Below are 216,629 nucleotides of genomic sequence, written 5' to 3' on the forward strand. Positions count from 1 at the left end.
GATCATTTTTATATCATGGATGGTCAGTCCTTGAATCCATAGCTATGTCTATAAAGTTGAGTGGTTACATTTTCCAGCCCAATCAGCTTTTTACCAAAACAGTGGCAGCTTGACCGCTGTTGTTGTTGTATGAACGGCAGATTGCATCTTTAAAGTGGGGGGGGGGGGGGCTCCAAAATATTTAGGAGTCACACCAGGTCTGAAGAAGTTGCCGTGCAACGAATCTCCATACAGCAACCATGCAGACAATATATTGTGTTAATGAGAACAGCCTAATTTCTAGGACATTTGGGACAAACAGATTAACGTGATTCACCATTCAAATTGGATATTGTATTCACATATCTTTTGAATCAATTTATTTATTTTTCTTTCTTTAATGCTACAAATGTATTTCCTAAAGATATTATGGATGGCATAATTTAAGTCTTCATGGTTAGAAGCTTCCCAGTGCTGAATTGATAAAAAAGCACACCCTCTTCAAAATTCTCATTATTCTTATATATAAAAAAAAAGATATACACCTTACCTCTCGCATTACCTTTAAATGACAGAGTACTGCCCAGAAATAGGTAGCTTGGACTTATCCCTGGTATTGGTTTCATCTGGGTCCATCTGTGCAGAGAGCTGCTGAGGAACTGCCAGGTGAAGACGCCGGTCAATATGGTCAGGAGTGAGACCAAAACGATCGAACCAATCAGCACCGATATCCACAGTCATCTTGGTTAGTTGGGTGGTGGTCCAATATTGACTCATAAATGTACATTTGCTTCAGAGTCTCATTCTTTCGCAATAGCAGACAAAAGGTTCCATGTAATTATGGAAAGATATCCAACCACTGACCTTGTAATGCTCCTTGGTCAGTGGTTGGTCAGAAATCGGGTTGGCTACCCCTACGAGTACCCCTGAAGTGAGCCACAATAGCAGGCTACTAATACAGTCAACTTGCTTAGGATGCAGGCCCCCTTGGCAAGCCACAGTGAGATGCCCTTAAAAAAAGGGGTGTCTTTTGTAGTGAATGAAGGGGGAAGAGCTATGATTGAAGCTTGAAAAAGTATAAAATCGGGAAAAGGGGCCCACTTGCAATCCCCAAAACAAATCGGGTGGGTGTTGGACTTCCAATGAAGGCCTTGGATACTTTGCAATCTAAGGAGGGAGGGGGGTCTGGGCTTGAACTAGCAACCCGGCAGCGTAAGTGTCATTTGGGCCTCTTAAGGTCTTAAGGTCCAGACCTCTTGGAAGGACTTTGTGATATCACACAAGGGAACATTTCATTCTTAGGATATATATTTTTTAAATCAATAGTACATTTCCATACTCTATACCCCGCCAACTCAACTCTGGACCTGGAAGCCAGTTTTACTGGATTTTTTCATTGTTCCCTTCTAATCAGGGACTAATTTAGACCTGGGACACCAGGTGTGCACAATTAATTATCAGGAAGAACAGAAAACCATCAGGCTCCGGATCTCGTGGGGTAAGAGTTGATGACCCCTGCTCTATACTATTTCCAAACATTTCTGACACACATAAAGGACTCTGGCAAGACTAGCCCTTGGTGGCAAGACGAGCTCTTGGTGGGCTAAAAGAGATCCGAATAAATAAGCATAGTCCAATGTGTCCCCCCAAGCATATACAAATAGGGTAATATCACGTAGAGTATAATAAAGAACTGATGAATTACTGGCTGCTTATGAATGAAAATATGATTGTGTAACTAATAACCCACTGGTCAAAAACTGGCTGAATCAATGTTGTTTCCACGTCATTTCGGCCCCAAAAATCTCTTGTAATGATGTTGAATCGATGTGGTAAACTGCTTGGATTTCTATTTTTCCCACCCAACTTTGAACCTAAATCCAATGACATGGTGAATTGTTTTTGTTGATTTGACATTGACAACTCAACCAATTGTAAATCAAAACTAGATTTTAAAATTATGTTTGTGCCCAGTGGGAGTGTTCATTATCAATTGAACCAGGGGAGAAGGTTAATCTACCAGCTGTATCTCGGTAGCAATTACCCTGTGAATGAGGTTGTTGCTAATATAAATCCAACACGTGTGAGAAAGGACAGTGTTTATCCCTTTTTCCTCCCTTTCTTAATCCACAAACCCTTGAAGTAATCCTCCTTTCTTTAAAATTAGCAAAGTTTAGTTATTCCTCTCCTTTAAAAAAAATTTAAGTTAAGGAATGTTTTAAGTTACCCTTACTGTCAGGTTCCCATAGTTCCTGTGCCGTTGGTTAGAAGTCCATTTTAAGGATGAGGCCAGAAGCTGGCTAGTTTTTGAAATGCTTTTTTATTTTTTAAGTTATTCCTCGAAATAAAAAGAAAACGGGAGAATGTCACATTTAAAACCTAGCTTTTTCCTTGACCACTTGAGGGCAGAGGATTTCAGTTCATTTGTTAATTTTTTCACAAAGTTTTGAAGTAAAGACTAATAATACGAATGGCAGAATCCAACTTTACTGAAAACTTTAAAAAGACATGCTGAATAGCATACAGATGGAAAAACCCCCAGAATGTGTTCAAATATACTTGCAGTTCACTCAAATCAACACTACGTCTCATGCGACGAATACAAAGAGATTTTGGTTGAACCATACTCTATTAAACAAAATTCTAACTTTCAAGTAAGTGTACAAAAGTGCTGAAACAAATATATTTAAATATAGAGTTTAACCTGAAATTACCTAATTAAAGCAGTTCCCACAGTGGAAAAACAAGAATATGTAGGTATGTTAAAGTTCTAAGTTCATCTGACATTTTGGTTATGAAGAGAACATTACATGGTTAATGAGTGCAATAGTGGGTTATTTTACAGTGTAGTTGTAATACTCCTGCTAGCAATACTAAAGTAATGCTGTAAAATAACCCTACTGTAATTGACCATGAAACCACATTTTAAAGCATTTTGTTAAGTCAATGATCTACTCTGTCAGTGATCTGCAAATCACCTTGTAAATAACTACTCATTATGATTTGTAGATCAGTCAACGATCAGCGGCAGCTCTCTGCACAGATGGACCCAGATGAAACCAATCATGGTTTCAATTGACTGATAATTCACTTACAATTGGTGATATGTGTTTTTTCTTACGAAGCTAAATGACGTTAGATAATTTAGCTTGCTAAGAATTTTTTTTATTTCATCAATCATTTAGCTTGGTAAGAAAAAACACATCTTCTATTTGAAAAAATATTTTTCTTATCAATTCCTCAATATTCTAAGATATTTAGGCTTGCTTAGATTTCACCTTTTGCATGTCACTTGGCTACTGAAACAGTACACTTACTTTCTCATTCAGCGGTTAAATGAGACGTGCAATATTGCACACTTTCTAGTGTACACTTCCTTGTATCCTCGACCATTGTTTGAAACCTACAGTATTGTACTTTCAAGTACACTTCCTTAAAATCTTAGCCACTGAATGAAAGCTACAGTAGTGCACACCGCTAACTTGACTCTGAACCATACAATGAGAGCAACAGTTTTGCACACTTTCCACACCCTTGCACCCACTGTCATTATTTAAGAAATATAGCCAAGTATTACATAAACGTAATAATACAGTCGGCAAGCGCAGGGCTCTCCAGAGGGTGGTGTGGTCAGATGTCCTGGAGGGCACACTGCCTGCCCTACAGGACATCTACAGCACCCGGTGTCACAGGAAGGCCAAGAAGATCATCAAGGACCTCAGCCACCTGAGCCACGGCCTGTTCACCCGCTACAGTCTAGAAGGCAGAGACGGTACAGGTGCATCAAAACCGAGAGACTGATAAAACAGCTTCTATATCCAGGCCTTCGGACTGTTAAACAGTCACCACTAGCCGGCCTCCGCCCAGTATCCCGCTCTGAACTTTAGTCACTGTTACTAGCAGGCTACCACCTGGTACTCTACCCTGCACCTTAGAGTCATTGAACACTGGTTGCTATAATAATGTTACATCCTGTTTGACACACTTCATATGTACAGTATATACTGTATTCTAGTCAAGGCTTATCCAATTGAACTACTGCCGTGCACACCTTTTCTATTCATATAGTGTCCATACACACCATCAAATGCATACAGTATATATTCATATTCCAAACTCTGACATTTCTTTCTTTACATTTTGGGGATTTGTTTGTATTGCTAGGTATTACTGCACTGTTGGAGCTAGAAACATAAGCATTTCACTGAACCTGTGATAACATCTGGAAAATGAGTACGCAACCAATATATTTGATTTGGCTGAAGTAAAATTGTCAGTACACTTCTAAGCATAATGGCATGGAGAAAGTTACTGCACTCGGTTGGTGGTGCCCAGGGCGATGCGGAGCCTCTGGTGGAAGGCGGGCACCCTCTCCCTCTGCAGGGGCCAGTTGAGGAGGCAATTTGGACGAAGCATGCCCCTGCGCAGGAGCAGACAGCGGGACAACTTGTAGTCCTGCACGTCCTCCAGGAAGACCAGCACCACCGAGTCCCGGCTGTCCTCGATCACCTGGTGCAGGGCGTGGTGGGCCATGAACCTGGGGTGGAAAGGGAGAGAATGGTGGGAGGTGAGGGGAGGAGAGTGAAAGGAAATGGGAGGAAGTGGTTTCCAGGGAGAGGAAAGGGGAGAAACGCAGAGAGACAGAAGAGGGCATTTGTCAGAGCGGGCAAATAAAAGAGGCTCAAAGTACCGAAGCATAACAGGAATTACATTTCAGATCTCAATCATATACATGTAACACTTATCCAGAGAGACTTGCAATCAAATCAATCAAAAGGGTGAAACATGAACATAGAATAAAATACAATCAATGAATGGCAACATTTAACACTGGTTTATACTGTACTGTTAGAGCAGCTTTCAAGAACACAGATTAAGCCAATAACCTCAACACTTCAAGGGTTTAGACAGAAACACCTGCCTTGGATCAGTGCTGTGGTGATACTTTAAATTTTCATTCTTCACTTAGACATTCTTTGAGCATTATGGTCCATAGCCAAAAAAAAAAGGTAATGAGTTCAGAATAATTGCATTTTACATTTATGTAATTTAGCAGACGCTCATTTCCACAGCGACTTGAGTTGTGGGTGTACTTACATAGTTTACACATTAATAGAATCTTTCGAATTATTATTGAACTGATCGTTTTTTTTCAATGAAGAAATGGTTATCCAGACGCTGAGAGAATTTTCTGTGTAAAATGTTTTTTTTTTACTGCTCGTTTGGGTTTCATATCTTCTTCCAGAATTGCCCAAACTCACTTACCCACTTCACACAGTCTCCACTTCCCCTGTTTGAGTAAAACTTGTTCAGTTCAATTTTAAAACAGAAAAATCATGGTATTATTACTATAATAACACATTAAAACGTCAACATGATTTACTTTCATTTCCTGAAATAGATATCCCTGCAGATTTTCCAACCACTGTCCTTATCAATGTTCTCTTTTCCATGACCAGTGACCACACATGCTCTACCAATGTTTATGTAACGTGAATGTTCGGAAAAAAATATATCTATGTTCATTCTACTTACTGTCGACACATGGAGTCTTCGAGAAGAGTTTCGGTGACCACAAATAGTATTTTCCTGGACCTTCTCATATTCTCCACAATGGACTCCAGTCGCGAATCACCTGGCACTGCATCTCGATCCTGCAGATAAAATGTATACCCCTGTTCGTCCTCTAGAGGGAGCAAGCTTCGTTCCACCCAGGTTTTATCCTTTGCAGCATGAATGACGTACGCGTCGTAGTTGAACTCTCTCCCCTCCCCGGAACTGGCGTCGCTCAATCCGAGCGTACGGTTGATCAGAACGTTCCAGTAGAACTGAATCCTCCAACCCTGGAAGCGCACTAGGAGTGAGGTCACCATTAAAGTCAGGACCGCAGTGCTGGTGAGCACGTAGAGCGCCTGGAATGGTGTCATGTCCTGGCAGGAGAGCCTGTCAAACTCCATGATCGAGCGGTTGTAGTAGGCTTGCGGCGTGTTGCACACATACTCATCCCTGAGGCCCGGCACACTGGCGTTTGTTCCGTTCAGCCACGCCACAAACCACAGGATGCTCTCGCAGGTGCAGTCGAACGGGTTCTTCTCCATGACCAGCTGGCTGAGGTTGGCCAAAGCCGGCCCAAACACTTCCTTCCTCACCGACGTGATTAGATTCTTCTGGAGCCGAAGCACCCGGAGCGACCCCAAGTCGTTGAAGACTGAGTCCCTGAGTTGGTTCAGGATGTTCCCACTGAGGCTGAGCTCTTGAAGGTTGGTTAATCCATGAAGGGCCTCATCGGGGATCTCATCCAGACCGTTGAAGTCCATCTCCAGGGCAACAAGGCTGCGGAGCCCCCTAAGAAACAGCACCGGCCCACCTGGGTTAGCACTCTTCCACAGCCGGGCCAAGTTGTTGTGCTGAAACTTCAGCACCTTCAGATTCTCTAGTCCATCAAGAAGATCAATTTTTATGTTGGCGATGTTGTTGTTGCTGAGGTCCAGGATGGTGAGGTTGGACAGAGGCTTGAACGGAGAGGTATTCATATACAGGGTGCTGGTCAGAGCTCTCCCCAGCATCAGAGTCCTGAGAGCGGGCACATGGACAAACGACATAGGGCTGAGGATGAGCTTCTGGTTGCCGTTAGAGAGGTAGATCTCCTGTAGCTGGCCCAAACCCTGGAACTCTTTCCCCGTCAGGGTCTGGGAGATGGAGTTGTTGCCCAGCAGAAGGGTGGTGAGATTGCCCAGGCTGGAGAAGGCTCCAGGGTCTAGACGGGAGATTGCTGTGCTTGTAAGCTTTAGCATAAGAAGTGGTGAACCTGCGAGGGACACAAAGGTCTGGTTGGTGATGATTTTGAGCGACATGCAGCTGGTCCTACTCAGGTGGAGTTGGCGGAGACTCATCAAACCCGCAAAGGTGAGCACCGAGATGTTTCGAAAGGCAGTATTCTCCATGCTCAGGCTCTCCAGTGCCCTTAGTGGCTGGAAGGAGAAGTCGTCGATAATAGGGTAAGAAGAAGTGCGACTCTTCACCAGCGCCATATTCAGGTTGAGCCGTGTCAGATTCCCCAGCCCGTTGAAAGTGTTCTTAGTCAGGCGCTTGAGGTTGTTCTGCTCCAGAGAAAGAACTTCCAGCATGGACAGCCACTGGAAAGAACCATCCCCGATCTTAGCTATGCTGTTGTGGGATAGATCCAAAGTAGTGAGGTGGGTCTTCCCCAGGCCTTTGAAGGTGGTGTTGTCTAGTGTAACTAGCTGTGTCTTTTGGAGGGAGAGGCTGCGGATCGCTGTCCCAGAAAGCTCTGTGCAGAGTTTAGACGTGAGTGAAGGGCCAAGTTTGCTCCCATTCATGACTAACTCATATATGCTTGCAATGGGCTTCAAGCAATCAGGCTCAAACTGCAAGGGGGGGAAAAAAAACACTGATTAGTTGCTGCACAAGATGCTGCCATAGACTGTAGATACGTTGTCAAACTGGTTCAATCAATGTTGTTTCCATGTAATTTCAACTAAATTACGTTGAACCAACGTGGAATAAATGTTGAATTGTGGCAAGTGAGCTGTGGAGTCTGTGGCAAGTGAGCTGTCGCATTATTACAATCTTTCTTGTGCGGCGTTGAGTGATCCCGTTTTCACTATCATTGTATTTGTCCGGACCCTGCCTTGCTCTGTTCCTCTTTTTCTTAATTTGGCATCAATTAGTTTAATATGAAAATGTTGGTTCAAAATGCCCTAGATGTTAATTTGGTGGCTTTGCACTACGCCTAGAAAATAAGAGAGGAAACACTGAAGGGATCTTGACAACCTAAACAAAAGGTGTGATTGGTTGAGCATGGTGCTTATTCCTGTCAGCAGCTGAGAGCATTAACATCCTTTTATTTCCCATTTCACAGGATCTTTTGTACCTTTGCTAGAGTTGTTAGATTCGACAGGTGGAGGACTCGTAGGGATGAGGAATTACTGAGAAAATAGAAGTCATCCTTTTTGAAGGTTGATATGCTGTTGCTAGACAAGATGAGAGTCACCAGGCTTGGAAGCTGAAGGCGGGTGCCCAAGTTGGCTGTCTTCAGGTCATTTTTGGACACGTCCAGCAGTGTCAGACTCTGGTGAAAAATGGAAAGATATTCTAAGAGGGTTTGAGAGAAAATGTAACTGAGGCAACTGCAATCAAATCATAATTTGCCTATGGTTTAGGCTTGAAAGAGAATAACCCAAATCCATTTCATGGTAAATGAAAGAAAGAAAATAAAATGGTTCCAAAATATTGTCCTGCAGAGTCAAGAGCATCCCCCCCGCTCTCTCAACTGTATCATCATCTAGTACTGTATATCATCATTATCAACACATCCACAACCCCTGCCATCCTTGTCTTCACCATGACACCAGGCAGATCCCTACCTGTAAGGCAGCAAAGGGCTCTCCCCGTAGCTTCAACCTGTTGCCAGCCAGGTTAAGCTCTGTCAGATTGGTGCAGTTGCTCAGGTCCTTCTCCCTCAGCCAATGTACCTCGTTGTGCTGTACGGTCAGTGTCCTCAGCAGGCCCAGGGTCTGACACAGGCTGTCCTCCAGCTTGGTGAGGCTGTTGAAGCCCACATCCAGGTGCACAAGCCCAGGGTAAGTGGCCAGCGATGCTGGGGGTAGCTCCACCAGCCTGTTGTGGGAGACATCCAGGCCGGTGATATTCCAGGGCAGGTTGGGAGGGATCTCCTTGAGGCGGAGGTGGCTGCAGTCCGCCCAGCCGTTTCGCACCTGGCATTCGGATTTCTGACGCTTTTGAGAGGCGTGGCATAGGGTAGGGCCAGTGATGAGGTCACCCAGATTGACAGCCAATAGAATGAGGATTATATCTGGCCAATTCATGGCTTCAGATGGTTTTAACAGCGTTTCATAAAAACTGCAAAAGAAATGGATAGGTATATAGTAAGCAGAGCTATATAAAGAGTCAAATTATTTGTCTATTAATATTTGTGAACAGGTTTGGCAACGTATTTTTGTATGGTGATTTATCATGAGTCATCAGCGACAGAGAGAGAAAACACACATAGCTTCTCCCATATAGTAATACAGTTGCACTATCAGAACCATTGTGTCATCTTGCACACAAGATAATCACAATCTACATTTTCATAAATTGAAACAGTTAAACTGACAACTGCTGAAAAACTCTGCAGAGCAAAATAAACTACACATTGGCTACAGAAACCTATTTCGATTCTAATATTTGAAAGAAGAAAACCGAACATACCAGATGTCGTTTATTGAGACGGAGAGTGTTGCTCGTCAGTCATTTTGAACGTAAAAGTTGCAGAGTTATATACACGGTAAATCCGAGGAAGCATAGAAGGCTTTGAGACATGAACAGCTGCAGAGTGTTGTGGAAGTGAAATGACACGGATCCGCATATCTGTAGCAGTGCCTTGTTCCGTCAGACCACGTGCTGGCCCACAGACAATTTTCAATTTCTTCAAAAACGAAACTGGCAAGGAGTCAAAGTTTGTGGGTACATTTGGATCTTTGGCGGCCACTTTCGGTGTTGGCGGGATGGCATTGGAAAGATGACCCAAACAAATGCAAACCTTTTAAAGGCATCACCTTTGAAAGTTTCTGGTTCATGTCCGGGTCTGTGTAGGTTATGTCAATGTACTTTAATAGACATGCAGTTATCAGTCATAGAAAATATTAATTATGTTTAGAAGATAGTTTTCCATAAATGTGTATTTTTTTTGCTCACTGTTAGGACACTTGAAGTAAGCCTATAGTGAAACATGTGCGTCGCTTTCATTGCCCATACAATTACACAATAGTCTTGTGTAATTTAACTGTCTAGGGGCCACTTTCACAGACTTCCCCCACTAGCCTAGCTTTTTGCCTTTCGATTAAAATATATATATATATACAGTGGGGAGAACAAGTATTTGATACACTGCCGATTTTGCAGGTTTTCCTACTTACAAAGCATGTAGAGGTCTGTAATTTTTTATCATAGGTACACTTCAACTGTGAGAGACGGAATCTAAAACAAAAATCCAGAAAATCACATTGTATGATTTTTAAGTAATTAATTTGCATTTTATTGCATGACATAAGTATTTGATACATCAGAAAAGCAGAACTTAATATTTGGTACAGAAACCTTTGTTTGCAATTACAGAGATCATACGTTTCCTGTAGTTCTTGACCAGGTTTGCACACACTGCAACAGGGATTTTGGCCCACTCCTCCATACAGACCTTCTCCAGATCCTTCAGGTTTCGGGGCTGTCGCTGGGCAATACGGACTTTCAGCTCCCTCCAAAGATGTTCTATTGGGTTCAGGTCTGGAGACTGGCTAGGCCACTCCAGGACCTTGAGACCTTCTCCAATCGGCAGTGTATCAAATACTTGTTCTCCCCACTGTATATACATAAATTAAAGCTATAGTCTGCGATTGGTGCATCAATTTGTTTACTTTTAAACTAATGATATATTGATTATTGAAGAATATAATATGTAAATGCCAAATAACCTTAGTTCAACTGAACCCAAAATATAATGGCTATTATTAATTCTAAGTCCAAAAATGGACCAATTGCAGACTGCACTTTTAACAATATTTGATGAACTTAATGTCAATGACTTGTTCAGCCTTGCGATAACTGCAAAGCTCACTAAACAGGGTCGGCAGGTAGCCTAGTGGTTAGAGCATCAGGCCTGTTGTATCCGAAAGGTTGCTGGAATGAATCCAGATCATTTCTAAACATACTGGCTGTTGTCCAGTAGATGGCGATAGTGATCAAGCAAAAAGTTAATTGGAAAATGTGTAAATTATTAAAATAAGTAGGTTGCGTAATAGAAAATGACTCAAGTCAAAGTCACTCAGTAAAACAATTTTTTAGTGAAAGTCTAAAATTATTTTGTTTTAAATATATTTAAATATGAAAAGTAAAAATAATTTCAAATTCCTTACATTAAGCAAACCAGACAACACCCTTTTCTTGTTGTTTTAATTTATAGAGGCACACCAACACTCAGACATCATAAACAAACTAAGTATGTGTGTTTAGTGAGTCTGCCAGATCAGAGGCAGTAGGGATGACCAGTGATGTTCTCTTCCTGTCCTGCTAAGCATTCAAAATGTAACAAGTACTTTTGGGTGTCAGGGAAAATGTATGGAGTAAAAAGTACATTCTTTTCTTTAAGAATGTAGTAAAAGTAGTTTATAAATAGTAAAGTACCGATACCATCAAAAATATCTACTTAAATAGAGAACTTCAAATGAATTGTGTAAACACGATAAACTGTTCCATTACAACAATCTACCATTTCCTTAAGTCTATTTTCACTTCCCTCTTTGTGTATCGGGATTTCCCTCTCAATCCCTAAAATAGCAGTTTATCCCTTTGAAGAGTAGAAGACAAAGTGTAAGACAAAGAGTAAGACAAAGAGTAAGACAAAATTCCACAATTTATTCCAAAATCAGCATGGCTATGAATTCATCTGAATCTAAGTAGTATAAAATAGTTTGGTAAATAAACATAACTCTAATTTCTGCTTTGTCATAGTCTGAGATTTCTAACTTCTCTGTGGTACTTTCGCATCCCCATTCACAAAATGTAAGCCTGTTTAACTGTACTGTTTGTAAACAATGCAATTGTAAAGCTTCAAAACATGGTTCAAAGTATAATTGGGATCTCATGGATGGTCAGTCCTTGTGTCCATATCTTTGTGTATGAATTTGAGAGTACTTACATTTATCCTGCCCCATCCGCCAGTTGTGGCACTTTGTTATTGTATGAAATTCAGATTTCCCCTTTAAGTGTGCGTATCGGAACAGTTCCAGTCTGGCACTAAATTACTTTGAAACATGTTAATTGCAGAGCTGTCTGGGAGCTTCCCGTGTGAAATTACAGCCCTCTGATTCGCAGTTGTGTCGTTCCCTGGCAACAACAGCAGGAAGAGAGCTGCGGTGACAGGAACTGTGCTGAGATAACTAATTGACAGAGCGCGCTTTACAGTTCCTGAGAATAGATAAGAGGATGAGGAAACTGTGGGGCTCAATTTGCTCAAACTTGAACTGATTATCACTTTCCTTTGATGATATTCAGAATATGAAGTCTGTAATGATGAGGATGAAGTTCATTATAACTCACTTTGAATCTTTGGTAATTGGAGAATGAGTTGATCCTGTCCAGCGGGAATGATGGCAAAGGTGAAGGGATCCGTTTGCCTGCTCTGATTGTGTCTATGAGTATCATTTCCTCAGAAAGTCTTACATCTAGTGGCCTTCTTTTTTCTCTCTCAATCTGTCTCTCTCTCTCTCCTTCCTCCTCCCTCTTCACTCTACCATTTCTTTCTCTCTCTGTCTCTATTGATCTCACTGGCTGCTGGAAGTAAATGGGGGGGGGGGGGTCTTTCCACTTCCACTCCAGCTCTTCTGCAGGGCCGATCACTGATCAATCCTTCGGCTGTATGAATCTCTCCCGTCAAATGGATAACTGTGCTACCGAGTGACAGAGGATGTTCAATATGCTAGCCTGGTGCTATAGAGCGCGTATCATGTTGTATTTGTATAACTTATTGAGACAGGTAAGAAGTGTAGGAGGGGAGGTAAAGTCAGAAGGGTACACATGGGGATTGAACTCCGGTCTCCGGTGGGGAGACACACACAACATATTATGTGACTAGCCATAGCTTTGGACATACAGTTGTGAACTGCTATTTGTGTTTTATTTCAGCAATATCGTCCTCATTGATATAATAGGCCATTGAGATTAAAAGCATCCTAGATTGTAATGGAGATGTATCCCAAGTGTGTGGAAAGCTACCAATTAACAATTTAAGTCTTACAGTTCACATAATACACTTTTTACACATTATTTGCAAAATATGATTGGAAATTTACATTATGTTTATGGTAGTTTTACCATACACTTACTGTAATACATTTTAGGATAAGGTACGGAACAAAAGGACTCAAGTTTTTGCCTGACTAAAACTGCATTTTAAACAGATTCAATGTAATTACTTATTTATGGAGACAAGTGGTTCCTATGAGGCTTAGAGGGCTCTGGAAACACCAATAAATGACGATAACCACATAGTCATTCTCTGTCGATACTTATCTGACCACAAAATGAATCTTTGTTTTTATAATACACACCCGAGGGTCGTAATTTTAAAGCACATTGGATCGACGGGTGAGGTTAGTGCTGTTGTAAGCAAAAGCCCAATTAGCCCCAAGTCCCAGGATTGCACTTGATCAGAGTTTCTGGATTTGTTTATTGATCGCAATGTGGTTATTAGATTCTGGCAAGGTACCTATTAAAACGATACGGAGGAGCCAAACAGTAGCTTGTTTGTGAACGTTTCATTGAGATAAACAGCATTGCAGTGGGATTCAGAAATCCCTGTTCATTCACAGTCAGTAGTTGCTTGACTTGTAAGTTGTGTATAGCTCAACTTTCTCCTCCAGTATGTCTGTTATTAGTGTGTATGCTGAAACCAAGAGCACTAGTGTTATCCACCATACTTATTAGTACTGTATGCACTACTGTAATCCGCTTTACTCATTAAACATAAACAAGTCATGTAGTTGGCGTTTTGTTCTTCATTCGACTTTGCATTACCCTCCATACATGCACAACCAACAATAGTACAATATTATAATCACTATTTCATGTGACCATTAGAGATTTCAGTTGAGTTTGAGAAATGCTATTGACAATGAATTTATTGTACAAGTAATTCCTTTCGAAATTTCTATGAGAGGAACATCTCCCTTCAAGTGCCTTCCGAAACAGCTTCTAAGTTCCCTCACTTATTCATGTGCACAGCAACACTTGTTTGCTACATGATTTGCCCGTCTGTCTCAGGAGAGCTGAACCTGCTTTTGTTCCCGCTCTCTTTATGATCCCCCCTTTCATTCCATCTCTCCCATGAGACCTTTCACTCAGAGCTGTGACCCTACCGTGACCTTTTGTCAAAACACTCTCTCGCTCATCTCTTTCAGAAACCTTTGAGTCATGTTACTGTGAAGGAGAAGCATAAACATAATCACACAAACTATGTTGGTTCCCCTGTAGGGATTTTGGTTGTGTTATTAGAAGCAGCTAGATCCAAGATCATCACTGACATTTGACGTCATTAAGTAGTAGCCTAAATTGGTGTACAGGCTAGCAGGAAGCATCAACACAAGCACACTGTTGGTTCTCTTACGGATGTTTTGTGTGATTTGAAGGAGTCATATACAACCTGATGGACATATCTTGGAGGTTTAGGAGTAGTAGCCTGTTCTGGTGTATACTGTAGTCTACCAGGGTTTGGCTCAATTCCATTTCAATTCAGTTCATTCAGGAAGTTAATTCTCATTCTCGTAGAATCATTTCATTTGATTTCAATTCTGGTTGCAGTACTTCCTGCCGTGACTGAGTTGAAATGGCATGAACCATGCTGTGAGTGGCTGAAAAGCGGAACATAATTGGACCATGCAGATGTTCCTCTATTGGTCTTTTTTTTTATTTCTAACTGTCATACTTACACATACTGAATATTTTCAGGGTTTGGGGTAAATACGGTATTTTATTGGTTCAAGGTTATTAAGAACCATGGTCAAACGTGCACCTCTTGAACCCTTCTAGGATTCCGGTACAAATGAACATTTGCCTCCATGATCTGTAATTTGAACAGAATGTTATTACAGCAACATGTGTTGGAAAATTCATGTCATTCAAAATGTTTCATTTGCATGTCTCTGTAAGGAACGACGCTGCAGAAGAGAAGCAGGTGGCGGGAGTTTACATTTAATTTGGAACGGACATGCGACAGGACAGGAACAGCGTCAGAACCGGGAAACACAAAGACAGACGACAATCGATGCAGCAGCAGGAACAAAGCTGGGGAACTGACACATACAGGGGAGGTAATAAACAGGTGATTGAGTCCAGGTGAGTCCAATATCGCTGATGCGCGTGACGAGGGAAGACAGGTGTGCGTAATGACGGTGGCAGGAGTGTGTAATGCAGGGCAGCCTGGCGCCCTCGAGCGCCAGGGGGGAGAAGAGCGGGAGCAGGCATGACAATTTCAAACACTCTCACGTACACTATCCACATGAGCCGCAATATAGTGGAGGCTGCTGAGGGGAGGACGGCTCGTAGAGGCTGGAGTGGAGCAAATGGAATTGTAACAAACATGTTTTTTGTGTGTTTGATGCCATTCTATTCACTCCATTCCAGTCCCAACACTCCATTCCAGCCATTATTATGAGCCTATCAAGGCACAAGGCGAGACCCAAATGCAGACACAGGAGGCAGATGGTTGGAGTCTTACAATGTTTATTAATCCAAAGGGGTATGCAAGAGAATGGTCGTGGACAGGCAAAAAGGTGTCCAGGAGGTACAAAGTGGCAGACAGGCTCGTGGTCAGGCAGGTGGATACAGAGTCTAGAAACAGGCAAGGGTCAAAACCGGGAGGACAAGACAAAGCAGAAAGCAAAAAGCAGGAGAACGGGAAAACCGCTGGTTGACTTGGAACACACAAGACGAACTGGCACAGAGAGACAGGAAACACAGGGATAAATACACTGGGGAAAATAAGCGACACCTGGAGGGGGGGGAGACAATCACAAGGACAGGTGAAACAGATCAGGGTGTGACAGAGTCGTCCTCCCCTCAGCAGCCTCCACAGCCGCAAAAAGATGGATTGCCCGTCTATAGTGAGCCGCTCTATGGCTGCATCCTAAATGATAGCCTATTCCCTATATAGTGCACTACTTTTGACCAGGGCCCATAGCGTCTCATACCCTGGGTCAGTGTCTGTGGATACAGGACAGTACCTTGTAGACATGGTGCAGTAGTGGGGCCCAGCTATTGAAAACTGAGGTTGGCTGTTATAATACTAGCCCTCCTGAGACAGGTTTCTATAACTGTGGAATATAGTTGCAGCGATAGAGAGATATGAGGAAAAGAGAGTGAGGATTTAGAGGTAGATAGAGAGAGAGATACTGAAAGGGAGACCAGAGAGGAAGAGAGAGAGGCAGATAGGGAGACAAAGAGGAGAGAGGGAGGCAGATGCCTAGAAAGATAGACAGACAGAGGGAGACGGAGAGAGGAGAGGAGAGAGAGGAGAGGGAAGCAGAAAAGGAGACAGTGGAGAGGGGGAGTTAGAAAGACAGAGAGAAACTGACAGTGAGGGGAAAAAAGAGTAGAGCGAGGGAGATAGAGAGAGGGGGAAACTGACAGGATTCCAATGCGGATCAGATATCCCCACAGGAGTGAAACGACTTGCACTGGAGCCAGTGAGCAGGGGCTTGTGGGAAAAGGAGTACACCCAATCGTAGTACTTACTGACAGGCACAATGTGTTCTATCCACTGCAAGAGAGGTTAGTGTGTGTGCATGCGTATGTGTGTTTGTGTTTGTGTTTGTGCGTGCAAGTGTGTCTGTGCATGTTTGAGTGCACTCATGCAGAAGGGATAACTGGGGGGGTGGTGGATCCATCATTGATCGAGTGTGTGTGTGTGTGTGTGTGTGTGTGTGTGTGTGTGTCACGCTCCTGACCTCCCCAACCTGGTTCAAATCCCCACTCGGTCAGTTGCCGACTGCATCTCTCGGGTGCTGGAATACCACAGCAAATGACAGAAAGTTTTACCTTCTGCTTCTCTTGTGTTTTCGCACACTTGGTCTTGTGCTCAGTGTGTGTCACTGTGTCTGTATGGTTGTGCTTCTGTGTAGTAAGTCAGTTTGATCTATATGTTTACATGTGTCTCTGCATGTTTCCTCTTCCGACCGTGGCCGATGTGATTGGCTATTGATTTCAGTGTTGTTTTCCTAATTGCATTGTGGTCAACCTAACACTTTATAACATGTACTGTATGGTGCATTGCCTGAGTTTAAAGGCACAGTCTGCAAGATTTCCTGCCGTTCAATAGTTATTTCAATTGGACTATACGATAGTTTCAAGTACCGTTGTTATTGATGGCTTCTGTTCATTTGACTCCTGAGGACCTTACAGATGTAGTCATTAATTTGATCGCCCTGTTGCCGGAAAACTTTAAAACTTGCAGTCTATTTGAGGTTTAAAGAAGCTTCTGAAGTTTGTAATTACCACATCGATTTCAGACTTGACAAAAATGTCCATGAATTGTAATCCACATAATAATTCACATTTCTTGTTGCTGCAAGATTATTTTCATGCTGTAGCAGACTGGCTCAAATTAAGATACTACACCTGTGTCTGAAAAAATATCTTTGCAATTGGATTAGGAACATTACATCGGATAAGCAAATGTAGTTAAATAACAATCAAAAAGACACATGTGCTCTTATCTTCTTATGGGAAGTCACATAATGTTAGCATAAAGTATATTTTCTATGTAAACATGGTAATTGAACAGACAGTTGCAACAAGGGTTCCTACTGAGCAGAACAGCTGAGGTAAATAGAGCCCTCAACAGATCTAGGATCGAGCCTTCAACAGATTTCCCAAACCCCAGGAGGGTAGAGAGTGGAAGGGGGAGAGGGAGAAGAAGAGAGAGCAAGCAGGAGAGGAGAGAAAAGAGAGAGGGTAGTAAACGCGAGAAATAGAGAGCGGAAGATAGAGACAGAGGGGTGTGGAGAGTTTAGAGACAGAGAGAGAAATAGAGAGGGGGTACATCAAAAATGTAGAGACAGAGAGGAGAGCTTAGCGCGAGAGAAAGAGGGGGAGAGCAAGTGGGAGAGCGAGAGAGAGCTAGGAAGGGGAAGGAGAGAAGGGGGAGAGAGGGAGAGGTGAAGCAGGAGAGGGGAGGAAAAGAGAGAGGGCTAGCGAAAGAAACAGAAAGATATAGAGACAGAGGGGAACAGAGACAGAGTGAGAGAAAAAGGGAGTGGGATAGGGGGAGGGAGAAGGCAGCAGTACTACATTATCTCTCCTTGTAAAAAAAAAAGGAAAATCTCTGCAGTACAGCTCCCCCTCCTCATTTGCTGACAGATGATGTTTAGAGATCAGACACAGGCAGGTGGCAGCGGTGGGATCCAGAACACACTGGGCTTGCGTTCCCAATTGCATCCTATTCCCTACATATGAGGTCAAAAAAGGTCCAAAGTAGTGCACTATTAAGGAATAGGGTGCCATTGGGGACACTGTCTGGGTAGTACTGGATCAGAAAGTCAAGGACACAGAGTGCGTCCCAAATTACACCCTAGTCTCTATGTAATGCATTACCTTTGACCAGGTCAAAAGCAGTGTACTATGGGCCATGTTCAAAATGTGTGCACTATATAGGAAGTATGCGGCCATTTTGGAATCATCCAAACACAAAAACATGGTCTGCTCAGAGCCATACTGCATGACATAGCCATTAGTCATAGTGACAAGGACTCAACAAGGGCATTACATGCTGGAAAATGGATTATAGCCATATACAAATATTTGAACTTTTTATGCTTATATGGTGACTTTCAATATTCAAAAATCTGAAATCATGTTCATCCATTTCTTATACTGTGTAGTTGTGACTCATTTGATTAAGACAATTCAAATACAAAGTCAAAGTATTGCATCTTCATGATCATTTCCCGCCAATCCGCTACCAACCCTAATCAAAGAGCCCCTACTGCATATACAGTAGCCAGCAGACCCTGTTATCATCAATGAGGTCAGTGGCATAGTGATTTTGAACAATGGCTGATGGTGTGTTTTTCTCATTGTTGGCTCGTAGACAGGGACAGACTGGGACCAGAAATAAGCCCTGGCATTTCTAACACACTGGCACAATATTTTTTCTTGAGGGCCCCACACTTTCCCATTTTGTTTTCCCTTGAGGCTCCCTTATTAGCCAAATAATGTTATTTCTGCATGCAAACTCAAACTTAGACAGACCTGCTGGGCTATATGTGGACCAGCCCATCTGGCATTTGCCAGACTTTCCCTATGGTCAGTCCATCTCTGTCCGGGTGCTGAGTCAGGTCTCTTCTCAATCTAATGCCCTGGGGGTGACAGAACATCAATAACTGAACTGGGATCAGCAGCGTGGCTACTCTAGGCTCTCCCCTCTGCACTGCACTGTAATGTAATAAGATGACATCAACACTGAACTGGGATCAGCAGTGTAGATATACAGTACTAGGATCTCCCCTCTGTAGTGTATTGCAGGTAATAATGTAATGAATTGAGAGGCCCACCATGGTTGACAAATCAATCTGCTATCGGTGCTACATGACATCAATACTGAACTGGGATCAGTACCGTGGATATACATCACTGTGTTTTGCTCTGTACTGTAATGTAATAACATTAATACTGAACTGGGATCAGTAGTGTTGATCTATTAGGCCTGAAAGCAGACAACTTCAATGTCAGTCTGTGTGCAGGGCCTTTTAAATGGCAGTTTGATACATATGCAAATCAAATGATAAAAGGCCAGTTGATTTGATTGATCATTGTTCTAAATCACATGCACTGTGAGGCTAGGGTGCATATGTGTGTGTAGGTGTATGTATGACTAAGGAACACACTCTCTAAGTCAAAATGTGCAAGCCCTCAGCAAAAATCTCCTTTCCACACTCTCACAGGCTCTCCAACCCTGAGCTCTGACAGATGTGTGTGTGCATGTGTGCTTGTGAGTAAGTGCATGTGATTGTGTGTGCATGTTTCTGTATTTCCTCACACACACCACACACACACACACACTCACGCACACACATACACACACACTGTGCATAGCCTAGGCACTCTTGGCCGCGGCCGTGGGAGATGTGTCTGTTGGGCAGATAGAGGAGGGCTTGGTGGTGAAAGTGAGTGGTGGTAGTGATACTGACTGCTGGTAGTGATACTGACTGCTGGTGGTGGTGTTGGTGTTGATAGTGAGTGGATGTGGTGGTGATAGTGAGTGGATGTGGTGGTGGTGTTGATATTGAGTGGATGTGGTGGTGGTGGTGGTGATAGTGAGTGTTGGTGGTGGTGATAGTGAGTGGATGCGGTGTTGGTGGTGATAGTGAGTGGTGGTGGTGGTGATAGTGAGTGGTGGGGATAGTGAGTGGATGTGGTGTTGGTGGTGATAGTGAGTGGTGGTGGTGATAGTGAGTGGTGGTGATAGTGAGTGGATGTGGTGGTGGTGATAGTGAGTGGTGGTGGTGGTCGTAGTGAGTGGATGTGGTGTTGGTGTTGATAGTGAGTGGTGGTGGTGATAGTGAGTGGTGGTGGTGATAGTGGTGGTGATAGTGAGTGGATGTGGTGGTGGTGGTGGTGGTGGTAGTGAGTGGTGGTGGTGGATGTGGTGGTGGTGGTGATGATAGTGAGTGGTGGTGGTGGTAATAGTGGGTGGTGGTAGTGAGTGGATGTGGTGGTGGTGGTGATAGTGAGTGGTGGTGGTGATAGTGAGTGGTGGTAGTGAGTGGATGTGGTAGTGGTGGTGGTGGGGGTGGTAGTGAGTGGTGGTGGGGGTGGTAGTGAGTGGTGGTGGTGGTGGTGGTATGAGTGGTGGTGGTGGTGGTGGTATGAGTGGTGGTGGTGGTGGTAGTGAGTGGATGTGGTGGTTGTGAGTGGATGTGGTGGTGGTGATAGTGAGTGGTGGTGGTGGTGATTGTAAGTGGTGGTGGTGGTGGTAGTGAGTGGATGTGGTGTTGGTGTTGATAGTGAGTGGTGGTGGTGGTGGTAGTGAGTGGATGTGATGTTGGTAGTGGTGGTGGTGGTGATAGTGAGTGGTGGTGGTGATAGTGAGTGCTGGGCATTAGCACCAAGCAACTAGCTGTGGTGCAAGTGGCTTTATCAGGGGATGATTACACTCAGACAACCCCAGCTTAAGTGCAGCGAAGTCAAAGAGATCATGATCCTTAGTGCCCTAAGCTTGCCTGCCAGCCTGGCAGAGTCTATCCACCAGCTGGGTTGGGGCTTGATGCATGGACATCTCATTGGAGTAGGCAGATGGTAGTTAGAGCATGGTGCTGGAGAGTGGTAACATTAGGGTTCTGGGTTTCATTACTTCAGGGGTCAAATATACTGAATATGTGTTTCAAAGTTATTTGTAAGTCAAATGACACCCTATTCCCTAGATAGTGCATTACTTTTGTAGTATTTTATTGTTGGAGAACTCTGCTCTGCCGAAAAGAGGCACCCCTGGACAAAACCACCACTACATGTGATGCAGCTTTACTTCCTGGTCATACATTGACAGGGTTACATGAGAATATCCCAACCTGTACAGATTTTTTGGAATAATATGCCGTTTAGCAGACACGTCCAAAGCTGTGCTTGCATACATTTTTCTGTGGGTGGCCCCAGCGGGAATTGAACCCACGATCCTGACGTCAGAAGCACCACGCTCTTCTACCGAGCTATATAGGAGAGGAATAGCGGGGTTTGTAAATATCAAGGAAAAAATATGTTTGGCGCTCTTATCTGTCAGGTACTGAGATGAGTCATGAGAGCAGCCGTGGCCATTTGCATTTAGGTGTTTGAATTTGATTATGCAAATACTGTATCACGGACAGGGACTGTCGTTAAACATGAACTTTTGGCCTGTTAAAACCTGTAGACAAAGTGCCCATTGCCACATTATTTTTGCTTTCCACTGCATGCTGTAAAATGAGATCTGTTTCAGTTGTACGAACATGTACATTACCATGTAACACAGATGTTGTTACCTAGTTCTGTCAACCCACCTTGATTCCCCGAGTTGACTTAACTTAACCTTTTATCTCAGTGAAAATAAATATAATTTTTTAAGTTGAAACACTACACATTTTACCGTTAATATATAAATGATGATGTATGTATACTGCTGAAATGTTTTGTTTTTACAAGTCAAATAGAGTAGGCAATTGGAAATGGAAGCTACAGTTTAACTACCATGGTTTTGACAATCTTTGTGTCCCAAGCTAGGCTTGGGCAGTATACTGTATATACCGTATACCAGGGTATTTTGAAATACACATGGTATGATTTTCAATACCATCAACAACAAAAATGTTGAGGTGCCCAAAACCTTGTTAACTATATAAGTTACCTATCTAAGATGTTCCTATGAAATTATCTCCAGCTCAGGGCTCTAGCCTGGCATTTGGTTCGCTAACTTGCTAGCTAAGTGGCTAGAAGTCGAGATTAACTTCTTGGTTCATTTGTAATGCTGAGCCGTGTGTTTCAGACTGCACACACAGATGTCTGTCTCGGGTGGTAAACAACATGTCCAACACGTTATATAACTCTGATCAACACACACACTAACACACACACACACCCCCACCCCATGTATGCATATACGTATGCACACCAGTCGCGCACACACACACACACACACACACACACACACACACACACACACACACACACACACACACCCACCCCATGTATGCATATACGTATGCACACCAGTCACGAACACACACACACACACACACACACACACACACACACTCTCTCTCAATCAACACAGAGTGACACAAGGGTGACCTTTGCCATTCCCACTATGGGTAAAAACTTCCATGTGTAATTTGAGCACCAGTCAAGTCATGACTTGACATGTGCAGTCAGCTGTTAGGGATGCAGTGAGGGGAAGGAAGCTTTCCATCAGCTCCAGTCAACCTGGCGGCATTAATGGCTGCGTCTCAATAGTACAGAGTTGCCTCCTTTCCTCGCCTCCCATCCTTCGTCTGCACTGATCTGACATTTTTATAATAAAGCGACGCACAGGTGAAAACAATATGCCTCTGTCATTACTGAGTGAAGTTTAGAATTACATTTGCTTCGCTCACCCTTTTCCTATTTGTCTTGATGTCCTTTGATTTGGTCAACCAGGAGGCTGTTCAGTTGAGTTTGTTGGCAGTGGAACCATAGTCAACACACACATTTCCTCTGTGAGGCTATATAAGAGTTGTGATGCAGAACAACACTTCTGACTCATGGTTGGCACAGAGTACATGTCATCTTGCTCTCTGGGTTCACGAACTGTGGACTTCGTCACTCACTGAAGAAAAAAAATGGCATGCAGTTGCTTATTCTGAACACACGAGAGCATGGTTGTCTTCCTGAGTGTGTTTCTGCAAACATGGCCAAAACTTGACAGATTGTTCCACTGACCTGGCCTTCCGTTGTGAACATCTGTCCAGCATGACTCTTGCAAAATATATGTTGTTGAACAGCACCATTTCATTACTCAGACACATTTTGTGCCAGTTTCTGCTATTTCAGATATTAATGTGTTAAAAGCTGAAACCACACAACACAATCACATTCCGAATCCGACTTTGTGCCTCTGTGCCAGGCCCCCTCACTGTGGCCCACAAGCAGCACACTATGAAGAGTTCAACTGACAGCCTGGAGTGAGCCAGCCAGCAGGAGGAATACGAAACAAGGTAAACGTTATCTTTATCTCAATGAGGTGAACATTTAATTGCTAACGTTTTAGCCCTGATTCATACAAATATTAGGTGTCTAAGACGGGTTTGATCCTGTTTCCTTGCTTGCTAGGTTAGTCAAGTTAGATAGCTAGCTAGATAGTTAGCTTGGTTGGACTGTTCGACCAACACCGATATACTCTCATAAATGTGAGGCTGACACAAAGCTTGGTTAATTCTCTCAATAAGTGTACATTTCTGAGGCGTCCCAGTAAATGTATTTTAATAACTTGACTTTCATTCTTGTCTAAAGGTACTGGGACATATCCAGCTTGGTAGTTAGCTAGCCACATGCGAAGGAACAGAGCTGCTTGTGTGTGCGCCGTTGCTGTGACCTTCTCCCACTGTCGTTTACGGCAGAATTAAGTGGGGAAAGTCTCGAAATTCTATCAAAACCTCGGTGACAAAACTCCCTAAAGGCAGCCTGAAAAGTAGCTGAATTTGTTGCTAGCCTCTTTTACCAGTAAAAGCCGCTGGAGGGGTCTGAAGACTCTCTAAATATAGTGACAACGTTGCTAAATTGGCAACACTTTGGAGGATGAGAACCTGCGCCATTGACAAACTTCAAGCTATACTGGGTTTGAAACAAATCATATCCTATCCAACTACAGTTCATTCTTCTATATCTCAGGTACACAATTGTCTGAGTTGGTTTCTCTGGACAGCATATCTGACTGGCAAAAATCTAATAAATATATTGTTTGAGATGTTTCAAGAAGGATATTTTGTGTGCACAAAATGTGTTTCCTGTAAAATTCCGTATGGGGAACACTGTAGTAAATGTGTACTCATGACAGAGATGCAGAAAGTAAACAGCATAGTGGGTACATTTCCACAACAACTAAGAGAGTTGAAGCGCGAGGCTCAACTTCCCTGCTGTTTTGGTTCCCTTGGCGTCCACGCTGTGAACACTGTCAAGAAAACTCGTGCACGTGGGCCGATACTGTGTGTGACTCACTCATCTCAATATCTGCAATGCTGCTCATGGCAACATCATTTCACTGAGTCTAACTTTAATTGAATAAATGGCTATCGTTTCACAGTGGAATATAACACAATGTGTAAAAAAAAATATATATATTTTGACACACCCCTCCCACTGGGCAAAAACTGGTTGAATCAACATTGTTTCCACGTAATTTCAAGACACACAAAAATCTAGCGATGATGTTGAATCAACGTGGAAAACTGATTGGATCTGATAAAAGTAATCAGCGTACAGGGCATTTAGCATTTTTCCACCTAACTTTTAACCTAAATTCAATGACATAGTGACTTTTTATATTCAATTCAACCAAATGTAAATCAAAACTAAACGTAGAACTGACGTCTGTGCCTTTTGGCCTGTGTCTAGTTAGGGACAACACATGCTGTGTTACTTTTAACATGATCACTGTGTTGGAAAATGAGCACAACATGCATCATCTCCAACTAGACACACGGATGTGTTAAGAAACAGCACAACATCTGTTTGTTCTAAGAGTGTGGGTTCAAACCCAGGTCTCCTGCATACCACATGAGTGTTACCCCGCTGAGCTAAAGCCTAGGCATTAGCTCTGGGATTTAACACAATTATTCAGGTCTCAGATTGATTAATCATGCCACCTCCATTACATTATATCAAGCTATATCAAAACTTGTTGGATAAAAACATTCTGAAAAGAGGAGGAGTATTCGTTCAGCGGAGGAGGCAAAAGAGGAGAGATATTTATTCTCTTTTATCAGTCTGTGGGGTCAGAACAGTTAGCTTTTCTGAATGTCTTAATCCTTTTAACTGAGGTGCTGGAATTTACAAAACGGCCAAATCGGGTTCCTCCCAACAGATTCCGGCTCATTCCGTTTGGAATGTGAAAGCTTGTTCTGAGAAGAAATCCATCATTCTTAACATTTTTCTTCATTTTCATTCCTCTTCAGGGAATCCAGCCCTTTTCGGTCATGGTGTGCCTACTTTCCTGTGTCATGTGGTCAAATACTGATCTCCAGATGTAGATTTTTTTCTGAAGTGAGGGAATGTTGATACCAAAGAAGGAGAAAAAGGAGAGGAGAAAGGAATGTTTGAAATTCCATCCTAAAAATGTATGCTGTAAGACTCAAATGTACCCCAAAATCTCACAGAAGACATTGGTTGTGGTGGGTCTGCAGAGGGTGTTTTAACCAGTTGTATTTCATTTCATACCTCTGCATCTCTCCTCTTCTGTCTATCATATTTGTATTTGTCTCCCTCCCTCTTTGACCTTTTGACCACCTGTCTCTTCTCACATATATTTTATTTAATCTTCCTCTCTCGCTCTCTCTTTCCCTCCCTTAACCCATCGTCTTTCTTTTCTCTCTCTCTCCACCCTCCCTCTCTTGACCTCCCCCTCCACTCTCTATTTTTCTCACCAGTTCTCTTGTTTCTGCTCCCAATCCCCCCTTTTTCCAGTTGACATAAGGTTAAGCCTCCGGGTCATTTTAAATTCTTTAACGCGTGTCGGTTATTAGAGTACATTTTAATTCCCCAAAGCCAGGCATTACCAGACCTGAGGTGCTTTAGTGCAAACTAAATTGCATTGTTCATCACCTTCATCCACCTGCAAAGCTGCACAGTCAGTGGTAGAGATCAGGGTTTAAAGTGACATTGCCGCGCAGAGCTGTGGTAACACTTCAGGCCCGACACATACTGCTTCCCACCAGAGACCGGGGTAAATCCGGGGTAAATCCCCACGTCCACCCTTCCCACTGTTTCTCCAACCTGCCTGTATCCCCATTCTGATTTCCGTTCGGTCTCAATAAAGTTCCAAAATACCCAAAAGTAAGTGTAGCCATGTAGAATTCCCCCTGGTAACAAGACCACTGTAGGCCTGTGCCTGGCTTGATCCCTAGCGTACCTCTGGCTCTAACTGAATAGAGCTGCTCTCTCCGTGGCAGCCTTGGCTTGATAGGATTAAATGAGCCATTACTTAATTACAGACCAGAGGAAAATCAAGCTGATCGCTAAAGCTGATTTTCCATAGAAATGCCTTCGACTACAGCCGGTAATGAGAGAGAGAGAGAGGGCGAGAGACTAATATTCTATTCCGATCTTCGACATCTCATCCTTCAGGCAGTCTGCTCAACAGAGCATGAACGATCTTACAGTCACTCAGGATCAAACTGGATTCACTAAAGCATCAACGCACAGCACTAACCCCAGGCAGTTAGCCAGCAACGTCAGCTGTTGAGGTTGTACCCTCACCAACCTGTGCTTGTTTTGTGCCCCTTGCCAATGCCCTCTGGGTCTATCTGTGCCACCCTATTCTGTCCTTCCCTGGCACTGCTGGCATGCTGTGCATCCCAAATTCAACAGCAGGCATCCACGTATTTATCACAGGCACGGTGTGTGTGTGTGTGTGTGTGTGTGTGAGTGCTTGTGTGTGTGCATGCTTGTGTTCCCACTAAGCGGTGAAAGTGAGGAAGACACAAGACGTAAACCAACAGCCATGGGAGCCAAACTGATACACTACTGAACCAGCCACGCTTGTTGATATCTCTCTGTCTCTCTCATGATACTTTATCTCTCACGCACGCACTCTCTCTCCTTTCTTTCTTTCTTTCTTTCTTTCTTTCTTTCTTTCTTTCTTTCTTTCTTTCTCTCGCTCTCTCTCTCTCATCTTCTTTTCCCCCCATACCTTCAACAACATGATAAAAGACACCTGTTCTTTTGGAATCACATATCAGACCTTGCATCATCGTCGAGCTACAGTAACCTCGGAAAGTATTCAGACCCTTTGACGTTTTCCACATGTTATTATGCTACAGTCTTATTCTAAAATTGATTAAATACATGAAAATCCTCAGCAATCTACACACAATACCCCGTTAGCAATAAAAAACAGATTATACCTTCTCTAAATAAGTATTCAGACCCTTTGCTATATGACTTGACATTGAGCTCATGTGCATCCTGTTTCCATTGATCATCCTTGAGATGTTTCTACAACTTAATTGGAGTCCACCTGTGGTAAATTCAATTGATTGGACATGATTTGGAAAGGCACACACCTGTCTATATAAGGTCCCACAGTTGACTGTGCATGTCCGAGAAAAAACCAAACCATGAGGTAAAAGGAATTGTCCGTAGAGCTCCGAGACAGGATTGTGTCGAGGCACAGATCTGGAGAAGGGTACAAAAACATTTCTGCAGCATTGAAGGTCCCCAAGAACACAGTGGCCTCCATCATTCTTAAATGGAAGAAGTTTGGAACCACCAAGACTCTTCCTAGAGCTGGCCTCCCGGCCAAACTGAGCAATCGGGGAAGAAGGGCCCAATGGTCACTCTGACAGAGCTTTAGAGTTCCTTTAGAGTTCCTCTGTGGAGAAGAGAGAACCTTCCAGAAGGACAACCATCTCTACAGCACTCCACCAATCAGTCCTTTATGGTAGAGTGGCCAGACAGAAGCCACTCCTCAGTAAAAGGGAGATGACGGCCCGCTTGAAGTTTGCCAAAAGGCACCTAAAGGATTATCAGACCATGACAAACAAGATTCTCTGGACTGAAGAAACCAAGATTGAACTCTTTGGCCTAAATGCCAAGCGTCACATCTGGAGGAAACCTGGCACAATCCCTACAATGAAGCGTGGTGGTGGCAGTATCATGCTGTGGGGATGTTTTTCAGCAGCAGGGACTGGGAGACTAATCAGGATTGAGGGAAAGATGAACGGCGCAAAGTACAGAGAGATCCTTGATGGAAAACCTACTCCAGAGCGCTCAGGACCTCAGACTGGAGCAAAGGTTCACCTTCCAACCAGACAACGAACCTAAGCACACCTCTGGCTTCGATCGCACCTCTGGCTTCGATCACACCTCTGGCTTCGACCCCGGACTTGAACACGATCAAACATTTATGGAGAGACCTGAAAATAGCTGTGCAGTAACGCTCCCCATCCAACCTGACAGAGCTTGAGAGGATCTGCAGAGAAGAATGGGAGAAACTCCCCAAATATGTATATGTGGAAAAAGTCAAGGGGTCTGAATACTTTCCGAAGGCACTGTATACCCCATCGTCTCAACCAACCCCCACTTATCGAGCCAGCCAGCAATCAGACTGAAGAGACCTTGCTGAGAATTGGATGTGTGACTAAACTACACTACAGTGCACCATCTAACAGGGGTGTTGGTGTAAATTCCTGTGTCGAGGGCAAATATTTAATAAAAAAAATTGCAACAGAAGACAATCTGAGTCTCTAATTGGACAAGTCCAGGTAGTCCCTCTCTGTTTGTTTTTCTTTTCAGTTTTCTTCCGTTCCATGCCGAATAAAGCACATGGGAAAATGTGAAGGAGGATGTTACTTAATAAAGTGTATCACCTTGATTTAACCAGGTAAGCTAGTTGAGAACAAGTTCTCATTTACAACTGCGACCTGGCCAAGATAAAGCAAAGCAGTGCGACACAAACAACAACACAGAGTTACACATGGAATAAACAAGCGTACAGTAAATAACACAATATAAAAAAAGAAAGTATTTTTAGTGTGTGCAAATGGCATGAGGAGGATGGCAATAAAAAGGCCATAGTGGTGAAGTAATTACAATTTAGCAGATTAACACTGGAGTGATAAATGAGCAGATGATGATGTGCAAGTAGAGATACTGGTATGCAAAAGAGCAGAAAAGTAAATAAAAACATTATGGGGATGAGGAAGGTAGATTGGGTGGGCTATTTACAGATGGACTATGTACAGCTGCAGCAATCGGTTTGCTGCTCAGATAGCTGATGTTTAAAGTTAATGAGGGAAATAAAAGTCTCTAGCTTCAGCGATTTTTGTAATTCGTTCCAGTCACTGGCAGCAGAGAGCTGGAAGGAAAGGCTTTGGCGATGACCAGTGAGATATACCTGCTGGAGCGCGTGCTATGGGTGGGTGTTTTTATCGAGATAAAACGGAACTTTACCTAGCAAAGATGACCTGGAGGCAATGGGTCTGGTGACGAATATGTAGCGAGGGCCAGCCGACTAGAGCATACAGGTCGCAGTGATGGGTGGTATAAGGCTCTTTGGTAACAAAACGGATGGCACTGTGGTAGACTGCATCCAGTTTGCTGAGTAGAGTATTGGATGCTATTTTGTAGATGACATCGCCGAAGTCGAGGATCGGTAGGATAGTCAGTTTTACTAGTGTAAGTTTGGCGGCGTGAGTGAAGAAGGCTTTGTTGCGAGATAGAAAGACGATTCTAGATTTGATTTTGGATTTGAGATGTTTTTTTATGAGTTTGGAAGGAGAGTTTACAGTCTAGCCAGACCCCTAGGTATTTATAGTTGTCCACATATTCTAGGTCAGAACCGTCCAGGGTAGTGATGCTAGTCCGTTGGGCGGGTACGGGCGTGGAACGGTTAAAAAGCATGCATTTGGTTTTACTAGCGTTTAAGAGCAGTTGGAGGCCACGGAAGTTGTGTTGTATGGCATTGAAGCTCGTTTGGAGGTTAGTTACAGTGTCCAAAGAAGGGCGAGATGTATACAGAATGGTGTCGTCTGCATAGAGGTGGATCAGGGAATCGCCCACAGCAAGAGCGACATCATTGATATATACAGAGAAAAGAGTCGGCCTGAGAATTTAACCCTGTGGTACCCTCATAGAGACTGCCAGTGGTCCGGACAACAGGCCCTCCAATATGACACACTGAACTCTATCTGTGAAGTAGTTGGTGAACCAGGCAAGGCAGTCATTTGAGAAACCAAGGTTGTTGAGTTTGCCGATCAGAAAACGATGATTGACAGAGTCGAAAGCCTTGGCCAGGTTGATGAAGACGGCTGCACAGTACTGTCTTTTATCGATGGTGGTTATGATATTGTTTAGTACCTTGAGCGTGGCTGAGGAGCACCTATGACCAGCTCGGAAACCGGATTGCACAGCGGAGAAGGTACGGTGGGATTGGAAATGGTCAGTGATCTGTTTATTAACTTGGTTTTCGAAGACTTTAGAGAGACAGGGCAGGATGGATATAGGTCTATAACAGTTTGGATCTATAGTGTCACCCCCTTTGAAGAGGGGGATGACCGCGGCAGCTTTCCAATCTTTAGGGATCTCGGACGATACAAAAGAGAGGTTGAACAGAATGGTAATAGGGGTTGCAGCAATGGAAGCAGATAGTTTTAGAAAGAGAGGGTCCAGATTGTCTAGCCCAGTTGATTTGTACAGGTCCAGGTTTTGCAGCTCTTTCAGAACATCTGCTATCTGGATTTGGGTGAAGGAGAAGCTGGGGAGGCTCGGGCAAGTAGCTGTGGGGGGAGGGGGGCGGAGCTGTTGGCCGGGGTAGCCATGCGGCAGGCATGGCATGCCAGAGAAATGCTTATTGAAATGTTCGATTATCATGAATTTATCGGTGGTGACCGTGTTACCTAGCCCCAGTGCAGTGGGCAGCTGGGAGGAGGTGCTCTTGTTCACCATGGACTTTACAGTGTCCCAAAACTTTTTGGAGTTAGAGCTACAGGATGCAAATTTTTGTTTGCAAAAGCTAGCTTTTGCTTTCCTGACTGACTGCGTGTATTGGTTCCTGACTTCCCTGAACAGTTGCATATCGTGGGAACTATTCGATGCTATTGCAGTCCGCCACAGGATGTTTTTGTGCTTGTCAAGGGCAGTCAGGTCTGGAGTGAACCAATGGCTATATCTGTTCTTAGTTCTACATTTTTTGAAAGGGGCATGCTGATTTAAGATGGTGAGGAAATTACTTTTAAAGAACAACCAGGCATCCTCGACTGACGGGATGAGGTCAATATCCTTCCAGGATACTCGGGCCAGGTCGATTAGAAAAGCCTGCTCGCAGAAGTGTTTTAGGGAGCGTTTGACAGTGATGAGGGGTGGTCGTTTGACCGCGGACCCATAGCGGATGCAGGCAATGAGGCAGTGATCACTGAGATCCTGATTGAAAACAGCAGAAGTGTATTTAGAGGGCAAGTTTACGGATTTAGGGTTGTACCTGGTGGGTTCCTTGATGATTTGTGTCAGATTGAGGGCATCTAGCTTAGATTGTAGGACTTTCGGGGTGTTAAGCATATCCCAGTTTAGGTCACTTAACAGAATGAACTCTGAAGATAGATGAGGGGCAATCAATTCACATATGGTGTCCAGGGCACAGCTGGAAGCTGAGGGGGATCTATAACAGGCGGCAACAGTGAGAGACTTATTTCTGGAGAGATACATTTTTTAAATTAGAAGCTCGAACTGTTTGGACATAGACCTGGAAAGTATGACAGAACTTTGCAAACTATCTCTGTAGTAGATTGCAACTCCTCCCCCTTTGGTAGTTCTATCTTGACGGAAAATGTTGTAGTTGGGTATGGAAATCTCAGAATTTTTGGTGGCCTTCCTAAGTCAGGATTCAGACACGGCAAGGACATCGGGGTCGGCGGAGTAAAACAAACTTAGGGAGGAGGCTTCGGATGTTGACATGCATGAAACCAAGGCTTTTTCGATTACAGAAGTCAACAAATGAGAGTGCCTGTGGGCACGCAGGGCCTGGGTTAACCTCCACATCAACCGAGGAACAGAGGAGGAATAGGATGAGGGTACAGCTAAAGGCTATCAAAACCGGTCGTCTAGTTGGGGACAGAGAATAAAAGGAGCAGATTTCTGGGCGTGGTAGAATAAATTCAGGGCATAATGTGCAGACAGGGGTATGGTGGGGTGCGGGTACAGTGGAGGTAAGCCCAGGCACTGAGTGATGATAAGAGAGGTTGCATCTCTGGATGTGTTGGTTATACTGGGTGAGGTCACCTCATGTGTGGGGGGTGGGACAAAGGAGGAATCTGAGGCATGTAGAGTGGGACTAGGGGCTCCACTGTAAACTAAAACAATGATAACTATCCTAAACAACAGTTTACAAGGCATATTGACCTTTTAGAGAGACATAAAGCGAGTCATAAAGCAATCACAGGTGTTGATTGGGAGAGCTAGCTAAGACAACAACAGGTAAGACAACAACAGCTGATCAGCTAAGTCAACAACAACAGGCAAAATGGCGATGAATGGGCAGAGGGAGTCGGTTAACTACACACAGGGCCTGAGTTTGAGGCTAGGGCCGACAAGTAAACAAAAAAACAAAAAAATGGAGTACCGCGATAAAAAACAATGATGGATATTAACTGAAAAAATGACCTGATGTAGTTTCTTTGATGGGGGGGGGGCCTTGATCGAACCTTGCGGGGGCCCCGCGAAACTGCGCTGCACTACTGATGAGTGGTATGTTATTGGAGATACTAGTCTACAGTTAGGTATTTCCTGTGATGAGGTAGGGTTTATGGTAGGAGGTGTATCACCAGGGACGGAGACAATGTGAGCTATGAATCTAATATTTAACCATTAGTCAAAGGTTTGCCTTTGGCATTTTCAGTTGCATCGCAATTTTGCAAACCAGACAGGTCCTCTTCTTATTTTGTTGTTTTACTGGGGAGTGACTGGCAGGTTGCTGGCACAGCTGTCAGACAAAATGCCATCTCCCATCAGAGATAGGAAGAGATTGAGAGAAAAAGGTCCAGACAGAGAAAGACAGTGGTTGAGACAGACGTGGAAGCATCCTGGTTGTGATGTGTGACGCTTACTGGTCCTGGCTACACACACACACACACACACACACGCTCTCTCTTTCCCTCTCTCTCCTTTTCTCTCCCTCTCTCTTCCCCTCTCTCACACACACACACTGAGCCAGCCATCTGTGTCTGAGCAGAGGTGTGAGAGGCAGATATACATTGCTAAAACAGTGGCTGCAGCTAAATTACCATGCGAATGTGACGAAGGTGAAATGGTGTCATTGGTCGAGTGTACAACCTTTCCTGTCAGTGGGAATGGGAGTTCACTTTTTCATTTGATATTCTGTCAGACTAAATGTGTTTTATGAAGTTGTGGTTTCGGGGAAGGTGAGCACCAAGTTGACAATATGGCACCTTGTGTTTGTGTGTGTCAAGTCAAATCCAATTGTATTGGTCAAATACAAGTGTTTAGCAGATGTTATTGCGGGTGTAGCGAAATGCTTGTGTTTCTAGCTCCAACTGTCACGCCCTGACCTTATAGAGCGTTTTTATGTCTCTGTTTGGTTTGGCCAGGGTGTGATTTGGGTGGGCATTTTATGTTCTGTTTTCTATGTTTTTGTGTTTCTATGTTTTGGCCTGGTATGGTTCTCAATCAGGGACAGCTGTCTATCGTTGTCTCTGATTGGGAATCATACTTAGGCAGCCTTTTGTCATGTGGGAAGTTATCTTTGTTAGGGGTACTATAGCCCTTGTAAGCTTCACGGTCGTGTTGTTGTTGTTATTTTTTGTTTTGTTGGTGACATTTTAACAAATAAAAGGAAAATGTACGCTCACCACGCCGCACCTTGGTCTCATTCCGACGATGGCCATGACACCAACAGTGCAGTAATATTTAACAAGAAATAGCGAACAATATCACAAAAATACACAGTGTGTGTGTGCACGTGCCTGACTTTGGGCATGTGTGTGCGCGTGCACGCTGGTGCACATTTGTTCATGTACTCATTTGTGTACAGATGTAGGATCTTCAACTTAAGATCCTACACCTGTATGTGCGCACAGGCACTTTTGTGATTGTCTGTGTGTGTCACATTCTGTGTATTACAGCCTTTCCAGTAGGTGTGATGTCTGGTTACACCGGTCATTCCCTCGTCTCTAGCCCTCTCAGCACATCCCAGTATTACTGATAAGGCTGTTCTGAGAACTGCTTGGACAAGCCTTTTCACAGTGGCTGGATACAGGATGAAGTCACTGTATTTTATATAAACCGGCTTTGATGCCTGGAGAGCCTGTGGTTGTGTGGTTATCTCATAGGAGCTGGTGTTGAGAGATGTGAGTTCTTCATATCATAGATATTATACAGTGTGCGTTTAATATAGTTGCTACATCCATTTTTGGACTTATAAACGAATGGTATACCCATTGATTCTTGAAGAATATAACTTATAAATGCCTCATGAGCTTAGTTCAATTGTCATTCCGCATCAGAACCCAAAATATAAGGTTGTTTTACTCCAATGTTTGTAATGAATGTAATTGTAAACAAATACTAAATAGTCTGAAAACCAGCCAGGTCACCCATGATACAAGTCAGTATTCAATGTCCATCTAAACTCAGCAAAAAAAGAAACCTTCAAAGGTTATTTGGAAAAATCCAAATAACTTCACAGATCTTCATTGTAAATGGTTTAAACACTGTTTCCCATGCTTGTTCAATGAATCATAAACAACTCATGAACATGCACCTATGGAATGGTCGTTAAGACACTAACAGCTTACAGACGGTAGGCAATTAAGGTCGCAGTTATGAAAACTTAGGACACTAAAGAGGCCTTTCTACTGACTTTGAAAAACACCAAAAGAAATATGCCCAGGGTCCCTCATCTGTGTGAACGTGCTTTAGGCATGCTGCAAGGAGGCATTGGGACTGCAGATGTGGCCAGGGCAATACATTGAAATGTCCATACTGTGAGACACCTAAGACAGCGCTACAGGGAGACAGGACAGACAGCTGATCATCCTCGCAGTGGCAGACCACGTGTAACAACACCTGCACAGGATCGGTACATCTTAACATCACACCTGCGGGATAGGTACAGGGTGGCAACAACAACTGCCCGAGTTACACAAGGAACACACAATCCCTCCATCAGTGCTCAGACTGTCCGCAGTAGGCTGAGAGAGGCTGGACAGAGGGCTTGTAGGCCTGTTGTAAGGCAGGTCCTCACAAGATATCACCGGCAACAACGTCACCTATGGGCACAAACCCACGGTCACTGGACCAGATAGGACTGGCAAAAAGTGCTCTTCAATGACGAGTCGCGGTTTTGTCTCACCAGGGGTGATGGTCGGATTCGCGTTTATCGTCGAAGGAATGAGCTTTACACCGAGGCCTGTACTCTGGAGCGGGATCGATTTGGAGGTGGAGGGTCCGTCATGGTCTGGGGTGGTGTGTCACAGCATCATCGGACTGAGCTTGTTGTCATTGCAGTAAATCTCAACACTGTACATTACAGGGAAGACATCCTGACATGACCCTCCAAAATGACATTGCCACCAGCCGTACTGCTCGTTCTGTGCGTGATTTCCTGCAAGACAGGAATGTCAGTGTTCTGCCATGGCCCATTGAGCACGTCTGGGACCTTTTGGATCGGAGGGTGAGGGCTAGGGCCATTCCCCCAGAAATGTCCAGGAACTTGCAGGTGCCTTGGTGGAAGAGTGGGGTAACATTTCACAGCAAGAACTGGTAAATCTGGTGCAGTCCATGAGGAGAAGATGCACTGCAGTACTTAATGCAGATGGTGGCCACACCAGATACTGACTGTTACTTTTGATTTTGACCCCCCTTAGTTCAGGGACACATTATTCCATTTCTGTTAGTCACATGTCTGTGGAACTTGTTCATTTTATGTCTCAGGTGTTGAATCTTGTTATGTTCATACAAATATTTACACGTTAAGTTTGCTGAAAATAAACACAGTTGACAGAGGACGTTTCTTTTTTTGCTGAGTTTATGTCTAAGGACATTGGTAGATAACGTGGATACCGGCCACTAGGGGCAACAGTGACCGCTGTTTCCTTCAAGTAGGTTTTGGTTTTGCTACGGAAATTTAAGCATCTTTCTCTGATCCCAAAGGTTGCAAGTTCAAGTCCAGCAATAGAAAGTAGTTTTTGATATTTTTGTTTTAAGCCTGTTCCAAACCTTAACCATTACCTTAAACATTCAGAGTTAATGCCTGCACTTAATCTTATACAATTTGACTTTTGGAACAACTTCGAAATTTGACGTTTGAGAAACATGGATCTAATGTCTAATTCTGACATGAGACTGTGATATCTGGTTGCTGAAAACATGGTTAAAACAACCATTTTTATACCGTGGATAGTCATTCCTTGCATCCATAGCTCTGTTTATGAATTTGGGAGTGGTTACATTTCTCCAGGCCCATTCCTTTTGCTTTTTTACCAAAATAGAGGCGGGGTGCGGCTTTGTTACAAGTACATAAGCATTTCAGAAATGCTAACTTAACTTTAGTTAACAACTGCAGTGGATGTCATGCAGTTGATGCTTAAATGGATTTATTTTAACAAATCTAATTATTTTTGAGAAAAGGATGTTGTCGTTTGCATCAGAGATTTAGGACAATACTACAGTCAGGTGTTTTTTGGCTTGACAAGCATGTCCCTCTATGGCTGACAGGTGGTGGTTACGACACATTTCAAAATCCTCACTGTTATCCGAAGGCATTCATCCATCTACCTCTCTCTCTCTTTCTCTCTCTCTCTCTCTCTGTCTCTCTCTCTCTGTCTTGTCCTCTCTCTCTCTTTCTCTCACTGTGGGTGTCTCTCTCTCTCCCTCTCTCTTTCCCTCACTGTCTGTCTCTGTCTCATTATTTATCTCTGTCTGTCCCCCACTGACGTGCATCAAATAACACCAGAATGCCAGCTGGCCTAATGTGAAATGCAGTGCCATGAATAAGAATGGCACTTTCAGCTGGCAGTGCCCGCTGTGTGGATTAATGCAGGCAGGTGGGGGGTGGAGCTTGGGGAAAGGAATAGCGGGCATAATCTGTGCTAGGCTGGTCAAGGGAGGTGGGTGGGTGACAGAATCAGCATCTCTATCCCCTCCACTCCTCCGGAGCGAGGTGGAAATCGATGCCAGCTTTAATTGTTTTTAATCAAATGTTGGCAGGAGTCAATGCCTCTTAATAGTGATGGAGGTCTGACTGAGACCAGGTAATGAAGTGTATAGGAGGGAGGTTAGGGTCTGACAGGAAAATAAAAAGGGTCTAGATGACAGGGACAATGTATAATACAGGTCCTGAATTTAAAGGTAAAACATAGCATGGTCAACCAACTCCATGACGATTCAGGAGATATTAGATTTGCCTAGACCCGGATCAACTGTGTTACAAATGAGTCATACTAAATCGGGTATATTAATTATTTGTATTACAATACCCTAAAAGGACCTGCGTCAGCAACCTTGGTCTATCACATTTCTGGTCAGGCACTTGACGTGGCCAGCCCTCAAAGCAATATCATCAAAGACAAGTCTGTCTGGAATTTACAGTGGAAGTGGCAACATAGTGTAATGCCCCAACAATGTCCCTGCCTGTGCCCTCTTTGCATACCTGCCAACCATCCATTCAGCACCACAGGGCAGTGCCCTTAACGAACACCAGGCCACCGATAAAGACAATACCGGATGTTTGGTATGTGTACCCCTCTGGAAGCCAACAGAAGGGAACAGCCATGTGAGAGGAAAATCTCAGATAAAGAAGTTATTTTGTCCTATGGAGTGTCGAGTCGACCTTTCTAGCTCTTTTATTGTGGGCTGTGTGAACGGCCATTGACGAGGCATGGCGCTATGTTTAACCCTCGGACGTGAGATCCTTAAAATTAAAGAGAGACATGGGGGCAGGGAGCCCCCCTTTTCACTGCGGTAGTTGAAAAATATATATATACATTTGACCTTTTTTTTTAACTAGGCAAGTCTGGTAACAAATTCTTATTTACAATGACGGCCTACCACGGCCAAACCCTAACCCGGACGACGCTGGGCCAACTGTGCATTGCCCTACGGTACTCCCAATCACCGGTTGTGATACAGCCTGGTATCGAACAATCGAACCATCGAACCAGGGTCTGTAGTGATGCCTCTAGCACTGAGATGCAGTGCAGTGCCTTAGACCGCTACGCCACATCTACTTGAGAGGTGGGATGGGCGGTGCCAAAAGATGTCACACCTTAGTTATGCCAGACTGAATTCTGTGCTGGACCCCTTATGTTTATGAATCAACCTTCAGCTATTAGCTCCTACATTCACAGACACCTTGAAGGCAGGTTGTCTGTGAATGCCCAAGAACCAAGGGTTTATTTCTAAACATTTAATTCTTAGACTCTCAGGCCTTGTTCCAATAATTAGAAAATACAAATTTCCTTCTTTCCTCCCCACGTTGAAGTGACTACTGGGCTGAGATGATTGGACAAGTTCTGGGGTCAGATAGGAAGTATTTACCTATCCAGTCATGTCTTGTCAGTGATTATTCCCATGAAAGAAAAGGATGCATTTGACAGTTTCTAAATCCTTGGTTCAGTGAGGCCTAGTTCCAATCCTGACTGGGTTTGAGCTGAAAGCAAATCAAGCCAAGAGACCCAACAGACAACCCCGACCTCCATGAAACTAGCTGGCTTTTTCCATGAACCACCAGTCCGCCAGTGTATTGGAATGGCCCCAGCCGCCACCCCTAAGTATATCTTCATGTGTCCCTGTCACCGGCGGGTCCCTGCATTCTAGACGCCACCGCAGCGTCACCTTCTTTCTCCAGACCCAGCGAGGGGCCTGTCCCATGTCTGTCCCCCTGGAGTCGACGGGATAAGGGTGCTATTTAAGGGCCCACTATGCCCTGCGGATAACACCCCCCCCCCCCCCCCCCCCTAAAATAAGGGCTCCACTTGACAACAGTAGGATGCTTTTGGATTTTGCAGTATGAGTATATTGTTTCAAGATGGTAGCAGAAATTAAACAGACCACACACACACACATATTTGTATACACACACGCCTGCGCGCACACACACACTCTTTGATGTTGTTGCCACCCCTCAAAGGTCATCTATCAACGAAAGGTTATATTTGGCCATCTTTGACCTTGCGTAGAGAGAGGGGCGGGGGACACCAAACTGGATGGAAGCTTCAAAACGCTTCATATACAATGTGCCCTTAACCACAGATCTAGGATCAGTTACCCTGAACCCCGATCCTAACCTTAACCATCAGGGGCGGGTGATAACATCTAGATCAGTGGTTGGGGCAACTTCTACCAACTCCATTCAAAGGACCACAATGGAAATAAGCCTTCAAGCTTTGTTGTGATTTTATCCTTGATAATGTTTAATATATGTAATGTTATCTCCGGCTGGAGCAGCCTACTACTTTTCATTATCATATAAATTCAATCAATCAGTCAACATGACTACTGTAGGATAAGCGCCTCGGCTGGAAATACAAGGCCACTTTCCTGTCTGCCAACTAATGTTTTTCTTTCAGGGGCATTTCTTATGTCTTCACTTCCTTATGAGGTCGTCCCCCCCACTGATATGCCCACTAGACTGTTCATAACAACCTTCATTGGAAAAACATTTTAAGAATTCATAAGCGATATGGGTTCCTCTGGTCGTGTGTGCGTGCAAGTGTGTGTATGTGTGTGTGTGTGTGCCCCCTTTCCGCTAGTCTCATTCACTTCTGTCCCAGTGGTGTTTACGATGCATTAGTACTCCACGTAAACTCAGTTTGTTCTTACTCATGTTATTCCACTACGACACCCGTTATGGGTTTACAACTGTCTGGGCAAGTGTAGCAAAACACTAGCGGTCTAGCGTCTGCTGTAGAACTGGTAATGAAGCAGAGAATGTAAAGAATAGCCCTGGGCACTGAGGCTAAATGATTCCTTATCTGTTCAATCAATCAATGAAATGTATTTTATAAAGCCCTTTTTACATCAGCATTTGTCAGAAAGTGCTGTACAGAAAACCCAGCCTAAAACCCCAAAGAGCAAGCAATGCAGATGTAGAATCACGGTGGCGTGGAAAAACTTCCTAGAAAGACAGGAACCTACACTGGAAGACTTTTCTGTCATTTTAACAGTAAAACACTGTAGAATGCACAGTAAAATACCTTAAATGTGTTTTACAGCATTCATGCTGTAGATAACACTGCATTATGGATAAAATGCTGAAAAAGACTGTTTAACTGTCATTGTAAGCCTCCTGTAAAAATAACTATGTTACTGTATTTCTTTACAGTAGTACTCGAACACTGCTGTAGTTGGCGGCGCCAAACTTCTGTGGTAAGTGTGTGTGAGAGAGAGAGCTGTCATCTCATCGTTGAAACCAATACTGTTCTCAGGGCAGGTCTGTCGGTTTTGACTAGCAGAAGTTGCTTTTCTTAGCAGGTTACGAGAATTAACGCAGCAGGTTAGCATAATTAGGGAACGGTTAGGGAAAGCTAAAATGCTAACAATGTCCCCAACGCGACTCGCACCTATATACAAACAGGCCTGCCCTGAAAACAGACTTGATTTCCACTAATGCGATGCTCCGTGCCAAACAGTCTGTGAGGGAAGACTAATGAGAAAATAAGCTTTCTGTTCTACTCAAGCTATTTTATTTTGTATTTTCGTGGAAAAGTCGCCAACATATTTTTGAGAAGCTGCTAGGTATGTACTAATTCCATATACTTCTATATACCTACTGCATGTTTTCTCTAGGGTAGGGGGCAGCATTCGGAATTTTGGATGAAAAGCATGCCCAAATTCAACGGCCTGCTACTCGGGCCCAGAATATATGATATGCATATAACTGGCAGATTTGGATAGAAAACACTCTAAAGTTTCCAAAACTGTTAAAATAGTGTCTGTGAGTATAACAGAACTGATTTAGCAGGCAAAAACCTGAGAAAAAATCCATTCAGTAAGTCGTTTTTTGTTGTTGGTTTTGTAGTTTTCTATTCAATGCTATTACAGTATCCATTGACTTAGGACTCCAATTGCAGTTCCTATGCCTTCCACTAGATGTCAACAGTCTTTAGAAATGGTTTCAGGCTTGTATTCTTATAAATGAGGGAGTAAGACCAGTCTGAACGAGTGGACCCTAACGGTCGCAGAGCTTTTTCAGGCGCATGTGCATTTCTTGTTTACCTTTTATATTGACGAAGTTATTGTCCGGTTGAAATATTATAGATCATTTAGGCTAAAAACAACATGAGGATTGAATATAAACATCGTTTGACATGTTTCTATGAACTTTACGGATACAATTTGGATTTTTTGTCTGATTGTGTTGACTGAGTTTGAGCCTGTGGATTACTGAAGAAAACAGCTAACAAAACGGAGGTTTTTGGATATAAAGAGACTTCATTGAACAACAGGAACATTTATTGAGTAAATGAATGTCTTCTGATTGCCACCATATGAAAATCATCAAAGGTAAGGGATTCATTTTACAGGGAGCTGTACAGTCAAAAGGGTTCACAAAGCAAAGCACTGCAGAGGTGTCAAAAATGCAGAGGGGCAGAGGTGTCAAAAAAACTTACACTAAAGGCCTTGTTGTAATGGGAGAAAAAGATGACAGATACACATTACACACTTCATTGAACAACAGGAACATTTATTGAGTAAATGAATGTCTTCTGATTGCCACCATATGAAAATCATCAAAGGTAAGGGATTCATTTTATCTCTATTTCTGAGTTTTGTAACGCTTCTGCTTAGCTGGTTACTGTTTGTAATAATTTGTCAACTGGGCTATGTTCTGGGCTAGGTATGTTCTCTGCACGGTATGCTTTCGCCGAAAAGCATTTTATAAATATGACACTGGTTGGTTTAACAAGAAGTTAATCTTTAAACCTATGTAAAATCTGTTTTGTTTTCTGAATTTTTATAATGAGCATTTCTGTTATTGAATTTGGCGCTCTGCCAAATTCAATGGATGTTGGCCAGATGGGACGCTAGCGTCACACTACCCTAGAGAGGTTAACTCTAAGCTACTAACTAGCTAGCTAACGTTAGCTTGTTTGGATTGTGTTAGCTAACAGTATAGCCAAGTTGACATCTCGGGTCTGTTGCATTGATCTTTATTGCTGGTAAAATAATCTGTGATATTGTAACTATAGAGCAAATCATTTTAGTATTAACAAAGTGCAGAAATCCATATGTGTGTTTCCTTGGATAGGCTACTTAACCGGTGGGTGCATGACATGGGTGACATGGTGCTAACGCTATGGTTTAGTGGCAAAGTGGTTGTAGGCTTCACTGGACAAAAATACAGTTCGGAGCGAGTTTAGCTATCTCGAATACGATGTTGCATTGGGATGTATATTTTTTGGGTGATGGGTGATTCTGCAGTTGGGATGTATACTTTTTGGGTGATGGGTGATTCTGCAGTTGGGATGAGAGGAATGGAAGCTCTCAGATGAAATGGGAATTGTGCTTGCTAACGTTAGCTATAGTTCAGAGATGAGGAACTCCATTGGACACCTTTCTCTAAATATCTCTGGTTAACGTTAACTTGAACCCCGAGACTGAATAGTGTGATTTAGCAAAAGTGTACTGGAATATTCCCTCTATGCTTTTGTTGCCCTTATTAGTCCATTCAATTAATTAATTCAGAAACAACAGGCACAGGCTGATATTTTACCCTGCAGGGTATTCATGTTATCTTTTATTTTCGTTTTCTTCAGATTGTGTGGTTAGCTTGCTAGCATTATTTAGGGCGATGGTCGTTGCATTTTCCCATGTGGTTTTGCTAATCTTTCAGAAGTGATCCTTATCCAACCATTAATTAGGCAACTTAAATGAATGATTTCTGAAACATCAGGCACAGACTGATATTTTATGTAGCCTTGTAGCCTATAAAAAATATTTTAGATAGTGTGGTTGGCATGAGTTGCATGGTAGCGTATAGCTTGATAGCTCTCTTCGAGTGTCCATGCAATTTGGTGGCTGGGGGGTAGTGTAATTGTAATGCGTGTATATGGGAGGCAAAGTCAAGTGGAGTATAATAAGCAGGCACACTTTAATACCGGTTACCAAATGACAGCACATAACACATACAAGTGCCAAAAACACAGTCTAAAACAAAAGTGCAACGCCTGACAATTATCCACGTAACAAATAACAATCACTCACAAATACAACATGGGGAACAGAGGGTTAAATAATAAACAAGTAATTGGTGAGTGAAGCCAGGTGTGATATGACAAAGACAGAACAAATGGAAAATGAAAAGTGGATCGGCGGTGGCTAGAAAGCCTGTGACGTTGACCTCCGAACGCCGCCTGAACAAGGAGAGGGACCGACAGTAATTTAGATATTGCAGGCTGGCTGGTAGATGGAAGCAGCTGTATTGGGAATGTACCGGTGTAAATCCTGCAATTTCTGTTTTCTAAATATTAAAGCATTCATTACTCATGCAAAAAAACAATGTGGCGAACTACAGTTTTGCTTGTGGGGTAGAGTGCCCTTGCACCAAAGCATCACTACTTGTTACACTACCCCGACCTCATCCTGCAATTTGGGCGACTCATTTGTTTGTGGACACCGAGGTTTAAGAACAAGCACTCCTGCTTCAAGGAGTGTGCCAGAAAACTTGTCTGAGAGCCACCAGTTACTCCAATCTTACTTATGCAGCTGCCAATTGTTTCCACATAGCATTGCAGTTGTTGGTGTCATGAATTAATGTGAGGAGCAATTATATAACAACGGCATTCAGGGAGCTGTACAGTCAAAAGGGTTCACAAAGCAAAGCACTGCAGAGGTGTCAAAAATGCAGAGGGGCAGAGGTGTCAAAAAAACTTACACTAAAGGCCTTGTTGTAATGGGAGAAAAAGATGACAGATACACATTTGGAAAGATCTCACCGATTCTGGTCACAGAGTCACAGGTTCATTTAATTGTTGGAGTGTATCGGTCTGTGTCACTTGTCGATCTCGGGGTTCATTTTATACCAGATATTCAGATTAATTATGTGTGTGTTTAATGAAGATTGTCTAATAATTACTCACCCACTACCAGTTTATAAAGTGTCAGGTTTCTCTGTTTCCCTGCATCACTGTGTTTTCTCCTTAAACCAGTGTAGGCATGGAGGGTCTTCAAGATGCAATTAAACACCAATTCCCCGAGTTGGAGACTGAGATGGTGAGATCTTTGTTGGAGCATCTGAGGGCAAATGTTGGAGTGGAGAATACTAACGACCTTGAATATGTTCAGCCCGAGGACATAAAATACAATTTGACACCAAAGAGGTGTGATCTTGATTGATAAATGTAACATATTTATGTCATTGTTATGAAAAAAGGTGCTGTCTAGAACCTACAATGGTTATTTGGCTGTCCCCATAAGAGAACCCTTTGAAGATCCCTTTTTGATTCCAGGCACACATATAACCCTTTTTGTTCCAGGTAGAACTCTTCTGGGTTCCGTGGAGAACCCTTTCCACAGAGGGTTCTACATGGAACCCAAATGGGTTCTACCTGGAATCAAAAAGGGTTCTCCTATGGGAACAGCCAAAGAACCCTTTCGGAACCCCTTTTTTCTAAGAGTGTACACACACAAGATTAAAAAGGTTCTGTAAATAGTTAGTTAGTTTGCCCTCAAAATAAATGGTTTATGCTATGAGGGAGCGAGACATATGCAATAAAAAAGGACGGAAATGACAAAAATACATAAGTACAAAAAATACAAATGTTTCTGTGAATTGTTTGTTTGTTCTCTTGTGCTGATATGGAGTGCAGCGCATAGCCTAAAAGTTGTTTTTCTTTGTATTATTTTTTAAAGAAAACGAAGAATGGATAGGATTTGTAACAATGGGATAGGACACTTGTCCTTCTCCAAGCATCAGTGACCTCCAGGAACAGTGGCCTTTCCGTGGCCTTTCCTTTTCACCAAGTTATGGCTCTGCAACCACTTCAATACTCGTGATTGACAGTCACCTGACTCAATCTCTCCTGAACAAGGGTAAGAGAATTGTCAACTTTTCTAAAAGCCAAAAGACCAAGTTGAGAGAGTTCCAGTGCCTCTGCTGAATGAAATCGGCGGGTTACATGAAAGGCAATGACGGTCCAACAGCCACTGCTGCCATTCTTCTGTTGATGACCCACTTCAAAGAGAAGGACACATCTCTGTTCCTCTTGGCAGATGTAAGGAATAGTGTTTTTATACTTATAAAGTTTATATGATTAATGGTGTTTATACTGTACTATTTACACATGATTTGAATATTTTTTATATAGGTACAGTTGAAGTCGGAAGTTTACATGCACTTAGGTAGGAGTCAATTAAACTTTTTTTTTTCAACCACTCCACACATTTCTTGTTAACAAACTATAGTTTTGGAAAGTTGATTAGAACATCTACTTTGTGCATGACACAAGTCATTTTTCCAACAATTGTTTACAGGCAGATTATTTCACCTATAATTCACTGTATCACAATTCCAGTGGGTCAGAGGTTTACATACACTAAGTTGACTATGCCTTTAAACAACTTCAAAATTCCAGAAAATGATGTCATGGCTTTAGAAGCTTCTGATAGGCTGATTGACATCATTTGAGTCAATTGGATGTGTACCTGTGGATGTATTTCAAGGCCTACGTTCAAACTCAGTGCCTCTTTTCTGGACATAATGGGAAAATCAAAACAAATCAGCAAAGACCTCAGCAATAACATCGTAGACCTCCACAAGTCTGGTTCATCCTTGGGAGCAATTTCCAAACGCCTGAAGGTACCACGTTCATCTGTACAAGCAATAGTACGCAAGAATAAACACCATGGAACCGCGCAGCCGTCATACCGCTCAGGAAGGAGACGCGTTCTGTCTCCTAGAGATGAACGTACTTTCGTGCGAAAAGTGCAATCTATCCCAGAACAACAGCAAAGGACCTTGTGAAGATGCTGGATGAAACCGGTACAAAAGTATCTATATCCACAGTAAAACGAGTCCTATATTGACATAATCTGAAAGAGCACTCAGCAAGGAAGAAGCCACTGCTCCAAAACCGCCATAAAAAAGCCAGACTACGGTTTGCAACTGCACATGGGGACAAAGATCGTACTTTTTGGAGAAATGTCCTCAGGTCTGATGAAACAAAAATATAACTGTTTGGCCATAATGACCATCGTTATGTTTGGAGGGAAAAGGGGTAGGCTTGCAAGCCGAAGAACATCCCAACTGTGAAACACGGGGGTGGCAGTATCATGTTGTGGGGGTGCTTTGCTGCAGGAGGGACTGGGGCACTTCACAAAATTCATGGCATCATTAGGAAAGAAAATTATGTGGATATATTGAAGCAACATCTCAAGACATCAGTCTTAAAGCTTGGTCGCAAATGGGTCTTCCAAATGGACAATGATGCCAAGCATACTTCCAAAGTTGTGGCAAAATGGCTTAAGGACAACAAAGTCAAGGTATTGGAGTGGCCATCACAAAGCCCTGACCTCAATCCTATAGAAAATGTGTGCACAGAACTGAAAAAGCATGTGCGAGCAAGGAGGCCTACAAACCTGACTCAGTCACAACAGCTCTGTCAGGAGGAATGGGCCAAAATTCACCCAACTTATTTTGGGAAGCTTGTGGAAGGCTACCAGTAACATTTGACCCAAGTTAAACAATTTAAAGGCAATGCTACCAAATATTAATTGAGTGTATGTCAACTTCTGATCCACTGAGAATGTGATGAAAGAAATAAAAGCTGAAATAAATAATTCTCTTAACTATTATTCTGACATTTCATATTCTTAAAATAAAGTGGTGATCCTAACTGACCTAAGACAGGGAATGTTTTACCTGGAGTGTTAAGTGTCAGGAATTGTGAAAAACTGAGTTTAAATGTATTTGGCTAAGGTGTATGTAAACTTCCGACTTCAACTGTGTATAGTATTATGGTACCTATCTAGAGATTAGAGGTTGACCGATTAATCTGAATGGCCGATTAATCAGGGCCGATTTCAAGTTTTCATAACAATCGGAAATCAGTATTTTTGGGCGCCAATTTTTTTATTATATCTTTATTTAACTAGGCATGCCAGTTAAGAAAACATTCTTATTTTCACTGACAGCCTAGGAACGATGGGTTAACTGCCTTGTTCAGGGGCAGAACGACAGATTTTCACCTTGTCAGCTCGGGGGATTCAATCTTGCAACCTTACAGTTAACTTGTCCAACGCTCTAACCACCTGCCTCTCATTGCACGCCACAGGGAGCCTGCCTGTTAAGCGAATGCAGTAGAAGCCAAGGTAAGTTGCTAGCTAGCATTAAACTTATCTTATAAAAAACAATCAATCAATCATAATCACTACTTATTCTCGAGCCACACATGGTTAATGATATTACTCGTGTATCTAGCGTGTCCTGCGTTGCATATAATCAATGCAACGCTGGGGGATGATTTAACAAAAGCGCATTTGCGAAAAAAGCACATTCGTTGGACGACTGTACCTAACCATAAACAACAATGCCTTTCTTAAAATCAATACACAGAAGTATATATTTTTAAACCTGCATATTTAGCTAAAAGAAATCCAGGTTGCAGGCAATATTAATCAGGTGAAATGGTGTAATTTCTCTTGCGTTCATTGCACGCAGAGTCAGGGTAAATGCAACAGTTTGGGCAGCCTGGCAAATTGCGAACTAATTTGCCAGAATTTAATGTAATTATGACATGACATTGAAGGTTGTGCAATGTAACAAGAATATTTAGACTTAGGGATGCCACCCGTTAGATAAAATACCGAACGGTTCCGCATTTCACTGAAAGAATAAACGTTTTGTTTTCGAAATTATAGTTTCCTGATTCGACCATATTAATGACCAAAGGCTCGTATTTCTGTGTGTTATTATGTTATAATTAAGTCTATGATTTGATAGAGCAGTCTGACTGAGCGATGGTAGGCAGCAGCAGGCTCGTAAGCATTCATTCAAACAGCACTTTCGTGCGTTTTGCCAGCAGCTCTTCTTTGCATGCACAGCGCTGTTTATGACTTCAGGCCTATCAGCCTAATGGCTGGTGTAACCGACGTGAAATGGCTAGCTAGTTAGCTGGGTGTGCGCTAATAACGTTTCAAACGTCACTCGCTTGGAGTAGTTATTCCCCTTGCTCTGCAAGGGCCGCGTCATTTATGGAGTGATGGGTTACGCTGCTTCGAGTGTGGCTGTCGATGTGTTCCTGGTTCGAGCCCAGGTAGGGGCGAGGAGAGGGACGGAAGCTATACTGTTACACTGGCAATACTATAGTGCCTATAAGAACATCCAATAGTCAAAGGTATATGAAATACAAATGGTACAGAGAGAAATAGTCCTATAAATACTATATTAACTACAACCTTAAACCTCTTACCTTGGAATATTGAAGTCTCGTGTAAAGGAACCATCAACTTTCATATGTTCTCATGTTCTGAGCAAGGAACTCAAACGTTAGCTTTTTTACATGGCACATATTGCACTTTTACTTTCTTCTCCGACACGTTGTTTTTGCATTATTTAAACCAAATTGAACATATTTAATTATTTATTTGAGGCTAAATTTATTTTTATTGATGTATTATATTAAGTTAAAATATGTGTTCATTCAGTATTGTTGTAATTGTCATTATTACAAATAAAAATAAAAAAATTGGCCGATTAATGTATCGGCTTTTTTGGTCCTCCAATAATTGGTATCAGTATCAACGTTGAAAAATTATAATCGGTCGACCTCTACTAGAGATGTCTAGTAAGTATACACTAACACCCTTACTTCTGTGTATTTCAGGAAATACTCTATTGGTTTCCTCAATGGATTGTGTCGATCGAGGGGAGCGTGGTCTGTGTTTTGGACAGTGAGTCCAACTTTGCTGCTGCCCTCTCTGTGCTCTTCAGCACTTTCTATGGTTTTAACATAGAATACCAGGAGTCAGCCTCTGCAACATTGGAGCTGATACAGAGGTAAGCATTGAACATTCATTGATCCAACACTTACATTTAGCATTTCTTAGTTACATTGCAATGATATTTATTTTTGTTATTTTTTTCAATGCCTCAACTGATCTAATTTATTCTATATTTGGTTGTACAGGTTCCTGGTTCGAATAAACCCTGAAGGAACCAAATGCACAGTGAAAGCATTAGTGATCCGCAAGACCGGAAAGGTCGCTCAGAGGAAGCCGTTGCCAATTGAGCCACGTGTTACACGCTTTCTCGCAGAACTGACGGAGTTTGAGTGGAAAAACTCCAACATGTAAGTGCACAAACACACACACACCTGAGGAACACAAACTTTATTTGTCAGTTGTAATAGCCTTTTTACCTAGCGAGTAGTGATAGTAGTAGTAGTAGTAGTAGTAGTAGTAGTAGTATTATTGATAGTAGTATTAATAGTGGTAGTATTGATAATAGTAGTAGTATACTCTGGCTCCAGTCTAGCCCTGCTCGCTCCGCTCTATCCATCCTTCTCTCTCAGCCTCTTTCTTTCTCGATCTCTTTTTCTCATTTCTCTCTCAAAGACAGGCAGGCAAGCAGTTCTTGTTATAGTTTTTTGTAAAGATTTCTCCCTGTTCAACTCTTGTTTTCCTATTTTTCATTGATCTGTTTAGATTTTATTTTTTTCTTACATAATCCTGCATTTTCAAGAATGACCTTTTCTGATGTCTTGGTTTGTGTATGGTGAAGTACATTATTTGCTAGTATTTGTCAATGTTCTTATCTCTATCTCTCTCTCCCCTACTATCTGGAGTTGTAATGTTGCTCTTTTCAAATGTTGTTCTTTGTGGTTTAAGTGCAATTCATGTGATGAAATTGGATAAATATATATTTGTACACGTATTGTTTTTCTTACAATATTACATTTCAGCGAGCTGTCTTCTAAAGACAACCTGCAACGCTGCTTAGTACTGTAAAATAATTGTATATTACTGTATGTATTTTCCTGTAAATGTACAGCATTATACTGGCACCACAGTTGCCAGTTTAATACTGTCATTTTGCTTTACAGCAGTGATGCTGTAATATAGTTTATAGCATGATTTTCCTTATTGTAAAAATATATTACAGCATCCTTGCTGTAATATTTTTTTATATTATGGAAAATACTGTAAACTATTACAGAATCACTGCTGTAAAGCAAAATTACCGTATTAAACTGGCAACTGTGGTGCCAGTATAATGCTGTAAATTTACAGGGAAAAGTTTTACAGTGTAGAAGAAACTTAGAGAGGAACCATGTTCTGGGAGGTGGCCAGTCCTTTTCTGGCTGTGCCGGGTGGAGATTATAAGAGTACATGGCCATTAAGGCCAGATCGTTCTTCAAATGTTCATAGATGACCACCAGTGTCAAATAATAATCACTGTGGAGTTGAGGTCATCTCTATCACTTGAATGGCCCAGAGTGATGTATCGAAGGCTGGCAGAGTATAGCGACGGATAAAGTTGTCATCTTACCTTCTTGAGCTGGTTGGGAAGCCTGGGTTTCGATAGCTATTTGGTCACAGACACTCGTATCCCCCCAAAGAATTCTGAAATGTACAATTTCACTTTGGGCATAATTTGTGTGAAGTGTTTCACAATGTTTCACAGGGAGTATCGTATCTAATTTAATTCAGAGCATATAGCTTTCAAAGACATTTGGACCGTGACCAAGGTTATGGTAGTGAGTATGAAGCTTCCACTGTGTGTATGCAGCATGTGTCAATCCTGCTCTCAAAGCAATGTGCTTTCCCCTGCCATGACCAGGAACCACAGAGGACATCTATATGGGTCATGGGCAACCCCCTTACACTTCATCTGAATAATTCAGTGGTGTGTGTGTGTGTGTGTTAGACTATATCATGCTTTCAATACTCACTGTGTGTACAACATGTAATATTGTTGGTATACTTTGATGGCTATGGTGATACGATATGGGTGTGTGTTTGCAATGCCTGATAAAATGAAAATCTTGATAGCGCACCTGCAGAAGATAAGTTATATATTTGCCTAACAATGGATCGTACACTGCAGGCTTATTGTGCATCCTAACTAGTAGTGCAGAGAAACAGGCCATATAGGCTACAGGGTCCAAGATAGGCCACTGCATTGTAAGCACATGTGAAGGTATTTTGCAAACTATATGCAGAGGTAAGGGAATGACATTTTGCCCTGTTATATGTGACCTGCACATCTCTCATCTCCATCCCATCCTCTCAGAAGAGCACATAATTGAACCTGGGTCGTTGCCATGACTACGGGAGGGACCATTGAACTGCACCATAGGCTACTGCACTAGGCCATTTTACACGTGGAGGAGAACACAGCATCATCCTCGCATACAACCGCCCTTTCCCTGGGAAACAAGGAGGCAGGCTCGAGCCATTGGATGATATCTGATAAACGCGAACTGTTCCTGGGCTGTCAGATTGGCGGCACCTAGCCGCGTCGCTACGCGCACCGATCATGCGGGAACAATGTGAGCTCTCGTCTCCTCCTCTTCAGCTAGCCCCTCTTCAGAGGTGTTGTCGTGGTGAGACGGCGTTTTGTCAGGAGTAAAGGGACAGTTTTACTGCAACGCTATCTCCATAGCTCCGAATGAGAGCAAGTGACCCGGAAGAAAGATTGTTGCCTTGCTTTTGCCTGCCCGTGCACGGTGTAGTAGCAACGTCCATGCGCCGTTTGCTAATTTGAAATTGGACCGAGCTAATTGAGGACTTCGAGGCAGGTGTGCGGTGTCATTCGTAATTCTGCTGGCCAAAAGCGTATACGCGGCCCATTTTCCCTTCTCTCAGATGTGTATGGACTTTAATACCGGCCAAGCAGGCTCCTGTCGACGAGGTTGATACCGTATTTTGTTGCAGAGCGAATTTCTTTCAGATGTCTCCGCGTTCGCTTTGAGGTAAGCAATGTCGCAACAGCCACTGCAAGCTACCGCTACTGCAATTAACGCACATCTGATATTGTAGCTAGGTTATATACATCGTTTCATATCATAGACAAAACATTATCCAATATCCTGAGAAAAGTCTACAATGTTGCCAATGTTCAAATTAAGGCAACATTAATTGAACATCGTGTTTTGCGGTTTGTTTATTTGGGAATGCATTCACGAAAACAACAGTGCTGATGCTTAGCCTAAATGTCCTCTGCCATAGCGGAATAGTTGTTGTTGCGTATCCCAATACATTTTCTATATTGTAGCATATTAAAAAACATAATTTGAACAACAAATTGGAGCTTTTATTATGGCGAGTTTCTCCTTGTTTCTCCTTGTCAACTTCTCGATAACACGACTCGACTTCAATTCGATCGAAGTGGGTTTGACCACATTCCAATGGACCGGTGTTGCCAGTTCTTGGCAATGAATAAGAAGGTTTACGGTAACCCGGTCTAGCGTGACCTTCTTGAACAAGAAAGGATGCTCTCGAGTTGATGCGCCAATATTTTTCCACGTTAATTAACATAACAATTAGACAAGGACCATCATTAAACTGTCATTAGTGGAGACGGGCCCAGGGGGTTGTGAGTAGAAAAGTGGATTTCTTGTTGAATACAATAATTACATTGTTGCACTGTTCTTGCTTGTGTGTTTCCCAAACTCGGTCCCGGTGCCCCCGCTGGCAGCCTGGTCTCATAGATTAGACGTAACGTAGTAAATGTAAATCCGGCACACTCAAATTAGTGTAATATGTTACGTTTGTTATGGTTACATAAAACAGATGGTTACTTAATATTAAATTAAGGCAAAATTGAAAGTATGTTGGATGGGTGAGCGCATAACTTAACCCTAGCCTAGCTAATGTTAGCCAGCTAGCTAACGTTAGCCACCTAGCTAGAGTTCTGAAGATATCATATGTTTGCAAATTCGTAACATATATAATACAAATTGTATTTCGTAACATAATGGGGTGGGGGATGGACATCCACAAATTAATACATATAATACTTTTTGTATGGTATCATACTAATTGAAAGGTCTTAGATTTGCATACAGAATATTACAAAATGCTCTGAGACCATGTTGCCCCTGGGTGTAAATGTTTATATTTTTGCCCTACACTCTAAAAAGAAAAGGTTCCTGGAGTATCCTTTAGGGGTTCTTCAAATTAAAACTGTGGGTGAACCCCTTTTAATGGTTCCTTGAATAACCTTTTTGGGTAATTTTTTTAACTACCCCTTAATAATAATACTACGCATAACAATAACATTTGAGTTCTCAGTGTTTATTGTGTTTTTTAGTGTCAAAGCAGAATTTAAAAATCCAAATATGAGAAACTCCCACAGAGCCCCAAATATATTGGGTATATCCTCTAGTGTGTTAGTTTCCCCCAAGAACCCCCACCAACTAAGGAGGTCCCTCAATGAATCCCACCTCCCATGGAATAACCTTTTGGGGGCAATTTTCAGTGCCAAGAACCCTAAGGTTCTTCAAAGAACTTTAAAGCTATTAGAATAACCCCTGTTGAACCCCAAGTTGCCAAAGCTTGATGATGAGTTGGTTATTTGAATCGGTGGTGTTAGTGCTAATGCAAAAACCAATCCATGCACCCAGGGTGCTGGTGTGCCCAGGCCTGAGTTTGGGAAACCCTGGACTAGGTGATCATTAGCCAAGCCAGCAATCAACACCATCCATGTTTACTTTGTAAGTTGTGTAGGAGATGTTGAGTGAAATGATTATAGCCTACTTGGAAAACCGGACATTGAGTAAATTACATTGTTTTCTCCAGTTTTCATACTTACCAAATAATGCCCTCTTCTTCCTTTGTATATTTTAAAATGAATACAGTGATACAATTGATTTTAATTTGTTATCACCCATTCACTTTCACTGAAGAAAATCCCTTTCTTTGGATTCAAATGCTCATTAACCTCCCTTCACTCACTGGGCTCTAGCAGAATAGACTCGCGTCATTACACCATCCCCACTGCATGGGCATAAAAGGCTTAGTGCACATTAAGAAGATTACCCTGGCCAATTGTTGCAGCATTACTGGGGTTTCACTTCCTTCACTCACTGCTATGCCCTTCAACAATGGCAATTAGTCTTAACATTTGCCATAGTAGGCAATTATTGATTAGTCTTAAAATGATAATAATTATCAGCCTGAAGGTGGTCGTATGATGTCAGTTTATGCAAAACATAACCATCACAATTAAGTCGCACACTCCATGTATAAACTCCCAGCAATTTAATGGGTATTTACCAACGTTTCAGCATCACTGTGCCTTCCTCAGGGTGTTTTGCATCACATTAGTTGATCAATTGTATTTGTTATATGCAGTAGCACAAAATAAATGACTTGTTTTACATTATCATTTTTTATTTTGAAGAAAGTTGATGGCATTTCATGGCCTATTCAATTGGTGAAATGAATTCTGTCACATAGAACAGCTGAACTGTCATGTAGGCTATTTAAGTCAGACACGATACGGTGGCTGTGAAAAAGACTACCGTGTCTGACATACAGTAGCTCAGTGAGCTCACTCATGCCCAGCGATCTGACAGGAAATGTTCAAGACTGTAACTCGGTCCCACCCACAAATAAAGGGATGACATAATGAGAAAAAGTGAAAGGCCGGTGGTGACTTCCTGTTGTCAGTCTAGTCATTTAGACACACACATGCACGTACAAACACACACACTCATTTTAATGCCTTCCCTTCTTCCTGTTCAGTTCCGATGTGTTTTGTTTTGAATGAATACTGTGTAATGCTATCACTATGGGAACCGCATACCGTGGTACCTGCGAGCGAGTCTGGGGTGTGTGTTTGCAGAAGTGTCAGTGTGTGGGTTTGTGTGTAATTCTGGAAGTAGGTGTGTGTATTTGGAAACTACTTTGTAACGTGTGTTTGTGTGTAAACAAGAGAGAAATCCAACCTAGTCCAATGAAACTCATAATGGGAATCAACAGTTGGCAACTTGGCGTTTGAATGGATGTCACTAAGACGAGCTAGCCAATAAACAGTCCGGAGGGACGGCTTAAATATAACCATACATTAATGAGACAATCATCGCATTTTCACTTGATTGATTTCCCAGGGAGGGATGGCGTTAGTGTCCTGCCTCTACTGCTATGTGGCTGCACCTGCTACCTGCCAGTTAGAGTTACTGAGGGGAGTGGTGCAGGATCTAGGCGGGCCATCTGGGATTTGGAGAATGCGATACGGTTTCTCCCGAAAGTACAGAACAGGGGTCGCACATTCTCTCTCTCCCTCTTTCACTTGCTCTCTCTTTTATTACCTCTTCTCTCCAACTCTCTTCCTTTCTATGTCCCTTTCTTGCCCATTCACCCTTCCTTTGTGTGTCCCTCTCTCTCTCTCTTTCTCTCTCTCCTGCTTTAGAAGAAGAGCTGATGTCATGGCTCAAGTGGTCTGTCTTTGAAAAGCTTGCCTGACCTGTTTCTCAGAACCCTTTTGATTAAAGTGCTGTGGAGGATATTTGCTGGTCTCCAATACAGCAACTCAATTACCTTTTATTCAGACATACTGTAGTTTTCCCATGACAGTTTTCCACAGAAACGTTCATCTTAGTAGCCCTTCCAACTATCTACTGTGTTTGCCATCAGTTTAAATGGACATTTTAGTCATTTAGCAGACACTCTTATTTTACGGAGATTTAGTCAGTGAATTTAACTGAAGTAAGTTAAACGACTGCATATCACGGTAATTGTTAATTGTTCGAAATGATGAAGTGAAGCTGAAGGTTGCATGCCGTGGACTTTAGGGCTTCCCTCATAGTAAGCGGCTCAGTTGCCCTTAGCCTGATTTAGCTATAGTGGGATTACAGTCACAAAAGGCTAGATCTTGTCTGGTTTTTAAATAGTCATATTGTTCTTAATTCATAGTGTTCTTAGTTTAAATTTGTGTTGCTGTTCTTTTCCATTAGTGTTTTGTGTGGACCCCAGGAAGAATGGCTGCCGTTTCTTATAAGAATCATAACGGATTGCGTTAGGAGATGGGAGGCTAGGATTTGAGAAAGGTGAATTGAGGTGGCGTGACAGAGGAAGCAGGGATCTGTCGAATCAGCTTTTATTTTTTTTAACCCCCCCCCCCCTTTTCTCCCCAATTTTGAGGTATCCAATTGTCTCATCGCTGCGACTCTCGTACGGATTCGGGAGAGACCAAGTTCGAGAGCCGTGCGTCCTCTGAAACACAACCCAACCAAGCCGCACTGCTTCTTGACACAATGCCAACTTAACCCGGAAGCGAGACACACCAATGTGTCAGAGGACCATGTCAGCGTGCACTGCGCCCGGCTCGCCACAGGAGTCGCTAGTGTGCGATGAGACAAGGACATCCCTGCTGGCCAAACCCTCCCCTAACCCGGACGACGCTGTGCCAATTGTGCGCCCACCCCATGGGTCTCCCGGTCGGCTGCTACAGAGCCTGGACTTGAACACAGAATCTATAGTGGAACAGCTAGTACTGCAATGCAGTGCCTTAGACCACTGCGGCACTCCGGAGGCCACGTTAATTTAAAAGTTTAACAAACAATATGCACCAGGACTAGAGGTCGACCGATTATGATTGTTCAACACCAATACCGATTATTGGAGGACCAAAAAAAGCCGATACCAATTAATCTGCCGATTTAAAAAAAAAAAAAAAAAAAAAAAAATATATATATATTTAATATTGACAATTACAGCAATACTGAATGAACACTTTTATTTTAACTCAATATAATACATCACTAAAATCAATTTAGTCTCAAATAAATAATGAAACATGTTCAATTTGATTTAAATAATGCATAAACAAAGTGTTGGAGAAGAAAGCAAAAGTGCAATATTTGCCATGCAAAAAAGCTAACGTTTCAGTTCCTTGCTCAGAACATGAGAACATATGAAAGCTGGTGGTTCTTAAGATGAGTCTTCAATATTCCCAGGTAAGAAGTTTTAGGTTGCACTATAGTATTGCCAGCCTAATCTCGGGAGTTGATAGGCTTGAAGTCATAAACAGCGCAATGCTTGAAGCACAGCGAAGAGCTGCTGGCAAATGCAGGAAAGTGCTGTTTGAATGAATGCTTACGAGCCTGCTGCTGCCTACCACGGCTCAGTCAGACTGCTCTATCAAATCATAGACTTAATTATAATATAAGTACACACGGAAATACCAGCCTTAGGTCATTAATATGGTCAAATCCAGAAACTATCATTTCGAAAGAATAAACGTTTATTCTTTCAGTGAAATACGGAACCGTTCCGTATTTTATCTAACCCTAAGTCTAAATATTGCTGTTACATTGCACAACCTTCAATGTTATGTCATAATCATGTACAATTCTGGCGAATTAATTACGGTCTTTGTTAGGAAGAAATTGTCTTCACACAGTTCGCAACGAGCCAGGCAGCCCAAACTGCTGCATATACCCCGACTCTGCTTGCACAGAACGTACGAGAAGTGACACAATTCATGTTAGCAGGCAATATTAACTAAATTGCAGGTTTAAAAATATATACTTGTGTGTTGATTTTAAGAAAGGCATTGATGTTTATGGTTAGGTACACATTTGTGCAACGACAGTGCTTTTTTCACAAATGCGCTCGTTAAATTCAATGATAAATTAACAGGCACCGCATCGATTATATGTAACGCAGGACAAGCTAGATAACTACACATAGTTGATGATATTACTAGTTTAACTATTGATTATGTTAAGATTGATTGTTTTTTAGCAGCATCATGCAGTGGGGATGTTTTTCAGCAGGAGGGACTGGGAGACTAGTCAGGATCAAGGGATAGATGAACGAAACAAAGTACAGAGGGATCCTTGATGAAAACCTGCTCCAGAGCACTCAGGATCTCAGACTGGGGCGAAGGTTCACCTTCCAACAGGACAATGACCCTAAGCACACAGCCAAGACAATGCGGGAGTGGCTTTGGGACAAGTCTCTGAATGTCCTTGAGTGGTCCAGCCAGAGCACCATCACACCACCACCTCCATGCTTCACTGTGGGAACCACACATGCGGAGATCATCCGTTCACCGACTCTTTGTCTCACAAAGACAACGCAGTTGGAACCAAAAATCTCAAATTTGGACTCATCAGACCAAAGGACAGATTTCCACAGGTCTAATGTCCATTTCTTGTGTTTCTTGGCCTAAGCAAGTCTCTTCTTCTGTGTAGAATCTGAAGAGGGTGGCAAGCAGAGATGGGTGGAATGGGAGTGGAGTTGCTTTGCGGGAGATTGAATGATGGTCAAAGATAAATCAAAATAAAACATAACAAAAAGTGAGTTTGAATGACACTGAAGGGCAGTGCTTTTACAGCTAATGCTGGCTGATGATGTGCAGGTGTTTATACACATGCATATACACACACTCTCATTCAAATACACACATACACATGTAATAGTGCCAGATGTGCACTCAAAATATACAGTTGATTTTGCTGTTATGATTTTAGTTGTCCTTGATGTCCTTTTTTTTTTCTTTGGTTTGCTGTTTTCTTTTGTCTTTTCTCTCTTTAGTTCATTTTCTTGGTTGTTGGTGCTTTGGGGGGGTGGGGTTCTTTGGGGTGGGGAATGGAATTAATTGTATTACATCTTTTCATGGGGGGGGGGACTGTGGGAGGAGTCTCAGATGGTTGAGTGACAGCTATTGGGGAACTGTGGGGGGATCTTGGAAGGTTAGGGTTCACGTCTTTTGGCCTGGTGGGAGATCTGTCAATGTGCCCTTGGTTAGGGCGTTGACCCCGGATGCTTCTGTGTGTCGCTCTAAATGGGAGTCTGTTGGATGATTGATGTGATGTAGTTGTTGAGCGGCTTCACTGCAAGTATATTATATGTTTTGGAAATTCAATAAAAATCTTCTTATTGGTGTCCTTTTAGTAGTGGTTTCTTTGAAGCAATTCAACCATGAAGGCCTGATTCACGCAGTCTCCTCTGGACAGTTGGTGTTGAGATGTGTCTGTTACTTGAACTCCGAAGCATTTATTTGGGTTGCAATTTCTGAGGCTGGTAACTCTAACATATCCTCTGCAGCAGAGGTAACTATTTCCTGTGGCATTCCTCATGAGCGCCAGTTTCATCATAGCGCTTCATGGTTTTTGCGACTGCACTTGAAGAAACTTAAACATTTCTTAATTTTCCACATTGCCTGACCTTCATGTCTTAAAGTAACTATGGACTGTCATTGTTCTTTGCATGTTTGAGCTGTTCTTGCCATAGTATGGACTTAACCCTATTTGGTAAAATACCATCTTCTGTATACCACCCCTACCTTGTCACAACACTGATTGGCTGAAATGCATTAAGAAGGAAATAAATTCCACAAATTAACTTTTTTTTATCAAGGCACACCTGTTAATTGAAAAGCATTCCAGGTGGAGCTGGTTGAGAGAATGCCAAGAGTGTGCAATGCTGTCATCAAGGCTAAGGGTGGCTACATTGAATAAGCAAAAATATTTTTGGGTTACTACATGATTACTACATGATTCCATATATTTTATTTCATAGATTTGACAATGTAGAAAATAGTACAATTAAGAAAAAATCTTGAATGAGTGTGTCCAAACATTTGATTGGGACTGTATATACAATCAATCAAATGTTTTTATAAAGCCCTTTTTACATCAGCCTATGTCACAAAGTGCTGTACAGAAATCCAGCCTAAAACCCCAAACCGCAGCAATGCAGATGTAGAAGCACAGTGGCTAGGAAAAACTTAATAGAAAAGCAGGAACCTAGGAAGAAACCTAGAGAGGAACCAGGCCCTGACGGGTGGCAGTCCTCTTTTGGCTGTGCCGGGTAGAGACTACAAGAGTACATGGCCATTAAGGCAGATTGTTCTTCAAGATGTTCAAACGTTCATAGATGACCAGCAGGTTCAAATAATAATCACAGTGGTTGTAGAGCGTGGATCGGGTCAGAACCTGAGGAGTAAATGTCAGTTGGCTTTTCATAGCCGAGCATTCAGAGGTAGAGACTGCTGGTGCGGTAGAGAGAGCGTTGAAACAACGTAGCACGTACGATGAACAGGTCAGGTTTCCCTAGCCGCAGGCAGAACAGTTGCAACTGGAGCAGCAGCACGACCAGGTGGAGTGGGAACAGCAAGGAGCTGTTCCCACTAAGTAGTCCTGAGGCATGATCCTTGGGCTCAGGTGCTTCTGGAGGGGAGGGAGAGGGAATTAGAGGGCGCATACTTAAATTCGCACAGGACACCAGATAAGACAGGATAATGACACCAGATATAACAGACTGACCCTATCCCTCTGGCACATAGACTATTGCAGCATAGATACTGAAACGGGTGGGTCGGGGGCACACTGTGGCACCGTCCGACGATACCCCCGGACAGGGCCAACCAGGCAGAATATAACCCCACCCACTTGAGGGATATCTTCAACCACAACTTACTACCCTGAGACAAGGCTGAGTATAGCCCACTAAGATCTCCACCGCATGAGCACGAGGGGGGGGGGGGGGCAAAACCGGACAGGAAGATCACGTCTGTGACTCAACCCACTCAAGTGATTCAGCCCTCCTAGAGACGGCATGAAAGGGCACAAGACAGCCAGTGACTTATCCCCCGTAATAGGGTCAGAGGCAGAGAATCCCAGTGGAGAAGAGGGGAGCCAGCCATGCAGAGACAGCAAAGGCAGTTTGTTGCTTCAGTGCCTTGCCGTTCACCTTTGCACCCCTGGGCCAGACTATACTCAATTATCGAACCTACTGAAGAGATGAGTCTTCAGTAAAGACTTAAAGGTCAAGTCCGAGTGCATCTCTCTCATGGATAGGCAGATTATTCCATTAAAATGGAGCTCTATAGGAGAAAGCCTGCCCTGCCTCCAGCTGCTTGCTTAGCAATTCTAGGGACAGAAAGGAGGCCTGCATCTTGTGACTGTAGCATACGTGTAGGTACGTACGGCAGGTTAGCAGTAAAACCTTAAAATCAGCCATAACCTTAACAGGAAGCCAATGTAGAGATTTTCTGTGTCAAGGTTTGGCTTTTTCAAGAGAGGCTTTATTACTGCCACTTTTAGTGAGTTTGGTACACACCCGGTGTATATGGTAGAGGTCGACCGCTTATGATTTTTCAATGCCAATACCGATTATTGGAGGACCAAAAAAGCCGATACCAATTAATCGGCCAATTTATAAAAATACATGTATTTGTAATAATGACAATTACAACAATACTGAATTAACACTTATTTTAACTTAATATAATACATAAATAAAATCAATTTAGCCTCAAGTAGATATTGAAACATGTTCAATTTGGTTTAAATAATGCAAAAACAAAGTGTTGGAGAAGAACGTAAAAGTGCAATATGAAAGCCAACATTTCAGTTCCTTGCTCAGAACATGAGAACATATGAAAGCTGGTGGTTCCTTTTAACATTCAATAATCCTAGGTAAGAAGTTTTAGGTTGTAGTTATTATAGGACAATTTCCCTCTATACCATTTGTATTTCATTACCCTTTGATTATTGGATGTTCTTATAGGCACTTTAGTATTGCCAGTGTAACAGTATAGCTTCCGTCCCTCTCCTCGCTCCTCCCTGGCTCGAACCAGCAACACAACTACAACAGCCACCACATCGAAGCAGCGTTACCCATGCAGAGCAAGGGAAACAACCACCCCAAGGCTCAGAGCGAGTGACGTTTGAAACGCTATTAGCGCGAGCTAACTAGCCAGCCATTTCACTTCGGTCACACCAGCCTCATCTCGGGAGTTGATAGGTTTGAAGTCATAAACAGAGCAATGCTTGACGCACAACGAAGAGCTGCTGGCAAAACGCACGAAAGTGCTGTTTGAATGAATGTTTACGCGCCTGCTTCTGCCTACCACCGCTCAATCAGATACTTGTATGCTTGTATGCTCAATCAGACGCTAGATAATATCAACCATGTGTAGTTAACTAGTGATTTATGATTGATTGTTTAAGTTTAATGCTAGCTAGCAGCTTACCTTGGCTTACTGCATTTGCGTAACAGGCAGTCAGTCTCCTTGTGGAGTGCAACGAGAGAGAGGCAGGTCCTATTGCGTTGGACTAGTTAACTGTAGGGTTGCAAGATTGGATCCCCCGAGCTGACAAGCTGAAAATCTGTCTTTCTGCCCCTGAACGAGGCAGTTAACCCACTGTTCCTAGGCCGTCATTGAAAATAAGAATGTGTTCTTAACTGACTTGCCTAGTTAAATAAAGGTGTAAAAAAAAAATAATCGGCGCCCAAAACTACATATTTTACGATTGTTATGAAAACTTGAAATCGGACCTAATTAATCGGTCGACCTCTAGTATAGGGAGCCATTTATTATGTTCAACATAGGAGGACCAAGCACAGGAAGTAGCTCCCTCAGTAGTTTAGTTGGAATAGGGTCCAGTATGCAGCTTGACGGTTTAGAGGCCATGACTATTTTCATGAATGTATCAAGAGATACAGGATCTAAAAACTTGAGTGTCTCCATTGTTCCTAGGTCCTGGCAGTTCTGAGCAGACTCCGGACAACTGAGCTTTGGAGAAATACGCAGATTCAAAGTGGAGTCCGTAATTTGCTTTCTAATGATCATGATCTTTTCATCAAAGACGTTTATCACTGCCGAAGTGAAAGCTATCCTCTCGTTCAATGCTGTTTTTTGCGACAGTATCAAAAATACATTTTGGTTGTCTCTTTCTCCTCAATTAGTTTGGAAAAATAGGATGATTGAGCTGCAGTGAGGGCTCTTCGATATTGCATGTTACTGTCTTTACAAGCTAGTCGAAAGACTTCCAGTTTGGTGGAGCGCCATTTATTTTCCAATTTTCTGGAAGCTTGCTTCAGGGCTCTGGTATTTTCTGTATTCCAGGGCGCAAATTTCTTGTGACAAATGTTTTAGTTTTTAGGGGTGTGTCTGCATCTAGGGTATTACGCAAGGTTAAATTAAGATCCCCAATTAGGTGGTTCAATTATTATTTTTACTCTGACATCCTTGGGTAGGTGGAGGTAGTCTGGAAGGGCATCTAGGAATTGTTGGGTTGTCTGAGAATTTATAGGACAGCTTTTGATGATCCTTGGTTGGGGTCTGAACAGATTATTTGTTCCGATTTGCAAACGTAATAAAATGGTGGTCCGAAAGTCCAGGATTATGAGGGAAAACATTTAGATCCACAATATTTATTCCACGGGACAAAACTAGATCCAGGGTATGACTGTGACAATGAGTCCAGAGACATGTTGGACAAAACCCACTGAGTCAATAATAGCTCCGAAATCCTTTTGGAGTGGATCTGTGGCCTTTTCCATGTGTATATTAAAGTCACCAACAATTGCAATATTATCTGCCATGACTACAAGGTCTGATATAAAATTCAGGGACCTCAGCGAGGAACGCTGTATACGGCCCAGGAGGCCTGTAAACAGTAGCTATGAAAAAGTATTCACTTCTTCCTAATATTGAGTTGCACTCCCTTTTGACCCTCAAAACAGTCTCAATTTGTCGGGGCATGGACTCTAGACGGTGTCAAAAGCATTCCACCGGGATGCTAACCCATGTTCACTCCAATGCTTCCCACAGTTGTGTCAAGTTGGCTGGATGTCCTTTGGGTGGTGGACCATTCTTGATACTTACAGGAAACTGTTGAGTGTGAAAAACCCAGGAGCGTTGCAGTTCTTAACACACTCAAACCGGTGCGCCTGGCCCCTACGACCATACCCCTTTCAAAGGCACTTAATAATTTTGTCTTGCCCATTCACCCTCTGAATGGCACACATACACTATCCATGTCTCAATTGTCTCAAGGCTTAAAAATCCCTCTTTAACCTGTCTCCTCCCCTTCATCCACACGGATTGAAGTGGAATTAACAGGTGACACCAATAAGGGATCATAGCGTTCACCTGGATTGACCTGGTGAGTCAATGTGCCTCAGTGTATATGCCTTCATAGACTCTTAGTTTTCATCCGGCACCCAATTGTACATGCTCTTATGAACTTCACATGTTGGTGCTCATGAGTCCTTTACATGGAAATTACCTGGATAAGGAAGTCCCACGGCTGAGTTCTTTGTGACAAAGGACCCCATTGACCTTTACCATTAGGCAGCGGGATATGACAAGTTGAGTGTCCCAAATGGCACCCTGTTCATAGAGCTATGGTTGGAAGTAGTGCATTATATAGGGGTTAGGGTGGCATTTGGGAGCCAGGCGTTATTTTCACAGCATTAAGAGGGGTCGATGTCACTGGAACACCAACAGATCTTCTCTGTGTGAAAGAGGACACACAAATGAGCTATTTTCACTACATGTAGCAGGACTATTGTACTTTTCTAAAGTGCTTCAGTGGGGAACAAAGTTACAGTTAGTTGAATTGACCCCCCCCCCCTCTCTAGAAACAGCTATCGCTGAGTTAAGCAAATCCTCTATAATGCTTTAGGGCGCTGTAGAATATTGTAGATATCAACATAAAGTACTGAAAGCTTAAGCCTGCAGTGTTTTCAAATGTAGGAGTTATTTCTGTGGTTATTAAATGTACGAAGCCTACGTTTCTTCATGAGACCGTTATGTTTTTATAGTGTCAAACCAGCTACTCCCTTCCCGGGTCTCGTTTGTTTACGTCCTGTTTGTTGCTAGCGGTGGAAAAAGTGTGCAGTGATTCATGGTGGTCAAAGGTCAAGCTCTCTCTGAAAAGGCACAGTGGTGGTGCCCCTCTGGCCCTGGCCCAAGGCTTGTTCCTCTGTGACCTTTCTGTGGGCCCGGGATAAGCTGTGAAAATGAGCAGTAAGGATTACGGAGGAGGAAAGTATTAATGACAATCCTACATCCGTTTCACTCTTTTTCTCTCTCGGGCTCTCTCTCATTCTCTCTGTGTATTCTATTGTGGCGATGACATACGCTACCGGACGGTGCACCAGCTGCGAGAGTAGTTTGCGCCAACAACTCCGATATGGCGGAACTGGCGTTGGGGTATGTAGAGGAAGTAAGGGCTACACACACACACCACCTCTCTCTTTCCCTCCCTTGCTTCTGTCTCTCCGGTTTGATGAGAGGTATAGCGCTAAAGAAAGCCCTCCCGTCTCTAAACCTTGCACCAGTCAAGTATGTGTAAATCCCGGGGTCGACACGTCCTAAGCCAAAATGGCTGGGCGCCGCCGTCAACAGTTTGGATCCCGTTACCGGGCAGAATGCGAGGGAAGTAGTGAGCGTGGGTGCCCGATTGGCTGCCGGGCGAGGTGGTAGGAAATGGGCCCGTCGGTGGGTCCCACGGCAGAGGTGTGAGGGAGTCTGGGAGAGGTTGAGCAGGGTTGATGGATGACTCGTGTCATAATGTTCATAACATTCTTACGGCACTCTATCATAGGAGAATAATGTTCCCACTTATGACATCGATCTCCCAACACTTCACGTCCCAAAACGTTTGATAAGGTTCAGGCTCAACAGTGGGATGCAGTTTATTTTATATGTGAAGGGTATGTTAACTTTAGCCACAGCCTACTTTGAATTCTATTTGGGGCCATTTTGGCATTAATCTTATAGGGTTGCATCTAGCCTTTACATGGCAAAGGTCACATAACCTGCTACTGTATACTGTAGCTCTCTATATGATTTAACTTAGACCTAGTTTAAATAGACTATTATAACAGGTTTTATATAATCAACATACCAGGACAGTGTTCCTTGTTATCCGTAGGTGACATACATTAAGCCAACCATAGAGTATTTGTATGAAGCCAACCACCCAAACATAAAAGTCACTGGGCTTAAGGTTCTTTTCTGGGATGTTTGCTAGTGGGATGAAATATCGGCCTTGGTCCTCGTTTTTATATTTTTGGTCCACACTCTATAGGGGAAAAGTGTCATTTGGGATGCAGACATTGTGTCACTGTAATGTGTGTTTATCCTGCTCCTCTCTGCTTTTTATAACTTGTCACTTACTTAGCTGGGAATGGCTGGACCCATATTGGTGCTGATAATGGATTGGGTGTTGAAATCAGGCCGGTGAGACAATGTTGACGTGCCCCGTCTAGTCCTGATTGGCTCATAGATTTGTGTGCGCGCCAGCTTTTCGTCTCTGGTACTTTAATGTAATAATTCCAGAGCTGTTCGTGCAACATATTTGGTTCATTAGTTTCTCCCTTTAACAATCATGTATTACTGAAGTCTCTACCTGAACAGCAATCAGCGACAATGCCCAATTTGTGTTAAAATGCCGTAAGACTGGTCAGTACCAGGTTGGATGAAAACGTCCCATTTTATCTTTCTTCATGACTAGAACTGAAATGGAACAGGCTGAAAATTGCTCTCTTTCTGGCCCTCAGAATAACAGACAGAATGACAGACCGTTCCTTTTAGGTGCATGATCTGTCTGAATAGGTTACATCATTAGCACATGTCAATTCTCTGCTCGTCGAGATACCGCAGCTAGCGCTGCCAGTTGCCGCTTAATCATGACAGCTGACACCCCAATCGCTGTGGTCCTCAAGGTGCCAGGCTTAGAATGGGACTACTTCAGTGGCAGGAGACATGTTATCATGTCGTCAGCGCTGCTTATTTCCATAGTGGCCGTCTGTACCTTTTTTAGAGGGGATTTGAACGTTACCACTTCATCATTGGCAGGGTGACAGGGACTCGGACTGTGTTGATCCAGGACGGGCAGCTGGCTGAATCGATGCTACATTTAACTTTTTGTCACACTGCATAGTTGCTGGACATGCAGGTGGTTGAGAGTTTCTCTGGGCCTGCTTGTTAGCACTGAGCTAGCTAGCGGTAGCGGCTCAACTGTCGGTAGCTCTATTGCTAGGACTTAGTTTGTTGTTAGCATCAGTTAGCACCAGGTTGTTGTTGTTAGCACAGTTCGCGGTTGACTTGTTGCTAGCTCTATTGCTAGGAGTTAGCTTGTTGTTAGTATACGTTAGCATCAAGCTAACTAGTTGAAAGTATGAGCAAAGACTGCGCAGTATGAAGACAGGCTGTAATTGCTTCTCAGTGTGACATTGGCTAGCTAAGCTCATGTGCAGAAACACGTCATCGGGTCTAACGGTCGTCTCGCGCCAAACTTCACGAGAATAAAAACGTGCCAGTTTGCCACTTCACGAAGTTGGAGTAATAACATGTACGACTTCTTAGGGCTGCAATCCCGTTAACGGGATGATATGACAACAGCCAGTGAAAGTGCAGGGCGCCAAATTCAAAACAACAGAAAACTCATCATTAAAATTCCTCAAACATGCATGTATCTTATACCGTTTTAAAGGTAATCTTGTTGTTAATCCCACCACAGTGTACAATTTCAAATAGGCTTTACAGCGAAAGCACCACAAACAGTTATGTTAGGTGACCACCAACTCACAGAAAAACCCAGCCATTTTTCCAGCCAAAGAGAGGAGTCACAAAAAGCACAAAAAATTAATCACTAACCTTTGATGATCTTCATCAGATGACACTCATAGGACTTCATGTTACACAATACATGTATGTTTTGTTTGATAAAGTTCATATTTATATTTTAAAAAATCTGAGTTTACATTGGCGCATTACGTTCACTAGTTCCAAAAACATCCAGTGATTTTGCATCATAAATGTAGATGAAAATACAAGTTATACACATGGAATTATAGATATACCTCTCCTTAATGCAACCGCTGTGTCAGATTTCAAAAAAACTTTACGGAAAAAGCAAACCATGCAATAATCTGAGACGGCACTCAGAAAATAAATAAAATTTTCTGTCTTCGCTATCATGTGAAATGCGCGTGACCAGCCCTTGGCTCTCTGCCAGACACCTGGCTCATTCAGCTCCCATTCAGCCCCACAACACAGTAGAAGTCTTTTTCAAGTTTCTAAAGACGGTTGACATCTAGTGGAAGCCCTAGGAAGTGCAACTTCATCCATATCCCACTGTGAATTCAATAGGGGCTGGGTTGAAAATCGACCAACCTCAGATTTCTCACTTCCTGTCTGGATTTCTTCTCAGGTTTTTGCCTGCCATATGATTTATGTTATACAGACATCTTTCATACAGTTTTAGAAACTTCAGTGTTTTCTATCGAATACTAATAATGATATGCATAAATTAGCAACTGGGACTGAGGAGCAGGCCGTTTACTCTGGGCACCTTTCATCCAAGCTACTCAATACTGCCCCTGCAGCCATAAGAAGTTAAGACATTGGCGCCAATCTAGGTTGTGCCCTTTTTAGATTTTGAGAAAATGAACAACTTAAGAATTGTTCATTTCTCACATTGACTTCTCAAACCACAAACCCTGGTCTGCTTGGTTGGCTTCACAAATGTTCCCGGAAGTTTTGCGATTTCGCGCTACTGGGTTTAGAAACTATGTGGTGTTAGTTAGCATCACATTAGTTAGTTAGTGTCAGAATCATTTCAACACCTATTCTATTAACAGGGATTTCTGTGTCTCGAAGCATGTGGATGATAAAGACTTGCAATTCAGGTTGCATGACCTTAACTTTACAATTAGACTACTTTCATTTCACACAAAGTATATTTGTCTATGTATTGTATGGTACATTCACATGCGAGGCATGCATATTTATAGCTCAATAATACATGATGTTAAGTAAAGTTTGCAAGTAATCTTTGCAGACCATTGGAGCCATTTTAACGCAAGAGGAAGTTCTAGCAGTGGATGGAATACAACTTATTTTTCCTCTCCCATCACAGATAGGGATAGCATTGTCCTCATCTCTCCAACAACATGAAACTCTCCGTTTCCCTTAGCACGTTCACAGTGGGGACCCCATAATAGACACTGTGCTGTACATCATTGTGCCTTTCTGCAAACAGCATAAATGCATCGCAGACCTCACAACACACAAAGCTACACCCCAAATGGCCAAATTAGCTCTTGTGGTTGGCAATTGTAGGAGTCACCCAAAATCCACAAGAAAAGGGAGTGGTTGGCACAGCAGTTTCTGTAGGCATGTTTGTTATGGAAGCCTCTGCTTCAAAATGGTAACAAGTAAAACATCAATCTCTCTCTTTATTCCACTATTTCCTTGAAAGCTTCCTCATCTCATTTCCTTCATGGCCACTGATTTTTAAATGACTCATCTTGATGAAAAAATGTAATTGAAAACCTATCCAGTCTTGTCATCCATCTGTTTTGATTGGAAAGTAGCAAATTAAGTATGAGTAAGTAATGATGTATTACAGTATATTGGGGCGAAGCCGGTGAAGTTCACCGGAGAAATTGCGGTAATGAATTGAGGTTCGTCCACGATAACTAACTCCTTTTGTTAAATATGTTGAATAATTTATCAGTCTTGGCTACCTCATCAGTGACCACCAGTGAGTGTAATTTGACTCATCCAAAAGGGATCATTAAAGGAACTTAATAAACATCTCAGGGACCAGGCGGATGAAGCTTATGTTATGTTGTGTATGTCCCTTGCTGTATCTATTTGTGTCTGTTTGGTTTACTGCTGCGTTTAGAGAGGTGGAAGTTGCCCAGTAGCTGTGTTACGTTATGGGATGACCAGCCTCTAAATGCAAGGTGAATATAGCTCTAGTTACATCACTTGCCTGCGAATAGCTGGTCGGGATAGGGTGGAGGAGACGGTGTGCGCGACGTGTGTGTGTGTGTGCGCTTAATGTTTATGTGCTCGCGGATCATCACACTGAGCCGGGCCAACTCTTCTGACGGATGATCAAACCGTCAACAGCAGAGAGCAAAAGCTTGTGTCCTGCATGGGGTATATCAAATGTGGCTTGTTGCTCAACATCATTTCTGTGTGGGAACTCCACTTTACATGGCGCCCAATAAGTTAATGGCACACACATAATCGTTCAAATAGCGACGCTGTGGAGAGATGGTTTTGCGTTACCTATTTGACACCTCACTCCGCGCAGTCTGCCCATTCCGTCCCCCTTCTAGTCTATCCATCATTTATTTTGACTCTGCTGCTTATCCTGACAGAGGAATGCCTGTCTGCTACTGAGCTACTGCCCCGCTGACATAGCTCATGCCTGGGATGGGGAGGTGTGTGTGTGTGTGTGTGTGTGTGTGAGCTTGTGGGTTTGTAACTGCGTGATGGCTACGTGTATTGTATGTATGTATGTATGTATGTATGTAGGCATATATATTCAGAAGCAGATCCTGTCACTTTATCCACCCCCCATACACATTCCCACACACTCTGACCCACCTACTCTAGGGGTAACTTTCCAGTCCTGTAGTTGCAGCATGTCTGTGTCTCAAAATAGCCCTCTCTCATCACTGCTTCACCTAAACAGGGAACTCTCTCGCTCTCTCTCTAACTCTGTTTTCCTCTTCTCTCTGTTGCATCTGGGTGCTTCCCAGGATCGGACAGACTAGGCTCTGGATTTAAAGCCTGAGGAGGAGTGCGGAATTCTCCGGAACGAGTGAAGAATTGAGATCACTGATGCCCGTCTCTCCCGAATAAGTCTCCCAGCTTTTGATTTTTATGACGGTAAGATTTTTATTTTTGCCACTCTTGCACTAGCTGTCTGTACGTGAAAGGTCATGAGTTTTTGCTGTGTTTACAGGTGTAATGTCAGTCAGAGTAGGCTTTGTTGGAACGGACATGCCTCACAAACCATTGGGAGTCGAGCACTTGCGTATCAGTGGACTGGATGTATGATTTTGATAACAATTCATAAGATCAACAATGAGGGCAAAGTGAATGGAATAGTCCAGCAGTAATTTATTTTTTATTTTTTATTTATTTATCCGTTATTTTACGAGGCACTCCAAAATTATTAAGTATTTATTTTTTACTATTTTTTTTAAAGTCTATTTGCTTTTTGCATTATAGTATTTGATTTTAGTAATTTGTTTTTGATTGAGAATCTGCACTTTAAAAATGTTTTTGTAATATGATTAGATCGGATACTCTTTGTCTGTTGGAACAGAACAGTACCACTACATCCCAGCACTACACCATAGCCAAACCCAACAGTGGACAGGACAAAAATGGTTTCAATTAAAACCAGGGTTTTTCTTCCCGAACCTCTAACCTCAGGAAAAAGCCAGACAAAAAAAAACATACTCTGCTTTCATTTGGAACATAGGAACATCTAACCCAAACCAGGCTCTTCAAATAGTCTACAATACAGCCACAAAAAAACAATACGTTGCTTGCATTTTCAACTCTAACATGTCGGCTGCCTGTCAAAATGGTGTATGGCTTATAGGGCTTTCGCCTCTGCAGTCTTGTCAATGCTTATCATGTTTACACAGCCTTGCTGGTCCCATGCCACTTGTCTTTCTTGAACCCTGATGTGTCATCATATTGCAAATACAACATGGCTAAAATAATGAGAGGGAGAATGGAGGGAAGATGGAGGCAGAGAGAGAGAGTGACATGGATTGAATTTTGTGCAGTATCCGGAAAGGCTTCCATAACTCTAATTTGAACCCATATTGAAAGACAACCGAAACCAACCAATTCCCCAAACCCTCCCCTGCCTTTTCTCTCCCTCTCTCTCCCTCCTACTTCATTCTACCCTTTTCACTTTTTCATCCTGCTCTTTTTCCCCTCCACAATTATCTGTCCATTAGGCCAGTCTCTGAGGTGTTGTGGAATGCCACCTTGACCCCACCCACCCCTTGAGTCCACACTCTCACATGCAGAGAGAGAGAGAGAGCGCGGATCCCTTGGCCCTTGTTCCCCCTGACCTCACACACACACAGGGACGCTTTGTTGCATGCCCATTGGCGAATGGGACAAGGACATTTTTACCCCCCCACCACCACCACACTTTCGGGTGACTATTTCACCTCACAGGGTTGTGTACGCACAGTGTCCACAGTGATCAATCGATAGGGCGTTAATGGATGGAATGTGGTTCAGTTTTATTTACAGGAAAAGGATTTCAATTTAGTTCAGGAAGATGAGGGCTTGATAGGCAAGAGGTCTCAGTTGAAGTATTAGCAGATTTCAGGTTAGGTTGAAAAATGTTGAAGATAAATGTGTCTGGTTTGGCAACTCTTGTTTTTTATTTATTTTTATCTTCCTCATACCATGCCGTTTAGGGTCATTTGTTAAAAGTCCCTGTCGTACACAAAGACAAAGATTGCTTTGCAGCAAGCAGTGAAAAACAAGCTTCTTGAGTTACAATGCCGTGTAAGAAAGTGAAACTCTGCAAACACGTATGCACAGCTACACCAACAAGCGTGCATAACGACAACCACACGCATACAAACAGTTGCATGCTCACACACACACACACACACACACACACACACACACACACACACACACACACACACACACACACAGAGGTCAGCAAAGACACCCACAGATCTGCACAGACAATAACACACACACTCATTTTCAGTGCTATGTAATGTCTGCTATTGCTTACCGTTAGCTGGGCGAGTAGTGTGTCAGGGTTGTGTCACAGCGACACTCTTGAGGCCTGTTGCTATTTGATGACGGCGATGAAAATAGAAGTAGAATTGTCTGTAACAAGAGCCCAAAACACCAGGAGGGTACTTAAAGTATTTTTCTGGTACACAGTCCTACCCCACAATATTGAGACTGGTACCAAAACAAGGGCTCTCCAGTCCAACTATACACACCAAGAGTTTGTCTTTGACATTCTTTACATGTCAAGCCTTTGACTTTGTCCCCCCTCTGAGTTTATAAACGTTGTTCGGTGACCTTTTCTGATCCACTTGCCCCACGATCTCGCGGGGAACTTTCGGAGTGTTATAAAGTTGCCCCTTGAAGCTGATCAGAAGACAATTTTGCATTACCCCCCCCCCCTATCCCTTACTCTACCCTCACCTCCGAAGGTTGGGGGTGATAAGCTGAGCTTAGATCAGTGTCTAAGGACAACGACTCGAAACTCAAAAAGTTAAATGCGGCACCATTACAGAGTGCCTATCCGACAGTAAAGCATCCTGGCCCGGGAATATCTTTAACTCGCAGAGGTTAGTGTTACCCTCTACGACACAGATCCTATAAAGTCCCCTCCTGATAGGCCAAGGCGCTAAACCCTAATTGCTCTTGTAAGTCGCTCTGGATAGGAGCGTCTGCTAAATGACTAAAATGTAAATAGACTTCTCTCTCTGCTCCAGAGCCCTCTGGAGGGCAAAGGGCCTGTCTAAGGGACGTAAGTATAACCCACTCGCCCCTCGTTTAAAGACCACCGTATCCTACTCCACACAGTTCACGCTGGCACCTGGGGAATTCAGTCCGTCTATGGGGAGGTAATACTTTATAAGCTACAGCTGATAGTCAATCTTGTTGTGTTGACGTCTACATCTCTTTTTAATCATGCTTGTCTAGTAGCCTGATTGTAGGTTATATGAATATCAATGTTATATCCACCATGTATTCATTGAGTGGGGTAATTCATCAGCCATACCGCTAAATTGTCTTTTGCAAGGATGCAGGGAACGCTGTCCCCCTTTGCAGTTGAAGAGCAATTGTCTTAGCATGACATTACCCCTACTGGTTCATTCCCGCAGATAGCCACATTCACCTTCAAAACCATTAGCATTGAGCCAGAAAGTTTGAATTCATACGTGTCTCAATTCTCTGCACTGGAAGGGCAATTCTCTTTGCGCCAGCTGCTTCACCCTTCATTCCACATTCCACCTTCGCCTTCAAAACATTTAGCAGTTAGCTATTATCATTAGTGATGTAGCATTAGCATTGAGCCTGCCTGAATCATGATCCTCTCTATCCTTCTTTCCTTCAGTGCTAGGCTAGCTGCTTCACTCGTACTACCATATTCCCTCCAACTTCAAAGTCGTTAGTGTTAGCATTGGCATTAGCATAGGAGTGTTTTTGGAATAACGAGGCTCTCTAAAGACTCTGCAGGTCCCCCGTGGGGCTATTTAGCTCTTCGCACGTCACAAAAGGTCTTCTTTCCAAGGCTAAACACCCAGTTAACAGACGGTGCTCTCGCTCCCAACTTCCCCATAACGTCTGTCTCCTCCACACCGCCTAGCCGCGAATAGGAAATGTCAGGCCTATTAAAATATATGTTGGGCCGGCTTCACAGAGATGGAAAGACGGTATAGAAGCCCTCACCAAGGCCTTTTAATCGCAGGCATGCAGAGCTTCCGTTTCCTTTTCTACCTAGTTGCTCGCCAATGGATTGATTCGTGTCGCGATTTAAAACGTAGATGAGGAACACCGGCAGTGTTTGGGGCTCAGCCCTCCAAGCATGGAGTTGAAAAGTTCTGCGCCCTATGCCCTCCTAGGACTTCAGAACCTATTACCCTTCTCAGCAGTGGGACGTTTTAGTATGATCCTTCTCAGATGCTTAGCAGTGACTTTTCACTGATTTGACTTACCAAACTTGGCCTGTCAGGAATGCCTGCTGTTTTACAGAGAAAGTCTCCATAAATAGACTATCTGGCAGTGCAGATAGCCATTTCTGCAGCATTCAAGTAGACGATTCCACGAGACTCCATAGGACTGAGCATGGCACTTGACAGGTGAAATATGATCGCGAGACAGTGGTCAACATTGGGGTTCCGTCATACTATCAGTCCACTGACTCCACTCTTTTCTGTTTTGTTTGTGAGGTCACATGGTGCCAACGTCTGCCAGGTCTATTCATCAGGGTATGTAATATGGAGACGATGGCCTATGGACAGACAGTCCCTCAGTAGAATAAAGATGTGAGCTGAAATACCACCGCTGACGAGGCTCCTCCTCCAGCGTGTCCACACACACACACACAGAGAGAGATAGGCAGTCCTGCCAGACTGCAGACTTTGCAGGTCTACAGAGATGGAGGGACAGACCGAGGAACTGACAGGACCACAGGTAGACAGAATGACAGAGACAGGCAGACAGAACAACAGAAAGAGTGCCAAATTGAGCAAGATTTATGGGCAGTCCTTTCACTCCAGGCTACCTTGACTTGTTTATCCTTATCCACATCTCCACACATTGGTAGGGAACCACATTTTGAATGCATACAAATTACTCATATGATAATTCCCTACTTTTCTGATGAACCGGTTCGATCTGGTTTTGGATAGCAGTCCATCTCTATACTGCAATTACTTCCCATTAGCGCTAACTGTTAATCGTTATGGCCATGGTCCAGTGGGGTGGAGGAGACCGCAGAGGCAACTCTTGAGGTATTGTTCACTGCTAGAGGACCATTCTGCCATACAGCTTACATAACGCTACCATGCTAATCATAGCTAGCGCTCTTGCCCTTTCTCTGTTTCTGCCTGACGGGATGAAGTGGTGACCTGAACGAGTCCTATTCTGCTCCCCATCTCTATTTCTATCTCTCGTTCTCTGTCGTCATGGTTTTTTCGAACTGTCACTTTGCTCCCTCTGCCTCTGCCCCTGTTTTCCATTTTCTTTCTCAATATTTTTCTGTCTTTCTCTCCTCACTCTTCTAATCATCATCCTGTGCCTCCAGAAGTTTCTACTGCTGCTCTATAACAATACAGTGTAATCCCGGACCCACACTGGACAGAAGCAACACCGCAGGTTGTCATATCCAATTGCTTTTGCCCCCAGCCACAGAGCAGGGCCTTGTGTTGCGTAATTGCATTAGCTTACATTAGCGCTCTCAGGGCAGTGGCTACTGCTCGTTGGCGGTTAGCCGCCATAGCAATGATGTGATGCAACCCTGCTGGACAACACCGGGCTCTGTTGTTGCCGCCTCAGACCCAGTATGGGTATTGGGAATGAGGGGGTCAGTGTATTGTCCCCCTCCCAGGCTCATTCGTTCACACAGAGGGGGGTCCGCTAATGAGTAGAGAGGTTGAACAAACAGATCCCTTATAACGGGGAGATATTATTTGATTTAAAACTGTTAAGTTCAGTGGAGGGCTTGTTGGGGATCAAATCTGATATGGGGTCTAAGTAGTTTGATATTTCCATTTATGCATTTAGCAGACGCTCTTATCCAGAGTGACTTACAGGAGCAATAAGGGTGAAGTGTCTTGCTCAAGGGCACATGGGCAGATTTACTATCCCAAAGCAGCTTATAGCTCCTTTTAGTAAAGAGGCGTGGGCTAAAGGTGTTCTCAAGTCTTCTACACTCCAGCTGCCTATTTGGCCGGGGATGTGACGGAATTGTCATACTCTACGTGCTGTTTAGTGAATAATACTTTAGGACTGTAAGTAAATAAATAGTAGTTGCCTATTTGGCTAGGCCTTTGACCGAGTTATCATAAATGTACTATGTATACTGAACAAAAATATAAACGTAACATGTAAAGTGTTGGTTTCATGAGCTGAAATAAAAGATCACAGAAATTTTCCACACGCACAAAAAGCTTATTTCTCTCACATTTTGTGCACAGGTTTGTGGATTTGCAAATTGTGGGTTTTAACAACCAAAGGATTTCTGCACAAACTGTCAGAAACCATCTCAGGGAAAATCATCTGTGTGCTCACCGTCCACACCAGGGTCGTGACCCGACTACAGTTGGGTGTCGTAACTGACTTCAGTGGGAAAATGCTCAATGGCCACTGGCACGCTGGAGAAGAGTGCTCTTCACAGATTAATTCTGGTTTCAACTGTACCGAGCAGATGGCAGACATGCATGGTGTTGTGTGGTTGTGCGGCTTGCTGACATAGTTGTGAACAGAGTACCCGGTGGGGGTGGGGTTATAGTATGGACAAGGAACACAATTGCATTTTAGCGACGCCAAATTGAATGCACAAAGATACCATGACGAGATGCTGAGACCCATTGTCGTGCCGTTCATCCACCGCCATCACCTCATGTTTCAGCGTGATAATGAACGGTCCCATGTCATAAGGATCTGTACACAATTCCTGGAAACTGAAAATATCCCCGGCCTGACTACTCACAAGACATGGCACCCATTGAGCATGTGTGGTATGCTCTGGTTTGACGTGTACGACAGCGTGTTCCAGTTCCTGACAATATCCAGCGACTTTGCAGAGCCATTGAAGAGTAGTGACACAACATTGCACAAAAATCTAATTTTTTGTCACGTGCGCTGAATACAACAGGTGTAGGTAGACCTTACAGTGAAATGCTTACTTACAGGCTCTAACCAATAGTGCAAAAAAGGTATTAGGTGAACTCCATAGATTAGGGCCTAATGCATTTATTTAAATTGATGGATTTCCTTATACGAACTAACTCAGTAAAATCATTGAAATTGTTGCATGTTGCATTTTATTTTTGTTCAGTGTAGTAGTACAAGCTACTAAATATTGAGAATTCTGGGAAAAGGTATTCTTCATCACAACGGCACTTCCTGATTTTAAAAGGCTAAAAAAAAAGTCAGAGTGCTGATTTACAGTGCATTCATAAACAGATACCTTATTTACATAGGTATTCAGACCCTTTGCTATGATACTCTAAATGGTTTCCGTTGGTCATCCTTCATGTTTCTGCAACTTGATTGGAGTCCACCTGTGGTAAATCCAATTGATTGGACATGATTTGGAAAGGCACACACCTGTCTATATAAGGTCCCACAGTGACACAGCACGTCAGAGCAAAAACTAAGCCATGAGGTTGAAGGAATTGCCCGTAGAGCTCCGAGACAGGATTGTGTCGAGGCACAGATATGGGGGAAGGGTACCAAAAACATTCTGCAGCATTGAAGGTCCCCAAGAACACAGTGGCCTCTATCATTCTTAAATGGAAAAAGTTTGGAACATCCAAGACTCTTCCTAGAGCTGGCTGACCGGCCAAACTTAGCAATCGGGCCAGAAGGGCCTTGGTCAGGGAGGTGACCCTAAAGGACGCTCAGACCATGAGAAACAAGATTCTCTGGTCTGATGAAACCAAGATTGAACTCTTTAGCCTGATTGCCATGCGTCATGTCTGGAGAAAATCTGGCACCATCCCTACGGTGAAGCAAGGTGGTGGCAGCATCATGTTGTGGAGATGTTTTTCAGCGGCAGAGACTGGGAGACTAGTCAGGATCACAGGAAAGCTGAACGGCGCAAAGTACAGAGAGGTCCTTGATGAAAACCTTCTCGAGTGCTATTTAAAAAAATATATAATCATTTACAAAAATGTCTAATCCTGTTTTTTCTTCGTCAAAAAACGATTTAATACATTTTAGAATAAGGCTGTAACGTAACAAAATGTGGAAATAGTCAAGGGGTCTGAATACTTTCAGAATGCATTGTATCTGACCGATATATGAAGGAAATCCACTTGCAGCCATTTGAATGACAGGTGTTAGCTGATGGGCACATTTTAATTGACACATTTCTAGATCAGATGTTGCTCTTAGAGAACGTGCTGACTGTGTGGACAACAGTGGGTTTTACTGACCTTGGATCAGTTAACAGAATAAACTGTTCTAATCCTGGATTACGACTCACATTTTCATCTATTTCCTTCTCAGGAATTGTTCAGTACAGCAGAGGAGCTTTTGTATGATGTTTTGTTTATTGTTTTGGGTTTATCAGATTTTTTTATTTCAAAGCTTAATGGGAATCATGCTTTTGCTCGGACAATACCGCTTAGAAGTGGCGCACTAAAATACCCACATCTGAAACCACAATTGGACCTTTTTTACCTTCTCTTTGTATTTTGTTTTGTTCATTGTTTTGGGTTTATTGATTTATATTTCAAGGCTGAATGCAAATCACGATTTGTCTCTGACAACACTGCTTTGAAGTAACGCACCAAAATACCCGCAGCTAAAACCCCAAGCAACCCATAAAATGGACCGTCTCCACCAAAAGCACACTAGCCCTTCTCAAGGTCTTATTTTGTTTCCCAAGCGTCTCTTTTCCTGTGCCACCGGCCAGAGTTCCCCACATATTTCCCACCAAAAATACACCACTAAAATAACTTGGCCCCAATTCAGTTAATTGTGGAAGAGAGTAATTGTGGATTCTATCCTTTTTTGGCCGTAGCGTTGAGGTGCCCCGTCGGCATCGGACGATTTTAAGGTTGAGTCTCAGACTCACCATGTCGTGACTGAGATTTACTCTGGATTTGACGGACATTCCTTTGCTTTTACATTTCTGGTCTCCGTCTCTCATTCTCTGTCGTACAGATCCTCACCAAATTGCCAGGCTATGGTTTATTCTCAACCCCACAGTACATTAACTGGGACTTTGAAACCATCTCTGGGGCTTCAATTACCGGTAATATTAAAATGAACTAATTTCACATTTACCTCCGGATATTGCACTTAGTCAACCTCCATTAGCACCAGAACCAAAGAAACATTTTTCACAGACAGTTTAAGTAATTCTTATGCGTGCCTAAAAATAGACTCAACCCAAAAAAGGCTATCAGCTGCGTTTTTGGTGTGCGTCTTTAAATAGCCCTTCCCCCACCTCCTTAGGACTTGCTGACCTCTTGCTAGCGTGTGTGGCCACTGTGGGGTCATGGCCCCCTTGTAGAGGAGACCATAGTCAGCTTATCTAACAGCGGCCGCCCGAGTCGCTCATGTGTCTGCGTACACACAAACGCGTACAGACACTCACGTATACTGTACAAATTCAAACAGTCTGGCCATGTTCACCAACTAACCTGAACTGACACACACATATATATATATATATATTTATTACACACACACACACACACACACACACACACAAAGGAACCTTCCATGTACACTAACCAACCTGAAAACATAACCAGACGCACAATCAATCCTCTTTTTAAACGCTATATGTTTGAATGTGTGTGTGTACATGCGTGTGTATCAAGGAACACAGAGATCGAAACCACCATCTGCACCTGGCTTTTTTCCAATGGCAAACATTATGCCTCCGTTTTTTTTACTTTTTATATGAAAATTACAGTGAGCGCAACTGCAGTGTATTACCTTGGTCACGGACGTCAAACGGCATATAGCATGTCTCTTTTGCATCCATTATTTCATCAGGCCTTTCCACTAAAATACACCAACCAGCTCCTTTTGAGACATAACCCTAGCCTCTAGTATGATTAGGTCTTTGATTTGAAAAGTCTGTATTTGGAGAGGCAGAGATTGGAGACATTGGCAATGCTTTTCCCCCTCAGCCTCTTTGCCGAGATTTTCCTTGACGTATATAAGGATGCATCCCAAATGGCACCCTATTTGCTGTTAGTGCAGTACTTTTGACCAGGCCCAATAGGTGCCATTCCAGTCTCTGTTTCCAATAGACTTCCCCTATATTTACTGTGATGCTAGCGGATGGCCCTAAGCTTAGTTTCATTTGTGGCCAATAAGTTTTGTTGAGGTCATCATTATTATAACACTAGCTCCGACAGGTCGGGAAAAGTGCCAAGTCATCGGGGGAGATGGAACACCTCAAATGGCCACAGATGGAAGAGAACGCTTTAAGAGTCACCACCTCTCTCCCCAGTTATCAGCACACAAGGACTCTCTAAAGTGGAGAACGGTGGGAGGACGCTCTTCACACAAGTCACTATCTAATCTCTTGAGTGCATTTAACACCCCTGTGCATCAGGAGAGGTTCGATCCACTGATAGAAAGTGACTGGTGATCCCTGGAGGTCATTCAATCAATCAATCAATCAATCAATCAAATAAATATATTTATAAGGCGTTTTTACATCAGCCGATGTCACAAAGTGCTATACAGAAACCCAGCCTAAAACCCCAAACAGCAAGCAATGCAGATGTAGAAGCACGGTGGCTAGGGAAAACCTCCCTAGAACCTAGAAAGGCAGGAACTTAGGAAGAAACCTAGAGAGGAACCAGGCTCTGAGGGGTGGCCAGTCCTCTTCTGGCTGTGCCGGGTGGAGATTATAACAGAACATGGCCAAGATGTTCAAACATTCATAGATGACCAGCAGGGTCAAGTAATAATAATCCGTGGTTGTAGAGGGTGCAACAGGTCAGCAGTAAATGTCAGTTGGCTTTTCATAGCCGAGCATTCAGAGTTAGAGACCGCAGGTGCGGGACAAGGTAGCACGTCCGGTGAACAGGTCAGGGTTCCATAGCCGCAGGCAGAACAGTTTAAACTGGAGCAGCAGCACGACCAGGTGGACTGAGGACAGCAAGGAGTCATCAGGCCAGGTAGTCCTGAGGCATGGTCCTAGGGCTCAGGTCCTCTGAGAGAAGAGAAGGCAAGAGAGAGAGAATTAGAGGGAGCATACTTAAATTCACACAGAACACCGGATAAGACGGACTAGAATGGTCCAAACACACCAAGACCGCCGTGAAGAGGGCACGACAAAGCCTATTCCCCCTCAGGAAACTAAAAAGATTTGGCATGGGTCCTGAGATCCTCAAAAGGTTCAAAAGGTTCTACAGCTGCAACATCGAGAGCATCTTGACTGGTTACATCACTGCCTGGTACGACAATTGCTCGGCCTCCGACCGCAAGGCACTACAGAGGGTAGTGGGTACGGCCCAGTACATCACTGGGGCTAAGCTGCCTGCCATCCAGGACCTCTATACCAGGCGGTGTCAGAGGAAGGCCCTAAAAATTGTCAAAGACCCCAGCCATCCCAGTCATAGACTGTTCTCTCTACTACCGCATGGCAAGCTGTACCGTAGTGCCAGTCTAGGACAAAAAGGCTTCTCAACAGTTTTTACCCACAAGCCATAAGACTCCTAACCAAATGGCAGGTAACCAAATGGCTACCCGGACTATTTGCATTGTGTACCCCCTCCCCAACCCATCTTTTACGCTGCTGCTACTCTCTGTTTATCATATATGCATAGTCACTTTAACTATACATTCATGTACATACTTCCTCAATTGGCCCGACCAACCAGTGCTCCCGCACATTGGCTAACTGGGCTATCTGCATTGTCCCGCCAATCCCTCTTTTACGTTACTGCTACTCTCTGTTCGTCATGTATGCATAGTCACTTCAACCATAAATACATGTACATACTACCTCAATCAGCTCGACTAACATGTGTAGCCTCGCTACTTTTATTTTTTACTGTTTAAAAAAAAAAAATCTTTACTTACCTATTGTTCACCTAATACCATTTTTTTTCACTATTGGTTAGAGCCTGTAAGTAAGCATTTCACTGTAAGGTGAATTCACCTGTTGTATTCGGCGCACGTGACAAATAAACTTTGATTTGATTTGAAGACCGGAGAAATACTCCAGATATAACAGGCTGACACTAGCCCCCCGACACAAACTTTTGCAGCATAATTACTGGAGGCTGAGACAGGATGGGTCGGGAGACACTATGGCCCCGTCTGACTATACCCCCGAACAGGGCCAACCAGGCAGGATATAACTCCACCTACTTTGCCAAAGCACAGCCCCCACACCACTTGAGGGATATCTTCAACCACCAACTTACTACCGTGAGACCATGCCGAGTATCGCCCACAAAGATCTCCCCCACGGCATGAACCCAAGGGGGGTGCCAACCTGGACAGGAAGATCACATCAGTGACTCCACCCACTCAAGTGATGCACCCCTCCTAGGGACGGCATGGAAGAGCACCAGTAAGCCAGTGACTCAGCCACTGTAATAGGGTTAGAGGCAGAGCATCCCAGTGGAGAGAGGGGAACCGGGCCAGGCAGAGACGGTAAGGGTGGTTCACCGCTCCAGTGCCTTTCCGTTCACACCCCTGGGCCAGACTACACTCAATCATAGGACCTACTGAAGATATGAGTCTTTAATGAAGACTTAAAGGTCAAGACCGAGTCTGCGGCCATCACTCATTCATATATTTTTATGTGCATATTCTTATTCATTCCTTTACACTTGTGTGTGTATAAGGTAGTTGTTGTGAAATGGTTAGGTTAGACTACTTGTTAGATATTACTGCATGGTCGGAACTAGAAGCACAAGCATTTCACTTCACTCGCATTAACATCTGCTAACCATGTGTATGTGACAAATAAAATTTGATTTGATTTGGATAGGCAGACCATTCCATAAAAATGGAGCTCTATAGGAGAAAGCCCTGCCTCCAGCTGTTTGCTTAGAAATTCTAGGGACAATAAGGAGGCCTGTGTCTTGTGACCGTAGAAGAAGGTATGTACGGCAGGACCAAATCGGAAAGATGGATAGGAGCAAGCTCATGTAATGTTTTGTAGGTTAGCAGTAAAACCTTGAAATTAGCCCTAGCCTTAACAGGAGGCTAGCACTGGAGTAATATCACATTTGTTGGTTCTAGTTAAGATTCTAGCAGCCGTGTTTAGCACTAACTGAAGTTTATTTAGTGCTTTATCCGAATAGCCGGAAAGTAGAGCATTGCAGTGGTCCAACCTAGAAGTTACAAAAGCATGGATACATTTTTCTGCATAATCTTTGGACAGAAAGTTTCAGATTTTTGCAATGTTACGTAGATGGAAAAAAGCTATCAAGACTGTTTCAAGGACATGTTCAACAAAAGAGAGATCATGGTCCAAAGTAATGCCGAGGTCCTTTGCACTTTTATTTGAGACGACTGTGCAACCATCAAGATTAATTGTCAGATCCGACAGAAGATCTTTGTTTCTTGGGACCTACAACTAGCATCTCTGTTTTGTCCGAGTTTTTAAAAGTAAAACATTTGCCGCCATCTACTTCCTTATGTCTGAAACACAGGCTTCCAGGGAGGGCAATTTTGGGGCTGCATCGTGTTTCATCGAAATGTACAGCTGTGTATTGTCCGCATAGCAGTGAAAGTTAACATTATGTTTCCATATGACATCACCAAGAGGTTATATATTATATATGTGTAAACAATAGAGGTCCTAAAACAGAACCTTGAAGAACACTGAAAATTACAGTTGATTTGTCAGAGGACAAACCATCCAGAGCCGAACCAATATATTTTCGACAGATAAGATCTAAACCAGGCCAGAACTTGTAGACCAATTTGGGTTTCCAGTCTCGCCAAAAGAATGTGGTGATCAATGGTATCAAAAGCAGCACTTAGGTCTAGGAGCACGAGGACAGATGAAGAGCCTTGGTCTGACGCCATTAAAAGGTAATTTGCCACCTTCACAAGTGTAGTCTCAGTGCTATTATGGGGTCTAAAACCAGAGTGGAGTGTTTCGTATACATTGTTAGTCTTCAGGAAGGCAGTGAGTTGCTGCGCAACAGATGTTTCTGCATTCTAAAATGCTTTTTCTAAAATGTTTGAGAGGAATGGGAGATTTTGATATCGGCCAATCTTTTTTTCTGGGTCAAGGTTTGGCTTTTTCAAGAGAGGCTTTATACTGCCTATTTTTAATGAGTTTGGTACACATCCGTTGGATATGGAGACGTTTATTATGTTCAACATAGGAGGGCCAAGCATAGGAAGCAGCTTTTTCAGTAGTTTAGTTGGAATAGGGTCCAGTATGCAGATTGAAGGTTTAGAGGCCATGACTATTTTCATCAACAGACTATTTTAATTCAACAGACTAATGAATCTCGTGGGTCTTGTGGGGGCGAACCGGGGGCCTTTCTGTGGCTTAGACATTGCTAGCTCTGGGCTGTGTCTCTGGAGACCCAGTGAAACTATACTGAACAAAAATATTTACACAACATGGAAAATGTTTGAAACGTGTGCCATATGCACAAAAACATACAGTGGGGCAAAAAAGTATTTAGTCAGCCAATAATTGTGCAAGTTCTCCCACTTAAAAAGATGACAGAGTGGCCTAGCCAGTCTCCAGATCTCAACCCCATAGAAAATCTTTGGAGGGAGTTGAAAGTCCGTGTTGCCCAGCAACAGCCCCAAAACATCACTGCTCTAGAGGAGATCTGCATGGAGGAATGGGCCAAAATACCAGCAACAGTGTGTGAAAACCTTGTGAAGACTTACAGAAAAGTTTGACCTCTGTCATTGCCAACAAAGGGTATATGACAAAGTATTAAGAAACTTTTGTTATTGACCAAATACTTATTTTCCACCATAATTTGCAAATAAATTCATTAAAAATCCTACAATGTGATTTTCTGCATTTTTTTCTTCTCATTTTGTCTGTCATAGTTGAAGTGTACCTATGATGAAAATTACAGGCCTCATCTTTTTAAATGGGAGAACTTGCACAATTGGTGGCTGACTAAATACTCTTTTGCCCCACTATCTCTCAAAATTTGTGCACAAATTTGTTTACATCCTTGTTAGTGAGCATTTCTCCTTTGCCAGATAATCCATCCACCTGACAGGTGTGGCATATCAAGAAGCTAATTAAACGGCATGATCATTACACAGGTGCAACTTGTGTTGGGGACAAAAGGCCACTCTAAAATGTGCCGTTTTGTCACACAACACAGTGCCACAGATGTCTCAAGTTTTGAGGGAGCGTGCAGTTGCTATGTTGACAGCAGGAATGTCCACCAAAGCTGTTGCCAGATAATTTAATGTTAATTTTTATACCATAAGCTGCCTCTAAAGTTGTTTTAAAGAATTTGGCAGTACCTCAAACCAGCCTCACAACCACAGACCACGTGTAACCACGCCAGCCAGGAACTTCACATTTGGCTTCTTTACCTGTGGGATTGTCTGAGACCAGCCACCTGGACAGTTGATGAAACTGAGGAGCCACCCCCTTTTGTGGGGAAAAACTCATTCTGATTGGCTCCCAAGTAGTTGGGCCTATGCCCTCCCAAGCCCACCCAAGGCTGCACCCCTGCCCAGTCATGTGAAATCCATAGATTACGCCTAATGAATTTTTCAGTTGACTGAGTTCCTTCAGTGAACTGTAACTCAGTAAAATTGCTGGAATTGTTGCATGTTGCGGTTTTATATCTTTGTTCAGTAATTATATACACAACTCTCCAGAGGTCTCCACCAACACCTAAATTACAAGCTACGGATAAACCACTGTGACTCAATAAAATATAACGGCTCTAAGCAATCTCAATGTATGTTTTTAGGGCTTGTAAACAAAGGAAGAAGGGAATAGTACTTCTTGGAAATTTGGAGTTCCTCCTCTCCAGGCTTTTTGCTTGGCATTAGCCACAGATTTTGCAGTTAGCTTAGTTTATTTTAACTCTTGGGGGAGGATTCAATAAATTGCAAAGCTGAGAACTGAAGAAATTCAAGTATGAGAGAGAAACTCCATGTGGGAAAATAAATTAAATGCATTATTTATCCATACAGAGCTTCTACATTAGGCTCAGATTGAATCACCTTTTATGTCATTCAAAACATCTGTGGTATAAAAAGAGCGAAGTTAGACTCATAACATGCTCGGTGGCACCACAAGTGTCAGCTGGATATGATTTATGAGCCTACCCTGGACGTTTTCGTCAAAATTAGATTTTACTCTATCCTCAAAGGGCACGGGAGTATGGGAGTAGCGCATAGTGCTGCTATGTCAATAGACTTCTGAAAGTTACGAGTTTTTCCCCAAGAACAAGCCAACAAAAACTCCAGAGAAGTAAAAAAATATATATATATATTTATGAGAGCTGGAGTCTGGCATTTTATGTCTTAACTTTGGGAAGGAACTACAGTCCCATTGTTTGCCCCGGAGTACAATTGGAAGTTATTATGGACATTATTTTTGTTGTCGACGTTTTGATAGTGGCTCTTTGTGTACAGTAGGTCCCTTGATATGAGGTTTAGTGTTTTTATTGCCCACCGATAAAGGTAGACTGACGTGTTCCTAGGACTGGGGCTGTGAATCTTTATAGAAATATAACATTTTATCATAAACCATAACTTAAACCACCATCCTGATTCTGTTTTCTTAAGGCTACAAAATATAACTCAATTTAAAGAACTGAAATGGTCACTTTTTTAATTGAAAACTGTGCATTGTCAATCGGCTGATAATGTGCCCCACTAGACTCTGACTAAACCAATAAAACTCATGGCTAATCTACCTTTTTAATGGCATTAATCAAATGACTTCATGGTAAAGGCATCATTTCTTATCCCTTAAGGAAGAGTCTGATGGGTACCCGACTGAAAGGAACCACCTGGTTAGAGTGATTTCACAATGCTTTCATACTCAGATGGCTTAAATTACCATCTCTAACGGATCGTTTCACATCCACTTTTGGAAGTATGAAACACCTTTTAAACTCCGTGATCACACCGACAGCGCCATTGTGCAAAATAGTACGCGGCATCACCTGGGTATGTGTGCAACAAAAGTTCAACATTCACCTTCTGCTACCATTTTTGTCAAGCCCTCTCTACGCAGACAGTTTGACTCATACTTTTGATAAATCCAACATATGCACCACACAGACGCACTGCGACTGTCTCTGCAACGCAATGCCTCAAGGCAAACGCAACGTTCCATTGGAAATGAATGTTCTTCTGCTGTACCAAAATGCATTGACTCTGTCGTTGTAAGCAAAGTTCCCTCAGAATGCATGGAGTAGGATCCTATTGCATAACTCAGGCCCCTACTCGACACAGACCGGTACGCCATAAACAATCAGAGCTGCAGTAGGCCTATATGCAAATAGACCATTGCCATAATGTGCCATTTATATTGAACTGGACTGTGTTTACAGCATGATCGGTCATGAGTAGATGCGCTTGTTATGAGATCAATATGAAAGCTGCTTGTAGCCATGTGTGCACATTTTGTTCATAGCCTTTGCTAGTATGGGAGTTATAGATCATTGTAGTCTGCAACGGTGGAGTGATTTCTTCCTACAAGAGCACAAAACGTGTACATTTCTAGACATCTTTGAAAAGCGAGTCACGTAAAGTGCTTTTTTTTTGTCTTAAAGGGGCAGTGTGTATTTTAAGACAGACTTGAATAAGCAGAGGGTAGCATAATTTGTCTGATCCTCTAATTATGGTATGGAAATAATGCATTTTATTTTGTAAAGTGGTTTCTTGCATCAAGCTACACATCAACATTTTCAGTCACCTCCTTGTCTGAAGGACAAGTGGATTAACAGGTTCATTTCAAGCCCTGCATTTTTGTTTTTCAAAAGTCTGAAGGAATATAGGCCCACATTGGCTGCTACTGTAGGCTGAATGAACAGCTATTCCATGTTGTCGTGTCTTTGGCTATGCCAGATTAAGTGATATGACATGCTATTCTATTAAATCCTTTCTCTGTAATTAATATTACCTGATTGAGCTAATCATGTAAATGTAATTAACTAGAAAGTCGGGGCACCACAAATTAATACTTATAGAGCTGTTATCTTCCGAATAAACTCTTAAAGACCTAGTAATATTTTACATCAATAGCAGTCAATATTAATCGTCACCTTATTTCAGTCTCATCTGAAAGTTGTAAATTCTTGGTTATCTTCACGAACCCTGGCTAACAAGTTGAATCAGCAATACAAAATTGGGTTTAATTATTTATTTACTAAATACCTAACTAATCACACAGAATTACATATACACAGAATGAATCATACCTTGATTACAAATTATGTCATAAAGGAAAACGTCCCTAGCGGGCGGAACAGATATGACAGCTGGTTACACAAAGAAAAGGGGGTTGGGTTTGAGTGGGAAGACTGAAGAACAAAGGGAGAAGCAATGTCTTTATCCGGCTGTAGGCAGCTACTCTATCGTAAATACAATATCCTATGCATTCTAAATTACCGCCCATTTGGAAAAGTAAAATGCAATAAATATTTACTCTGAGCTGCGCTTCAATAGGTTGGTGGTAGATGGAAGGCCGTGTTGCCCGACAGTCCTTTTGTCCTTAGAAGCGTGTCTCTGATGGTGAACGGGATACGTTGTAGTGTCGTCGTTGTGTGGTAGACGGGATACCCTGTCTGTCCTTTCCTAGCCCACGTTTACAGCTGCTGTTGCTAACTCAACGGCTAGGATGTCTCACTTCTTTAGTGAATAAGAGTTCAAAGTTCATACCATTCACAACCAAAGCTCACGCTAAGGTTGGCTTAGTTCTGTAGTTGACATGTTAGTCCTTTTTAACGTATGGACTGTCGTTCTCACGTCCTCGGAACAGGAGGTTACATTTTCATCAAGGGCTTATATAGTGGAGGGAGAAGGGTGTGTTTTCATAGTTTTATAACCCATGTCTCTTCACAGGGGCGGGCCACTGATTGAGCTGAGCCCTAACCTTATGAAAATCCAAATCTCTCATTTGGAAGCTAAAATTACATTTAATCTTTTTACCAATAATTTTATATTCAAACATTTAAATTGCACAACAATTCCATCTGATAACTATAATGTGTAGACTTTCCACTGTACCGTTTATGTCATCCTATCATTGATGAGAATGTCTCAGATGACAACCGAACTGACATCATATTCATTAAGTACCAACGCATATGTCCAACTGGTCGGATTTCCAAAATATGGTTCATTTCCCCCCCCCCTTCTGATGTTCCCAGAATCTCTACGTTAACCAATAGTCACATCAGTAGGGTAGAGAGAGGGAAAAAAGGGGTGGAAGAGGTATTTATGACTGTCATAAACCTATCCCCCAGGCCAGCGTCATGACAATGTTATGGGATGTGTTTTCTCTGGTAAGCCTACATTATGATCATCCACAGTAGCCTACTTGACCTCCAGTCTGAAACTGTAACTTCAAGCTGGTACAGCCTCAGTGTTCACAGTAAGCGAGCACAGAAAGTTGCACAGAATTTTCACAAATGTTAGTTTGAGTTCAGCAGACCTGAAATTTGCTCTGTGCTGAAGAAAATTTGAGGGAACATTGCTTCTAAAGCAACATTTTAATAGCTCCACATTGCTCTCTTAGCCTGACAACTATCCGATCCATGCAATATATCCTCTACACCAAGGTTTCCCAAACTGTCTTGCCCCGCCCTCCCCCCGGACTAGGCACAGATTAAGCCTAGTCCAGGACAAACAAATCATTCTTAATGGAATTTTGATGCAAAGGCCGGCCCGGGGGCCGTATGCAGCCCGCAACCTGATTTTCAATACGGCCCGCAGAATCATGCTCAGATCACATAATGAATTTGCGATAGTAAAGTGGTAAACTTCATAACAGACAAATATTTAAATCACAGGCAGTTTGTCTCACTGTTGGAAGAGACAGAGTCGGGTCATGCAGATCTCCCCTATCACACAAACGTGAGATGGCTGAGTTTGGGGAAGGTGCTTAAAAGGGTGTCGGACCTGAAGTCAGAGATTGCTGAGTTTTTACAAATGAAAGGAAAATATGTGGATTTCCCTCAACTGCAAGATAAAGAATGGTTGGCAGATTTGGCCTTCACCGTGGATATCATGGCCCTCAGGAATAAACTGAATTCCGGACTACAAGGGAAGGGCCTTTTTGTACATCAGATGTACAGGCTTGTCAAAGCCTTCAAATGAAAATGACTCATCCTGACCGGCCAAATAGAAGACAACAATCTCACCCAGCTTCCGACACTACTAGTCTGTTCCCTATCAGTAGACCAGCAGGAGAAGTATACATCACTGCTGCGTTCTTTGAACCTGGAGTTTTCTCATCGTTTTGAGGATTTCAAAGTGTTGGAAAATGACATGCTGTAATGCTGACTTGCATCTTGAGCTTATCGGTCTTTACTCTGATGCAGTGATTGGAGAACTATTCAAAGCAATGTCACTGACGAGGTTCTATGCATCTCTTAATGAACAACACTTTCCAAAGATGTACCTTTTGGGTCAACAGACATTTTCAGGGATGAAATATAAAAAGTCAAGGCATAGATCTCTTACTGACTCTCACCTCTCAGCAATCATAGCGACGTCCGAAACTATACCTGACTTCACTGCTCTAGTCAATGCCCATCAGAGACATCACTCCTCACACTGAAATGTAATGTTGAGCTCTCTCTCTTCCTAGTGTTTTTGTGCATACCCGTTAACAAGAGTTCTGTCCGTGGTGCTGAATGCACAGTGTACTTTTCCCTCTGTGTAGTTCATTGCATGTTTAATAATGAAAATACTGAGCAAAAGGAGAACATGGATGTGGTTTATTTCTGTGCAAGTAAAATAAGTAGCATATCTGGATGTGATTTACAGTAGATATATCGGTCAACACAGTCATACACATGTAATATGATTCTGGCCCGTGATGGCAAAAATATATTCTATTGTGGCCCTCCTTGGAAAATAATTGCCCATGTCTGCCCTAGCACTCCACAGCTGATTGAAATAGTCAAAGCTTGATGATCAGTTGGTTATTTGAATCAGCTGTGTAGGACTAGGGCAACAAACTAAACATGCACCCAGTGGGACCCCAGGCCTATGGGGTGGTTTCGCTGGCACAAATGGTCTAGTCCTGGAAATTCCATTTGGAATGTGTTATTTTGTTTGTTCTTGGACTAGGCTTGATCTGTGTCTCGGGAAACCGGACCAAAACATTCAGGGTTATGGGTAAAAGGGGTCCATTTGAAATTGGGTAGGAGTCTGCAAAAAGTATACGTTTTTTTGCCCAAGACCTACTAGCGTACATAGTCAAACGCACATCACCTGGGACGAAGACGTCTTGTATAGGAAAATCCCCCCACTTGTTCGCATATGTGTGTGACTGAGTACGCCAATGCTCCCAAGGGGTGTGATGCATTGGACATCCGAGAAGCTCAGAGGGTTTTATTTTGAGGAGTTCCCGAAATGTCGCAGTGAGATACATTGTTTGTGGGTCATCAATGATCAGCTGTGTGCTGGAGTGTCTTCCTTTTGTCATGAGAAGTGCACAGGAGAACGACGTGGGTGCTCGGTTGGTCGTCGACGCAAAGCGAAGAGATTTGTATACTGATGACCCAGCGAAATGCAACACTGAGGCTGAGCATATCTGTTCACGTGACGCAAAGTGAAGTGGTCACTGCAGTGGCAGAGAATGGCACGATTCGACCATGGTAGTCTCATTTTACGAGTGTAATGGTTCAGACATTGTGTATGTATGTATCCATGCAATAAGGAGCTCTGGTGAGAGCATCAAGCAGTTATCTCACATCCCTCCCTCTCCCTCTTTTTATCCTCCCATCCGGCTTACTCGTTTCCTGTTCGATAAATGATTCCGTTGATGTGTGGCGATGTGCTCGTCTGGGGATTCATCAGGTGCTGGCAGCTAATGCCTCGTAAACAGCGCCGCCGCACTCGCCGATTAATCACAGCGGTACGCGCCAGGCCTCAATATTTACAGCCGCTGTCACAACCGTCCCCATGACCGTCTGATACGAAGACTGTGACTTGTTTTATAGGTATTAAAGCTTTCGACACTGGAATGGCTCCATGCTGGTTATCTGGGTCAGAGGTAGGGTAGGCAAAGTGTAGGACACTGCCCCCCAAAGGGGACTCAGTGGAATTGCAGGTGGATATGGGGCTCGGTGTGGAAAGACATTTTAGGTGTACCTGCGTATTCCCAGATTCCAATTGGACACAAGTTGTGAATTATAGTTGTTCTCTCAGTCAACTTGCGTTGTGAATTAAGGGTTAGACAAAAATGTCTTCCTATTGGACACAAGTTTCAAAAAAAAAATGTTATAGCTTAAAAAGTTTGAATACCATTATTTACATTCAGAGATGGAGGGGGAGAGAGCGAGAACGTGTGCTCGGATCCAGTGTCCCACCATAACACTTCCCCTGTGGGCCGTGGTGGCCACAGCTGCTGTGTCGCCGCTGGTCTGTCCCCCGGAAATATGATCCTTTTAATCTGGCCCTGGTTTGGATGGCGACAAGCCACGACGCCGGTGCCGTGATTTACCCCAGTGTGCGTGTGTGTTTGTGTTTGTGTGTGTGTGTGTGGCCCTGTAAGATTTCTAAATGGACAGACAGCTAGCCATTTTATAGCAGCATTTACCATCTAGTATCATTGGCGCTCTATAGAAACCCATCACAGTGCTAGCCCCTTGGCTAACACCACCAACACTGGCTGTGTTGGCGAGACATATGGCGTGTGTTTTTTTTTTTAATCAATAGAGTCCTAAGTGCTTCTCTCGCACATTCTTTAAAACGGAGAGAAATTAATTTTCCAGTTTGCTGTTCAAGCAGAGGTGGCCTCGGTTGTTGGATGGGCTTTATTGGCCGTCTGTAAGCTTGTTTATCTGTTAACGTTCTAAAAGGACCAAAATCAATAGGTTCTCTTTTTCAGCCATTAAATGATTATTGAGAGTACCCTTTGTTTTAATCCATCCATGATGGTGCATTTGGGGATTTCTGAGCTGCTGTGGTTTTAGCAGAGCAACTTTGTATCAGATGTCGAAAATATACGTTTTGTAGTCAACTGTCTAAAGTGTTGTCCACGAACAACCTAATCCTACTGTATATGTTAATTAGGGTAAGTTGAGACACCTGAAAGTTAGTTGGAGGTTTTGTATATTAACACGCTTATATTGAACTGTGAGAGTATTTACTGCCATTTCACGTCTTCCTATGGATGTAAAAGATGGTTCTATTTCCAGTCCCCTCCGTGTGACAAGTGTGGTGTGGTGTGTCACTAACTTGTAGACATGATGTGTGGAGGAGTCGTCACCCGGTGATGGCTCTTTCCCACATATCTCAAAAAGTCTAAAAATGGCTTCCTCCCTGTGTGTCATGTGGGTTTGGTTACCCGATGACAACCATGTCAGAGGAGACGCTGTTTCAGTAGCTTTTAGTTAAACATCACTTGTGGGAGCAGCAAACAAACGGTGTCTGGACATGAACCTTTTTCGAAAGTGACTTCCTCCCCTCATCTTCTGCGATGTTCTGAAAACACAGGATAGGTGAAGGCAATGTGCAGGATGCCTGCTATTGTAAGTTGCTTTCACTTGTTCAGCTCTAATGCCAGTGCAGATGTGGAGACCATCTTTGGTATATTGAGATGTCCTCCTGGCTCCTGCCGTAACCAGAATGCAACACTTCCCCTGTCAGTCAGACAGGGTGTTGGTATAGTCATCATCTTCCTGCTGTAATATGTTCTCAACCTCCCGGGTCCATTTTCACCTGCTGTATTTTTAGCCACCTTTTGCCTATTTTCAATGCTGCATAGAGGCTAAGTGGTTTGCCATGTACTGTACTGGCTGCCAGGAAAGAATTGTGGGTAATGGGCATTTCCATGTAGAGGACCCATGAGAACCAATATGTGAAGTTCATAGGAGCATGTCAAAGTGGGTGTCAAATGAAAGCTACGAGTCAATATTTGAAAAATGAATGCGCATATATATATATATATATATATATATATACACTTTTCAACCATTTTCCATCCTAAAATGAGGAATGAGCAAAGGTTTTGATTTCTAGTCAAACAGACGGAAAAGGGGTCTTTGACAACGTCTGCCAGAAAATGTATTTCAAAGGGATTAGAAACACATTAAAGCTGAAGTAAAGACCTCTGCCAACTACACTGAACAAAAATATACACGCAACATGCCAATATAAACATGTCATGAGGTGAAATAAAAGTACACAAATGTGTTTACATCCCTGTTAGTGAGCATTTCTCCTTTGCTAAAATAATCCATCCACCACAGGTGTGGCATATCAAGAAGCTGATTAAACAGCACGGCCATTACACATGTGCACCTTGTGCCACTCTAAAATGTGCAGTTTTATCACAACACAATGCCACCGATGTCTCAAGTTGAGGGATCGTGCAATTGGCATTCTGACAACAGGAATGTCCACCAGAGCTGTTGCCAGAGAATTGAATGTTCAATTCTCTACCATAAGCCGCCTTTAAAGTTGTTTTAGAGAATTTGGCAGTACGTCCAACCGGCCTCACAACCGCAGTATGGCGGTTTGCTGATGTTCACCATGGTGGAGGTGGGGTTATGGTATGGGCAGGCACAACCAAATGTGGTCTTGTTTGAGAGTGGAGCTCATTACACCATTAGCCAATGTGTAGAATAATACCCAAATATGCAAAAGAAGGAAAATGAATAATTATGAATTTCTGTACAAATCAGGGACACATGATGTAATTCCGTTACCAGATGTAAATCCTCTTCACTTACTGTAGTTCAATAACCAAAAGCGATGTTTTCAAAGTCCAGGTGTCATGTCATAGCTGACACTCCATTCTTTCTGCTGACATCTTTGAGTCTTATTTCAGAGCAGATATGAGTTTTTGGAAAACATGGTCGCACAAAGAACTGAGGGAGATTTTTACATATATTTTTCAAAGTTTCCAAACTTTGCATCTGCATAGTTCTTCCCGTAAATGTGCTTTTGCGTGAATGTTCAGTGGAAATTGTTCAAATTAGTCCTTGTGCATAGAGTTTTACATGATTTTGTTCAACTTTGTTTTTTTGTTTGGCACACATTTAAAAGTGAAAAATCGGAGTCAAAGCGTAATTCCATTATCATGTAATTGCCCTAATGTTTAAATGTTGGCTACCACTTTTCAAGGCAATCCCCTGAAAACGTATCTTCCTGTATCTGAACTAAACCACCATTGCTTGTATGGTAGGACACAGACCTCCTGAGATGATCCAACTCAACTGGACTGGTCTGTGTGGCCCTAGCTTAAGTAAACCGTTTGAAATAGTGATCTACTAGAAAATTGCTGTTTTACAGCCTCAATGACATTACTCAATGACATGGCTCACATTCTATTCAAGCAGACTAGATTCAAGAAGCAGCACTATGGTGGGGAGGATCTGTGTTGACAGCCATCTGAGGCAATGCAGTAAAGAGTGTGCATGTGACCCCAACCATTACTCGAGTCACCACACAAGGCAATATCACCATTTACTTCAAAAGGAGTTTGTTTACAATGTACCCCTATAAGCATGCTAATAAGAGGGCAATTATCAGCATTTGGGGGGAAACCTTTAATGAGCCTCTCAGCTTTCAAACTGATGAACTGGACCAGCAAGCAGACCTAGGTTAGAATACTGTCAAACTGATGAAAAGGACCAGCATGCAGACCTAGGTTACAATACTGTCATACTGATGAAAAGGACCTGCACGCAGACCTACAGTAGGTTACAATACTGTCATACTGATGAAAAGGACCTGCACGCAGTCCTACAGTAGGTTACAATACTGTCATACTGATGAAAAGGACCAGCATGCAGACCTACGGTAGGTTATAATACTGTCAAACTGATGAAATGGACCAGCATGCAGACCTACAGTAGGTTACAATACTGTCATACTGATGAAAAGGACCAGCATGCAGACCTAGGTTACAATACTGTCATATTGATGAAAAGGACCAGCATGCAGACCTAGGTTACAATACTGTCATACTGATGAAAAGGACCAGCATGCAGACCTAGGTTACAATACTGTCATACTGATGAAAAGGACCAGCATGCAGACCTAGGTTACAATACTATGGGAAATCTTTCAAATAATTTGAGCTTGAACATTTGCTCTCGCCTGACTGGTTGAGGTTTGCCATTTTGGCTATATTCTATTGGCACATAAAGATTTTTCTCTAATTTAGCTTGGGGAGAAAAAAACACTATTTTGATCGGCGAACTTTGAGTGCGCTAAAATGGTTCCGTGGCGGCTTTCCTCGTGCCAATTCTGTGCCCTCTGCCTAGTAACATCTCTCTGTGGCTAACCTAATCATCTGTGTCACGACTGCTAACTTGTGCATTTGTAAACAAAATGTTTACAAGGCTTGTGATTTAAGACATTACTGTGCATTGCCTTTTGTTTAGCTTCTTTGTGGACCATTTACTGTAAATGGTTGGCTATAAACAATGGAGTGATGGTGTTTCATAGGACAGTGTTTTTCAACTCCGGTTTAACCCTCCAGGTTGCACATTTTAGTTCTAACCCAGCACTAACACGTTCTCATTTAAACTAATAGTGGGTCTGGGTGAATAGTTAAGTAGCTGAATTAGGTGTTTGTCATAAGGCATTTACAAATTATATTCTTCTAGAATCAATTGATGTACAAGCCTATCATTATGAGTCGAGGTTCACATCATTTGAAATGGCCATTGAAGAGCAGATCATTGTACAGATTCTACCTTTCAAACATGGGGACATGCGCTTGAACACATCTTGGAATGATACCTATCAACAAAAGCCCAGGCTAATCTCTGAACACATGCAAGTGTCATTAGCAGGATTCACGCCCGTGTGTTGCAGCCATCTTCATATCTGACACGTATGATCGCCGCCACAGCCCCTGTGAGCTGACACTAGCTGGATCTGTCATGCCCAAAGCCTCAGTAATGAAACGCATATGCACATACTGTGCCTTCAGAAAGTATTCATACCCCTTGACTTATTCCACATTTTGTTACAACCTGAATTCAAAATAGATTTTTTTTCACACTGGTTTTTCACACCCACAATAACCCATAATGACCAAAAAAAAAATAATCTCCAATTTATTGAAAATGAATGTAAGTTTTCACACCCCTGAGTCAATACTTTGTAGAAGCACATTTGACAGTGATTTAAATCTGTAGCTATTTTTGGGTAAGTCTCTAAGAGCTTTCCACACCTGGATTGTACAATATTAGCCCATTTTTGTTATTTAAAAAAAATTGTCAAGTTGATTATTGATCATTGCTAGACAACCGTTTTCAAGTCTTGACAGATTTTCTAGACGATTTTTAAGTCAAAATGTCATTTTGGTAAGCAACTCCCGTATAGATTTGGCCTTGTGTTTTAGGTTATTGTCCTGCTGAAAGGGGAATTTGTCTCAGTGTCTGTTCAACAGCAGGCTGAACCAGGTATTCCTCTAGGATTTTGCCTCTGCTTATTACTTTCATTTTTATCTTTAAAAACCTCCCTAACCCTAACCCTAACCCTTGCTGATAACAAGCATACGCATAACGGGATGCAGCCACCACCATGCTTGAAAATATGGAGAGTGGTACTCAGTGATGTGTTGGATTTGCCCCAAACGTATTCAGGACAAATCGTTTTTTTTCCACTATTTTTGCTGCAGTATTACTTAATAAGTGCCTTGTTGCAAACAGGATGCATGTTTTTGGAATATTTTTATTCTGTACAGGCTTCCTTGTTTTCAGTTTGTCATTTAGGTTGGTAATGTTGGGGATCCATCTTCAGTTTTCTCCTATCACAACCATTAAACTCTGTTTTAAAATCAACATTTTCCTCATGGTGAATCCCTGAGCAGTTTTCTTCCTCTCTGGCAACTGAGTTAGGAAGAACGCCTGTATATTTGTAGTGACTGGGTGTATTGATGCACCAGCCAAAGTTTAATTAATAACTTCATCGTGCTCAAAAATATATTCTCTCTTTTTTCATTTATTTTCTTCACATCTACCAATTAGTGCCCTTCTTGAAAAACCTTGCTGGTCAGTGGATGAATCTGTGTTTTGAAATTCACTACTCGATTGAGGCACCTTGCAGATAACTGTATATGCGAATACAGAGATGGGGTAGTCATTCAAAAATGGTAACCACTATTATTGAACACTGAATGAGTCCAAGCAACTTCATTATGCAATTTAAGCACATTTTTACTCCTGAACTTATTTAGGCTTGCAATAACAAAGGGGTTGAATACTTATTCACTCAAGACATTTCAGCTTTTAATTTTACAGTCATTTCTAAATTCCATTTTGACATTATGGGGTGTGTGAATACTTTCTGAAGGCACTGTACATATACACACAAACACACGCGCATAAAAACACGTACACACACACTCATACGTGCGCGCACACCGACTGTCGCCTTTGTCGGGTAAGGCCTGAACTTTCCATCAGGGAAAGGGTATTGGACAAGGGTATTTTCAGAGCCGATTTATCATCTAGGTCATGTCTTTACAGTATTAAGGAATTACATTTGGTGTTACAACCTGGCTCAAGATTGTACCTAACAATGGGAAACCACACACTGAGTATATAACAAAAATGAAATTATTCCATAAATAAAGTAAACATTCCCAACTTTTGGAAGAGGAGATGCAAAGTGCCTACCTCGCCCAATAGTCCCCTCCCTTAAGGTCCCGACCAGACTCGGATTCAGTGTGATGATGGTCAGCAGTTCTACTCCGACTGGAGCTGTCTCTACAGCAACCCTGTGTCTCATCAGCTTACACCCGTCTCCCCAAACCTGGCAGAATCCCTACTGTGGGACGAAGACTGCCAATCTCACCTGGAATCTCTTGCTACTACCACTGCACCCGTTGAGAGGCAAGCACACTCCTCACGACCATACCGGGATGGGTTCAACCAGCCCTGCGTGGGCACCGCTGGGTATAGGAACTTTAAGCCACAGACTGTAGCTGGCTCACAGGTAAGATAGTCATCAAACCTCAGTGGACCAGGTTGTCCCCTCCCGTCCGCAGCAGATGTACTGGGATGTGACTCAAGGACAGGGTCATCATCCTCAGGTGGGCCCCCAGACCTCCATCGGATACATCTCAGACCTGATCTATACTGCTGCTATTGTCACCAACTTCCTGGAGTTCAAATTTCCTGCCCCTGCTTACCTATTGTATAGCCTGGTGGTCCCAGCTCTGGTTGTGCGGTCAGTAAATTAGGTGTCACCTGCCAAAACCACAACGAAACAACCATAAGTATGCGTGGAGAGAGGATAGTCTTGCTGAATGGGGAAACAGTGGCTTTATGTCACAGCTGATCTTTCACAGGTGTGCCCCATCAGCACTGATGACCCTCCCAGCTCCGCTCACCTCTCCTACTCCGCCCACCAATCTCCAGCAGGAAGTAAGCACAGCAAAACCCAGTAGACAGAGCAGGGAGGGGCCGTCACAGTGTATGTTTGGTACGGGTACAGACAGTACAGTTAAGTAGCTGTACTGTCGGCCTGTACCACTTATCAGTCCCTTATCAGGGTGTTATTCCAGTATGACAGCATGGACATTGAGTATCTCCTATTTGTTTGTATGTTCCTCAAAGAGAATATCTGTCATACAAAGGTGATATTTTGCTCCATCTGCCAGGGATATTCTGTGGAAGATACCTACCCTATTGTTGTAAGTTGAAAATGGCCTCATCATTTAAAGTAAGGTTAGCTTTGTTTCCAGTCGACAGCGTGGCAGGGAGGATGCATAAAGACGTGTCGGGTCTGAGATACACTAATTGATTTTGATCAGCTCAATACTCCATAAAGTGAACCAGTTTGTTTCTGCCCGTCCCTCTGTTTGGCACTCTGTCATAACTAGTTATGTATCCGTGGCTCTAACTTGTGACAGAGCCCTTGTGCTCAGTGAAGCAGGAAGTATATTTTTGTCTGGTCTTTTGTGTGATGGTCTATGTTTAGCTTATAATATTATACAATATTTTATAGATTAATACATTCAGTTATCCATGTATAATATTTTCAGTGCTTCAAGTTCAAGTCATATCATCCACATGTTCGGTGGAATTCCTAAATTTTTATTTTGTTACAACAATAAATTGGATATATTTGTTTCTTGTTAGGTCCCCCTGGGAAATGAGCTGCAAAACTCAAGGGGGTTTCCTCATATATATATATATATATATATATATTTATTTATTTATTTATTTATTTATTTATTAACGGAAGGAAAATGAAAACATTTCACATTCCACGACTACTTGCTTTTGATACTCAAATGCAGGAGCTACTCTATAGAGATACTGCTAGGGCTTCCCGAGTGGCGCAGTGGTCTAAGGCACTGCATCACAGTGCTAGCTGTGCCACTAGAGATGCTGGGCTCGAGTCCAGGCTCTGTTGCAGCCGGCCGCGACCGGTAGACTCATGAGGCGGCTCACAATTGGCCCAGCGTCGTCCCGGTTAGGAGAGGGCTTGGTCGGCAGGGGTGTCCTTGTCCCATCGCACACTACCGACTCCTGTGGCGGGCCGGGCGCAGTGAAGTGTACGGTGTTTCCTCCAACACGACACATTGGTGCGGCCGGCTTTCGGGTTAAGTGGGCATTGTGTCAAGAAGCAGTGCGGCTTGGCTGGGTCGTGTTTCGGAGGACACACTGATCTCGACCTTCGCCTCTTCCGAGTCCGTACGGGAGTTGCAGCGATGAGACGACTGTATTGAATACCACGAAATTAGGGAGAAAACAGAGTAAAATAATATATATAATAAAAAAATGCAGAAAGATACTGCTTCCCTAGCCACGGTATGACTGCGGTATGACCTGATTCTGAAGTCAAGACAAACACAAAGAACCAAGATTTAATGTTCATTTTAAACTACAAGCACTATTGAGCCTGAACTAAAACTGCTGCCATAACGCCAATGGAAGGAATGAATGTTGGAACTATTTGAGGAAATTGTCTATTTTTAGAACTGCACTGCTTTTTGTAATAACAATCTCCCCCTTAAAGATTTTAGATTTTGAGTAGAGTCTCAAGTTATTCCTGATGGAATTGATTTGTTATTCACAATGTCCATTTCACAAATACACATTGGCAGTTTGTATGGCATGTCAAACTGACTTGCACCAGGTAATGTGAAAGAGAAGTAGGATTTCTGTTTCTCTGAGGGCATTACAGTGGGTAATAATCTAACCTCTATCTCTGATTCCTTTATTCCAGGAAAGTGTACCCAGCTACGGTAGAACTGTTAGGAGACCTCTTCAACATGAATACAGGTATGTGATATGCCTCTTTAAACACTACGCAACACATGTACACAAACACACACACACACTAGGATGTTGAACTCGAGGCATTCTGCTGTGTCTGATCTGAATCATTTTAACCATTCATATCAATGGTTTTTTTAAAAACATTTGCCAGCTGTTGAATATTGCTTGCTGTCGGAGTTGCATAGCTAAGCAAAATGTAACATTTAATTCATAGTTTTTTTTATTTCAACCAACTCATTTGATTTGACGATTCAGATTGAAGCAAGTTCGCAACAGGACCTCCTCTTGTTTCAGAAAATAACAAATGATCTGTTTGAAGGCTTTTAGAGCTGTAAGTGTGGACATCCTGTGAAGGACGGGCGATTCCGGTCTTGATCAATTCAACATTATTTAGCAAGGGAGTACACTTTCTTCCCGGAGAGCTAGTCTCCTGCAGGGTTTCACTCCAACCCTGCTGTAACAAACCCAACAAATCAGCTGCTCACAGGAGCAGCTGCTTCCCCCCCCCCCCCCCCCCCCCCCCCCCAAAAAAAAAAGCTATATAGGAGGAGGGATGGCCTCCCCTGCTCTATAATGTGGAGGCATAGAGGCATTACACATATTGCATTGCTTTATGGTCTTCTTATACACCCACGTAATTCCTCTCATTCATAAATCGGCCTCCAAAGCTCCATCTTAAACTTGGCCCGCATCACAAAATGTATAGAGTATTTCACTACAGTAGCTATGATGACGAATCATTCACTTAGTGTTATTACACTCCTACGCCCTCTGTTACTCTGCCAATGAAAGTCTTGATTTGCTCCTGCTATGGTAATTGTTTACAGCACAAGATCTATCGAAGTGCCAATATCCTCCGCACAATCTAGAATGCTCTTATCAAGTCCACCAGGCATATGCTCTCATTAAGTTTCCATGACATTGCAATCAGAGTTTTGCTTCAGCTTTGGTAAATGTTTACATCACGGGTTATTGAGTCACGGAACATTCCACGGTGTTTGCGTACGGAACATTGCCCCGTTGTGGGGATTTATTTTTGATTCCCTTACCTTCGTAATGGCAGGGTGTGCTGAAACGTTTTGCATGCGGAGGGATTCTGTGCCCTCTTGGAGAAATGAACAGCGTTTCATTACTCCTACGTCGATGACCAAGCAAGCATGAACGTTAATCTGCGTTGAGGTCACAGTTCATATGAAGTAGGAAGGGGGACGTTTTAATTGCTGTGTGTTTACTGCATGCCTGAATCAACCAGAATGTAAACAAACATAAAATCGGTTCAGATAGGTTTTTGCCGATGATTGTTCTAGAGTCTTGTTTATAGTTTTGGTTATATTCGGTATATTCGGGTGTGAAAAATGGCGCCGGAGGAGATGGCCGCCGTTTTACGGTCTCCTAACCAATTGTGCTATGTGTTTTTTATCTGCAATATTTGTAAATTATTTTGTACATAATGTTTCTGCAACTTTATCTTACGGAAGAAAAGAGCTTCTGGATATCAGGACAGCGATCACTCACCTCGGATTAGAAGAAGATTTCTTCAACAACAACAAGCAGGACTCACACGATATTATATTCTCCAAACACCCCACAGGGCAGACATCCCAATTATTCGTAAAAGGAAGCGACGCAGAGGACGAAGAGCCAGATGCCTCGTCCGGACCCGCAGAAGACAACTAGGAAAGCTGCCGTTACCGTCAATATTACTCGCCAACGTGCAATCATAGGCAAAAAAACATTCTAGATCACCTGTACTCCACACACAGAGACGCGTACAAAGCTCTCCCTCGCCCCCCATTTGGTAAATCCGACCACAACTCCTCCTGATTCCTGCTTACAAGCAAAAATTAAAGCAGGAAGCACCAGTGACTCGGTCTATAAAAAATGGTCAGATGAAGCAGATGCTAAACTACAGGACTGCTTTGCTATCACAGACTGGAACATGTTCCAGGATTCTTCCGATGACATTGAGGAATACACCACATCAGTCACTGGCTTTATCAATAAGTGCATTGAGGACGTCGTCCCCACAGTGACTGTACGTACATACCCCAACCAGAAGCCATGGATTACAGGCAACATTCACACTGAGCTAAAGGGTAGAGCTGCCGCTTTCAAGGTGAGGGACTCTAACACGGAAGCTTACAAGAAATCCCTCAATGCCCTGCGATGAACCATCAAACAGGCAAAGCGTCAATACAGGGCTAAGATTGAATCATACTACATCGACTCCGACGCTTGTCGGATGTGGCAGGGCTTGCAAACTATTATGGACTACAAAGGGAAGCACAGCCGCGAGCTTCCCAGTGATACGAGCCTACCAGACGAGCTAAATCACTTCTATGCTCGCTTCGAGGCAAGCAACACTGAGGCATGCATGAGACCCTCAGCTGTTCCGGACGACTGTGTGATCACGCTCTCCGTAGCCGACGTGAGTAAGACCTTTAAACAGGTCAACATACACAAGGCTGCGGGGCCAGATTACCAGGACGGGCATTTGCTGACCAACTGGCAGGTGTCTTCACTGACATCTTCAACATGTCCCTGATTGAGTCTGTAATACCGACATGATTCAAGCAGACCACCATAGTCCCTGTGCCCAAGAACACAAAGGCAACCTGCCTAAATGACTACAGACTGTAGCACTCACGATCGTAGCCATGAAGTACTTTGAAAGGCTGGTAATGGCTCACATCAACACCATTATCCCAGAAACCCTAGACACCCAATTTGCATACCGCCCAAACAGATCCACAGATGATGCAATCTCTATTGCACTCCACACTGCCCTTTCCCACCTGGACAAAAGGAACGCCTATGTGAGAATGCTGTTCATTGACTACAGCTTAGCGCTCAACACCATAGTACCCTCAAAGCTCATCACCAAGCTAAGGATCCTGGGACTAAACACCTCCCTCTGCAACTGGATCCTGGACTTCCTGACAGGCCGCCCCCAGGCGGTGAGGGTAGGTAGCAACACATCTGCCACGCTGATCCTCAACACTGGAGCTCCCCAGGGGTGTGTGCTCAGTCCCCTCCTGTAGTCCCTGTTCACCCATGACTGCATGGCCAGGCACGACTCCAACACCATCATTAAGTTTGCTGACGACACAACAGTGTGCTGATCACCGACAACGACGAGACAGCCTATAGGGAGGAGGTCAGAGACCTGGCCAGGTGGTACCAGAATAACAACCTATCCCTCAACGTAAGCAAGACTAACGATTGTGGACTACAGGAAAAGGAGCACCAAGCACGTCCCCATTCTCATCGACGGGGCTGTAGTGGAGCAGGTTGAGAGCTTCAAATTCCTTGGTGTCCACATCAACAACAAACTAGATTGGTCCAAACACACCAAGACAGTCGTGAAAAGGGCACGACAAAGCCTATTCCCCCTCAGGAAACTAAAATGATTTGGCATGGGTCCTGAGATCCTCAAAAGTTTCAACAGCTGCAAATCGAGAGCATCCTGACCGGTTGCATCACTGCCTGGTACGGCAATTGCTCGGCCTCCGACCGCAAGGCACTTCAGAGGGTAGTGCGTACGGCCCAGTACATCACTGGGATGCCTGCCATCCAGGACCTCTACACCAGGCGGTGTCTGGAGGAAGGCCCTAAAAATTGTCAGACAAAGACTACCGCATGGCAAGCGGTACCGGAATGCCAAGTCTAGGACAAAAAGGCTTCTCAACAGTTTTTTTCCCCCAATCCATAAGACTCCTACCCGGACTATTTGCATTGTGTGCCCCCCAACCCCTCTTTTACGCTGCTGCTATTCTCTGTTTATCTTATATGCATAGTCACTTTAACTATACATTCATGTACATACTACCTAAATTGGCCCGACCAACCAGTGCTCCCGCACATTGGCTAACCGGGCTATCTGCATTGCGTCTCACCACCCGCCAACCCCTCTTTTACGCTGCTGCTACTCTCTGTTCATCATATCTGCATAGTCACTTTAACCATACCTACATGTTCATAATACCTCAATAAGCCTGACTAACAGGTGTCTGTATATAGCCTTGCTACTCTTTTTTCAAATGTATTTTTACTGTTTTATTTCTTAACTTACCTACACACACACACACACACACACACACACACACACACACACACCTTTTTTTGCGCACCATTGGTTAGAGCCTCTAAGTAAGCATTTCACTGTAAGGTCTACCTTTTGTATTCGGCGCACGTGACAAACTTTGATTTGATATTGACAACCTAAGAGAGTGGACACAAACAGACAAATGTGCCGGTTTTAAAGGTAGTCAACGATATGACATCGCAGTGGGCAACTTCCTGCTGACAGACCAACCACAACATAGCAGAAAGTTGCCCCACTGGGTATGACGGTATCATATTGCTGAGTCTACATTTCTGGGGCAACTATAGGTTAATATGATGTTTGTCAGTACACTCGACTCCCTCCATCCATCTTGATATGAGCTGTCATCCTTCTCCTGTCCCCATTGCTTATGAGAATGGAGCCATTGTAATGCATGTGCTATGCCTCTTTCCTGGGGGCTTTGGCGTGTGTGTGCGTGCATGTGTGTGTGTGCTGCTTCTGCTGCCGTGGCTGCTGGCTGTGCTTTCCCAGACAGTGGAGGATGCGCTCGCAGCAGCGCTGCCTTGCTACTCACCCTCTCCCACATGAAGCGGGTCCAGAGCGTCCCCAATCTGGCTACAGGTACACACACACACACACACACACACACACACACACACACACACACACACACACACACACACACCAACAAAACACAACCCTTATGCCTAACACACATACACAGGCCTGTACAGACTACTGTGTCATTGAGTCACACTGATGTTGAAGGGGGTAAGTGAAGGCCATGCTAACTTTTGACTGTACGCAAATAAGACGTGCGCGGTGCGTTGGGAAAGTATTCAGACCCCTTGACTTTTTCCACATTTTCTTACGTTACAGCCGTATTCTAAAATGGATTCATTATAATTTTTCTCATCAATCTACACACAATACACCATAATGAAAACAGATTTTTGGAATTTTTTGCAAATGTATAAAAACAATACCTTATTTACGTAAGTATTCAGACCCTTTGCCATGAGACTCGAAATTGAGCTTATGTGAATCCTGTTTCCATTGATTCCATTGTACAACTTGATTGGAGTCCACCTGTGGTAAATTCAATTGATTGGACATGATTTGTAAAGGCACACACCTGTCTACAGTATATAAGGTCCCACAGTTGACAGTCCATGTCAGATCAAAAACCAAGCCATGAGGTCGATGGAATTGTCCTTAGAGCTCCGAGACAGGATTGTGTCGAAGCACAGATCTGGGTAAGGGTACCAAAACATTTCTGCAGCATTGAAGGTCCCCAAGAACACAGTGGCCTCTACCATTCTTAAATGAAAAAAGAGAGCTGTCCACCCGGCCAAACTGAGCAATCAGGGGAGAAGGGCCTTGGTCAGGGAGGTGACCAAGAACCCGATGGTCACTCGGACAGAACTCCAGAGTTCCTCTGTGGAGATGGGAGTACCTTCCAGAAGGACAACCATCTCTGCAGCACTCCACCAAGCAGGCCGTTATGGTAGAGTGGCCAGACGGAAGCCACTTCTCAGTAAAAGGCACATCACAGCCTGCTTGGAGTTTGCCAAAAGGCACCTAAAGGACTCAGACCATGGAAAACAAGATTCTCTAGTCGGATGAAACCAAGATTGAGCTCTTTGGCCTGAATGCCAAGCGCCATGTCTAGAGGAAACCTGGCACCATCCCTATGGTGAAGCATGGTGGTGGCAACATCATGCTGTGGAGATGTTTTTCAGCGGCAGGGACTGGGAGACTAGTCAGGATTGATAGAAAGAAGAATGGAGCAAAGTACAGAGATCCTTGATGAAAACCTGTCCCAGAGAACTCCGGACCTCAGACTGGGCGAAAGGTTCACCCTCCAACAGGACAACGACCCTAACCACAGAGCCAAGACAACACGGGAGTGGCTTCGGGACAAGTCTCTGAATGCCGAGTTGCCGAGCCAGAGTCCGGACTTGAACCTGATCAAACATCTCTGGAGAGACCTGGAAATAGCTGTGCAGCGACACTCCCCATCCAACCTGACAGAGCCTGAGAGGATCTGCTTATAGCGTCATTCCCAAGACGACTCGAGGCTGTAATCGTTTCCAAACACTGTAAATTAGAGGTCGACCGATTATGATTTTGCAACGCCCAAACTGATACAAAAAAAGCCGGTACAGATTAATCGGCCAATTTTATTTATTATATATATATTATTATTATATTATATATATATATATATATATATTTGTAATAATGACAATTACAGCAATACTGAATGAACACTTTTATTTTAACTTAATATAATATGCTCAATTTGGTTTAAATAATGCAAAAACAAAGTGTTGGAGAAGAAAGCAAAAGTGCAATATTTGCCAAGCAAAAAAGCTAACGTTTCAGTTCCTTAATCAGAACATGAGAACATATGAAAGCTGGTGGTTCCTTTGAACATGAGTCTTCAATATTCCCAAGTAAGACGTTTTAGGTTGTAGTTATTATAGGACTATTTCTCTCTTTACCATTTGTATTTCATATACAGTGCCTTGCGAAAGTATTCGGCCCCCTTGAAATTTGCGAGCTTTTGCCACATTTCAGGCTTCAAACATAAAGATATAAAACTGTATTTTTTGTGAAGAATCAACAACAAGTGGGACACAATCATGAAGTGGAACGACATTTATTGGATATTTCAAACTTTTTTAACAAATCAAAAACTGAAAAATTGGGCGTGCAAAATTATTCAGCCCCCTTAAGTTAATACTTTGTAGCGCCACCTTTTGCTGCGATTACAGCTGTAAGTCGCTTGGGGTATGTCTCTATCAGTTTTGCACATCGAGAGACTGACATTTTTTCCCATTCCTCCTTGCAAAACAGCTCGAGCTCAGTGAGGTTGGATGGAGAGCATTTGTGAACAGCAGTTTTCAGTTCTTTCCACAGATTCTCGATTGGATTCAGGTCTGGACTTTGACTTGGCCATTCTAACACCTGGATATGTTTATTTTTGAACCATTCCATTGTAGATTTTGCTTTATGTTTTGGCTCATTGTCTTGTTGGAAGACAAATCTCCGTCCCAGTCTCAGGTCTTTTGCAGACTCCATCAGGTTTTCTTCCAGAATGGTCCTGTATTTGGCTCCATCCATCTTCCCATCAATTTTAACCATCTTCCCTGTCCCTGCTGAAGAAAAGCAGGACCAAACCATGATGCTGCCACCACCATGTTTGACAGTGGCTATGGTGTGTTCAGGGTGATGAGCTGTGTTGCTTTTACGCCAAACATAACCTTTTGCATTGTTGCCAAAAAGTTCCATTTTGGTTTCATCTGACCAGAGCACCTTCTTCCACATGTTTGGTGTGTCTCCCAGGTGGCTTGTGGCAAACTTTAAATGACACTTTTTATGGACATCTTTAAGAAATGGCTTTCTTCTTGCCACTCTTCCATAAAGGCCAGATTTGTGCAATATATGACTGATTGTTGTCCTATGGACAGAGTCTCCCACCTCAGCTGTAGATCTCTGCAGTTCATCCAGAGTGATCATGGGCCTCTTGGCTGCATCTCTGATCAGTCTTCTCCTTGTATGAGCTGAAAGTTTAGAGGGACGGCCAGGTCTTGGTAGATTTGCAGTGGTCTGATACTCCTTCCATTTCAATATTATCGCTTGCACAGTGCTCCTTGGGATGTTTAAAGCTTGGGAAATATTTTTGTATCCAAATCCGGCTTTAAACTTCTTCACAACAGTATCTCGGACCTGCCTGGTGTGTTCCTTGTTCTTCATGATGCTCTCTGCGCTTTTAACGGACCTCTGAGACTATCACAGTGCAGGTGCATTTATACAGAGACTTGATTACACACAGGTGGATTGTATTTATCATCATTAGTCATTTAGGTCAACATTGGATCATTCAGAGATCCTCACTGAACTTCTGGAGAGAGTTTGCTGCACTGAAAGTAAAGGGGCTGAATATTTTTGTTAAAAAAGTTTGAAATATCCAATAAATGTCGTTCCACTTCATGATTGTGTCCCACTTGTTGTTGATTCTTCACAAAAAAATACCGTTTTATATCTTTATGTTTGAAGCCTGAAATGTGGCAAAAGGTCGCAAAGTTCAAGGGGGCCGAATACTTTCGCAAGGCACTGTACCTTTGATTATTGGATGTTCTTATAGGCACTATAGTATTTCCAGCCTCATCTCGGGAGTTGATAGGCTTGAAGTCATAAACAGCTCGATGCTTGAAGCACAGCGAAGAGCTGCTGACAAATGCAAATCATAGACTTAATTATAAGATAAGAAAAGGTGATATTTCAGTTTTTAATACATTTGCAAACATTTCTAAAAACGTGTTTTTGCTTTGTCATTATGAAGGAAATGAACGACTTAATACATTTTTAGAATAAGGCTGTAACATAACAAAATGTGGAAAAAGTTGAGGTTTCTGAATACTTTCCGAATGCACTGTAATTGAGTAAATTACTGTCACAGTTGTTAATTTTATTAAGATTCCATTCTATTTAATAGATTCCTTGGTGGGGTTTCATGTTCTATCAAGACATAAATGGCCCCTTTGTTCAAATGTTGTCTTTTCTTCCACCTCATCCCTTCTACCGCCTTGACATCATTCACTTCCTGTTGCTTTCACTTGTCTGACTCCCTGTGACAAACCGTTGTTTGTCATCCTCCGGGACCAGCGTCCTTCTCACTATCTGTCACTCCTTTCCGTCTCCTTTCTCCTCTGCTATCACTCAATATCACTCTCTTTTCCTCATGTCAGTTTCTCAGAGCTTTGCTGTGATTGGGTAAGACTGGGCTCTGTTTGAGTTAAGAGGGAATTCCCAACCTGCTTTGCAGCGGATGTGTGCACTGTACACGGTTGGGCGTGACCACTAAAAATGGTACTGTGGTGGCTCGAAACCATAGCAACCCTGACTCACTCTTACCATTTCTGCTCTGAACTTGGATCTAGTGGGATACCGACAGGGATTTTGTGTGTTTATTAATTCATAGACTGATATCAAACACAAATATTGCTTGTATTGAACAGTGTAAAGCACGGTTCCCCAACTGGTGGCACGCGGGCCAAATCTTGCCTGCCAGCAATATCATTTGGCCCCACAAATGAATTCTGAATATCTCTTATGCTACCTACATAATGCAATAGTTACATTTAACTTCATTCATGAGGAGAGAGAATGAAGAACACAGTCAACTAATAAAGCAGGCAACGGACCATTTTTGTGATGCTGAAACGTAAAGCTGCAACCCCAGCGCAATCAATAGGAGGTGAACAGCACCTGGTGCTGAAAATATAGCTAAGTTGTTATGCAAGTTTTGCACAGCAACAGATGGAGAAGAACTACACCAGTTGAGTGATTGATTTCAACAAAAATCTTCATTTTAATTCACAAACAACAAGAGGGCATGATTGGAGTCTATTTCTTCAGAGCCTAGGCCTAAATCAAATAACTTGGCCTACCTCAGCCAGAGGCCTACTTACAATGGCAACTGACCAAAAATGTAGCATCCTACATAAAACAATAATTTAAAGGGGAAAAAAAGGTGCTGTCTGTGTCTGAATGTCTATCAGGATAGACTGCTCCTGTAACGACAGAACAAACATAAAATACTGTCCGCTTGAGACTTAAATATCCCCCGGATAAACACTCACAATAATGTTAGTATTTGCTAAATACAGTTTTATATAGGCTACTAAGTTACTTACTCAATGGGAAAAGTTGAATTTCCCCAAACGATCTTGTGGATGTTGGGTGAGATGGATGTGATTTTGATGTGCAGGCAGTCCACAATTTGATTTATGTGAATGCCGGTTCCTATCGTGACTCTATATTGCGTTCATGGAGGAAAATGAGGACTTGCAGGTATAAGGCGCCGCAAACATTGTTAGCACATAAAATGTAAGTTTCTGTGTTTTTGTGCTGTATTCCTCTGAGCATGCCCCCCAAATCTCAGCACTCCTGAGCACATCCTTGATTTGGCTCGATGTCTGTAATTCAATCAGCTCAGTTTGAATTGCGGCCTCATCTAGCGAGGGTATGGTTTTCTTAGCAAGAGACGATAATTCTCCACTTTCAGAGGATCACGTACAAATGCAACAATATCCTCGGGCATGCTCTAGTCTTCAAATCTGGTGGAGAAGGGATCCCTCACCTGCTTGGTGAAATCTTCCGTCACTTCTGTGACAATGCTGCCACCGGGTCCCTCTGCCTGTCGTTTCTTCAGTGTGCTGAAGTGCAGTAGCCTTCCAGATGACAAGTCCAAATCCAACAACTCAAGCTTCTTTGTAAAGGCCTCAAGTTTGTCCATGTCCACGACTGTTTATCCTCTTCCTTGTCACTGCACATTTAACCCAGTTTAAGTGACAGAAAATGTCAGCCAAAAAAAAAAGTGGGTGCAGCTCGCGTCAATGTTTCTGCGTTGGACCTCTGTGTGGGGCAGGAAGGCCACTTTGAAAGTTCCATGCTTAGATTCATAATGATGTCTGCGATTTGAATTCTTTTCCAACAGCAACATTTTCATTGCAAATAAGACAGACTGGCTTGGCGTTGGGAAAATATGGTAATATTAAAGCGTATCTCAGTGTACGTTCCTTAAACTTCCATTTTCAATACTTTTTGAGAGCGACATTGTATCTTGCTGTCAAGGAAATTGTTCTGAACAAATGTTGACGTTAAGAGAGTAGTGTATCGTACAGTAGGCGGTTTTCCCCACCAATCAACGCAGAGAGAAATAGGCAACAATTATCATTGAATAGAGCCAAGGTGATTTTTAGGATGCAAAATTATTATGCTATTGTCACTGAATTTATTATGTAGTAATCAGATGTGTTAAACATTTTATTCAATTTGTAGTGTAGGCCAATTAACTGTGCTAATATTATATGCTAATTATGTTCTGGTCCACTGACTATTATCTCAGAAAATAATTTGACAAACCCTAGTCTGGTGCACTAGTCACTGATGCAGGATCAGATATTATGCCATCCCCTATGACTAAAATCAGGATTGAGATGTACAATAATCTGATCCTAGGACTGTGTTTAAGCACAACTTCTACCTCAAATCTGCTGTTTAGAACAAGATGACAGATTGAAGTGCGGCCTGCCTCAGGCTGTTCGTTTTAGGAACCCAGCTAGCGCTCCGTAGGGGGTGAAACCACATGACAGGACACTTTAGCGTTTTAATTTCCCTGCCCTGAAAAGTAATGGACCGCTCCCCCACGTTGCTCATGGGTAACGTAGTGAAAGACATTTCCCCCGAAATTACAATGCAAGGCAACAACGGCTTCACACACGGCGGCATCAGCTATTAACGACATATCCTGTCAACGCCAAATATCTCCGGATACCCAGAATTCCCTGGGTGATGGCGTGCAGCGGGGGCGAGAGCTATTAAGCCTTGCCAGGGATATCAAAACACCCTCCGCACCTCATGAAATTTTCAACGCTCGTTCCGGCTACACACACACACACGCACACACACACACACACACGCACACACAAACATGCGCACACACAAACATGCGCACAGAGAAACACTCTCGCAACACACACACACACACACACACACACACATATATACACACACACACAAACATGCGCACAGAGAAACACTCTCGCAACACACACACAGGGGCGTGCACACACAAACACACATGCACAGAGAAACACCCTGTGGACGGTAACACAGGGTCATGTTCAATAGGGCACAGCGTGGCAAAACGTTTTGCAACGGAAAACAAGCATTTCTTATTGGGAAAGTTCAGGTGGTACCTCCCCCTTTCACTCTGATGTGTTGCGTTTGGTGCTGAATGAGCACGACCCTGGTTTCGATCTCTCTCGCGTGCCCTGGGTCATAATGTCCTGGCTTTGTCTCTTGGCTCTATTGGCTTTTGTAAGGGCTGCGTTCAGAAGGGCACAACGTTGAGATGAGAATAGATTGTGTAGAACACAACCTTGGGGAACATTCTGATAGAAATCGATTGTGTAGAACAGACATGCCTCTGACAGCACTCTATATTAACTGTGTCCCTTCTATGTATCATTGAGTTGTCCCCTTTTCCTTCCCTAAATGTTCCTCTCACCCTCTTTCAGCAGTCTGTCACATTCATTTGGATATGTGTTCAAACTACTGAACCCACCATTCAAATGTCTCTTTTGCTGCCTATTGTTGAGGATCATGCATACTAAAAGTCACATGTTAATGTGTGTTCATTTTCTCCTCACAGGGAGTGATTCTCACTCGTCAGATTCAGGTAACTACCATTCAATGTAGTACGTCTTGACACAATTCTCATATCCAATTTATCTTTGACTGTTAGTTGTGAAAAGGGATACACCGTGTGTTGGCATCAAGGGGTCTAGTTGTTATGTAAGGCCTGTCACCTGTGTGTGTGTGTGTGTGTGATCCAGATGCTTGGAGGTCGCGTAGCACCGACGGCCTGAGGAACGGCGACGACGTCAGTTCTTCCCTGGCCGCCAAGGGCTTCCGCAGCGTTAGACCCAACCTGCAAGACAAGAAGTCCCCCACACAGGTGAATACACACACACACACACACACACACATACATACACACACATACTGTGCCTTGTTGAATTCCTATACAGCTTTTTACTGTGTTTAATCATTTTAACCAGAGTATTCACACCACACTGATTGATTTTGGTGGCAAAGCTACCATTGTTGAATCCGTAGTATTAAAGCAGTATGAATCATTCTTTATCAGGGAGTTTATAATGTGAATAAATCCTACAGTGTTATTCCTTCATCCCTTCCCCACCAGTGCCTCCAGATAATTTCCTGTGAAGTTTTTCTGTTGATTCAAGTTGATAAGTTGTTTTCCCCAGCGGCTGTGTAGAGACTAATCAAAGATTCCTTTCATTCTCCAGAGGAGTGTGTGTTCAGTGTTTATGCGTCATTTGAGGAAGATGATAAACGCAGCAAGGAAGCAGTCGGCTCCACACATCTCTTCAATCTTCTAAAATTATCTTTATTTGATTCCAGGCCACATTTTTGTGACGCTGGCGTCAAAGTGGAAAATAAATCGCACCACAACCTCATAAAATGTTTACAACAGAGAGGGAAAAAATGAATATATTCCGGTCAAGGGTGTATTGTTCTTGTATTATACTTTGGCCTGGATTTTGTCTGTCTAAGATCTTTATGTCAATCATTCCATTGGTAAACAATGTGTGTTTGTTTGCTGTTTTCTCTGATTCTAATTGGCTGCGTAGGCTGTCAATCAGGTCCCCCTCCCGCCCCCTAGGAGAGAGAGCTACCCCTCCACCGCCACAGGTGCAATCCCCCCCTCCTACAGCTCCCTCCTAGCCGAGACCCTCGGACCCGGGATGCTAGCCCTCTCCAACGAGAAGGCCATCCTGAAAGAGTCTTACACAGTCAAGAGCAGGTCTTCTTACTCCCACCATCAGACTACTATCACCACTTCTGCACCCCAATCTGAACCCGAACCCAACCCCCAGCCCCCACAAACAAACCCTCAGTCTCCCCTCGCCAACCCCATCCCCAATGACACCAGCAAGGTCAAAGCCTCCACAGCTACTTCCTCCACCACCACCCAGCTTCAGGCTGCAGAGCGCAAGGTGTCCTCCCTCAGACTCACCCCCGTCACCATCCCTGATCCCCCCTCCCACCAGCCCATCCCCCAGCCTGAGACTCTCACCACCTCCCTTCCTCCCCCTAACCTTCCCCCCCGTAGAGACTCCTCCATCGGCCCCCAAAGCCAGCACACAGCCTCTCTCTCCGTCCAGATGGCCCCGCGGAACCCCAAACCACCGGGCTCCAAGGCCCCTACCCTGGAGCCCAAGGCCGCAGCTTCTGACCCTGGGGAGGGCAGGAAGGTGAAGGCCCCCCCTCCAGTTCCACCTCTACCGTCCGCAGCGAATGTGGTGGTACTATAACTGACTTCCAGTTTCCTAATCAACCTCTGTCAGTTATTCTTCAACTGCACCACTGTGGTTTGTCAGGCACAACCAACCAACCAACCAGACTAACTGGGATTGTGTGCGTGTGTTTGTGCATTTGTCTGGGGGATGGCCAGATTTAGAAGCACAGTGTGTTTTGTTCAGTGTCCGATATCTTCAAACACCGTGATTGCACTAATCCAATCTCTTACCCCACAGTGAAGGTAACAACAGTCTGCCCACTATAATGCATTGTGACAAAACACCACATCATTTCCTGTCACACAGTGTCACTTCCTGTCCTGTTTGGACCACCCAACCATGCACAGCCGCATCAGTTTAAACTCTCTCACCCTCCCTTTCTTCCTCTTCCATAACCCCCTTCCATCCTACCAGGGCTCGCCTCCTCACCCCTGCTTCCCCGACCACAGAGCCCGGCGTTCACCTTACAACCGCCACAGCGCCGGCTCACTGGACTACCTGGCAGGCTTCAAAGCCCTGTCGCCCACCCCGTACGCCCCATCCCCATACGCCACCTTGGGGCGCAGTGGGGGGGACCGAATGCACAAAATTGGCCTAGTCGGCGGGGTTAAAGTAAGCGTGGTTAGTGCTGATGGATGTATGGGGGGCATGTCACCCTCGCTCTCCCCAGTGACAGTGTCAGAGCTCAGCCAGTACTCATCCTCCATGGCAGGCCTCCTGGAGGAGCTCCAGATCTGCAGCCTAGACTCCCCCGGCGTGTCTCCCACACCCTCGCCCACCCTCAGCCACATGTCGACCTCCGCGTCCACCACGGGCAACGACGAGGCGCCGCCGCTAACCTCCGCCGCTGCTGCCACTAACGTAACTATCCCCCCCCCACCCCCACAACGTCGCTAACTACTGGCTACACCAAGGAAGCTTGAGTCCCCCCCCCCCAGCCCCCAAACCTGTTACCCACCCAGACATTCCAGTGTTTACAGGCTCCTCCAACTAATCCACTCACCCGTCTTTGAGTGAGGCGCTCTTGTATGCCCTACCCCCTTGTCCCTGTCATAACATCTCCCTTCTCTCTCTTCTGAGGGTTTAGTCTAACAACGTCTTTGTGCGCCGTGGTCCCACCTATGTGACGTGTCTTTTGTGTGTGTTTCTCACATACCAAAATGTGAGGATTTGTCCAACTGCCATTAACTCTTAGGCACTACAACTTATTTCCTATGTCTGTTAAATCATTGTGGGAGTTTTGATTGTTGGTCTTTCAATGTGACAGTGATGTGACACAGTCTTCTATGTTTGCACTGTGTCGTTTCTAACCAATAAGGACATCCCTGATTGCAGTAAGCCCATGTTTGTTGATTTCCAGCTACTCGACTACTTCCTTTGAACTAACCTGTTTATGTTCTCTCTGATGCAGCACGATTTTCCAATACTGTCTGTTGCACTCCTCTCCTAACAATCAGATTGACCTATTTCACTTTGGCCCTTAAAATCTACTCGTATGGTTATTTCAGTCTTACTGGTAACCTGTTCTTATTACAGACTCATCGATTCTTAGTAGCGAGTCTTTGATTCTTAACCAGCTGATATCATGCGGGTGTCTGTCTCATCAGTTTTGACAGCTATAAACTTTTACCCTCTGGTTCTGATGTCCTGTCTGTCTGTCTGTCTGTCTTCTCTCTTTTTCTCTCACTCTTCATCTCCCCTCGCTCTCTCTTTTTCTCTCACTCTCTGTCCCCTCCAGGGCCAAGCTATTCAAGTGGCTATGAATGGAAGTCCGCCCCACCCCCAGAGACCCTCCTCACCCCCGGCCTACCCCCCTCTCCCCGCCTCGTTCAGCCCAGGGGTGGTTCACATGCAGAGTCGGAGCGCAGGTGAGAGCGGGGATCCCGACCTGTGTCAGCCTGGGCTGATTTTAGAATTTTTGTCTTGTGCAAGCAGGCATTTGTTCTGATATGAACCACAGTGCCATATTGCTGAGTCTACCTTTTAAAGAAAATAATGAGCACAGAATAAGGCTTGACAAAACAAAAAAAATTCAATCAACCACTACATAACCAGGAACTCTTACGCTAAGAACGGTCCTGAACCACAATGTACGCCTCCACACAAAGTAAGCCAACTGATTACCGGTATTCTGATGTCTGTGAATGTACGCGTAGTCACGACACTGCGGTGATTTACCTTAAACCCAATCTTTGACTTTGTTCTGATGTTGATCCCCTCACTATTACTACCGCCCAGAGATAATGGCTCTTTAATGCACTTGTCTAGTTAGTTGATGTAATGGGACTATTGAGGTTTGCAGGATATGATGTATTTACACCCATTAGAGGCAGACGGGACCTAATCGATAGGGGAGCACAGTGGGAAATGAATGGCTGACAAAGTGGACCTGGCAGTGGGAATATGCTTATTGGCTCATAACTCGCATCAGCGTTGCACAGCCCTACATTTACTATGATATACTGGACACACTGTATACACACTGAGTGTACAAAGCATTAGGAACACCTCTTTCCATGACACTGACCAGGTGAAAGCTATGATCCCTTGTTGATGACACTTCAATCAGCGTAGATGAAGGGGGGGAGACGGAGTAGGATTTTGAAGTAGGATTTTTAAGCCTTGAGACACTTGGGTTTTTCATGCTCAACATTTTCCCCGTGACTATCAAGAATGGTCCACCACCCAAAGGACATCCAGGGTGGTGCAACTCAATATTAGGAAGTTGTTCTTAATGTTTGATATACTCAGTGGATATCTCTAATAAACTTGTTTCCCCACTAGTCTGAAGTGATTGGCTAACCAACATTGTGGATAAGAGTGTGTGTGTGGTGAGGGGGCTGCTGTTTAGTACGTTTGTTTGTGTGTGTGTGACTGCGTGTGTACGTCTGTATGAAATGCAGAATGTAAGGAGAGCGTGTACGTTTGTGTGTTTTCTGGGCCAGCCCATCCAAATCACTCACGTCAGTTCACTGTCCTCTCTTCCTTCCTCTATTCATCCCTTTTTTTCGCTTCTTCTCTCCCCTTCCACATACTACTCTACACTACACACACACACACACACACCATAAAGAAGGTTCAGAGTCGGTGATGTCGGGCCACACCAGTGTGAGCAGCACGGTGCCCATCGCCCGCTTTTCAGAGGAAGAGAAGAGGGTGTCGGTCATCAAGGCGCCCCACTACGAGGGCATCGGCCCCGTGGATGACACGGGCATCCCAATCGCCATTCGCACGGTGAGGCGAGGACCCACACAGTCACACACATACATGCATGCATGTACACGCAGGCATACAGACAAGACAAGTGCAACAAAACAAACTCTTTGGACACCTACTTTAAGAACACATTTTAAGAAGGCTTAAAAGCTCTGTTTCATTTTAAGTGGGATGAATTTCGCTACAGAGCAGTAAGCCTGTATTCCATATCTGGTGGTCGTTGACGGTGGCTCTGTCCCACACGGCACCCGATTCCCTTTATAGTGCACCACTATTGACCGGAACCCATGTAGCTTGGCCAAAAGTAGTGCACGATGTAGGGAACAGGGGGCCGTTTGGGATGCACTCAATGTGTGTTGTGGAGTTTCATGACTCACCATTGTGTTTTTCCTTGGGGAACGTGGAGTACCTCTGGCCCTGACTATCCCTGTCTGCTTCTGATATGTGAGCAGGGCCCAGTGGGAGGAATGCTTTTGAGATGTCAGCAGCTTTAGACCCCTTATTCAGAGCCCTTTCTCTCTCTCTCACCCTTTTTCTCTCTCCCTACCTTTTTATGTACGCTAGCTATAATTAGGGACTTAGTCAAAGTCCTCGTTATTGTACTACAGGGCAATGAGCAGCCTTTTTCTCTCTCTCTCTCTCTGTCTCTCTCTCTCTGTGTGTGTGTGTGTGTGTGTGTACCCGCATCCAAGTGTGTATGTATCTCAGCCGTCTATAACAGTACTTCAGACACTAGTCCTCGCTCTATTGTGAAGCGCATGGAGAAGGGGAGAGAGGCAGAGAGAGAGACAGATGCGCTGTGCGGAAAATGTTTCTGGCCCCTCGCTGGTAACCATGGTATTAGCGGGGGTGTAGCCAGGCTTGGGCCATCTGGGTACGTCTGGTCAAACACACACACACACATACGCACACACTAGTCAGGTCGCGGTTGCGGTCAATGCTATCGACTGGCCAAGAAATGAACTTCCGCTGTCAGCCGATGACAGATGACTGAGTGTGTGGGAGTGTGTGTGCGTGACAAACAAAAACACGTGGCTATGCACACAGACTTTTCTTTGCACGTGTCCTGTCCATCCATCCATCTATCCATCCATCGATCCGCCTCTCTGGCCGCCCGTCTGCCTGCCTGCCTATCTGTCCGTCTGTCCGTAGCCTACATTGATTTCTGATTGTTTTCTCTCTCCCCACAGACGGTGGATAGGCCGAAGGACTGGTACAAGACCATGTTCAAGCAGATCCACATGGTTCACAAAGCAGGTGGGGTGGATGTACAGTAGACTGGAGGAGACCGTACACTGTGTCCATTGCAATGTGTACGGTCATCCCATTTTATTGGTCCCATGTGCCTAATACGACAGGGGGGGGGGTGCACTATATATACAAAAAGATCTGGACATCCCTTAAAATGAGTGGATTCGGTTATTTCAGCCGCACCCGTTGCTGACAGGTGTATAAAATCGAGCGCACAGCCATGCAATCTCCATAGACAAACATTGGCAGTAGAATGGCCTTACTGAAGAGCTCAGTGACTTTCAACGTGGTGCCGTCAAAGGATGCCAACTTCCCAACAAGTCAGTTTGTCAAATTTCTGCCCTGCTAGATCCCCCGGTCAACTGTAAGTGCTGTTATTGTGAAGTGGAAACGTCTAGGAGCAACAACAGCTCGGCCACGAAGTGGTAGGCCACACAAGCTCACAGAACGGGTCCGCTGAGTGCTGGAGCGCATAGGGTGTAAAAAATTGGGTTTCAGCCTAAGATCACCATGCGCAATGCCAAGCATCGGCTGGAGTGGTGTAAAGCTCGCTGCGATTGGAGCAGTGAAAATGCGTTCTCTGGAGTGATGAATCACGCTTCGCTATCTGGCAGTCTGACGGACAACTCTAGGTTTGGCGGATGCCAGGAGAACGGGACCTGCCCCAATGAATAGTGGCAACTGTAAAGTTTGGTGGAGGAGGAAAAATGGTGTGGGGCAGTTTTTCATGGTTTGGGCTAGTCCCCTTAATTCCAGTGAAGGGAAATCTTAACGCTACAGCATACACTGACATTCTAGACGATTCTGCACTTCCAACTTTGTGGCAAATGTTTGGGGAAGGCCCTTTCCTGTTTCAGCATGAGAATGCCCCCGTGCACAAAGTGAGGTCCATACAGAAATGAGTTGTCGAGATCGGTGTGGAAGAACTTGACTGGCCCGCATAGAGCCCTGACCTCAACCCCATCGAACATCGTTGGGATTAATTGGATCGCCGACTGCAAGCCAGGCCTAATCGCCCAACGTCAGTGCCCGAACTCACTAATGCTCTTGTGGCTGACTAGAAGCAATTCCCCGCAGCAATGTTCCATCTAATGGAAAGCCTTCCCAGAGGAATGGAGGCTGTTATACCAGCGAAGGGGGGACCAACTCCATATTAATGCCCTTGATTTTGGAATGAGATGTTCAGCAGGTGTCCACATACTTTTGGTCATGTAGTGTATGTGTGTGTGTGGATGGACATGCATGTATTGTGTTTGTGTGTGTGGGTTTCTCTATGTGCCCTTTTTGAGCCAGAACTCATTAGACAGAGAGACAGAGTGTAGAAGGGGGAGAGACTGAGACGGATACAGGGAGGGCAATAGAAAGAGAAAGAAGAGGGAAGGACTGAGACGGATACAAGGAGGGCAATAGAAAGAGAAAGAAGAGGAAGGGACTGAGTGGGAGAAGCGGTGTCTAAATCGAACCTACAGATGCACTGCCGCGATCGCTGCACTGTTGTGTGGGCGTCACCAAATCACATAGTCAATACAAGGCATATTTGTTCTTAACAACACACACACACACACACACACATACATACACACACACAGTATATTGTAGTTCTCAAAGGTTTATGTCAATAGTCAGCCCTTCATTATCCTGGGTCCTTATACTTTGATCTTCAGTATTCACCCAGCTGATAAGCTACCTAGGGTGCCTTAGTGTGCGCACTGATGTTTTCCCTGAGACGGGCAGAATATTTCTGCAGTAATGGAGGTAGGGAATCTATGTGTGTGTGTGCGTACAAATGGAGGCGGGGAAAAGGGTGCTCTCGGCAGGGTGTGTGTGTTCTGCTCACCTTCTTCCGTGTTTTTACAGATGACGACTATGCCGACTCGTACAACGCCACATACACTGTCAGCGGTGACAGTGGTAAGCGTCTCAAAGATCTCTTCTTGAAGATTCAAATGTATGCCGCTGGTTCGTCACGTTGTCCTGTGTTCAAGGACAATGAAAACACCTGACTCACAAGAATGCTTAGTTTACCAGCCCCTTCTTCTCCTTTCTTTTCACTCTTTCTGTCTTTATCGCTCTCTTTCTATTTTTCCCACCCCACCATATCTCTCTCTCTCTATTCTTCCTCCACCTCTTTCTCTATTTCTCTCTCTTCTCTCTTCTCTCCTCTCTCTCTCTCCATATCTCTCTCTCCATCTCTCTCCTCTCTCTCCTCTCTCTCCTCTCTCTCCTCTCTCTCCTCTCTCTCCTCTCTCTCCTCTCTCCTCTCTCTCCTCTCTTTCCTCTCTCTCTCCTCTCTCTCTCTCCTCTCCTCTCTCTCCTCTCTCTCCTCTCTCTCCTCTCTCTCCTCTCTCCTCTCCTCTCTCCTCTCCCTCTCCCCTCTCCTCTCCTCTCCTCTCTCTCCTCTCCTCTCTCTCTTCTCTCCTCTCTTCTCTCTCTTCTCTCCTCTCTCCTCTCCCATCTCTCCTTCCCTCTCCTCCTCTCCTCTCCTCTTCTCTCCTCTCTTCTCTCTCTTCTCTCCTCTCCTCTCTCTTCTCTTCTCTCTCTCCTCTCTCTCTCTCCTCTCCTCTCTCTCTCTCCTCTCCTCTCTCTCTCTCCTCTCTCCTCTCCTCTCTCCTCTCCTCTCTCCTCTCCTCTCTCCTCTCCTCTCTCCTCTCTCCTCTCTCTCTTCTCTCTCCTCTCTCTCTCCTCTCTCTCCTCTCTCTCTTCTCTCTCCCCTCTCCTCCTCTCTCTCTCCTCTCTCTCCTCTCTCTCCTCTCTCTCTTCTCTCTCCCCTCTCCCCTCTCCTCTTCTCTCCTCTCCTCTCCTCTCCTCTCTCTCTTCTCTCTCCTCTCTCTCTTCTCTCTCCTCTCTCTCTTCTCTCTCTTCTCTCCTCTCCTCTCTCTCCTCTCTCTATCTCTATATTTCTCTATCTATATCTCTCTCTCCTATCTATCTATAGACACATATGGTCAGTCCTCCAACCCCACCGTGGCCTACCCTCCCCCCAGGACACAAACGTACCGGCCCCTGGCCAAGAGCCCGTCGGACAACGGAGGCCCCGGGACCTTCAGGGAGCCCTCCCCCGTGCCACCGCCACCTCCGCCCAAGCCCTCCCTCTTACAGCTGAGGTCCAGAGACAGCGACCGGGAGCGAGACTCGCCCGACACCATGTAAGACACTGCGATCTGGTTTTCTTTCGCTTGGTCCTAGACCAAGTCTACATCTTAGGCCTAGTCTGCAATGTAGGCCTAGACATAGGCTTTGTCCTTACCGAGGCCTAGTCACTTGAGACCCTCACCGTAGGTGTTACCTAGGTCTAGGTCTCATCTTAAACTAGGTCCAAGATCACACTGATGTTTTTTTTATTTATTTTCGCACCAGGAATCAGTGGGGCCCTCCCGATAGGAAAGTGGACACTAGAAAGTACCGCGCTGAACCCAGGAGTATATTTGAGTACGAGCCAGGGAAATCATCCATTCTGGAGCAGGAGAGGCCGGTGAGTGCCCAAAAGCACGTCTTGTCACTTTTTGTATTAGCCTACATCAGGGTGTCAAACTCAATTCCCGGAGGGCCATGTGTTTCCTGGTTTTTGTTATTCCCTTTCAATTGATGTCCAATTAGACTGCCATAAATGAATCCAACAACCAGGTGAGGGGAGTTCCTAACTAATCAAAGGGAGGAGCGAAAACCCGCTGACACTTAGCCCTTCAGGAATTTAGTTTGACACCCCTGGCCTACATTGTCATTATCTAAGCCATTTAAAACTCCCCGTAATCACCCTCTAATCTACAGCGTCCTTGTTTCCTAATAAGCGAGTGATCTCCAACTCTCGGTCGTGGAGAGCTAAATGGAGGTGTTGGCTTTTGTTCCTGCCCAGCACGAATACATCTGATTCCAGATATTAAGATCCAGAGTGAATAAGAAGTGTGTTTTTGGAGCTGGGTTGGAACAAAACCCTGTACACACCAAGGCTCTGTCTACAGGAACAGAGTTGGAGACCCCTGACTTACACTCTAGGAAGAAGCCTTTAGAGGTGCTGTACCTCAACCATTAGGGAGATAAAGGCATTTCTATTACGTGTCCTGAAGTGGTCGAACTGACTGACTGCTATTTTGGGCTGATATGCTTGTTAAGGTTCAGTAGGAAAGCAATTATATAATAGTGGTATTTTTAAGCCCGAGGGGGGACTGATCCTTGAATGTGTATTTTTAGAAAGGTAATGGCCTTTGAGTGTTAATAATATAGATGTTCTGTTAGTGAACTTAAGTTTCGTAATAATGTCATTTCTGAAATTAGTCATAAAACTAATTTAAGATTATTAATGTCCCATGTGCTTTATATGCACCTTTATGTACACTGCTCAAAAATATAAAGGGAACACTTAAACAACACAATGTAACTCCAAGTCCATCACACTTCTGTGAAATCAAACTGTCCACTTAGGAAGCAACACTGACAATAAATTTCACATGCTGTTGTGCAAATGGAATAGACAACAGGTGGAAATTATACGCAATTAGCAAGACATCCCCAATAAAGGAGTGGTTCTGCAGGTGGTGACCACAGACCACTTCTCAGTTCCTATGCTTCCTGGCTGATGTTTTGGTCACTTTTGAATGTTGGCGGTGCTTTCACTCTAGTGGTAGCATCAGACGGAGTCTACAACCCACACAAGTGGCTCAGGTAGTGCAGCTCATCCAGGATGGCACATCAATGCGAGGTGTGGCAAGAAGGTTTGCTGTGTCTGTCAGCGTAGTGTCCAGAGCATGGAGGCGCTACCAGGAGACAGGCCAGTACATCAGGAGACATGGAGGAGGCCGTAGGAGGGCAACAACCCAGCAGCAGGACCGCTACCTCCGCCTTTGTGCAAGGAGGAGCAGGAGGAGCACTGCCAGAGTCCTGCAGAATGACCTCCAGCAGGCCACAAATGTGCATGTGTCTGCTCAAACGGTCAGAAACAGACTTCATGAGGGTGGTATGAGGGCCGACGTCCACAGGTGGGGGTTGTGCTTACAGCCCAACACCGTGCAGGACGTTTGGCATTTGCCAGAGAACACCAAGATTGGCAAATTCGCCACTGGCGCCCTGTGCTCTTCACAGATGAAAGCAGGTTCACACTGAGCACATGTGACAGACGTGACAGTCTGGAGACGCCGTGGAGAACATTCTGCTGCCTGCAACATCCTCCAGCATGACCGGTTTGGCAGTGGGTCAGTCATGGTGTGGGGTGGCATTTCTTTGGGGGGCTCACACAGCCGAGATGAGATCTTCAGACCCCTTGTGAGACCATATGCTGGTGCGGTTGGCCCTGGGTTCCTCCTAATGCAAGACAATGTTAGACCTCATGTGGCTGGAGTGTGTCAGCAGTTCCTGCAAGAGCAAGGCATTGATGCTTTGGACTGGCCCGCCTGTTCCCCAGACCTGAATCCAATTGAGTACATCTGGGACATCATGTCTCGCTCCATCCACCAACGCCACGTTGCACCACAGACTGTCCAGGAGTTGGCGGATGCTTTACTCCAGGTCTGGGAGGAGATCCCTCAGGAGACCATCCACCACCTCATCAGGAGCATGCCCAGGCGTTGTAGGGAGGTCATACAGGCACGTGGAGACCACACACACTACTCAGCCTCATTTTGACTTGTTTTAAGGACATTACATCAGAGTTGGATCCGCCTGTAGTGTGGTATTCCACTTCAATTTTGAGTGTGACTCCAAATCCAGACCTCTATGGGTTGATAAATTTGATTTCCATTGATTATTTTTGTGTGATTTTTGTTGTCTGCACATTCAACTATGTAAAGAAAAAAGTATTTAATAAGAATATTTCATTCATTCAGATCTAGGATGTGTTATTTTAGTGTTCCCTTTATTTTTTTGAGCAGTGTATATACAGTGCATCCATAAAGTATTCAGACCCCTTGACATTTTACACATTTTGTTACAGCCTTATAGTGCCTTGCAAAAGTATTCATCCCCCTTGGCGTTATTCTTATTTTGTTGCATTACAACCTGTAATTTAAATAGGTTTTTATTTGGTTTTCATGTAATGGACATGCACAAAATAGTCCAAATTGGTGAAGTGAAATGAAAGAGTCTCAGAGCCTGCAACACCACTAAGCAAGCGGCACCATGACGACCAAAGGAGTACAGCTCAGGGTTGGGTTATAAAAAAGTATCTGAAACTTTGAACATCCCATGGAGCACCATTAAATCAATTATTAAACATTTTTAAGAATATGGCACCACAACAAACCTGCCAAGATGGCCACCCACCAAAACTCACAGACCAGGCAAGGAGGGCATTAATCAGATGCAAGGAAGAGACCAAAGACAACCCTGAAGGAGCTGCAAAGCTCCACAGCAGAGATTGGAGTGTCTGTCCAAAGGACCACTTTAAGCTGTACACTCCACAGAGCTGGGCTTTATGGAAGAGTAGCCATTGCTTAAAGATAAAAAATAAGCAAACACGTTTGGTGTTCTCCAAAAGGCATATGGGAGACTCCCCAAACGCATAGGAGATGGTACTCTGGTTAGATGAGACTAAAATTGAGCTTTTTGGCCATCAAGGAAAACGCTGTGTCTGGCGCAAACCCAAAACCTCTCATCCTCCCGAGAACCCTATCCCCACAGTGAAGCATTGTGGTGGCAGCAGCATCATGCTGTGGGGATGTTTTCATCAGCAGGGACTGGGAAACTGGTCAGAATTGAAGGAATGATGATTGCGCTAAATGCAGGGAATTTCTTGAAGGAAACCTGTTTGTCTTCCAGAGATTTGAGACTGGGACGGAAGTTCACCTTCCAGCAGGACAATGACCCTAAGCATACCGCTAAAGCAACACTGGAGTGGTTTAAGGGAAACATTTAAAGACCTCAATCTAATTGAGAATATGTGGTATGACTTAAAGATTGTTGTACACCAGCGGAACCCATCCAACTTGAAGGAGCTGAAGCAGTTTTGCCTTGAAGAATGGGCAAGAATCCCAGTGGCTAGATGTGCCAAGCTTATAGAGACATACCCCAAGAGACTTGCAGATGTAATTGCTGCAAAAGGTGGCTCTACAAGGTATTGACTTTGTGGGGTGAATAGTTATGCACGCTCAAGTTTTCTGTTTTTTTTGTCATGTTTGTTTCACAATAGAAAAATGTTGCATCCTCAGTGGTAGGCATGTTGTCTAAATCAAAGTATACAAGCCCCCCCAAAAAATCTATTTTAATTCTAGGTTGTAAGGCAAGAAAATAGGAAAAATGCCAAGTGGGGTGAATACTTTCGTAAGCCACTGTATTTTAAAATTGATAAAATTACTTTTTTTCCCCTCATCAATCTACAAACAATACCCCATGATGACAAAGCAAAAACAGTCATTATTTTATTTAGTTTTTTGCTATGAAACTCGAAGTTGAGCTCAGATGCATTCTGTTTCTATTGATCATCCTTGAGATGTTTCTACAACTTGAAGTCCACCTGTGGTATATGCATTTGATTGGACAGGTGTGTGCCTTTCCAAATCATGTCTATATACGTTCCCACAGTTGAAAACCAAGCCATGAGGTCGTAGGAATTGTCCGTAGAGCTCTGAGACAAGATTGTGTCGAGGCACAGATTTGGGGAAGGGTACCAAAAAATAACTACAGGATTGAAGGTCCCCAAGAACACAGTGGCCTCCATCATTCTTAAATGGGTGAAGTTTTGAACCACCAAGACTCTTTCTAGAGCTTGCTAAACTGAGCAATTGGGGGAGAAGGGCCTTGGTCAGGGAGGTGACCAAGAACCCGATGGTCACTCTGACAGAACTCCCGTGTTCCTCTGTGGAGATGAGTACCTTCCAGAAGGACAACCATCTCTGGGCACCAATCAGGCCTTCATAGTAGAGTGGCCAGACGGAAGACACTTTTCAGTAAAGGGCACATGACAGCTCGCTTTGAGTTTGCCAAAAGGCACCTAAAGGAATCCCAGACCATAATAAACAAGAATCTCTGGTCTGATGAAACATAGATTGAACTCGGCCTGAATGCCAAGCATCATGTCTGGAGAAAACCTGGCACCATACCTACGGTGACTAATCAGGATTGAGGGAAAGATGAACGGAGCAAAGTACAGAGGTCCTTGATGGAAAACCTGCTCCAGAGCCCTCAGGAGCTCAGACTTGGGCGTAGGTTCACCTTCCAACAGGACAGCAACCCTAAGCACACAGCCAAGACAACACAGGAGTGACTTCGAGGCAAGTCTCTGAATGTCCTTGAGTGGCCCAACCAGAGCCCGGACTTGAACCCAATCAAGCATCTCTGGAGAGACCTGAAAATGGCTGTGCAGCGACGCTCCCCATCCAAACTGACGGCGCTTGAGAGGATTTGCAGAGAATGGGAGAAACTCCCCAAAGGCAGGTGTGCCAAGCTTGTAGCCTCATACCCAAGAAGACTTGAGGCTTTATTGGCTGCCAAAGGTGCTTCAACAACGTCCCGAGTAAAGAGTCTGAATAGTTATGTAAATGTCATGTTTAAAATAAAATGTATTTGCTTTGTCATTATGGGGTATTGTGTGTAGATTGATTAGGGAAAAACTAACAATTTAATTCATTTTAGAATAAAGTTGTAACGTAACAAAATGTGGAAAAAGTCAAGGGGTCTGAATACTTTCCCAATGCTCTATAGGCCTAGACGCAAACTTCTATTTGGATTTCCATAAAGTGTATCCATTTAAATGTATCCAACGGACAGTGTTCACTCCTTTTTAAATGGTTTCCTTTTCACGCAATCACCTTCCGGAGGCCGTCAAAACTGAAACTTTGGTTTTGTGTTGTGGTGTTGTGCCCAAATATAGCAATTGTGTAGGCTAGAAGCAAGGGGAAATAATGTCTAGATACATTTACAGTGGAGATCAGGTTAATGAATTGGCTGGCTGGGCTGATGGGACAGTGAATGCGTAGGGATTTCTCAGATGGAACAGAAAAGAAAATGCCCGTTTTTGCGTCAAATGCTTACCAATGCTAAACTTTTTTTTTAATGTATGGCTTAGAATGCGTCTCAACCAATCACAATGCTTGTTTTGACCAACCCGTTGTAAAGCATTTCAGTGACCTTTTTAACTAAATGTAATGGACCACAAAGGCAAAAGGTTGGAATCTTCTTTTCACTTCCTATCTGTGTGTCACCCATTGTATTGGTGAGGCTGGGGTTATTTGCTACATGGAATTGAGGGCAAGAGGTGACGTGAGGGGATAGTTGTGTACTATATCAGCTGTATTGGACTGGTCAACCATCCTCCTGGAGAGCCTGTCGCAATGCAGGGTTTTGCTCCAACCCTGTTGGAGCGACATCTTGCAGGAGGAGGGTCGGCCATCCACGTGCTAGTCTGTCTGCTCCATGGACTTGAGGGTGATCGTTTAGGAGAGAGAGGGAGGTAAAGGAGGAGGGGGGTGAAAGAGAACTCTTCTGAAGTTAAGGACGTTGTTTAGCTTAAAGCAGTCAAAAACGTTTTTAGTTTCTGCAAACGTATACATGATTTTCCTATGTTTTATATACATTTCCACACTATAGAATAAAACTGTAAAATTGTGGAAATGATGGTAACGCTCTTTTAGTGTAAGAGCTGTTTGAAATGGCTGCCTGAAAATGTCTGCCTGTTTTGGTGGGATGGAGTTTTGTCCTGCCTGGTGACAAATGAGTTAATAGACCAATAAGAAAGGTAGTTCCAAACCTCTATAACAGCTAGTTTTCAGTTTTCCCCTCCCCACTCAGACCACTCCCAGACAACTAGCTAAATTAGACAACTAGCTAAATTAGACAACTAGCTAAATTCTTGCTTGAGAAATTGCTCTTTGCTCAGGAGCTATAATTGTTTGTTTTCAATTAAAATGATCAAAAATAATCACGGTAACGTATTTCATTCTTACCCAGAAATGATTTGATATTAAGATAAAAACGGTTGCATTGGACCTTTTCAATGTCTTCAGACAAGTTCTCCAGAACAACATGGCTTCCTCCCAAAGGGCACCCTATTCCCTATAGCGATGGTATTCAAAGTCAGGGTCAACTGCCCTATAGTGTAGGGAATAGGGAGCCATTTGACGCACACCCTAATGTGGGAATCAATCCACGTAGAGCACAGGGAGAGGAGCCGGCGTGGGGAATATCAATGAGTCGGGATGTCTGTAATGCAGGGTGAGCTATAGGCTTCCTCATGCATCCCAACTACGCTGTCTCTCCGCTGCTGATGGAGAAACTAGTTCACACACATCTACGCCTCCTGGATATGGCCTTCCATAAAGAAGGCTATTATTGACATCTTGTGGTCCACTTCTTGGATTGTAGTCTGATCACTGCAATGACTGGAAGTCTATGGGCAGCTACTAGCATGCTAGCAGACACTGTACCCATAGACTTCCAGTCAGTGCGCTAATGCTAGTTACCGTTGACTCGCGAAACTACCTCTTAACTTCCGTCATACTGGACACGGAGACATAAAAATGGTATCACACGTGTTTGTCTGACTCATTGCCAAAATCCCAAAGTATCTCTTTAAATAGCTCCTGGACATGGGTCACCCAGCGAGAGCTGGGGCTCAGCTGAGCCAGCCTTGTGGCATGAAGTAGCCAGAGGGGAAGGGGGGTGGTTGGTTGACCTCTATAAACCTTTTCTTCAGCTACGTCAGGCGCTCTACTTTTTTATGGGCACGGCCCACATAGAGGCGCCTCCCGTTCAGCTCCTTCCTATTAATTTTATCGACCGCCTAAGGAGGTCAGATGTACTCCAATTAGACATAGAGATAGCAATGAGAGTACACTCCCCTCCACAGTGCAATTCACCCCTTCCTGAGCTGAAGTAGCTGTTTTGCAAGTCCAATACAAAAAGCCTTTCCCCCCAGCAGCTCATATACTACATTTCCCAGTAGACACGGGTGGTAAATGTCACTGCCAGTCTGCAGTGTGCCGGGCACTGCAGTGAATCACTCCTCCGCTCCACAGTAAACCTCATGGAAAGTGACTGAGGAATAAGCCCCAGGGCTGGTGCGTAGGAGTCATTCTAGCACTCTGTAGTCCTTTGGGAGAGGAGGTGGGAGAGCGAGAGTTCCTGTATGTTCAGTTATGGTGAGTTTTGCTCCAGGTGTCAAAGTGAACTTTTAATATTAAGCTCATAGTACAGAGTATTGGGCAGAGTAAATGTTGAAGGTTTAAATGAGACTTAGAAAGAATCCAGCCAAATAATCTACACTGCTCAAAAAAATAAAGGGAACACTTAAACAACACAATGTAACTTCAAGTCAATCACACTTCTGTGAAATCAAACTGTCCACTTAGGAAGCAACACTGATTGACAATAATTTTCACATGCTGTTGTGCAAATGGAATAGACAACAGGTTGAAATTCTAGGCAATTAGCAAGACACCCCCAATAAAGGAGTGGTTTTGCAGGTGGTGACCACAGACCACTTCTCAGTTCCTATGCTTCCTGGCTGATGTTTTGGTCACTTTTGAATGTTGGCGGTGCTTTCACTCTAGTGGTAGCATGAGACGGAGTCTACAACCCACACAAGTGGCTCAGGTAGTGCAGCTCATCCAGGATGGCACATCAATGCGAGCTGTGGCAAGAAGGTTTGCTGTGTCTGTCAGCGTAGTGTCCAGAGCATGGAGGCGCTACCAGGAGACAGGCCAGTACATCAGGAGACGTGGAGGAGGACGTAGGAGGGCAACAACCCAGCAGCAGGACCGCTACCTCCGCCTTTGTGCAAGGAGGAGCACTGCCAGAGCCCTGCAAAATGACCTCCTGCAGGCCACAAATGTGCATGTGTCTGCTCAAACGGTCAGAAACAGACTCCATTAGGGTGGTATGAGGGCCCGACATCCACAGGTGGGGGTTGTGCTTACAGCCCAACACCGTGCAGGACGTTTGGCATTTGCCAGAGAACACCAAGATTGGCAAATTCGCCACTGGCGCCCTGTGCTCTTCACAGATGAAAGCAGGTTCACACTGAGCACGTGACAGACGTGACAGTCTGGAGACACCGTGGAGAACGTTCTGCTGCCTGCAACTTCCTCCAGCATGACCGGTTTGGCGGTGGGTCAGTCATGGTGTGGGGTGGCATTTCTTTGGGGGGCCGCACAGCCCTCCATGTGCTCGCCAGAGGTAGACTGACTGCCATTAGGTACCGAGATGAGATCCTCAGACCCCTTGTGAGACCATATGCTGGTGCGGTTGGCCATGGGTTCCTTCTAATGCAAGACAATGCAAGACCTCATGTGGCTGGAGTGTGTCAGCAGTTCCTGCAAGAGGAAGGCATTGATACTATGGACTGGCCCGCCCGTTCCCCAGACCTGAATCCAATTGAGCACATCTGGGACATCATGTCTCGCTCCATCCACCATGCTGATGCGGTTGGCCATGGGTTCCTCCTAATGCAAGACAATGCTAGACCTCATGTGGCTGGAGTGTGTCAGCAGTTCCTGCAAGAGGAACTGCTGACACACTCCATCCACATGAGGTCTAGCATTGTCTTGCATTAGGAGGAACCCATGGCCAGTTGCACCACAGACTGTCCAGGAGTTGGCGGATGCTTTAGTCCAGGTCTGGGAGGAGATCCCTCAGGAGACCATCCGCCACCTCATCAGGAGCATGCCCAGGCATTGTTGGGTGGTCATACAGGCACGTGGAGGCCACACACACTACTGAGCCTCATTTTGACTTGTTTTAAGGACATTACATCAAGTTGGATCAGCCTGTAGTGTGGTTTTCCACTCTAATTTTGAGTGTGACTCCATATCCAGACCTCCATGGGTTGATAAATTTGATTTCCATTGATAATTTTTGTGTGATTTTGTTGTCAGCACACAAATATGTAAAGAAAAAAGTATTTAATAAGAATATTTCATTCATTCAGATCTAGGATGTGTTATTTTAGTGTTCCTTTTATTTTTTTTGAGCAGTGTATTAACAGGTAAACCAATGTTCCTTTTTTACCTTGCTTACTTACTCAGGACCACGTTCAGCAGGATGCAGTGGTGTGGGACGTTTAATTCAGTGGATATGGTGCTGATCTGAACCTTCAGTTGAATGGTGTGAATGTAATTGCCCAGAGGGTGATTTCGTATGGTGTGCTGCACATTTTCAAAATGGTCACGACCATATTGATCAGGTCACACCCTCCAAACGAGAGCAAACGAACCTCGAAAGACCGTTTGGCGTTTAACTGTATGACGCGTTTCGGCAGTTCCTAACGTTTTGAAACATCCAGATAGAAATGTAATTTGGAGAACAAACATGACTCTCTGACATGTAGAATAAGGAATCACGTTGGCTCTGTTTGTGGAATTTCTATCTGCAACGTTTGATCGTGTTTGGCTACTTGAACGTGGCCCAGGTGTGCTGAAATGAACCAGAGTTGTACAGGGCTTTATGACAGGGAAATGTTGCCCTCTGCTGGATTAGTTTGCACAGCGCTTTATAGTGAATGACTGTGTGGCGTCACAAGCTAAAGGCAGCAAAGACACATCATACAGGACTGTTCAACAGATGGTGATGCAGTTTAGTCTCTTCACCTCAGGACACTTGATGAGCCAATGTTATGTCTTTACCGCTCAATTTAATTGACCGTTCTTCTACAACCCATTCAACTTTTTATCTGTTTTTCCATTATCTGAATGAGAAATGTGACAAGTAGCTAAGTAAAATGAATTGCACAACAATGCTTTCTATGACGAGGGCCATAGTTATCCCCCAAAAAATGATTTGTGTAATTGTGTGTGTGTGTGTGTGTGCGGTAACAACACTGTTTTTGTCTCTTTACCCTGGTGTTAAACTCTCCATCTGGAGCCACTCTTCTTTACCCATCAACCCCTGCAGCCGTGCGCTGCACACCCCTATCCTAACCACGAGATCCATATCGCTCTGTGCTTTCTCTTCCTCCTCTCTCTCCCTCCCTCTTTCTTTGTCACTCTCCGCTCTCTCCAGACCTATAAGCTAAACCCAGATGACATAGATTTAGAGAACGAGCCTTGGTATAAGTTCTTTTCCGAGCTGGAGTTCGGCCGTCCGGTAAGTGAGGGTCCGTAACTCCCACCTAGGCACCCCCAGCCTTAGGTATACCTCACTCCCCTCTACCCGTTCAGTCTTGACCCCGCTGTAGCTGGGTGGGAATAATGTCGTCCAAGTCTCGGACTGGAGAGCTAGTGGGTGTACAGGCTTTTCTTCCAGCCCAGCAGTAACGCACCTGATTCAACGAAAGGCTGTTTGTTTTTATTTCGCAACCCGACACTAACGCATAATGAGTCAACGGTCTTCAGTCTGGACAGAGATTGGTCGAATCCGGTGTGTTAGTGCTGAGTTGGAACAAAGGCATGCGCACCAGGAGCGGAGTCTGGGGTCCTTCCTGTTGTAGTTGCTTTGGCATGCTGCTGGGTGCTGTGGTGGTCACTGTGGTGGTCGCCTGTTGTGTAGCTCCTTGTGACTGGTCTTCTTGTGTCTCTGCATCTTGGTGAGTTGGTTTAGCATAGTGTGGCTGTCTCGTTATCAGCTGGCCTCGCGACACGTTGAAAGCTCGAAACACTGCAAAACAAAGTCCCAAGTTAACATGGATTGGTCCCTTTACCACCAAAATCCTCCTACTAAGGTATACCTCTCTTCCTACATTGTATAATTTCCTATTTTTCACCAGCAAAATTCAGGTTGTTTTGCAGTGTGTGCTTACCGCTGTTGATAAGCTAGTGGAGCAGCCGGTAGAACCGAGCAGAACAGAAATCAATCGAAATAATATGCTAATTAAAATCAACAAATGAATCAGCAGCATCTGGTCAGAGCATCGTTCTGCACCGTTCTTCATGCTCCTCTTGTATGTTGCAGCTTGTGTCGTTTGTTTCTGTTAGCCAGTTTAGACATTTTGGTTTCTACCCCTTCTCCCAAATTGTCAACTCATTCACTCCTCCTCAACTTTAGGCAACCTAAGGCATTAAAGGTATTGGATTGGTGTAAACTTGGGCTGGATTGAGCTCCTGTTTTCCACCATATTCCTTGCACCAGTCCCATTCCTTTGAAATCCACGAGAGGAAGTGTACAAGTGCACACTTTGGGGGAGAAGGGCGAGATACACTGTTTGTCGGACTGTTGTTAGGTTGAGGAAATGGACTTATTCAGAATGTTCAGCTAGAAATATGCAGTCTAGAAAAGACACGACTCTGATGTCATGCAGAATAAGGAATGATCAGATTTTATATATCACATTTCTAGCTGTAATATTCTTTCTGTTGCACCCTGACCCCACCACTTGAATAAACCCAAGACAACATACTCTGAGAAAGATAGAAAAGGTTCCTTAATGCACATGACTGGAGGTTAGTTTCGAGACAGAGGGTTCCACCAATGTCATGTTTAGCTAGTCCGTCTTCACAACCGAATCACTGCTCTGTAGTGCCTTATGTCCTTAGTTCTGCTTTCTGCCTCTTGCTCCCACAATCTGTGTGTGTGTGTTGCTTTGTGGTTATGGGTTTGTAGATGTGCCTAGCAGTAGTGAGTGTGTGTTGGAGCTAACATAATGTACTAGATGTGTGTTCAAATTGGCTTAATCATTACTGCAATATGTGTTTGTGTGCATAATATGTACGTGTGTGTGTGTGTGTGTGTGCAGCGCGTCAAACTCGTCAGTCTTCAGTTCCTCTGTGCTCTAACGGATGTCACTTTCCTCTCTCGTTTTTTGTTGTTGTTTTTTCTCCCCATGACGCCACTTCCTCTCCTCCTCCACCACCACTCCATCTTCACCACCTCCTCTTCCTCCTCCTCTTCCTCCTCACCGCTGCTTGGGGCTCAAGCCTCCTAAAAAACGTCTGGATTATAATCCAGACATCTGCCCTCGCCGACTCACCGAGGTAAACGTTGGCATTCATGAGCATCGTGGGAATGGGAGGATTGGGTGGGAGTTAGCCTGAATAGCCTGGTTCTAGATAATTTTGTGCTGTTTTGCCAACTCCTTGTCACGCCAAACATGTTAGGCATGACTAAGGTTGCAAAATCCTGGTAACTTTCCCAAAAATTCAAAATTTTTCCAGAAATCCTGGTTGGAAGATTCCTGGAATATCGAGGGAATAAGCAGGAAATCCGGGAATCCTCTAACCAGGATCTCTGGAAACTAGTGGATTTTGGGAAAGAGACCCGGAATCTTGCAACCCTAGACACGGCAACTCCATAAGGAGTTGGCAAGAGAGTACAAACAGACTGGCAAGAGTTGAACGCAAACCTCGCTAAACAATTGTGGTCTTAGATTGCTTTATTACTAAACTCTGCGTGTTGTGTGATTTGGATGCAAACTACCAGACGTACTGTGACTGCATTTTATTAGGCTACCGTATGTCAACACAGGCACAATGTGTACCTACACCATAATTACACAGTACCGAATGTAACCGTGTAACTAGATGACTGATTGGGGACGGTTGTCGCCATGTGTAGTACACCATAGCAGGACCTTATCATAGGGCCTCATCTTTCAGCATCCGTATCAGTCCTATGTCATCTGTCTATCAATGTATTTCTCTCTCGCTATCTCTCACTCTCTAGTTGCTCTATTGACAGCTTATTATTGACGTGAATCTCAGGACTGTATAAATTGCTATCAACCCATGTATGTATGTATCATGTCAGATGTGAAGCTCATATTTGAGTAGGTGTCCTTTGGGATTCAATATGTATCTGCTGATCTAGGATCAGTTTTCCTGTTGGAATCAAAAAATAATAAGATGATATGGACAAGGAGGACCTGATCCTAGACCAGCAAAGGTCTGTATCATAGGGTAGAAATGGCTGTGCTTTATGCTTTGTTACCACATGGAGCCAATCCTATGATCCAAAGAGTCCGTTTTGGGTCTTCCAGGGGCGCGTCTTCATCTCCAAGACGGAAAGCGTGATAGAGCGCCTCCCTCACGCTACCCTTTATAGTGCATCACTTCACTCATGCCCTTTCTCCCTCCTGAACGAACCCCTCAAACAGACCACGGTCAGAGATCAACAGAATCAGCGGTCGCAGCTCCCAGCGCCAACCGGTAGGCCCATTCGAGATTCCATACACACGCCATGTGGAACCTACCTCCGTCACGCCATAAGCCGGGGGATTGTTTTGAGCGTGAAGGCGCGGCGGCGGTGGAGGCGGCGTGCGAGCTGAGCATTGTGTCTCCCGCCGCCGCCACCTCCACCAGTCTTTGTTCGCGCTGCGCTCACTCTTCCTCTTCCTCTCCCTCCCTTTTGTTGTCTGCCCTCTTTCAGACGTCGCTGTACTTCACTCCCACTGCTGACCGGGTTCCAGAGAGGCCGGCGAGGTGAGTCTTCAATTCTCTCTCTCTCTTTCTTTTATTCTCTGCATTGATCTTTCCCCCTCCTCCCTCTCGCTCTCTCCCCCTCCTCCCTCTCGCTCTCTTTCTTTCACACCAGCAGTAGGTCGTGTTGCGGCGCGGTGTCCCAAACTCTGTGTGACGGTGACTCTCCACACATACCCCCCCCTCCTCCCCAACCCTGCATACATTATCCACTCAGCCTATTGATTCTGCCCTTCAACCTTGTCCCCTTCTCTTCTCCTCCTCCTCCTCCATTCCCTTTCACAGATGCTAGGCTTAATCGGTTCTATTTGCTCTGAGTGAATGGGATGGTCGAAAAGAGGATGTCATGAATAACCCATGTTATTCATGAAAGGCTGACTGGGATTGTATGTAGTTGAAAGTCTAGTAGCCTGGTTAACCCACACTAGAAGTCTTGATCTTTTTTTTTTATTGACGAGGCAGTTAAGAACTAGATTGGGAGAGGTTTACATATAGGAAAGGCACAGCCAGTCGGCCGACCCTGGGTTCGACTCTTTCGTCCCCAGCGGTCATGTGTAGTCCGGAGTCGGGACTCTGGCGCAGGTCTAGGGCGTTTTTAAGGAACAATAGCAGTCATGCTACATCATCCTAGTGTGAATTGAATTGACGGTGAGGATGACATTTTTTTGTTCACGAGTTGGTAATGTTCAACAAATGAGCTTTGTTCTTTTAAAGCTCTATTTTACCGCTTTCTTTTGTTCCTTAAGGTTCTCTTTGTTGAACCACGAAAAGGCGGTGAACGCTATTATACCAGAGGGAATTATAACCCAGGATATTAAATGAACTGGGTCAAAGGAGCAATCTGTAATATTTCCTTGAATTGAAATGTGAATTAAGTGCGAGAGTATTTGGCATACATTTCCCATCGATGTATCTCATTCTGTTCCAAACAAAGTGGTGGGGCCGTCGTTGGGCTGAAACACAGGCCCTGTTCCAATCATTTGAAAACGTACTCCCTTAAAGTAATGACTGATTTAGAAATGATGGCTGAACAGGTGACAGACTGTGGAAGGTGGCTTTAAAACCGTGTGTTCTATCACTTTGTGTTCCAGTGCTGCCAGTGACTACAGGAAGAGGAGGAAGTCGGAGCCGTCAGGTGACCAGGGCAAGAACCAGGTCTCCCCAAAACCACCGGACCCTTACAAAGGCAGCAGCACACTGAGGAAACCTGCCATCCGCTCCTCCCCCTCCTCCCCCTCCAAAGTCAAAGGTACACACACACCCACACACACACACAATGCAAACAGAGAGACGTATGTACACAAGCACACTCACACAATCATAGGCATATACACACACTGGATCCCTATAGAGCCTGCACCCTGAGGAAACTGGCCATGAATGAAAAACCCATAAAGGATACAGATACACACACACACACACACTCTCTCTTCCAATGTATAAGCATTCTCAAATGTGCAAACCCACACAAAAACACACTCGCACACAATCTCAATCTTAACAACCTCTCTCTTGCAGATGTACAAACGTTCATAAAAACACATACACATTCTCTGCGCTCCCTCACTCTATACCCGACAGCAATCAGACAGGACACAAGCCCACTGAGAGACTAATTTCCTCTTCTCACGCTATGCTGAGGGCCTCTTCCAGGTCAAGGAGCATCCAACCCAGTCTAAATAGCCTTGTGTTGACACTGTAAACAAACAACCATGTTCCACGAGCTAATGGGAACGTTCTAACTCAGTGTTTCTCATTCCAATTCAGGGGTTGCACATTTTTGTCCTAGCCCAGCGCTAACATAGCCAACAGAGCAAATCCGCTAGGATTCCAGGCTAGCGCTAACACTTGTCCCAAACAATCGACAAATCAACATGTAACTACGCTGTTGATTAGTCGAATGAGGTGTGTTAGTACTGGGCTGGAGCAAAAAACCCCATCGGGATCCCCCCAGGAATGGATTGGGAAACAAAGTCTGTTGTGTAGTGTTGTCTAATTACGCTCATTATGTCCACAGGTTTCCTGTCTCATAGTGGGGTGACCACAGAAAAGATTAGCGGTACTGTTTTGTCATCTTTTGGTTGTCTGCCTTTGTCAGTTGTACATCTGTCCCTGTTGCATGTACACTGACAAAACATTTAAGAACACCTTCCTAACATTGAGTTGCAGCCCCCCTTTTTTGTCCTCAGAACAGCCTCAAATGGTCGGGAACGGACTCTACAGGGTGTCGAAAGTGTTCCACAGGGATGCTGGCCCATGTTGACTCCAATGCTTCCCACAGTTGTGTCAAGTTGACTGAATGTCCTTTGGGCGGTGGACCATTCTTGATACACACGGGGAAAATGTTGAGTGTGAAAAACCCAGCAGCGTTGCAGTTCTTGAAACAAACCGATGCTCCTGGCACCTACTACCATACCTCTTTCAAAGGCACTTAAATATTTTGTCTTGCCCATTCACCCTCTGAATGGCAAACACACACAATCCATGTCTCATAAAAATCCTTCTTTAACCTGTCTCCTCCCCTTCATCTACCCTGAAGTGGATTTAATGAGTGACATCAGTAAGTGATCATAGTTTTCACCTGGTCAGTCTATGTCATGGAAAGAGCAGGTGTTCTTAATGTTTTGTACACTCAGTGTATAGTATATTGTGAAAAGGATGAGAGAGGTGTAAATGTAAATCTCTCCACCATTGTCCTCTGTGTTTGACACAATGGTACTGATGTTCAAGTGCTCCATTTTAGCTTCACTCTCGTTCTCACCCTCTCTCCACCATTGCATGATGAAGGCTACAGTATGTTCAAGTGTTCTGTTATAGCCTCTATATTTCTCCTTCTGTATTTCTTTATCTCTGTATTCCTCTCTCTCTCTGCGTGGTTAATATCCTCCTCCTCTTTTCCTCTCTACCACGCTGCTCTGGTTTATGGGATCGTCTGAAAGGTGGGGTCACGTGCGAAATGACCTACTCCCCCCGTTTGAGCTCTTCCCCGGGCCCGTACCTCCGCTCCCCTCTCTCCCCCATGCCCTCCAACCTCGCCCACCGTCGCTACGACGACGATGCCAACCCGGGGGCAGCCTCTTCGCCCTCCTCGCCCCTCAAGCGCGCCATCTGCTTCAAGAACGGCTGGCAGACGCTCCGGCAGGACGCCGAGACATGGAGCAGCACAGAAGACGCACCGCCCTCGCCCGCAAAGCTGAAGTCGCGTAGCTGCGACAACTTGCTCAACGACGGGCACCCAGGGGGCCCCGGCGGGCACAAGGCTATCCGTTCGGAGAGCGCCGGGTCACTGGTATTCGACAACCCATTGGGGCAAACCGCATCGTCCTCTACTCGCTCCTTGCCTCGCCCGCACCGGCGACGTGCCCACGACGCGCCAGGCTTCCTGAAGCTCTACCGCAAGATGCACCACATCGACCGCGCCCAGCTGCTACCCTCTGACGTCATCCGCTCGGTCCGTGCCCGCATCCTGGAGCTGGAGCGCCAGCCGCACCTCTTCCCCCGAAAACTCTCCCCCTGGGGGCCGTCGTGGGGCCTGGAGGTCCCTCGCGATACGGTGCCAATGCGCATCTCCACGTACGAGCAACTCATCCAGAAGTCCAAGTCCATGCCCGACTTGGGAGATAGCGAGGTCCCATCTGGCGCAACCACGCCCGGCGGGTCATCGTCCCGTGCCAGTAGTAGCGGGGGAGGAGGCGGCGGGGGTAGGGAGACACCCGGGTACCCCAAACGCCGTTTCTCCATTGAGTCTCTGCTAGAAGAAGACATTAACAATGGGAATGGTAACGGGACGTCCCATCACACTTTTGACCACCATCACGCTCACCAGGGTGCAAGGAACCCGCCCGAGGGTCAGCCCCGCCTCGCTCTAGACCCCCACCACCGCGATTTCCCCGACCCCCTCGTTTATCGACGCGCCACTGTCCCAGGGGCCGAGTACTCTGAGTCAGAGCAGGATGCAGCCGCCTCGGACCTCAGTGACTTTGTCCAAGTCGAAGGATCCTCCTTCTGCAGCGAGAGCGACTTCGACCACTGCTCGCTCACCTCGTCAGTCGAGAGCTTCTACGGCCCCTCCTCCCACCACCACCTTCGACACCACCACAGCCACAGCCACCACAACCCCAGTCATCAGTCTCTCGGTCAGGGTCAGGGCTACCAGCACCGTCACCTCATCAGCTCGTGTAAAGGACGCTGCCCGGCCTCCAACACTCGCTTTACCACTATGCTGCGCCACGAGCGGGAGCGGGCCCGCCAGGAGCTCCGGCAGAAACCCCCCCAGGCACAGCAAACCAGACACGGGGGAAGGGGAGGGAGCGGAGGGGACCACCATGCCCTACCCCCCTCGTCCCAAGCAGCCCAAACCCAGCAGGGGATGTCCAAACTGGCCTTCCTCATCAGTCCCGTGCCTTTCCGAAGGAAAAAGGGTGATTCTCCACCCACTTCGAGAAGGAGTAGTGGAGGTCGAAGTACCAGGCCCAAGTCTAAAGAAGCCGTCTATGAAGCTTTGGATGCAGCCTTGAGGGATATCTACGAACACATCCAAGCGGAGCGAGGCCGGAGCGGCGCTAGGCTACCAGACGATAGCATCCTCCGGAGGCTACTGGCTGAGATCCTCCCGGATGTGCCCGAGAGGAGCTCCTCGTTGCGGGGACTGAGGGGGAGCCGCAAGGGGGGTCCCTCCTCAAGCTCCTCGTACCCCGACGGGAGTCCCACGGGGTACAGCTCGTCACCGCGGCTACAGTCGCCGCTAAGTACCTCTTACAGTCTCCATACAGATGCCTCCAATAACAACGACTTTGGAGAGGAGCCAGGCAACGCAGGTGGAGCATGCACACACATATATATATATACACACACTTGTACTACAAACACACGCACACACACCAGCCCTCAGTCCATCATCTCCCTCCTCGACTCTCCCCAGCACTGCCTGACTGTGACCACCTCCCCTCCTACCAGTCACTGTGCTTCAGCAACGGGCCAATGAACAGAGCTGAGGTTAAAGAAGCCCTGTTCCTATTGGCTCATCCTCAAGACACCCAGGGACCGCATGCTTCCTCTTCATTCCCTTTATATGGTTAAAGGATTGTGTTGTTTACTGAGATGTATGTTGTGTTATTGTCGGCATTTCTCTTTTTGCTGCTTGTTTCCCAGTTGTTTTTGGTGTATTGTTTCACTCCCCTTCAGTACGTACCTTGTTATGTTGAACCACTTGCATTTATGATTTTGTCAGGGATGGTTTATCAATTGGATGAATATATTTTTAGGAATGTACAGCGAGCTCAGTGTTGGGGCAGTGACACCATTGTTGATTTGGCTCTGTACTCCAGCAAGTGTACACTTTGGATTTTAAATGATACAATGACTATGAGTTTAATCCTTAAGAGTCTCAAAAGTCACCCGTTCGTCAATCTAAGTAACATAATAAAAGAATCCCAGTCGAAATCCGTCGGCTTAAGCTAGCGATATTGCACGGGCTGCGTCTCAATCCACCGCATCCTCCTACGGTGGCCTTCTGCAGTGGAAGGTGGCCGAGCTACAGCGGTGTTTGTCAGACCATGAGACATCCCGATATGGACGGTTTATCAATTGGATTTCGTTATTTTTTGGGAATACGGTGAGCTCCAAAATGATTGGGACAAAACAACAACAACAATTGTCAATGTCCCAATACTTTTGGAGCTCACTGTATGCGCTTGCTAGTATGAATGACTTCTCCTTCTGTGCTCTTCTGTTCAAATGTTCTGTTCTCGTTTTGTGACGTGGGCATGCTTTTCCTTTTAATCATACTGTGCTACACTATCCGAACCATGTGTTTTCCCTGAAATGGAAATAAAATGCATTTTAATTTATTATAATTTTATTTTGTCATTTCCTGCCCGACACTCATTTCCTGGATGACATCACTACCCTGAATGACATCATCACCCATTGTGTAAACCAAGGTGGTTTACTCAGGGAGGCGCAACGCTACAGAACGCTAAGACACAGATTATATTGACTAGAACAGACATTCCTCTTTTGATCATGGAGAATAGACAATTGTGTCAGCTCTATTATATTGCATTTCCACCTGCAACGTTCTGCACATTTCACCCTTCTGAATCCTCCCATGGGAAATGTAACAGATAAAGCCAACATGATATTCTGCATAAAAGACGATCATGTCAGTTTCTGCACAATGCATTTCTATCTGAGCACGCTGTAACGGTTTCGCCCTTCTGAACATGCCTCCTGGCGTCGCTGTGCACGTGTCGGCCCATCGCCATGGCAACACTGTTTTGTTGACCCTTATGATAACCCTTGACCCCTGTGCTGTTCCCCCTCACAGAGCAGGATGCCTCCAGGGGGTACAACACAACCACCAGCGACGGGGGAGGGGGGCAGACCAGACGAGCCACCCCGGACAGAGAGGTAGCCAAACCAGAACTTTGATTTTCCAGACTAACTTTGATGATGAATGAGACTAGCTAAACCAGTACATCCCAGTGTTTCCCATAGTTGACTTATTTTGCAGGCGGGGGGCGCATTAAATCCGCAACATTTTCAATTGCAATCATTTGAAGCCACATTCTTTTAGGTGGGGTCCAAAGAGCTAGACACCCCGTCTATTCAATGCAAAGGGAAACACTGGTACTCCTATTTAGAAGATGTATTTTATTTTTAGCAGGCTATTACAAAGTACTACTGGTTTTCTTCTCTACCTAGTACTTGATTGATTCAAATAGAATAATTTCACTGTCCTGATAAGCTTTCCATTTCAACATAATTGTATCATATCTAGTAACACATAGCTGCTCTCTTTCTCTTTACCTCGCTCGCTCTCTCTCCCTCTTTACCTCTGTCTTATCTCTCTCGCTCTCTCTCTTTATCTCTCTCTCGCTCTCTCTTTATCTCTCTCGCTCTCTCTCTCTTTATCTCTCTCGCTCTCTCTCTCTTTATCTCTCTCGCTCTCTCTCTCTCGCTCTTTATATCTCGCTCTCTCTCTCTTTATATCTCTCTCTCTATCTCCTCTCGCTTTCTCTCTCTTTCTCTCACTCTATCGCTCGCTCTTTATCTCTCTCTATATCTCTTTATCTATCGCTCTCTCTTTATACATCACTCTCTCACTCATCTTCATAGGTCTCCCATAAGCAGATGACCCAACTCATTCTCTTCTCTCTCCTCCATCAGAAACAGCCTGCCAGAGCTATATATGACTTTAAGGCACAGACCGCTAAGTGAGTAAAGTGACTGAATGCAATGAAATGCGTGTGTGGAGGGGAGATACAGGGACCTCGGTATGTGCTGCACTGGTTTGCAAGCAAGTAGGCTGGGCATGCACAACGCTTGAAACAGACAGCCCACTTTTCTTTGAGGGGCCCAAGGTTAACCTCAGTTATGGGCAATAGCCTCATTCATTATCTCCAGCCCATTCCAGTGTCTACAGGTGAAAACTGTGATTATGATATATTATCATCAGAATCAGTTTTCTAGGACTCTTCCTCCTTATGTTGTTTTTTTTACTAGGGAACGTAGAAAATGGCTTTGTTCCCATACTATAGACACTGGTATGGTGCAGTGGGTAATGCATTTTAGGTTTAAAAAGCAGTGACTTGCTTACCTTCACATCCGCCTGCTTAATCATTTCCCTACCTTGAAAGGCGTGCATGGACGATTGTTGCCCCCCATTGCTCTTCATACTAAAATGGTGCTTGGCTAGTCTCTCTAGACATTGAGGTTGCCTCCCACAATGTTCCGGCTTAACACGCCTAGATTCTGGGCTTCAGACTAGTGCCTGGCTGGTTAACAATGTCACATGGATGATTCCAGTGACTTAATGTTTGTACCCTTTGAACACAGTGCTGCCAACACCAGGGTTTTGGGTTTGATCCCTGCACGGGCCACATATAGTCAATACATGTCATTGGTAGCCGGTTTTCCAAACACGGACCAAGCCCAGTCCTGGACTGAAAAGCAATTTCAGTAGAGATTCTCCATTGAGCGTGCCTTTTGTAGTTCAGGACTGCTCCATCTGGGAAACGGGCCCATAGAGACTGGTGTTTGGGGGTTATAAGAAGCATCTTGTGACCGTTGTTTCAGAGAGCTGACGTTCAAGAAGGGCGACGCGGTGAACATCATCAGACAGATCGACAGCAACTGGTACGAGGGGGAGCACCGCGGACGACTGGGCATCTTCCCCATCTCCTACATAGAGGTAGAGCACATTGAGTGTGTATGAGGTGAAGGGAAAGGGGGATACCTAGTCAGTTGCACAACTGAATGCTTTCAACCGAAATGTCTTCCGCACTTAATCCAACCCCTCTGAATCAGAGGAGAGAGAGAGGAGTTGTTGGGGGTTAACGGCCTTGCCGTCCCAGGGGATTTGAACCAGTGACCTTTCGGTTACTGGCCCAACACTCTAAACAGCTAGGCTACCTGCCGTGTGTGTGTGTGTTTCAGATGATGATGATTATGTTGTGTGAATGTCTAGGTGTGTGTGTGTTGTCACCACCCAGCTTTGTGTGCAGTTTAATTGATTACTTCTTGGACCTATATCTCCCCACTCTCTCCACACACACACACACACAGAAGATGCCGTTGCCAGATAAGCAGCAGCCGATTAGGCCTCCTCCACCAGCACACGTCAGAGAGATCGGGGAGGGGGTGGCCCGTTACAATTTCAACGCTGACACAAACGTGGAGCTGTCCCTCCGCAAGGTAAGGTGTGTGTGTGTGTACACGAATTTGTGCGTGTGTGTTGGTGTGATTGTGCATTAGTCAATGCGCATGTCTGTTCACTGACGTGTCTTCATTTCCGTGTGTGTCTGCCTGTGTGTGTGTATAATCTGCAGGGTGAGAGGGTAGTCTTGCTGAGACAGGTGGACCAGAACTGGTACGAGGGGAACATCCCAGACACCACCAAGCAGGGCATCTTCCCTGTGGCCTACATAGACATCGTCAAACGCTCGCCCTCCAAGAGCCCCGCCCCCTCCCACCACCCAGACCCACACGGCTACCCCAGCAACAGGACACAGGGCTCCACGCCCACCAAGGTAGGGACAGAAGAAGAAGAATATTGTATTAGTCCACACAAGACTTAGTCCAAACTGGAGTAAGCCAATAGTGACAGTCTGTTGTTTTTTATGTCAGTGAGCAGCAAGTTTCCCCGCTGTGTATAATGATGTCATTTCACTGAAACTACCGTTAAGTCTTAGGGTGAGTTGCACCAACATGGATTATCTGGGTTAAATCAAGCTTTATCTATTCATCTTGTTACACCACATTTTAAACCTAGTTTTTAAATGAATCCTAGGTGAATGAAATCCTTCCTCTAATCTAAATGTAGTTTTCACTTTAAACCTAGATTAAAATGGCCCAGGTGTCTTCCTTCTTTTTGACAGTGGTGTTGTCTGTCTTTTTATCCTCCACTACGTTGCTAAATTCCTCCTTCAGCTCCGACAAGAGGTTTTTCTTTCATAAGAGGAGAAATGTGAACTTCTTTGACGTGCCAGGATCAGGTGACTAGCGGACAAATAATAAAAGGCTAAATAACGTTAAGTAATGACAATAATATACATGATATTGTACGCTAGCTAGCTTGGTTCATAAACTGGCTAGCTGCAGTAGCTAACAAATTAGTTTTCTGTCTAGTACTGGCAAATAAAGGATTTTATTTCAAATCAGCCAAGCCGTGAGAACCTTTCAGTGATGGAGCTACAGTAGTTCTAACGTTACATTGTTTATTTTATCCGGGAACAGCAACTTTGTGGCCTCATTTGTGGCTAGCTACTTCGTTTTCAATTCACGAAATACCTTGTATATTGGTGTAACACGTCACTAATCATAGTTTAAAACCTTTTAATGATAGATTTACTGATCCAGATTTAAAATGAAGTGGTGCAACACATTCTCTGATTAATTATAAACCTAGATTTACAAAACCTAGATTAGCTCTAATCCTAGGTGAATTTTAACCATGTTGGTGCAACCCACCCTTAATCAATCAACCCCCCCCCCCAAAAAAAATATATAAAGCCCTTTTTACATCAGCAGTTGTCACAGTGCTTTAAAGATATCCAGCCTAAAACTCAAGCAAGTCTCGTCACTTGCATGGTTTCCTCTTTCTGGATGTTGTGTAAAGCTTTTCCTAAGCGCTGTAAATGCGTTAGGGATCCTACTACCTCCCCTTTAAGAAACCTACATGTGTACCATGCTGTCTCAAGTGGCTGTCGACATGCTATGGCTTAAAGAGGAAGTCCTGTCCACGCAGAGTGATAGCATTTCAATGCCTAGTAGAGGTTTTGAGCGTGGAAGACAGTCTCTCCTTGTCCATAGACTGCTTTCACAGTAAGGAAACAAAATATGTCAAATCTCTGTACTATCCCTTTAACGGAGAGGCTTCACACAACTCGACCCAGATGCATTTAGAACATTTGAGCCTGGTGAAGTAAGTGTGTGTGTGTTCGTGCGAGAGAATGAAATGAGATGGAGAGAGGGTACTGTTGGGTTTGGATGGCAGGGGAGAATGAGTGTGGATGGGTTTGTGTGCATCTCCTCTTTCCCTCAGTCCCTCACACCTCTCCACTCCTGGTGTGTAAGTCTCCGCTTTTTTATCCCCCCCCTCCTCTCTCTCTCTCTTTCTCTCTCCCTCCGGAGCCATTCAACAGAACTCCCACCCCCCCTTCCCTCCATCACCACCACCATCCTCGCTCCACGCCCCCCTCCCCCCACACCCCTCCTCCTCCCGTGAAGACCCTCTGTCTGCAGGCCGTCACCAGCGAGTGGCTCTCCCTCACCCTCAGCCCCCCCTCCTCCGATACCCCCATACCACCCACGCCGCCCCCCTTCCCCCCAAGCCTCCTCCCTTTCCTGGAAGATCAAGAACGGAGGGCCACCCCTCCCGCGCCACCCAAACGAGGGCTCACCCCTCCGCCACGAAATGCATCCAGTTGTCTCGCCTCCTCCCGCCCGGCTGTCAAGCAGTGGCTGTTTGACTTAGACTCCCCCCCCTCAGCCCCTCCTTTCTCTCCACCCCCTCCTCCTGACTCCTCCTCTCCCTCCGCCTCCCCCGTGCCCGACTCCTTCCTGGGATACCTCGAAGAGAGGGGCCTAAGAGACAGTGAACAGAACAAACCACTGTCCCTAGCAGGCAGAGGGGGGTTCTTCTGCACTGAACCCGAGCCGGGGGACACGCCCGCAGATTTGTTGCTGTGGTACAGGCCAAGTGTTCCGCCAGTATCCTTAGAACTAGAAACGGAACCCCCCCCTCTTCAGCAGCAAGTGGAAGATCCCTATGATCAGTTGTTGTCTATGATCCTGGATCAGCCCATGTGTGACGAAGATGGAGGGGAGATTCTCAAGCCGGCCGTGGCACTGACCAACAAATCACAGAGCAGGGTTAGGCTAGAGTCAGAGTTTCATAAGCCTGTGACTATGCAGCCCCTGTCCATCACGCAGGACAGCCAATCAAAAAGGGTGAATAGGCGGACGGCAGGGTCTCAGAGGCCGATGACGTTGTACATTGAGGAAGAGGAGGAAGCTATAGGAGGGGAAGAAGAGGAGAAGGAAGAAGAAAGGAACATTGATGTAGACTGTGGTACTGTAACTGTCCACAGAGAGGGGCTGAAAACAGAGGTAGCGCATGATGTGTGGACCAGGTTTCAGACTCAGTTGAAGCATACACACATGCTTGCTAACACCTAACCCGAGCCAATTCCAAACAGTTTTACACAGTTTGATAATAAAGTAAGATGTACTTATTATAATGAAAAATACAGGATTAACCAGGGCTTTGGTAAATTTGGATATATGGATTGAAATGGAATTGACCCTAACCCCCGTAGTTTCACATCATGCCTTTTCTGGATCGTTTTACTTGATTATGCAGAGTAATGCTTCGATACTGAACCTACATTTTGGAATGTTGATTCAGCTCGAGGTTTGACGCTGGGTGTGATTGGTGTCACATTTTCCTTCCCTTCCCAGGCTGATGTCTATCCGACCCGCTGTCACAGCACTTTGTGCAACCCGGCACAGTTGGAACCCATCACCCTCCTCCCTCCCCCTGTCTCTCCTCCCTCCTCACCATCCCCCGCTTTTTACTCTGCCTCACAACCAGCTGAAGCCCTGGCTATGCCTTCTTCCTCTCCACTGTCCCATCTTCCTACCCCTCCCCCAATTCCCCTCTCCTCCTCGCAACAGATTGTGCCACCCTGCTCTCCTCCCCCCACTTCCCTCATCTCTACCTCCTACCTCTCTTCTCCTTCACCCTCTTCTCCCCTTCTCATCTCTCCGCCTCTCACGACCTCACCCCTCCCTGCCTCCCGCCCATCCTCTACTCCTCCTCCCCCCACCCCTCCCTCTTCCTCCCTTTTGGCCTCACGTCAAGCCCTGGTCTCCCCTCCTCCTCTCCAACCCTCTCCTCCAACCTCCCCCATCCCTGACACACAACACTCGCTCCCATCCTCCCCTCCACCCTCTTTTCCTCCTCTCCCTCTCTCCCCTCCACTTGTACCCTTTCCAGAACCTAGGTCTCCTAAGATCAAGGTAAAAGACACTGCAGGTGCTCTTATTGCGTTATACAAAATTATAAGAAAAGCTAACTAAAATTAACCCTGACGGACTGTGTGTGTTGTGCCCTAATTAATCTGTATTAATCACCTGTTGGACCAGTGAAGTGTGTTGTGCGGCTGTGTGATGACAATGCGTGAATTAGCAGCATGTTGGACGCCTGGTTGCAGATGCCCATATGCTCAGTGTATGCCAGTATTAATGAGAGAGCACCAGTGTGTTTACCCAGGCTAGCTTCTTTTAGATGTATTGTGTGTAGCCTATAAGAGGTGTATAAATCACCTATACAGTATAAACTATGTACAGTTGATGTCGGCCGTTTACATACACTTAGGTTGGAGTCATTAAAACTCGTTTTTCAACCACTCCATAAATTTCTTGTTAACAAACTATGGTTTTGGAAAGTCTGTTGTGTCATGCACAAAGTAGATGTCCTAAGTAATTTTTCCAACAATTGTTTACAGACAGATTATTTCACTTATAATTAGAGGTCGACCGATTATGATTTTTCAACGCCAATACCGATACTGATTATTGGAGGACAAAAAAAGCCGGAGCCAATTTATTTAATTTTTACATGTATTTTTGTATTTTTATTTGTAATAATGACAATTACAACAATACTGAATGAACACTTATTTTAACTTAATATAATACATCAATAAAATCAATTTAGCCTCAAGTAAATAATGAAACATGTTCAATTTGGTTTAAATAATGCAAAAACAAAGTGTTGGAGAAGAAAGTAAAAGTGCAATATTTGCCATGTAAAAAAGCTAACGTTTCAGTTCCTTGCTCAGAACATGAGAACATATGAAAGCTGGTGGCTCCTTTTAACATGAGTCTTCAATATTCCCAGGTAAGAAGTTTTAGGTTGTAGTTATTATAGGAATTATAGGACTATTTCTCTCTATACCATTTGTATTTCTTATACCTTTGGATGTTCTTATAGGCACTTTAGTATTGCCAGTGTAACAGTATAGCTTCCGTACCTCTCCTCGCTCCTACCTGGGCTCGAACCAGGAACACATCGACAACAGCACCCTCGAAGCAGCGTTACCCATGAAGGTACCATGTTCATCTGTACAAACAATTGTACGCAAGGATAAACACCATGGGACCACGCAGCCGTCACACCGCTCAGGAAGGAGACACATTCAGTCTCCTAGATATGAACGCACTTTGGTGGGAAAAGTGCAAATCAATCCCAGAACAACAGCAAAGGACCTTGTGAAGATGCTGGAGGAAACAGGTACAAAATTATCTATATCCTCAGTAAAACAAATCCTATATCGACATAACCAGAAAGGCCTCTCAGCAAGGAAGAAGCCACTGCTCCAAAACCGCCATAAAAAAGCCAGACTACAGTTTGCAACTGCACATTGGGACAATGGAGAAATGTCCTCTGGTCTGATGAAACAAAAATATAACTGTTTGACCATAATGACCATTGCTATGTTTGGAGTCAAGGTAAGTCAAAGTCAAGGTATTGGAGTGGCCATCACAAAGCCCTGACCTCAATCCCATAGAAAAGTTGTGGGCAGAACTGAAAAAGCGTGTGCGAGCAAGGAGGCCTACAAACCTGACTCCGTTACACCAGCCCTGTCAGGAGTAATGGGCCAAAATTTACCCAACTTATTGTGGGAAGCTTGTGGAAGGCTACCTGAAATGTTTGACCCAGGTTAAACAATTGTAAAGGCAATGCTACCAAATACTAATTGAGTGTATGTAAACTTCTGACCCACTGGGAATGTGATGAAAGGAATAAAAGCTGAAATAAGTAATTCTCTCAACTATTATTCTGCCATTTCACATTCTTAAAATAAAGTGGTGATCCTAACTGATCTAAGACAGGGCTTTTTTACTATGATTAAATGTCAGGAATTGTGAATAACTGAGTTTAAATGTATTTGGCTAAGGTGTATGTAAACTTACGACTTCAACTGTATGCCTTTGTATACATGGGAAGACAGCCCTTGCATACGAGTGCTCAGGAGTTTGCAACTGAAGTGTTTTTGTATCAAATTACAATGTACTCCCTATATAATGCACTAACCTTTAACTTTGTAAAAATATTTGTGCATTATATAGGGAATAGGGTGTCCTTTGGGACAATACCAGTGATTCTCTGTGGTCAAAATGGCTGCTCTTGTTCTTTCTGAAAATGGAGGCTGACGGCCGTCTGTCTTGTTGTTGTGTCGCATTTCTGGTTCTCAGCCTCCTTTTAAGCACGACCTCCTCGCGGTCGATGGTAAACCCTCCCGTAGCCCCGTCAGGACCCGAAAGGTCCTGTATGTCACCTGTTAGAGGTCAAAGGGTAGGGGCGTGACACTAGCAGCTGTGCATTGTGGGGAACGTAATCTTTGTTCTCTAATAATACCCTGTTAGTTACCCCAGGATTTCAGTGCATGATATTGTTTGACTACATTGTAGTGCATTTTCTTCTTTGTAGGGGATTGAGCTTTGAGATTTGGTGTGTTTTTGTTAGTGGATTTGGGGGTTTATTGAATTTGGATAAGTGTGACTCTCAAAGCAGTGGATTTATATCACCATATCAACTATTTGTCAAACTACTTATCTCTCTCTCTCTGTGTCTCTCCCTCAGAGGTTTGTGCAGGATTTGCTCCATGGTGGAGGAGACCCGTAAGTAACAGTAGAATCTCAATCATCGTCATCATTGTGTGGGTTATATTTCCATGGTTGTGGCCCCATCGGTTGTTCTAGTAATCAGCAATATCTTCAGCAATATCATCACAGATGTCCTACATTTACATGCATTTCATTTGGAGTCTGACATTATCTGTCAGCATAACCTCCTAAATACTTTTACAATCAGCATTATCATCAACATACATGTTCCTGTTATTTTCACTGTTATTCAGAGCAATTAGGGCTAAGTGCCTTGCTCAAGGGCAACGCGGCAGATCTTTCACCTAGTCCGCTCTGGGATTCGAACCAGCAACCTTTCGGTTACTGGCCCAATGCTCTTAGCCGCTAGGCTACCTGCCTACATCAACATCCACCATCAATAATTATCTCATCACAAAGCCATAGCGGCGTGGGCCATGTTTCTCACACATCCCTGGTTCCAGGTTCCAGGCCCTGTACAACTATCTGCCCCGTAACGAGGATGAGCTGGAGCTGAAGGAGGGGGACGTCGTGGACGTCATGGAGAAGTGTGACGACGGCTGGTTTGTCGGTAAGAGAGGAGAATAAAGGCGTCAACCTTTCCTCACAGAATCACCGTACTTGATTGTTGAAAAGCTAAGCTGTTGTTGAAAAGCTAAGCTGTTCTCTATCCAGTCATGACAGAAGATCGGAAATAGTTTTGACGGGTGCAGCGCTCTGGTAGGCTGTAGTAGAGGGTTCTCCAACCCTGTTCCTGGAGAGCTATCCTCCTGTAGGTTTTTGCTCCAACCCCAATTGTAACTAACCTGATTCATCTCATCAACCAGCTGATTATTAGAATCTGGTGTGCTTGATTTGGGTTGGAGTGAAACCTACAAGATGGTAGGAACAGGGTTGGAGAGCCCTGCAGTTAGTAGATTTGCAGCAGTGGATACTGTAATGGCATTAATGTTCAACTTGTACCCCACTCTCACCAGTTGGTGGTGCTCGAGTTCCTTGTGCGATCTACTACCTTTAGTTCTACTGCCTGTGCCCTGAGTACAACACACTTCAGCCCCATCCTGAAACAACCCCTAGCCTGTAGGCACTTAGGGCGTACATCTAAAAGACTTTGATAAGGATAAGAAATGTGGTTATAGTCCCACCTTGCCCTCTGATAGGCAAGCTGGAATTTCTGCCACATTACTTAAATCTATTCAGCCCTCTCAGATTTACAAATGCCTAGGAGCTAGGAGAAGTGCTTGGGAGCTAGGAGAAGTACTTAGGAGCTAGGGGAAGTGCCTAGGGGCTAGGAGTTGTTTCAGAACAGGGACTTCCTCTCCCACTCTGAAATGTCCACTTAATCCATTTTGACAACTCAGCTGGATACCAAACGGCAGTATTATCCACTAAAGACTGGTGGCACTGAGAATACATTTCCACCCCCTCTTCTAGGTCCTTGTATTTCCTTCCTTCCTCAACATTCAGCCATGTTGCAATGGGATGTTTAGCTGGACGAGATCATTAGTTTCCTGATCTGGATATTGAGTACATTGCAGTGTGGTAGGAATGCTGCCATCTAGACAGGCACAGCTGCTGAAAAACTAAACTTTGAATCTATTTTAAAGGTGCAGGGAATCAGTTGTGTTTTTTTGCAATATTTGAATACGGTATTTAATACAGCAATTATCTGGCTAGTTCTCTCTGCGTATAAGAACCACTGAATCACTTCTAGTGAGCTGTGTAAACGGACACATTCGATTGTTTATTATTATTAGCCTTCATTAAACACGGTCTCTTTTACATTTACGACCTACAACGACGTTTCGTTGTGTCACCGTTGGGTGTCCAGTGGAGAATGTCATCTCTGTTTTTTGTGTTTTTTGCAAAGGGACTTCTCGACGGAGCAAGCAGTTTGGAACCTTCCCAGGAAACTACGTCAAGAAACTATAATGATGAATCCGGTCCACCCCCGCACCCTCCTTACTTGGGCCCTTCCATCTCTAGCACAACCCATATTGGACACAACCAACCCGGAGTAAAATGAAGTTGCTCCTAGACACTGATTTGGGTCAGTTTTGCACTTTCCCCACCAATGGTTATGGTTAGGATTGGGGGAGGTGGAGCTGACCCTAGATCTGTACCTAGGGGAAGCCTCACCCCGGAACAACACGCCCCCACTGTCGGGTCATCCAAGAAGCCTTTCCCAAGCGTGTGTGACGTCACAGCAAGTATTTTGTTTTAGCTCTAACTAGCCAACTCTACAGGAGACTATTCCACTAACTAAACGGTTATTTTCTAAATGATGGAGTGAGTAGAGGTTGAAGAAGATCCATACTTTTGTATTCCTGTCACCTCAGATACTGAAGGAAGGGTAGCCAAACAAGATGGCCACCTTTTTAGTGTTGACATCTGCTGTTATTTGATTCATTAGATCTATTTTGACCCAGTAATGTAATAACTTGCATTGATAAGTTGATTGTGTAACTTTCAGAGAGGTCAAATGTGGTAAAGAGAGAGTTAAAGATGCCAAGTAAACTGCCACTCAGGATTGCCTTGACATCATCATGTCAGCCATGTTTCTTTTCCCTTTTTCCTCAGTGTTAAATGAGTACAGAGACCCCCCTAAGCGTATTATCTGTAATAGGAGGGCATGGTATTTTCAGAGCAGTATTGTCATAGGACATTGCAACACATTTCAATGTTTAGTCATTTGGCAAATGCTCTTATCCACACCGACTTTCAATAAGCAACACGAAACAACCACAGCGTTATTAGTACAAAAATCTTCATCAGATGTTACATTTTCATACCCCAACACAGGAACACTCACCTATTTTCCCAGTGAAAATGATGATGCTGTGTAATCCATGATACCCAAAAGTGTTGCTGGATACCACGGGATAGGGTCTGACATGTTTGGAGGCAAATGCATTGATATTGAATGCATATATGTATATCCAGAGCCTTTTATTCGCAACGGAAGGTTCTGGATATCTGCCCGCTATGGGTCTACAGTCAATTCCAGTTTTTCATTTTAGTGTTTGCAAACTCCTATATGGATGAGTTACTTCAAATGTGGAAGTGGCAATCGTTGATATTTCCTTTTGAACCCTTCTGCTTGAACAAGTACAGTACATGTTGTACTGTTGATGGAAGTAATATTTATAGATCTGGGATTTTATTGATTGGTTGACTTGGCGTTTTATCCTTTCTCTCTCATGTAAAAATGTCTGCGTTACACTACGGATTTTACAAGTGAAAGCTAGATTGGATTGTCGATAGGGCTTTGGGAGTTTGATACATATGCAAAAGCAACTAGTTTTTCCCACTTTTTTTCTGTATGTATAGATGTTTCTAATGGGGGAAAAGTATTGAATATTGATGAAAAGGTCGTTTAGACGTCTCCGTCCATAGATATAACTCATGGAATGGATGGAGCAGCATCAGTTTCTCAGCTTACTTTGTCTACTTTCTTTTAGTTGGAAGTGGCCTAAAGTTGACGTGTACTTTTGGCTAATTTCAACCGCAGCAAATCCCCTTGTCATGTTTAAGATAACGAGACGATAGGCCAATTTTTGTTCCCAGTCAAGTCTGACATTTTACATTTGTCAATATACAACAAACGTTCAGGTCTCAACAATAAAACAACCCTCCCTTTTTTGAAACGGTGTTTATTTTGTTCGACGACGAGCTTTTTCTTTTTACGATTGCTGTTGAATACCGTATTAGGAACGTTGCCACATTCGTTGCCTTTTTTGTCCAAATGGGATGTTTTACTTCACTCTAATATAATCAGATAAGCGGTGTAAATGAATTTGATTGAATTATACAGTTAAGTTCCTGGAGTCGTTTTCTCTCTCTATAGGTCATTCTGACGGCGACCTTTCTTACTGTCCGGGATGAATGAAACGATTAGAGACAGTGTCACTGCAATAGCTTTTATAACAATGTATTTGAATAACATTGGTTAGGCATACTTTTTGTGTTCCATGAATATGATTTATGACATTTTGTTTTTGCCTTTTTCGTGTGTAAATGAGTATTGTATTCATATAGGAAGAACACTGCCCGCAGAACAATCGTTTAAGCACCTTAATATGTAATTACTTTATTTTTTTGGTTTCTGTCTTTGGTTGGTTTTGTTCTAGTTTATTTTTTCTCCCCATCCCCTTTTCATTCACTCTTCCCTGGGTCGTGTTCATTTAGGCACCAAAAGAAAACGGACTCCCTGGACATGTCCAATAAGAAATGCACATTTTCATGTTCTGTTGCAAACGTTTCCCGTTGCTATCCCTAATGAACACGACCCTGGCATGTGAGAGCACTGCGTGTCTGTTGGCGTTTTTTTTTGTTGTACGTCTTTTGTATGGAGCTGTAAATCGATGACACCGATCCACTGCTTTATAAACTCTTATTTTTCTCACCCACCGTCAGTTTGAGTTGCCTTTTTTTTCTGCTTGTCATTTTTCCACACCACCTCTTCCTTCGTCCACCTCATTTGCCTCAAACAGCCATACCTCCATTATCCCTATGGTGCAAAAATAAATAACATTTATGCAAAAACAGAACACTTTTGTAGTGGGTTACACTACTTTAAGGTTCTCTTTTATGAAGGGTACCTTAATGTAAAGTGGTACCTTGTAGTGTTAACAGGGATAACCACTCTGGAGAACAAAATTGAGTATAAGGGAATGTACTTTACCCACAACTTAAGGATAGACTGTAACGTTTAAAATATGTATAGTCTGCCTTTGCTACCACTTTCGGGGACTTTAAAGGATTTGGACTGAAGACATGGAGGATCCCCGGCTCCCATTGGAGTTGTTTATATTGAATCTGAAAGGGGGCCTAGAAGTGCAGATTCTTAGCTTTGTCCAAATGTAAACTCAAGTGGAGGCATTGCAATGACATTCTTATTACAAGTCTTTCTGCTTTAATTTACGATTTTTGGGGACTGTATTCGTAATAAATTCTGCCTGATCATTTCAATATTTCTCTCTCTTTGGAAAGTCTGAAAGCAGGCAAACTTCTTTTCTCACTGGTGTGACAAAAACATGGTTATTACGGTAGTTATAACTAGTGCTGTTGTCCACGTAGGAATTACTGTACATTTGATACTGTATGTAATTAAACTATTTATCCAAAAAACATAATTTGCCCCGGGATACTTCAACTGGTGGCTATCAGAATAAAGACAAAGGAGCGCTTTGTTGCTGGGTAAATCTGATAGATTTATTGATTGGACAAACAAACAAAAAGCTTATGTTTCGGCATAAATCGTCTCCATCAGAGCCTTCTGTTTAAGCTGAGCTGTAGGGTCTTTTCTATTGGTAAACTGAAAGGTTAAAGTTCACTCTGCCCCAATATGTATTGGACTGTATTGTTGGATCAAGACGATTTGAATTGTTCTATGTGAAGTAGGTACGTATTTGGAGACGTGTGTGTGTGTGTGTGTGTGTGCTTACGCTCCTTCTACATACACACACCATCCCAGACATCCTTTATTTGTGTAGGAGTCAGCTCCTCCCTAAACCTGTCCCCATCGCAACTGTACAAACAAACCCGGACTGATCGGTCTTGAAGGAGGTATATGTTAGCCGTTTCAGGAGATCGACACTGAGGGGAGAACAAACAACTTTTAATGTCAACATAATTGGCCATCCATTGTTTTCGTTGGCTTTCTTCATCCCCGTAGACATTATGGAAACAGACTTAATGCACAGAGGGCTGACAACTTGAATAGATTAGGCTGTCTTGCTTACTGTGCGTTAACGTTGTTATACACATATACACATAAGAACTGCTTGTGTTTTTGACGGATTAGTTAGTTGCATTAGATGTTTTTGTAACTGTTTCAGCTAGGCGTGAGCGAGAGAAAGCGTAACGTTCAGAACAGAGTGGAGATTGGTTCGTGTCCAGATCAGACAAACAGAAAAAGAACGAGAGATCTCGAATTAAATGAAGAGAGCGAAGTGCCGCTCCAGATCAATAGGGCCTGGAATGCTGCTGCGCCTGGGGGACCTCCAGGGCCTGAGCAAGGAGCTGCGCCGGCAGACCAAATAAGGGCAGGAGCAGCCGGAGAGCCAGAGTGTGGAGGGGGGTGGGGGTCGGGCTCCAAGGCAACCCAGGGACAAGGAGAGACAAGTGGGCCGCCTGCTCACAGACACTGGCCTATCCTGGATGTTCATAGGCATACAGGTGGAGCAAGAGGGCGAGACACTGCTGGAGAAGAATGACGCTACATGAGTTGGATGAGTGTAACGAGTATCATGTTCAGAAACGGCGAAAGGGCTACTATGTCCGAGAAGGAGGTGGAAAGAGAGGGAGAGAGAAAGTGTGAGAGAGAGCGAGCGAGTCCAAACAGAAGTAAAGGAAAACAGGAGAAAGAGTCACCAGCCAAAAGAGAAAAAGAACAGAGAGCGAGGGAGAGCTGCCTCTGGTCCTGAGTCGGGCCAATGACTTCACTCAGGGGGTGGGGTTTCCCCCCCCCCCACCCCTCTGCTAGTATAAAAGGGTACATGACTAAGTTGTCCCACTGCTCTGTTTATGAGAACCCTGCTGTGTTTGGGACACACACACACACCAGTGTACTTCCAGCTACAGGGACGAGGGACAGAGTGGGACATGCCACTGGACGTTGTCCTGAACGGCCCGGCCCCGTGGGGTTTCCGACTGACCGGGGGCAAGGACTTCAACCAGCCCCTCACCATCTCCAGGGTAAGAGCATGTGTACCTGATACTTTCAGACTGACAATGGGTGGGTGATTCTGTGTTTACAGTATGTGTTGTATGTGTGATATGTGCTCGAGCATCTTTGAGCGGGCCTGGTGCTAGGTGTTTGTGTGGGTGAGGAGGCAGTCGTAGGGAGGTTGTGTGTGTGTCCTACAGTGAACGCACACAGTCAGATATACTGTACTCAAGCGTTCCACCATTGTGTTCTGTGTGTAGAGGGTTATGTTGATCCGCTCTGTCTTAGCCTATGTTGTGCGTGTGTGTGTGTGTCTCTCTCCCCCCCTCGCCCCTTTCTCTCTCTCACTGCCAGCATTCTTGGCTCACCTTCCCTTTACCCTCTTGTCTCAGTTAAGTAGCTGCACTAGGATGAGAAACAGCATGGAAGAGCTCAGTGTATTAAACCTGACTGACTATGCAGTAATATTGCCAAAAAGGTTGCATCCCAAATGAAAACATATTCCCTATATAGTGACTAAAGCCCATAGGAATCTGGTTAAAAAAAAAAAAAAAGTAGTGCACTATAAAGGGAATAGGAAGCAATTTGGACACGGTCGTTCCCTAACATAGAACAGCCCAGATACGTGTGTGATGCGTGTGTGTGTTAAAGCGTGATACAGCAGGGGTCTTTCCATGGGGTGGAAGGCTGGGGGAGCATCCTCTCTCAGACACACACACACACACACACACACACACCCGCGTTCCAGTAAATATCTGCAGCTTAGTTTGAAATAGCTGTTTGCATCATCTACTGACACACACACACACACACACACACACACAGCAGCTGAATGAACGCAGACGGCTGGGAATGGATTATGAGCTGGTGATCAAAGAGCAGTCTCCTGGCTAGGCATCTAGGTTGAGTTATTCAGAGAACGCCCTCCATTTAGCTCAAGTCAAGACATTAAACTGTGTGTGTGTGTGGTCAGCAGCGTCGTCACGTGTTTGTGTTCGCGTTGTGTCTTTTGTATGTGTCTGTCTGTCTCTGTGCGTGCGTATACGTTGGAGTTTTTAACATTGGCACGGTGCGTGTGTTTGTGTATGTGTGTGTGCGCGTGTGTAACCATAGGAGTATCAGTAATCCCTGGCGTGTGTCTAAGTTTAGGGCTGACACCAGGGCCGGAGGCTAAAAGTTACTGGGGAGGTCTGTGAATCACCGACCCTTGGGGGCCACTACACACACCTGTTGTGTGAGCAGAGAACCGCAAGCTGAAGGAGAGGAGGGAGGGAAGGAGGGACAAACACTGGGGTCTCTGCCATGGTGTCAGACAAGTGTTTATTATCAAACAACGTTTCAAAGGCACTGCAGGTAGATGATGCCCCTAACTACAGATCTAGGGTCAGATTACCCGATCCCCAAGCGTAACCTTGACCATCAGGGGGATGAAGTACAGTCTGAGTCAGTTTCAGTCACTTTTCACCCCCCCCCCCCCCCCCCCCCCCCCGCTGATTGATTTCAATCTCCTCACATACCCTTGACCCCGTCCGTGTGTCACGTGTCCCTTCACAATCCACCCACTAGACACGCCCGCATCACTTTACTCCCAACCTCTCACAGAGCAGCCGTTGATCAAAGCTTTTTAATTAAACCTCTCGACGTGGTTTTATCAGCTCTCGTTCGAAGGGCTGCTCACTTGTACTGAGATTCAGCCACTGCCACATTCCCGCTCCCTCGCAGAGCTTGAACCCCGACCTTCGACCTTGTCTCAACTTCGTCTTCCCGGGGGGCCATTTGGGTCAAAAACCTCCCCTTCTTCAAAACAACTATCTCCAGGACGGACGACAAGTGGCGTTTTAAATTAGACGAACACAGACGAGTGATGTTTAAATTAGCTGTGGCCGTGCATTTTTGTCTGGGACCGGAAGCTGAGTAGGGAAGAAACTAGGGGCTAGTGTTCAGTAGTGTGTGTACAGCATAGCAAAATTGAAATGAGTTATGGTAGTAGCAACCTGTTTCAAATCGTTGCTTTCTCCCTCCTGAACACAACCCAAGTGTCCATCCATGCAGGAAACTTCTGGCCCTAACCCTTCAATGTTTGCAGATCTGAAGAGGGGGTAGGTTACAGTGTAGTGGAGGAGCTTCCGCCATATAAGGGTTAGGGAGCGATTTGTGACTGACTGTTGGAATGGATAGGAGAGTAGTAAAAAGGATGCACATCACAGGGAGATACAGATGATTGATTTGGAAAAAGCCAAAGTTTCAAATGTTCATCCTGGGTTATTTATAGGCCTATGAGTTAAGAGCAAGAGAGCGCACGAGAGCGAGAGAGCGCACGAGAGAGAGAGAGAGAGCACGAGCTCAAATACCAGCGAGGGCAAGGCACTTTATACAGAGAGAGAGAGGTTTACCTCCTGACTTTATACACAGAGAGGTTTCGACCGTGTACTTTGGAGGCCAGGACACTGTCAAGTAGACAGGCTCCTAAAACAAACTGCAAACTCTGCAACAAAATCTACTTTTGAGTTGGAGTTTTGGAATTGCTTTTCATTTGTATGAACATACTGAGCATATAGTTGTGGGTTGTTGTGCACAAAATGCAGCAACCCTATCAACAAAATTGGGTCGTCAAAACATTGCCATATGGTCATTTCATGAACAACTTTCTCCCAATCTATATGCAACGACGTGTTAGGAGGAAATAGAATCATGCAAATCTATGCTTTTATTAGAGGTTCTATCAACCAGAAGTGGTTGAAAGTGGTCTACCTCACTAGAAGTGGGCCTACAGTTAACCTAACGTAACAATTAGGCCCAAAGAGATTTGTTCAACTACAGTCAGTCACATAGATGATGAGGTGGTGCTGATATAGAGCAGGCCAACCTAACTACAGACAGATGATGAGGTGGTGCTGATATACAGCAGACCAACCTAACTACAGACAGATGATGAGGTGGTGCTGATATACAGCAGACCAACCTAACTACAGACAGATGAGGTGGTGCTGATATACAGCAGACCAACCTAACTACAGACAGATGACGAGGTGGCACTGATATACAGCACACCAACCTAACTACAGACAGATGACGAGGTGGCACTGATATACAGCAGGCCAACCTAACTACAGACAGATGACGAGGTGGCACTGATATACAGCAGGCCAACCTAACTTGTGTTCATTCATTATGCATACATAGGACAGCACATGCCTTTTGAAGTGCCATTTGATTATGATGAAGAAAGAGTGCAAGATGGAGGGAGAAGAAGGGAGTGTTAGAGAGAATAAGAGAGGTGGAGTGTGAAACAGAAATAGGGAGAGAGATGAGTGAGGGAGGGGACAAGGGAGGAAGGGAGTGAGATGGGGATGGCATGCTTGTGTGGTGAGGTAAGAAGGATATCCCCATGTTGTTTGTGTGACTACGGAACCAGACAAATATGGCACACATTTCTGCCTGGCTATTAGTAGATTATTAACAGCAGCATGCACCTGCTCCTTACTGATCTCTCTCTCCCGCTCCTCTCTCTGTCTCCATCTCTCTCTCCCTCTCCTCTCTCTGTCTCCATCTCCCTCTCCTCTCTCTGTCTCCATCTCTCTCTCCGTCTGAATGATCGGGTTTTATAAGTCATACCGAGTTACATACGGGAGAGCATCGTAAAAACATACCTTGGCAGCAGCCAGGGTTCTCACTTCAAGCTCTCTCTCTCTCTCTCTCTTTCTCTCTTTCTTTCTTTCTTTCTTTCCATCTCCCTCTCCCTCATTCTCTCAGTTCAGTTCACTTTCTAAGTATGAAAAGTGAAGACATTGGCTTACTTCACAAAAGTAAACGAAGACAACACTAATAACAGCAACCGTTATAATAACAGCAACCGTTATAATAACAGCAACTGTTATATTATAAATATTTGTGATAATGGAATTGATAATGATCAATCTTGTGTGTCACCACTCTCGTTCTCTCTCTCTGGGTAGATCACTCCGGGCAGTAAGGCGGCGGTGGCCAACCTGTGTCCTGGTGATGTCATCCTGGCCATCGAGGGCGTCCCGGCGGAGGACATGATGCACTGTGAGGCCCAGAACAAGATCAAAGACGCCATCTACCAGCTCATCCTCACCGTCCAGAGGTCACACTACTCACATGCACACACAGGAATGCACACACGGATATTAGTCATCTCACATAAACACATACACACACATATATACACGTACGCCAATACACACACGCCTCTCACATAAAAGCACACACCATTCAATTGAGAGCAGGTGTACAAACATCACTGACACAAGTGACTACCAATGAAGTAAACAAACTGTCACTGGTTGGGTGTATCCTATGACACGCATAGCTAGTCAAACACACATTCATGTTGGACTAACTACAGAACTTACTTGATGAATCCCAAGATATCTTTTAAGACACACATAGAACGTTCCGTCTTATGTAGAATGTTCCAGAGCTGGCAAAAGACGAGCTCTCGCATTCCTGTTCTTTGATTTCATACCCAACAACGCTAAGAAAGGAGCTACACACACCCACTCTCTAATACAGACAAACTTGTACACGCCCACGCACATACTCACACAAATACTCTCTCATACACACACACACACACACACACTTTTATACTGTTCACACACCAAAGGAAGTCTATAAAGTTGGGTTTGATTTATGAGTGCTCAGCGCACCGTGGCCCAGCCGCCATGTAAACTGGTGTTTTGACTGTGGTCAGAATCGTTTCACCTGCGGTCGAGGGAGTTGACAGTGAGCTCTTGTTTGATTGTGACCCGATTCTTGTTCCCAGACCAGAAACCAGGCTATGGTCGCCTCAAGTCACGGAAGACGGGAAAGCCAACCCGTTCAAAATCAACTTGGAGGCTGAGCAGCAGGTGAGAGAGAGAAAGACTGTGTGCGCGTGAGTATATGTGTGTGTACCTGCATAGCTTGTATGTGTGTATTTGTTTGTTTTAGTTGTCTATATATATTTGTGTCTACACCTGTTGGTGTTTGTGTGTGTAATTACACATTTCCAACTAGAAAACAAAGTCAGAGAACATCACATAAGGCCTCCTTGTCTTTTTCTCTCTCTCTCTCGCTCTCTCGCTCTCCGTTCAGGAGTTCAAACCCATTGGTACGGGTCACAATCGCAAGGCCCAGCCCTTTGTAGCTGCAGCTAACATTGACGACCATCGTCAGGTGGTGAGCACAGCCTACAACACCCCCATAGGCCTCTACTCCTCAGGCAACATCCAGGACGCCATGCACGGACAGATGAGGGGCCTGGTCCAGGACAAGCCAGAGGGGTGAGTTGGCTGGCTGGGTTGGTGAGATGGTCAGTGGGTTGATGGGTGGTTGGGTGTCTGCCTGCCTGCTTGCTTTCAATCTGTTGTCATGGTGATATCAGTAAGCTATATAAGCTGTCGTCTTCTATGAAAGCCTCTTCGTTTGTTTCTGCCAGAGTTTGGTTACTGTAGCTAGCGCTATTCCGAAACACATACAGTGCATTCGGAAAGTATTCAGACCCCTTGACTTTAATCAGCACAACCGTTTTCAGCTGTGCTAACATAATTGCAAAAGGGTTTTCTAATGATCAATTAGCCTTTAAAATGATAAACTGGGATTAGCTAACACAACGTGCCATTGGAACACACAAGTGATGGTTGCTGATAATGGGCCTCTGTACGCCTATGTAGATATTCCATTAAGAATCAGCCATTTCCAGCTATAATAGTCATTTACAACATTAACCACTTCTACACTGTATTTCTGATCAATTTGATGTTATTTTAATGGACAAAAAATTTGCTTTTCTTTCAAAAACAAGGACATTTCTAAGTGACCCCAAACTTTTGAACGATAGTGTATGTATAAAAAAAATAATGGTCCACCACCCAAAGGACATCCAGCTAACTTGACACAACTGTGGGAAGCATTGGTGTCAACATGGGCCAGCATCCCTGCGGAACGCTTTCAACACCTTGTAGAGTCCATGCCCGATGAATTGAGGCTATTCTGAGGGCAAAAGGGAGTTAAACTCAATATTAGGAAGGTGCTCCGAATGTTTTGTACACTCAGTGTGTATATACACTTAAAAACTGGGTGGTTCGAGCCCTGAATGCTGATTGACTGACAGCCGCGGTATATCAGACGTGTATGCCGAAACATTTATTTGTACTTCTCTAATTACACTGGTAACCAGTTTATAGTAACAATAAGGCACCTCGGGGGTTTGCGTTGCGTTATTCATAAGAACAGCCCTGGCTGTGGTACAGTGCCATGCGAAAGTATTCGGCCCCCTTGAACTTTGCGACCTTTTGCCACATTTCAGGCTTCAAACATAAAGATATAAAACTGTATTTTTTTGTGAAGAATCAACAACAACTTGACTTTAATCAGCACAACCGTTTTCAGCTGTGCTAACATAATTGCAAAAGGGTTTTCTAATGATCAATTAGCCTTTAAAATGATAAACTGGGATTAGCTAACACAACGTGCCATTGGAACACACAAGTGATGGTTGCTGATAATGGGCCTCTGTACGCCTATGTAGATATTCCATTAAGAATCAGCCATTTCCAGCTATAATAGTCATTTACAACATTAACCATGTCTACACTGTATTTCTGATCAATTTGATGTTATTTTAATGGACAAAAAAAACACAATCATGAAGTGGAACGACATTTATTGGATATTTAAAACTTTTTTAACAAATCAAAAACTGAAAAATTGGGCGTGCAAAATTATTCAGCCCCCTTAAGTTAATACTTTGTAGCGCCACCTTTTGCTGCGATTACAGCTGTAAGTCGCTTGGGGTATGTCTCTATCAGTTTTGCACATCGAGAGACTGAAATTTTTTCCCATTCCTCCTTGCAAAACAGCTCGAGCTCAGTGAGGTTGGATGGAGAGCATTTGTGAACAGCAGTTTTCAGTTCTTTCCACAGATTCTCGATTTGATTCAGGTCTGGACTTTGACTTGGCCATTCGAACACCTGGATATGTTTATTTTTGAACCATTCCATTGTAGATTTTGCTTTATGTTTTGGATCATTGTCTTGTTGGAAGACAAATCTCCGTCCCAGTCTCAGGTCTTTTGCAGACTCCATCAGGTTTTCTTCCAGAATGGTCCTGTATTTGGCTCCATCCATCTTCCCATCAATTTTAACCATCTTCCCTGTCCCTGCTGAAGAAAAGCAGGCCCAAACCATGATGCTGCCACCACCATGTTTGACAGTGGGGATGGTGTGTTCAGTGTGATGAGCTGTGTTGCTTTTACGCCAAACATAACGTTTTGCATTGTTGCCAAAAAGTTCAATTTTGGTTTCATCTGACCAGAGCACATGTTTGGTGTGTCTCCCAGGTGGCTTGTGGTAAACTTTAAACGACACTTTTTATGGATATCTTTAAGAAATGGCTTTCTTCTTGCCACTCTTCCATAAAGGCCAGATTTGTGCAATATACAACTGATTGTTGTCCTATGGACAGAGTCTCCCACCTCAGCTGTAGATCTCTGCAGTTCATCCAGAGTGATCATGGGCCTCTTGGCTGCATCTCTGATCAGTCTTCTCCTTGTATGAGCTGAAAGTTTAGAGGGACGGCCAGGTCTTGGTAGATTTGCAGTGGTCTGATACTCCTTCCATTTCAATATTATCGCTTGCACAGTGCTCCTTGGGATGTTTAAAGCTTAGGAAATCTTTTTGTATCCAAATCCGGCTTTAAACTTCTTCACAACAGTATCTCGGACCTACCTGGTGTGTTCCTTGTTCTTCATGATGCTCTCTGCGCTTTTAACGGACCTCTGAGACTATCACAGTGCAGGTGCATTTATACGGAGACTTGATTACACACAGGTGGATTGTATTTATCATCATTAGTGATTTAGGTCAACATTGGATCATTCAGAGATCCTCACTGAACTTCTGGAGAGAGTTTGCTGCACTGAAAGTAAAGGGGCTGAATAATTTTGCACGCCCAATTTTTCAGTTTTTGATTTGTTAAAAAAGTTTGAAATATCCAATTAATGTCGTTCCACTTCATGATTGTGTCCCACTTGTTGATGATTCTTCACAAAAAAATACAGTTTTATATCTTTGTTTGAAGCCTTAAATGTGGCAAAAGGTCGCAAAGTTCAAGGGGGCCGAATACTTTCGCAAGGCACTGTATATTGGCCATATACCACAAATCCCTGAGGTGCCTTATTGCTTAAGTATAGCATATTCAATCCATGTTTAGTATCATAGGCCTGTTGATCTGTTTCAGAAAACTCTGATTAGATGACTTGGTGTTCTGGCTATGGGCGGTGACTATAAAAAGAGTTGTGTATACGAAAGGCGTCTGCACACTCACGCATCATCACCTCTAACCTCCTCTCTCCATTCTCCTCCTGTCCATTCTTCCGCTCTGTTTTTCCCTCTCTTCACTTCCTTTTACGGATGTCTGCTGGTGCCTGTGTTATGTGTGTCTCTGTCGGACCTGGGTTCAAATACTATTTGAAATATTTCAAATACTTTGAATGCTTGCTCTAGCCTGCCTGGAGTACCACATGGGTGGGGTTTACCATTTTTGGGACTATTTTATTGGTCCATTAAGCCAGGCAAGCTCAATAAAGCACTGATAATGTATTTGGAAATTATTTCAAGTAGTATTTGACCCCAGGTCTGGTCTCTGTAATGTCTGGCGAGCCTCCTTTTGCCTGATGCGGCCTACGATAGCCAAAAGCCTCAGGGCCCTGTAGTGAGAGTGCCCCAGCTGGCAGGCAGCTGGCAGGCATCATTTCCCTCCGTCCCTAAACCTGGAGCTGGGGGGGTCCGGACCCCCAGGCCTCAATTACGACTCTGATGTTAAATCTGACATGGAGGATAGTGTTGTTATGACTACACTGGTGTCTGCTGGGCTCGATGAACAGTGCTTTCCATGGTAGCCGCAGATCTCGGATGAAATAGGTGCAGTCGATGTCAATTAAGGCAGCCCCCTTGCACCTCTCTGATTCAGAGGGGTTGGGTTAAGTGTGGAAGACACATTTCAGTTCAATGCATTCCGTTGTACAACTGACTAGGTTTCCCCCTTTTTTTTCATATCCACAAAATGTGGAAAATATTTGTGTGTGTGTTTGTGAGTGTGTGCCGCATCTGTTATTAATACTCACCTCTGTGTCTGTATTTTTGCTTGTGTGTGTGTGTGTCCATCTCTGTAGTAGCAAGACGCTGAGCTCCATCGAGGAGTCTGATGTGTACCGCATGCTCCTGAAAGACCAGGAGGAGCCCCAGGAGCCCCGGCAATCCGGTTCCTTCAAGGCCCTGCAGGACTTCGTCGACAGCGACGGTCAGTTCTCCACTAAGTATCTTCTCTTTCATTATGGTATGGGTGTTTCATTATGGTATGGGTGTTTCATTATGGTATGGGTGTTTCATTATGGTATGGGTGTTTCATTATGGTATGGGTGTTTCATTATGATATGGGTGTTTCATTATGGTATGGGTGTTTCATTATGGTATGGGTGTTTCATTATGGAATGGGTGTTTCATTATGGAATGGGTGTTTCATTATGGTATGGGTGTTTCATTATGGTATGGGTGTTTCATTATGGTATGGGTGTTTCATTATGGTATGGGTGGGTAATGATATCATCATTCAGTGTGGATTCCAGGCTATAATGCTGCAGTCCCGCACTCAAGAAGAGCTTCACGGTTGCATAAAATAATGTATTATTTCTTAATGAGACATATATCAAGGACTAACCTGTTGGTGTTGAAGTCGTCGTCAGTGTGGGCTAGCTCTCTCCCACTCACACACTTCAGGACCTATAGTTGAATTAAAACCTCTAGCTATCAACATGGCATACATTTTGACCCCAAGAAAAAAACAATTGGAAAGAGCCACAACCAAATGGAAGATGTGATTTGAAATCAGTATTTTGTTGTCCATTCATTTTATAAGGCAAAGCAGAAGGAGCTCATATAGAATGCACGTTGTTCTGATCTTGGAATGTGGGTATACAAGGAGTGAACTCTATATACAAATGAATTAGTAGGGGAACAGATTACATGTCTAAACTTTGGTTCAGCAGGCTAACACGGTCAGCTTGAGTGGTACTGATGACCCAGGCTTGGTATCTTTACTTGTGTTGCTTATTGTAAAGGGTCTTTGGGTTTTAGAAAAGTGCTACATAAAGGCCTATGAACAAAAATATAAACGCTAGGTGTAAGGTGTTGGTCCCATGTTTCATGAGCTGAAATAAAAGATCCCAGACACTTTCCATACGCACAAAAAAACGTATTTCTCACAAATTCTGTGCTAAGGTGTCATCATCAACATACTGTGCTGTGGGGATATCATCAATATACTGTGCTATGGTGTCATATCTGTGACATCATATATGTCTCTAATGCTCAGCTCCCTTTTGTAATTTCAATATTTGTATAATTTGTTTGTGACTTGTATTCTTTGTCACAAGTGGTAACCTATTCCCTATGTATTGACCTGCTCGAAGTAGTGCACTATATAGGGAATAGGGTACCAATAGTGTGTCCCATGTGTTGTCCAGGCACTCGCCCCATGGTGACGAGGACAGTGAGAGCGCCCATGACTAAGCCACCGCCGCCCACAGGAAACCTGCAGAAACTGCCCATGTGTGACAAGTGTGGAAACGGCATTGTGTGAGTACTTTGCGAGACAAAGCTGCTCTGAGAATGTCATATAAAAAGTTGGTATTGAGTTGCACCCATTTCTTTCAGTACTTAAAAGAAGAGCTACAGCCTGAAAATCCAGAACCTGTTTTGAGATAACATTCCACTCCTTTTATTCTGTGTCATTGCCAAGGACAAAGGAGGCTGCTGAGGGGAGGACGGCTCGTAATAACGGTCGGAAACGTTTGATGTCTTTGATACCATTCCACCAAATCCGCTCCGACCGTTACCACCAGCCAGTCCTCTCCAATTAAGGTGCCATCAACCTCCTGTGTTGCCAAACAGTATCTTTCTTCTACAGAGAGTTTGCTTAGTTGGGTTAACCATCCGTGTTTGGTCAGACAAAGAGTGTCAAGGAGTATAATGATGGCAGAAACAAACTGCTACCCAGGCCAGAAGAGTTACACCTAAAAAGTTCTGCCAGAAACTAGTTGTCTCTTGAAGGTCCAATGCAGGCTGTTTTTATCTCGTTATCAAAACATTTCCGGGCAACAATTAAGTACCTTACTGTGATTTGTTATCGATTTGAAATAGTCATAATAAACTATTAGTGAAGAATTTCTCAAGCAATCATTTTGTTAGGACTGTCTGGGAGTGGTCTGATTGGGGAGGGGGAAACTGAAAACTAGCTGTTATTGGCAGAGAGGTTTGGAAAAACCCGGCCAAAACTCCATCCCACTGAAACAGGCTGAAAATGTCAGGCAGTCTTTTTTAAACAGCTCTTACATTAAAAGGGCATTATCATAATGTTCACAATTTGACAGTATTGTTCCAACCTCTTAGTGTGTAAATGTATGTAAAACACAGAAAAAACATTTTTTTTAACTGCACGGGGCCTTTAAAGGGGAAGTTGGAATTTGAGGTTGTACTTTTGAATATTTCTAACATGTTTCTACCAGATCTTTAGACTACAGACTGGCATATGAGAAATATGTATGAGAGAATGTGTTATCAGGTGAGAAGCAACGTAGCTGACAACAATGTACACTGACAACACCTGCTCTTTCCATGACAGACTGACCAGGTGAATCCAGGTGAAAGCTATAATCCCTCATTGATGTCACTTGTTAAATCCACTTCAAATCAGTGTAGGCGAAGGGGAGGAGACGGGTTAAAGAAGGATTTTTAAGCCTTGAGACAATTGAGACATGGATTGTGTATGTTTGCCATTCAGTGGGTGAATGGGCAAGACAACCAATTTAAGTGCCTTTGAACGGGGTATGGTAGTAGGTGCCAGGTGCACCGATTTGAGTGTGTCAAGAACCGCAACGCTGCTGGGATTTTCACGCTCAACAGTTTCCCATGTGTATCAAGGATGGTCAATCACCCAAAGAACATCCAGCAAACTTGGGGTAGGGAGGGGGTCAGCTTCAGCGGTAACTTCAGCCAGCTCCTGTTAACTCTGTTGTTCTCCTATAGGGGCACAGTGGTGAAAGCGAGGGACAAGTTCCGTCACCCTGGCTGCTTCGTGTGCACCGACTGTGACGTCAACCTTAAACAGAAGGGCTACTTCTTCGTGGAGGGCCAACTGTACTGCGAGACCCACGCTCGTGCCCGGACGAGACCCCCGGAGGGCCATGACCTTATCACCACTTTCCCCTCAGCATAGGACCCTTCTCACACACACACACGCACGCACCAGCCTAAAAACTCTGTCTGCCAGTGAGGCACCTTTGATTGTAACTGTTTGTGTCTGTGTTCTCCTGTGTTCTCAATTGTCTGTATGCTCTGTTTTGCACAAATCCTGAGAGTGCATTTGTTTGTGAATACACTTACATGTATACTACTCTCTTCCTTCAAATAAAGGGGGTTTTGACTCCATGTTGTGGAAACGCCTCATATGTTCTTTCTCTTCATCCCTTTCCTGAGCTGGCTGACTGACTGACTGACAGGCAGACACTCTAGATGAAGTGCTGGCACGTCACAGTGGCACAGAGGGCACTGAGAGCGGGGGGGGGGGGGGGGGGGGGGGGAGAATGTGAATGTGTCACCTTCCCCGGGTCAGTTGCGCTTCCTCACGGGGTGTCACGGTGGGCATAAAGGGTACTGTCTGTTTACGATCTGGGATTTGGCGTCCGGCCAGACGGTGAGCCTCAGTGAATGTGTTGTAAGGTCAGCAAGTGTTTGGGAGACAGCTGAAAGGGATGAACGCGAGGACGGACAACTGTGATTAGACCAAAACTAATGAGATTTAAAAAATATGAGGAGTCGTGTCACTGAAGTGAAGTGAACCTAATTCATGTCGCTAGCTTGCATTATTTCAACCTTTATCCCGAAGAGACTATACTTTCCCCTAGTGTTCAGTAGCCATCCCAACAGCTGTGTGGGTGAAGAAATTAATGGATATGAAGTAGTAGTCTGAAAAGATATATTGGTCCTGGATGTGTAAATTAAGTCAAAATAACAGTCAATGACATTTTGTTTTGCGTGCTCTTTTCAAAAAAAGTTAACTAAGAGAGGTGTTATGAGGTAAGTCGACAGTGATGTAGCCTGTATCCTTCCACCAGTTGTGAGAGGCCTATAAAACCGTCCCTGGCTCCAATAATAACCCCAAGTTTTCTTTCTCTGAATACTGTGTCTTGTGTGACTTTTGTAGGTCACTTTTCAGTTCCCACACATTTAGGTGGGCTCAAGTGTCACGTCCCTCTTTTTCTAGATGATGCCAGATGTTTTCTCAGTGGGGCAAACATCAGACATTTGACAGGGTGAGATCACAGGTAAATTGATCCCATTGGCTATAACCGTAAAAGGAAAAGGGTACCTTGGCATGAGTCTGTATTACAACATGGCATAAGGGTGAGAAGTGTTGGCACAAGATACAACAGCCCAGTTGTCCATGAAACGTTGTAAACAGCCCTATAATAAGCCTACTATAGAACAATATCTCATTTGAAGCATACAGATATTTCTTAAGAAGAGACTAAGCATATGTATAGATTAGACATGACTTGTTAAAATTGCAAAATGTTAAGTCTCAAAAGGCTCACAAACCCCCAAAAAATTGAGGGGTGTAAATATGGTGTGTGAAATAACTGTTGATGCGAAACTTCGTGCTCCCTAGTAAATCATTGCGTAATGTTACCATGTTAATCGGAATTCTGATTTCCCTCAAATTCTATCCGCACTCTGATTGGAACCAGAACGCCGGTCACCATGGTAACATTTCGCTATGATTTATTGGGGAGCACGAAGTTTAGCAAGTCTTGAAACTAATGAGCTACGATTATTAATTAGCAGTTTGAACGTGTCATGTTCAAGGAAACAGAGTTTCTGCAGAGGGTAAGTTATTATTTGTTTACTTTTTGACGACGTTTTACTATAACGTTCGCTAATTACCTAGCAAACAACGCCTGGCTTTGACTAGCTACAGTAGCTAGCTAAGTTAGTTATTTAGTTAGAGTCACCTTGTAGCTGGCTTTTTAACCCAGTAATGTTGATAGCCTTGAGTCTTAACATGAGAGGTCTAGCTGGAACATTAGCTAAACTATCCTAAACTAAATGGCATTTAATCCCTGCTCATTAATGTTTTAGGTTACTGTCAATGACTAATATTAGCCCCATTCCTGTTCAGGGACCAAACGTGTTGTCATCTAGCCATCACCCCAGAGAGCATCAGCAGCTTGAGAAGGCTCCTGCACACCTGAGGCCCCTCTGTCTCCAAGAGAAGCCAACAAAGTTGAATGTTAATAATGAAGACATACCATGTCCTGCATTTAAGTTAGGCATTTTTATGTTATGACGTTGTTTGATGATAGTTACAAAGAATATAGCCTAGGCTTTCATTACGAAATACGTCAAGTGTTCCATATGCTAAGTCTACTTGTTGGAGAGTAGGCTAATTGGCTGCTGAATATCTATGTACAAATCTGCGTTAAACCCACGATAAAATTGTATTATTGACCTCACTCATTCCTTGCACTCATTTCAGGTTGAGTGGAGCACACTGGTTTCACAGCACATGGAGATAACACGGCCTCTTCATAATTGTAACAGCAAATCAGGGATATCTTCAGAAAAGTTGAACAATGTTTCATTGATGAAAGAAACAAATGAATCAGAGACGCGTAGAGCATCCTACAGGCATTCACCGACGGCGTTCGACTCTGCCTGCTCCCCAAGACGCAGTGGCTCAGGAGACCGGGCTCTCGTGACAAACTATAAATCTGAGATGATAGTCGATTTGGAGAATACGGTGGACAGACTGAAAAACGCTCTGGTGTCACTGGAGGAGGACAACCTGAGCCTCAACAAGAAGATAAGAGAAAACAAGGCGGAAGACCGCCCATCTTTGGCCAATCACAATGTCTTAAGCTCAACAAGTGGCAACAATTCACAGGAACGCCCATCTTTGATCAATCACAATGTCTTAGGCTCAACAAGTGGCAACAATTCACAGGAAATGGCTGGTGATCACAGTCCCACCTCCAAACTCAATACCCACACTGTCACTTTCAACATTGCCAAAACATACCCAGAAAGTCAGAGGCAAGATACACCATCCAAGATAGAGGAGACTAGGATGAGAGAGATGCTCAAAATGGAGAGCCTATCCTTGGAGGACAGGTGTGTTTACTTGGAGAAGGAGAAACAGGACTTGCGGAGGAAGCTGCGGAAGACGGAGGACTACTGCAAGGAGTGCGTCCGCGAGCTCAAGAGGATCCTTCCAAAGTACGAGGACCTCAAAGCCTTGAATAAAACCCTGGATAAGTGCAACAAGCAGCAGGCCGCAGAGAACCGCAGACTTGTCAACGCTCTTGAGGCCGAAAGCCAGGCAAGAGAGAGATCCAGGGATCCCAGCCTGGCTCGGGGGCCCAAAGAAGTGGATGGTGACAACCGGGTGTGGGTTCAACTGGAGAGGGCCAACGATCGCTGCACCCAGCTCACCCAGGAGAAGGGGCAGCTGGAAGACCGAATGGCCTCGCTGGCAAGGGAGGTCAGACGGCTCACGAACGAGCTGGATATGAGCTGGGCTGAACTCCATCGGCTAGGGGCCAGGCGTAGAAGCTCCCTTGAGGGGAGCACGACTAGGGACGGCAGCCCTCTGGCCTCGTCGGGCAACAAACACCTGGCCGAACGCATCCTAGACAGCGTGGGGAAAGAGCGCAAGGCCCTGTCGGGCTCTGTGGCCCATCTCAAAGAGGAGAACAAGACACTACGAGAGAACCTCAAGCAGAGCGTCAAGAGGGGTGAGGAGGCAGAGGGCGGAGCCAAGCAGCTGAGGGAATTGCAGGCCATATTAGAAAGCTGCCTGCTCACGGTGCAGAAGGAGAAAGACCTGCTTCAGCTGGAGGTGCGGCAGCTCCACCAGGAGTACATTGATCTCAGCAGTAGCATCTCGCTGCAGCTGAGAGAGAGGAGCCCCGTCACCACTGCCAGGATATTAGCAGGGTCACATGAGGTGATTGATGATGGAGCCAGGCAGCAAGAGAGTCCAAGGCAGCCTCTGAACAGCAGCCCTGTTACCAGAGAAATGCTGGATTGGCCTGTAGGTAAGGTTAAAAGCTAACAGAAGATGAACATTTTAAAAGTAGAGACATCACCACTAGTCGTCCTGGAGCTCATCATTTGAATGACTTTCTTTCTTTTTCTTTGGACTGTGTAGGCGGAGAGGCAATTGACCATATAAGGAAGCGTATCGAGGAGGAGGAGCAGAGGTACAAAAACATCATCAATCAGAATAAATGAGGCTGTAGCTGGATCAGTCGGCCAGGCAGACTGGGTGTTGACCTCTACCTCCCGTACCACGACCTGTGTGACAGAGGAGTCCGGAGGAGTCAAACATACTGTAGCTTATCGTAAGAGCTCTCTGCACCACTTTACCAACAATGTGCCCGTCACAGTCATGTACCATATGCACTGTATAGATTTGAATTCCCTGATTATATTATGCTTTTCAAATGATTTTGTCAGTGTTATCATTTCTGATGTTATTTACTTGAGAATTCGAGCTACTGTAGATAACTGGCATATCAAGGCTTGGGACGATGCCAGTATTACCATACTGGTTAGTAATGTTGCAAGGAAACAAAACATGAAGTGGATTTCACTTCTTTAGGAAAACCGCTTTGATGTTGGAAACAAACATTATATTGTCATCCAGAGTCCACATGTATTTATTTTCCAAGCTATAGCACATAAAATGTTATATATAAAAGGTTTTTAAAGGACCAAAGGGTTTGGTCTGCTTCTTGTTTTAATTTCTGTCATGGGGAAAAAATATTGTGATTGCGATCAAAGGCACTGCATCTCGGTGCACGAGGTGTCACTACAGTCCCTGGTTCAAATCCAGGCCGAATCACATCCGGCCGTGATCGGGAGTCCCGTAAGGCGGTGCACAATTGGCCCAGCGTTGTCTGGGTTTGACCGGGGTAGGCAGTCATTGTAAATAAGAATTTGTTCTTAACTGACTTGACGAGTTGAATAAAAAAAATCATCCAGGCCCTATTTGTTGCTGTTGCCCCATGTAGTTTCATTTGGAGAAGGTCTGGATATTTTTGGACAGTAGGGGGAGCTGTTGTATCATTCATGAGACACCTCTCTATTAGGATCTATTAGACCTCAACAGCCAAAAGGTTTAACCAAAAGGGGTCATCACAGTTTATGTTGGTAGTATGTAGTCTGCTGTATGCATCATTCATTCTAACATGTCTAATCAACATCCACTGGGCATTACAATCCAGTTGGTGAGGTTTTATATTTGATTCCCTTGTTTATAGGCAGGCCTAGTATTATAGTGTTTGCTATTTTGCACCCAAAGACCCAATAAGTCAGATGGAAACCCACCATTTTGAGTTAACACTTTATTTGGATAATCCATCTGTAGATGCTCTACAGACTATCTACTAACCCTAACCCTAACCCTAACCCTAACCGTAACAACCCTTACCGTGGCAAGCAGTTGCTTATCAACAGATAGTCCATCTGTAGAATCTCTGCAGATCGTTATACTATCTGCATTATCCTAATAAGGTGTGACCCCTTTTGACTCCTTATGGTTACACAGATGGCAGATGAGCACATTAGGATTCTGTATACCCCGCTAGCCATGCCATGCTAATCATTGGATGGCTTTTGTGGGACTATATGACTCACATCTCAGCGTGTCTTGAGGCTTTCATTCTTGTCCGTTATCCATCTGTCTGGCAGTAAGAGTTGTTGTGTTGCATTGTTGTCATCAGGCCACTTATGCTTAGCTACTCCTGCCAACTTTAGTCTATTTAGTCATTTCAGGAAGAAAGAACCCCATTCTTTGACAGAATCAATACATATTTCTTTGTCTCCCCCCGAAAACATGTTTTACTTTCTGACTTGTCCGATACCCATTTGTCTGGCAGAAAGAAAGATGCATTGCATTGTCATCAGGCCACTTATCCTGAGCAACTTTAGTCTATTGAGTAATTTCACAAAGTAAAAACTCCATCGTTTGACAGAATCAATACTTTTTTGTTATGTGTCCCGGGAAACATATTTTTGACCTCATGACATTCATTCTCTCACTGATACCTCACTGATGTAACTGCTGCGGTCATTTCATGCTACAGTCAGCATGTGAGTCATTAAATAATTATTTAATGTCTATCTGTCGTAAGAAAATATTATATGGGCATTTGATATTGATTCTGTTTCGCAAATACTCATACTAGCCTATAACTCCCATCCTGTCAATGGATTCATAGACTTTGACTTCAAAATGCTAGATGGATGGAAAGCCAAGCGGTAAGTCATCAACTTCACTGCTTGCATCCTAATGTGATTCCGTAGTGAACACAGACAGTATCAAAGGGAAAATGACATGCGTTTTAAACCACATTGCTCATGTCCTTCAGACTTGATTTAGACCGGGGGCAGCCCCCCCCCCCCCACCCCCACGGGCTCCGCTCTCTGTAAGCCGCAGGTCAATAACTTTCGACAGCCTGATAAACCATTATTGGCTTACGTGCTGAATGGTCCATGAATGAGTTACTAAAAACAGAGGCATTGAACCAATCCCCGCCACACAACCGCAGTGATGGGCTAAGAAACAGGAAGAAAGGACAGCCTCTTAAATTATCCAGAAATATAGTGAGGACATACTCTAGCGGTAATGAGACTGTTTGCTGCAACCAAAGGCGAGGGAGGGGTTCCGGATCTGTCGTGGACAGTCTAATAATATAGCGTACATATAATTGTGCCAGAGTTGCAATATACACTGAGTGTACAAAACATTAGGAACATCCTAATATTACGTTGCACCCCCTTTTGCCCTTAGAACAGTCTCAATTTGTCGGGGCATGGACCCTACAGGGTGTCGAAAGCATTCCACAGGGATGCTGGCCCATGTTGACTCCAATTCATCCTCTGAATGGCACACATACACAATCCATGTCTCAATTGTCTCAAGGCTTAAAAATCCTTCTTTAACCTGTCTCTTCCCCTTCATCCACACTGATTTGAAGTGGATTTAACAAGTGACATCAATGAGGGATCATACTGTAGCTTTCACCTGGATTCACCTGGTCAGTCTGTCATGGAAAGAGCAGGTGTTCCTAAAGTTTTGTACACTAAGTGTACATAACATGCTCTACAGTAGCCATAGCTCTAGTTAGGTCCATCTATCCAAAAATCCACCATGCATGGAAAATTGTCAAAGACTCTAGCCACCCTAGTCATAGGCTGTTCTCTCTGATACCGCGTGGTAAGCGGTACCGGAGCGCAGAGTCTGGGTCCAAAAGGCTCTTTAACAGCTTCTACCCCCAAGCAATAAGACTGCTGAACAATTAATCAAATGGCCACCGGAGTATTTACTTTGACACCCCCCCCCCCCTTGTTTTTACACTGCTATTGTTATGTAATATTATTTTTAATTTTTTTACTTTTAGTTTATTTAGTGAATATTTTCTAACTCTATTTCTAGAACTGCATTGTTGGTTAAGGGCTTGTAAAGTAAGCATTTCACAGTAAGGTGAAACCTGTTGTATTCGGCACATGTGACAAATACAATGTGATTTGATTTGAATTTGGAAATGTCAGCACTGACACGCAGCTTGATTAAATGGATGAGTCAGTTTCTATCATTACATGCTGAATTTGCAGCTATTAGGTGTCAATAAATTACAACCTGCGTTCTGAACTAATGTGTTTTCCACCTCAGCTTTTAATTAAAGCACATCTATCAAAACAAGGCCTCGGAATCCATTTCTAAAGAAAAAAGTATGATCCACATGGTTTACTATGGTAGCGTTCACCAAGGCAAATGTCAACATTTTTTTGTCCCACGATCAACATTTAAACATCAACATTTGCATGTGGCCTAAGTAGCCAGATGGAAGAAGCAGCAAGTTTTAAACAGCAGTTTCATAAGCTCTTGATTATCAATGGCACAATTCAGCAATGCATTTGGCACTTGCATGAAATCATTTACACATTTTGAACACACTTGGTTCTTCACTGAACCTTTCGACAATAATTTAAAAGCAGAATGTTTTACCCATAATTCACCCTTACAGTAGGTTGCACAGAACAGCAATTTCACATTTCAGTTGATATTATGAATTCAGACTTTAGTCGCTTGGAAATCTGTATCGCTCATGTCCTTTTCCCTCAGTGTCTTTCTGCTCATGATGCTCCTCGACCCAGAATTGACAGGTTGGCTGCACTTACACACGGACAGAAACGCAGTCCGGTAGTTGTTGTTCATCCACCCATAGAGGATGGGGTTGACAAAGGTCGAGCACATGGCCACGATGTGGAACATGGTGAAAAGCAGCTTGAAGTCTTTCATGTCCAAGACACTGTTGTCAATGTCAATGGCCAGCTGGAAGGCGTGGAGAGGCAGCCAGCTCACTGCAAACACCACCACCACGATCACCAGCATCTTAGTGGTCTTCCTCTTGCGCTGGTGGCGGTTGTTCCTCCCTGTCGGACTCACGTGGTTCTTCAGCTTACTCCAGATTCGGATGTAGGCGAAGGAGTTGATGGCCAGCGGCAGGCAGTACTGGAGCAGGAGCATGGAGATACTATAGATGGTCCCGTCCATGCCGCTCCCTGGCCACTTTTCCGTGCAAACCTGAATGGACTGCTCGGGCGAAAGGTCAAACGTCCCGTACTCCCGGAAGACGGCGAGCGGGCTGGCCAGGACCGCGCTTATGGCCCACGTCATGACGATGACGGCGGCACACATTTCCTTGGACATCTTGGTCTCCAGGTGGTAGACAATGCTCCGGTGGCGGTCCAGGGCGATGATGTTGAGCGTGATGGTGGAAACGTGCACGGACATGCCTTGGGAGAAGGGCAGCATGAAGCACAACACCTGGCCAAACCTCCACTCTCCATGGAGAGTGTTGATCAAAGTAAATGGCAGACATAGAGTATTCACCAGCAGATCGGCCACAGCCAGGTTCACGATGAAAAAATTGGTGACGGTGTGCAGAGTTTTGAACTTGTACACCACGTATATCACCAGGGAGTTTCCGATGACTCCGAACAGTATGATGGTGCTGTAAGCCAGGATGAGGATCACTTGCACTCCCACCAGCTTGGTGCTGTCCTCCAGGTCTGGAAAGGTGTTGTAGCAGTTTGAGAATTCACCAGCAAGTCTAGAAGAATTTGCACAGTCCTCCATTGGAGTTATGTATACTTGACTTGCATTATCCATTGGTATCGTTCCCCTCCGGGCCTCACAAATTCTGCAATAAGAGGAGGGAGATCATTTTGACAGAGGACATAAACTTGTTTACATCTATGAACATAGTCTTGGGTTACAAAACATTTTAAAAGCTCCTTGCCTGCTCATATTTTAGACTGCAGAGAATAATGTAATTGTTGGGAGGCTTAAAGACCATTGTATAAGCCGCTAGCATCAAGTGTGAGTCATAGTCTTGGGTGTGACATATACACTACCGTTCAAAGGTTTGGGGTCACTTAGAAGTTTCCTTGTTTTTGAAAGAAAGGCACATTTTTTTGTCCACTAAATGGCCTCTGTACGCCTACGTAGATATTCCATAAGAAATCTGCCGTTTCCAGCTACAATAGTCATTTACAACATGAACAATGTCTACACTGTATTTCTGATCAATTTGATGATGTTATTTTAATGGACAAAAAAAATGCTTTTCTTTCAAAAAACAAGGACATTTCTAAGTGACCTCAAACTTTTGAACGGGGGTGTGCATACAAGATCTCCTGCAACATCGAGGGCAGGGCAAAAACATGAGATCGCCCTATCACAGTGACTCATTGAACTCCGGAGACTAGTTGAATTTTGCAGCATATAAATAAATATCATGCCAACAACCTTTTTCTAGTTTTCCTCTCACCCCCAAGCCACTGAATAAAATATGACTTGTGTTCTCTTTCAGTTGTTTCACATCACATTGTATTAAGGATCACCTGACACAACCTGTTAGTCTCAGTACTGTATTTATTTATAGATTTTATATTTGACCAGGTAAGATTAAATATCTACTCGACTAGAGACAGTTGGATGAAATAGCATGACAAAATGTCAGATACATTTACAACAAAACACAAAGGACTACATTTTTTTTTTAAATTAAGTTACACATTGAGCATGCAAGATGCTTTGGGGAGGTGTGGTGCATTTAGGGGTGAAAACATTGATAGCCCCCCAACATCACTGTCCACCATAGTTTTTACCTTAGCTTTAAACTCATTCAAAGAGTTTATCCTGCAAAGATCCGGCAATTTCACATCCTTTTTATAGCTTGTTCCAAGTGGAAGGGGCATGAGAACTGAAACACTTAAAAAAAATAATGTTTTTTTACCTAGCTTTGTACAGGCCTTAACTGTCAACAAAACACAGTCATGTGAGTGTAGGCGATATAGCTATAAATCAGCTATGCGATTACCTACATTGCTGCAGGGGATTTCTCATCGTGTATCATACTGTTGCCCATTGATGATCAAATAACCAAGGGTCATCTTACTTACCACTATAGGTTTAAATACACTATATATATATATATATATATATATATATATATATATATATATATATATATATATATATATATATATATATATACAGTGCCTTGCGAAAGTATTCGGCCCCCTTGAACTTTGCGACCTTTTGCCACATTTCAGGCTTCAAACATAAAGATATAAAACTGTATTTTTTTGTGAAGAATCAACAACAAGTGGGACACAATCATGAAGTAGAACGACATTTATTGGATATTTCAAACTTTTTTAACAAATCAAAAACTGAAAAATTGGGCGTGTTTGCCAATCTTGGTGTTCTCTGGCAAATGCCAAACGTCCTGCACGGTGTTGGGCTGTAAGCACAACCCCCACCTGTGGACGTCGGGCCCTCATACCACCCTCATGGTGTCTGTTTCTGACCATTTTAGCAGACACATGCACATTTGTGGCCTGCTGGAGGTCATTTGCAGGGCTCTGGCAGTGCTCCTCCTGCTCCTCCTTGCACAAAGGCGGAGGTAGCGGTCCTGGTGCTGGGTTGTTGCCCTCCTACGGCCTCCTCCACATCTCCTGATGTACTGTACTGGCCTGTCTCCTGGTAGCGCCTCCATGCTCTGGACACTACGCTGACAGACACAGCAAACCTTCTTGCCACAGCTCGCATTGATGTTCCATCCTGGATGAGCTGCACTACCTGAGCCACTTGTGTGGGTTGTAGACTTTGTTTCATGCTACCACTAGAGTGAAAGCACCGCCAGCATTCAAAAGTGACCAAAACATCAGCCAGGAAGCATAGGAACTGAGAAGTGGTCTGTGGTTACCACCTGCAGAACCACTCCTTTATTGGGGGTGTCTTGCTAATTGCCTATAACCACCTGTTGTCTATTCCATTTGCACAACAGCATGTGAAATTTATTGTCAATCAGTGTTGCTTCCTAAGTGGACAGTTTGATTTCACAGAAGTGTGATTGACTTGGAGTTACATTGTGTTGTTTAAGTGTTCACTTTATTTTTTGGAGCAGTGTGTATGTATGTATGTATGTATGTATGTGTATATATATATATATATATATATATATATATATATATATATATATATATATATATATATATATATATATATATATATATATATATATTACACACACACAAAAATATGTGGACACCCCTTCCAATTATGAGATTCGGCTATTTCAGCCACACCCATTGCTGACGTGTATAAAATCAAGCAAACTGCTTTGCAATCTCCATAGACAAACATTGGCAGTAGAATGGCCTTACTGAAGAGCTCAGTGACTTTCAACGGGCACTGTCATAGGATGCCAGCTTTCAGTTTGCAACAATATCTGCCCTGCTAGACCTACCCCGATCAACTGTAAGTGCTGTTATTGTGAGGTGGAAACGTCTAGGACCAGCAACGGCTCAGCCGCGAAGTGGTTGGCGACGACACAAGCTCACAGAATGGGACCGCCGAATGCTGAAGCGTGTAAAAATCGTCAGTCCACGGTTACAACACTCACTATCGAGTTCCAAACTGCCTCTGGAAGCAACGCTAGCACAATAATTGTTCATCGGGAGCAGCGGCACACAAGCCTAAGATCACCATTCGCAATGCCAATAGTCGGCTGGAGTGGTATAAAGCTCGCCGCCATTGGACTTTGTAGCAGTGGAAACGTGTTCTCTGGAGTGATGAATCATGCGTCACCATCAGGCAGTCTGACGGACTAATCTGGTTTTGGCGGATGCCAGGAGAACACTACCTGCCCCAATGCATAGTGCCAACTGTAATGTTTGGTGGAGCAGGAATAATTGTCTGTGGCTGTTTTTCATGCTTCGTGCTAGGCCCCTTAGTTCCAGTGAAGGGAAATCTTAACACTACAGCATACAATGACATTCTAGACGATTCTGTGCTTCCAACTTTGTGGCAACAGTTTGGGGAAGGCCCTTTCCTGTTTCAGCCTTGACTATTTTATTTTATTTTTATTTCCCCTTTATTTAACCAAGTAGGCAAGTTCTCATTTACAATTGCGACCTGGCCAAGATAAAGCAAAGCAGTTCGACACATACAACAACACAGAGTTACACATGGAGTAAAGCAAACATACAGTCAATAATACAGTAGAAAAATAAGTCTATATACGATGTGAGCAAATGAAGTGAGATAAGGGAGGTAAAGGCAAAAAAAAGGCCATGGTAGCGAAGTAAATACAATATAGCAAGTAAAACACTAGAATGGTTAATTTGCAGTGGAAGAATGTGCAAACTAGAGAAAGAAATAATGGGGTGCAAAGGAGCAAAATAAATAAATAAAGTAGGGGAATAGGTAGTTGTTTGGGCTAAATTATAGATGGGCTATATACAGGTGCAGTAATCTGTGAGCTGCTCTGACAGCTGGTGCTTAAAGCTAGTGAGGGAGATAAGTGTTTCCAGTTTCAGAGATTTTTGTAGTTCGTTCCAGTCATTGGCAGCAGAGAACTGGAAGGAGAGGCGGCCAAAGGAAGAATTGGTTTTGGGGGTGACCAGAGAGATATACCTGCTGGAGCGTGTGCTACAGGTGGGTGCTGCTATGGTGACCAGCAAGCTGAGATAAGGGGGGACTTCACCTAGCAGGGTCTTGTAGATGACCTGGAGCCAGTGGCGATGAGTATGAAGCGAGGGCCAGCCAACGAGAGCGTTCAGTTGCAGTGGTGGGTAGTATATGGGGCTTTGGTGACAAAACGGATGGCACTGTGATAGACTGCATCCAATTTATTGAGTATGGTATTGGAGGATATTTTGTAAATGACATCGTCGAGGATCGGTAGGATGGTCAGTTTTACGAGGGTATGTTGGGCAGCATGAGTGAAGGATGCTTTGTTGCGAAATAGGAAGCCAATTCTAGATTTAACTTTGGATTGGAGATGTTTGATGTGAGTCTGGAAGGAGAGTTTACAATCTAACCAGACACCTAGGAATTTGTAGTTGTCCATATATTCTAAGTCAGAACCGTCCAGAGTAGTGATGCTGGACGGGCGGGCAGGTGCAGGCAGCGATCCGTTGAAGAGCATGCATTTAGTTTTACTTGTATTTAAGAGCAGTTGGAGGCCACGGAAGGAGAGTTGTATGGCATTGAAGCTCGTCTGGAGGGTTGCTAACACCGTGTCCAAAGAAGGGCCAGAAGTATACAGAATGGTGTCGTCTGCGTAGAGGTGGATCAGAGACTCACCAGCAGCAAGAGCGACATCATTGATGTATACAGAGAAGAGAGTCGGCCCAAGAATTGAACCCTGTGGCACCCCTATAGAGACTGCCAGAGGCCCATACAACAGGCCATCCGATTTGACACACTGAACTCTATCAGGAAAGTAGTTGGTGAACCAGGCGAGGCAATCATTTGAGAAACCAAGGCTATCGAGTCTGCCGATGAGGATGTGGTGATTGACAGAGTCGAAAGCCTTGGCCAGATCAATGAATACGGCTGCACAGTATTGTTTCTTATCGATGGCGGTTAAGATATCATTTAGGACCTTGAGCGTGGCTGAGGTGCACTCATGACCAGCTCTGAAAACAGATTGCATAGCGGAGAAGGTGCGGTGGGATTCGAAATGGTCGGTAATCTGTTTGTTAACTTGGCTTTTGAAGACCAAGGCAGGGTAGGATAGATATAGGTCTGTAGCAGTTTGGATCTAGAGTGCCCCCCCCCCCTTTGAAGAGGGGGATTCCAATATTTGGGAATCTCAGATGACACGAACGAGAGGTTGAACAGGCTAGTAATAGGGGTTGCAACAATTTCAGCAGATCATTTTAAAAAGAAAGGGTCCAGATTTTGCAGCTCTTTCCGAACATCAGCTGACTGGATTTGGGAGAAGGAGAAATGAGGAAGGCTTGGGCGAGTTGCTGTGGGGGGGTACAGTGCAGTTGACCGGGGTAGGAGTAGCCAGGTGGAAAGCATGGCCAGCCGTAGAACTTATTGAAATGTTCAATTATAGTGGATTTATCGGTGGTGACAGTTTCCTATCCTCAGTGCAGTGGGCAGCTGGGAGGAGGTGTTCTTATTCTCCAAGGTCTTTACAGTGTCCCAGAACTTTTTGGAGTTTGTGTTGCAGGAAACAATTTTCTACTTGAAAAAGCTAGCCTTGGCTTTGCAATGCCCATGTGCACAAAGCGAGGTCCATACAGAAATGGTTTGTTGAGATCGGTGTGGAAGAAGTTGACTGGCCTGCATAGAGCCCTGATCTCAACCACATCATACACCTTTGGGATAAATTGGAACGCAGACTGCGAGCCAGGCCTAATCGCCCAACATCAGTGCCCGACTTCACGAATACTCTTGTAGCTGAATGGAAACAAGTCTCCGCAGCAATGTTTCAGCATCTAGTGGAAAGCCTTCCCAGAAGAATGGAGGCTGTTATAGCAGCAAAGGGTGGAAGATTCCCCGTCCCTGGGCTACTTTTGCACATTTGTTATCGTCTGAGTGAGGGAAATGCTGTTAATTGAGAGTAGTCGATGTGTTCTGAAAGATGAGACTTTAAGGATCATAATAAATTCCCATGATGTCACACAAGCAAACCACACCCATGAGTCCATTTGTGCAGTTCACATTTCCATATTTGAAAACTCATGTCATTTACAGTAGCAACGATTTCTGATAGCTATGTTCGATCCACAGTTACAAGGATGAAATGCATAATACCCGGGGGTTGTCCTGAAGAGAAAGAGCCTGTGTTTGTCGAATTGTGAAGGACAAGCTTTCAAATGATGCCACACCTGATGGTGGGGACACGGGTCTGTGTTCCAAACCAAAAACTACTGGTGTGCTTGCTTCAGTTCCTCAATGGCAAAGCTAGGAGTACTCAAAAAACGAAGTACTGTGCACAGTTTGGAGTGGTGTGTGTCCACTTGGAGACACCAGTTCTCACTCTAACCCTTGTAATAGTTTTTTCTTATCTTGCGCTCCAAAAAATGCACTGAATGTTCTTATTATGTTACTGAATGTATCCAGAGTACTTTCAGATTTTGCTATTGACAAATGCTGTGAAAAGTGCAGTAAATGTTAAATGCACATAAAATCAAAAGTGTAATGTTTGGATTCAGTCTTGTGTCAGGTGAGCTGTTGTGACCTCACCTTTTGGTCTGATAACACCTTGGGAGATTATGGCGAAGTTATCTTTCAATTGCTACCGTGGTCATGTATATGCTTGTTATAGTTATTTTGTTAGAAACATTTAAATGTTGTCCCTATAGGCCAATTTCCAGAGTGTAAGGGGTATTAATGAGCAGCATGTCCTAGTGTCTGTAAATAAGAATGTGTTCTTATGACCTATTCTTAGGATCTCCTGACCTGCCTGTTTAAATCAAAATCAGTCAATTTCATTTTGCTCTCAAACTGTATATGTCTAGCTGCTTTTCTAAATGCAGTATTTTTAGGAGTGAACTTGGGATTTCAAACAGTCCTGCATTAATACTTCTTGGCTGACAAACTTTGGCAATTCATGATAACATGACTTGGAACTCATACCAACAATTCCTATTGCTTCCTGTGGCAACTGAATCATAATGAAGAGCATGATAAGAGTTGATTAACTGGCATCCTGTGTGATACACTAAGAAATATTCTGTCTACTTTGGAAATCATTCACAATATCTTAGTGCATTCTATACGATGTTTCTTCAAATGATTATCAGAAATGTATTTCTCACGTCATAGACATTTTTGGCGTTCCTAAATGAATTGCATTTGTCTACAACCTATAGAAGGTTAGAAAATATGACATAAGAAATCTTTCATGATACTGATTTCTAGAAGAAGAAAAAATTGATTTCAGAAATGTTAGTTTGTGTATCTTGGATTACATTTTGGGGATGCTGATATCAAGATTACAGTTGTAGCCTACAAAAAACCATATAGGATTAAATAGGCTATACATTCGATAAATTCTTAACTAAACAAATGATCAGCATATTTTCCCATTGGCAAGTAAGTGCTATAGAATAACCGACTCACCTTGATCTGTAACAGACGCATTCGTTATACTTCCCGATGATAACCCTTTTTGTCAAGGTTCTCAGCAGCGCATTAGCATTTTCAAGTTAACATTAAATAATACCCTATATTCAAGTTGCAGCATTTTTTTTTTATCACCACATGTCCTAGGTATCAAGCCATTTTATTGTATCGCACATCAAGTAGTAGACATATCTAGGAATCTAGACAACAAGCAACTGACTAACTGAACGGTGATATATATTGGCAAAACTCCACGGCTTTTTTCCTACGAGGTATGTGCTCAACAAGACAAGCGCACTGCGCACGCTGTGGACTCCTGTCTTGAAAGGAGCGCATATTATGTGTGGCCAGCTTCGAGAGTGTGCGCCAGGGGGAGGGGGAGATGATGAAGCGCACTAAATGACGAGGGGGCGTTTTACCCTCACAGAAATAAACACTGCCTCAAGGGAGAAAGTCTACGCCTTATAAATTATTTCGGATCCATTTCTAGTTCAAACAAACAAGACCAACAGATATGCCTGGGGTTAACTGCCTGGGTCATTCCACGAAATCAGTCCATTTTACGTCCCTTTGATATTTTAAGTAGAAATTGTGTTCTAATATTGAATTTATATTATTCTATTAAAATTAAGTACCGTTTAATATAGACCACATGGGAATTTGGTTGTACTTGCAATAATACCATGTAAAGTTATTTTGATAGGTTCTGAGCAATTTATCAGTCTTTTAACATTAATTGAACATGACATAATTCCCTTTTTCAAGTTGCAGCATTTTTTAAATCACCCCATGTCTGTGATTTAAAATACATTTTTATTGTATTGTACATAGACATATTTAGGAAACTACACAACAAGCCGCTAACTAACTGACTTGAGATATATTTTGGTAAAATTGCATGGCTTTTTTTCTACAGAGGTATGCGCGCAACAAGACGAGCGCACTGCGCACACGGTGGACTCCTTTGAAGGCGCGCATATTCTGTAGCCAGTTTCAAGAGGGAGACAGAGAAGGAGGAGATTATATGAAGCGCATTAATGACAGGGAGGCATGTGTAAACCCTGACAGATATAAACATGGGGGGGGGGGTCCATTAATCTCGCCTGTGCCCCATGTAGGTGTGAAAATTGATTGCATTCTGGGTATGAGCCAGGAGCCCAGCTCTGTCTGATGCAGGGTTCTTACATCATGAAAATCCTGGAAAAGTCATGGAATATAAAAATGGTGTTTTCCAGGCCTGGAAAAGTTTTGGGAAAATGTTCACATCTGAAAAGTTGTGGAAACGTAATGGGAATGAATTTAATCATTTCTGTTAATGTAATTTATGTAGGCACAGTTTTAAAATATTGAATAAATCAAATAAAAATCAACAAATCAGCCAGGATCAGAATAACACTAGTGCATCTATTTGAGCGCATCACGTGCATAGTGCCAGACTAGTGGGCAGTTGCTCAAGGAGAGAGAGCTATTCGGACTTTGTAGCAGCAGGTAGGACTAGCCTATAAAATATGAGAGAACAGATTAAGTAGCTAATTCAAAAGATATATTGTACGTTCTAGTTAACTGTTTACCTATTATTAGCGTGTGTTAATGTTTTCGTAATGTCCAAAACTTTTCCACCGACACTCACGAATAAGGCCGTAAAAAAGTTTATTTACTTTTTTGAACGATTTATTTAAACGATTCATTTTGACAAAACAAAGTATTCACTTCGCCATTGTATTAGTTGGGTTTCGGTTCAATCGCGGTGAACATTCATTTTAGGAAAAATATTAGATGTAGCCTTTCTTGTGGAATATGGGCCTTCAAAACTTGTTTTGTACAGTGCCTTCGGAAAGTATTCAGACCCCTTGACTTTTCCCACACTTTGTTAAGTTACAGCCTTATTGTAAAATGTATTAAATAAATACAAATCCTCAGCAATCTACACACAATACCCCATAATGATAAAGCGTTAACAGGTTTCTAGAAATTGCTGCACATGGACATACAGTTGAAGTCAGAAGTTTACATACACTTAGGTTGGAGTCATTAAAACTCGTTTTTCAACAACTCCACAAATTTATTGTGAACAAACTATAGTTTTGGCAAGTTGGTTAGGACATCTACTTTGTGCATGACACAAGTCATTTTTCCAACAATTGTTTACATACAGATTATTTCACTCAGTGCCTCTTTGATTGACATCATGGGAAAATTAAAAGAAATCAGCCAAGACCTCAGAATTTGTTTTTGTAGACCTCCACAAGTCTGGTTCATCCTTGGGAGCAATTTCCAAACGCCTGAAGGTACCACGTTAATCTGTACAAACAATAGTATGCAAGTATAAACACCATGGGACCATGTAGTCATCATACTATCGTACCATGGTACTATCGACAACCTGAGAGGCCGCTCAGCAAGGAAGAAGCCACTGCTCCAAAACCGCCATAAAAAAGCCAGACTACGGTTTGCAACTGCACATGGGGACAAAGATCTTACTTTTTAGGGAAATGTCCTCTGGTCTGGTCAAAAATAATGACCGTCGTTATGTTTGGAGGAAAAAGGGGAGGCTTGCAAGCCGAAGAACACCATCCCAACCGTGAAGCACGGGGTGGCAGCATCATGTTGTGGGGGTGCTTTGCTGCAGGAGGGACTGATGCACTTCACAAAATAGATGGCATCATGTGGGAGGAAAATTATGTGGATATATTGAAGCAGCATCTCAAGACATCAGTCAGGAAGTTAAAGCTAAAATGTATTTGGCTAAGGTGTGTGTTAACTTCTGACTTCAACTGTATGTATATAAAAAAATAAAAAAACGTCACTTTACGACCACGAGGTCGAAGGAATTGTCTGTAGAGCTCAGAGACAGGATTGTGTTTTGGCACAGATCTGGGGAAGGGTACCAGAAAATGACTGCAGCATTGAAGGTCCCCAAGAACACAGTTGGCTCCATCATTATTAAATGGAAGAAGTTTGGAACCACCAAGTTTGTCCCTAGAGTTGGCCATCTGGCCAAACTGAGCAATCGGGTTAGAAGGGCCTTGGTCAGGGAGGTGACTAAGAACCTGATTGTCACTCTGACAGAGCTCTAGAGTTCCTTTGTGGAGAAGGGAGAAACTTCCAGAAGGACAACAATCTCTGCAGCACTCCACCAATCAGACCTTTATGGTAGAGTGGCCAGACGGAAGCCACTCCTCAGTAAAAAGCATGTGACTGCCCGCTTGGAGTTTGCCAAAAGGTACCTAAAGACTCTCAGACCATGAGAAACAAGATTGGTTTGATGAAACATGGCCATAGCCATTTGATCTTTGATATATTGAATGAGCCAAATTATTTCAAAAGGCATGAAACGTATTTGATTGTAATGTTACAATGTTTTACATCAAGGGTAATCAACCATCCTCCAGGAGAGCTAATGGGCGTGCAGGTTTTTATTCCAGTCCCCCTCTAACAAACCACATTTTAGCAATGAGCTGCTCAACCGGACCTTGATAAACTCTCTGATGTTTTTGAGCAATGCTTGATCAAAAGCCTGCACACCCAGTGGCTCTCCAGATGTGAGGGCAGATTACTGATCGTTTTACCGTTTCGTCCGATGACGTGAGGTGCCTGAAACTCAGGCTCTTAGTATGACAATGTCATGGCTAATATCATCCAAAATAAAGGCCTGAGGTAAACTACCTGTTGCAAGTTATCAGCATGCAGCAAGCATATATGATTTTCTTTTTTTTAAGCACCTAGGGGCTGTGTTGATGCAAACCTTCATCTAATTCAAATCAAATTGTATTCGTCACATGCTTTGCCAGTAACAGGTGTGGGCTAACAGGGAAATACTTACTTACGGGCCCTTCCCAACAATGCAGAGAGAAAGAAACAAGAGAAATAATAGAAAAGTAAAACATGTAATAATAAAAGTAATACTATATACACAATGACTATGGTGATGGACAATGGGTACAGAGCTGATGTGCAGGGGGATGAGGTAATTGAGGTAGATACAGTGCCTTAAGAAAGTATTCAGACCCCTTGACTTTTCCCATATTTTGTTACGTTACAGCCTTATTCAACAATGGATGAAATAAATTAAAATCATCATCAATCTACACACAATATCCCATAATGACAAAGCGAAAACAGGTTTTTAGACATTTTTGGTAATTGTATAAAAAATGTAAAACATACCTTATTTACATACGTATACAGACCCTTTGCTATGAGACTCAGGTGCATCCTGTTTCCCTTGATCATCCTTGAGATGTTTCTACAAGTTCATTGGAGTCCATCTGTGGTAAATTCAATTGATTGGACGTGATTTGGAAAGGCACAACACCTGTCTATGAGGTCTAACTGTTGACAGTGCATGTCAGAGCAAAATCCAATCCATGAGGTTGAAGGAATTGTCTGTAGAGCTCCGAGACAGGATTGTGTCGCGGCACAGATCTGGGGAAGGGTACCAAATCATTTCTGCAGCATTGAATGTCCCCAAACTGAACAATCGGGGGAGAAGGGCCTTGGTCAGGGAGGTGACCAAGAACCCGATGGTCACTCTGACAGAGCTCTACAGTTCCTCTGTGGAGATGGGAGAACCTTCCAGAATGACAGCCATCTTTGCAGCACTCCACCAACCAGGCCTTTATGGTAGAGTGGCCAGACGGCGGAGGCCACTTCTCAGTAAAAGGCACATGACAGCCCACTTGGAATTTTCCAAGAAGCACCTAAAGTCTCTCAGACCATGAGAAACAATATTCTCTGATCTGATGAAACCAAGATTCAAGTCTTTGAAGCATGGTGGTGGCAGCATCATGCTGTGAGGATGTTTTTCAGCGGTAGGGACTGGGAGACTAGTCAGGATCGAGGGAAAGATGAACAGAGCAAAGTACAGAGCAATCCTTGATGAAAACCTGCTCCAGAGCGCTCAGGACCACAAACTGGGGCGAAGGTCCACCTTCCTACAGGACAACAACCTTGAGCACACAGCCAAGATAGCGCAGGAGTAGCTTCGGGACAAGTCTCTGAATGTCCTTGAGTGGCCCAGCCAGAGACCGGACATGAACCCGATCGAACATCAGAACCCAAATACAGATGTGCCAAACTTGTAGCATCATACCCAAGAAGACTTGAGGCTGTAAGCGCTGCCTAATGTGCTTCAACAAAGTACTGAGTAAAGGGTCTGAATTCTTATGTAAATGTAATATTTTCATATTTTTTTAAATAAATACATTTGCACAAAATTTGAGCAACCTGTTTTTGCTTTGTCATTACGTGGTATTCTGTGTAGATTGACGAGGGGGAAGAAACAATTTCATCCATTTTATAATAAGGCTGTAACGTAACAAAATGTGGAAAAAGCCAAGGCGTCTAAATACTTTCCGAATGCACTGTATGTACATATAATTGGGAATAAAGTGACAGATAGTCAACAGTAGCAGCAGTGTATGTGATAAGTTAAAACATTTGTGCAAAAGGGGTCAATGCAGATAGTCCGGGTAGCTATTCAGCAGTTTTTTAGGCTTGGGGGTAGAAGCTGTTCATGGTCCTGTTGGTTCCAGACTTGGTGTATCTGTACCGCTTGCCGTGCGGCAGCAGAGAGAACAGTCTATGACTTGGTTGGCTGAAGTCTTTGACAATTTTTAGGGCCTTCCTCTGACACCTCCTGGTATAGAGGTCCTGGATGACAGGGAGCTTGGCCCCAGTAATGTACTGGGCTGTACGCACTACCCTCTGTAGTGCTTTTTGAATGGATGCCAAGAATACCAATCGGTGATTTAGCCAGTCAAAATGCTCTCAATGTATAACTTTTTGTTACGGATGTAGCAGCCCACATCTAGTTGGCTTGTGTAACTGAGCAGCTCGCGGCTGGGTTTCCCTTTGTAATCTGGGATAGTTTGCAAGCCCTGCAATTTAAGATCTTAAAGTTCACATTAGGCATATGTAATCTAAATAGCCTACAATATAGTAGAAGTATGTAAAGTTTCAAAAGTCAAATAATATAGAATATTCTCTGTTTCCATGGTTGTCTCGGTTTTATTTCACACTGAAAGCCACTTTACAGTTTCCCATTTTTCAAATTTCCCATTCTGCTCTAAATGTGCCTCTATGGACCGGTACTGATGTGAAAGCCACTGCTGAGTCTGCACGATTCCTCTGTAGACTACTGACAGGAAATGCAATAATCAGGAAGACAATGAGAGTTTATCTAACGAAGGGAAACCATGGAGTTGATCCATATCAGACCGTGCCGCAGGTAATTGCGCCTCTAATTCCGTTGCCACCATTATGGTTCAAGACCTCACGTGGCCTCTCAAATTAAGTTAGTGTCTGCCAGCCTCCTTATAGCCAAAGCCCTTGGTGCTAATACGCAGATGGTTAAATAATGAAACAAACCGTGAAATTGTGAATACATGGGGCATACTTAGAACTTTCCTTCTTTTTTCAAGAGCTTCAGCACTTCCCAAGGCAATTATAACATGCATTAGAGCCCATAGGCTTTGGCAAATTCCTCTGACTGCCTTGCAAACCACTCAAACAAATGCACATGGTTGTTGACCTTGTTTTCAAGTGAATGTCAATTCGCGAGCAAGAAGCCCCATTTTCTCATTTTAAATCGAAGGAATCGCAAAAGGCTTACAAGTCGTAGCCAGAAGAGGGTGTGAAATCCCCCTAAACAAACAGGCTAGAGCAGAAGCCTTGGTTAGCACACGATATTGCAATGTATTGTAATGTAAATGGTATTCTAAAATACCTCTCAGATTACAGATATGGCCACAGTCTCTACAAGGAGAGCTCTTCTGCCCATTCAGGGCAGGCTAGCCACGGGCTACAAACAAGTTTCAGCAACTATGTTTCCATGTGATTTAGCCACAATTTTGTAAACCTGACTAATTCAGGGCTCTCCAACCCTGTCCCTGGAGAGCTAGCGTCCTGTAGATGTTGTGAAAAATAACTTATAGAACTTAGCTATGCCCAATATTTCTTAATCATAGGCCTGAAAAGCAGGTGAAACAACATCATTGTTCAAGTGTCTGTGTGTCGTCAGACTTCTTTGAGGTATAGCCATTAGCCATCCATCAGCAATAGACAGCAATATACCATGTCTGTCCCTCGGACACAGAATAGAAATCCATTATTGATTTGCCTCCCATCTAGACGGTAATTAAGTTCCATCCATGGCTGAAGCATAGCTGCAGTAAATGCCCTCAATGGCATTTGAGGCTGCCTTCCTGGCACTAAATTCATCATTTGTCTAAGTACTACCAAGCATCAATATTCCCAACACCGCGGAAGCCCTGGTGTCAGGGGCTCTTAATCATCACCTAGTCCATTAAATATCACAATTCTGCAATATCACCTGTTATTTATAACGCCGCCTCCCTCTGTCCACTGTCATTAATGAAGCTTTCAATGATGGTCTCCACGCTAATGTGGGTGAACAAGTGGAATGGGGAAAAGGTTGTATGAATGGGGTAAAAATGGATTGGTATCAATGGGCTCAAATGTAAGAGAACAGGACGTAAGAACAAGGGATGGACAGTAAAACAGTTAAATCGATTCTCAGAAGGCCTATAGTCTATCTAAATGAACAGATGTGACACACGGCCTGAACAATAAGATGTACAGGGCGGTATTCATTTTATTTATTTTTTTTACATCCGTCAGACTAACTGCTATGAATGGTGAAGGTCGCTACAGTTCAAGATGGATGTTGTGTTTTATGTGTTACACATTGCTCTGACGGCTTTCATTGCATTTCCAATGCGTTGGGTTTTTCTTATAGAGATTGCTCAAGAGGCCTATGACATCTGCAAGTACACTTAATGCTTTTCGGATCAAACATGATAGGATCTTACACAATACCGCCAACACTTCATCTCAGTTTGACAGCTGTTCTCTGATGACAACTTTGGCCGAGACCTCTCAAGCGATATCGATTGACAGTTTTCTGAGCTCAAGCGTAATGAACAATTCAAGGTGTTGCCTTTTCATACAGCAGTGTGGTTTTTGAGGGTTACGTCGTGTTAATCCACTTTAATTCCATCACCTCTAATTTCCAAGGCTCTACTCTGTGAATATAAATCGAGTCATCCCGACGATAGAAGTTCCACCATCTTCATCAGGGGAGAAATAACTGGCAAATTTGCATCCATAACATCATGAACGGGGTCCATCGCTAGCGACTCTACTGTGTTTCCAGGTTGTGGATAATCAGTTTAGCCTAGTGTTACCTTACACATGGTTTCTCATGGCCGGGGCTAATGGGCTATGTGCTGTCTGGCCGACCTTATCTCAGGCACAAACTGCATTACAATTACTGCCACTGTGCAGCGTTTACCCGTCACTTTTAATAAAGCCACGGCACAAAGCTGCACTGCCTTCATTTCAAAGGATTTCAGGCAGTCGGACCAGTCCATCATGCGGGACTGCAGGGAACACGAGGCGGGAATCAGATCATAACTAAGGTTGCCGCGACAAATCTCTCACCTTTTGTGCCACTTTCTGGTTCTCTGCGTCAAGGTGAAATGTAGGCAATCCACCACGCTCGGTTTCCTTTTAAGAGCAGGTAAATTGGGCAGGTAAATTGTCAGTTAGAAAGATGGCCTCCGTAGAAGATCACCAAGGTAGACATTTTATGACTCATCCAGAGCTGCATAACACGATTTATGGTTGCATTACCTTTCACATCACAAGGCACTTGAGAGAGTTCGAATATCTGATTCGCCAGATGCGGGCGTTCACATCGACTTCACCTTAAACAGTTGGGTATTTATGGAATGTGTATCAAGGACAGTGAAGAATGTCAAGGATGTTTGGATGTACTGAATCGATAGGTCGTACAACTGACGGGATCCCACAGATTATTGAAATTGTGCCCCCAATATAATTTAAAACATGTCCCGAATTTCAAAACATCAGGGTGTCCTACAAGTATTAAATTCCTAGTGAATGAAGTGTGAAATTCCTAGTGAATGAAGTGTGTGACATTCCTAGTGAATGAAGTGTGTGAAATTCCTAGTGAGTGAAGTGTGTGACATTCCTAGTGAATGAAGTGTGTGAAATTCCTAGTGAGTGAAGTGTGTGACATTCCTAGTGAATGAAGTGTGTGAAATTCCTAGTGAGTGAAGTGTGTGACATTCCTAGTGAATGAAGTGTGAAATTCCTAGTGAATGAAGTGTGTGACATTCCTAGTGAATGAAGTGTGTGAAATTCCTAGTGAGTGAAGTGTGTGAAATTTCTAGTGAATGAAGTGTGTGAAATTCCTAGTGAGTGAAGTGTGTGACATTCCTAGTGAATGAAGTGTGTGAAATTCCTAGTGAGTGAAGTGTGTGAAATTCCTAGTGAGTGAAGTGTGTGACATTCCTAGTGAATGAAGTGTGTGAAATTCCTAGTGAGTGAAGTGTGTGACATTCCTAGTGAATGAAGTGTGTGACATTCCTAGTGAATGAAGTGTGTGAAATTCCTAGTGAGTGAAGTGTGTGACATTCCTAGTGAATGAAGTGTGTGAAATTCCTAGTGAGTGAAGTGTGTGACATTCCTAATGAATGAAGTGTGTGAAATTCCTAGTGAGTGAAGTGTGTGACATTCCTAGTGAATGAAGTGTGAAATTCCTAGTGAATGAAGTGTGTGACATTCCTAGTGAATGAAGTGTGTGAAATTCCTAGTGAGTGAAGTGTGTGAAATTCCTAGTGAATGAAGTGTGTGAAATTCCTAGTGAGTGAAGTGTGTGACATTCCTAGTGAATGAAGTGTGTGAAATTCCTAGTGAGTGAAGTGTGTGAAATTCCTAGTGAGTGAAGTGTGTGACATTCCTAGTGAATGAAGTGTGTGAAATTCCTAGTGAGTGAAGTGTGTGAAATTCCTAGTGAATGAAGTGTGTGAAATTCCTAGTGAGTGAAGTGTGTGACATTCCTAGTGAATGAAGTGTGTGAAATTCCTAGTGAGTGAAGTGTGTGACATTCCTAGTGAATGAAGTGTGTGACATTCCTAGTGAATGAAGTGTGTGAAATTCCTAGTGAGTGAAGTGTGTGACATTCCTAGTGAATGAAGTGTGTGAAATTCCTAGTGAGTGAAGTGTGTGACATTCCTAGTGAATGAAGTGTGTGAAATTCCTAGTGAGTGAAGTGTGTGACATTCCTAGTGAATGAAGTGTGAAATTCCTAGTGAATGAAGTGTGTGACATTCCTAGTGAATGAAGTGTGTGAAATTCCTAGTGAGTGAAGTGTGTGAAATTCCTAGTGAATGAAGTGTGTGAAATTTCTAGTGAGTGAAGTGTGTGACATTCCTAGTGAATGAAGTGTGTGAAATTCCTAGTGAGTGAAGTGTGTGAAATTCCTAGTGAGTGAAGTGTGTGACATTCCTAGTGAATGAAGTGTGTGAAATTCCTAGTGAGTGAAGTGTGTGACATTCCTAGTGAATGAAGTGTGTGAAATTCCTAGTGAATGAAGTGTGTGAAATTCCTAGTGAGTGAAGTGTGTGACATTCCTAGTGAATGAAGTGTGTGAAATTCCTAGTGAGTGAAGTGTGTGACCTTCCTAGTGATTTAATGAGCCATTCGCAGTTTCACTGTACAGGCCGTGTGTACCTAGACTTGCATGGCTTAATCTTTGAGACAAGCATATGTGTGTGAAATTCCTAGTGAATGAAGTGTGTGAAATTCCTAGTGAATGAAGTGTGTGACATTCCTAGTGAGTGAAGTGTGTGAAATTCCTTGTGAATGAAGTGTGTGATATTCCTAGTGAATGAAGTGTGTGACATTCCTAGTGATTTAATGAGCCATTCGCAGTTTCACTGTACAGGCCGTGTGTACTTAGACTTGCATGGCTTAATCTTTGAGACAAGCATATGTGTGTGAAATTCCTAGTGAATGAAGTGTGTGAAATTCCTAGTGAATGAAGTGTGTGACATTCCTAGTGAGTGAAGTGTGTGAAATTCCTTGTGAATGAAGTGTGTGATATTCCTAGTGAATGAAGTGTGTGACATTCCTAGTGATTTAATGAGCCATTCGCAGTTTCACTGTACAGGCCGTGTGTACTTAGACTTGCATGGCTTAATCTTTGAGACAAGCATATGTGTGTGAAATTCCTAGTGAATGAAGTGTGTGAAATTCCTAGTGAATGAAGTGTGTAAAATTCATAGGGAATGAAGTGAGTGAAATTCCTAGTGAAGGAAGTGTGTGACATTCCTAGTGAATGAAGTGCGTGACATTCCTTGTGAATGAAGTGTGACATTCCTAGTGAATGAAGTGTGTGAAATTCCTTGTGAATGAAGTGTGTGAAATTCCTTGTGAATGAAGTGTGTGACATTCCTAGTGAATGAAGTGTGTGACATTCCTAGTGAATGAAGTGTGTGAAATTCCAAGTGAATGAAGTGTGTGAAATTCCTAGTGAATGAAGTGTGTGAAATTCCTAGTGAATGAAGTGTGTGAAATGCCTAGTGAATGAAGTGTGTGACAGGCTTAAATCAGGTAGCCTACAGTAGTATAGGGGTTCTAAATGTTATTTTTTAGAAACTGTGTCTGAATTAGCACTCCATCTTCATTGTTTTAATGTGAAAGCTGATAAATGGCAGTCATGGAGGAGTTTGTATTAATGCTGTTCATGGAGGTGAAGTTACAACTAGAAGCCTCTGTAGTGGGGGAACCAAAGCTTCAAAAGCTTCGCTAAGGGCCTTTTGAATACGGCGTCTTGATATTCTTCAGATTAAACCGTCAACACTAACTGGTATTACCTGCTCAAAGTCTTGCAGATTCCCGCTCTTTGAACAAGCTCACCTAATAATGCTTAACCACGCAAATCAACCAAACAAAGAACCCATAGGGAAACATTTATGATTTAAAATACGTATCACAGAACACAACATAACACAAAACAATCCATCTCATGGGAGGCCAAAAAGCCCCAACAAGCCACACCTCCAAGTCTTTCCAATAGGCTCCTGCTGCTACAATATATTTTGTCACAATACATTTTTATTGTTCTTGACACATACCAAAAGCATACCAAAAGCAAGGACTACAACCGTGATGAAGATCTTATCTTACCCCGCACAGACTGTTCAAAATTAATACAGTGGGGAGAACAAGTATTTGATACATTGCCGATTTTGCAGGTTTTCCTACTTACAAAGCATGTAGAGGTCTGTAATTTTTATCATAGGTACACTTCAACTGTGAGAGACGGAATCTAAAACAAAAATCCAGAAAATCACATTGTATGATTTTTAAGTAATTAATTTGCATTTTATTGCATGACATAAGTATTTGATACATCAGAAAAGCATAACTTAATATTTGGTACAGAAACCTCTGTTTGCAATTACAGCAATCATACGTTTCTTGTAGTTCTTGACCAGGTTTGCACACACTGCAGCAGGGATTTTGGCCCACTCCTCCATACAGACCTTCTCCAGATCCTTCAGGTTTCGGGGCTGTCGCTGGGCAATACGGACTTTCAGCTCCCTCCAAAGATTTTCTATTGGGTTCAGGTCTGGAGACTGGCTAGGCCATTCCAGGACCTTGAGATGCTTCTAATGGAGCCACTCCTTAGTTGCCCTGGCTGTGTGTTTCGGGTCACGACCCATCTTCAATGCTCTTACTGAGGGAAGGAGGTTGTTGGCCAAGATCTCGCGAGACATGGCCCCATCCATCCTCCCCTCAATACGGTGCAGTCATCCTGTCCCCTTTGCAGAAAAGCATCCCCAAAGAATGATGTTTCCACCTCCATGCTTCATGGTTGGGATGGTGTTCTTGGGGTTGTACTCATCCTTCTTCTTCCTCCAAACACGGCGAGTGGAGTTTAGACCAAAAAGCTCTATTTTTGTCTCATTAGACCACATGACCTTCTCCCATTCCTCCTCTGGATCATCCAGATGGTCATTGGCAAACTTCAGACGGGCCTGGACATGCGCTGGCTTGAGTAGGGGGACCTTGCGTGCGCTGCAGGATTTTAATCCATGACGGCGTAGTGTGTTACTAATGGTTTTCTTTGAGACTGTGGTCCCAGCTCTCTTCAGGTCATTGACCAGGTCCTGCCATGTAGTTCTGGGCTGATCCCTCACCTTCCTCATGATCATTGATGCCCCACGAGGTGAGATCTTGCATGGAGCCCCAGACCGAGGGTGATTGACCGTCATCTTGAACTTCTTCCATTTTCTAATAATTGCGCCAACAGCTGTTGCCTTATCACCAAGCTGCTTGCCTATTGTCCTGTAGCCCATCCCAGCCTTGTGCAGGTCTACAATTTTATCCCTGATGTCCTTACACAGCTCTCTGGTCTTGGCCATTGTGGAGAGGTTGGAGTCTGTTTGATTGAGTGTGTGGACAGGTGTCTTTTATACAGGTAACGAGTTCAAACAGGTGCAGTTAATACAGGTAATGAGTGGAGAATAGGAGGGCTTTCTAAAGAAAAACTGGTCTGCCCTGTACAGAGCTCACCTGGGCCCGGTTGTGCCTTTTTCCCAGTCTGCCCAGTGCGGAGATTGCGTGCACACGGTATCCAAACGTACATGTCTTGAGCTGCGGTCACCGGTCGAGTGTGTGTGTGTGTTTAGCAAGCTACCTAGTTTAAATATCACTTCCTAATTGATTTCCTTTTAGAATCATACCCGCATGGAGGGTTTTGGAGGAGCTGCAACACCCTTCATAGATTGAAATACATTAGCCAAAGTTATAGTGTTACTGCTGTCTGTCAGAAATCAATGAAATCATTCAGAATAGACTACTACACCATGATTAGGACTATAATTTAGCCACTGAGGGTCAATAGCTATTCCAATAACAAGGCGTAGCCTACGGTCGGGAACGCCAGGCAAATATGCCAGTGAACAGCATGAAGACAAAACAGGCCTTTCGCAATATTTCTAATAAAATCGCGGGAAGTGGTTGGCTCCTGCTGAAAAGAGAAGACTCTATGTCTGCTGTAGACGAACAAGATATTATATCAACTTCCAAACAGGCCTGTTGAGAGAACATTGTTTTACATAGTTAAACAGGACGGAGATGAGCTTTTGGCACTAGCGCATTGGCCATTGCCGGCTAGTGAGCGGCGCATCACTGGGTGAGTCAGTGCAACTGGAAGTCTCTTTTAGGACTACAATTTCCTCCTACAATATGTGTCTCCACACAGCTGGGCTTAGGCTATTGATGGATTCAAGACTAGGTTGTTTTGAAAGTTTGTCAAAGTAGCCTATCGTTTCAATAATTTGTGCGGTATTAAAAAATATTTGTCCGAAGTCTCCAGTCATGTAGAATTGCATGAGGTGTTTATAAAGGCAAAATGTTTCCCGGAGCATAAAATGTTTTCTCCCTATGTGTGCAACTTCTGTAAGCGCTTCAACTCGACTGCAGTAATCTCTCCTTCAGTCTTCTTCTTCTTTGGACTTTGTATGGCAGTTGGCAGCCAACTAAGGTGCATTGCCACCACCAACTGGGCTGGAGTGTGGACCTCAGTTCAGCTTTCAATCACCCACGTGGGTATATGCTCCTTAAAACCAATGAGGAGAAGGGAGAGGCGGGACTTGCAGCGCTCAAGCGTCAAAAATAGAACCAAGTTCTATTTTAGCACCTGGATACACAGATGCTCGCGAGCAGTTTGTATGAGATGTTTGAAAAACATATATGCGTACATTTATTTTGCAACGCTCGCGCCCGTAACGCCAGCGTTGTGGTCAGCATGTTAGTTGCTACTACATATAGAGCCAACATATTAAGGAACTGGCAGTACATCTGTGTCTCTTCTTCCTACCTCCTATGCATTCACCTCTGAGCTGTGTCTGCTAAGCCAAGCATCCTTTTCCACATCACTGGCACCCGAAGACCAGGGGACCACACTGCCTGTGCTGGGCCCAGCAACATCCTAGTTGTGAATGAATAAGCACATTTATTAGATAAAGAAGGAAGACTACTGAGTGAATACCTAATATATGACCATTGGCTCATGAAAGCCAAACTACTTATATTGCAAATATAAGTGTCTGGCTGTCATACATAATGGTTCATTAGTATTACATATAGGTCATATATAATGTAGAGCCAAAATATAAACAAAATGTGTCTCACTCTCTCTCTATCACTCTTTCTCTCTCTGTGTGTCTGTGTTTTCTCCCTGCGTCCACTACACTTGACTGCTGCAGCCTAGCATCACCGGGACCAGAAGACCAGGGGACCACACACCAACAACCCTCTAGTGTAACACTTTATTTTAAAGGCATTTACAAACCCTTTACTCACCAGTTGTACATTTTAGTAAGCTAGTTATTCACACATATATACATTTCCTTAAACATCCTTTTTTGTGTGTTTGTTCTTTTACCAGGTACAGCAGGAATGTCAACCAATGGCATGCCCATCTTTTTGTGAGAAATTACACTGGTAACGCAAAACATTTATGAAGTAAAAATAGCACCCACTTTTGATTAGGAATTGCCAAAATATTTGACTAGTTTGACTAATTTAGTAAATGGTTTATTAATGTGGGACTAATGATAAATAAATGGGGAACACAATTTCTAAAAGCGGTTGGTAATGGAATTCATTTTGACAGTGGAAACACAGCCTATCCAGCCGTGACCCACACTGCCCATATGCTCATGGAACAAAATGCGATTTGGTGCCTGTATACTTCGTACTTAGAAACATAAAAAACACATGATTTTTCCCCATTTCGTTTTATTTGATTTAAAGTGAGACCGCTGAGAAATACATCTTAATCACCAAAGCTTTATTCAAATATCAAGTTTGAGAGGAGTAAAACAGTGATCTTTTTATCTGTGTATTGTAGGCAGGCCCACATTGTTTTAGCCATCCTTTGGAGGCGTGTAAAACCCCCTCCCTGATGTAGGTGACGTGTCCATGCCCACCATGAAACGAAAGATGAGAACCTCTGTGAATACCGGTGAACCTCGTATTTAGAAGTTATTTTTCCATTTCATAATCTGCTACAACGAAGGCTGGTTCAACAGCAATATGCGTTGTCTTTTTATATGCTGCGGATTTTAGGACATCATTACATTTTACATGTATTTATTGTTTATGAAAAAAATGAACAGATGGCTTGTCTTTCATTGCATTGTATCAAAACTGTTAGTTTGTAAATGAAGGTTCTAAGATTTCCCGGACGATTAGTAAAGCTTAAACCAAGTTTACTCACCCATTGGGTCAATACAACTGCATAAGACAAAGACATGGTTCCTCCAGTGGTAGTATATATACCCCAATTTGGGGTGGAATCTCCTCCTTCTCTCTAAACATGACATCTTTGTCACTAGGCAGGAAATTCAGTGATGCATGCAATAAACTGTTCCTTCTCCCTTAATAATTATTTTGGGATAGGGGGCAGCATTTTCACTTTTGGATGAATAGCGTGCCCAGAGTGAACTGCCTCCTACTCTGTCCCAGATGCTAATATATGCATGTTATTATTCGTATTGGATAGAATACACTCTGAAGTTTCTAAAACTGTTTGAGTGATGTCTGTGAGTATAATAGAACTCATATGGCAGGCGAAAACCTGAGAAAAATCCACCAGGAAGTGGGACATCTGAGGATTGTAGTTTTTCAAAGCTTGGCCGACCGAATACACAGTTGGATATGGATAAAGTTGCACTTCCTACGGCTTCCACTAGATGTCAAGTGTCTTTAGAAACTTGAATGAGGATTCTACTATAAAGGAGGGGCTCATGAGACCTCTGAGTCAGTGGTCTGGCAGAGTGTCTCAGGCTCGTGACGCGCGATCCTGACAGAGTTACCTCTCGCTCCAGTGCTTTTCTTCAGACATAGGAATTCTCCGGTTGGAAGCTTATTGATGTTTTATGTTAAAAACATCCTAAAGATTGATTCCATACATCGTTTGACATGTTTCTAAAGGACTGTAATGGAACTTTTTGAGTTTTTGTCTGGACGAAGTGCCTGCGCCTCATGAAGATGGATTACTGGGCTGAACACGCTAACAACAAGTGGCTATTTGGACATAAATGATGGACTTTATGGAACAAATCAGTCATTTATTGTCGAACTGGAATCCTGGGAGTGCCTTCTGATGAATATCATCAAAGGTAAGTGAATATTTATGGTGTTATTTCTAACTTCTGTTGACTCCAAAATGGTGGATATTTCTCTGGCTGGATTGGGCTCTGAGCGCCGTTCTCAGATTATGCTTTTTCCGTAAAGTTTTAAAAAAATCTGACACAGCAGTTGCATTAAATAGAAGTCTATCTTTAATTCTGTGAATAACAGTTGTATCTTTTAGCAATGTTTATTATGAGTATTTCTGCAAAATCACCGGATGTTTTGGAATCAAAACATTACTGCACGTAACGCGGCAATGTAAACTGAGATTTTTGGATATAAATATGCACATTATTGAACAAAACATACATGTATTGTGAAACATTATGTCCTATGAGTGCCATCTGATGAAGATCATCAAAGGTTAGTGATTAATTTCATCTATATTCATCTATATTTATCTATATTAATCTATCCCATCCACGATGGGCAGATTAACAAGATGTTTATCTTTCATTTGCTGTATTAGACTTGTTAATGTGTGAAAGGTACATATTTCTAAAAAATATTTTTGAATTTCGCGCACTGCCTTTTCAGCGGAATGTTGTCGAGGGGTTCTGCTAGCGGAACGCCTGCCCTAGAAAGGTTAACGTGACCTGATCTGACCTCGGCCCCTTTCCTCACTAAACCACATCTCTCCACCATTATCAGTGGCTGCAATCATGTGATTGCCTCCCCTCTACACAGTACATTCCAAAGCCCCCTGGGTCCTATCCAACCTTCATTGACCCCACCACATACTTTCCTCCTACAGATACCCATTACTTGTGGTGTATAAACCAGACTATGGCACTCCTCATGTCTCTAGTAGAACTGATGATTAACAATATTTCAAGTTTAGAAATCCGAACCCATCAAAACCAAACTTATTAGAATGATTCACTGTCCTTGTTTATTGTGAGAACGTCCGTGTCATGCATGCATATCCACTTCTGGAGAGGTTCGAATGCAATCTGTTAGATGGTTTGGTTCCTATATGTACAGTGGGGCAAAAAAGTATTTAGTCAGCCACCAATTGTGCAAGTTCTCCCACTTAAAAAGATGAGAGAGGCCTGTAATTTTCATCATAGGTACACTTCAACTATGACACAAAATGGAGAGAAAAAATCCAGAAAATCACATCGTGGGATTTTTTATGAATTTATTTGCAAATGATAGTGGAAAATAAGTATTTGGTCAATAACAAAAGTTTATCTCAATACTTTGTTATATACCCTTCGTTGGCAATGACAGAGGTCAAACGTTTCTGTAAGTTTTCACAAGGTTTTCACACACTGTTGCTGGTATTTTGGCCCATTACTCCATGCAGATCTCCTCTAGAGCAGTGATGTTTTGGGGCTGTTGCTGGGCAACACAGACTTTCAACTCCCTCCAAAGATTTTCTATGGGGTTGAGATCTGGAGACTGGCTAGGCCACTCCAGGACCTTGAAATGCTTCTTACGAAGCCACTCCTTCGTTGCCCGGGCGGTGTGTTTGGGATCATTGTCATGCTGAAAGAACCAGCCACGTTTCATCTTCAATGCCCTTGCTGATGGAAGGAGGTTTTCACTCAAAATCTCATGATACATGGCCCCATTCATTCTTTCCTTTACACGGATCAGTCGTCCTGGTCCCTTTGCAGAAAAACAGCCCCAAAGCATGATGTTTCCACCCCCATGCTTCACAGTAGGTATGGTGTTCTTTGGATGCAACTCAGCATTTTTTGTCCTCCAAACACGACGAGTTGAGTTTTTACCAAAAAGTTCTATCTTGGTTTCATCTGACCATATGACATTCTCCCAATCTTCTTCTGGATCATCCAAATGCTCTCTAGCAAACTTCAGACGGGCCTGGACATGTACTGGCTTAAGCAGGGGGACACGTGTGGCACCGCAGGATTTGAGTCCCTGGCGGCGTAGTGTGTTACTGATGGTAGGCTTTGTTACTTTGGTCCCAACTCTCTGCAGGTCATTCACTAGGTCCCCCCGTGTGGTTCTGCTCACCGTTCTTGTGATCATTTTGACCCCAAGGGGTGAGATCTTGCGTGGAGCCCCAGATCGAGGGAGATTATCAGTGGTCTTGTATGTCTTCTATTTCCTAATAATTGCTCCCACAGTTGATTTCTTCAAACCAAGCTGCTTACCTATTGCAGATTCAGTCTTCCCAGCCTGGTGCAGGTCTACAATTTTGTTTCTGGTGTCCTTTGACAGCTCTTTGGTCTTGGCCATAGTGGAGTTTGGAGTGTGACTGTTTGAGGTTGTGGACAGGTGTATTTTATACTGATAACAAGTTCAAACGGGTGCCATTAATTGTTTCAAATTTTATTAGAATTATTTGCTCTCTTTTTAGTGAATGTAACCTTGCTTTTTGACAACGTTTGGCATGTCCATGCTCATCCATAATGTCATTTACAGTTGGCCTAGCCCAAACATCAGAGTGAATGCTATTGAAGCTATGCAATTACTTTGAACAATGTGGACTGCAAACAGGTTCAAGTTAACATATTTAGCGAAGATAGGACAGGTCTACATTTTGTTATTTTGTTTCTGTAAGCTGTTTAACAAACTTTAACGGACTAACATTGGAATTGGAGTTGGTTCCAAGGCAATACATAAAAGACTGAAAATACTCAAATTGAAGCAACAATATATTTAGCCATGGAGCACGTTCTGATTGGCCAGTGAGGGGACAAGCCCTAACACACTCACAACTTGTTTATTTATCAAAACCTAGGCCCTTCTCCCCAACGCCAGCAACTGTGCAGATAATTGTGGTTGTGAAAATAGCTAAAATATTTCGGACATACCCAGTGCGTTCAGAAAATATACAGCCTTACTCTAAAACGGATTAAATAAAAAAATGCATCCTGATTAATCTACACACAATACCCCATAATGACAAAGCAAAAACAGTTTTTTATAAATATTTGCTAATGTATTAAAAATCATCACAAATACCTTATTTATATAAGTTTTCAAAGCCTTTGCTATGAGACTCGTAATTTAGTTCAGGTGCATCCTGTTTCCATTGATGATCCTTGATGTTTCCACAACTTGATTGGAATCCACCTGTGGAAAATTCAATTGATTGGACATGACTTGGAAAGCCGCCGACCTGTCAATATAAAGTCCCACAGTTGACAGTGAATGTGAGAGCAAAAATCAAGCCATGAGGTTGAAGGAATTGTCCGTTGAGCTCCGAGACAGGATTGTGTCAAGGCACAGATCTCGGGTAGGGTACCAAAACATGTCTGCAGCATTGAAGGTCCCCAAGAAAACAGTGGCCTCCATCATTCTTAAATGGAAGAAGTTTGGAACCATCTAGACTCTTCCTAGAGCTGTCTGACCGGCCAAACTGAGCAAACAGGGGAGGAGGGCCTTGGTCAGGGAGGTGACCAAGAACCCGATGGCCACTCTGACAGAGCTCCAGAGTTCCTCTCTGGAGATGGTTGTCCTTCTGGAATGTTTTCCCATCTCTGCAGCACTCCACCAATCAGTCCTTTATGGTTAAGTGACCAGACGGAAGCCACTCCTCGTTAAAAGGGACATGACAGCCCGCACCTAAAGAACTCTCAGACCATGAGATACAAGATTCTCTGGTCTGATGAAAACATGATTTAACTCTTTGGCCTGAATGCAGTGGGTATGGAGCATGGTGGTGGCAGCATCATGCTGTGGGGATGTTTTTCAGAGGCAGGGACTTGGAGACTAATCAGGATCGAGGAAAAGATTAAAGGAGCAAAGTACAGAGAGATCCTTGATGAAAACCTGGTCCAGAGCACTCAGGAACTCAGACTGGGGCGAAGGTTCACCTTCCAACAGGACAACGACCCTAAGCACACAGCCAAGACAATCAAATCAATTATATTTATAAAGCCCTTTTTACTTCAGCTGATATCTCAAAGTGCTGTACAGAAACCCAGCCTAAAACCACAAACAGCAAGCAATGCAGGTGGCTAGGAAAAACTCAATAGAAAGGCCAGAACCTAGGAAGAAACCTAGAGAGGAACCAGGCTATGAGGGGTGGCCAGTCCTATTCTGGCTGTGCCGGGTGGAGATTATAACAGAACATGGCCAAGATGTTCAAATGTTCATAGATGACCAGCAGGGTCAAATAATAATAATAACAGTGGTTGTCGAGGGTGCAACACGTCAGCACCTCAGGAGTAAATGTCAGTTGGCTTTTCATAGCCGATCATTCAGAGTATCTCTACCGCTCCTGCTGTCTCTAGAGAGTTGAAAACAGCAGGTCTAGGACAGGTAGCACATCCGGTGAACAGGTCAGGGTTCCATAGCCGCAGGCAGAAAAGTTGAAACGGCCAGGTGGACTGGAGACAGCAAGGAGTCATCAGGCCAGGTAGTCCTGAGGCATGGTCCTAGGGCGGGAGGGAGGGAGGGAGATAGAGAGAGGGAGGGGGAGAGAGGAGGAAGAGAGAGAGAGAGAGAGAGAGAGAGAGAGAGAGAGAGAGAGAGAGAGAGAGAGAGAGAGAGAGAGAGAGAGAGAGAGAGAGAGAGAGAGAGAGAGAGAGAGAGAGAGAGAGAGAGAGAGAGAGAGAGAGAGAGACACCAACTTACCATCCTGAGACAAGGTTGAGTATGGGGGGGGCTGTGGGGGCGCCAATCCAGACAGGAAGACCACGTCAGTGACGCATCCCTCCTAGGGACGGCATGGAAGTGCACCAGTAAGCCAGTGACTCAGCTCCTGTAATAGGGTGGTTCGTTGCTCCAGTGCTTTTCCGTTCACCTTCACACTCCTGGGCCAGACTACACTCAATCATAGGACCTACTGAAGAGATTAGTCTTCAATAAAGACTTAAAGGTTGAGACCAAGTCTGCATCTCTCTCATAGGTAGGCAGACCATTCCATAAAAATGGAGCTCTATAGGAGAAAGCCCTGCCTCCAGCTAGAAATTCTAGGGACAGTTAGGAGGCCTGCGTCTTGTGACCGTAGCGTACGTGTAGGTATGTACGGCAGGACCAAATCGGAAAGATGGGTAGGAGCAAGCCCATGTAATGCTTTGTAGGTTAGCAGTAAAATCTTGAAATCTGCCCTTATGGTTAGAAATAGTGTTGGGTTAGGAGTTAGGGTTAAGTTTAGGGGTTAGGGAAAATAGGATTTTGAATGGGACTGAATTGTGTGTCAAGGTTAGTTATACAAGACTGTGTGTGTGTGTCATGAGGGGAAGCAGGAAGGGGCTCGTTGAGCTTGATGGATTTCCTGAATGCGGTACAGATGGAAGGGAGTGGGAGCAGGATGTATCCCACGCTGGCTGGCGCAGGGCCAGGGGCCCTCCTCAATATGCTATTTATTTGCTTATTTGTTCATTTATTTGGATCCCCATTGCAGAAGCAGCAGCAACTCTTCCTGAGGTCACCCAAAAAACACAAAAACATGACAAGTAACAAAACACTTTTACACTGACAGACAAGGACAGTCACACACATTTCAACTGCAATGATATAAAAACAACGCACTAATAGCATTAGCGGCATAGGACCAGGCTAGTTCAGTCAGTGTTCATTGTACTGTTAGTGTCTTTTGCATCCTTTTGGTATGTTAAGTAGAAGTTGTGCACCAATATTGCATTTTTAAAAACCTGTGTATATGTAATTAAGTGCCCTTTAATATATACCACATGGTGAATTCAATAAATCTGATTTTCAATAGGAATAAAGACAATATGAATGTCCCTCCATACACCCTCTGTGACTTCTAGGGAGATTTTAACCCACTAACCCCCGAAAATACTCCCAAGTGTTTACCGTCATTGTAAAGCCCTAGTTATTTTATTGTCACCAGCTCAGGAGCCGTTCGAGTGGATTTTTCTCAGATGTGTTACATTTCCCTTCCCACAACGCACTATAACACCGCTATAACCCCTGATTGGAAGCACAAGACCTAGATCTACACTTGGACATATTGTGGAGTGTTGTACGATGTATAGTTCTGGTTTAAATCAATACAAACTCAAATAAATGATACAACCATCCTAGTTCCCGATCTCGATTTGTTCTCTATTTAATTAAGCTGAAGAGAGGCACTTACTATAGTCATTTAGTTTTTTAACTTCTTGTGATGGGAAAACATGTTTTTTGTGTCTAGTTGAACATGTGCTCTTCATGACAGAATCTTAAAGGTTAGGGTTTTTACTCACCATCACAATTTAAATTATATCATTGCCAAATATTTGGCTTGATGGCAACAAAAAAAAATGTGTCTCCATTGAACAATACATCAATTGACATTAAGAAGCCGAATAAGGAACCATTGGCCACCCTGCAGTCTAAATGTCATAGCCATTTATTTCTGGAATATTGTCAGGCATTACATACATTTGAGCTATGTATCTATATGTATTTTTTTTCTGTGGGACATGTCGACAGGAGGATTTAATTTTTAGCCTAATGCGAAGAACATGTTTGCACTTCAAATCAATGTTCACGTTTAATTACTAGCAGCTTTGCATTAGCCACAGGCCAAATGAAGGCGACCTGACTACTTTGCATATTTTAACCACATTCCTGTTTGTAAATGTTGACTTTTACAAACAGGTGTTTGACTCCATTGTTGCCAGATGGGTATTTATCATGTACTCGTCCATGTTAGATGGAAGCCATACTGTCTTGTGTATGATATTAGGTGAATATAACATCTCTGACAGACATTTATTAGAATGTCATTGGCCAGATAGATAGTTCAAAGCAGGTCAGGTGTTTTAAACTTAATCTTACCTTGGCTTTGGGTTTGGTTTAAAATTATGTGCCAAGAGCATTGAGATCACCGGAGGCATATGGTCGACAGCACAACACACAACTGTGATACGGAACAGAAATCACCTTTCCACAATAGCGTCTATTTAATTAGGAGTGATACCGTGATAGGATTCCTTTCATTACCTTCTCCTCGGTCCTCACCCGGATATACAGCATGGGGCATGACACCTCATTCATCTGTAATGGTTCAGAAGGCTGCTTGAGGACAGCTCCCAAGAATCAACTCTTAAATATAACCTAGCTTTCTTCCTTAAAGCCGCCATAGAGTTTGCAGTCATATAAGAGAAACAAAAGAATCTCATCGTGCCCAATGACCATTGAAGAAGAAGACAAGCAAGAACAGAAAACAGTTTCAAAGCCTTGTATTTCAGAAGAGACTCCAGCCTCCACTCTCCCCACAGTGGCTCTAATGAATGGAAGACACACAGTATCTAGGTTACATAACAAGAAGGGCAGTGTGCTCGTGGCAAGGCCCCGGGATTTCCACTCCAACTCAAGAGGTTGTTTCCGCACTGCCCTCGCTCCAAATGGTTCCAGTAAAGTGTAGGCGCAATCCACAGAACCACTAAATCAATAGTATGTGTGTCTCTCTCCCGGATTCGTGCCTTGATGTGGGGAGGTAATGATATCTTATTATCGGTGCTCTCTACCTGGCTGCCTCCACCAAAGGTGGGGGGGGGGCATACATCTGGCAGGTTTTATCAGCACCGCGGTGCTCTTTAACAGTCTGCTCGGTAGGGTAAATAAGACCATAGGAAGCAGGAAACGTGATGGTATTATACCAAATTATAAATCACAAGATATTGTTGGTTTGTAGCTGATATGGAGATGCGGTTATGTCATGCATACCCTTTTACGGGCCTGGCAGCCAAATGTAAATAGCAGGCATTTGCACTGTGATAACTAGGTTTTTCTTTGCCAAAGAGAGTCGATTTGTGTGTCCTGAATTGCACCTGGAGTTCTGAAACGTGACGGCTTAAATAGATGAGATATTTGATGGGGATATCACACTTCATCCAACCAATCAAAATAGCAGGATCTAACAAAAATCCCCCTCGTTCACACTGCAGGGAGGTTACTTTTGAAGACCTTCAACAAACTCAGATTGATATGGTAAGACCTTGGCCGCCGGCCGCCCGAGGCGCATTTGCTATTGTTTTTGTTTTGAGGAAATGAGCATCCCGCATCATACAAAGAAAATTAATAATAGTAGTACAGTGTCATGCAGTGATGTGCAATGGGGGGGAAAAAACACATTGTTTGTTGTTTGAAGCTGAGTCGAGCTTTAAGGAATGAAACCGATTTCACAACAAATTAATTAGAAGGTAGATTCAATTAGCCTCGCTTCTCTTATCCAAGGGAGAATTGAACGATGTTGCGTATAATACCTGCATCACAATTAACTGCCATGGGGAAGGGAAACACATGATGAAGGATACAAAGTATATTGAAAGCAGGTGCTTCCACACACGTGCTTCCTGAGTTAATTAAGCAATTAACATTCCATCATGCTTAGGGTCATGTTTAAAAAATGCTGGGGCAGGCCATTATTTTGGCTACCGTGGCTATGCCCCCATAGGATGACAATTCCCCCGTCCATGAGTGAGTGGTGACTGAATGGCTTTGATGAGCATGAAAATCATGTAAACCATAGCTGTCTGTTAAGTGTTTTCAACCACCATCAACAAAACACCATATGATGGAAGTTCTCAGGCAAGAAAGGTGTCACATCATTCCTCTATGTCAAGGTGAATTGAAGCTGTTCTGACTTGTGGTGGCCCAATGCCCTCTTAAGACACTTTATGTAAGTGTTTATTTTATTTTGGCAGTTACAGTTGAAGTCGGAAGTTTACATACACCTTAGCCAAATATATTTCAACTTCGTTTTTCACAATTCCTGACATTTAATCCTAGAAAAAAATTCCCTGTCTTAGGTCAGTTAGGATCACCACTTTATTTTAAGAATGTGAAATGTCCAAATTATAGTAGAGAGTGATTTATTTCAGCTTTTATTTCTTTCATCACATTCCCAGTGGGTCAGAAGTTTAGATACACTCAGTTAGTATTTGGTTGCATTGCCTTTAAACTTGGGTCAAACGTTTCGGGTAGCCTTCCACAAGCTTCCCACAATAAGTTGGGTAAATCTTGGCCCATTCCTCCTGACAGAGCTGGTGTAACTGAGTCAGTTTTGTAGGCCTCCTTGCTCGCACACGCTTTTTCAGTTCTGCCCACAAATTCTCGATAGAATTGAGGTCAGGGCTTTGTGATGGTCACTCCAATACCTTGACTTTGTTGTCCTTAAGCCATTTTGCCACAACTTTGGAATTATGCTTGGGGTCATTATCTATTTGGAAGACCCATTTGCGACCAAGTTTTAACTTCCTGACTGACGTCTTGAGACGTTGCTTCAATATATCCACATAATTTTCCTGCCTCGTGATGCCATCTATTTTGTGAAGCGCACAAGTCCGTCCTGCAGCAAAGCACCCCCACAACATGATGCTGTCACCCCCGTGTTTCACGGTTGGGATGGTGTCCCACGGCTTGCAAGCCTCCCCCTTTTTCCTCCAAACATAATGATGGTCATTATGGCTTAACAGTTCTATTTTTGTTTCATCAGACCAGAGGACATTTCTCCAAAAAGCACGATCTTTGTCCCCATGTGCAGTTGCAAACCATAGTCTGGCTTTTTTATGGAGCAGTGACTTCTTTCTTTCTGAGCGGCCTTTCAGGTTCTGTCGGTATAGGACTCATTTTACTGTGGATATAGATACTTTTGTTTCTGTTTCCTCCAGCATCTTCACAAGGTCCTTTGCAGTTGTTCTGGGATTGATTTGCACTTTTCACACCAAAGTACGTTCATCTCTAGGAGACAGAACGTGTCTCCCTCCTGAGTGGTATGACGGCTGCGTGGTCCCATGGTGTTGGAACTTCCGTGATATTGTTTGTACAGATTAACGTGGTACCAACATGCGTTTGAAAATTGCTCCCAAGAATGAACCAGACTTGTGAAGGTCTGCAATTTTTTTTCTGAGTTCTTGGCTGATTTCTTTTGATTTTCCCATGATGTCAAGCAAAGAGGCACCGAGTTTCTAATTGACTCAAATTATGTCAGCTAGCCTATCGAAAGCTTCTAAAGCCATGACATCCTTTTTTGGAATTTTCAGAGCTGTTTAAAGGCACAGTCAACTTAATGTATGTAAACTTCCGACCCACTGGAATTGTGATACAGTAAATTATAAGTGAAATAATCTGTCTGTAAACAATTTTTGGAAAAATGACTTGTGTCATGCACAAAGTAGATATCTTAACCGACTTACCAAAACTATAGTTTGTTAACAAGAAATTTGTGGAGTGGTTGAAAAACAAGTTTTAATGACTCCAACCTAAGTGCATGTAAACTTCTGACTTCAACTGTAGCTGTAGGATTCATGGTTAAAAATAACAACAGACTAACTCAGAACTCTGGATCCAGCTGTCATGAAATATTCCCCACATATTGAATGAGCGAGTCGCTGCTTGGTTATTGAACCACGAGACCACTCGGTTGCGAACTACTACCAGTAGGCTATATCACCCCTCACTGTTTGTCCCACACAGACCCACTGAGAAAGAGAGTTGATTATTCCAAATGCAATGTTCTACTTTGCAGCCAGCGTACATCTGCCTGGGTTGTAATATAGGGAGAGGGAGGGAGCGTGAAAGACTGATGCAAGAGATGTGGAGAGAATATGAGGGAGAGCAAGAGAGAGAGACAGGGGAATAAGGGAGATAGATTTTTGGTCCATTACATGTGGCCAGAATCTTCCACATAAATTATATTACATTGGCTTCTTCAATGAGAACTTGGTGAGGTGGCCACCCAACTACCACCGAGAGTCAACTACCACCCACCTGCATTTTTTCTTTCATTATACCTCGATGATTGAGCACTGTAAAAACAAGACAGTATTGGTATTTCCAGTGAGGTAAAAGGAAAGACACTTTTTCATTGAGGATTCATGTCATTTTTGTATCTTTGAGAGGAAGTGTTAAAGGAGCATTCTACTTAAAATATCTGAAATGTAAAGCTGCAATTTGTAACGTTTTGGGCGACCTGAACAAATTCACATAGAAATGTGAGTTATAGATCTGTCATTCTAATTGAAAGCAAGTCTAAGACGCTGTAGATCTGTTCCCGATTTCTATGCTTCCCATTCTTTAGTTTTAGCATCTTTTACTTTTGTTTTTTTACACCAGCTTCAAACAGCCGAAAATACAATATTTTTGGTTATTGAAAATAACTGTGGTTTAGATGGTACAAACTGAAATTAGGCAAACTATTAGTATTTTAGCAAGCAGGCAATGGTGGAGCAATTTCTTTATATTGCACCTTTAAAATAGTGTGTTTCCCAAATGTTCTAGATATTTCTCATCAGTTCACCATTATTATGTTCTTACACATCATTATTTTGCACATACATGTTGCAGAGCTCACCGAATGGTGGGCCATCAAAATGGTGTTTTGGCAGGAAGTAATCACAGGCCCACTGTTAGTATAGCTATGGGGCTTGTATGTGCAAAATCATTTGAATTTGAGAACATTCAGGTGGACTGAATAGAAAGCGTTTTAAATTTGAAATATATGATAAATATATTTTAAATGAATGTTTTTGGGCACATGGTGTGTCCCAGTACTGTCTTAACAATGCATGTATTACACAGTTAAGCGTGAATGTCTAGTGTCCTCGGTAACAGCAGAAGAAATTTACCCACAAACCCATGTAATGCAATCTCAATGTTTTGTCTCCTCCGATTCCGCAAATACTTTCGTAATTGAATGTGTAATCATCCTTAAAATCGAATGTTTACATGTACGTTATGTTTGCTGCAGTCATTAGTTCAATTTACCATCCAATATGCCATATTAGGAAAAGAAATGCCAGCACTGTTGGCATCAGATTAAATTTTTACAGTGAATTATTTCATGGTTTGTTATTAGTTCTAAATAGGCCAGTGGGAGACTGAATTGGATGGAAAGGATATCGCCGACTGAGAAAACACTGCTTCTTATCGCTACAGTAGTAGGGACACTTCCAATCATGCTGAAACCACCACAAACAATAATGGACAAGAATTGAGGACAACTGAGGATATTTCTGGGACTTCTATATTCAGAGCCTGAGAATCCCTATAGACTTACCTCTCCATGTATCCCAAAATAATGCATTTCATTCAGAAGCATGGCAATGTTACTTACAGTGCAATCTACTGGGAGTGTAGGTAAGGGCAACAACAGGAGGAGTAAATTAGCACAATATAGTATTAAAGACAAATACAATAGGCTAATTGAAAAGTTGCACAAGGAAGAGTAGGCATATGAATTTAGTTGAAAGGCATAGGTCAGTACATTCACCCTGTCAGAGTATGGCATTAACAGTGTCAAAAAATTGCACCTTGTCCATCCTGTCACAATGTCATTATTGTCTGTATAATTTTGAGCATCAAGGCCATGATGTCCATTATATACTATCAAAACAATGCCTTTATCAGGAACAACAATTTAAAAAAAGAATAATAATATTGCTGTCCATTTATAGACTGTTATACACAGATGGAAATGTATATACCAGATGTATACACCAGATGTGTAGGATGTGTACTCTTCTTTTGTAATGCGTCTGTGTGTGGCTGGTGTAGATGAGTCAGGCGCAGGACAGCAGATGTGAGTAATGTACGCAATTTTACTCAACAATAATCACAACACACCTCAAATATATCCAAGGCCACAATAATGGACCGCAATAGAATAAACCAACATGGGGGAACAGAGG

At 43.7% G+C, this 216,629-nt stretch overlaps 5 protein-coding genes across 14 annotated transcripts; 3 read left to right on the top strand and 2 right to left on the bottom strand.

The window, feature by feature from the left end:
* Positions 1-2,451: 2,451 nt before the first annotated feature.
* tlr3 (toll-like receptor 3) lies at positions 2,452-9,344 on the bottom strand. The gene is given in 5 exon segments (NM_001124578.1): positions 2,452-4,516; positions 5,515-7,367; positions 7,874-8,071; positions 8,367-8,862; positions 9,214-9,344. Coding segments are annotated over 4 exon segments (2,742 nt in total). The 5' UTR covers positions 8,829-8,862; positions 9,214-9,344; the 3' UTR covers positions 2,452-4,287.
* A 41,737-nt stretch (positions 9,345-51,081) lies between these two features.
* Positions 51,082-156,752, top strand: sorbs2a (sorbin and SH3 domain containing 2a). Of its 9 annotated transcripts, none has more exons than XM_036933530.1 (29): positions 51,082-51,692; positions 70,036-70,165; positions 100,850-100,905; positions 105,500-105,589; positions 113,196-113,222; positions 113,380-113,501; positions 114,202-114,876; positions 116,609-116,738; positions 117,944-118,104; positions 119,277-119,343; positions 121,195-121,248; positions 122,273-122,483; positions 122,695-122,809; positions 133,258-133,341; positions 135,108-135,164; positions 136,555-136,607; positions 137,696-137,853; positions 138,622-138,663; positions 139,544-141,421; positions 142,933-143,015; positions 143,724-143,821; positions 144,684-144,798; positions 145,173-145,301; positions 145,436-145,636; positions 147,240-148,217; positions 148,569-149,129; positions 151,759-151,796; positions 152,246-152,352; positions 153,652-156,752. In XM_036933530.1, exons 3-29 carry the CDS (start codon positions 100,896-100,898, stop codon positions 153,711-153,713), a joined length of 6,306 nt encoding a protein of 2,101 aa, XP_036789425.1. In that variant the 5' UTR covers positions 51,082-51,692; positions 70,036-70,165; positions 100,850-100,895; the 3' UTR covers positions 153,714-156,752. The 9 variants fall into 9 exon arrangements, with proteins under 9 accessions (XP_036789425.1, XP_036789426.1, XP_036789427.1 ...); XM_036933531.1 differs by having other exon boundaries at positions 117,947-118,104; XM_036933532.1 differs by having other exon boundaries at positions 51,083-51,692; positions 143,775-143,821.
* Positions 156,753-158,275: 1,523 nt separating this feature from the next.
* On the top strand, positions 158,276-170,953 carry LOC110534414 (PDZ and LIM domain protein 3). The gene is made up of 7 exons (XM_036933539.1): positions 158,276-158,480; positions 162,408-162,559; positions 163,241-163,325; positions 163,552-163,739; positions 167,630-167,757; positions 168,980-169,091; positions 170,541-170,953. The coding sequence occupies exons 1-7, from the start codon at positions 158,310-158,312 to the stop codon at positions 170,728-170,730; spliced, it is 1,026 nt and encodes a 341-aa protein (XP_036789434.1). The 5' UTR covers positions 158,276-158,309; the 3' UTR covers positions 170,731-170,953.
* Positions 170,954-171,658: 705 nt separating this feature from the next.
* Positions 171,659-175,450, top strand: si:dkey-256e7.8 (coiled-coil domain-containing protein 110). Of its 2 annotated transcripts, XM_021619271.2 has the most exons (4): positions 171,659-172,400; positions 172,693-172,838; positions 173,050-174,610; positions 174,724-175,450. In XM_021619271.2, the coding sequence occupies exons 3-4, from the start codon at positions 173,080-173,082 to the stop codon at positions 174,804-174,806; spliced, it is 1,614 nt and encodes a 537-aa protein (XP_021474946.2). In that variant the 5' UTR covers positions 171,659-172,400; positions 172,693-172,838; positions 173,050-173,079; the 3' UTR covers positions 174,807-175,450. The 2 variants fall into 2 exon arrangements, with proteins under 2 accessions (XP_021474946.2, XP_021474947.2); XM_021619272.2 differs by lacking the exon at positions 171,659-172,400 and having other exon boundaries at positions 172,414-172,838.
* A 2,467-nt stretch (positions 175,451-177,917) lies between these two features.
* Positions 177,918-187,352, bottom strand: LOC110534416 (neuropeptide Y receptor type 2-like). The gene is made up of 2 exons (XM_021619275.2): positions 187,021-187,352; positions 177,918-179,785 (listed from the first exon to the last, which is right to left on the bottom strand). Exon 2 carries the CDS (start codon positions 179,752-179,754, stop codon positions 178,654-178,656), a length of 1,101 nt encoding a protein of 366 aa, XP_021474950.2. The 5' UTR covers positions 179,755-179,785; positions 187,021-187,352; the 3' UTR covers positions 177,918-178,653.
* Positions 187,353-216,629: the final 29,277 nt, after the last annotated feature.

Source organism: Oncorhynchus mykiss, chromosome 10 (genome assembly GCF_013265735.2).
Source record: "Oncorhynchus mykiss isolate Arlee chromosome 10, USDA_OmykA_1.1, whole genome shotgun sequence".
Classification (NCBI taxonomy): domain Eukaryota; kingdom Metazoa; phylum Chordata; class Actinopteri; order Salmoniformes; family Salmonidae; genus Oncorhynchus; species Oncorhynchus mykiss.

Excerpts from the sequence above, each read along its gene's own strand:
- sorbs2a (XM_036933530.1), top strand. Across the intron at positions 116,739-117,943 it reads CATGCAGAGTCGGAGCGCAG|AAGGTTCAGAGTCGGTGATG; the intron begins GTGAGAGCGGGG and ends CACACCATAAAG. Across the intron at positions 151,797-152,245 it reads CTCCATGGTGGAGGAGACCC|GTTCCAGGCCCTGTACAACT; the intron begins GTAAGTAACAGT and ends CCCTGGTTCCAG.
- LOC110534414 (XM_036933539.1), top strand. The coding sequence starts at position 158,310 with ATGAGAACCCTGCTGTGTTTGGGACACACACACACACCAGTGTACTTC. Across the intron at positions 163,326-163,551 it reads ACTTGGAGGCTGAGCAGCAG|GAGTTCAAACCCATTGGTAC; the intron begins GTGAGAGAGAGA and ends CTCTCCGTTCAG. Across the intron at positions 169,092-170,540 it reads AAGTGTGGAAACGGCATTGT|GGGCACAGTGGTGAAAGCGA; the intron begins GTGAGTACTTTG and ends GTTCTCCTATAG.
- si:dkey-256e7.8 (XM_021619271.2), top strand. The coding sequence starts at position 173,080 with ATGGAGATAACACGGCCTCTTCATAATTGTAACAGCAAATCAGGGATA. Across the intron at positions 174,611-174,723 it reads AATGCTGGATTGGCCTGTAG|GCGGAGAGGCAATTGACCAT; the intron begins GTAAGGTTAAAA and ends TGGACTGTGTAG.
- LOC110534416 (XM_021619275.2), bottom strand. The coding sequence starts at position 179,754 with ATGGATAATGCAAGTCAAGTATACATAACTCCAATGGAGGACTGTGCA.